General features: G+C 32.2%; 3 protein-coding genes across 13 annotated transcripts; 1 reads left to right on the forward strand and 2 right to left on the reverse strand.

Annotated features, from left to right (window-relative positions):
* Window positions 1-8966: 8966 nt before the first annotated feature.
* Window positions 8967-14378, reverse strand: LOC124363503 (pre-miRNA 5'-monophosphate methyltransferase-like). Its single transcript, XM_046818778.1, has 2 exons — window positions 14054-14378; window positions 8967-9113 (listed from the first exon to the last, which is right to left on the reverse strand). Exons 1-2 carry the CDS (start codon window positions 14234-14236, stop codon window positions 8967-8969), a joined length of 330 nt encoding a protein of 109 aa, XP_046674734.1. The 5' UTR covers window positions 14237-14378.
* A 7385-nt stretch (window positions 14379-21763) lies between these two features.
* On the forward strand, window positions 21764-40232 carry LOC124363529 (SOSS complex subunit B homolog). Its single transcript, XM_046818782.1, has 2 exons — window positions 21764-22064; window positions 36519-40232. Exon 2 carries the CDS (start codon window positions 36555-36557, stop codon window positions 37191-37193), a length of 639 nt encoding a protein of 212 aa, XP_046674738.1. The 5' UTR covers window positions 21764-22064; window positions 36519-36554; the 3' UTR covers window positions 37194-40232.
* A 12947-nt stretch (window positions 40233-53179) lies between these two features.
* LOC124363539 (glucose transporter type 1) lies at window positions 53180-207236 on the reverse strand. 11 transcript variants are annotated; one of them, XM_046818792.1, is made up of 18 exons: window positions 207143-207236; window positions 190099-190179; window positions 155674-155954; window positions 132264-132328; window positions 122130-122355; window positions 119996-120302; window positions 109883-109978; window positions 105321-105481; window positions 101167-101291; window positions 97120-97290; window positions 95540-95647; window positions 95229-95416; window positions 93983-94195; window positions 88814-89038; window positions 87142-87281; window positions 85113-85142; window positions 75651-75748; window positions 61209-61731 (listed from the first exon to the last, which is right to left on the reverse strand). In XM_046818792.1, exons 5-18 carry the CDS (start codon window positions 122309-122311, stop codon window positions 61640-61642), a joined length of 2136 nt encoding a protein of 711 aa, XP_046674748.1. In that variant the 5' UTR covers window positions 122312-122355; window positions 132264-132328; window positions 155674-155954; window positions 190099-190179; window positions 207143-207236; the 3' UTR covers window positions 61209-61639. The 11 variants fall into 11 exon arrangements, with proteins under 11 accessions (XP_046674770.1, XP_046674748.1, XP_046674754.1 ...); XM_046818804.1 differs by having other exon boundaries at window positions 61211-61731; window positions 88814-89017; XM_046818814.1 differs by lacking the exon at window positions 75651-75748 and having other exon boundaries at window positions 53180-61347.
* Window positions 207237-230782: the final 23546 nt, after the last annotated feature.

The raw sequence follows: 230782 nt of genomic DNA on the forward strand, positions 1-230782 counted from the left end.
ATCAAAATTCTGCTCATTTTAGTATTATTTTTCATTTACGTTTGCAAAGATGGCGGCGCAACCGATGACGTCATCACGAGGTTGAATCATGGTCATTGGTCACAAAAGGTCACGTGACGCTAGACGTGGATGTAGAACATGGAGATATTACTGAATTGTTATTTAATTTTTTATGTTCTAGAACTTCGTTATTTCTCATTTCCACCCCATCAAACCTTATACTTTTTTTGTTCTATAGGACGATTCCAATAAGTTAATAACGCAAAACTCATATTTTTCCGCTCCGGCCGTTAATATGATAATTACGAAAACAACTGGTAACAACACTACCCACAACTGGAAATGACTTCATTATCCTAAATAAAGGTATCTGGCAATCAATTTATTTATTTATTTATTTATTTTGTACAATAGCTACAGGAACATTATCCCAAAACAGCTATATTGAAAATACAAGTTAATAATAATTATTTACAATATAATATACTATAAGTACGTATATGAAGAAACTAAATTACAAAATCATTATTAGGCTGAGTAAAAATTAACTGTTTCTGTTACAGCACGAGAAAAAATAAAAATATAATACAATACATAATAACAATTTAAAACTTTAACAAAACTAGGTTACTACCTTAAGTTTAAAAAATAATATATTTAGCTTATTTACAAATGAATTAAAATTATTATTAAATATATCCAATTCATTTTTATACATGTTTAACAACCTAATACCTTTAAAAAATGATTAAGTATGAATATCTATAGGTAAAATGTTGTATTTAATAGTATCAATATTTAAAATTGATAATCATCATCTGATTGTGTTGGTGGCCGCTTTTTATAGTGTAGCCCTTTTAACCCTTTGAGTGCCAACGACCGATTTTACCGGACGACAAAAGTTGGCCGAAAAGTGCCAACGTCCGATTTTACCGGACGTCAAAAGTTGGCCGAAAAGTGCCGACATCCGATTTTACCGGACGTTCGGGAAAAAGTCACTAAAAATTGTAACCTTTAATATTTTCAAATAATATCATATTGAAATGTTTGTGAAGAATCGTTCTTTTCAAAATAAATTGTTATAGTGTTATATTGATTGATATTATTTGCAGTCAGAAAACAACAATCGAGGTTCTTCAGGCGGAAAATCAATACTTAAATCAACAGTTGACAGCAAGAAAGGACGCAGATGAAAATTCTAAACAGCCATGGATTAAAGTGACATCAAAAAAGAAAGTATCTCCAGCTGAAAAAACTCACTCTCAGGTGTTTTCAGTAAAAAAAAAATAAAAAACTGCCTGCTCATAGACAAAAAAGAAGGAAATACCCTGAAATCTCTAACTCAAACCTCTCCAGCCCGAACCATCCTCAAAACAACAATTTTAATCCTCGCAAAAAACTGCAGACTTCCCTTACCCCGATCCCCCACCTCCGCTCCATTACTATTAGAGGTGACAGTCACGCCCGTTACATCGCGGGACTTGTCGGGGACATGACCGGCTCTCCGTTCTCTGTTGGTGACGTGTGCATGCCTGGCGCCGGCCTGCTGGACATCGTGAGCTCGGGCCACACACCATCTCGACCCGGAACCCACTACGAGGTGTTAATCGCTGGCTCGAACGATCTAGCAGTGGGCAAACAACGCAACATATACAGTCACCTGGAGGCCCACATCGCTACCAGACCTGCCAACACCGAGCTCGCTGTAGTCACCTTGCCAATTAGACATGACCTGGCACCAAACCATCCCATCCAGGACGAGACCGTGCTCGTGAATGCTTATATTGAGGAACTGGCCGCTCGCTATAACATTCAAGTGATTGACTTCAATAAAATCGGCCGTAAGCATTTCACGAGGCACGGTCAGCATCTCTCAATGCGGGGTAAGCGGCTGATGGCTGAGATGGTGGTGGGGAGCCTCCTGGAGCTGAGACCCGCCCCTGCGGGACCGAGGAAGCCTGCGCGGCCGCCGCACGTCACTGCTCCGACGGCCGCCGCCCCTCCTGCCATCGTGCCGGCGCCTGTGGCTGCCAACGGGGAGACGGCCGACACCCCTCAGCATCCCCCAAGACACCAGCATGTCACCTATGCCGAAGCGGCGAGGGGACCGTGTACTCCGGACGGTGACGGCCTCAAGGGACGCTCTCTTTTTTTAGGGACCGCACCTTCAAGCGACGGGGAGGTGTGACCGCCGGTGTAGAAAAACAAACAAAAAATTCAAAATTTCACATTCAAAATACGATACGACTGCTTCACCAAAATTCTCAATCGGCAACCAACAAACTTGAGGAAATTCAACTCGTGTGAAGATTTGAAAACAGATGTACTTGTTGTAACCGAAAACGGTTTCAACAACAAAAACATACATCTTTGCCACATTCCAAATTACAAATTGGCAGACGTTTACTGTCGACACCACTCCAAAGGAGGGGGAGTTGCTATTTTTGTGAAAAATAATTTCACCTTTTCCAATTTTTCAATTCAAGGAAAAGTTGATCGCGACTTTGAAGCAGTTGGTATCAAACTTCAAGGCAGTGACACAACATTGTTGGTCATTGGAATTTGGTCTCCCAGTGGAAGTGAAGAAATTTTTTTTTCTAAATTTGAACACTTACTTACAGACTTGACCAATCACAGAAAAGACTTCATCCTCATGGGTGACTTCAATATTAACGCAATGGACAACCAGAATCCAATCACCAAAAGATGTGTGGATTTGTTGAGGTCTTTTGGCCTTGAGTTGCTTGTCAAGTCTCCAACGCGAGTAACGGCAACTACTCAATCAGCTATAGACAACATCATTTCCAACATTCCAGGTGTCGCGGTGTCCGTGGTCAACACAGCAATCTCGGATCACTGTGGCCAAGAGGCTGTAATCAGTGGAAAACACTTCGAAAGGGAGCTCAAAATCACAAAAACAGTAAGAGACATGAGGCCTGGAAACATTGCTCTTCTGAACACTTCCCTGTCCAAAGAAACGTGGAACTTTCTAAATTTAACGCAATCAGTAGAACAGCAGTTTCAAACGTTTAACGAGGTCCTAAATTATCATCTAAATTTGTGCTGTCCTACGAAAACAATCAAAGTTTGTCAAAAAAAGGCAAACAGCAATTGGATCACAAGAGGTATATTGGTGTCGAGAGAGAAATTAAAATTTTTTCTCCGAAATCAATAAAAACACTTCTAACGCTGAATTCAAACTCTTTTTCAATCGATACAAAAAAACATATAAGAAAGTGATCCAAGCAGCGAAAGCTATGGATGTCTCAAAATCAATTATATCTTCAAAAAATGTTTCAAAAACAATTTGGGGCATCATCAAAAATAACAAAAGACAGGGTGATCAAATCAAACTTAAAATTGGAGATGAACTTGTATGTGAGGCTGGGGAGGTGGCGAACGAGTTTAACAGATTTTTCGCGTCTGTGGCTTGCGAGCTAAAACCCCCGGCCATTGCAGCCTCAAGTGAATCTTAGGCGAATACATAGTCCAGTAACGTCACTGGCACTGGTACCGGTTTTAGAAGAAGAGCTTGATCGAATCTTTAGACAGCTCCCGTCCAAAAAATCGAACGATATTGAATTGACGTCTATGTGGCTCATAAAGAAATGTTACAAACATATTCTGAGCCCACTAACACATTTAATTAATTTGTCTTTTGAACAAGGAGTATTTCCCTCACTCCTACAATCCGCGAAAGTAAGTCCAATTTATAAAAAAGGGCGATCCCTGTTCCACAAATAATTATCGGCCTGTCTCCATTTTGCCAGTTTTGAGCAAAATTTTTGAAAAATCTTTTTTGATCAGAATGCTGAAGTTTTTAAATCAAAACAACCAATTCTCTGAATACCAATTCGGATTCAGAAAAGGAAAATCAACTACCGACGATGTGGCGAATCTAGTTGAAATGGTTGTTGAGGGTATAGAAAATCGAAATGCCACCTTAGGTGTCTTTCTCGACCTCTCTAAGGCATTCGATTGTGTTGACCACGAACATCTGCTCGACATTTTGGAAACACACGGCATCCGAGGCGTGCCACACTTGTGGCTTAGATCATTTCTAAGCAACAGAACTCAAGTTGTCCAAATTTCAAATCAACTTTCAAACAAAATCCGACTGGACTATGGGGTTCCTCAGGGATCTATTCTTAGCCCAATTCTGTTTCTGCTATATGTCAATGACATTGAGTCATCACTAATGCACGGAAAGGCCGTGCAGTATGCTGATGACACGACTCTCTTTTTCAGTGAAAAATCAACATCTCTCTTGGAAAAACGCTCTTTTGTTGATGTCAACAATTGCGTTGACAACACTTCAACAGCCTCAATCTCCAAACAAACACAACGAAGACCAATGTCATCAACTTTGCTCTTCGGCCTGTGGATTCTCGGTGTGGTCCTGCCACTATGTTGGCAGACTCCATACTAGAAGAGGTCTATAGTTCGAGATTCCTTGGAATACACCTTGATCGAGGGTTGACATGGAATAATCAAATTGATCACGTTTGCGCCAAAATATCCTCAGGAAATTTTGTTTTGAGGAATCTAGCCAAATATTGCCCCACTCAGGTACTGATGACGGCGTATTATGGCTTGATTTACCCCCACCTTACCTACGGAGTGGCATTGTGGGGTTCTTGTGCAAACAATCAGTTGATGAGGGTCTTCAGATTGCAAAAGCAAGCGATTCGAATAATCGCACATTTGAAATTCAGAGAGTCATGCAGAGAATCTTTCAAAAGTTTGCAGCTGTTGACCCTGCCGAGTCTCTAAATTTTCGAAACAACACAGTATTGTATGTCAAAATGCGTCAAGACAAGTGGCCAAGACATACATTCATATGAGACCAGAGCCAGGGGAAACTACCGAATTGGCCAACACAGAACGGTGATTTATGAACGCCTGCCATCACAAGCAGGAGTTCATTTCATCAACAAGCTGCCACACCGAATAAAAAATGCCCCAACGCCCAAGGCGTTCAAAATTCGTCTAAAACGCTTTTTAGCGACACAGGCATTTTATAATGTCGACGAGTATTTGGCAAAAAACTGGGAGACCAGCCAATAGGTATGTCGCCCCGTCGCTGGTGGTGGGATGATTGGCGAATAAAAAGAAATGAATGAAGGTGAAATTGTATGTTTGATTGAGGATTTTGATGTAGAACGGATGGAAAAATTTTAGTTACAATAACGTTATTTGACGCATGCTATACATGTTAACCATGTCTTGGCAATAAAGAAATTTGATTTGATTTGATTTGATTTATAGTACACTTCCGGTCAAACTTTAAATTATGAAACTCACATATAAACATTTTTGGTTGCCATAGCTACCAGAAACAATGTGACAATAGTTTCTTAAAAGTTGTATAACTTATTCATTATTGAAGATAATAATATAAATTTTTCAAGATTTACAAACAATTTCATACACTTTCCAGTGATATGGACTAAGAAAAGGATATAAATTTTTTGGTCATAATAATTTGGTTGAAAAATGAAATTAAAAAATATTTTTTAATTTTTTTAGGTAAGTTCATTTTTGGTATTCCTAAATTTAGTGTTATGGTAACTTTGTTATTTTATGTTAATTAAACAGAGTTTTCAGAGAAAAATAAAAAAGAATCATGTTGATAGCTTATTAAATCAACTCACATATAAACATTTTTGGTTGCCATAGCTACCAGAAACAATGTGACAATAGTTTCTTAAAAGTTGTATAACTTACTCATTATTGAAGATAATAATATAAATTTTTCAAGATTTACAGACAATTGCATACACTTTCCAGTGACATGGACTAAGAAAAGGATATGAATTTTTTTGGTCATAATAATTTGGTTGAAAAATGAAATGAAAAAATATTTTTGAATTTTTTTAGGTATGTCCATTTTTGGTATTCCTAAATTTAGTGTTATGGTAACTTTGTTATTTTATGTTATTTAAACAGAGTTTTCAGAGTAAAATAAAAAAAGAATCATGTTGATAGCTTATTAAATAATCGAACTGTGAATTTTTTCCTAAATCCTTGCAAAATGTCTGAAAAAGGGATGGCACTTTTAGGTACACCCACTAGAAAAATACCTGGCACTTTTCTGTATACCCACTCAAAAAATACTTGGCACTCAAAGGGATACAGTCTTATACAGGGTGATTCAAAACTAAACGGCAATCTCTCGGGAGCTTATTCTATAGCTAAAAACAAGTAAAAAAGTACATATAACCATATGCCCGGAAACGCTTCGTTAGCAAGTTACGCCTAGCGAAAGATTTCGCCCGGATTTCAAAACCATTGGTGAATTCAGGCCGTATAAAAATGGTAAAGGTAGTTACAAAGATACAAATACGATTGTTTTTTATGTTTTTATATCTGACAAATTTATTAAAATTCGTCCCAGAGCTGTAAATGTAATACTTTCAGAGATATCTTACGTAAAACACAAGAATTGGTGCAAAGAAATAACACATTTTTGTGTTTAACGTAAGATTACTTCCATAAATGTTAAATAAAGGTCATTTTTTTCTTAAACAGATTTGTAGAACATTTAATTCTGAAAAGATTCATGTGAATTACTTAGGAAAAAAATTAATAATAGGTATTGAAATTTAGCTTTATTTAAAAATAAAACAGACGCACAAAAATGCATATTCTTATCTGCATAAAATATTAACTAATGTTTAGGTTGTGAGTAACAGCTGATCATTTATTCTATACTGAACATTAACATAAAATGTATTTACCTTTATAAAACTGTAATAATCACCTATAACAGTTGCTCAAAGTGTCCTCCGTTGTTAAGGCGCGTTTCCACTGAGGCAACTTGTAGGCGACATGTGGCATGCGGCACTGTCGCATGTAGCACCGGTGTATTTCAAGTCAGGCAACATGCTGCGACATGTAGCATGCGGCACTGACGCATACTACTTGTTGCGACGTGTCGGTAGACGAATTGCCACACTGTGCTACAAAAAATACAGTGTGTCCGACGCTGTTGCCATTATCCAGGCAGAGGTGGATGAGTGCGGCAGTAGACGGGCGACATGGAGTGGAGTAATCAAAAAACTACATTATTTATTGAAGACTACCATAATACACCAGAGCTATGGGACAACAGAAGTGCGTTTTATAAAGATAGAATATAAAATGTGACAAATTAAAAGAACTAGCTATCAAGTACGGACTGTTCAGTTATGATTTAAAAAAGAAAATAAAAAATTTGAGATCTGCTTTTCATCGGGAACATAAAAGAATCACTAAAACCGAAGAGTGGCTCATCTCCGAAAAAAAGAGAAATGGTTTGCTTACAATCTCCTGACATTTTTGTTAGATGTTGACATCCCAAGAGAAACATTTTCAACAGCAGAGAACTCTGAGGTAAGTTAATTAAATTTAGGATTAAGGTCAACAGTGATTTAACAAGTATATATTTTTTTAAATTATTTGGGTATTGTTCACAACAATAAAGTTCATATTCCACCTTTAAAATATTTAAACCTAATTTTTTATACCTTGTTATTTTTTATACATTATGTGACATTTAATTTCTATAAACTTTGATTGCATTTACGTCACTATGCTCCTGATATCATCAACTAATTATTTGTTACATAATAATGTTTATATATAATAAAATTGTATTATCTTAATAATTCATAATAATCTATTTGGACGCATCAAAACAATAGCTCCACAGTTCAACAATGGCATGTTATAATCAGCTGATTAGATATCAGCTAAAAACTTAAAACAGACCATTGTTGTGGCTCACAAGTGGCGCTATCTCAAAATAACTTGTGTCGTTGTGTTTGTACTTGGCCATATTAAATCTAATTATTTCACTTATTTCTTGACTGATTTTCTTAAACTTTGTATCATTGGATTTTTTATTAAGTTGTCTAACTAAAACGTAATAACTGTTTACTTTTTTAACATATGATGTTTTTGAGATATTTAAACTTAAAGATTTCAAGAAGCCGCCATTTTGAAAATAAAAGTTATAAAAAATTGATATTTTTACTCTATGTGGGCATTCACGTTATAGAGTTTTATGCAAATTTCAACTCACTACAATAGGGCTTTCTCAAATTAAAAAATAGATACACGAAAAAAACCAAAATGGTGGTTGTTTGGGTAATTATTGAGTTTTAGAAAATTTTAATATGTAGTAACTTGGGTTTATTCTAAACAGATAAAAAGTATAATAAAACACAGACTAATGAAAAAAACTGAAAAGCTTGTAAACAGTATATGAAGACAGTACAGTAGTTAAAAGTTTGTGTTTAGTCTCAGTAATTATCTTGCCAAGATATCTTTCCTTCTTGTGACATGAAGTATTTTGCGAATTCATCTCTAACGGCTTTAGCTTCCTCATTTGACTTCCGTGGTTTGCGTTGTAAATTCACCATGCCCGTGTCATCTTGAACTACAGCCCTCCATGATCCTGAAATAACACTTCCATCCTGTGTATCAATGTCTAAGGTTCCATAAGGTGCATAAAGAGGTCTTGATCTAGTGCTTTTCCTTAAAAAGTTGTGTAGATATATACACGCAGATGTTACAGTCACTGCATTTTTAACGTTTAGCATTAAAGGTTTTCGAAAAACACGAAACACTGATGCTAACAATCCAAAAGTGTTTTCAATCACTCTTCTTGCACGTGCTTGTCTGTAATTGTATATTCTTTTTATAGAACCTTTTTCCTGATGTCCTGAATAAGGTTTCATAATGTGTAACTGTAAGGGAAACGCATCATCTGCCACTAAAACATAAGGAGATAACACATCACTTCTTGGAAGAGGTTGTCCAGTCGGTAATGAGAGTTTCATTTTTTTGCAGTTTTTGGTAAAATGAAGTTTGTCGAAATACTCCTCCGTCTGAAATCCTCCCTTGACAACCAATATTTGCGTTACAAAAAAACAATAGTTGGCATCTGCAATCCCCATCAAAAACAATGCTGAATGACCCCCTTATAATTGAAAAAACAAGCTACCACTCTTCACTGGGCTCTGAATCACTATGTGCTTCCCATCGACGGCTCCGATACAGTTTGGATAGTTCCAGGTTATCTCAAAATCATTAGCTATTATCTTCCACTCATCTTGATTTTGTGGCATCTGTAACATAAAAACCAAAAACATTTCATTGAAGCATGTGAGTTCTAGTTCGCTTTTCTTACCTTTTCAGGAAGAAGACAATGGAGCCTCTGAAATGAGTACATCTGATACTCAGAATACTATCCTACCAACTGAAGGAGGCAATGAAGGTGTCAGTGTTAAGCGCTTTCTTTCACCCCAAAAGAGAGCCAAAAGGAGTAAACCAACATCACCATACAGCAAACGTGAAGAAGAGGCGTATATTGCATTGCAACAAGCAATGAAGAAGGATGAATGCACAACTTATGGTGAACACGTTGGGAATGAACTGCGTGCTCTTCAGCCTAGAGCAAGGACCATTGTTAAGCATTTAATCAACAACATACTGTTTGAAGCAGCTATGGGAAAATATGATGAAAAACCACCCACTTCACAAGATTGGAATCTAGCTACTAACCTCTTCCAGTGCAACCAGTTGTGTATCTCGACCTCCATCTCTTCAATCATCCATAGTTGACAGTGACGTCGTCGAGCATGATTCTGATTTTTCACATTTCAAAAAATTTTTTTGAACTTTAATGAATGCATAACAAATTACTATGTTACTATTCATATGTATATTGTGATTTAAAATGTTCTAAAATATTTCCTTCAATAAATCAAAAAAATTAAATGCAACGTTATTATATTTACTAACCCTTCTTCAATTCTATTAATATATAAGTTATATATAGTTTTAAATGTTTCATTGAATTTATATTATCAAGGAAGCTTATTTTATAACCATAGTCTTTGCTTAGGCATATTTTCAAAATACCATATTGATTTTATAACCATAGTCTTTGCTTAGGCATATTTTCAAAATACCATATTGATTTTGACGTTTCGATACTTAAACGTATATTTATTTTATAGAGTATGCAAAAGTGCTGGAAGATACGGACTATGAATCTAGCTCCCACCGTCATTATCATTTTGTTTCAATTAGCTGGTAACCGATCTTTGCTTGAAAAAATTCAAACTGTTTTAACTCAAGTGCTTTCGTTGAAATCAGGCTTGTTTATACTTCCATCCTACCAAACTTTAGAGTGTAGATAATGTATAATTATCTAGAGTATAGGATAACTTTTCTGGAACTTACCTTTATAAAATCTTGCAGAACGTTAATAAACGCTTGACATACTTCAGGTATTATGCGACAAATACTTGGGATTGAAATTCTGAAGAAGATACATAAGAGATGCATAACTATCACCAGTAGCTAGGTACCGTAAAGTCAACAATACTCGCACTTGAACCGGTATCGCCATCCCGACAGTTGGTGTCTGCTTTTTTTCACCAAAGGGAGTGACCTTTTCGATTAAGTAGTCAAAATCCTGCCTATTCATACGTGTGAAATTTTTAAAACAAACTACCGTCATTTGAAAGGAGTTTTTCAAAAAATTCCTTGCGATTGTCACCGCTTTTAACAAATAAATCTCTGATCCACCACCTAGGCTTCTTCCTACTTCTTCTTCTGCCATTTGCGAGGATCAAATAAGCAGCAGCTATCACTGCTTCTGAAGACATGACGCACACTACTGACAGAAAAATGTTTGCACGACTTGAAATGTTCTGGGCCTTGCTACAAGTAACGGCGACAAGTAGCAAGTGACAACTGGCGACATATTTATTGGGCAACAAACTACTTGCAACAAAGTATGAAGACGCGCACGGTACACATATAGCAACAGAACGACACTTGTAGTATGCTACATGACGCATATTGTTGCCTCAGTGGAAACGCGCCTTTAGCAATGTACGTTTTCGCACGACGAATCCACTCTTTTCTAGCGCAATTCATAACGTTTGGAGCATTCTTGATAGTTTCTGCCGCCTCTGTAATGCGATTACGTAACTCCTCTATGGTGTTAATCCGTTTTGAATAAACAATTGACTTCATCCAACCCCATAAGAAAAAGTCTGCTGGCGTGAGGTCAGGAGAACGTGGTGGCCATTTTACTGGTCCATTTTGACCAATCCATTGTCTACCGTATGTATCATTTAAATAGTTTTTCACATCATTAGAAAAATGTGGAGGTGCTCCGTCGTGCATAAACCATGCATTTATTCTGTTTTGAACAGGAATATCTTCCAAGAGGGTAAGCAGGTTTGTTCTTAAAAAATTTAAGTACGCTACTCCATTAAGTCGATTAGGGAGGAAAAATGGACCAATCAAATTATCACCCAGAACACCAAGCCATACATTGACTGAAAATGTATGTTGAAAATGCCTCGTCGCAGTTTCATGTGGGTTGTCGTACGCCCAAGTATGGGTATTACGAAAATTTACAATTCCATTTCTAGTAAAACAGGATTCATCAGTAACGAGAATACGCCGAAGAAAATACTGATGTCGTAAACAATTTCTTCTTAACCAGCGGCAGAACATCTTCCGTTTATTAAGATCTTGCGGTAATAAGTCTTGAACACGTGTTATATGGAATGGGTACAACTGTGCTTCATGAAGTGTCCGCCATACGCTTGACTGGCAAATATTTAACTGACGTGATAATCGTCTGGTGCTTGTGGTTGGTGATAATTCTACAGCATTTATTATTGCTTGTTCATTATTATAGTTCCTTGCGCTACGTTCACGACCAGTATCTATTCGCTTCGGTTTAAAGCTACCAGTTTCTCTAAGTCGTCTCTCCACAGCTTCAAATGTTTTGCGATCAGGTGTTCTTCGATGTGGAAAAGTATCACGATATTCCTGAACTGCAGCTAAACCATTCTTGTTAACTTTGCCGTAAATCAGTATCATGTCCGTATACTCTTCAAACGAATACATACCATTTACATTATCTGCCATTATTTACTAAGATAATTACATACACTTTTATAAAAATATTTAATAAAATATTTTAAAAATAAATATTTAATAAAATATTTTATACACTTGTATAAAATATTTCCAAATAATCACAGGATCTCACAAAATACAATCTTCACACGCCACAATACAAAAACCTCCATAAAGGTTATTCAAATATTACTTCATGAACTTAATTGTTGATCAGCTGATATTGCCAACCTTTGCAAAGAAAATATGACGATAAAAAGTGTTGAATAAATGATCAGCTGTTACTCACAACCTAAACATTAGTTAATATTTTATGCAGATAAGAATATGCATTTTTGTGCGTCTGTTTTATTTTTAAATAAAGCTAAATTTCAATACATATTATTAATTTTTTTCCAAAGTAATTCACATGAATCTTTTCAGAATTAAATGTTCTACAAATCTGTTTTAAGAAAAAAATGACCTTTATTTAACATTTATGGAAGTAATCTTACGTTAACCCTCGAGCTGGCAGTTGAAATTTCCTCAAGTGGCAGGCCATTTTGAGGTGTTTTGCAGTAGTATTGGTTTTTATTTTTTTTAAATATAATTTGATTATAAAACTATATGTATTATATATCACTGTTTTCACAAGAAAATTTACTTTTTATTCATGGAAATAAAAACCCAAAAATATAAGAAATTTATCACTTTTTTTACTAAGTTTGTTTTCAAAAAATAAAAAATTTATGTAAAAGTGGTGGGGGTGCACCTATAAAAGACATATTGTGTGAAAAAAAAATATATCCAAAATACCCAAAATGTTGAAAATTTTTTATAGTTTTAGAAAATGTATAGTTTACTACACTTTTTTTAATTAAAACAATTATGAAATATTCTAATCTGAAGATAGTACAATACGGCTAAATTCGTTGCTATGGATACGACTGTGTTACAAAAATTCATCAAAACCTTAATTATTACTCGAAAAATTCATAAAATACATTAAAAGTAAGCCTATAAAAATAAATAAAGAAGCTTTATATCACGATCATCGCATATGAAATTGATCCTAAAGCTAACTAAAACTATCACAACACTGCACATAGCCTAGAACACAAAATCTCACTAATATATTTTTTCACATATATTTCTTCATAACATGACAAAATAAAATGATAAAACACAATATACGAGAATTTATACGCATAAATAAACACACTTATTACATAAAAAACACTTATTTCATGTAATAAACTTACGTTTTAGATGGACAAGAATAACGCGACCGGCTAACAATACAACAACAATGGCCGACTGTTTACAAACAACTCTCGTTTTCAATATGTCATACTTAAATCATGGCATACAAAACAAAACAAAATACATCAATCAAATCAGCAACTATTTCTGATTCCAGTGGTATATGAAATCATTGCAGTTTAGTTCGTGTATTGATTATAACAGATGTCAAACGGGCACATGTCAAATCGACTGATTTTCAGGCGACTGCCACTACAGAAACATTAATATCGACTGATAATCAGGTGACTGCCAGTTGTAGGGTTAAACACAAAAATGTGTTATTTCTTTGCACCAATTCTTGTGTTTTACGTAAGATATCTCTGAAAGTATTACATTTACAGCTCTGGGACGAATTTTAATAAATTTGTCAGATATAAAAACATAAAAAACAATCGTATTTGTATCTTTGTAACTACCTTTACCATTTTTATACGGTCTGACTTCACCAAGGGTTCTGAAATCCGGGCGAAATCTTTCGCTAGGCGTAACTCGCTAACGAAGCGTTTCCGGGCATATGGTTATATGAACTTTTTTACTTGTTTTTAGCTATAGAATAAGCTCTCGAGAGATTGCCGTTTAGTTTTGAATCACCCTGTATAGTGAAGCTATATTATTACACGTAAAAGAAATACATGCCTTTTAGATTATAGAAAATTACACAACTTTACTTATACAAGTTCAAGCAGTGTAGTGCTTATCATCACTTAGTATGGTAAATATGTATGACAGTGTTTAAATTGTTCTAATTGGTGATTCCATATTATCGATCACTCAAATGTGGCCCCATATTAAACTGCAGCAGCAACGTGATTAATATGAGAAGATTCTAACTTACTCCAGTATTGCAGCCTACGTCCAAGCAGACAACTTTTCCATTACATTTGTTTACAAGACTCTTGTAATTGGGAAGAAGTCTGATACGATTTTCAGCAGGGTGAAAGTTGTAATAGTTGTTAAAATTGCCATGCCTCGCTGATCCTGATGTGGAAATATTATAAACAGAATCAATGTCTTCCATGTCTTACAGTTTGAGAAGTCAAATAATATAATAATCACTTTCTTAACCTAAAGTCCATAAAACAAACTTTCAAATTACGCTGTGGCTATATGGCCGGCTACCGTCTGTAGATTAGACAGACGGGCGATGAGTGGTGACGTAACGAAAGGGCAGCCATAACTGTCACCTTTACACCACTGCCTTAGAAATATAAAAAACACAATTTGTAGACTATTTTATTAATTACATATTATGCATTGGTAATGTATTGAACGGTAATGTAATAAAATTGTACGCTTAAATAAATTAAAAATAAGAAATATACAACTAAAATTAACCATGTACCAGAATCTACACTTCGTAGTTTATTAAGATATAGTTTTGTTCTCGCATTTTACTGGTATGTTTCAATTAATAGTCATTAAGAGAAATCATAATTAATTATGGTACTTTGGGATTATACCGACCACACCAGTATGAAGAACACAAAAATAGAAATTTATAGAAACAAACATGATAGAACGAAAAAACAACTCTTCAATTACAAAATTACAAACTTACAAGCATTTCCAGGTATTGTGATCGGTATTGTTGTCGCTGTTATCTTATCTTTCTCGAGAATCCTGATTACGGCAGGCCGCGCGGCATCACGTGATTTGCACGGTACATAATTGCCTTTCCATTTCAATTCAATTTATATTTCTGATTAGCCCCTCTAGAATTTGATATTTTACTGATAGGTACTATCTCGAGGGATGTTTTTCTTTCGTCGACATCAGCGCGGGGCAGCACCGAAGGTGCTGTCGAAGCCCGCGCTGATGGCCGGAGGCACTCGCATTTTGGGTGGCGGAATGTGATCAAGAATAAAAACAAGTTTTGAGTGTTTTTTTAATAAAGAGTTTAGTTTGGTAAATGTTTGTTTTTGTTAAATTTTTGTGTTTGGAGAAATGTAGAGGTAAAACACGAAAGTACAACAAAGCGATGCACCAGCTGAACGGGCGGCGAGGCTCTGCAATCACGTTATCTACTAGACGCTCGACTTTGACCTCTGTCTGAGGATGGGGAGGGGTTTGCGATAAGACAATTCCTGTTTTATACTGACGAAATAGTCTTCTACGCTAATCTAGTAATCAGTAGAAGCAAAATGTTAAATAACGATTCATGTCTGGGTGTGGTCGGTATAATCCCAAAGTACCTTAATTATAAATAACTTTTGTCGTATTAAATATGTATGTCATTTAATAGCATAAAATAACTGGAACATTTGTTTTATTTACTAATAACACTCAAATTGTTATGATTTCATTGTATATTGTATCTAAGTGGTAAGAGGGAAATTAGTCTCTCGTCTTGAGATATTTGAAAATTAATTCTTCCATTTACCGATTAAAAATAGTGTTATTATTAATCACTTATGTATTATCGGACTTTAGCAGGACTGTAAGTTCTTATAGAAGGGATCTTGGTACAGTTTAAAGTATATAGCATACAGTCTACATCACTACCTAACTTTTCTATTGTTTTCGGCAAAATAATGTCAGTTATACAAACGTCTGGATGAGTTAGACAGATGTAAAGAAACGCAATTGTTCTCCGAATCACTTATTCTTAATTGAATATGGTCGGTATTTTCTTTATTATTGATAAAAGTTTTCAACTGTTCAAAAGAACTAAACTTTCTAAAATCCGCCATTTTAATAACAAAGCATATAGTGCTAGAGCTATTTCAAAACCTTGGCGTCACAGTCTGTTCCCGTTCTTTGAAACAAAGACCGGTGACCGGGCATATAGCCACTCCGTTCAAATTAAATTAATTGAAAGGTTATGTACTGTTATCAGTGTCACCAACAGTAAGCCGTCATATTACCCTAAACTTCACTCAAAATTGCCCCGAACTGAGCAATATTACCCCAATTGTTTTTCTCCAAAATTACCTCATGTGTTTTCATTTCATGATTTAAAAGTCATAATGTATGTTTTAACTACGTATTAACAAAAAATTACGTAAACACAATTAATTTGATAAAACACAGATAAAATAAACCTAATATAATACAAATTTTCAACAAAGTCAAAAGTGAAAATCATTTTTACTGACTATATTATATCCAACATCTCTAGTCTGACACAAAAAATCATCACCAGGAATATGACAGCATTGACGTTAACTTTTTGTTGCCTTCTATTTACATATTTACGAAATCCCCCCCCTGTTCCAGATATGGCACTTCAGCATTAAATGTAAAAACTCAATGGCATTTAAGTACTCCACCACGGTCTTATCCTTGTCTAGATAAAAAGGCTTTCAATCATATACGCACAACAAAACTATTTTAAAAGAGACATTTCAATAATACAGTAAAACTGTAGCGTTCTTTATAGCAACGCTCTAGTCTCTCGGTTAGATTGGAGTAAAACTATGGCGTGAGGTAGTACTTTGTAAAAAGATATTGCGCGGTACGCCTTGTACGAGTACAACAGAATTGGAAACGTATTTGGGTATATGAGCGATATCCATAGTACTTCACAGTGGTTCAGATCCAGCTTAGAAGGCAAACACTATGTCCTTTCTCTGTTCTTTGCCTGCTTCAAAGAAGAATGTAGTAGTTATGTTCACTAGAAGATGCCAGTTAACGTTTAGTTGAGTTACCCTAAGAAAGATTGCCACAAGTTACCTGATTTTACCCCAAATATGGTAATTAACCCACGATTGCAGTAGCGTAGTCAGAAATTTCGTTCGGGGGGGGGTCCGAAACCGGGAAATCCGGGGGACGTTTTGTGTGTTATTTTCCAATGAGTTCACTGGTAAAAGGTAAATACCAAAAATATGGGCTTTAGTAACTATGCCTTATAGAAAGTGGAAAGATGTAATAAGCAAATTCAACTCTCACAGCAACTCTAGTACCACAAATTTTCTTGTATAGCTACAGAAACTTTACGAAGTTCGATTCTGGCCGAGTGTAAGGCACCAAAGTGATGTTGGATTCACTGGATAAGAAAGAAAAAGAACAAAACAGAGCTTCACTCAAGCTTATAATTGACACAACTATATTCTGTGGAAAAAATGAAATACCCCTTCGGGGACATTGGGCCACTGACGGTCGAAACCCTTTAGAAAAGGAGGGCAATTTTCAAGCGTTGCTCGGGTACAGATCAAACTAACGGTCGGAAAATGCACCGGAAAAACTCTACTGATTAGAAGTTCGGCTACTTTGGATTTCACTGATTAAGCTATTTATGAATGAGTTATAATGACGATTTTTTGTATCATTACACTGTAGACGAGTATATAATTATCGGGAAAAAAATCCAAAAAATCATTTCGGTCGGAAATAAAATACACCTGAAAAACTCTAATGATTAGAACTTAAACTACTTCAGACTTCAGTTATTGAGGTAAACGTGGTATTTTTGATTGAGTTAGGACGACGATTTTTTTGTTATCATTAAAAACTGTACTCGACTACCTATATAACTATCGACAAAAAATCACTTCCGGTCGGTAAATACCGAAGAAAAGCTTTGAACAGATTCAAGTTTTGACGATTTTGGATTTCACTGGTTGAGTGGTTGAGGTAAAAGTGGTAATTATAATTTTGTTAGGACATTGATTTTAGGTATTAATTCAACGCCGACTAATAAATATATAATTATCGAGAAAAAAAACAAAAATAATCACTTCCGATCGGAATATACTAAGGAAAATGAAATAATACCTCAGTCAGTGAAATCCGAAGTAGTCGGAACTTCTTATCAGTAGAGCTTTTAAAGTGTATTTTCCGACCGAAAGTGATTTTTTATATTTTTTTCGATAATTATATACACGTCTACAGTTTAATGACACTAAAATCAACGTCGTGACTTAATTCTTACGTCCCCAAGACGAATTTGAACGAAGTGGTCGCTAATTTAAACTGTCCAAGTCCAAGTCGGGTCGCTAGGATAGCCTCTGCGCTCCTCCTGGTCTGTGGGCAGTATCCGAGCAGTTGAGCTCAATGATTTGCCTGTCAACTGGAACAATTTGCTCCTGCAGCAGTCTAGTAGCTGGTCGGTGTGCCACTGAGGGCCACTGCTTCATTGAAGAGCCGGGTGAGGGCGGTCAGCTGCGCAGCTATTTCAAGACGGCTTGTAGGCTGCGCTGGGCGAGGGCGGCTGCTTCCGCTGCTGCATCAGCTGCTGGCGCCTCCGTTTGTTGCGGCGGAGTGGCTGGTGTATTTGGCCACTCTAGTTTCTGCCTGGGAGTCGCCCTGGGCCTCTGTGTGACCGGAAGGTCAGCCACAGATGCCGGCGGGCGAGGAAGTCGGTTGGCTGGGTTCTGGGGTTTCCTCCGGCGCTTCTTCTTCTGCGGCATGTCGTCCTCAGCTTCACTCTCCGATACGGAGTCCGCTGGTGACTCGTCCCGCGCTGGTCGCTTGGGCGGCTGGGCCGTTGATCGCCTCGCCGCTGGTTTGGTTGGCCGGGACTTGCGGTCTAACTGGACAGCTGCCGCTCTGGCCTCCTTGTAGGCTGGACACCCACGATAGTTGGCGTTGTGATCGCCGCCACAATTGCAGCAGTGACCCTTCTCCGTCGAGACTTTGGGGCAGTTCATCTTCAGATGATTTTCCCCGCAGCGGACGCATTTTCTCGGCCTCCCGCAGTTGCCGGAGCCGTGGCCAAAACCTTGGCACCTGTAGCACTGCGGCGGGCCGACCAGCTTCTTGTAGACAGTGACTGAGACCCTGACATGGAGCAGGCTTTTCACGTTGTAGGCAAGCCCTCTTGGTGTCAGGGTTCTCCCGCTCACTGTCCCTCGTCAGCGTGATCAGCCAGCTCCTGGTAGGTCCCCTGGCTGTCCGATGTCGTGCAACCTCGTTGACGGCGAAGCCCTCGTCAGTTAAGACATCGAAGAGCTCCACATCATCGGTGTCGGGCAGTCCGCTGATCACAACCTTAAGCGATCTTTCACGCCCAAGGTTGTGAGTGTAGAAGGGCGGCTTATTGAAACATAGGTACCGCTGAACCGCCCTGAAGTCCTCCACGGTGGTCACTTTCAAGCGATAGTGAGCACCGCGGAATGTTGTCGTCAGGCCGTCCCGCGCCAACTCCTCCAACTTCTTGGCGTGGGTAGGCCAGTCCGGAACACTGTCCAGGAACAGTAAGGGTATCCTGGGCGTAGAAACCGAAGCCGTAGGTTGGTCAGATGTCACAGTAGCAGTGGTGACGTTGTGGCCTTTAAAAAGGCCCTTTGCAGGAGCAGCGACCTTCTTAAGCGCCGAGCCGGCAGATGGAGAGCTAGGCCTCTTAGCTGGCTGCGCTTCCAAAGGCACGCTGTCCCATCTTCTTGAAGATGTCACTCATGTTGCTTCAGGAGTTGTTGACACAACGAGCGCTGGAGGTCGAATGTTTGCCGTGTTACAATTTAGGTTGCTTTGCAACGTCACGTGACCGCGCTCTATAGCAATACCGTGATTACACTACACTATCCGAAAGGCCGAGCCCATAAGTATCGTTTGATACTTTATGATTTAAACGAAAGGACAATTATATTTTTAACAACGGCCACTTTAATCAATTAAATCAATCAATTTAATGTTTGTAAACAAGAGTAAATGATAACTCTCCTTTTTTTCTCCTGCTCCATGCTTATTTTTTAATATGTCTTAAAATTTCGGGGGGGGGGGGGTCCGGACCCCCTGGACCCCCCCCTTCGCTACGCCACTGCACGATTGGAAAAACTGACTGTTATTGACGTCAAAGTGCAAAGGTGCATCACTGTTCTCAATCTATTGTGATTGTTTTGAATTTCTAATCGTAAATGACATTACTGAAGTCTTCGACTCTGTATACGCTCAGTAGTTTCTTTTATACTCTATATATACGCTGTAGTTGAATCAATTACGTAGTATATAAGTCATATTCTTTTATTTTTGCATTCGAACTATGTTCGTTCTTTTTTAAATCCGATCAGCATAGTTACATGCAATTTTTACAGTAAGTATAATAAAGTTTTACTTTTTTGTCGTGTAGTTTTTTAGGTCCCTGGTATGAAAAAATCTTAAAAAATAGTGGCCTCCCGATAATACCAAAGTGCCGAGTGCATTCAGTTTAGGAACTAGAACAACTGTGGCCATTGTATTCCTTAACAGCAAGCCTATCGATTTCCTTGATTACAGCCAGTGAAAAAATTGAGCTTTCTCGGAATCACGTAAACTGCTTATAATCAGTCTACTTTTATATCATACGCAGGTGGTGGAGCTGAAGCAATTAAATAATGATCTAACAAAAACTAACAGGTCATTATCCTGACGATAAATAGATGAGTTCGTCAAGGTTTGGTACTAGGTCCATTACTATTTGTTCTTAGGCGACCCTCCTTTATTAAGGAATAACATAATCTTCATCGGATACTAGTAATGCAGAAGAGGGCAGTCAGAAGCATGCCCGAACTACAATTTCGTGACAGCTGCAGACACGCTTTCAAAGAGTTATGGATGCTGACGGTGCCTTCGGTATATAGAGTAGATGTCATCCTATGATGTTATTCTTGGGTTTCCTAGGAATGCTAATGTCCATGACCACAACACTAAGTACGTATATGATTTTGTTTTTAAAGCACACACAGCAAGTATTTTCACTATAAAGCCATCCTCTACAAGTGCCAGGCTGAGAGCAGAACATCTACATAAATATAAGCTATAGACTTGAAATAATCAGTGAAGCCTGTTTGGCGACAAGTATAGTATGACTAGAAGATTACTTTATCAGGCCTGATAGTTGAACTAGTAGTGAAGCTTTTGAGCTATCTAATCACATTTTATCATATATAGTGATGCAGAGAAATTTGAACTGAGTGCTGTGCTACTTAGACTTAGCTGTTATTGAGCAAGAAATTCCGTCCGAAGCCGTGAATAACTGCAAAAAAACTGATTTATATAGTAATTTAATTTAACTTTGAGCTAATCAGTATTTTATAAGTAAATACCTACAATGGTATTCTAGCCCACGCGGGAGGCTGTTTCTTTTCTCACACACGCACACATACACGCGCGCGCCAATAAACACACACACACACACACACACACACACACACACACACACACACACACACACACACACACACACACACACACACACACATATTTATCAATATGGATTCTTTTCATAAAAAATAAAACCAAATATTGGTAAACTCTTTATAAATTTTCGTACATCTGAGTGTACTTCTGCAGACGTAACATTGAACATTGTATAAATATTTACAACATGAAATTACTAAACTAACTATAAATAGTATAATCAAGAAAAAAATAACTGAAACTGAATAATAATAGTGAAACATACCTCACAGCTGATGTTTTAAGTATTTTTAGAGTAAAAATACCTAAAGGAAATGTAGATTTTAATACAAGTTGATGGGCAGTTCATATATACATATATATTCAGATATTGGGTTTTATATATATACATATAACTATGTGCAGAAAAGATTTCAGGTCTGTCAGATAAGTCTTGGCTGTTGGTGCTCTTGAATGAAGGACTTATTTTTTCAGTTTCACTGTTGGTGAGTAGTGTAGTAGTCACTGTGTAGTGTTTGTTTGAGAGGAGTTGGCCTGGTCTGGGTGGAACGTTGGGTTGTTGTCCACGTCCATAGGTTATGTTTATATAATTTTACTTTCAAGTACGAAGTAATCCTAGTTGATTGATCGGAAATCACGTATTAATTACGTTGTTTTTTATTAGTAAACATATATCGCCATTTGAAGGCATATGTATTGGAAATTGGCCAGGCCTACTCGTTCTTTAAATCTAGAAAGAAATCAATTGAATTCTCAAATGAGACACTTGTTAGATGTGTTTCATAAATGTGGTAAGATTACTTAATCCATAAAAAGAACTGTGCTTCTTTAATAATAAATCTAGGAATAATGTACTTATCCATATACATTAGGCTATCATATTTAAAAATTTAACTTCTTAAAAACTTAGATTAGTTATAAATAAAAAGCCCTAGTAGACTTTGGCATTAACCAAATGAATTGGTTTCCTACGGTAAAATAATTTATTTGTTTCCATCCTAAAAATGCTAAAACTGTTTTTTAACTTTTTTGCTTCAAAATAAAAAAAAAAATAGCATGTATACTCTATGTACAGGGTATAATAAAACTACAAACTCATAGTTTTTATAGATTATAGTTTCATGGACCAAGAGGAGCTAAAACTAAATACAATCAATGGTCTATCTCATTTTGTTTAAGTTACTATCTGTATGTGTTTTTAAATTTGTATTTACAAATTGGTAAAGATAACAAACTCAAATTTGGTACAATTAAGTCATTTTTCTTGCAGTCGAAAATCACAAAATAATTAATATTAGGCCTATATTATCATATTATGTCTCAAGAAGGCATACGCCATTTTTGAAGATTAGTAGGTCAAAATTAGAAACGACAGTTTTTAAAGAATAATAAAAGTGTCTAAATCTAAATACAAATACTTTGGCGCCCAAAACATAAAAAAATTGTTAATCAATAATGTAAATATAAACTGTTTATGTTTGTAATGCATGGTTAATGACACCGTAAACATGTAAACAATGAAAACTTTGCCTTGCATTGCAACAGTTAAAAGCTTACATCTACATAATTTCATAGCGAATTTCCATGTGTTAGTTATCAAAAGGTTTGTAATTAGATTTAACAACTTTTAATATCCAAAAAAAGTAATAATTTTTTTAGTTTTAATGGTATTAAGCTTTAAAACTCAAACCTTCAACTATCTTGAAACAATATATTAATTTCTATAATGATTTTAGACTGCAAAAAAGTACAAAATTTGAGTTTTATATCTTTACTGGTTTCTGAAATAAAAACTATATGTACAGTCAGATGGTAAACAAAATGAGATAGACTAGTGGTTGCATTTACTTTTTACCTCCTCTAGATCCATGAAACAATATCCTTAAGTTTGTGTACAGAGTTTTGTTACAACCTGTGTGTGTATATATATATATATATATATATATATATATATATATATATATATATATATATATATATATATCTGCCTACTAGTATTTTTCCAATAACGTACATGTTTATTTCCAAATGTTTAATGCCTTAGCCCAAAAATATTTTTTACTTTTCTCATGCCTCATAGGTCAAATCTAGCTGGTACTGTATATAATGGTAAGGCTTTGTGTCAACCATATCTGACCATCAACTTTAAAATGCAGGGTAATTTTAGATTATGTTTTTTTGAAATTTGCTGTGATCCCTGAAGAACTAGCAATCTGGCATGTTGGTATTATTATACAGAACAACTCCAGTTATTGTCCACTTTGTCATGCTAAATTAATACTGACAATGACCTTGGTGTTAACTTATTGTATCGCCCAGAAATGATCGGCAGTTTATATTACAAATAATATTGTTCATTTTGTTACAAGATGAATTAGGATGATTCTCCATCAAATGCAATATTTTATTAAAGTAAAGTTGAAAGTTTTCAAATACACTTAACATCTAAATTTCAACTATACAATCCATCAAGATCGCTAAACACCACTTTTTACAAAAGAATACATTTAGTAAATTTTAAATCCATGGACATGAGGCTTATGTCACACTTAATGAGGAGTAATTGGTTTGAAAATAAATTTTAGGTTGTTAAAAATTTATTTTAATAATAAAAGTAGTAACAAAACAGTATTAATAATGTCTGAATTTGTAAAAGGCAAATTTCATCTGCAAGTTTTTAAGGCATCATTTAAATAATGTTTTTGCACATTATTTTTCTCTGTGGTAAAGTTCCTGATTTGCCCACACATTTATTTATTCAATACGTTTCCTCCTTAAAAATGTATGGGTAGCTGCTTACACAAAACTTTGCCAGATAATAAACCCTTTTTACATCTTTAGAGTATACTTGTCCCTTTTACAGTTTGTGAACTTTTTTTCTTGGTGTCAGATTTTCAACTTCAGTTTTCTTTCTCCTCCACAATCTCTTGCGCTACTTTTTTAATTTTTCATGTAATCTCTTATTTTCTTCTTTAACCCATTGAGGAAACAATTACCCTAGCCTGTCTAGGACTGAATATTTGGGTCGATTTTGGCAAAAATGAGTTTGGATACAGATAAATTGGTCTATTTTCAGGACGTTTTAGTTTATTTGGTTGCTCTACGTAGTGGTTGTTGCTATCTCCAAGTAAGTTTTTATTTATTATATTTACACATTTTGTTAATAAGAAAAACAAAAAATCAAAAGCAACTGTCAATATTTTATTAATATTTTGTTTATCTGTTTCAATAATTCTTTAAATTCAAAACCACAATGTTTTTTTACATGGAAAACAAATTTTTATTGGATTACTTAATTATAAAGCATAATAACAAAAAACAATCAAAATTCACTTACATTTTTTATGATTTTATGACAAGCTGATGAATAAGTTGTCTGGGAGATGAGATAAAACTGTTTGTTACATTCAATTATTATTATTAAAATGATAATTAAAATAAACTATTTACATTACATACAATGACCATTCATTTACTTTGTATAATTCATTTTTATGTCAGTCTTTGATATCTCAATATCACTGTCCAAGTATCTGTTTACTTTTAAAGTACCCAAATTGTCTCTTTCCATGGAGTTGCAGAAGAACCAAAAACTCATTCAGAAACTATAAACAGTTAAACAATAAACATTGGGAACACTATACATAGAATGTAAGCAGAACATTGAAGTGACGAAAATTGAGCAAATGACAAAATGTAATCAATAACAAAACAAGCTATTAGTTGTGGTTCCAGTTTGCAAACATAACAAATCGAAACAGAAAAACATTCCTTGTAAGGATGTACGTGGGCACAAAACTGCAATCTAGCAGAAAAATAAACATATATGTGATCATTGTGTCTAGAAAAATCACGAGTGCTGCTCGGGCAAGATTATTCAGTCCTGCTTGGCCGCAACGAGTGACGCTCGGGCAAGTTCCCCATTGAGTTGAGATGCTGATTAAAAAAAAATTTCTCTTGATTTTTGTCTCCTGGTCTTCTTCCAGCTTGAAGCTCTTGATGAGGAAGGGTGTAGTTTTAATTAATTTTGAATTGAACTTAATGAAGTTTTGTTGTTTCTTAAAAGTAGTGTAAGATTTTGGGTTTTTCTTTCATTTTATCCTTGTAAGTTGTTAAACACATTTTCTGTTGCTTTCTTATTTTTCTCTTCTCTTTTTCTGCCAAACCATCTATAAATTTATTTTAGGCTTTCTTTCTTTCCATATCCTTTTCCTCTAACTCAAAGGGTCTTGTTAAAATTCTTTCCTGTTACAACTCATTGCTCCAAGTTGCTTTGCCAAAAGCTTTTACTACCTGTTTTTCCTTCCTGAAATCAGTTCAACTTCCAAACAGAATGATAATACAATAGCTATTAATTAAAGTTAGCCCAAAAAGTGTTTAATGTACAAATAAGTACTCCCCAACCCCAAATTATTCTGAGGGATGTTTTGAGATTAAGTATTAGTCGAATTGAGCAGGTAATGAACAATTCAAATCAAAAGTATTATTACACCTTACTAAGTAAAACTAATTACTGTTTATAATATGGGGATAGCCTGTGTTAATTAATGAAACTTAAAAATTTAATGCAGTTTAAAAAACTAGATGAATCATAATCAGAGTAAAAGCTTACTCTGGTTAGTAAGATGCAAATAAAACTATGTAAAAAGTTTTAATACAACAAAAAGTTAAAAATTATGTGTATTTTATATAATAACGCCCTAAATAATATTCACCAATCAAGACTGTTTAACATAACTAGACTGCTAAAGAATTAATTGGATTTAAAATTTATCATCAAGTCTGTTGCGCACAGATCATGTCCATGGGTAAAGCAAATCCATGCATTTTATGTCCATGGACATAATGATAATTCGAAAACCCCGTTATTTGGTCAAGATGACATCCTTAAAGTTGCCACATTTTATCTTTGTAACATTCCAATTTGTATGTGTTATGAAATAAATATTATAAAACTATCTTGTCTGTACAATGTGCTGGTCACAAATATGATGATATCTTTACAACTTCACTTTTAACTTGAAATAACTTATAAACTCTTCACTATAAACATCTACAATCTTTTCACGTAATATCCGAGATGGCCAAGAATATTTTTCTCTACCAGACAGTGCAATAATTTTAACATGGTGCCGTGATATTATTAAAGTCACAAATATGGATTTTTATAAATATAGTCAGATATTTAGATAGTACAATTTTATAGGTTGTCAGTTTACTTTTTTCAAATTGGACATAATAAACCAACTCTAATGTAATTTTATCATTTTAGCACAAAATTTGCATTTTGTTGTAACATAAACAAATAATTAAAATTATATACACAAGAATAGGCCATTATTGATAATAATTACATGATTTTTTTCCTAAAGTACCGTATTTGCGAACTACTAAAAAATAGTATTTACAAAATAATGGCTTCTCTAGAGACTGCTCGAAATATGTGTTCACTACCCAGTTTCTTAGCTGCATCAAGTCGTCTTAGTCGTACAGCTTAAGGTTGGGACACACATATCCGCACCGCGCCCGACACGTGAGTCGGCCGATTGTTGGCCGTCATACGGTGAAAGAATTGCACTGCAGTATTCAACCTGCAAGTCCACACATGTCCGCACCGACACCAGACCGTCGTGGCCGCACCGTGCCCGCACCGTCACCGATATGTGGAGTTTGAATTTTGACGGGCACGGTGCGGTCTACGAGTGGCATCATATTATGTTGTTTACTGTTGCGTTCTTCTTTTTAAAACTATTTAAGTAGTCTACACGTTCTATTTTATTGAATTATTTAGTATAGCCTACTAACTCTACATCCTGTGTTCGCTTACAAAATCATATTTATTGATAAAAGTATTACATTTTCTTACCTTAGAGTAAACTAGTCATATTATCTTATTGTGTATATTTTCTTATTACAACAAATTTGAAAACCATGTTGTACATTAAGTTATTTTAAACAACTAAATTCGAATTATGAAAAATCTATAAACATTTTTCATTAATAAAAAAATGACAAGCATGTAATTATTTGCGCAAAAATCTATTTTTCTTTGATGTATTGAAGTTACTTGATAAATTTATTCCGGTATTTTATAAGGGTCATATTTAGAATGTTTCTATGACATTTTAATTTTTTATTCTTTTCACTTCAATAAAGTAAAAATAAAAATATTTTATTTACAATAAGATTTTCAAGCAAGAAAAACCCATGTTAAAAATAAATAATAATAATAAATAATTTATTTCCCCATAATAACAAACTGAATATTACAAATAAATATTATTGCCAGTGCTTAATAATAAATAATACTATGACATAACGTATTTACAATAGCAGTAAATAACAAGTACAAAAACAATTTCTACTTACTTTATTTCTAATTTATGTACTTAGAGTAATAAAATATAAAAAGTAGGTTACATCCTTTTAGATTTTTCTTTCTTTTTTTTAAACTAATAATTAGGCCAATAGATTTACAAAATAAGGGAAATTTAGGTACCCCATAAGAGGCTGTGCCTGGGTTGGGGATACTATATATACAAATAGCGGAATCGAGCAAGAATGAAATGATAAAAATGAGTTATTGTAGCTATAAATTTAGTATAACTATTGTGCTGTAGTAAATACAAAGGATTTATGCATGATTTACAATTCAAATATCAGGCTTTATACATGTAACATTAAATATTATATTATAAATAATTATTTTATAATGCTCTAACGTGTCTATTTAAATATTATTATAACTTAGCAGACAAGACTAACCATACACTAATTTATTATCTTAAACATATACTCAATATCATTTTGACCGATCAACCATACTCTAATTTTTTTAGAAAATATATTTATGTTTCTACTATATTCGACTAATTCTGGCCATAAATTATATGTCCACGGAGCTATAAAAGAAAAAATTTTGTAAAATGTGTTTTTTCTATGTTCCAGTATACGAGTATATTTTACAAATATTTACTATGTTTTACAAATTATTATGAACGGGCTTGCAACATGGCAAACTCTTTGGCTATAGCTTTTGGGTTTAAAACAAAAAATACCAAATATACTGTTTATAGTGTATTTGACCGAAATTTACTGCAATGAAACACAAAATTAACACGACTTATAGAGATAAAAAATATAACCAAGATAATGATATTTACAAATTTTACATACTAGATGATTGTACAAAGCTTTACTGTAGCATTGCAATGTTTCATTCACCACAGCGATTAATAAAAATAACAACAATGAAATTAACAATTTTCTCAAGCAATACTTAATCTTCCAAATATTTTTTAAGTATCTGTCACTTCGAATTCAAAAGAAACATGCTCTAGTACAAACAGTGAGATTGTTGCGCTCGGACTGCATACGGACATGTGTGGCCTCACGGTAACCGAGCCGAGCCCGCACCGACAATCGGCCGACTCACGTGTCGGGCACGGTGCGGTTATGTGTGTCCCAACCTTTATCTGTAGCAAAATTTACAGTACCTTGTGACCCTTTGTTAATTTTAATACTATCCCAATTTTTAAGCATTTTCATTTTAATTTTTTATTTGTGCTTTCATAACATCAAGAGGGAGATATTTTCTTTTTTCCCTTATAGTACCAATAAGGTCCTTCTGGTTAGAAGATTTTTGCCAAGTTGCACTGATGTATAGGCCTAATAGTGTCGACATATAAGATGTGCCCCTTATCCAAGTGGTCTTCCATGACCACTAGGGATGGATGTGCCATAATGGATTTTTCTTAATATTAGTTTCTCCCATATTAGATATAGAAAAATATTATTTTGTAAAATTTAATATGAAATTTTATACAAACCTTTCATACAAACCTGATATTCCCTTTCAAGGAGAAGATGCATCCGTTTGTTACCTGTGTTGTACACCAAACTGAATTAATCAATGTATCTTAAGAACTAATTTTTGAAATCAAGGAGATATAAATTAAAGACAATTTTAAAGTAAATTATAAGTTTAAAAATTCACTGAATACAATGTAAAACTATTAAAACTGTGCAATTAAGAGAGATGTTTGGATTTGCTTTAAATAATAAAAACGTACAACATAGATCTTTAGATTAAAGTATTTTAGAAACAATACACTAAACGATTAGCTTAAGTAAAAAAAATTGTAGAAAAATAAGTAATATGACCAAAACACACAATATCATTAAATCCCTAGTTCTTAACAACCCAGACTAAAATTCTAAATTTATTTAGAAATCTTTGATCATTAAAAGAAGGATTAGATTAAATTATTAAGTAAACTTCCTGATCATATAAAATTACCAATCAATACAATTCGTTTAAAGGGAAACTTAGACATTGTTTTGAATGAGTCAAACCACAGACACAGGGTGGCTACAATCATGTCTGAACAGGAAAGGGAACATTCTAATATTACCAGACAGAACGCAGATAAATAAATAAATAATAAATAAATAAACAGATAAGCATCAATCCAAATATATTAGAATGATGAAAATTCAGTTCCATGTATTAATATTATGTTTTAAATGCTGGGAATGACAGTATTTCAAAGCTTCAGTATGCAGGAATATTATCTATGCTACACATTATCTTGAAATAACAATGTTTCAGAACAGTTGTAATAACAGAATAACAGTAGGTATTTTAAAGCTACAGTATGCAGAAGTGGTGCTATATATTATCTTTAAATATTAGTATTAACCTGAATCCCAAATTAGTTTCTCTATGTATCAGTTACTTTTTCAAATATAATACAGAAAAGATAATACTAATATATTCGACCATCCCTAATTATCACTGATTTGAATCTAGGCCATTATTTTAATTCCAAATGGTCCCTTTACCTATATAAATTGTTATATAATAGCTTTAGGCCATACTTGTGAGCTTTATATGGTGTGTATTGTCAAAATGATAAGCTTAATGATGGTGTATATTGATTGGGGGATGAGTTCTTTATAATCTTCCCCTGTAATCATGTAATGTAAATGTAATCGTGCTCTCATCTATGAAAAGGTTTTGGACAGTAATTTTTTGTTAAAAGTATCTAGTTTAACTTTTATACTATGGTTATAATCTTTGAGATACACCTATCACATTCTTCAGCAGCATAGTCATTAAAAAATTAAAGGCGGAGCATTAGCTGGAAACAGTTTCTGATAATAATTTGACTAGCAACATACAAAATTCTTATACAAAATGTTGCCAGACCAATAGTCTGTTATATGGTGATGATTGGCCAAACTCATCCATATGAGAATCAATAAATTTTCTCATTTCGACATCGCCTGTGGCAGTAGATTTTGTAAGTCAACTACTTTAATTCAATCTTGTTTCTCGTAATACTTTATTGGCATTTTTGTTAGTCTCAATGACTATTATTTGTTTAATGTGGTCAGTTAGAAAAGCTGAGTAATAATCTACAGACTAAGCATAATTGCTCATACTTAATTGGTACTCAGAAATAGTAGTAAAAGAAAAATCTTGTTGCTTATTTTTAAATTCAGTCCATTCATCCATCATCATTTTCACCAGAACCATTACTGTTTTCAATTTCATTAGTCTTCACCATCACTACTTTCATGTTCTGATTCAATTGGCAAAACGTTAAGATATTTATTCCACACACTTAACCAATTAGACAACTACCTAAGTTTCTCCGACTTTCAATGTCATAATCAGTGACTTAACCCTTCCCGCGCTATGGCAATTTGGGACGCACCATACCCAAACGCTACATATACCTCAAAATCTTTTTTCCCATAAAGTCAACGCTAATGTTGTTTTTGAATTTGTTACCATATAAAAAGACTTTTGGGGACGAAAAAAGTATAATTTTTTTTATATGTTTATTTAACAATACAATATATACACAAAATTTAACGAAATGAACGAAATTTTACTATTGTAAATAATATTATATCATAGTATATTATATGTATAGTATGTATATTATACTTAAAATAAAAAAATAAACTTTATGGATATAAAAAGATCTAAAATTAGCCATCACGGTGTTCAAGGTAACGTCAATGTGTGGTATGTCTTGAAACACGTATCCAGGTGCAGATTCGGCCGGACGGTGCATGTTTCGCACACGTAAATGGTCTCCTTGCGTAAACCGTTGCGTGTACACACAACACATCTTCCCAATATGTCAAAAACCTATTTAACAACGTATGCATAACAGTTCCAATCGCAGTCCGCGAGCTAACTAAACCGGCGAGTTTATTTGTCAGTAGCGCTAGTGTCTGGCAAAACAGGCAGTGGCATGGGTAGTGCGCCTCCATTTTGCAGCTTGGAGAACAACCGGGAGGCGGGGACAACTATTACTGTGTTTTTATATTGAGGGATTTATGCTCCAGCAGCTGCTGCACTCCACCGGCAAAACTAGGTACTGCTTACTCCCAATAATAAACTCAATGTTTAAATGCGAATATATTTGTCAACAGCGTTTTTAGCAAAGTAAAATTTGGCAGTTATATTTGTCAACAGCGCGCGAAGGGTTAATATAGGACAGTTCAAAAGTTTTTAAAGTCTCTCTAGCAGCGGCCTTTTTTACATTTTTGTTTCAATGGGAAAATAAATATTTTTGGTACTGTCAGAAAATAACATAAAAAATCTTGTACCTCAATAGGTTAAAGGGAGAAAATCCCTCTTGGATAGGGTGGTAAGCTTTAAAGTAAAACAGTTGGTTCTTGAGTAGGGCTCTTGGATGGTTTGCTCTCGATTGGGTGTTTGAAGTCTCAGGTAGGGCTGTAAGCCCTCGGATAGGCTTGACAGTCAGGCAAGTTTCTGTAAGCTTCATGAACAAAGTACATTTTTTATAGTTATTCTCAAATAATTTGTTGGTAAATAGGTCAGTACTTAAGGTCTAAGATTAATAAGTTCCCTCCATTGAGGGATTGACACTTTAGTGGATAGTCAATCTCAATTATCTTTATTCATTGTTAAGCATTTTAAATGTATAGATGTCAAAATTTACACATTTAATGGTGTCTTATGAGAACATACTTAGTTAAAACCATATGCATTACCTTTTCCAACAATAATAATTTATAAGTCTTAAACAAATAAAAAACAGCTAAACAACAAACATACAACAATTTATGATACCCTGTAAAAAGGGTATATCAATCTGTAACTATTGTATATTGATACTAAAATATAACATTACAATAAATAATATAATATTTAACAGGACAAAATATGATGAAAGATTAAAACCAAGGAAGATAGGTACATTAAAACTTAAATGACAATCAACAAGTTTATAACTAAATTTATAACAGAGATTAAATAGAGGATAACAATTACTAAAATACACAACAACAATAATGTTTAAAACTAACAAAGAAAATAGTTTGATACATTTAAAAATTCATGCATGCTATAAAAAGGATTTGAGACCAACCACTTGTGAATTTTACTTTTAACACTCTTAAGGTTGAGTTCTTTTATTCTCACAGGCAATTTGTTATAAAGACTTTTGCCCATTATTATGTGGCTGGAGAGTTTACTTTTTCCATTCTAGTGAAGAGAATGTCTAGTAAATTACAATTACAAGTATTCAATGAATGTATTACAGTTCTACTTTAATAAGATATATATATATATATATATATATATATATATATATATATATATATATATAAATTAATAACTGTTAACATTTTTGATTTAATAAATAAAGGTTATTTCAATGGAAATTGTATTCAGCTTCACTGATGATCATCATTTTTTTAATCGACAAAAGCTCAGTAACTTTTCCTGAACTTTCTCAGAAAATGATACAATCACTTAATATAGACTGGAAAAGAGCAAAATATCCATTTCTTATATAATGAGGTAGAACACAATCAAGTAGTCTTCATTACTGTAAAATATAGTTACAGTAAAAGCCTATTGATTCATCAGTGGCTTTTTTCTTCTTCAATTTTACCTTGGTATATTCTTTTTGCATCCATATATATAGTTTGTTTCTAGCTTCTTACTTAGTTTAAATCTATCATACAAACTGTAGCTAGATTTCTCAGTTTTTTCCACTCACATGTAAACCAATTTAACTTGAACCTGATTCCAACTTTCATTTTAATATTCTTAAAACACAGCATTTCTCTAAAGTACTTGCCAGAAAATGCATAAAATAATGAAAAGCACCGAACACAAAAACAAAGAAAGGTGCTACCAGTCTGCCTGATTCAGCTTACATTTAAAATTTTCAATAGCACCACGGGTCAAATCTCTTATTTTCTTTTTTTTAAAGACAGTTTATTTAATAAGCAAAATGCATAAAACTCTGAACACCAGCATGATCAGATAAATTTGGTTCTATAACTTGGCACTTGATATTTTCTCTGCATAAATTACTTATTACATTATGAAGACATGCATTCTCTTTAGTCATCATATAAATGGCATTACATATTGAACAAACTAAGTATATTTAAAAATAAATCCTTATTTGGAGAATCTTGCAATATATTAATACTGTATTAAAATCACCTGTTAGTATTATTGTTTTGTAATTTTATTTTGAAAATTATCCAAGACTAAAGAAATTTTAAAAATAATTAAAATTACTATTAGGATATGGTATATAGTAAATATTAATGCATCTATATCCTACAAATATATAGTTGATCCCTGACACAAAAAAATCAATACAAAATGTACTAATGTCCACTGGTTAATGTTGTGTTTCTGATTTTACAAAAATTTAACTTGCACCTTTAGAGAAAAAAATGCTACCAAATTTGTAACCTGTAGGAATGTACAAATTGGATTCCTCAAAAAACAACCAGTGTTCATTCAAAGTTAAAATATCATAGTTACGGTCGTGTAAGAATATATCTAACATCAGTCTTATTTCTTGTAGATTGAACATTTAAATGAAATATAGCGTGTATCAAAATGAATGACCTGATTAAAACTCAATATCTATTGCTAAAAATGTACTACAAAAATAATATTTATTGCAAAACTAATACTCACAAAATCTTAAAGTTTTAGGTATGTTATTACAAATGTTCTATATGTCCACCAGCAGCAGCACGAACAACATCCAGACGATAGCTAAATTCCTCATAAACCTTACACAACGTATCTGCGTTCACAGACCTTATTGCGACAGTTATTCTGTTCTTTAGTTCTTCGATGTCATGAGTTAGAGGGAGAACAAACACTTTTTCCTTCACATATCCCCACAAGAAAAAGTCGCATGGGGTCAAGTCTGGTGATCTTGGAGGCCAAGAATGAAGGGCATTGTCTCGAGGTCCCGTGCGCCCTATCCAGCGGTGGGGCAGAGTGTTGTTGAGAAGCTGCCGAACATTGTTGTGCCAGTGAGGTGGAGCTCCATCCTGTTGGAAAATGAAGTCACCAGAGTCTGCCTGAAGTTGTGGGAAAAGCCAATTCTGCAGCATTTGAAGATAGTCACAGATAGCGCTCATATTTTTGCCAAACTGTTTCCACCATTTTGTCAGAAGTGCGAGGTCGGCCTGAACTTTTACCTTTGCACAAGCACCCATTCTCTTCAAATTGGCGATACCATCGACGAATGTTTTTAGGTGAAGGCGGATCAATGCCGAAACGACGACGAAAAGCATGCTGGACCGAAACAACTGACATCCTTGGCAAACTGCAACACACAAAACGTCTTTTGTTGAGCGGACGCCATTTTACTTCAGACTGACTGGAAACGAAGAAGACGCACTGACCGAAATCTAGCAGCGATTTTATGAAACTTTAGGCCACGCCCATTCCAAATACACAGCTTTCCTTGCCCGCACACCTAATGTTTCGTAATAAATTATTACCATACAAAATCAGGTCATTCTTTTTGATACACCCGGTATTGTCAAGGATTTTGTTGAATGCAGGTCACTTATTTCCGAGGGCTTGTTTTTTTCTGGCTGCTACTCACCTATACCACTGCGTCCTTCACTACTTGCGTCCAATGTAGAAATTAGTTTGCATCCTCTGACAACTTCAAAGATCTTATCAGCCAGTCAGTGTTTCCCTTTTATATTAAAATGTAAGCCATGTCCGGTATGCACATCCCTTGTAGTGCCACATGCTTCAACTAAGGATACATTCTCCAATTTAATGCCCAGTTCTTTACGTGTTTGATTTGTTTTTCTGATCTCTTTATTAACTATTACTTTATTAATAAAGTAACCATTTGCTGTTAAACTGACTAGTAAATAAACTTAATTAGAAAAATTACAAAACATTATGACCCATGAGAGTGATGAAACAAAGAACCTACTGTTATTACAATTTCAATGGGTGGTGTTATTGCAATAAATGTAGATGAATTAAGTAAAGCTTGGATGAAAAAATGTAAAGGTAAAAAGTAAATGTACAAAGCCTTCTAAAGATTTTGCTACTTATAATTAATATGCTTTAATTGTAATGCATTTAATTATCAACTCAAATTTAATTTGAACATTTATTGTTTGTTAAATCAATATATTTTGTACATTTCAATTCTAGTCTGTAAAAAATAATAACAGACATTGAAACTGTATCTGTAATGGGTTTGTGAACATCTAGTTCAGAAAAATGATAATGGATAAATGTTCATATGTGGATGTTTTCTTTGTATTTGTGACATTTCTTTTTAGTTTGACAGTACAGAATATTTGAACTCAATATTTCTTCCTTATTTTTAGTTGACAAACAATACATTACTTAATCAGTATGATTTATCTTATATAATAACCTTTACAAATAACATTTTATGGACATTTTGTGTAAGGATTTGTAAATGTATTCATAAATACAAATACACAGAAACACATATACACATAAGTTAAATGAATGAGATAACTTAGTTAAAATGTGACTATAAATAATTATCTGTGTATAAAGCATTACTTTTAAACATAATTCTTACTTTAAATTACTGCTAATTTGACTATTAATTTTCTTTAACATCCAGTAAAAAAGGGGCTAGTAGGTTATGTGTAGTTTATCAATGTCCATAGAACTGGATGTTGGCAGTAAAAGGGTCAACAGTATTTTGATGTGAAGGTTCAAAATTTCCTTTTCAGTCCAATGTAGGTTCAATGAAAATATTTATCATTATATTACAACAGTGTCAATCCATTGCAATATTGTTTTAAAATTACATATTATTTGTATTGTTTAAGTGTAAATAATTACCCTAGGTTAACTGAGATAACATAAATAATTTAACTTTAACTTCAATTTGATATAAATCAATAAACATGTATGTTTTCAGATATAATCAATTAAATCATCTGAGGCCACTGGGAAAATGAACTTAGCAAACAATTTAGATACAGTACATATAAAAGATATCAGACCGGGTCTGAAAAACTTTTCTATAACGTTTATTGTCTTGGATGTTGGTCAACCTGTGCCCTTGAAGGAAAACCGAGAAGTGAGGACTCTGAAGGTAGCGGACAGCACTGCATGCATTAATCTGTCTCTATGGGATGAGCCGGGAGCTTCGATTTCACCAGGAGATATCATCAGGCTCAACAAGGCGTATGCCGCAGTATGGCGGAGCGCATTGACACTATACTCAGGTAAAAATGGTGATATCGACAAGATTGGTGAGTTCTGTTTAGTTTTCAATGAACAGCTCAACATGAGTGAACCGAACTTGAACTTCACCAACACGATAGGAAATCAGCCGGGGAGTGGAATGGGGGTGAATGTAAACAATAGTTTGAATAACGGAAATGCGAACAATATTGGTGCGTTGCAAAACAGATCATCAGCATCTCTGCCCGTTCCTCAGAGTGGTGTAGATCGTAAGAATACGTCAAGGTACTCAGGGGACAGGGAACGTGAGCCACCCATGTCCAGCAACAAACATTCAGGAAAGGCTGGACAGAGAGGGGGTGGACGTGGGGGCCAACGCAATATTATTAGGAATGAGAAAAGATAGCTGCTGTAGTTTAGGTTATTGTAAGTTGAGGCTGAATGTATGTTTATTGTGTGATGATGCTGATTTTATAGAATTTTAATTTAATGTTTGAGCCTCCGAATTATTAAACAAAATTAATTTTTTTCATTCTTTTTTAAAGTGATCATTATTACTGTTAATATAATGTCAATAAGTTATTAATATTCATTAATCTGTTAATAAGTTTCAGTGTTAATTAACCATCTTTAGGCGCGGTTCACTGCACATTAGTTAATGGATGCAACATATCTGTTTCTCTTTTTGCTTCATGAATTTTTAAACTTTTACGTTTTTATTTGAGTAATGAATTAATATGGAGGTTTTATCCACAAATGGTTATTTTAAATATTTCTACGAATGTTTTTGTTTTTTATATGTTTTTGTGGTTTTAAACACCAACAGCCAAATACATATATATATACAAATAAATATATATATATGTGCTATTAAGACCAAAAATGCAGCAACTAAAAACAACAGGATAATTAATAAAAACCAAGAAATAAATTTATATTTGGTCTTATTAATTGATGAAAGAGGTAATTTAGTTTCTAGTTAATTATTATTGTTTACACACAAATAATAAATTACAGATCTTATCAGATTAAGATAGGCAAAGTGTTTTATAATAATAATAATAACGAAAGTGATTACCGGAGTAAATTATATATATATATCAATTTTGTGTGCTAACAATGAGTAATTCTTCATTTATAGCTAGGTAGTCAAAAGGTCTTTAATGTGAACCTTAGGGTTAAAACTTATAGGCCTATTTTGTATGTATTTTACAACATAAAAAAATGGCAAAAATATTAATTAAAAATTTAATACAGATGCGTAAATATCCCCTTCTGTCTGTACCACAGGCTCATTTTTATAATACTGTCAGTTAAAATTTTGATATAACCATTTTTAGTTAATAATATATTCCTAAAGTATAATATCATTTTTATTTTATTTTAATGATTTTAAGTATTTGGCATAATGTTTCAAAGCTATAATGTTTCATCAGTTGGACTAATAAAAGTTAAGTGGTGAACAAACAATTTTTTGATTAAAATTCTTAAAAGTAACTCTTTATGTTGATGGAACTATGAACAGCATCTAGGCCCTGTGGTTGTGTTTTTATAAAATTAAGTCATTGACGTTCAATCCTCAATTTTGTTTGTGTTGAACTTAATGATATAATTTTGTGGACATTCTTCACTGAAATCACTGTGTATAATTTGTTACTAGTTTTTACAAGTTTGTTAATTTTCAATTTTAGCAAACAAATTTTACCCTCTCTCTCAGGAATAATCTTAATTTTGTTTCACTAGTGAAGAATATTTAGTACTACTTGTTACTAAACTGGAATTGCAGGACTCCTTTCTATATGTTTTATTGTTCAGATATGTATGAAATACTGAAATATTTAACAAGAGTAAACATTATTTTATACACTATCACGGGCAAATATCAGCATGCTTGTGAGTAGGTTTCATAGTCTTTTATGTTTATTATCTTTTGATGTAGATTTTATTTTTCTGTGACTTTAAAAAATTTAGTATTTGATTTTTAGTATAAATTGTAAATAGAAAATGTGAACAGAATTGTCGTCCATAATGTATGATTTTAAAACTAAAATATACAAAAAATGTGTAATACCCTGTTGAAAAGTATTTGTTTAATTTGTGAATAGTATGGCATTTAGGGAGGTAGATTATATAATAGTGATATAAATTGTGTCAGAATGAGAAATGGAGTTAAATTTGGTATTTCATATATTTTTGGTATTTTTATCAGTTTCACTTATCAAGGCTAAAGAACTGTTCAAAAACATAAACAACAAACACTATATAGCCTATACATATTATATACAACATCTTGATCCTAAAACTCACACTGAAAGGGTTTATTGTTTCACTTCTATAATGAAAGTAAAGGATGAGATATGGAAAAAAATAAACAGTGATAATTTTTTAATACTCATATTTTCTGTGCTTTTTAGTCTTAACTACAAATTGAAAACAATATATTGATTTATTATTTTAAGTATTAAGGCTTGTACCAATTTTTCTGTATAATCATTGGAATCTAAGTAAGTTTTTAATTTTGTAGTTTGTGTTTTGAAAACGTCTAATGCCCAGAATTACTAAAAAATTACTAAATTGGAATATTTGGTATTAAATTAATAAGAATAAAATTGATTCAACTTACTGTATTAATCTATTTCTGTTTAAAATTAAATTTAATGATAGGAAAAATAATTGTGATAATCAAGGTTGTTCATTGGATTGGCCTGTTGATGTTTGGTGATAGTAATTAAATACAAATCTTCGCAATGTTTAAAAAATAAATTATATATATAGGATTAAACAACCAGAAACTATTATAAGAAAGGCAAACAATTTGAAAATATTTTATCCTATACTGTATAATAATATAAATATTAAAGTTTAATATAAATATTATTGTCTAATACAAAATATCTTAATATGTAATGATATGTTATTTGGTTTTTGTGTTGTTTAGAAGTATTTCAGATTTAATTACTGTCTTTTATGGTTTTTCAAAAGTATTTTCTAGTTGAATAAATTTATTTTTGATGATTATAATGTTAGATAAGATACAATAAATATGTTTTGTAAACATTATTCATAATTGGAAATTACTAACAGTTACGTACACTGTATTAATTATATGAGTTTTTATAGTTTATAAACTTTGTTCTTATTTCAATTTGTAATAAGTCTTTTACACAATAGATAAATGTATTAAGTTTGTGGGATATTTTGTTAGATTTCATACTGTAGTATGTGTTAAAAGTTATATTTTCCATAAAAAGAAGATATAATAAACAATGAAATGGTTATTAAGTCTGTAATGTGTATGTTGCATTCCAAATTTTATTGTGATTAATAATTTTGATTCTCCTGTAAATTTTTGTAAAATTAACATTATCAATTGTTGCTAGCATCTTGTAAAACTATTCAAATGAATGTACAATTTGTGGCAAAATAAAGTATGTTCAATCTATGATTTTAAGTCTTTAAGAAATCATCCGTTTGTATGAGAATTTGTGTTTATTTGGGGCTGTTTTTATCCACACCTTATTTTTTTTTTGTTTACTTAAGACAAGAAGTTGAGAAATTGCACTTTGTCCTGAAAGTTTCTTTGCTCTGCTTCCTGAGTGGCAGGATATTCTCAATGGATGAGCTTTGGGGTAGGGGCCACCTCCTGTTGAGATCCATCAAGAAGGATTTTTAGATATTAATCTTAATAATGTCTCCTTGGGAGAAGTGGAGACCAGCCCCTCCAGACAAAGCAAGCTTATGTCTAGGCTACCAACACTTAGAGAGCCCCACCAAGTCCAAAAGCTACGTTTTCCTAGCTCCGCGACTGGGCTTGCTGCGTGCCACGTAATTAAGGCCAAGTGCGCAGCGTGTTTAGTTGAAGCGTATTTAAATACTGCGCAGCGCAAATGTGTTTTCCTAGGATTTGTCATTTTACGCAGCGTAACGCGCGACTTAAAGTCTCTCCTCGTCTAGTTTCATCTTTTGAAGAAATGTACAGTTTTCATTGATATGGACCGGAAAAGGAATGTTTTGGCAAAGTTATGATTGCCAAAATTATTTCCTCTTTTGGCAAGGACGAGGATGTCGACATTGCTGTTACTCTTTTATAAAATTTTATACAATTCTATTTTTTCAGGTTTCTGGCTACGGGAGAATCATATTGATCATTGGCTTTCCAATACAGAATTTCTGCGTCTACAATATTAAATTTTGTCCCAGACGTTTTGACGGTTGTCAAGGACAAAATAGAACATGTGCATTTGCCACCACCATCGGAAATTTATTGGAAACAGAAAGCCGAAGAATTCCGGGTCAACTGAGGCCCAAATTGTATATCTGCAATAGACGGAAAACACGTGATGATAGTTGCACCAGCTCGTTCAGGATCCCTTTTTCACAATTTTAAGAACTTTTTCTCCATTGTATTGTTTGCTATGGCTGACGCAAACTGTAAATTTGTACTGATCAATGTCTGAGCATACGGCAAAGAAGGAGATGCTGGAATCTTAAAAAAGTCTAAAATGGGGAAATTGATTCAAGAAGAACTATTTTCCCACCTCCTGAAAATCTACCTTCTTCTGAAATTAAGCTACCATTTGTTGCAGTAGGAGATGAAGCATTTAAACTGAATAATCATTTCGTGAAACCCTACACGCACAAACAAGCAATCGCAGATGTTCATAAACGACACTTTAACTACGCCACTTGTCGTGCTAGAAGAGTAACTGAAAATGCATTTTGTATTTTGTGTCACATTTTCAGAATTTTTTCACACCAATAAACTTGAAACCAGAAACTGTCGATTTAGTCATATTCGTAAGTTGCCGTCTTCATAACTGGATCAGGGATGACTTTATTGAACGCAACCTCAAAGGACTAGTGACTCATCTGCAGCACGAACTTCCTACACAAAACATGATCCCTTTGGCTTATGTCGGAGGCTATGCTAAAGCAGAAGGGTTTAAAGTAAGAAGCAGTTTTACTGATTACTTTAATGGAGCTTACTATTCAAATAAAATAAAAGCTCTGTATCCGAAAAAAAAACTTTGTAATGTGAGCAAACTTTGTAGCTTAGTAATTAAGGGAAAGAGAGTTTATTTATTTTAATGTTCACTACCTCAGGTTTAAAAACGCCAAATTTAAAGATTTGTATTACCATCAGTAGAACTTGTACATTATCTCATCTGTTCACTATAAGTATTAATTTGATTCATCTAAATTTGTTCAAGTTAACATGAAAGTGTATATAATAATAATAATAATAATATACACACAGTCGTCAGCCCTGCTGCGCGGTGCGTGATTGACTGCTCTCGAGGCAGTGCTCCCAGTCGCGCAGCAAAGACCACGCAGCGCGGTTAAGGCTTAAGCACGCAACGCGTAGCTAGGAAGACACCTCCATTGGTTTACAGAGAACCGGTGGTTTCGTCAGTTACGGAGCACGGAGCACGCAGCGCAAAAAGCCCAGTCGCGGAGCTAGGAAAACGTAGCTTAACAGTCATCCCCAGTAACAGACTGGACCTACCGATTTACCCTTTCACCCCAATATCTCTAAATTTGTGGTTAGTGACGTGATGCTCCTAGAAAATGTAACCTAAATTTAAGTGTCACATCGGTTTCTACTGTATCCAAGTTGGCTCAACTGGAAGGTATAAATAAGCCAGAAATGAACTCGCTTATATATCCACCCTTTATTTTTAAAACTAACTTACTTTGTTTTTGTATAGGATTTTAAATTTATATGAAAGGATTTATTTTGTCAGAGATTTATTTAGTGTATTCCTTACTATATCTTTTATTCTCATACTCTTATTATCATCTATATACCAGCTGGGACTTGCCTCAATCGCCCATAACTATCTTCTGTCTTCCCCATGTGGCATTCATTTAATGTTAGCACAATCTTGCTTTATCACAATATCTACCTTTGTGACTTGCTTGAGGCTATCTTGCTTCCGGCTTCCATGTTTTATTTTCTTGAAAAGTGAACTTATTGTACTGTTATATCTGCTGATCTACCTAAAGATATCTTATTTCCTTGTGGTGTTTAATCCTTAATTTTTGTATGTAGAGTTTTAGATCTTTCTTTGTCAGAAGTCATATCTGTGGCAATTTACCACACTATTCAGAATTCGGTAATATATTTGTGATGAATACTAGCAGTTTGAGACATTGTCTTATCTCTTTTCATATATTTTTTTTCGTGCAACTGTGACATATTTTAGTCTTTTGTCCACTTTGTTTTTAAAATAAATAATAATTTTTATTGTGCTATACCCAGTTTGGAAGTCTTTTCTGAGAAAACGTAAAGTTATAAATAAAATCACTAATGTATAATAAATTACAGTGGCATTTTGTATGGTGTTCTCTTAGTAGACACAGCCTCTCTTAAACTCTCAACCTTGTACTGTATTGACTTTCCCCTTAATTGTATTTCATACAATCCTCACGCAGGCCAGTAGCTCATTAGATTGAGCAGAGTAAGGTTTAAAAAAGGATAAGTCTCAAAAAAGGAATACAAATAAATTAAACTTTTGTATGACCTCTCATATGTTAATGGTCTATTCTCATAGACATTAAACTTTCTTCTTAACCCTAGATATGGCAAAAAAGGGTTTTATAAAATGCATATTTACAAGTTATTCATAAATAAATATATGCTATCAATAAATGGCTAAAGATACAGTGGTTATAACAGTATTTGTTCCAAAAAGTTTATAATTCATGACAACTTTACACAATATTATAAAGTTCAGATTATTATAAAATTATGATCACATATTGTGATCCAACTTGTGACAAATATTTCATACTACGCTATTTTAAAATTTGTCAAGTTGATTTTCTTATGTTTAAAGATTGAAGTTGCTGTAAAAAGGCATCTGGTGCATGATTTTATTGCATTATGAGCGTTCTTTGTTTATTTTATGATGGGCACTACATTGCAAATTATCAAAGTGGTGAAAAACCCCACAAGAGTTTCTACATTTTTTAATATTTTTATTGATTGATAAATGTTTGAAATAATAACTTTCATATAAATTGGAAGCTGTTGAGAGTACAAACACAATGGTATAAGAAACATGACTTGTAGTTGTTTTTTGTTTATATTTATGCAATTCTGCAAAAGTGAAGTTTTCAAAGATGTAACTGCTGTGAATATCAGGACAAGATTTGTATTGTAAGTAGTTATTAGGGTTATACTTTTTATAGTGACATTACTCTTGTTTTTTTTATCATGATTGACACCATCAGAGAACTATTATATGCTGACAAGTATTTGTCAGATACAACAAACAGTGAATTGGGAATATTTGAGCACCAACACTAACACAAATAGGCCTAGGCTTAGGTCTATGTGTGACTTAGACATTTTTGAAAATTTCACACATTTATACAAAAGAACAAGATTTTTCCCAAATTAGTTTGTTTAAAGCACTTATATACATTTATGAAGGTTGTTTTTTTCAATCTCGATCTCCCGCCATGATGGCCAGACACTTGACAGGTTTGCAGTCTTTTCAGTAGTTGATTGTGTATCTTCCCCACTACAACATTTGTCACTGTCACGTTTAAGTAGCTATTATGCGCTAAGCTGCAGTCGCATAAATATGGTCGCCTCTATTTATTCTCCTGCCAAATGTAAATTGAGGAGGAGTGTTATTTGAGCAAAAGAGAATAGTGCAGCAGAAATCCATTCAAGAATGTGCTGTTTTTATGGAGATAATATTATGAGTGATGGTGGATTGCGTCAAAAGTTTAAAGATGGCCGATGTCAAATTCAATGATCAATTCGAGAAATGTCAAAGTTGAAACCATTCAGCGATTTTTGTGGGTGTCAGTCAACATCTTTGGCTCTCTACACCACTCACGTACAACACCATCACTCATAATGTTTTCTCCGTAAACACGGCACATTCTTCTCCGATGGATTTATGCTGCACTACTATTCCCTTCTTCTTGCAGGAAACAAACAAAACTATGTAATTCACACTTGGTGCGAGAATCAATAGAAGTGAAAGGCTTATGCGACTGCAACTCAGCGCATAATAGCTACTTGAACTCAGCAGTGACAAATGTTGTAGCAAGAAAGATGGACGATTGACTACTGCGCACACTGCAGATCCACCAGGTGTCTGACCATCATGGCATGAGATCGGAGGTTGAAAAAACTACTCTTGAATTTTTGTGTTTCATATAATATACTGCAACTTTCTTTATGATTATATATACAAGAACAATGTATTTGTGAATGTGTCACTTTGAATACTTATACTTGTTGTGGTACAAATATTGATTTTATTTTTGACTAAAAAAAAACAAAAAATCTTAAAATACTTGGGAAAAGTACATTTATTATTGTATAACAATGACTTATCTCTAAAATAATTATATGAAGCTCACACATTTTTGTAAGTGACTGATCGCTATAAAAAAAAGGATTTTTTCACCACTTTTTATCATTTTGATCATGTGAATAATTTTCTTATTTCTCTTCAAGTTTCCCTATAGGAACGGAAAAAGATGACAGTCACTTCCTTATGTGTTGCTAACTATGACAACCAAGATACTAAAAGACTATTATTAAAAAGAATTGTTATCCACCAATAGTAGATAAGAAAAACACACCTTTTAGATAAAAATGAAGCAATACATATTGCTAAGCACCTGGATTCCCTCCTCCATGCCAGAAGAAAAATAAATATTTCTTATCTCATAGCTTCAATATTATCAATAAATGTACATTGATTCATAAAGGTATTCTTTCAATATATACTTTTAATTATTTATTTGTGCTATGCACAGTGTGACATAATGTGATTGTATAGTGTAGAGTAATTGAATATGAGATGTTATGAAATCTTTACCATCATTATGTTTCTTGTTTACGAAAGCGAGTTCTATTGGCTTTGAGATTGTGAAACTTATCATTTTGATAATAATAGTAGGGGTGCCATGGAGCTTTACTTAGAAATTTGGCAAGGAGTGATTTGTTAGTAAATTTTTTGGACATTTTATCACACTGTCACATTTTTGATCTTAAGTTTATCTTATTTGGATATCCTGTATTAATTACGAAGTCTGGTAAATAAGAAAGGTACAAATACATTTATGAACTGTGCTAAATGCAATTCATGTCACATTGAAATATTTATTTTACATTCTATTTGTTGAAGTGGTATTTGTTTGAGGCTCCAAGTTTGATTTTTGCCCTTCATGTTTTTGAGAGCTCTATTACAACTATCTTTAGCTAGTGAGAGAATTGATTGAGCTTAGGAGTGAGTGAAAGCGACTCTTAAACCGGTTTAAATATATGTTTAATAGTGCTCTGTGTTATATCTGATATATTAAATACAACCATATTAGGAAAAACATTGTATAGCAGTCACTTATGTTTATGACATTTTCTATTCCAAAAGAGTAGAAATGTTATTAATTTATATAGGATCTAATGATAACTGGTTGCATCCACAGTACTGAGGAACAACTCTACTATTTGGAATAGTCAGTTAAGTATAAAGACAAAAGTTGAATTAAAATAACAATCTGAACTGTTAGAAATTCAAGTAAAATTAGGTTTTCAATTAAAAATACCAAAATTTTTTACAAAAATACGTCAGTTATTAGAAAAAGAGGGTGGCCTTAATGGGCTAACATTTGTATCATGGCCAACAGTAGTGTAAAAAAAACTATGCTTCACAGTTTGATGGGTAGTTCTTACACAAAAATATCATTGCAACAACTGCATGAGTAATCTTGACTTCCCTTGGAATTCTGGGTTGGGGTTATATTCTGTTAATACATATGAAATTAGCTACCTTCCAGTCAGATTTATATACAGTAAGAAAAGCAATATTTGGTTGTCCAATTTTGAGCTAGTTGCCAGCGAATCTTTGAAAAAAAGAGCAGTTGTTCAACAAAGAAACCTGAGACCTGTGGGTCATGAATACCAGTTGGTAAGTAAAGTTCCTGTGTCAAGCAGTTTGCATGCAAAGGAGCTAAATATCTAAGATGACTAATCATAAAGACTTGCTCATGATGTTAGGAGTACAATCTCAACATCACTAAAATCATCATGTTCTTATGCATAACCACTTGGCATGGGATATTTTCATTCAGAGCCTTGGTTCTTAGTGAGCTTGGTTTAAGTTCTTTGTTACTTATAGGAATCACAACTAGGTTCTCTGAGGTAATCAATGCATCCCAAATTGAGTCCAGTGATTTAAAAGGGATTACTTTTGTGAATGCCAGCAATTCATGCAGGATTCCTCCCTTTAGCAACACTCCCAACTCCTGGAATTTGGAGTATTTACGGTCTGGTGGATTTATTTAAGCAGTTTGTAGTGAAACTTATGGGAGAGCTCACTTCAATCACTGGTGGTTGTCTTTGCCAGTTTAATTGAAAGAATCTTTGAGTCTTTGTATAAATATATTAAACAAAACACCCGATTTCACTTCTTTGTCCTCATAAAACACATTCAATTGAGCTTGTTCATTTTTTCCTTCATAAGCGATTTTTATTTGGTAAAAGTAAAGTAAACCCGTAATGAAAGTGAACTATGAAACAAACTCTATCAACTTAAAAAGTTATACTTCTAGATCAATATTTTATAATTTGAATTCAAGAATTGTATGAACTCATCTATAACTCTAGAAACAGGCTGAACATATAAAAATCTGTTGAAAGCTTGTATATTCTAAGTTACTTAACAATCCATGTCTGCATGAGGAATGAAACTTGATTATTATTAATTTTTTAAGGAGGTTCTTTCATGCTATTATTGATCTATTAACTTGGCTTTCTATTACTGAAAGCCCATTATAAACCAAATCCGGATAAATAAAATTATTTAATGGTATTTAGTCAAAATATTGGCTAATAAATTTATCGTTAAATGGTTAAAAAATTATTTTAGCTATTTATTTAATTAGTTAAAGAAAATTATTTTGTTTTGTTATTCACCATCTTATGAGTAATATCGCAAAATCAAATGATGAACCATGTGGTGTGTGTGGCAAAACTACAAAGTTTGGTACCATATTTTGCAACGGAACCATTTAAAATGTACAAATCTGTATTATAAAGAAGTAAAAACTTTACCACTAGCAGAAAAGAATCTATCACAATGTCCTAGTTGCTCTGAAAAAAGAAACAGATTAGAGAAACCTAAGGATTTAAGCCACAAATACTGTAGAGGACCCTAATGAGGTTGAGTTTGAGGATTCTCTCTCATTGGCCACAGAACTAGGTAGTGCGATCTTACATGGAAATAAGGAATTAAAACAAACACTGCATGAATCAAGAAATTCAAAATCATGTTATGAATTAGAGCTAGAAGATAAACTAATAAGAAGATGATTTGAATACAGTAATTAAGTCTTCATAGTATATAGCTTATAAGGGGAAAAAAACTAAATATGGAACTCGCAACTGAAGAAAAAAAGGATGATATTACCTCACTAAATACAATAAGTTTACAAGTAAGAAAATAAAAAGTGATGGACTCAATTAGATCATTGGAAGCTATGATTTACAGAATGAAAATGATGCTCTACTGAAAGAGAAGCAAACAAATATATCGAAACAATATGATTTAAAATGTTCTGACTGTTTTCTGTTATGAAAAAGTTTGATCATGCTACTAAGTTAATGTAATGGCAAAATCCTGAATGTACATCTAAAAAATCAATAAAAAGGAAACTGTAGTTTCAGTGTATTGTCAAAATAAATTTATGGTTTACTCTGTAAATGATGAAAATGAAAATGCTTCAACGATTACTTACCTTAAGGAAAATAATTTTACTAAGACTTCAGATAATATGCCAAAGAATGTCAAACCCGTGAAGAGAGATGTGTTAGAAAGGAACAAACAGTGCTATACTAAGCCTAGACTGTTAATTATGTCTGATAGCCATGGAAAAACTTAAGTAATATTATACAACAAAAAACGGATATTAACGTAACAGCTGTTGTGAGATCAGGTGCAATGTTAATTGGTGTTTTCAGAGTAGTGAATGAATTAACACTAGGCTATAATAAAAATTACTTTGTCCTTGTCATAGCTGGCACCAACAACATAGAAGACACCAGCGTTAAAGATTTGAATGACTGACACATTACTGGAGATAATAAAAAACACCAATTTTATAGTTTTCTCTCTGCCTAAGAGACATGATACATCAAATTTAGATGATAAGATAAGTTTAATTAATGAGCAGCTAATTAACAAAATTAAAAGTTCAGCCACCAACATCAGACTTCTAGAACTCCATCTATTGCCTCGTGATCTTACACTTGACAAGGCATGCATTTTAACCGAAAGGGAAAAAGGAAAATTGGCGAAGAAGTATTGAGATTGCTACGTGATGGCTGTTTTAACCACGCTGCAATCACAAAGAAGAAGATCAGCCAACCCTTACCAGAAGAGCCTGTCATTATTGTTGAAGTGGACATGAATAGAGACCAAAACAAAATTGCTTTTGCCCATTGCATCTTTGCTGACATTCGTAGTAATAAGTGAGTGCGGGTGTGGCAAACAAATTAAAAAAAAAAACATTTTAATACACCTCTGGCTTCAAACTTTGTTAGTGAAAAGTTAACATACAAATTACTTAGTGGGACATCAGTTTATGGGCTGGTTGGTTACTAAAACTATGTATAATTTGAAACATACTGTACAGGATTATGACACTGCTTTTAAAAATTAAACACAACATATTAAGCACAGAGAATTGAGTTTATTGGCCTGTTTACCCATGGCTGTGTTAAGGACAACATTCCCCTTGAACTATTTTTATCACCGAACTATATCAACTATATCTCAACACAACTGTTAAAATCATGGCAGTTGTCAATGATGAACATTCCACACGAATTCTCCATAATGGCCTTACTCATTTGGACTCAAGGGCCTGCGATCACAGCTTGAGATAATGGTGAGGAAAGATTCAACAGAACACTGCAGTTCTGACAAATCTTCACTTCTAGGATCCACTACGAATCTGCTGCTCTGCCATCGAGACAACACTCCAAGGTCCCACGAGTATGGACGACCAACTACACTCCCCAACCGAGACTTCTGCCTCCTCTCTTTTCAACTGTTCAATTTCAGACTCTAAAGTGCAGGTTTTCACAACACCAATTGTAACAAAACCACAATATCCATAAGATTTAATTAATAGTTTACATCAATGTATTCAGAGCCAACAAAAATAACTTAAATCTTATAAATTCTTGTCTTGTAAATATCTGGAAAGATAAATTGAAGTTATTTCACATTAATATTCAACATTTACCTTCACGAATAGAATCTCTTAAGATAACTGTAAATGAGTTACATTCTGATATTATTGTTTTAAATGAGTATAAAATGTAAGAGACTGTAATAGCTAGGTTTAATTTTGGGGTTTGTCAGGTGCATGCTTCTTTTTCAAAAGTTACATCTGGAGGAGAGGTTATGGTTCTAGGAAAAGAAAAAATGAAGTAAAAAATGTTAATTTGTAATGTATTTAGAGTATTATATCTGAAAAAAGTGAGTGTTGTGTAGTGGATTATAAATTCAGTGGTTTTAATTTTGTTTTAGTTGTATTATATAGAACTCCCAGCTCTAACATGGCTAACTTTTTAGAAAAACTAAGTTTTTCCCTAAATGTCATTGTTAAGAAATTTTAAATGATTGTTGTCAAAGATATTAATATAAATATTTTAGATAGTAATGGCAGTAAATAGTTCAATGATGTGTTACATTTTTATAAAATGAGGTATCTAGTTAACCCCTACTCGAATCACATGCAACACTGAGTCAGCTTTGGATAATGTTTTGACTAATTGTAATGATTTCTGTATAAAAGTAGAGGGTTTATATACTCAAATATCTAACCATGATGGTTTGTTGGTGCTTGTAGATGTTTTTGACAGTTGCATCAATAATGTAAATATTGATAAACAAGAAAATAAGTTTGTGATTAAAGAAATTAGGGAATTTAAAGAGAGAAATTTGTCTTTGTTTGTTAACTTTTTAGATAAAGAAACTTGGTTTAATGTATATAATGCTGATGTAAATTTCAAATTTGATGTATTTTATAACATTTTTATGTATTCTTTCAATATATGTTTTCTCAAAATAAAAAAAAAAACATTTACGAGACAGTAAAAAAAGTGGGATGACATTGAATGACAAGATCTAAAACTTGATAAATTGAGAATTATACAGTTAGGTAATTCTGATAGAGCTATTAATGATCATAATTTATTCAACCAATTCAAAATGTTACACAAAAATTATGACAAGTTTAATTGATAGAAACAGTTGTTTTCAAAATAAAATTGAAAAATCCAACAATGTATCTAAAATAATTTGGAAAATTCTGAAATCAGTAACAAAAAGAAAATTTGTAACGATATTGAAATTGCAACTGGTGGTAGCCTTTTGGTTGATCCTCTGGCAATTTTACTAATTATTTTGATTTGTCAATCATTCTACAGTTAGCACTAAAAAGTAAATATAACAATAATGCTCTGCCTTGGCTCAACAACTTTGTAAATCTTACTTTTAATTTTAGATCAGTAACAGAAAGAGAAATTTCAAAAATGTTAAGCTCTTTTTAAAACAAATTCTCAACCGGATTGGATGAAATTCCTATCACAATAATAAAATAAGCTAGCAGACAACTCAATAAACCTTTCGTACACTCGTAAATTAATTTTTTATCAGTGGTATTTTCCCACCAACTCTTAAAATAGCAAAAGTAATTCCCTTATTCAAAAAGGGCGATTCAAAGGAATCCCTCCTACTACAAATCGTTATCACTACTGCCCTTTTTTCCAAAATTTATGAAAGAGCAGCTTACAACCAATTAGTACATCATCTTGAGACTCAGTGTTTACATGATGAAGAACAACATGGTTTTAGACCCAACCGATCTGTTATTCCATTTCCTGGTGGTCTATCAAGAACTTTGTGCTGCTAATGCAGATGACGCTAGTGTAAAGATTAGTGAAAGATCATTTAATAATTTAGAAAATAATACAATCCTAATTCTAACAAGTATGAAAAATTTTTTAAGTAACCATAATTTAGTATTAAATGCAAGTAAACCCAATTTTATCATGTCCTCAACAGGCGAAAATAAACAACCCATTGATCCAGTTATAAATGTCAATAATCAAGTTAAAAAAAAATTATTCCCACAACATTTTTAGCTCTAGTTGTAGATGAAAACTTAACATGGAATCTCCACATCGACCATGTAGTAAGTGAAGTTGCTTCAGGATTATATGCTATTTAACGAATGTCCAAATTTTGTTCAATTAATACATTAAAGGCACTCTATTATCCACGGGGTGAATCATCTGTGCTTTTGGTATTGCTATTTATGGTGGTACATTAAAGCAGAACTTAGATAGAATTCTTCTTCTTGAAAAAAGAGCTATACGAACCATGTTGAATCTAAATTTTGTCTTTTCAGTTCGCCAACATTTTTCTCACTTGGGCGACTGTCTACAGTCTTTATGTGTTACATACTACACTACATGTTAAACAACTATGTAATGATAGTTTAATTCCTAGACTAGGTGACAGACATACTTATTTTACCAGACATAGAAACGAAATTGCCATTGACTTCCATAGGCTAGAATCCTTCAACAAAAAAACATCAAGCGCAGGTGTAAAACTTTTATTGAGGCTTCCTGTGGAATTAAGAGGCTTTTAAAACTTTTAAAAAATTTTAAAAAGCTAAAATTGTTTCTAACAGAGATACCATTGTATGGGTTAGCTGAACTATAATTGATTTAGTTTTTTTATCATATACTCTATATATTTGATAAATATTGTGTGTGTGTGTTTTAAGTTTAAGTTTTAAGTGGTATACTTTATGAATAAACTTATTTTCAATTCAATTCAATAATTGAATGCTACACCAGTACACCCTACAGATGAAGATTATTCAAGTAATGTGGTTCAAGAACACATTTTAAAAGATGATTGAGCACATAGTGTTATGAATACATCCTATAGACAGAGTGGGAGCACACAAATTGGAGATGGACCTGTAAAAGAAATTATTATTCACATGTTTCATGTATTTTTATTTTCAGATTTTTAATACATTTTCTTTCTTGTTTTATTTTTTCAGAATAGAATAAATAAGTAATTTTGCATGGTTTTTTACTTTTATACAATGTAAGAATAGTTAGTCATATTGACAATAGTGATAATCATCATCATAATCATTGTTATTATTTTGCTATCCAGGTGAAATTTTTTCTCTCTGAGTCGTCCAGTCTTGTATGTTAACATTAATCATTGGTAGTAAAATGCAAAACATTTCAGTACAGCAATATTATAAAAATGTCTAAATATTAACAGGTTATGGGTACAGTATGAAATAATATACACAAACACTTAATAAAGAGATAGAATAATTTTTATTGCATTTTTTGAAATACTTTTTACAGTCATGGCTGATTTTCAGCCAAGATTTCTATAATTAACCATTGCTCAAGGTAGTTATTAACCATACCTTCTAAAAGGAATCAACTATAAATAAAAAATTATATATTTATATATTTTAAAAAGAACGTAAATAAAAATATAATATGTAAGGAAAAGTACTGTAGCAAAAAGATGAAGAGGTTTAAATTTTTACCAATGTCATAGCAATAACCTAAACTGCATTGGCAAATATTCAAAATACTTCAGTTACAGCTTTGTTGCAAAGAATATAAATAATTTGTAATATTGGAATACCAGTATCTAATGCTGTCTAGATTAGGTATATTATTATAGTTGTACCACTAAAATACTTGCATACATACATTACAGTTTAAAAATTTAACATAAATCACAACAAAGTATGAATGTATGTTCAAAAGAAATGTTTTAAATAACAATATTTACATTTAGAATAACATTCGAGCCGTCGACCAAGCGCAACTGACTGGTGGCATACGATCACACCCTTGTTTTCTCTGATTTTACACGACTTGCTTAATTATTTTCATAATTTTCTTGTTGTCCTTAATAGTTGTATATCCTTTATCAAATGAAACTTAGAGTGTACTTTGCATGTAGCAGTGGAAAATTGTGATATAAAAGTTTATTAAAAGAGAATATTAGTTAGTTACATATATTTATTATTCACTTTATACATGACATCATTTTAAAGGAGCTCTTGTAATAACAGAAATAAATATATTTATTTGAATATGTTGACAAGAAAGACAATCCAAGAAAAACAAACAGTCCCAGTAATTCTGTAGACAAAGAGATTCAAACACTTCCTAAAGTAAATAAAGTAGTAAATTTTGCTCAGTTGTTGAAAATTTGTTTTCTCTCTCTAACAAAAATATGTGAACTGTTTAAACAGAAACTTGGTATTTTAAATTCATTATTGGGCTGTGATTGACGCTTTTGTGATTGGTTTACTTAGAACTAAACCCAGTCGCTTGTTTTTTTTTTTTTCATTACGGTACTATAATTCAAAGAATTATTTATTATACTTCACAATTATTTAATTACTACAATAATTAAAATAATTATTTATTACCCTTCACAATTAAGTGATTTATTAGTGGCAGAGAATTGAAGTATTATGGGCTGTTGAGATCTCTTAGTGTTACGAAAAACTGAAAAATAGATTTAGTTTTTCCTGTCAATTCCTGTCTAGTTTTTTTCATTCCAGGTGTAAAGTACCAATTACAGCTAGTGAGATGTTACAAGAGTACTAAGTAATGCTCATTAGCTCATAATTTAACAGAAGAATGCCTCGTTACAACTGGTAAAGTGACTTTTACAACATTTGAAAGCCATGTTATAGACAGCTCTTACCTCGCCTTTCTTGACTTATAATCTTAATAGCTCTATAGTATATTTTCCCCACACAGTGCATGCTATTTTGTGGTTGGCTTTTCAGTGAGCTTATGTTGTAGAGGCTCTTATTTAACAACATTATACATGTTAGTATAGTTAAGTTTTCCTTTTGTTTTGTCCCGCTCCCTTCCATTTAGAAACAACTGGTCATAGATCTGAGCAAATATCAGTTTTTGTAACATCCATATTCCAGCAATAATGTCTGACAATTATACTTACTAATGTATTATAATTTTTAACATTTTATTTTTCCAGAATGAAACTTAAGCTATACTTAATAATACAAAAGTTTAATTTTATATGAAATATTTGATGTGCTAAACATTTAAAACTTACTGGTTTTCAAAACTGGATTATAAGTGGTTTTAGAGTTACATATGTTTTTACCTTGTGACATATTGTTACAAAGTACATGGGGTAAATAACACAACTCTAGTCTAGGCATCAGTCCAAGAAACATTTTTATCATAACAGCAAATTTGTATCTAGTTTGCGTTTTATATTATTTTGGAAAAGACAAATTATTTTGAAATAACATTATCAATTTTTAATACTATGAAACCTACTTATTACAACTTTTAATTTCTGGGACAGTTTGTTTTTCCCATGAGCTAACAATTTGTTTATTTTATGACGATTGGTAGTAACAATGTAAGAAAAGAATGTATTAGGAACACGACAAAATTGTATTGTCTATACCAAAATCATCATAATGATTGTTTTTATTTTGCACTTCATAAACATGTTCAACAAACACATCATGTCTACAATAATTAAATAATTTCACATACAGTGCCCAACTTACACAATAACATTTGTTATTCACATGTTAATTGTTTACGTTTATGAATTAATTTATAACTAATATAATTTAAAGTTGGAACTCATTAAAAGCTTATGAACCTCTTCTCATAGCAATATGGTAAAACGCTTGATGAGCAATTAATTTTGTATTTTTTAAATACTTAATAGATAACAGTAAAAAAATTAACAAAACACTACTAAATCGTTATATTACAATCAACAATTTATAGAGGTTTAACATTATATTGGTTGTGTTTTATATATACTTATGTACAACTTTTGAAAAATAAATTTCTGCAATAATGAATTAAAATATTCTCCTTGTTCAATACAGGTGGATTATTCCATAACACTGGCCATTCTGTACTTTCCAGCCTTCATCTTAAAACTAAGGCAGTTTTTGTTCATATTACAATTATTCTAACTGATTATGGCCGAGCCCATCATTGGGTTTTTATGTCTTATTATAGAATTATATCTGTAGTATAAAGTGGGTTTTCAAAAAAAAGTAATTTCTTATTGCCTAGTTTGGTATAATAATTATTAGTAATAAACAAAATATATTTAATTTAAATACTATTTTCTAACTTTCATAATAATTAAGATATCTAAATATTTTTTGTTTGAACAGCAGATTTGTTTCTAAAAACCACTACTGGTTTTGTATTAGAAATATTTTCACCTATAAACTTAATTAATAAGTTTTATTAATAAGGTAAAAGCAGTGAGCTTCAGCATTATAATACAAACTTTTCTTAATATTTGAAAATTAAATGAGAACAGAGTTATTCTTCTTAGTTCTAAATAAAATTGTAAATACTTGGTAAACATATTTGAAGGATTCCAAAATAAAATATTTAATTACAGGTTTTAAACTCATAATCTTTAATTGAAATAACAAATGTATTATATCCAATGGAATATTTTTTGTTAATAATTCAGAGTTCAAATGTAATTATATTTAAAACTTCCTGATGGACTCGGTCACTTTCAGCCAGTTTTACATGTCGTTGAAGATAGATACCTTTCTAAATATACAAACTACATGAATAATGTCAACTCATATCTAGTGATATTCAAAGTTTTTGAAGAGAGTTGTTATAAATCTTTGTGAGATATAAAATATCTAATATAATAATTTTATTATTTTAAAACACACATGGTTTTAAAATGTGCAACAAAACTGGTATGCATTACCTTGAGACAAAGAGTAACAAAACAGTGGCAGAAAGATAAATTAAAGTTCAAGTTGAAGTCAAATCCATATGTAATTAACTTGAAGCAAAATCCAGAATTTACCAGTGAAAATATGTTTGATTGACTTTGTACTGTATGACATATTAGACGTTAGTTTAATGTATAAGTAATTTTGTTTGTTTGATCTCTAATTTTCAATAAAAATATAGAAATAATACCATACCATATTTTTGACACCACAGAATCTTAAAATAAGTTAAGCTTGTGTTGTACATTAATATTTATTTCTTCAGATACATTTTTTATTTTACTATTTTTAATACATCAATAAAAATACAATAATTATTGTTATCTAATTCAATCAACCAGTAGAAGGATTCAAAACCAAATTAATATATATTTAATTAAAATAGTATTAAATAGATGAATTTGCTGATTATTAAATGTAATGTATCTAATGAGTCAAATGACCACCAGTTGCATTATTTAACAGATCTCAATATCAAACTGAATTAAGTATTATAAGTAGGTAAGTATTATTTTACGTATTATTCAAAATATAAACTGTGGATATATTTCAAAAACTTAGTAATTTAAATGTTTTGCGTGTTTAATTTTTAAAGATGAATTTTGAATGTGTCTCTAGGATTTTTGTTATATATCAGTTTGTAGTTATCAGTGGGATACTAATGGGCTTCATACTTCAATCTGCGTTACTAAAGTCTGATGTATTCTGGTAAAAGAGAACCTTATCTTACAACATTTGTTGTGAGATAAATTTATTGTGCTATTTATATTGTATTAATTTAATCTTACATATTTCCTTGTGACACTTTAATTTAAACTGTATTTTGAATAAATGTTCATAGAAACGAATAGAATTCTAATTATTTGATTTTATCTTTGTTTGGTAGATGAATCAGTTTAGAGCAATTCAAGATGTTTTAGAAAAGCGTTTACTTTCGTACTATAGCTATTGCAATAAATATTAGCAGCATGGTACAGAGCAGAATACTAAGTAACCACCACACAATATTTATTTTAAATCTTATATTTCTCTTTCAAATAGATTATAGTATGATACATTCAACCGATGGATTTGGCTTCAAATGGAACCACATTGATATTGTATTAAAACAATAAGCAACAGTTTATAACACAATGCATAATTGTATAACAGTTGGAATAGTTATTAACAATTCAACATATATTTGGTAACTCAATCCAAACAACAAAATATAGGAATAATTTATTATATAATAAATCTTCATCCCATGTGATAAAAATGTAAAGCAGATCACACAACTCTGTATACAAAACTTCCAAGCTGAATGAATCAAGCAGTTTATATGGTTCAAATTCCATAATATGCCTATTTCTTAAACGGATTATGTAACTGACATTACTTTTCTTCAAACACAGATGAGCTTCTAATTCAATAATAAAGTTTGGAATTGGCAAATTGAATTTTGAATAAAGTTCCATTGTTTTATTTACAAGTATATTTATAAAGTGTTAAAAAAATCTGTAATGTTTTAAAAATAAATCCCTTTCTTTAAAAGTTCAAACTTTCTAAATGGAATAAGAATAAATTCCTTAGTTCAATGTTTAATACTGATTTTTGTCAACAGAATTGAAGAAAAATATACTTGTTATTGATATTGACCATTGTCAGAACTTGAGAAATATATGAACACAAGGGTTTTAATACTTCCTGCCAGACTTCTTCTGAAGTGGATGAAAACCCTGTGACATATATATTCATACTGTAATCTAATTATAAATATAGAGTTGTAACCAACAAAAGCGTAAAAATGTTACAAACCACAAGAAAAGAAATGAATGGTCCAGTTCAATGAACCCCACAATTTAAAACAAACACAACAAGAATAAATTATAAATCAATAACTGGACTGTAACCACTGAGATTTCATCATAGTTGGCTCTTGTAGGCCAGCTGCTCAGTCAACCACCACTAACTTATACAAGACCAAAAATTGAATTAACAAGAAAACCAAAGATCTGTTGCTATTAAAAACACCATCATTAAAAATCCATAAAATGTAACCACAGAATGACCTAAGGAAAATCGATAATCAAAACTGGGTTTAAAATTCTTAGTTTGGTATTTGACTTCCAACTTATTGATTGAGACTGTTCATTTTTGAGAATCATTCTGCTGTTTTTTTTATTTCTTTACCAAATTTTTCTTCTGTTTATTCCAAATTAGGGTAAGGGACTTTAGTTTTACAACATAATTCAGTGTGGTTTTAAGATTGAAAATGTCCTTTTCTAATTCCATTCCATGTATGTTGTACTTTTACGTTGTATGAATAAGTAGAACTAACAATTAAAATCCATAGAACACCAAATGAATTACATATTGTGTTGTATAACGTAACTATGGAGGGTTTTCATCCAATTGAAATGGAATAAGATGAGATCTATTTGGAGCTTCATCTCAGGAATTTTGAAATTTATGAAATAATCTGTTTAACCTGTCAGTATTTTTATCCAGTTTGATGGTATGTAGTCTTTTTTTATTTTTAAGTTTAATAGTATAAACAAGGCAAATCTAAATTTATTCAGCCAAACATTTTGTCTAAAGTCATATTTGTGACAGCTTCATTATTAATGTAGCCTCAAGGCTCATTTTGTATACAGTGCTTTACATGAATATTTAATCTGCCACATCACTGTTACTGTTCAATTTTATATTTGTTTATTGCTTTGCCAACTATAACAATGATGCAGGAGATTCAATGTAGTGCAGAACTGAGTAAACAATCTAGAATTAATTTTAACAAAGCTATGCAATTGTGTCTTAATACTGTGGCTGCTTGTGACCCACTGACTGCAATAATAAATTTATATATTAGCTACTAAGGCTCCATTATAAAATAATGGTCGTTTTTTACAGTTTTGAGGAAACAGTGCAGTAAATGTCACTAGTATATGTAAAAAATCCAATAATTGGTTTAATATATTTAATTGTATAATTTATAGTCGCAGAACACCTAGAATTTTCATGAGTGGAGTTATTTATTTACTCAACTATTAATCCATTAAACACATAAACCAAGTTATTATACCTTGCTTATTAGCACTTACCATTAACTGTTGATGTTGTATGCATGCAGTATGAATGTTGTATATTTGTAAGCGTATTTCCTTTAACAATTTCTTAGCTGATTATTGACAGTCTGTCCTTTATCTGGTAATCACTTAAAAGATCTGCAATAATGTTTTCTTCATGCTTAGCAAGTTTAAAGTCAATATCTTTACACACTACTCTTTGGCTAAATCATATTGTATCATTTCCCATTCTTATATGACTAATTTGTATACCATAATGAATATTTTAGTACAACAAGACTGAACCAAATATTTTCAATCTAAAAATAACTGAAGTAAAATATTCAGTAGTTGATTTAAAAAAAACGTAAAATGGCTATGGGTCTTTTTCTGGTACTGTCCTCAAGTAAGATTGGTTTATGATATTAATTATAAATAAATTATGACATATTCTTGATATTTTGAATCAAGTTAAAGAAACAATAAATCGTTTATAAATTTAAAATTCTAACATTTTTCTAAAACATTGTATGTGATATCTAGTAGTCACTCCGAATATTAAAGGACAGATAAAGGCTTCATATATTTATTAACTCAGTGTTATCTTGTGGGCACTTTACTATCATTTTGTTCCAATAGAACCAATTTACATCTCCCTAAACTACGTTAAATTAACAATGTCCATCAACATCAGACATTCCAAACTAAGGTTTTTTTTGTTATATTGTTAAATGAATGTTTACAGAATAAAGTCATGCAGATACAATAAAAAAAATCATAGACATATTTTTCAATTATTTTATATAAATAAGGCTGATTGTCAAAATTTTAGATATGAAAAAAACTAATGAAAGAACTTTTGTTATAAAATAAAATATTATTATTATATTACTAATATATTATTAAGACCAACATATAATCAAAAGCCACTAATTTATATTTAAGAATAATTTAATTCTGTACTACCTGCCAGGTTTAGTGTTTCCTTTGAACATGATAACTTTTGTACACAAGAGAATTAATTCTAACAGACAGTTTTGAATAAGGTAAGTAAACATCCTAACCAACAAAGAGACCTCGTTAGATGTGTTCAATTAGATTTGATTCATTATATCTTTTACAAAGATACAATAATAATTTTGATATAACATCTTTTACTTGCACATGTCTTATACAACCTACAGACCCTCAAAAAGTTTCTTAAACTTTTGAAAATATTGAAATAGTTCAACATGTGTTTTCCATTGTGGTCAATAATGCAAAAATGTTAAAATTTAGTTCATTATAACAATCTATCACAATTTGATGTCCTTGTTGATCACATTGAAGCTAATTTTCTTTAAAAATTGTCTTACCAAGAACTTGAAAGTTGAAAATTACAGTGCAGAGAGTGAGTGGGCCAAGCAGCCAACAGTTTACGGGAACATTTTGTGATCATGAGAGAAACTAAACCTGCAACAGAATGTAAGATGTTTAGAGCGATGAGCGACGGAGACGAGGATCACGATGGGATGAAGAGATCAATACGTCTGTCGCGGCGGGGGCGGTGGTGGGGGCTGAGGGTCGCTGGGGGACTCGTGGGGGAAGCGCCAACGGGCCCGAGCACAACACTCCCCCTCCCCCTCCTGGCTGCAACCATAGGCAGTGTCCAACTATCACTATTAGTCATCATTATGTACATATCGTATTGAGATCGCTATTGTGCCTCGATAACACTTATATTAATAAAATATTCTCTATATAGTATCTGGATCATCACACACTATCGTTGCGGAGTGAGCAATATACAGGTGAGGCCTATCGTACACATGGGAGACGCGTCAGTCGTGCGACCGCGTCGTAAGTACAGCAGACAGGCCCTTCCGCTCTTGTGTATCAGGCCGGCCACGCACAGATTGCCGATGTTAAGAGTTTCCCATTGTCAGACGGCGCTGTTGGGGAATCGCGGTGGTGGGAGGGGGGGAGGGGGACGAATTGGCTGTGCCAGATCTCGACAGCAACGATCGGAAGCAGCTGGAACACAAACAGCATCAACAGACCACCACATTCCCAGCTGAGCCTCTCACTTCATACATTCTATCCTCACTCGCTCGCAAGTAGAGTGAGACGCTTCACTTAATTACTGGGAATTCGATGTTTATAAGGTCAGTGTCTGCCTTTAAAGCATTATTTCATCTTCTCTTGAAGCACTATATATTTTATGTTAATAAAAATATATAGAATGTATAGAAGAGTGTACCAGGTGCGAATAATGGTGTTTATAATGAAATTATGAGTAACTGATATATTAGTAATTGTCTCATTGGTAGGCAAAGGAAATAAGGTGAATTTATATTCAGATTTTTCTATTTAATTGATTAAATAATTTAAATAGATCAATAAAACTAGGATCATTCAATTGAAAGTTGTTTTACAGAGAAATTAATAGTTCCAAATTTGGTATGGTACAATAAATTCTATTATTACTAAACCAAAGTGCATCTAGGCCAGGTGATACGATTTTGTGTTGGTATTTGTTTGAGTCAATTGTGAAAGCTGGTGCAGACCTTAATAAATTGTGAGAATTTTCAGTGCCAGAGTGGCATACCTGAAGACATGAGAGAAGCATAGGCTGAATGGCGTCTTGGATTGTATTTACTCCTTAACAACGACCACCTCTCAAACGTATTCGACACTGTATCATAACAACATGGTTACAGAGCAACGTTACGTAACAAATCATATCTCAGCCTGTGCAGTTTGGTTCTAAGCGTGGAGTAAATTGTGAAGCCATCATAAAACAAACCAGTTCTTTTACGAAGTATATGGTACCACTCTGTAGCAATGGCAATGGTCTATGATTTCATGCACTTCACAAAAGCATGATCGGAACAAAAGCCTACAAGCGATATACAAGCAAACGTCTAAGTAACATCTGCTACTAACAAAGTGGTCAGAGATAGTGGCAAGACTTGTGCTAACAAATGCACAAATGCTTTTCCTACAAATTGCTACCTCAAGACTTCATCATTAGTTTCATTCATGCAGAACTATACATTTATTTGAAGGAATGATTCATTATACTGTGGGTTTAATTTTTTTTTATTTTTATTAATCTCATTTTTAGCTGCACAAAATAAGAGAACAATACTGCAATAATTTTAATGTTTTGCTGTAGAATAACAGCTAAATATATTTTCTAGAAAGCTAAAAAATGATAAAAACAAGCTTTTTGTAAAAACAATTATTACAAAATTAATGACTAGTACACTGTCCCCTCAATCCAATAATATTGTAAATTTGTCTAGTACATAATCAACTCTCTATCACCCTATTACCTCTTTAACCAATATTGTATCCTGTATTTTCTTAGTATAGCTTCTACCAAATATATTACAACACTAAAGTAATAAAAATAGATTCATGGTACTATTTATTTTCAGGGGACTATTAAGTAATAATGTTTTGTTAAAATCACTCTATTACAGTCATATCTTTGTGTGTTTGAAAAGAAAATAATAATTCTTCATTAACTAGATTTGTGGCTTATACAAATTGTTTAAAATTATGTATTTTTTGTTTTGTACATGAGTAATTTTGTGCTATTAAAGTCCAAGGAATATTGATCTAAGAAAATAAACATTTAACTCTATAAAGTTATGTTGTATGCTAATGAGAGATACAAATTTTTGTTATAATACTTAGATGTCCGAAATATAAAAGCCTATGTATTGTTTTTTATTATAAATATTTAAAATCAAGTCTGTTAGGGTAATTTTAATTGTTCACATGAAAATTAAAGTTACTCATTATTTTATTTGCCAATATTGAGGAATTGAATTGGGCCTGACAACATTTAAACAGATTAGTTAACTCTATTAACCAAGATTGGATATGGTACAACTAATTTTTTTAACATAATCAACATAAATGTTTAAAATAGCAATGGTTTTTATTTTAAATATTTTATTTATTTGTAGTGATTGTGAGTAAACATTTTATATGACATGTTTGTCATCAAACATTGTTACATTAATGATGAATTAAAGTGAATCTCCAAGATGATCATAATCTAGGTTAGGAAGTAAAATTAAGAATTGAAGCAATCCAGATAAGTAAATCATTGTTTTAAAATGTGATGACATGACAATAAACAAGAATTGCTATTATGACTCTATTTTATAGTTCAATTTTACTATTTATATAGTTTGTAAAATTTCAAAGTCTAGCTAGATATTTAATAATTTAAATATTTTATTATACTTTTCAAGTAAGTTACGAGTAAAACTTATATGCTATATACATTGTAGTATCTTAATTTTAATAAAAATATCTGTTCCAAAATATTAAAACTTTATTTTAACCATTTAGATTAGTAAAAAAAGTTAAGCTTTGTAAATAAGTTGTTTTGAAACATTTAACCCAAATACTGGCTATTATGCTTAGAGATAAACGACAAAGAAGGTAAAACAGTACTTGAATAAAATGCATATGTGTAATTGTGTATTGCTTATAAGTTTACTGTGTATTAAATAAGCAAGTATCATTTTTTAAATTTATTTTTTACGTCAGAGTTTTATTACAACACTGGATTGTACTACAGCCTTGGAATTAGTGCTAAACAAATATGAATTTCTGACAAAATTTATATTGATTTTTAAATATAGATCAGAATTATTTTGATTCATTAACTTAAATTTGATTGGTCTAAGTATAAAATTTAGAACATTTTTTAAAATTTGTACTTAGGTGGCAAGTTTGAAACCCAATCTAACTGCATATTAATTCTTTTTGTTTTCCTAATTTAAGTGTTAAATAAAATAAATGTTAAAAATTTTGTTAAACAATATGAAAATTCAGCAGTATTTTACAAGAGGATATTACATACAAACAAGGCTTTCAATTTCAAGTTTACCAGCTTTAATGAAAATTAAAAACTTCATTTGCTTTTCCACATAATACATAAATATGCATGTTTTTCTGTGGATTGTAAGTTTTATTCTGTTATTGTAAAAAGGAAGGGTATCTCCAGTTATACTAATAAAGAACTCTTTAGGTATTAAAATTGTTAGTTGTTCTTCCATTAAATGAATACCAAAAATTAGACTGTTAAGTCTGAGCTATTAGGAGTGGCATTTCAGTGGCATCCCCTTATTAAAAAAAAGTTACTATAGGTTAGTTAGTAGCATTATCACCAAGAAAAAGTTTGCACCAATGAACAAGTTTAGTCTTCAGTTAAATGTACAATGCTATTGCATAGATCATAAAACATGATAAGACATGGAAATTCACAATGTGGTTTCTCTGCTGTTGTATTCCTTGCTCAAAAGTGTAGATTGTGGCTTGTTTTTCAGCCTTATCACAAATTAAAAATAAACAAACACACGTCTTAGTAATTTTTTTCTTGGACTGTCAGTTGTAACATTTTTACGTCCATACAAGGGGTACAAATCGTAATGTATGGTAATGAATTATAGCTCAAAAGGGTGATCCTCTTCCTTAAACATTATGTAACATGTTATGTCTTTATTAGGGAAAGTGGTTCCATTTTCATTCAACTACAGTGGCTATTTATTTTTTTAAGTACTTCAAACTCATTAAAAGCCTTGTTTTTATTTAGTTCATTTCTTGTATAGAATTGAATCATTAGTGTTAAAAATCAACAGATGCCTAGAACATCAAATAATTAATTTTATTAGAGAACGTGTTAACTTCTGAATTAATAATTATAACAAAAGAATGTTACATGAAAAACTTCAGTATGAACCATGTTATCATTAATGCAACTAATTGAAATAAAATGTACTTCGTGTTTTATGTTCTCAGTGTTTTTTCTGTACTATTTGTTTTTATTAGTTGTACTATTCTACACAAAATTCTAAGATTTCATTATTTCTTTTTAGGTATAAATTTATAAACAACCTCTTGTGTACACAGGTGTATGAAAGGCTGATGTTTTTCAATTAAGAATATTGAGACTTTTAATACCATTTAAGAAAAAGGGGAAACAGATGATCCAAGAAAATAAATTAGGGTAATACACAAGGGTCTATTTTCAAAATGATGTTTAAACACTTATTTCTAACACAGAGAAGAAAACATGCTCGTTGCCACAGCAGCCTGCATCCCCTGGAAGACATTTTCTACCCGGCAGTGCAATAGTCCACTTCAAGTTAAAGGTTTTAATCAAGTCCTTAATTAAGAGTTGTGTTTAGTATATGTAGGATCAGAGTTATACATTAACCTCATGAGGCGAACACCTATGTGATGATCTATGAATCAGAATAAGAGGGGTAATCATTGCAATGTTTCAGGACTACTGCTCACCAAGTTTCACCTGTGACGAGGCTTGGATAGATTTATATGATCTATAGTGTTTAATGTTCAGAAGACATGGAAAAGGATAGGAAAATGTAGGTAATATAAACAATTTAAGCTCTTTAAGCCCAAGAAAAACGTCTGAAATGTATGGTTTCTGTCACCAAAATGTCATATTGTATTGTAAAACCTTTCAGCATAACTTGGATCACTACCTTGGCTTAGTTTGGCTTTGATGAGTTTATTTAAATAATAAGAAAAAACATTTCTTTAGAAATAATTGAACCTAAGGCATTACACTGTATAAAAATATTGTATTGGCTTAATATGTTTTGCTGTTCATTCTAGACCTTCTATATAAATGTTTTGATCATGTGAATTTTACGTTTTGGCCTACTCTATTAACCAGGATAAGCCCAATTTCTTACAACATAGCAACTAGGTTGAATACAACTCTGTTCCAAAATGTCAACAGCGAGCACAAATGAGTTCATCATTAATATGAAGTTAGTACTATTTTTAGCACAATAAAAATGTGTTTAAAGAAATCAAATACCATGAAAGATCACTAGTAGAACAGTATCTGCTGTTAAAAACTGAAGTTGGATAATCAAATTAAGTTTCAGAATAATAAATAGATAAGGAAACTTTATTATTGAGTTAATACTTCTTAATTGATTAATTGACAAGGATAATGAATATGTGAAAGAATATGATAATTATTATTAAGAGGATGTTCTCAAACTGTTAAATTGTTAATATAGCAGTACACACATCTAAGTACAAGGTTAAACAACCAAAATATGGAAAAAACAAATACATTTTTCATAAAAGGCTTTTCCATTTTTATAGTTGGAAGTAGATGATTACCATAGATGGTCAACTTAAGGGGTTTTTCACAATTTACACACGTGTAGAAGTTGGATGAGTGGCGGTCTGTTTGTAAGGACATGTAACCTTTCTATAATATTTGTCTTCTCCTATTTAATGTCCCTTTTCCTATTTGTTTAAATGGGGAATATCAAGATCCTATATGATGAGCTTTTTCTTAATCATGTTGCCACCAATTAAATTAAAAGCGAACAAAGGAATCATTTTACACGTAAGAGTAACGCTCACCATTTTGCTGAGGTTTAGGGGCATGTATTTGATTTCAGCCACCTCTACTGCAGAATCAGTGGCTGATTGCAGAGGTAAATAAATGGTCACTATTTCTGTGATTTTATCATTGATAAAAGCAAGAAAAACAAAGATCCCAAATTAGAATATTGAGGTATTCTTGAAACAGTTCTTCACCAAATTGTATTTTAAATATTCTTCCTGAAAGATAGGATTTGATAAAATGTACAGCAAAGAGAAAATCAAATCACAAGTAGTGAAGAGCTTGTCATACGCCATCTGGATGTCAAAGTAGATTGTATCAACCAGTGTATTTTATCACACTCATATGATATCAGTTGTATAACTTCAGATTCCTTGTACAACTGCTTATTATCAAAACACTAATTTATAAAAACGAAATACTATCCCAACTTAGAGCACAACACAGTGTTGTCCGTGGTAGTTCCACCATAAATATCATCAACAGTTGGTACTAAAGAAGGAAATATTTTGCCAAAACTTGCTAACATAATTTCAAAAGATAGTCAATATAGGAGACTCCAACATTTTAAGAATGCTGGCTTCTGCAGAATCTATTACACTTCTACCTCTCTTACAAGGTAAGTTTCATAACAATATAAAAACTCCACACCACATGTATTTTCTACTAGTAGAACGCTTCCGTTTAAGCAAAGTGATCTCAAATAGGCTAAAAACCACTTAGGGTATATGAAATGTTTTCTCCTTTTCTATGTATGTTACCCTTCATAGAAAAAACAATCACTGAGTTAAAATCCACAGCAGTGATACTGGAGGAATGGGAGAGGGGAATAGCAGTCCAATTACAAGATGAAAGCAGGTGTAATGGATGCAATTATCTTCAAATGAAAAGTGTAAGTATTTGAAATGTGAAATATTTTTCACCCAGTGACACTATTATTGCAAATTTCAAGAGGAGAGTGATACTTATACTGCAACATTAACAATTATAATAATTAGTAAGGCTTATATCCAAGGCATCTTGATTTCAATAGAGCTGACAGATTCGAATAATTCATAAATATTGGAAACTACTGTAGCTCTGGAATGAAAGGTATACCTTAGGGGAAAGAGTTACTCATCTCAGTCCTTACTTATGTTAAAGTCACTATTCATCAGGATATCAGTCTTTCTTCCAACTGCATTTTTCAATAACTGTGGTGCACAGAAAGAATTGAAGAATAGTATCAATTGAAAAATATTCTTCCCTCTAGGTACCGGTAATTGAACTTTAAGAGAAAACTTTCAGATAAAGGAAATTAGTCTTTGATGGCTGTGAGAAAGATCACATCCCAGGCTAGTTTCTAATGCAATCCATAAATAATGTAATTATCTGGGATGAAGGAGATTAGAATATGATCGTAGGGCAGCTTATTTTTTTCAAATAGAGAAACAATGGACTTTGATAAGTAAACTACAAAGGTATTCTGGCATATGATAGGTACATTACAGTTCATCCTATTTGTAGCCTTCTTTGATGATTCTAAAGACCTATATTTATAGTTATAAATATAGGTAAAAGATTACCAAGCTAATCTTCCTATTCTCTTTTCTCTTCCTAATCCAATATTCCTAATTAAAAGGTAGAATGCAGTTTGTGGAACTGAGTCATATAAGCAATCATAATAATCAGTTAGTTTTTAGTCAATAAAAATTAAGTTTAATCAAACGTGGAGTTTTACAAGGCTTGATTCTAGGACATTTATTGTTCCTTTGTTATTTTAAGGGATTGCCTGGAACGATATCTGACAGCTTTTGTAATAGTGTGCATGTTTCCCTATATGCATAATATGTTGCTAATTTTATAATAAAGCAAAGATGTTATTCAGATATACAAGAACTGACAGTTAAAAACATGTAAAATTAATAATTACAATCTCTAGTTACAATCTTTCACTAAATTTATTAGAAACTAATTTAATCAAATTCATCTTGAAATGTAATATCTGTAAGAAATCAATGAACATAAATTTAGAAGGAATTGAATTAAAAGAAGTAAATTAAAGGAAATTGTTTGGTTTGGTTACGGATAAATACATTTAGTTGGGATCACCATGTCAAAAATGTTGTCACAAAAGTTTCTTCTGGTCTTATGGCTTATACAAATAAAAAAAGTTTGCATTTTAGAAACCTTAAAATGGTTTATTTTTCACTTATCCAGTCCCATACATCTTTTGGAATTAGTATTTATGTAGCCACCACTAAATTAGGGCTGGATTATTAATTTTACAAAAAAGGTGTGTATAACTTATGCAAAAGCTAAATTGGTATCAGTTTTTGAAGGAATTTTTTAAACATCTCAATATATTGACTTTATATTTATCATTGCATTCTGCTTTCCTCTTGGGAGCCAATCATACAATATAACAAGGCATAGAGGTAAAATTTCCTTACCTTCTCACAAATTAAATTTATAAATTTTCTTCCAATTCTTGAAAAAACCAATGGAAATTTTAAAACAATCTAAAGTTCTTTTATAATTATATGTGCGTAATGCCTTTGTATCTATTGAACATTTTTTCCTTAAGGTGAAGATTTATATGTAAGACTAACAGCTATGTTTAAATTAGACTTAGTAGAATGTTTTATGTATTGATGTGATGACACCATTTATTTGTAATGCAATCTACAATATAAATGAATAAAGATTCTCTGAAATTTGAAAACATTCCTTAATTTTAAGATTATTAACTTAATGTATATCACATTTAAGCAGAAATAGAATTCCAGGTGCTAGGATTAGTTTCACCATGAATCCTTTGATCATGTCTCTAACAACAGTCTCTCTGTTTCTTTCTTGAGTAATATGGATTCCTTTTCTGTCACATGCTTATTACTGTAGTAGAGGCATTTTGTCTCTTTAGTTCCTGTTCTTTAGGCTGGTCTTCCTACTTAATTTTAGTTCAAAATCTGATTCCTGACAAACGTTTAACTGATTTGTCCGTGAGCACTTGGGTCTCATCAGTGCCATCAACTGCTATCAGTTTGTAGGACCTCTTGACACTTGATTAATTAAATGGAACAGCTGGAGAGGAAGACTACATCAGCTTTCTAACAATGTTTTCATTAGTAGATCTGGCATAGAATAGTTTAGATACTGGCATTTGTTGGAAGTACTTAAACAAAAATTCCATAACCCAAAAAAGTTTACTTAATTTTCAGTTAGAGCACAAATCAATTTTGTATCACTGACTGAGTCTTGCCATTCATTAACTTCAGATGCTCATAAGATTAAAACTTATTATTGAAGCACATATTCAATATTTCTGAATCAAAGGTATTAAGATACTCATGATTGTCACAAAATTTGTAGACTAGGATCCTTTTAATACTGTAGGTCTTATCCAAACACAATGCAACAGTTGGCAAGAAGTACCATGGTTCAACTTATGATCAAAATTAAATGACAAATAAGAGAAAACAAAACCTACTGAGTAAATACAAATTATGAATTCAGATGTAAACATCACTAGGCTGTGAACTAAATTTAAATTGCAAGAATGTTCTTTTGTAATTTTTAACTGAGGAATGAGTATCGACCTGAGATATGACCTCACCACTCAACCATGGGAGGAAATAAATCACTCAATCAACTATCAATGTGGTTTATAGGTAATACAGCCACTTAAAACGCTGATACAGCCACTTAAAACGCTGATACAGCCACTGTCTGACCTGAATCATGAAAAAATAGGTTCTTCTTGGAAGCAATATCCAAAAGAACTTAACATTCAATTCTAAAAATCCTGATGTAGAAGGAACATAAAACCGAGAAAAATGGTCATGCCAAACCTTGGGAAACAAAAGTATTAAGAATACACTGGTTCTTTGGTAACTCTCTCACCAGTCAGAATGGTATTGAAAACATATAACTTTTTCTGGCGATTTCATCTTGCCAGACTCAAGCTAATACCCACTGGTCTTCCCAGCAAGCTTTTCCTACTAAATTGAAGATAGCATTTCCACCAATCCATCAGCAATTTGTAAAGAAGTTTTTAAGTCATGAAGAGTCAATAAGAGGTTTTTTTTTCATTCAAAGTCCTACTCCCTTCAAAAGGTACAGACCTGTTTTGTAGAAAACCATACAGATTTAGTTGTTTGTAGTAAGTTTTAAATATCTAGGGAGTGCAGTATAAGAGAATAGTGGGATTGGTAAGGAGGTAAAAAAATAAAGAAGGCGAACAGTTGGAGTCATGAATGTTTCCTTGTGCTCATGAATCTGGAAAAATAGTAGGAGTAAACAAGAAAGAGGAATGAAAATTAATAGTCTTTGAAAATAAAGTACTGTGGAAAAAGACTAAGTGAATGGAAGTTAGCACAACAAAGAAATTCGATTTTAACAAGTTAGTGATGTAGTGAGTAAGATAATGTAAAAAAGAACTAGGTGGGCTGGACACATACTCAGATGAGAAAAGCAATGTCCATTAAAATAACTAATAAAAAGAAACCCTGAAGAAAGGTGACCTCAAGGAAGTCCAAGACAGAAATTGAGGAACAAACTAAAATATGATATGGATGTAATTAGTGCTATAGAGCAAGATGCAGTACACCAATCAATATGCCGGAGATTTGTTAGTGTGGTTAAAGATCATCTCAGATATAGAAGTAAGAATGTTGCTGGGATTTACAAAAAGGTGTACAAGATGTAGGCCTAAATTTTACTTTTGTATAGAGAAAAGATTTTGAGTATGTGACAAAGGGTCAAGAAAAATTTGCTACATGACAAGATGATGAGAGGAAATAATAGAATAAAGGATAAAGTCTAATAACAAGAGTTGGGAGCTTCAAGCAACCCTAGCAACTCTCTTGCAACTCAAGTCAGTACTCACAGGCGTTCACCCTTGACAGCAACCCTCTCTTACAAGCTTAGAGACAGCATTAAAGCCACTAACTTTATCAGCAACCCTAACCCACCATAGTGGCCAAGGAATACACCAGTTCCCTGGCAGCTGTCTTGCAACTAAAGTCAGTACTCACTGGTATTCGGCCTTGACAGAAATCCTCTCTTATTAGCTTAAAGACAGCATTGAAGCCACTAACTTCATCAGTAACCCTATCCCACCAGTTTCATAGTGCCATTGATACCTTAGGGAATGGCTAACTATCCTACTATACTAAATTAATCATTAAACTCATCCTACTCCTTGTGTCTGGCGGTAACCCATAGACTCATTTCTGTTGCAAAATGAATATTTCCAACAAAATTAAAAAGTAAAATTTACCACTTCTTTAGAATACTTTCTACTATACTATGTATGTTACACACAAAGTATTTCTCTATGGAAAGGGCCTTGTGACAATTTTTAGTTTTATTTCAATTTAAAAAAAGTATCATGAAAAGGAATGGGATAGTTTTTGCATGGAAAAGCCTTTTAGTATTACTATGACGGTTAAAAAGCTTGTTATATTTAGACAATTAAAAAATTACTAATGCAGTTTTTAAAGTTAAGACTGTTATGTTCTAATCTTATCTGTAATAATCAGTATCTGGAGTACATTTTAAATTAAAGTCAAGTTCCTAATGATATGGATAGTCTCTACTTGTGAGTATTGAGTGCATGAAAGTATTTTGTAAGCTTAATATTACTTGGTAATCACTGTCGCTGAATTGAAAACATCTTGTAACAGAGAGCACTAACAAATCCATTCCTTTAAGTGCCAAGCATCTACAAGGTAGATTGTGCATAAATCGGTAGCACATACTATAGACGCTTCATACGTGATATGTAATATGGTAGGTTTTTTAATCGTCTAAAAGGATTAAGCATTTATAAATTCTATATCGTTATACTATTTATTGCAAAACAAATTATTATAGTAAAGCAAACAATTTTTAATTTTTATAGCCTGCTTGTTACGAAATAAAAAAGTTTCTTACATAGGTTACATATTTTGCGAGTTTATTTGAGGTGAACTTTTATTTGAAGCAGTTATATAAATGAGTAAAGAAAACGTGATGACAACAAGTAGTCTTTTACATGTATATTTTGTATTACATTGATTTATATTGCAAAGCCATATTTGTTTTAATTGCAGACAAATATACAGGGTGATTGAACATTAAGTTGTACCCCCCTTATATGTTATAAGACTATAGGGTAAGTGCTATTTGAAAATTTTGAGTTACCCCCACTGCCCTTCCGCAGAGGATAAAAAATTTGAAAACTATCATTTTAGTGTAGCCCTTTGTAGCTTGTAAGAGTGCCCAAACAGATTTCTCATATCTAAAATAACAAAAAACTTTAAAGCGGGTGCAACTTACTTTTCAATCATTTTGTATATGATATGATATGAATTTCATCTAGTGTTTCATGATATTTTACATGATATACATATATAAAAAAAATATTTGTAACAAAATTTAGTTCAAACATGTAAAAACAAGAGTATACTACAAAACATTTGTATACTATTTTTAAAACAAAATACATTACCTATAACATGTATGTTTTATATTTAATAAATAATAATTTATTCTAAAATAACAAAAGATATGAAAATTAATTAGTTTAGTATAAAAAGTTTTTTCCTAATGTCTTGCATTTTGAAGTCAAGTTTTGCTGTAGATTATTAAGTACATAAAATTATATCTAATATGACGTTTTGAATATTAGTTTTTGATCAGAGTAAGTTTTTCCCATTATTTCTACCATAGAAAGATAAATATCATATTCTTTACTTTATTGCTGGAAAAACAAAAATATAATGAAATGAAAATATTTGTAGAATAGTTACTCTACAATAGCATAATGCATGACAATTCACAAAAAAAGCAGCCCAACAAGTTAGAAATGTTATTTTGGGAAACAAATAAAAAGATACACTTTTAAAAAGAAAATAGCTATAGGATTGACACACACACACACACACACCCGCACGCACACACACTCACACACACATTTGATATAGATACATACACACATATATGCATAATTAAATTATTCTTGGAGGACAATTTAAAATTATAAAAATTGTAATTGTCTATTGACAGATTCTGATATTGTGTGATCATTAATATTAATCCTTATTTATAAATTATTGCTTAAATTTATTTGTAATTGACCCTATTCTATAGTCATGACAGTTCTGTCATAAAAAAAAGAACCAATCATGATTTTTTCTTTTTTCCCACTGTGGATACAAATTTAACATAAAGGTTCAGCTCACTCAGAAATCATCAAATGCTCCAATGGAATGTTCCCAAAGCTGACCAAAACACTAAATAGAGGCTGGACTTTGAGGCTGATGAAGCAATATTGTTAAAGCCTAATTAATGCCACTCACTACCCACGCATTGTGACACTAATGGCATTTGAATTGTTGTTTTTTTCCAATTCACTGTACTAAATGTACAGCACACTTTAAGCAGGATCAAATAAAGGGTCAGGTTGTAGACAACCAGCAGTACTGAGAGAATATCTACAGTATATTTTGTTTGTTTTTATATTAACCAACACAGCCATTGGAAACTGGTTCTATCAATCTATTTACATGGATTTCAGAACATGGAAATGTTATACAGACGGTTGACATGATTTTAAAACTGTCTTTAACCCCATTAAGAAAAATTGGATCTACCTAGCTATGATGACTACAGCAAAACTTCAGACCTCCTGAGGATACACTTTATGTAGTCTTACAAGGATTAACTCTTCTTATGGTTTCCTTCATTCAGGAAAACAGAGAAAATATGTTCATAAATAAAGTTCAGAATATAATTGTTGCAGGATTTATAAGTTACTTGTAACTTTCCTTACATAGATATGGTGTATGTAACTTTATATTCAAAGATGTGTATATAAACAAATTTATATTTTATAACAAAAAAATACATTTAAAATGTTTGTAATTACAAAAAAACTTGCATTGGTAAAAGCTAGGATTGTCATACATTTTTTCAGAGAAAAGTATTAGATTTAGATATTGTATTATGTAAAGTGATACACTATATTTTTTACATAATATTAGGATTATTAAAAAAATGTATTAGTAAAAAAATTATATCTTGCTGATTTTAAAATATCAACTTAACAATTATATTCATTTACAAAATTATTTTATAAAATCTTTTATAAAAGATTTTTGAGATGAATACTCATATTTTATGGATGGATTATTGGAAAAAGCAGTAGTGTCAAACTGACACAGAAGGGTCTTCTAACTTTTAACAGTTTTTGAGAAAATTCAATACTACCAAAAAGTATGAATATATTATTCATCTGTAATTCAATTTACAAAACTTATTTCAAGATATTCCCTTTAAAACTGCAAGGTAGATAAATGCACTTAAAATAAAATAAATTAAGATATTATCAGTTTTGGAAAGTTAAGTATATAATTTACTGAATTTGTCAAGTTAATTTTTCACTGAGCAGTTTGAACTTTTCGCAATATGAATATTTGCAGGTTGGTTGCATTGCACATCTGTTTGGTGGACTATTACACTGCATGTTGAGTATAAGGACAACAATATCAAGAGGTGTAAAGGGGCTTACATTGGTCTGGCAGTGGCTTTTCCTCAGCCACTACGAGCGAGGCGTGTTCAGACGGTGGCATTCGTTGCTCTAATGTATTCACACAGTTTAGCATGCTCCTGGAAAAGATTCAGCATACCTGGTTTGGGTCAGTTATTTATCATTAGAAACTTGCTCACAGAGAATAAGCTTCATTTATACTTTATTTAAACTTTGCATAGGGTTGTCTGGGATAGTGAGAAGTCGAACAGAAATTAAGAACAATAAAAAAATGAACTAAAGGCAACGCATAACTAAAACAAAATAAATGTTGGTAAAATACCCTCCCGTCTAAATTAAAACATTTTTCACTACAGATTATAATAAAACATAATTGGTTTAAGTTTTTAATATAAAAGGAAACTTTTTGTTTATATTCTTGTTTATTTTCAGAAATATACTAGACCATGTTACTTTATTGTTATATCTAATTATTTGATTCAACTTTTAATAAAGTGTTAAAAATTGTATTAATTAATCATATAATGTTTTAAAGATTGGTATTAACAACTTAAAAAACAACTATCATTGGATTTGTATTGAATAGATATTTGCAGAATTAACACTTTTTATTTTAAATGTAATTTTTTTAAAGTTTTGTTTTATTACAACAATTTTTAATTTTTGCACGGGCCTGACTTTGGCTCTATTATAATAAATAAACAGGGCGATATTGTCTGTCTCCTCCCTATTGTTTTTTAAGGATAAAATAGAAAAAAAAATCTTGGGAAATATTTTTATAATCACATAATTCTGTATGTCTGTACTTTTGCTTACATTTCAACATTTATTTTCAGTTATTTTTGTACAGTTATTGCTTTTTTGGTATTCTGCATTTTAATATGGATTTCATTTATGGTGAATACCATGGCAATTCTGCCAAAACAACATGTTTTGGAAAAGGTTTCCAAGTGCAATTACCTATTTACTGAATTTTTATAAATTTTTATCAGGCTTTCTTAGAAGGCAGAGTACCTAATTAATTGACATGGAGAAATAATATCATCTGGAATTCCATGAAAATGCTCTAGAAGAAGTTGAGGATAACCTATATGTTAAGATGAGCACTCCCGCTACCAAAAAAATCAGATCAAGATCTATAGCCCACAGGACACTAGGCAGACAACAAACCATCTATATTAAATGTGATGCTATATATGCATACTTAGCTCTCTCATGATTATACTGCAAGGGAATACTCTTTTAAAGAATGTTGGAAAAACAAAGAGATCAAACGTTTTCGAATAAATCTTATGGCTTTGTAAACATTATTGGGATACTGAAAGTTGTTATTTAATGAGGGATGATCAGACTTAACATTAATTTAAAGTGAATTTGTTTACAGGTAGTCTAGACAGCAAAATCATTGGGCCTTATGAGTTTGAATATACAATGTAAATTAAAAGTATGTATACACTCTGTTTAGTTTTTGATGACTAAAGATGTAGGCATGGAATTCAGGACACCTTTCTAGGAAATAGAAGTGAACTTTTTGGTCACTGTTACAACTTTGCCCATTTCCCCAAAATGAGATTTGGAGGGGGTGGGGTCGGCTCAACATTTTTTTTAAATGTAACCACCCATTAAGTGATAAGTGACACCTCATTTGAAAGAGCTTGATAAGAAAAGAACAGTGAAAACTAGAGCTTTCTATCTCAAGAAATTATAAAATGTCAGCTCATTGAAATTGATTAAACATTAATTGAAGCAAAACATGAATATCAACATTCAGAAGGTAAATAACTTCGATAGACAACCACTTTCCTTACAAACTCAAACCTGTTTTACAGTTATTATCTGCTGCAGAGAAGGCCTCCTTTATCTTATCAGTTTTGAGGAGGTCCAATATCATGTTTAGTTTCTGGTTGGAATTAACAAAGTTAAGATGTTATTGTTACTGCTCCCCAAAAGCCCATTTTAATTAATTTCAATGAGCTGCCATTTTGTTAGGGGTTGAGATAGAAAGCTCTAGTTTCCACTGTTCTTCTTTTATCAAGACCTTTCAGATGGGGAGTTAATGAATGGGTGTTTACATTAAACATTTTGAGCCGCCCCCCAAAATCCCATGTTGGGAAAATGGGCAAGGTTGTAACAGTGACTAAAAAGTTCACTTCTATTTCCTAGAAAGGTGTCCTGATTTCCATCCCTCCATCTTTAATCACCAAAAACTAACCCACTGAAATATGAACATTTTATTATATCCATTTAAAAGTTACACACTTAGGCTACTTTGACCTAATAACTAAACGGAGTGTATCCATACCTTTAACTCACACTGTATAATAATGGTAAAGTTTACTTTCATTTTCTGAAAAATTATTTTCCAATTATTTTGGATGATTTATCTTTGGTTACACGGCAAAAAATGTGCTTTCAGAATGATGGTTGCTCAGTTCATTATGGAAGACTGGTGTGTGACTTCTTGAACTTAATCTACCCATACGGGTGGATCAGACGAGTTGGTCCCATGCTATAGTCTCCCAGGTCCCTAGACTTAACTACATTTCATTATCACTTTTTAGACAATCTTAAGGAGAAAGTATGTAATATTGATGAACTGTGGCATTGTATTCATCGTTGCTAAGCTTGTATCTGATCTGGTAGTCTACAGTTTGAAAATTTCAGAAAGTCACAGTGAACATTTTCAGTTAAGGTCAGTTTCAAGAAAAAACTGTTGTGAAAACTTTAGACTTTTATCCCTAGAAGAATATTATTAACCTTTTTCAAAGCAATTGAAAGTGTTTATTTTGCAATAAAATGGAATACATTCTCTGATTTCTAAAGAGGCTAATATTATTATTATTAGTTGTATAACTTCCGTACAGAGAGCAGATCGATGTTCCTTTCAACTGTCGGGACTAGAAAAAACGCTTTGTCACCGTTGGTGGACTTTGTAACGGTATCTACTCGGTTGAAAGCAATCGCCGCCATTTTTTTTGTATGGCCTGTGACGCGGCATACGCCTACAGACGCGTTCATTTCATTCAGCTGTTTAACTACGTGTGTGTTGGTCGTATGTTGGTTATATTGTTTAACAAAGTGTTTTGAATCAGTCCGTTGTAATTCTTATACAATTATCTTATACAATTCTTATAAAATTGTTTTTACTAACATTTAGTATAATTTTTTGTTATAATGGCTAATCCAGATGATCCAAGTTTTGACAAATGAGCGCATTTTTGGTATATTATGTGTAATATTTTTTTCAATTATTTGTTTTGTATTTTATACCAGTTTCACCATACAAGTCCAGTTTATTTATTCTAAATAAATAAGGTTTATAAGTACAATATTTGTTTCATTTCCCTTGTAGGCTATCTATAAATAAGTTTGTGTTGAATTTCACATTATTACATTTCAAAATCTTATACTGAACTTATTTATTTTATGTACTAATTATACAGGAACTTCAGTTACAATTTACTCATTATAAATAACCTGTATAAATGTAATGTAGTCTGTCAAATAGTGTTGCTATGTACATTATCCTGCAATGCAGTTTATTCAAAATTTCAAATATTTTCGTGCGTATAAAATTTTTCAAAAATATGTAATATTACATGTTTATTATTTTTTCTTATTAAGGTAATACCAAGGTATATAAAACAAAAATTAGCATTGGGGAAATTTAAAAAGAAAAATTTTTTTATGTCTTAGCGTTTGACAGTAATTTAGATTAGCGCTTTAAGGGTTAAGGAGAAAGTATGTAATATTGATGAACTGTGGCATTGTATTCATCGTTGCTAAGCTTGTATCTGATCTGGTAGTCTACAGTTTGAAAATTTCAGAAAGTCACAGTGAACATTTTCAGTTAAGGTCAGTTTCAAGAAAAAACTGTTGTGAAAACTTTAGACTTTTAATCCCTAGAAGAATATTATTAACCTTTTTCAAAGCAATTGAAAGTGTTTATTTTGCAATAAAATGGAATACATTCTCTGATTTCTAAAGAGGCTAATATTATTATTATTAGTTGTATAACTTTATCCCTACAAAGTTTACATGTTTAATTATTTAAAACGGCATTTTACTTTTAGCACCATATTTCACATCATTCTGGCTGTAGTTAAAAGAAAAACTATAATGAAACTCCTAGTTTTGTAGCAGTAGTATAATGAAATATTAATCCAGAGTACGGTAGCAGTTTTTGTAATTTTAAATAAATTTTAACAATTTAAATCTACAGCAAAAATTTCTCTTTTAATTTAAGATGTAAACCTAATGAAAAGTTGTGGTAGAATATACTTAAATGTATTTCTGTATCATGTGAAATACATTTTTAATCCAAAAATGTTATAGCAACTCATTCCTAATTAATTTGCTTACTTTTCAACCAGACAGCCAAATTAGAACTGATGTTCTATTCAATAAGTACTAATTTATTGATTTTAGTAAAATTCACTGAAGTGAATCTAGCATATGTAACTATTAAATCAGGTATGTACTGAAAATGTTGTCTAATGTTCTTTTTTAAGTCAAAAAATGTCCACTAATTTACAAAACTTTATGTTCATTATTTATATTTTTCATTTATTATAAATTAATGTGGTTCACTAGCATATTTAAATATTGCATTCCAACAAAATATTTACCTTTCAGATAAAAGCATTGTGGCATCAAAATGGGCATATGCATAATATCTTCTTATACAAAGAACTGAAAATTCCAAATCCTTACAGCATTTCAACTTCAAATTCAGAAATTTAATATATAGTAAAACTCAATTGCATTTTTAGATGATGTTTTGTATTTTATAATTGACAAAAATCTTGATAAAAGTGAAAGTTTAAATAAATTAATTGAGCAAAAATTGGTTTAAAGTGGCATTTGTTAAAGCACATGCAGTGTTCGTACTGTATATTTATGCTGATAATTGAAAAATCATTCTTATATCAAAATTGATAATCAGCAAAATTAAATAAAAACAAGGAACAATTATTTTGTGACATAACAATAATACTAAAAGGTGCAAAAGGAATAATAAACTAAAATAAACAAATAAAAAATAACTTTAATAACATAGTATACATTTAAAAGAAGATCACGACTGACTACTTAAACAAAACACAACATGATAAAGTAATAAATCTAAAATAAACATAAAAGTAAACTACTACAAAAAATAAACTGTTAGTTTTAATTTGATAAAAACGATGTAATTATGTAAGGCTTTTTTACACGATTTGAAGTCTATATTTTGATATCATAAACATTTTATAAACTGTCAATAATTTAGTCTAGGTACTGATAAAATATTTTTTTAATGTGACACTGTTCAGTATTAAGCTATAAAAGAATAAATATTGGTGGAATGTAAGATTTTGCATTTTTCTTACTAATATGATTTGTAATAATAATTTCCAAATCCAAAACTCATCATAATAATCACACTAGGCGTTTTTACAATTTATTAGACATTTGAGTAGAAAGTTAAAAAGAAAAATACTATAAACAATGAAAAAATATTAGAGCATGGTATTATAAATTATTGCTGTAAAATATGGACTTCATTTTACCAGGATTGTTCACCTAATGATGAAAGTAACAAAAATCTGCAAATTATAGCTTTAGAAAGATTGTTTTTCAGGTAATACTATTTCTTTATAACAGTTTTATTTCAAAATAAAATTATTATTTACTAGGTGAAAATATAATTGAAACAATAATATATTTGAATAAAATAAACTAACCCCATATAAAGAGTAAAATTACAACCAAAGTAACAAAAACATGTACAACTGAAAATAAATTTAAAATAAATATAGGAAGGAATTGGAAAATATGTTATAATATATTTTGCTTGGAAATATTAACACACTTATTGTCTACATATCTGGTTACTTTTTGGTAAAATCGTTCAACCTATGGTAAAAAACTATTATTAGTGTATTTAAAGATATAAATATAACATATAATATTTTTCTTCACTATTTAATAAATTGTAATCAATTCGTGTTTCAGTATTTTAAAATAAGCTGCAATATATAGCTTGTATTTACTTCAAGGGAAATGTTTTAATTGTTTTACATATAAGGTATTATAAATTAAGATGAATAAAATATAATATTTAAAATTATGGCAATTCAAAACGTCTACACTATGTTATATTCGATAAACTGATAAATAATTAAAATGCTTCTTTTGCTACTAGATCCTATATTATTGAGCTTATAAACATTCCCAAATTATTAATTGAATACGGTAAGTGAAATTATTAAATTCAGATCCGTGTTCACTCAAAACATGAATCTTGTCTCAAGAACCAGATATGCAAACAAGATAATAAAATTTATCTTAATAATCTATAAGGCAGATCAAACTTCACGAGTCTGGAGTAAAAATACCACAATCATCTGGATTGAAATAAGTGGTAGAACTAACTGGCGTATCTTCAGTCTTAGGTTTTTCATCAGTTTTCGCTTGGTGAACACTGAAATACAAAAAACACTGACTGAGTCACTGGCCTGAAGACTGTCATAACGCAACGGACAGCGTCTCCCATGCATACGTCAGCTTACACCACCGCTTATTCTAACCTAACCAGCCTCTTCGCTCTTACCTTCTACCTCATACATCCCTTGTAACAATTTTGCTCAATCAAATCACACAACTGTTTTATTGAGACTTATACAAACATTTTAAAGAATGTAGATGTTTCTGTTTATTTTTATTATGGTTTTGGAAACGGTTTATATAATTTTAACCTTTTTATAAAAATCAAATAATTATTTACAATTTGTATTTAAAATTGTTGTAGGAAAACACTAACAATCAAAATCAAAACAATTAATTTTTGTACTGAGTTTAAGACAAAGAAAAGTGTAATAAAATCAATTTTACTATAATGATAAATATGTTTGTATTTTATTAAACACATTTTTATTAATGTTTCATGTTTTAACTTGAATTTGGAAAAGTATTAAAACATATTTCTTTATATATTAAAAGAATTTTAGATGCAATATACAAAATTCAAAGTGTTTAGAGAATACAGTTTAAAAACACAAGTCCGGTAGAAAAATAAATGTAGGAATTTTTTACCCCAACCTAATTAATATAGGCAGAGTTTGCTAACAAGTAATTGAATTCATATCAAAATAATTAATTTTCAGGTTGATTTATATTATACATAATTAATATTTTATTATTATACCTGTAAAGAACAGACTTAAGTCGACAACATTAATGCCTTCAGTTAAATAACTGAATGTCAGCATTTATTTTCTAAAATGTTATGCATTGTATGATACGCCAATAGAACATAATACATAAATTGTACTTTTTACTAATTATTAATTGCACATTTTATGATAAATTTCCAAACTATTTCATACACACAAAACATACAAATTTACAAAACACAGATACCATTTACAAAATATATTAATAAAGAAACAAATTTGTGAAATGTTCTCATTTAATACATGTTTTTGGTTAGAGCAAATAAAAAAGAATAAAGTGAATTAATAGAAACCTTATGTATTTAATATTCATCAGATAAGTTACTGAACACTTACATTTGTTAGTATTTGATTTTAAAATTAGATTTAATCATTCAACCAAGTGCAAAATGTATTAATGAAACATAATGTTGTTATTATTCTATATGTTTTGTACTAACAGACATTTAAAGGTAAAATTTACATAAATAAAACAATAAGCATGCAGTGAACATGATGTGGTAAAGATTACTTGAAGTGAGTTTTTGTGAAAAATTCAAGTTAATGGGGCACTCAGAAGAAACTGTGGTTGAAGAAGAGAAGTTGACAATCTTGTGCTGGGTGCTAAAGCTAGCAAGTGCCATACTACACAATTCCAAGAAGTATACTAATACTTTCATTATATTCTAGTTTTGATTATTGATTGTTTATTATTTTAAGACATGATTAACAATTTTACAGCAAATACTTAAAATTGTAAATATATTTTTTTAAAGTAAAAGCAAACACAATGTTTAAACAAAAAATTGATATTTCATTTGTTTCACCCAGTTTAATAGATTTCAGTTTATAAAGTAGATAACATTTAATAAGATCCAATATAACTCTTGTGTTAATTTCAAAGAAGCTGAAATACAAGAATTACAAGTTTCATGTAAAATGTTTTTGTAATATTACTTTAGGCAGATTAAACACTAAGGTTGCAAACTACATATCACTTACAAATTTGAAAACAATGCAATGTCAAATTAAGAGAAGTTTGCATGGTACGTGAAACTTTCACTCTCACATGGATAACTTACTAAAAGTATCCATATTCTCCACAACTAAGTTTACTGCAGTTCAGAGAATGTTATTGCTTCTATACATTTTACTGGCGTTAAACAGTTCTATAAAGTCCTAGAACATTATAGTTTTAAAGTTAAGGGATAAAAATTAACTGTGTAAAGAGTCCATTCTGTATTTTTATAAAAACTTCAAATGTTTTCCCACTTCAAAGGCTGACATTTCAAGAGGTGGCTGTAGTTAAACAACATTCACTTTTACCCCATAACATCAAAATTAAACTTTAAACATTTTGACACCTTTATTTCTGGTCACAGAATATGGTTGATGTCTCATTTAAAAGATACAATTAATATGCATCCAAATGATTTTATTTTTCTTGTAAAATGTATATTTCTTTAGTGTTAAACATTTAAGTACAAACAAGACTTAAATTACTTTCTGAAAACTATATTGAATAAAAATACTGAAAAGTCTTAAAAGCATATGGATGTATATTAGTTAGATCTTTAAAATTAAGGGCATAATTAAGGGCATATTTTAAGTTCTTATTATCTTTCATAGGTTATTCTCACTCTATATTTTGTAAACTGTAGCCACAACGATATACTTCATAAAATTATATTATCTTTGACAATAGTGCATGTAGGAAGAGACTAATAGTTATTGCAGAGCTTTGGGCAACAAATTCCAATGGAACTTGCCAATGCAAGTGCTGCCTTAGTGCATAATCTGCCTTACAAACTAAGTTAATAATGTGACCAGGCTGTTTCAAAATAAAATAAAAAATGATTGAAATTATAGTTTAAAACTAAAGAGAGGGTGTAATAGTTTTTATCCAAGCATTACTGTTATATAAAATTTAAATTTAAATATGTTAATAAATTGACATTTAAATTCAATTTAATTTAATTTGGCTGGTAAAATATTTAGATTTTACATTACTTCATAAACATATTTTACATTTTTAATATATGTTACATTTAAAATAATTTTGTATAATTTTTTGTTTACATTACACTTATATTTTGAATAAAAATTTGTAATAACCAACCACATTAAAAAAAACTAAACTTATAAATTTGTTTGTTTTATACTATAGCTGCAGTTTTAAGTTTCATTATGCCTGTGTGTTATTTTATGACACTACGTAAAAAGCTGTGATCTTTAAAATATATCAGAGCATGCCAACAAACGTGCAACTGGGGGCTGGAGCACTTACCCATATAGCCTACTGTCGCGCAGGCTCCCCCTATAGCCATAACAGCACATGAGTCTACGCTACAGGTAAGCCAACAGCAGAAATGCAAATGATATCCTAAAATGATACTAGCACGCCAACCTCATTATTTGTACTAAGGAATGACCTGCCTAGATGTTTATAATCTTTTAAAGTAGATTTTGTTTATAATAAAAATTATTGACGTTTTGATATGGTGGTTGGTTTAAAATTATAAACACCTATTAGATAAACAAAAAAATTCAGATGTAATTTTTGTGTTTAGTTTTTTTATAAAAAAGGACATTACTCTAGTTAAAATAATAGACTGATCACTCACTCAATCGTAATCTTTAAGGTTTCAAGTATATGAATACAATACAACTGTTTAGTATTTATATTGTTTGCAAGTTTTAGTAATTTTTTTAGAAAAATTTTGTTTGTAAGATTCTCCCTAGTTAAAAAATTAAGGATTTGTGGAAAAAATATGTTCTAAAACAAAATATGCTTGATCTCATATTTTAGATTCCAATTAAATGCTAGTCATAAATAAAAGGCACATATTAAAATCAAGTAAGTTAGGTACTGATTTAGTATTTAAAAAACATAAATTTTAATTTATATAATTATGTATATGGTTAAACTTGATTAACTTATTGTGGGTTAACCATAAAATTAAAGACTTACAACAGGATACAATGAATATAAATCATTAAAATCACATTGATTTAATTGAAAAGTTTTACATTCAGAGAAAGTAAATATACACTTCATGTGACGAATTTAACTGTTAAGAGTCTAATAATGAGTAAAATTATTTTGCAACATCAGCAAGGAATATTTCATTTAATAAAATAAAAATATGAATTATTTTAAAATCAAAATTTGTTGATTCTGCCATATTATTATTATTATTTAGAGGTGAGTATATATTTTAATCCTAACTTTACCTCTTTAATAAAAACATTTTATTTAATTTCATTACAAATTTCAGGTTAAAAATATTCCAGACAGTGCATTTATTTAATTACAAGTTTCTCACCATGAATAGTATCCCTATTATATATTGCTGCTCTACTACATTGGTTGAATAATTTTGAACTGGTCTAAGAGTGGTCTGGTGGAAGAGTAGACACTAATTCCTGTGTTTTATCTAGTTTTTCATGGATTCCTTGAAGACACAGCTCTGTCTTTAGATTCAATGTGTTTTAGTTGTAAACAAATATTCAATATTCATAACATGTTTGAGGTTATGTTTTCTAGTAATAAAGCATTTAACTCCAAACACAAGCAAATATACAGTAACGTAGGACATGGGATTGATAGAAAGATTAACCATATAAATTCTTTGAATTTTATGTCAATTCTGAAATAATATCTGTAACCACTGTACTACAGCTTGAGATACTGAATAGAAGTGATTTTAAAGAGGGCTAATAGACTATAATTGGGCTTGAGATACATAGCATGGTAGAACATTATACTAGAGCCACACACGTGTGTGCACGCACACACACACACACACACACACATGTGTGCGCACGCGCACGCACACACACACACACACACACACACACACACTCACAAACTTGTTCTAATTTCTGAGTTCTTTAACTTTCATTGCTAATAAAATCCCATGTTTATGTTGGTTTGTTGAATTAGCTAGATCGGTGCATATATGCACACTTGGTATAAAACTTGTTAATATTATGAAAAGCCATATACCGAGCAGTGAGAAGATTGAAATTAAAGGATAGATTAGAGATAGTAATGATTGGATGTTTGTTACTCGAATGTTATTCTATACACTTTTAAACATAGAAACAATGAATATCTAAAATCATACCATATAATTTTAGCAATCTGGTTGAAAATAATGCTTTTCTTATCATCTCCAACATATACAAAAAATGAACTTTATGTGGAAATGACTGTACATGACTATAACATGCTGAATCCTACATGGCAGCCAACTCTAAGAGGATTGTTGCAGTCGACCCTAACTTGAGGTCTCAGAAGGTTTAGAACCTACCTTCCATTGTTGTGTCTAAACAGCGCCAGGATCTCTTCAAACGTTTTATTTTTGGTCTCTGGCACTTTCTTGTAAGTGAAGATCCAGAAGATTGCAAGGAACACGCTAAATGGCAGGAACGTATAATTTTCCAAAGCACTCTGAAAATGAATAATTACGATTAACAAGTCTTCCTCTAAAGCATTCTTACTGTTGATGACCATATTTATTAAGTGATCTGGCTATTATCATAGAATGTATCCCATTGCTTCAGAGACAAACTGTTAAATTTTTAGTATCTCAGAAAGTAAAACCCAGGCACAACCAGAGATCTTGAATTTTTTGGTATCCCTTACCACACCTAACATTGTTAGTCATTAAGATTAAAATAGAAAGCAATACAATTTAGTCACTCATTCAGGATAAGGTTTAGTGGAGTGTAATCTTTTTATAAGATATTAGTTATTAGGTTTAGTTTTGTTAGTAGAGAAATAAACAAATTTATTGACAATTTATCAATGTTTTGAAATTCATATTTTTATTGTACTGTAGTTTGTATTTTCTATATTTATGTTCGCACATCACCGTGAGTCGTGTGTTTATTTGTGGATTACAGCTGAATGTATGCAAATTACCAGTGACTAATACACGTTTTTCGTACTTTGTATATGAAAACCCAAACAGAAAATAAAATTTCTGATCTTTTCTTATCTTTTTCTAGACGCATATATTATTGATGATGTTATTATAATTAACAAAATATAGTAGATATGTAAATGGCAGTAATTCGTATTTCACATGTCCACGTTTGCATGTCTGCTATTCAGCAGTATACAAACAAATTATCTCTTGTTTTTTATTGCTGTTTTTGTGGTTGTAACAATATGTCCTTTTCCTTCTTAATTGATGATATCATAAGTGCTTCCTTCAAGGTCAGCCTTGCCATACATTCTAGGGATTTATGTTGGCACAACATTCATCACATTGTTTGGACGCACTCAAGTCATTCAGCCATGGAGACACATCGTCATTGTCATCTTTGCCCTCATCTTTTCCAGGTGAGTGTTGCGTATGAAAATCAGTAATTTCCTCAACTGACGGCACAGGTGAGGAGCGGATTTCTGTGAACACTGTGCTAGGGCTCTTGGTTGCCGACGGTAGCAGTGCAGTGGTGATTTCACCGATTTCGCATTTCCACCTCAAGTTAATTGTACCCAATAAAAATAACAGAAAACGGTGATTTGCAGAAAAACGATCGATATGAGTATTGATTTTCTACAAGATAAATCAACACAGTAACCACAACTTGAGATTTTGACTAAACCTACTATTATATTCTAAATTTACTGAAACTACAAAAAATGTTAATACTTTTCTACTTACACTACACAGTTTTTTAGGTAGTAATGATTTATTTGGCTAAAATTAACAACAATTAAGTATATAATACTAAATTATAAATGATTACACAAATATATAGTGCAAAGTTAATTTTGATATTAACGTACCATAATCTTATAACATTTTGGTTGAATTGAAACACCAAGAATAATTATAGCTTCTGGAAAATTACTGGATTGTGAATAATTTGTTTTTGTTGTTGTCCTATGTTTTTCTTTTACAAGGCAGGACTAGCAATTGAAAATTATTATTACAAAACTAAACCAATACCAAGAACACAATCAGAACTGACCTTCATCGTTGGGAAACCGATACCAACGAGGAAGTTAGCCAACCAATTGACGAGTACTGCTATAGACATGGCAGCAGGTCGAGGGCCCTGTGAAAACAGCTCAGCTGTGATCATCCAAGGGATGGAGCCCGGACCCAGGGCGAAGAACACTACAAAACTGAGCGTAGAGACGACAGACAGGTATGACATCCAGTCAATCATCTCCTGCACATAACCAAAAAACTCCTATTAGGCAGTAGAACCTGTTCTTCCCCCCAACAATTGCTTGTGGACGAGACCAGGTGACAAACATCCAGCGAAAATAAAATGTTATAACAACTGAACTAACAGAAATGCACTTGCACCTCATCCACAAAGTTGGGGAGAACTAGATTGGAAACAGAACAAGTAGTAAAAAAGCAACATAAAATAACTAATCTCTTGTTCATCCAAGTTCTTTTAGGAATATGGCTAAAATTATCAAAATAGCCAGGAATATTATATTAAAATATCAAAATACACGGGGTTTAGATTATTATTAGAAAGAATAAAACAGAACTATGATTTTATAAAATGTAATACTGAGGAAGTATATTGCAATTACACACAATCAATTCATCTTTATTATATTTTTATAATACAGTTAACTTTTCAAACCTAGAAATTATGTTAACAGAAAATGAATAATGTCTTCATTTTAACAATAATTTTGGAGTAACACTATTTTTCTATTTGCAAACAATATATAACCCCTTAATTTATCTTGGAATCACAAAAATTAAAGAAACTACAACTAAAAGAACCAGCAAATAAGAGGAATAAGTATGTTAAAGACACTTTCTATTTACATCTAAATTACCATAACAATCACAACCCTTTGTGAGCCATATTAACCCTTTTAACCCTGGCCATTTTATCAAGTGATGTGCCACAAATCCTAAGCCATTTTTGGAGAAAATGTAAGAAATATCTCACAACTAGTCTTTTTTTAAGATATCAAACTAATTCTTTTTTATTATTTTTTATTAAATTTAGTTAACAAACATATGAAAAAACAACAAAATATCTTGAAAATGTTTTATTTTTATAAATGTCTATATAAATAAATAAACAATTTTAAATTTTAAGTTTGTTGATGAAAACCATATATCTAAAAAGTATTTGACACACAAATATAATTATATTTATTTTGTTAAATTTAATTCTTATTCTAATGAAAGAAAAATTATAGTCCTACTTATTTATAAGTTGAGTAACATAATTTTGTTAAGGACGTGTTATTTTTCCTAATTTTAATTTTTGTGCAAGTAAATTTAACGCAAGCTTTGAAATTCATAGTACTTAACGTAAAACCAAGGTTATGATAAAATAATTAAAACCGTTTATAGCCTATATTTAATAAATTTAAAAACCTTTTAATACTAAGTTAGTTGAAATTTGTGTATTTTTGATTATGAGAGACTTTGAATGATTCCTTTTACTCATTTTAAAATAAAATAAGTAACAATCTTATATTTAACTGCCATACCTTATATTGTTTTAACCTAATAACATTAAACAAAGTGGATCATTCACAACATAGTGAAATACATCTGTATGCGACAATAAGTGAGCAGTTAGCTGAGATGAATTGCAATTTATCAATCACAGACTGACAAAATACGAAGTTAAAGCTTTACTAACATTTATATTTTGATGCAATACATCTTTTTACACAAGTCTGTGGAATTTCAAAGCATTTGGTAAAGTAGGTGGCCAGTAAAATAATAAAAGGTGCACGTCCGCACTATAAGGATGTTGGGAGTTGACGGCATATGTACGACATTCGTATAATACGAACATCAGGGTTAAAAGGGTTAAGTTGAGTATGACTTTTCAGAGCCACATATTGTAAAAATATTTTTTCTAGACTTTACAGCAAGTTTTGTGTTCATTACTAAAATTATGAAGGATTAAAAAAAGTAATTACTTCTTGTCCACAAACAATTCAAAATTGAAAAAAAAATTCAAGAGAAATATTATAAACTAAATAAATTAGTATAAATAAGTCAATTTAATGGTGAATTCTAAATATAAAATTCAATAAATACTAAAAAAAAAACCTACATTATGAATAAAATTTCAACTATTCAGACAGAAGACAATGTAACGTCTTCTGTCTGAATAGTATTATTCTCCAGAATGAGCTGCAGAAACAATAATAATAGTCACGACCATAACGGATTGATTTGTATAGATGAGTGTAGGTAGGTGTGTGTAATATGTATTCTGTGGCAAAGAATCAATGAGTTAGCCAACCACCACTCTTCTATCCTTATATAAATTGTAATTTTGTACCAATACACATGCTAAGCTCTTGACATTATTTTATGCAAGACTTCCATTCGTGTTTTGGCTTGCTAGGGATTAGTATTCATAAATCTGTAAAGAGTAATATACCAGAAAAGGCCTGGCAATTGATCAAATAAACCTTTTTATACAACATATCAGTTTTCATGGATAGTTACATAAAAAATACTCAACTAAAGAGTGAAACTAAAATGAGCTAATGAAGATTTGTCTAGCATGATACAAACTCTTAATTCATTCTAATAATGTATGTTTGTTTCAACAATGATCAAACTCACAAGCACCTGTACACAGTACATACATAATAGTGAGTTATAATTTGAAGAATTAGCTATTGTAGTCACTCACACACCAAATTCCAAGACCAAAATAATAATACAAGTACCAATAAAAAACATTTTAGACTGTTAAAAACTTAATACATATATGTATGTTAGGAAATTTTACAAGCCACTTTTTAAAACAGAGTTTCTTCAAATTTACCACAAGCCTTCGGATTATCTTAGATGAGTTTGTTAACTGAGAAAGATTTGTTAAATCTTGATATCTACATTTGTAAAATCTACATTTTTAAAAATGTTTTGGCAAATTTTTATTTTAAAACGTTTATAAAATCTATGATTTTATTTGATAAAAAAATCACTAAATTTTTAAGCAATTCAGCATCTTTGTCATGAAATTGTTTTTGAGATATTGAATTTTAAACCGGTGCACAACACATTATGGCCTAAATGCAGTGGGATTTGTGGTTAAGTGTAGTGTACATATACTCATTTTCCTTACAATTCTGAATAATTCAGACAATTCATCACATAGTGATCACATAGACAGTCTCAAAGTGATCAAGTTTTACACAATGTGGAAAGTCAAAGAGATAGCAGCATTATTGGTGCTTATCAATGCTATCTTTGGTCATCAAAGTCTCTTAGAGGGATTAACACAAATTTTCAGCCTTACTATAATAATGCAAAGTTCAGCATAGATTTGAATTATACAAATGATTTCCAAAAAATAGAACTACTCAAAAATATCTTATAAAGAAATATGGTCAGCTATTTCAGTGAAGCCCAGAAAGCTTTTATCGTTTATAGATGAAACATGGGTTAACTTGTAAGACCCTGAAACCAAAGAACATAAGAAAATACATACAATAATAAACCTTTTTAACACTTTTGATATATTTTTTTATTTTGTACGATGTACATTTCAAATTCTAAGAATTCATCATCAGTTTTTCAGAGGAGAGTGTTCGCCAATAATAGTGACTGTTATTGGGAACATCCATGGAATAATTTTCTTTAATTACTTGGAAAAAGTAAAAGTGATCACATATATCAATTATATACAATTACTGCACTAAATAAAAAAAAAACATTGAAAGAAATTCAAAGCTGGTTCATAAAAGTTTTTTTACAAAATACACCAAATAATTTATTTTGGTTAGTGGCCAAAATTTTTAAGGGTTTCGACATAATTCAAATCATTCCTTCTCTTTTTTGGTACTTTGATACCTCCAGACTACTATTTTTCAATAAGAAAACAAATGTTCAAACAGATTAAATTATGGAAACAAATGCCTATTTTTAGTGGTCCTTTCAACGTTTATGAATCATACCTAGTAACACAGTAATAATGCAATATGATTGTAAGTTAGTGCCAGTTTCTCAAAGAGATGCCACTAATTGAAAATAGTCTTGATACATGAAATTAATATTACCATCTGTATCATCATTCCTGTATCTTTCCATTAATATTTTCATCTCTCCAGGATATCATCTATCCATGTTCTCTCCATACATCTCCATCAGTATTTTCATCTCTCCAATATCTCATTCATTTATATCATCTCTTCACTATTTCTCCATCGATATTGTAATATCTCCAGTATCTATGTCATTTCTTTAGTATTTCTCAATCAGTATTTTCATCCTTCTAACTTTACTTGACTCTTGCTTCACTTTACATTTTATGCTAGCATAAACTGTATTGAATAATCATTATATTTTTAGAGCCTTCACTATGTATGCTCTAAAAAGCCCATTTTGCTTAAATTATTAACACATTGGAGTCTGGCTCGCTATTTGCTGTTTTTATAACCCGGTCTGCATAAATTAATTGGTTTTCACATTTTGTTTTTAGAAAACTGTTAAATATTATGTATAAGATATTATATTTTCTTGAAAGTTCTATCTTTCCTCTTTAAAATGATATGTAAAACTGTATTCCTATAAAATGTAATTAATTTTTAAAAAAAATTCAAAACTTACATTTTTTTAAGAAAAATAAAAACTCCCGCATGTCTTGTGTTACTTGAAAACTAACTTTTGAATAAATAAAACAAGTAATTTCAATTTTTTTAAAGGCATTTACTATATACATACGCGTATTTACAAATAGTTATTTTAATTGCCAAAAAAATTTCAAATGCTAAAAAAATTATTGTTGTCGTAGACAGACTGACGACGCGCCAGGCCACGTCAGTTGATAAACAAAAGCCTCAAGCGGGTATGACGTAGTAGCGCCTAGCGGAATTGTTCTGAACTAACCATTAACGCTGGCTTTCTAATGCAGCAGACGGCACTCGAGCAACTCCGTATATCAATCGGCAAAGCTGTGCTCGAATCACGCTCGAGCGCCGGCAGGGGGTTTAAACAATGGCGCTCGCGTCTGGCTCGAGCGTAGACTTGAATGTGTTAATTTTCATCTTTATAAAAAATGACTCCTATCCTAAATAATACTTTTCTATGCTTACACTATTAACAAACCTCTCAGCTAATCTGAAACATCATCAAGATAAGACAGAGAAAGCAACATGGGGTATAATTGTGTTTGATGACGAACCTTTATGAGGAACGAGATGGTTATGAAGATCGAGAAGATGAACATGCCCCCAAGTCCGTATAAGTGCAGAGTTCGACGTCCCATACGGTCCATCAGAGGCATGATCACCAGCGTCATGGCCACCATGATCGCTCCGATACCTATCGTCATGAACTTCGACGTTTCTTCAGTTAATCCCGAACTTATAAACAAACCCGTAGAGTAATAAAATACCTGAAACATATACAATACTAGGCATTAGATAACAAGGGATTCCCACATTGTATGGACATATCTAAATATAGTTAGCATGTAGCCAAATGTCTTCAATAAATTCTTTATCAATTAGCCACTGTCTGAATCTCATTTATAGTAACTTAAAACAATTACACGAAATATAGTTCTTTACTATTTACTACAAGAATGACTTCAATAATAAATCATTTCACTATGAAGATATATTGTTGTATGTATATTTCCTTTGACTTTTTTGGTTTTTTTCATTCTGAACAGTTTCTTTAAAATTAAGGCTGCAATTAATATTATGATTTTAAATTGCCTGAATTAAAAAAATTAAAAATGCTTCAAAATGTGGTTATTTATCATTTTAAAGAAATATAATTTTTGTATCCATTACCTTTTAATTTTACCTTTATTATTGTACTCATAAACCTCTTTAACATAACACAAATTTCAGAATGTGTAAGGCACCCTAAGAGGTTTTTATGTTTATATCACATATCAATAAGGATTCTGCTTTCAAGTTGTTAACACTGGTTAAAACAGCTTACATGAATGTAGCTAGGTTAGTTTGTATCACTTTGACTAAGGCAGAATGTGACAATAAAACATCTCTCTTAGGGAAGTTTTTCCGTTTATATTACATAAAACTGTTAAACTCATATAAAAATATTCTCTGAAAAGCAATGTTAACAACAGTTATCATTGCATTGTAAACATTGTCTTTCTAAAATAATCCAGTGTTAGAACTGAACAAAGAATGAATTCACTATGTAATTTCAGCAATTATCATATTAGACTCAAGATAAATTAAAATTATCTGATCAGAATTTAATCAGTAACCTAAACTATGGAGAGGCTTGAATCATGCGAGTTTGATACTAAAATAAATACACGCTATCTCATTAATAAATTACTACTAAAATGATCTGGCTTTTATTCAAAAATAAGTGTAGTATTTTATTCTTAATGCTGTTCATGTGTTTCATGAAGTTTTTGATTTTTTTCAGAACACACAGTGACTTACAGCATTAATGCCAGACAGCTGCTGGGAAAGCTGCATCACGATGCTTATAATTAGAGGTGACCTTAGCGTCGGCGAACATATCAGTTCAGTCATTGAGATCATGGACTCGGACTGCTGTGCTCTCTGCTCTGCTCGCATCTCCTCTATGTCTTCCTCTACGTTATTAGATGCTCTTAGTCTTCTTAATGCTGTAAATCAAAAGAGCTGGATAGAAAAATTATTTCAATAACATAAAATAAGAGCTATGAACAAATAATTAAATCTATTATTATTTAGAACCTGAAACTATCAATGTGATCCAGCTAACTTACCTTTTCTCGCTTCCTCCTCCCATTGTTTTTGTATTAGAAGGTAACGAGGGGATTCTGGACACACCGGTAACAGAATCAGTTGTAAAACAGCGGGGCAGATTGCTAAACCTGTTCAAAACACTGTCTGTTTAATGTTTTTATGTAAAAAAGCATTGATTATAACAACATATAGATTTCTACATAAATAAAAATTGATGAGACAGAAAATTATTTTTTTATAATTACTTAGACACAAATAGCTTTTTCAAATGGTTTCTTGTTAGACAGATAAACTGTGTGTATAAAATAATCAATTCAATCAAGTCTTCAGTCAATTTCTATAAGACAAAGGCTTGAATCCACCATGTTCACATAATACCATGAAAAAGCTAATATATTGTGTAAAAGCAAAACCTAAAAAATATAGAATAGTTGACAGATGATGCTATGTTTATTTTATAATTGAAATAGTTACACAGAAATCCTCTAGGTAGCATTGCACAATGCAGAGAAATTACAATCAATCTAACTGTGCATTGCTAGCTGATTTTGGCCACTTATAGGGAAGGTGGGCCGAAGATGGCTGTTTGAGGGGAACAGAGTTAAATGATAGTTAATGTTACTGCTAAATGAATTATTCAATTTTGAATTATGTACACTATTATTATTGGACAAAAATGTGAAATGACTGAACAATTTTTCAAATTATAAAACATTTTGAGCTATTTGTAATTAAAACATCAAAATTAAAATGTATCGTCTATTAACCCTTTGAACCCCAGGTGACAAAATATTGTCACCGAGAAAATATGCGAAGATCCCCGCAGCGACGATGTATCGTCGCCATGGTATATGCATTTAATACATATTTATTTGAAACCGTAAAATACTTATTTTACAAGTATTAATACATATTTATGAGTATTTTATTTATTACATAAATAAATAAAAAAATAAAAAGACTTTGCACTCGTGCTGAATATACTGATGCATTGTTATGCATCAGTTGTTATGCATCTTGTTGTCCATGCATTGTTATGTAATAATATAAAAAGTGTTCACTTTCAGGCAGACAAAAACAAAAGAAAAACTACAGTTGGAGGAATGAGAAGAATCACTATGTACTTTTAGAGACCAATGCTTACCATGTTATGATAAACTGACCCCACTTCATGCTCAAAATAAGCTAGAATTAAAGCCTAGTAGACGAACATTTTGTACCTACCGTACTGTCCTAACAATGCGTCTAAAATGTTAAAAAAAAATAACTGAAGTAACTGAATTATAATGATTAGAGATTATCAGACATGTTTACATAACAAATAATATGACTGATTACATAGCGTTAATTTTTTATTTAACTCAAAATGAGCATTTTAAGTATTCAGCAAAAACTTTTTTGTGAGAAATTTTTCTAGATGTGCTCCATATTAGTTCTTTCTTTTACCCAGTGAGTGGAAATATCATTGTTAAGTATGCCAACGATGGTACACTACGCCTTTTAGAAAGGCCAGTATATGCCAATAGCGGTACGTAGCATTCTAAACGTTAATAACTATTAAATAAACTACATTGATCTAAACTATTAGTGGTCTATGTACCTAACAATACGGGCCAGCCATCGTCAGTGCCCAGGATCTGCTCAATGCCAAGGACCTGGGAGATTAGCAATCCGATAGTGACGGCCAGTTGATTCACTGTCCCTAGGCCGCCACGTAGGTTCAACGGTGCAATCTCTGAGATGTACATTGGCACTAATGATGTGTTCAGACCTGCCAACAAAGCAACTTATCATTTCTGTAGTATAACAAGAACAGTTTATTTTTATTATTTAAAAACTGATCTTAAAATACTTCTTGATAGTACTACATAAGAAACAATTCCTTGGATTTAAAAACTAAGCTGTAAGTTTAATTCAGTTATTTTCATTAAAATAAGTGGCATAGCTCTAACTTCGAATTTTTCAAATATTAAACAAGTGGTCCATCAAAACTTGTTACAGTTATTACTAAAACTACTAAAAAAGAATTTTCATAAACTATCTTTATTTTCACTAAATGCTTTAAGTAAGTAATACTTAAGCTTAATTTCAATAATAACTTATTATACTTCCAACTGTAATTAACTACATCTTATTAAGTACCTAACATGTTTGCTTAATTTTTAATATAAATTATTATCTTCCAAAATTGATGATGAAATAAACAACTACTTCAGGATCTTATGCTCTTTCAGGATCTATTTTGGCATATTTTGTTGAATAGATTAATGTACTATACAGTTATGTTTTAGTGAATATTTAGAATATTCTTATTATGTAGTTTTAGGTAAGTGAAAGTCAATAAATTTATTATTATTACTTATAAATAAAGTAATAAACATTAAGAATATAAAAATGCATTAAGTTTTACCTATTCAAATATAACAAACAAACTAATCTAAACAAAAATTGAAGAAAAATGAAGAGGGACAATATTTTAGATCTAGTTTAAGAAGCTGTATTAAAATTATTCCATCTTTCACAGAAAACACCAAAATAAGTACTTTCTCAGTAATTAAAACTGATTTGTTGTTACTGTTCTGGAAATAAACAATGTACTAATAGCTGTCTGTAATTAGTAACGGCTTTGGTTTAAAGATGATAAACATCACCATATCAATGATCACATATGTGGTTTAAAGAGTATAACTGTTATCTATTGCTTCATTCCATTACTACTAATAGCCTCTTTACATCATATAAGTACAAACAGTTAATATACTTTTAAAATATTTGTTAAATGTAGGAAATGAAATTAAAATTAATCAAAAATAACTAATTTTTATGTATAATAGCCTCTTTACATCATATAAGTACAAACAGTTAATATATTTTTTTAATGTAGGAAATGAAATTAAAATTAATCAAAAATAAATCTTTTTTATGTACGAGTGAAAAATTAAAATTGATAATTAACTTCATCTGTTGGTCTATTGGACGTCTTCCAGTCCAATATCTGAATTTTGACAGAATTTATTCTTTTTTATGCTATTTACCAAGGCAATAGAATTACAATCTTTTGCGAATAGTAACAACTATAAAATAAATCAAAATTAATATTAAAATTTCTCTTTATTTTTGTTTGTCATTACACTTCATTATTGTTTTCATAAAGATTGTGTTCTATATTTTTTTGCTACAGAATATTTAGACTAATTTATAAAAATGTAGCCGATTCAGTTGTAGACCACTTAAATTTCTTTTACTCATCATAAAGTAAAACACACAAAAGTAAAGTACAGATATCAGCACTAGGACATAATCAAACAAACAGAGAAGTCATATAACAAGACATAAAAACCGTCGATTTTAAATGGAACAGAAGAAGAAATGGGTTATATGCTGTCAGTATCTGTTGACAAGTAAGGATATTTATATCTCTTTTGTAATCAAGAGTAAATTAATTAAGATATTCTTAAATTTGGGTATAAAGGTTAGTAAAATATCACAAGGAGATACTATATTTTATTAAAAAAAAATAATTTTATTCATATTTAAATGTCAATTTTCTAAACAGCCAAAGGATTAGAAATTGGTCTTTTAGGCATGTAGTATGACTGTCCAACAGATCGACATTGGGTTAACAGGCAATTAGATTTGGATTTATGCTGTGATATTGAAATGAAGGTGAAGTTGTCATCATATGTGGGTCCTCTAAAATAGCATGCATGAAACAGTCAATGATCAAGGTTATGTGATTACAGATGGTAAATAAGAAAGTAACCCTGACAACAAGAGATTATAATGTATTTGAGTAATGTTGAGCACAGGAAGATATCTGAACTGTGAACAAAACAAACTTGGACATTGTATCATGACAATACCTAGTAACACTCCTCGTCCTGCATCCACTGAGCGAAACATCATACTCTTGTTGAACCCTTTCATCATTTCTCCAGACCTAGCACCAGCAGACATTCGAGACACCAGAAACAGATTCAAGACAATTCAAAGAGACTTCCCAAAAATGGAAGTAGCCCGAACAGCCTATTTTGCACACTTTGAACCAAACTTGAGGTATATGGCCAGTTATTTAGTGTTGCACCTCCACTATAAACTTAAAAAGAATTATGAATATTCAAAAATAGAAATTAGATCTATCTTTCTCCCAGAGCAAAGAACAGAGCAGCCCAACATGTCCGGACTTGACTAAAGCGGTAAAGTGAAGGGCAAGGCAAAGTCCCGCTCTTCAGGGCTGGTCTCTAATTTCCGTCAGCAGAATCCAACATCTGCTTTGTACGAGCAACTAAGTCAAGCGAGTGGGTGCCAGAGCTCCCATATACCTGGCCGCCATAATGGAGTATTTCACTGCTTAAGTGCTCCAGTTGGCTGTTGATATGGCACATGAAAAAAATAAGACTAGCATCATTCCCCATCACCTGGAGCTGACCATCAGGAATGACGAGGAGTTCAACAAACTCCTGTTTGGTGTCACCATCACCCAGGAGGTCTGCTGTCCAACATCCAGCCCATGCTCCTGCACAAGAAAATGGAAAGAAGTTGCCTGCCAGCAACAGACAGCAGGTGTGCTTCAAAAATCCACTAGCTGGATCCAACCACTTGACAACTGCAGGGATGCCTACAAGGCACTTTGTCATTAATTGGCCTTTATATCCGTGAAGTGGTTTTGCACCTTGACCAAGAATACTAACAAATATTTTACAACAGACATAACCACCAGACATGAATCAATGTAATCCCTTCTGAGACATTATCTCGCACTGGATGAAAAATCCCAACATACATGGAAAAGAAAATATACATCTGCCTCTTCCTGGACTTGAGATCCAAGACAAGATTAGGACTAAAGACAGCACTGCATTCCTGGCTTGTTGATCATCCCTTTTATAAAACTGATGATATACTACAGAGGACAATATAAATTTACCTGAATAATTTTATAATTTGTACTTTGTAAATTTTACAGTTTTTTAATGATATTTGATTGATACTATAAAAATTCTTAATAAATAAGTGAATACAGGCCCAGCAGGAATCACTTCTGGGTTGTCTATACCTTCCAGTTCAACCTACACTGGGCACAGCAAAAACAAATGTGTTACTTAAATCTGGGCAACCTTATGGATATCCAGCAGGGGCATATCACTAACTGCAAATGTCGTGGTTCTGGAGTGCAAGGATAATTTGATAGGTCTAGTATACTTCGGGAGATGACTGTTGGATAAGGTGGTGTTCGGTCCCTATGTGTCAAAGGTTCTTGCTAACCTTTAACATAAGGGTGTGCCACCCCTGCCTGCTTTGACTAGAGAGGTTGGTTAAGACCTGCTCTCCCCTTCTTCCGAGAGGACATGACTTGAGATTTGTGATTAAGTTCTTCCTCATTGATCTCGATAGGACGCGGTCCCTATGGCCTTTGGGTTTGGGACTACTGTTAGTGGGACTATGGGACTACTTTGAGAATGGTGTTATAGCAAAAGTGGTTTCTTTTGAAATATACCTAAATGTATCAAACCGCTTAAATGCTATATGTTTCTATCCAATTTACTTAGTATCCATAACATTTTTAATAAATGAAATTGAAAGCAGTGGTTGTACTTTTTTATCTATAAAATATTTATAATATATTTTATTTTCAATTGATACTAACCACAATTGACTCCAATTATAAAACGGCCCAGAAAAAGCAATTCGTAAGAATGCATTATCTTTGTAAAGCCCATGAGACAAGCTCCTCCGATTCCCAGAACGTTGTTCAGCAGCAGACCACCTTTCCTGTAAAAAATTTAGTGTCAATAAAATGAAGTATATGGGTACTACATTTTCAACTACGCCACACTGAAAAATTCTGCCTTTTTTGTTACAAATTGCCAAGACAATATTGCAATTTGCTTATCACGAATGTTATATAGTTATGTATAAACTATGTTTAACAAGAAACCTTGTTATACATAGTTGAAAAAAATACTTTACACAATCTCTGACCAAGCTGATAGCATCTCAGTGGAAACACCCAGCTACACTATACTTTGTGTCTATAAGTCAGCCTGTGTAGATTATAACTATATGTGTTGTGTTTGGTCTCCAAATAATTTCTATACTGTGACCAAGCTGATAGCAGCAAGTATGTGTTAGTGGAAGCACCCAGCTACACTATAACTTGTGTCTATAAATCAGCCTGTGTAGATTATAACAATATGCGTTGTGTTTGGTCTAAAACAAACATTACTATAGTGCGACCAAGCTGATAGCAGCAAGTATGTGTTAGTGGAAGCACTGCACTGTACTTTGCGTCTTTAAGTCAGCCTATGTTGATTATCACAATACGTGTTGTGTTTGGTCTCCAACAAACATTTCTATAGTGTGATCAAGCCAATTCTAAAAATAAATAAAAACTATGTTTCTTAACATTTAAGAGTTGAATTTTTGTACCCAAAAGTCCTTATTACTAAAAGGTCTATTACTAAAATTATATTTTTAAAAGTGGTCAACATATTTATATTCTACATACATATCAACTATCCTTATTTGACTTTTTATAACCTAAATACAATATTAAATTTTGGTCGATAATGTAATTAGGCATGTGCAACGTCCCCACAGCAAGAGTTCACACTTGCCAACTGAGAATAGTGTAAAATTGAATTAATTTACAATTAATTACTGTATGGTAAGCACTTTGTGTTTGATAAATTATTATATTTTTAAAGCGTCTTATGTATTCGATTAATTCAATGTAAAATCTTTATTTGCCTTTGACGAACAATCAAACTAATACGGTACAGCTGTTAGTGAAACCATTCTTTACGGAGAACATTACTAATTCTATTAGTATTCTATTCTGGCATTTTTTTAAGATTTTACACTTGCAAAATACAGTAATATTCTCTAGTGATATTTTTATACATTTTTAAACACGATGATTAACTTATTCTGTACAAAATTAAGAATACAAAGTGTACTGCGTTTTTGAAGCTATAACATTTTGAATATGCTTATCAGTTGATAAATAGTTATGATTGTTATGTCTAGATTTTTGCTCCTGAATTTCATTTCAATTTTATTTTTGAATAAAAGACATAACACCAAAAATATTTTGAAAATAACTTTTGGGGAACATATACCTGCTGTGTAATAATTTATTGGTCAAAATTCCATTAATTTTATTTTAGGTAAGTTCCCTTCAAGAAATAAGGACTTCAAAAAATAAACTTCATTGATAAAAACTCAATTAAAAACCCACTACTCTAAACCTGAAAAAGTATCAATAACCTAAACCAGTAAAGTTTCATCCTAATAAACAAATATCATGAAACAATTCTAATATAATGATACTATCATTGGTTAACGTTTTAATAATTTTCAAATTGAGTTAAATAATTTTTAATAAAATAATTAGTAAAATACTGTCAGTTTTGTTTAGAATTGTTAACTATACTGAACTTAGGTTCAAATAATTGATTAAATGCTTTACAAGTTGCAATACTGATGCTGACTTTCCACTGTGGTTTGTGTGTTGCTTTGCCTAGCAGCTGAGCTCAAAGTCCAAAATTGGATTGAAGCCAACTAACTCCCTCTAAAGTCAAAGCATTAACTTAATAAAGTAACTGCCATTGTGTTAACTTTTTCTCAATCAGCAGAACAGAGCTTTCCGTGAACTGAGTTTGTTCGTGTCTGGCGTGACACACATTCATGTCTTTATCAAGTACAAAGTAGTAATAAGATTTGCAGCTTATGAGATCCTAATTAAATCAATAGATAATGCATTTTTAAATTTTAAAAGTAGAATTGAAATAAATGCACTAACTTTTTTATTTGTAAGGAAATAAATATCTTTTTAAGTAACATTACACTAAAAAATAAAACATTAAATGTGGATAGAGTCAGTTGTATTTGACGAATATTAATACGGCTCTTCTGATAGTAGGAACAGTAAAAGATAAGTATTTGGTAAGAATAAATTCTTTTAAAGTAATTTAGAAGGTATGTAAGTACAGACATGAAAGTCACAAAATAATACAAAACACATGATATAATACAAAATGAGGTGGAAAATAAACTCAAAAAACCTATTCTAATATAACCAGCTCAGATGAAGATAAAATAAACACAGAGAAAAATTATATTAAAATATTGCAAAAACAACTCAAAGTTTTAAGAATTTCTCAATATTCTAAACCAGGTTTTTTAGGTCTCAAATTAAAGGTTTTTGCAAGCAAAAAACCAAACAGCATCATAAATAATTGGTTAAACAAGTAATTAATGACAAAAAGATTGTGTTTTGTGTTCAGCTACAAGTAGCTAAAACTAGGTATTAAAACCAACACAATTAAAATCTCTAACTGACAACTGCCGTATATACAGCAATTAGGCTGCTTGCCTACTGGCACTGCCGTATATATGCAGATATTTTGAAAATCAGTTATAATTTGTGTATTTTCGATGTTTAAGTTTAAAACTGAATATCAATCGATGGCAGAATAATCGAGCTATCGACTGAGATATATTATTACTTAATAAATCAAACTTTATTCCTATTTGTATGGTTAGAATAAACGTTTTGTGCAAGCAACTGTTTTGACTGTGACCAGCTGACCAGGCCAACTGTCTTATTAGTTACGTTTGCTGTCGTTGTGTTTTGGCGTCTGTCTAATTGATTTATTTTTAGTTTATATTTTGTTTTGCTTTTTAGTAATATGGCTGATGAAGTCACACTTAATTTTAGGAACAACCCTAGTGATTTGAGAGCTTTAGTGATTAGCTGAATTGGAACCGGCATCCTTAAAGAATTGGATCGGGCTTGTTCAAAGTTAAATTTTTTGTAAAAAAAAAAAACTATAGCAACAATAATAAGCGAGTATTATTATTTCTTTAGTTTTCCTGAAAACAATGATACGTAATAAGTCATATATAGGTTGAATTTCAGTGTTGTAATACATTTGTACAAAAATGCTGAAAATACAATAGTGGATTTTGCGCTAAAGCTTAAAAGTTTCTAAAAATAGTAACAATTTTTAAGTAAAAAAGCTAAAATTCTATATATTTTTAGTAAGTATAAAATTTTGTTCCTTTTATATGATTTGGAATTTGTTTAAACCTTTCCCACATACATGATGAGATAGTGCAGTTATAAAAAATTGTTTTAAATCTGATCAAGAATATTCAAACACCGAAACTTTTTTGAAAGGAAGAAAATGTTAATGAATATAATAATTTAGTATTATTATTTATAATATTCTGAAAACAATGATATATAATAAGTTGTATATCTGAGGAATTTTGAGAGGTATACAACAGTTTAATGTTATTCTTACAAATGCCTAAAAATAGGGTGCCAGTAAAGGAGTAGACACCATCAGTTCAAGGGTCCTATTAGGCTCTTAAGTGCAATGGTTTCCTTACATTCTTGGTAATAGAATAGAACAGAGAACAGAAGGGAAACTGGTTATGATATGAATAAAAAATAAGCAAACAGAATGTTGTACGGGAAAGGATTAATTATGAAAATCGTAAAAATAGTAAAACTGATGTAGCTATTGCTAAAAGATCATTACAAGTATAAACAAAATATAAACAGACAGAAATAAAGTATAAATAGACATTTGAAAGACTCCTTCAAAGCCATTTTGAAAGCCAGACAGATGAATTCTTTTTGATTTTTGGCTTTTAAAATGTAAAGAGCTAATGTGATCAAAATAATATGCTCCATCATCAAAAAAGTAAAAATTTGCTGTAAAACGCCTTTAACTGAGATAAAAAAAATGTAAACAATATCAATTTAAAACTGCATATTAAGTCATTTACCTTCCGAACTTGTTTGCAATGACACCACCACTAAATCCTCCCAACATGCCACCAATCGCAAATATTGAGACTGCCAGCGAATACAGCAGTTGTACAGAGTCATCCTGTATGTCTTCTCCATACCGATCTTTATATACATCCTTCATGAAATTCTCTATGTTCTGCAAAAATACAACAAAATGTTAGTATTCGAAATTTACTTTGTATTAGTTTTTGTAAAATATTCATACATGTTGCAACTGTAATTTGTTCAGGATTTAAATTCAATTTAGTTGTTGATTTAAAATATGTTTCAAGAAATGTGTCAATTTGAAACTTATTTTGATAACAAAAAAATCCCATGATTAATCAACTTTTGAAACTAAATAATTTATTTTGACCTACATTTCTCAACATGAATTTTAACAACACAAATTTTGTTATATAAGTATCAACATACTTAAACTGACATATTTATAGAATTTACAAATACAGATGGGAAATTACAAACATAACCAGGGCCGTGCGCAGAATTTTATTTAGGGGGGGGTTCTATACTTATTTTATGAAATAAAAAAGAAGACCAATTGTGTAGCGCGTCGGAGCTCCAATTTTTAAACAGTATATAACACAAATCAGGTGGAAAGCGCGCGCAATCAAACAATTGGAAAAAACTGACGGCGCAATAGAGCACAATTAAACTGATATATGGAAACAATATGATATATCCCAATCTTCAAGGGGGGGGTTTGAACCCCCAAAACCCCCCCCCCATGCGCACGGGCCTGAACATAACTGTACAAAATTAATCAAGAAGAATATATAAAATACTATATTGTAATTATTTTAAAATAAGATTTATAACTTGTCTTCAAAAATGTTCCAGGAAATCTAAATAACTTACCTTTTAAAATTGTTGTAATATGCCATCTGGCCAGGAAATTTTTAATGTAAAATTTCCAACACAAACCTTGAAAATGGACAATTATGAGCTTAAATTCTTTAAGTAAATGAGTAACCAGGGAATGTGTTAGTGCCCATATGAATATCTTACACTTAAACAATTGTTGTTGTATCTTGATATCTATTCATTAAACTCACAAGCATATCCAGGCATGCCACACATTAAAATCTACTGCTTAGGGATGACTGGTTAACAGCAAGTGATATTATAATCATATTTCTCAATTTGCCTAAGGAGATGGTGTCTTCGATACCCAATGTACCAATATTTAAATAGCTCCTGAGTATGAGTGTTGAACTTTGACTAACAATTATTGAATTTTGGATAAAGAATATCTTCCCAAAAGTATAGTAACCACAAAAATTAGTTGTACAAAAATGGGAATAAACTCTTCCATTTAAGTATATCTAAAGCAATCAATGATTTAGAAAAATAAATAATAAAGATAATATCATGGAAAAATAATGATATTTTGGAGATCAACCACTTTAATTTAATGTTATCTGTTCATTTTTTTCACAATCTGAAAACATTTGAGACATATTTTGCCAATCTCTGGTAATTAAAAAAATTGACTCTCAAGAGTATACAGATAATTAATTAAGAATGTTGTTCTTTTGGGAAATTGATTGTCATGTGTTTGGTAACTTCGAGTTTGATACAATTGTTGGTATTGAGTGTTAATTTATGGTTTTATTTTTTTCTATTAATATTTTTCTTTAGCCAAAATATAATGAGCTGTTGTGCTGTTTTATGAGAAACAGAGGAAATATTACTTTCTAAAGCCAATTTCTATTTATTTTATTGAGAAGAAAACTGGAATTAGAATGATACTGCTATTTTGAATGGTACATGTTTGTATGCTCATTTAAAATCGATTAGCCACAACATTGTCGAGAAAACTTGAACTTGTCTTTAACTTCAAAATTATTACTTAAGTACCTTTTAGCAAAAACGTTACAGTCAAACGCAATCTGTAGACAGGGCAACAGGGCTTTTGTTAAGTAGGATAATTGCTATTTGACAAATTGATTTGCAAATTTGGAAGGCCATAATATATATGATATATATATATATATATATATATATATATATATATATATATATATATATATGTATATATTATCTGTTGATTTTGTTTCCTTCATAAAAGGAGTGGTAACGAATTTTACTTAAAATTAATTAGTTCAGAAAGATTACATCTATTTTAACACTTTTACCGTATCACCGGTCTGTGAGACCAAAGAGGAATTTCATGTTTCTGAAATTGGCACTACTGGTGTTCGGTTGCCTCCTCCACGCTCAGTAGCTGTCAACTGGTCTCTCCTGAGCCGTTTTTGATTGGTTTTAGTTTGTCTAGGGCGTTTGACCTTGAATCAGTCCAGTTATTTTGTGAGCGCTACGGTCTACTGTACCAGACGATAGGGTTACTGTAACTATTCTACCGGTCTGTCATACCGAGTGATACGGTTAAAGTCTGAATAGTTATTACGTGTTTGTATATATTACTTTTTATGTTTTATTATAACTTTTTATAATCATGAGTGAGTCGGAAATTTTAAGAGTGAACGATGGAAGATTTAAAGAGCGACTTTTACAACTCGTTGAACTTTTACATAACGTTGAAGGGGATGATAGTGACGATGAACTTGTTGACGATTCGGATGAAGATCCAAACTATGTAGTGTCTGATAACGAACTAAATCAAAGTGAAAGTGATGATAGTTTTGCTGTTAATGAACCCCAACTGGAAGATGAAGATGATCCACTATAGTGTTGAAAATTATTTGGTTCAGGAATCTGATGATGACTTTTTTGGGGAAAGATGGTAGCGTATGGTGCAGAAAGGAGCCACCCAAGCAGCGCAGAACACCGCAAAATAACATTTTGAGGGGACCATTACCCAGGCCTACTGCAAGAGTAAGAGCCTTAGGTAACAATCCACTCATTACAAGATTTGAATTCATAAAACGTCTGACCTTAAAACGTATAAAGCCTCACATGTCAAGACGCCTAGAAATTCAAAATTTGCCAAGAGACATTAGACGCGTCATCACGGAGTACGTTGGAGAAACAGAAGCTGCAAATCCTAATGAATGTGTTCCTAGTGACAAACTGGAAAAACGGAAGACATGTTCCAAGTGCCCAGCAATTGGAAAGAAAAACCAATTACAAATGTATCAAATGCGGACAACCCATCTGTTTTGAAGTGCAGCAGAAAGTTGTGCATTTCATGTGTTTAGAATATCTAAAATCTGTGGATACTTTTTTGTATGTACTTATGCCTTTTTTAAGTTTTAATTGCTTTGGTAAAATTGTATGTGTATTTCTGATACTTGTAAATACAGATTTATACTATACCAGTATTCTAGAATATAATTTTCCATTCAAAATTTCCCAAATTATTAAAGTTTATAATTTTTTGTAATTATAAAAATTTAAAAAATATAAATTGTAGTTTTGTTATCAACAGGGAATAATTGTAAATATATTTTGTGTTTAAATCTGAACTAAAAAACAAGAATAGCCCAAAAACAGCAAAAAACCTCCCTCAGGTCTGTGAGACCGGATGATACTGTAAGTGATTGTAATTTCATGATACGGTAAAAGTGTTAAAAATTACTGTTCCTGAGGGCAAGCATACATGTTAACAGTTATGACATTTGTCAACATTGTTTAGCTCTTAGGAACTATCTTGAAAACTAATGTAATTTTTCTGAATTAGTTAAATTTCAACTAAGAAAACATTCATATGTACGTGTGTATTATTTTTCTTAAACATACTTTTCTTACTTGAAAATATTATTTAAGACATAAAAAATGTTGTAAATAAAATTATGTTTCAAGTGGCAACAAAGACCAAAATAATTTTTATTGTGTGAGTTGAGTGTTGTTTGTATTTTGTACTAGAAATAGGATCTGTTCTGGTTAGAGTAATTTAAAAAAAGATTGACGCTTCTACCAAAACCCAAATAGGATAATCTTGAATTACTGGTATTCCAAGAGCTTGCCTAAAAGTATTTATTTTTTCATCTAAATCCCTGTTTAGGATCCGTTCTCAACTTGTCCAGTTTTGAAATCCACCATTACCTAATAAGGACAGTCTGCTGCAATCAGTTTTATTTTTCAGTCGTTCTGTATAATAACTTTTGAATGAAGATTCTTCAAGCAGTTACAAAATTTGTTTGATTCAATGCAACTAAAACTAATTACTCAATTTTGCAATTTAAATTTGTATTTTGTATAACGCCTTTCAAAATCAACCTAATGTACTTTTACGTCCTTATTTTGATAGTGGTGTTATGGTAGTGTTATGAGAGTTGTCTCATTTTAAAGATATAATGAATACATATTCTAATGCTTTTTTAAGTTTGTTTGTATGGTTTATAGTTTCTGAACACTAAAGGACAAAAAATGTTGAGAATTTTCTTCTTTATAACCTACTAAAAAAAAAACTAAAGCGCTCCAGTTTACTATCACAAGAAAATTTACTTTTGGATTACTTCAATATCTTCCCTGAGTACTACTAAATACCCCTCAAGTAATCATACTGTTTTGCAACCTATAAATACATAATCAAACAAGTTGTATGATTACAGATGCAAGGAACAACACTTACAACTTCAGGAGCGTTGATAACGCCGGTGTTGTAGCCAAACTGCAGCATACCCAGCATGGAGGCCAGAATTGTGTATGAGAGGAAGAACGTCAGCCCCTGAAACAGACCACTTTTTCAAAAAACAATAATTACACAACTGAACTTTTGTAGATTTTTGAAGAACAAGTGTTCAAAAATACTATTCTGTTTTTACCTAAGGTAAAGACAGCTTTTTATTTTACAAAAGCAACCAATTTATAAAGAGGTACCATACATTTTAAGAACAAGTAAGGTAATTATGCAATAATTAGTTTATGTACTGGGTGTGTACATCCAGGTCACATTAAGGTCTCACTCCTTAATTTTTGAAGTTTGAGAATTTTTCAAATCTCCTTTGAGGATAAAATTTTAAATGAGGTGAACCATCGAATGATATATAAAATTGGTTTAGATTAAAAAAATACCATACAAAGAAAACCAATTTCTAACCATTCTATCCAAAATGGCTATTTGTTCAAACCGTTGCAACTTTGTAAAGTAAAGTAGTCTTATTTTACCAGCCGAAGTTAGGGCTATGAAGCCCTCTCTAACACTTAACCTGAGGACCAACGGCTTAAAGGTGACTTTAAAGATGACTTTAGGGCCGGTTGCAAGGACAGGATCCTTCAGTGGTCACCCATCCAACCAGCAGCCACCCTCGACGTTGCTTGATCCGGTTATCTTGCGAAAACTGTTGTACCCGCAACACTGCGCCATTGGCAAATCACTTTGTACAGAGTGGTCAGAGATTGGGTTTCTTAGTATCACTGTTTTTCTTACGTCAAAATATTTACTTTGAGGTATAGGTCATCCGTTTCTCTCACCACACTTTGGATATTGTTAAGTTGTAAAGGTTTTAATTATTAAAATTAATGGTATTTTTTCTTTGAACTAAGGAAATGTTTGCCTCCTTATCAGGCTAAATGTTTCATTCATTTCACTCATGCTGTAGTACAGCTAATAAGAAGTAATGTTTATGTTACAAGAGTTTAAATAAAAACAAATTCTGGAGTTAGTATTAGATATACATCTTTACCACCCTTAAAACTATTTGTAATAATTAATAAAATAATAAATAATTATGCAAGCCTAACAACTCGTAATAGAAGAATTATTTCTCCTGACAATGAGTGCTGAGACATTATTGAACATAGATCAATATTTATTATGTTATATATTCAGGAGCAGTTGTTTTTTAATCAAAATTAGTGGAATATTTGTATTATATGCAGAAATATTTAATTTAATTTAAGACTTAACACTTACGTAAATTATTTTGTGTACAGGTATTTTCAGAGAGGAGTATTGCATATTGAAATGGCTTAATATTAAACATAAGGTTAGCACTGAATGGTTTAATTAATTTTCAGAGAATATATAATTAGAACTTCAAAGACTAATTGGAATTAGAACTATTAATAACAAGCACTGATTCTCTGATAATGGAATGTATTTAACTGGATACACAAAGCTTGTTAAACTAATACAAGTTGTTGGAATTAATTGGTGAGAACACTGACTTACTGAAAGGCACCAAAGTTACACTGGAAATAAAAAAGGAAATGCATTTCATTATTTTTGACTTAAAGTTGCTTTCAGTTCCATTTCTTAGACGTATAAATGCAGGATTTATTACTAAATAATAGTGAACAAAAAGTATAAACCTATTGAAAGTATTATCTGAAAATGTACATAATTATGTATACATACGTTAATAAAGTTAAAAAAATATATCAAGCTGAATCATGCAAATACATTAACCTAAACAAAAGTGTTTGCTGATAACATGCTATAATTACATTAAGAATTAGAAAAATTAAAAACACAAATTGCAAAATTACAGATTATAAAAATACTGCAACATTCATGCATGAAGCCTTCAAATTTCTGAAAATAATGAATATGAGAACATACATTACCCCCACATTTCACTACTGCAGCAAGGCTTGTAATGTTATGTGTAATTATTCAAAAATTTAGTATGTAGTAAAAACCACAATTATAATGTTCAAACAGATGAACAAAATGAATTGGTATAATTTGATTTTAAATGATAAATTTAATAATTTTTATTTTATATAATGTGTAAAGCTGATGTTTCAGCCATAAACCAAAACAATAGTAATAAATAATAAAGAACAAATAGATACAAATTCTACAATAATTGTTTCTTATATCATTTCAATTTAGCATATTGTATTTGCTTGAATGGAAAGAAATAACATATTATATCACAGAACAGAAATTTTTTTAATTAACCTAGTAAATTATATATCCTACAGATGCTTAAATGATTCAAAGCTCAGAAATGAACCATACACCATTTTAGGGTATGAAACTGGAGAGTATTTCAATGTTTGAAAATAATATCTTACCTCTCCTCTGCAATAAAACTATTCATCATAACAATAACATCCAAGCCATCTTGATTTTTTATTTATTTATTCGGGTTCGAAACAGATAAATTTACACATTATTATTTATTTCATGTTATTAAATCTTGGAACCAATACCATTTTTTGGTATTACAAATAAAATTAATAAATAAACAAATGTGACAATTTTGTTCGAAGCAATAAAAATTTATAGATGAATGGAAAGTTTATATTTAAAAAACTAAAGATATGTTGCCACATACTAAGATTCAACCCAAACAGTTTGATTACATTGGTTTAAACAAAAATATATTATTATAATAAAAAGTTATACTCACAGTGTAGAACATCTTTGTACATTGTTATCCACTCTATAGCATAACATCTTATCTCAATTTTATAGTTAGATTTAGTTAATCTTGCCTGTGTGTTATCTATATCACAAATGTCTTCTCTTCTCATCTTAAACTTTATATTGATAAAAATAACTTACGTATTACAGACTGTTCTTATACATCACATCTTCCACAATGCTCTTTTGATATTCATAGTAAAAAAAAATGTTTCTGCTAATATATGTTTATTGTAAAACTTAATGATCCTATACATTTTATTTTTAAGTTTTTGTACTACCAAAGCAATATTTGAAGATTTAACAAAATAAAAAGAAAGATGATTTAAGTACATTGACATTTTATAGCATACCTAATAAATAAACAGTTACAGATTATAAATAAAAATTAATTAATTAATTTTAGATACAAACTTTTTGCATTAAGGATTTTTTAAATTTGGCTTTGTTACATAAATAGAATGAGAATTTTTGTAAGCATTATGAATACAAACTAAAAATTATTAAGACCATGTTACATCTAAAGATTTAAATGAAAGGTAAAAATAGAATATATTTCTTGAGATAATATAATGAAAAGTGGTTTAATGGAAAAGAATAGGGAAAATGCACTGATGTACAGATGGAGGACTTCAGCTGTGCCAGCGCCTTAACCACATATCACAAACCTGCCTCTGTGCAAAGCTGGTTTCATTAACATGCCTGTCAGTGGAATGAAAGTGGTTAATAGTGTCATTAAAACACCCATTTCACAACTAAGCCAATCTAATAGTATATCATTTAAATAAGGCAAATGTTTATGGTTGTATTAAATAAATTATTGAAATAATTCTAAGATATAAACAATGTTTTGGGATGTAAGCGAATTTTTATGGTTTTATTAAACCATAAAAATTCAAAGATAAAAACTTTTTTTATTGTTTCAAAGATAAATAAAGTAAGTATTAGATTTGCATTTTACGAATTCAATAATAAAATAATGGGTTGTATTTCTATAATAGATTTTGAATTTATAGTTAAATTTACTTAACTTGTTGGTTTTGTTATCACATCTGTGTTAACCAAAATTGAGATTAAATTGTCCAAGTTATTAAATTTACTAAAAATTTAAGGTGGAACATGGAGTTAAATTACTGGAGAATTAAGCTAACTGGATGCTTAAATTTATCAAAGGGTTAAATTCCAGGCTGTAAAACTAACCCGGGGGTTAATTTAACCAAAAGGTAAGTTGATCAAGGAAGAAAGTTCTCCAGGGGATTATGTTAATCAGAAGTAAGTTTATCAAAGAACTAAGATAGGTAGGAGATTTTGTCTTCAGTAGATCACAAGTTTTTTTAATTGCTCTCTAAACAGTTTAGAGACTATAGAGATAAATACAACAAACAGATTTCAAAAGACTTTCTAAATACTATTATAGAAACAGACTATACCTAAAGTGAGTTGATTTCTGGTTTTTTGTAAATTTATTTTCAATTCCATTCAGGCAGTTGTAAAGTAATTCATAAACAATAACAATACTAATGTAATATTGATTAATAAAAGCAAATATAAATAAATATCAAACTAATATAAAAATGTTACCAATTACTTTACCTGTGCATAGATTTAGTGATTAGCATTATACCGATTTAAACCGATTTGAGTCAACCAATGTTATCAGAACAAATGGCATGGTTGTGCCCAGTCACTTTTCTCTCACATCAGGACCACACAGATAAAGTCATCTATTTATCACAAAAATTGTGTGAATATTGGGTCAGATAATGCAGTTCATTACAGTGTTGAATGAAGCAATAAATGGGGTGAATAAGAATACCTGAGAGAATATTTTAAAGGGGGAGGGGGATGATTTTTGTTTGTCATTACAGTATGGGTTGAAAACATTTAAGAGAAAGGGATCAGTCAAACTCATATTTTTTAAATACTTTGGTACCACACTAGGGGAAAAGAGGGGATAGAAAAGACATAAACGAAACAGCAAGGCAGACTGGAAATCGTTTATATATTCCTTAGGAGAGGATAAAGGTGATTGAGAGCTGATTAGAGAATGATTAAGGATTTAGATTGAGTGAAGGATAATCAGACGAAAAGACATAAAGATATTAGATGATATGATTTGGATGTAAAGAGAATAAAGATGAAAGTGATGCTCTATACTATTATATTTTGGCATACTTGCTTTTCATTAATATGTAAACCAAGGAACATATAGAATAAGGAAGTATAGCAATGTATTGTGAAGAGGAGACAGATATGGACATAGGAGTATCCAGGGATGTTTTGGAGTTGTACCCCTCATTGATAAAAAATTCCATAGTTCTGTTTCATTTTGATTTGTTTTCATCTTTTGTCTATAACAGCTGACAGATAGTAAAACAGTTTTTTTCCAGAATGAAGAATGCATGTCCAATCTGTAGGGGTTGAAAAATAAAAAGCCAGCCCCTTTTGTACACTTTCAGCGCTTCAAGCGAAAGAAACAGCGAGTAATGGCAATAAATGCCTACCGATCATCACTTTAATGGATAATTTGTAATAGTTTTAACGACATTATTACCACTATTGTTGTTGATTGTAGTTGTGTATTTGTGATTTTTGTTGATAATAAGTACCGATAGTGTTAGTAATAAGGAAAAATTGTAAGTACAACACCATTAGTTTGCCTATTGTACTATTTTAATACCTTTTATTTCATTTGCTGTTACTGTTACACTTCTCGGTCATATAAGAATATTAAGGCTATTCCAATAGTAAAAGCATAGAAATATTAATTTTGATAGCTCCAAACTATTATTGATTAGTACATGTTTCCAAAAATATTTGAGAAAATTGGATATGCCTGGATAATGTACAATCTAATATTACAGTACAGTAATTTAGATCATTACTGTACTGTAATTATTTATTGAAGCCAATAATATAATATGTTCATTTCAAATGGACATACCGGTATATATATACCGGTTTAAAATACAATAACCTTTTAACATGGATAGCAGGGTTTTAACCTTATAATACATGTATAATACAGGGTCTGTTCAATAAGTATTGGGGCTTGTTCGCTGTATCCTCAATGAAGTGGTGGGGAGAGGGGTCCCCCACCACTCAGGCACATTTTAATTCAGTCGCTAGAGGGCATGTATTGAGACAAAAGGTGGATTTTTGTGACATGTGTTTTTTATGGAGTCACACACTAGCATGGAGCTGATCGTCGAGCAACACTATGCTGTGAAGTTTTGCTTTTAACTCAGAAAATTCATATCCGACCCTTGAACTCAATAAACAAGCTCATGGGGATGGTGCCCTAAACGGCACAAGAGTTCTTGAGTGTGTTTAACCATCGCCCTTATTAGTGATGAGACCAGCCTTTTAGTTGGAACTGTCCACACCATTGTAACAAAGGATCTTGTGATGAGGAAAATGTGCACAAAGCTACCGATCCGGAAACAAAATGTCAAAGTTCAGATTGGTACACGCAGAGGTCTCTACATCCGAAAAAGGTTTGGATGTCAAAATCAAAAATATACTGATTATTTTTTTCAACCATGGCATTGTTCACAAGGAGTTCATGCCTACTAGAACTGTAAATGTAGCATTTTACATGCAAGTATTGACACGGCTGTGAAATCACATAACGCGTGTGCGACCAGCCATTGACAAGAATTGTAAACTTCACCATGACAATGCGCTGTGCCACAGTGCAATAGTTGTATGGCAGCTACTGGTGAAATTTGCCTCACCCCCTCCCCTCCAATACAGTCCAGACGTGGCTCAAACAGACTTTTCTTGTTTCCGCGAACATAAAGGGAGCTCAAAGAGCATTGATTCAACTCTATCCAGGCGGTTCAAGAGGTGACGACAAGGGTTCTCAACAGTACTCTGGAAACCGATTTCCAAAGGGCGTTTGGGCGAATGGCAGACAAGGCAATCTAAGTGTATTGATGCAGGAGGAATGTATTTTGAAGATTATTAAGTAATTGTAATGATACCTACAATAAATGATAATTTTTTGAACCAGTCCCGATACTTACTGAACAGACCCTGTTAATATTACTTAAATAAAAATACATTCTAATTCTCAAATAAAAGGTATATTCAGGAAGCACATTTAAAAACATATACATTCGAGGCAAAATATAGAGGATGTGATGTAATACAGCAATTGCTTAAGATACAGCAATTTTGCAGAGCCCCTATAATCCCTTTAAAATAACGTTGTTTTCTTATCTTTATATGTTTTAGAGTGGTCACCAACAATTTTGGCTTAGTTGTAACTGTTTTGGGAGGCATAAATAATAATAATAATAATATACTTTTAGAAGTCTGTCAAATTTGGAATTTTTTAAAACAATATTAAATATATTCCAAGAGCGTGCCATCGAGCCGCAGCTTAACTGGAAGCCGTGAAAAATGTCCAGATTTTTCTGTAGTGGTAACCCTCCCCCATTAGGTAATCCTAGATACGCCTATGGATATGGAAAACAGTATTTAAAGAAAAGAAGGTCGGAAGGCAAAGAAAATGATGAAGAGATGATAGCATTACATGCAAAGTAGATAGGGGGGAAGAGGTAAATTTTTTACATTGTCAAAGAGATGATGATTTTGAAAGAACATCACAAAAGATTAAACCATTCTCATTTTTTTAGGCATTTTTCATTCTATTTTAAATTAAGGACATTTCTTTTTCTCCATACACTGAGCATTACATTTTTTTTAATCCTTACAGGGCCAGCAGAAATACCACGTGGAAACTAATGCCTAGAGTTTAACCAGCACATACTGCTGTGGTTTCAGAGGCATATAGTTACCTGTAGAACATATTAACCTATCCTTATAGGATCAATAGCAGTCACTCACTGTCACTCATCTCCAGAGGTTATAGTTACAAGCAATCGTACCTCATTATATTTGTTATACATTGTTAACCAATCATTAAAGTATCAGTAGCAGTTATTCACAGCCACAGGTCTCCAGAGATTATAGTTACAAGCAATACCTCATTATTTGTGTAATATATTGTTAAGCTATCCTTATAGGATCAGTAGCAGTTACTCACAGCCACAGGTCTCCAGAGGTTATAGTTACAAGCAATACCTCATTATTTGTGTAATATATTGTTAACCTATCCTTATAGGATCAGTGGCAGTTACTCACAGCCACAGGTCTCCAGAGATTATAGTTACAAGCAATACCTCATTATTTGTGTAATATATTGTTAACCTATCCTTATAGGATCAGTAGCAGTTACTCACAGCCACAGGTCTCCAGAGATTATAGTTACAAGCAATACCTCATTATTTGTGTAATATATTGTTAACCTATCCTTATAGGATCAGTGGCAGTTACTCACAGCCACAGGTCTCCAGAGATTACAGTTACAAGCAATACCTCATTTTACATGTAGTATATATTTTAACCTATCCTTATAGGACCAGTGGCAGTTACTCACTAACATAAGCAATACCTCATTATATGTGGTGTACATTGTTAAACTATCCTTATAGGACCACCTTATGGTAGCCAGAGAAAGTACAGAGTATAGTTACAAACAATACTTCATTATCTGCGGTACATATTCTTGACCATTCTTACAAGACCAAAAAGCATTCATTTGGTAATGATGATTCATTTTAGAACAGCATTTTTATTGATTTTGATTAGGGGATAAGTAGGTTTAGATGTTCAGAAAATAACCTTTTGATCATGAGGCACTACAAAGGCTAATAGGATTTGCACTTCAAGTAATGTATCTCCTAAAAGGAAAATCCAGCTAAAGGTCTTGCTACAAAACCATTCCATGGCTACAAGCACTCACATTGTGCATCTCACACAAGATACAGTTCTAGATCCTTTTATCCTCAAAGTTATAAAAGTGATGTTAGGGCCTCTCATCAGACCTAGGAAACTCCGGATGCAAACCGGTGAAGCACTAATTCAAAGGTAACTTTGTAAATTCTACAGATTCAAATGTGCCATGTCTCTCGGATGCAAATAGACTTATCTCAAGCACAACTGTATCAATGCTTTGTTGGAACTAAATAGCCTAGCCTATGTCTGATTGTGGCGGGAGCGGCAGGGCGGCACACGCACTAGCGATGGCACCAAACGGTATGCAGAAGAGAGTGAACATAACAATAATTACCGCTTGCCGGGCGTGTTGTCCATACAGACGAACCTGTCAAATGTGGACAGTGGATTTTGTTAGTATCAAAGGCATAATGTTATACAATTTAAAATCAGATTATATTTGTTTAAAATAAAACAAATACAAATAAAGTATTATTCAATATTCAATAATGAAACTATTTTCAACAGCTTACATACTAATAACAGTACAATAGTGCATTTTTATTGAGAAAAATAAATAATTTGTATACAATTATTAAATTTTGTATCAAACCAGAAAAATTGTTTTACAATCACAAGAATGTGTAAGTTGACATCAGTTACTGTAATTATTCAAAATAATGGCAGAGCAAATGTTTTTTAAATTAAAAAGTGCACAAAACAATACATGTATGGGTAATCTCACCATTTATAAGAAATACATGTAACACTAATAGAAAGTACATAAATAAGATATTGTAATAATACAAAAATTAACCTATCATGCCAGAGAAACATATAGTACATGCTGTCGAACCACACTTATATACAAAAATAAACAGCAAATAATTATGTGAGAGTTATTTATAAAAACAGTAAAAGTGATCACCTGAAGTGATTTTCAAAAAGCATTTTAATTGTAAATAAATAAACAGTCATCACAGCTTGGTTAAAAATAGTAAAATGTGTTATAGAAATATATTATTATTTTCTAAATAATATAACCAATGTATCATAGTAAATATTATTTATTATTATTATTACATATAATTTACTGATTTGTTACTCAGTATGTCCCTGAAAAATTTTAAAATGAAGAAAGAGAAATTGAGCTAAAACTCCACAATTTTACTTAGAACTGGATGTTTAAAAAAGAATGAAATACAAATAAACAAATATCATTTTACATATTTTCTGACAAAAGTGCTTGAATTGTGTTGTTATTATATTTTGTAATGAAATATGTTTGTGCGATTTATGAGTAAACTGCATCAAACACTATTGAGTCTAAACTCAAGGTTACACTTGAGTACATCACCTCTTATTCAAAAACCAAAGAAATAATTGTTTAAGTTTAAATAAACTCATTAGTGTTGATAAAGCAGCCAGTTGATGTAAACAAACAAAACACATTAATTATTTACAGATGACATCTAACACCGAAGTAACTGTACCATACATGATGGTACATGCAAGGCTCATTCCTCCTGTCATCAAGGTGTTGCATGCAGAATGGAGATGGGAGTAGGCAGGGGGAGTACAGACCTGCTCCAGTAGCCGTAGTTTCCGCCGGTGGGTCTGTTCCTCGAGCCTGTCGACATATTCGCGCAACTCTTCTATCTCCTCCTTGACTTGCTGCACAGTGTCCAGCTCGTTCTTGATGGCCACCATGTCTCGCTTGACCTCGCTGACCTCGCTCTGACATGACTCCACCGACTTGGTCAGCTCCTGGAGCTGGCTGCGGATCTCGCACAGCGCCACTGTAGTCTCCAGTTGGCGGTCGCCGCGAGTCTGCAGCTCGTCCAGCTTCGCCGACAGATTCATGCTCATCACGCTCACCTGCCTCTGTAGACTGCACCCGAGCATGGCCCTTACTATCGCAACCCCGCCGTTACCCGGCAATACTCGCCTGCCCTCACTGAGTCAGCTGCTCAGACAATACTCTCCCATCCCTGCTACACTTTCTCCAACAAACCATTCCAGCAAACAATAAAAAAACGGTAAATAAAAACAACATAATATGTACCGTTTTGTCTTGTAATAAAGTTGAACCCAAGAAAAATCTTCAGATTTTTAATTTATTTACTATATATTAAAATATTTAACAACTTATCACCATGGCATTAATACTATATTAAACAAATAAAAACATACTATGTATCATAAAGTTTTTAATATTGTTATCTATAATACAGTATACAAAATTTAACCACTGATGAAAGAAAAAAATCCCAATTAAAAATATTTGAAAAAATATTAATGAATTTTAAAACACCAGAAAGTTAAAAACAGATCTGTCTGAGATTTTCACAATCAATCTTTGGATTTTTAAAAGATTACTAAAATATTTCTTCAAATTTAGTAAACTATCATGAACTGTAAAATCTTTGTAATTAATGAAACACATCTATCTCTTTAGTCCTATTCGAAAATCGTATGATACAACATAACGAGTTTACAGAATCCTTAGCTGTATTTAATCTGTAGTAGTTGGGAGAGTTAGCATACATGAATGGCAAGAGTATTGCGTAAGCAGATGGCAACAAAGAATCACAGATAGAGTACATAAAAAACAACAAACATTTTAGGTAAGTATAACATATAAAACACAAATAAATGTTTAAATAATGTAACATAAATAAATATAATATAATAAAAACAATATGAACATTCATAATTTAAAATTATATAGCTCACAAATAATTAAAATATAAAATAATAAATATAGTAAAATAAATTTAAACAATATAAAATATAGGTATTCAAATATAATTTTATTGTTGTATAAACTAATTTAAGTAAAATACTGATTCAAGAGTTTTTCACCATATCCAAATAGAATTTCCTAATAACATAGTAGGTACAATAAAAATAAAATATACACAAAATATCACTTCAGAAGCTCTATCAATATACAATTAGACATTTATTGTAACATAGAAAGATAAATTAAAAATCATTGTGTTACCTTTGTAAGTGACATATCAATGTTCCCTAATTAGATACCACACAAGATTTCAAATAACATTATAATGTGAAAAGTAAATTGTCTTCAAAGTTATAAACTATAAATTAAACAAAAACTGTACATAACTATTAAAATAAATGTTAGAACATTAGTAATGAATTAGAATGAAACTAAAAGTTGATTAAAACTTTTTTATAAAAGTACTTTTATTATTATTACTCAAAAGAGGAAAAATAAAAATTACTTTTGAGTTTTGGGCCATTAAAACAAATGTGAAATGATTAAAGTCTGTGGCTGTTTTATTGAAACAAGCATAGAAGCTTCATTATTTTACAATATTGCATTGAGGGAAATTACAAATTAACATTAAATGTAAATGAAGAGTAAGTAATAATAACTATCTGATGCAAATTTGAAAATGATAAATCTGGCAAGAATGAAGATCATATAAATACTTTAATATAATACATTATACATAATAATATTAAAGTATCAATTCAGTAAATTGATGCTTACTTCAATTTACACAGTAATTGTGAATACTTCAACGTTATTGTTATTCAACTCATCTGTGAATTTGGGGTGAGAGCTCATCATCGAGTTTGAGGATAGCACACTTTCAGAGAATTGCTGTACTATAGTACAACTATAGTTTCAAATGAAGGAGTCAACAGAAACGAAACCAATGTATGAGTTAACGAGGTTGTGTACCTCATAAGCAATTCCCTGAGAGTAGCTTCTTCGTCTTCCGTCGTCTGCGTCGCATCACTGAGGGTCTGCCCAGGAGGCCACGCTGAGGTCAGCTCCTCACCATCCTCCAAAATGCCGACTCGACTTCGTCCCCTCGGCTCTACGACTTCCACTAAGCGATCGGGTCCACCAGAAAATTTCATAGGTTTCTCAACCCCTGGAGGATCAACCGGTCTCCACCCTTCACCTAAAGCACCGCCACCTGGGTTAGTTCACCAGTGTGGGGTTGAAACTAAGCATTGTTCTTTAACCACCAGAAGGCTGACAAATGGAAACAAGTGTGAATCTTTTAATACTTTATTTTGAATAATAAACAACATTAACAAATAAATTTTGCATAATAAACAAAAATACTGAAAGAGTAGTAATGATAGATAGTGTTGTGAGTCCCTTCCCTAATTTATACTACAAATGTGTTGGTGAAAATTGCTATATTATAATCTTTAGCACCAAGCAAAAGTTACACAGTGTATTCAGATTAAAATGGAATTAAGTGAAAATGTTTGAAGACAGAGTTAATACATCCTCAAACCATATATATATAATTTTTTAGCAAGCCACATGTGTATATATATATATATATATATATATATATATATATATATTAATCAGCATAAATGTATAATATTTACAGCAGGATGTTTACATAAATACATGTAAAATAATCTATACAAAACAATTTTGAGGAATTTTCTTCTGATGTGGTCATGTGATAAAGTAGAACTGTTCTAAAAACCTTCTTTAAAAAAGCTGTCTTATTTTTATGTAGTGGTTACTATGAAAAATAATTTATTGATTATTTATTGCAAATAATTGTGGGACTGTTCACTTTTGTTTCCATTTTACGCCCTTCCTTAGATTAGAGACAAATAGACCTCATACATGTGTGTGTGTCTGGGCTGTAACCAGTGAAGTGGTCACATTTCATGCACACAACCGAAATTCTTTGTTACTTGACAGGGCCAGAAACTGCCAAGCCAAGTAACAAAAATATCTCTTTTGTGTGTCACAAAGTTTTCTATTTTATGATTACATAAAAATATTTCATCCAAAAAGTTGCTTTGGCTACAATTTTGAAAAATAAACTTAATTGGAAAGTTCTAAAACTTGTTACTATAATAGCAAATAAATATAAATTTATGCTTTCCAAAATTAAGAAAGGTGTGCCTTTTCTTTTATTTATATTGCAGGCTATTCACAAATGAGGGATCTTTAAGATTTGGTTACAGTGCTGGCACCCACACAACCTCGCAAATCAGTTTCATTCACCCATCAGATTTCACATGCTTACCTACTGTGTTAAAACAGCTAAAAGCAGGGTTAAATACATTTCTGTTAGTACCAAAATACTCTGCAAAACCAAAGCAAGTTGTGACATAATCTTGAAATAAATATCATGTTCAGAACATTTAAAAATAAGTTGTCAATAAACTTTAGAAGTTACAAATAACTTACTATACAGAGAATTAATATGGTTGTTACTAAGAAGAGGAGTACCATAAGAAAATAGCAATTGTAAATATAGCACAGTATATAAATAATGCTACAATCTTGTTACCATACGGTAACTTGTACTTACATGTTTTTTGGCTCAATATATCAAAACTGCCAAAAGTGGCTCCTATCTTTTTCTATAAAATTTCTGTCTATTTGGAGAACAACTTTTGTTAGAACTATGAGCCATATATTTTAGGTTCTAACCTGAATTTTTACTGGCAATAATAGTGCTTAAGATATTCCAGTGGCTGTACTTAAGTCATTAATTAACTTGGCCATTATTTATGTGGAATGGTGTTGTTTGTTTGTCAATTTTTCAATGTTTAACCAGGTGCTAAAACAACCCTTTTCATTGTAGACTCTCAAGCAATTGGAAAATTTAAGTCTAGTAGTTATTAAAACAACAATTTTCCAATATTGTTTATTTTTTGGACAAGACCTTTCAAAACCAAAGGTTTCATTGTCAGGTGACTCCACTAATAAATGTTTCTTGAAAACAATGTTGGTTTAGTAAATACTAGTTTTAATCCTTTTCATAACAACCATGGCTATGATCTTATGAATATCAGTTTTATTAAAAATATTATCACCAAGGGTTTAAGGAAAAGGAGTGTATTGTCAAAGACCACCTTAGATATAGTATTAATATGCTCATATTATAAGAATTTCATGTTAAGATATTGAAAACAGCGTAGAAGGCAAAGTACAAGGTTATAGATTTGGGGGAAGCAATGTACAAGGTTATAGATTTGCTTATACTATCAGTAGTAGGACTTTAAGTGTGGTAACATAATTAACCATGTGTTGATAGTACTTTAAGTATGGTAACATAGTTAACCATGTGTTGATAATATGTCAGTTTTGCAATTAAGGTGTATTGCTAATAACTATTTCTGGTGGTAAAGAACTCCAAAAATACAATAGTACTTGTTATAAGAAAATACATCATTTCAACCTGTACTTTTAGGTTTTATTCGGCTAGAACAATGCATAATTAGACAGTAATATTGTAGAGGATACTGACACCAATATTATAAAACAGCTGGTGTTATGATTAAATATTTTTATAAATGGACAGTCAGTTATTACATTCCTTCTTCCATGAGAGATCAAAAGCTTTCAAATATTTTGGAGTATATTTCACTCTTGATGATCTCAGATTTATAGACTTGTCTTGAGCAGAGCTGCAGCTACATATTTATCCAGAGGAGGCAAGTCCTAACTTTGCCGCACTTTCCCACCTATCAACTCCGTCACATTTAAAACATTTACTTTTATGGTGCTTCTAAATCACATTGTATATAATCCAGAAGTAATCCTTAATTATTATTATTATAGCAGTATTTTTTCCAATGATAGAACTGATGCTTATAATATGTTTATTGGAAAGATGAGGACAAACTAAACCAATTTTATGTACGCAACCTTTTTTGTATTCAGTTAAATTATGTATGTTTCAAAAATTTAAAAATTTTGATGTTGCTATAAATATATTAGGACATTAATATTACTTATTAGTATTGTAAGATCTATCGCCAAAGATCTATGTAGGTAATTTCTACTTAGTTGGTTAAGATCATAGCCCCTGATTTGTGCTTTAATTCACGTAACCAGCTAAAAAGGCCAATGCCAGTTGGAAAGGTGGCCATTTTCCTGATGTGGCATTCTCTGATGCATTCTCCTATTACTGGCAGAGGCCTACCAATATATATGGGTTTACTTTATCCCTAATAACATTTAATATTCAGCCAAGATGGATTTTTTACTGCATCAGATTCAGAGACTTTCTCTGTAAAGCTTATAATATTCATCAGATTCATTTCTCCTGTGAGGAAAATTACGATCATCTAAAAAAATTTATCCTAGCATCCCCAAAATTTCCATATGACAAGGTTTCATATAAGAATATTGTATACAGTATAACAAAGCTAATAATGCAAAGCCTTGTACAATAAATTGAATGATATCCTATGCAGATGTTTATCTGTTTTTAGACCACTCTTGATGAAAGATTCAAAATTTATTCCAGTAGCCAGAGATTCTGGTTTTTATTTAAAAACCTCTCCAACAATAGCCTCACTAAGTGGTATACATAGTTAACCAGAGGGAGAAAAGTCTACATCCAAGAATCCAAAATCCAAGAATCTCCAGATCCATTACAACAAAGGAGTTTGATGTGTCTAATTCTGCTTGTTTTGATCAGAAAGTAACTGGTTTGAATAATATTTTTCTTGAGTTCATAAAATACAATATTTTCAATTTTTAGAGGTAACTCTCAGCTCCGTTAATACCATGTATTATTCAGTAATGAACTGTCTACAGCTTTTGAAAAAGCTCTAAATTCTAGAACAAGTGGAAATTTACTGCCTGACAATTCATCTAAATGTCTATTATAAGTTACTTGAGAGAATGTTATACAAACAAGTATCCCTATTCTCAATGCCAGCAAATCCAAAGCAAAATTATTTCAGGCTTTGTTGAAACTGAGTGACCCAGTAAAAGATATTCAGAAAAGGCAAAGAAGTAAACTAGACTTTGAAAGAGAGGTATTTCTTGCACACTGTTATAGTAATTGGGAAGGTCAAAGAATGCTGTATAAATTTTTAGTTTGTATCAAACCTTTCTCAATAAATGAAATGAAAGGAAGAATCCTGCCTTCACAAGAGGTTTGGCAGTTTGGTGAACCATAAATGTATTACACTATTGCCACTTTGTTGTGTAAAGGGAGTAGTCCTTATACCTTTTAACCATTTATGGATATACAAGATATATTGAAGTTTAAATATTAGGAACAAGTTTTTTTGTCAAAACCCATACAATTTATATATTGAAGGCATAGAAATTGTGTCAGTAAACATTTTTAGTGTGGTTATTTATCTAAAATAATTTTGGCCTAACTAAATAATCTGCAAAATAAGAAATAAAGACTTCTGATGGATACATGTTAGTAGTCTTCCTTTTCATAATCAGTGTTATTACAAGTTACATAAAGTTATTTCAGCTACAAATGTTGTGTTAAATGAGATGATATATTCTCTTGGATCTATAATCCTCAAGTTCAGAAATTCTGAAATTAAATGGAAATAAACTATTGTGAATAATTCTAACAGAATATATTTTGCAATCAAACTAAATGTTCTCATGAGGAAGTCTTTAGTGACACCTCTTGTATACCTTAAGATACACACTGCAGTCTATTAATATTTATTTCATTTGCCAGTCTGAAATTTCCAAATAAAATACCTAGAGGGAGGATAACTTTTGGCAAGTATGGCAAAAAATAATTGAAAAATAGATTTGACAAACAAGTCAACCAACTTTTTTATAATAAAAATAGGAAATTTGTTTAATATTAATGATCCCCACAATACTTACAAACTTAATGATTAATTAATAAATAATGCACACATCAGTGGATTCAAAATTCGTATTGACTCCACCACAAGTTCAACTAAGCTGTTGAAGATAGGAACAATGGCGTAAGACAATGTCTGATATGATATTTGCAAATAATCAACTGCAGTTAAGTTGGCAAACAAACAAGTAAACAGTAGAAGGGAGGCTATGGAAACGGTGTCCAGATAACATACAGAAACATCTGGCCAATACCAACATTTCCAAGATAAGGCAGCTCTATTGTATGAACAAGAAGCTGGATTATTCACAGTTTATGATTATACCAGGTGGCTCTGTTTATCAGCAACACATTAATTTGGAATTGCCAATTCCAATATTGCTTCTTCATTACATATTATAGTATTAAATTACTTAGTTTACAGTTTAATTACATAAACTATCTCGATCTTTTGTATTTTTTTATTCACTCCAAACCAGTTAATATACCTATGTAGATTATTAAGATCCTGACAGGACCTTCTTAAAATTGTTTCTTGGTCCATCTGTCTGAGCGATAAATCTTGATAAAAAGGTCTATAGACTTTAAACTTGATGCATAAGTTTTTCTTGGTCCAACTGTATTCATTTTGGGGTTAAAAGGTCAAAGAGGAGTCCATTAATATGTCAGTCCATCTGTTCAATAACTCTTCCGTTATGTTCCGTCAGGTTCTTCAATTTTCTGTTGTTTCGATTTATTCTTGTCAATATTTGGTTAACCAAAATACAGGAGTTCGATCTCATTGTTTAATTTTGTGGATAAAAGCAATTTAATTACTTTTCCATTTGATCATTTACACAGATGATTTTGTTTGGTTTTTAAGAGACACATTGCATGTTGTGGATGCAAGAGTGCAATTTACAATAATACTGTACCTAAATGTATAATAATTAAGTTAGGCAAAATAGCTGTAGTGAAATATCAACAGAATGCAACATTGTAATAAGGTTTCGCCCAGTACAGTTAAAGATACATAAAATATTCTATACACAACATAGCTATGATGGGAAGGGTTGATTTAATATGAATATTGAGTTTTAGCTTCAGTTCACCTCCATCTTAATGTAGCATCTGGAATCTGATGGTGTTATTGACTTGACTCCTGGAATCTGTTGCCATGTTTGTCTGAAGAGATAGAAAAAAAAGTCGATGACAAAGAAGCTCAAAAACCAACAATTTACATTGTTTCTACATCAGAGACATCCAGATTATAAAATATAATGTAATCCAGATGAATTGGCACTCTTATTGTCTCATTCTGATTGATTTAATTAAATACCAAATAGTATAGAAATACACAATTTATAATATGGTGTACTACCAATGACTGAGCACTGATAAACATCCTTTACGAATTTGTAATTAGTCTATTCAGATACAAAATACTTGTAGATATGTATAATGCATTACCAAACTATGTAAACAACTTAAATTTTAAATCATGATATATCTTTTTCATTTCTCAGATAGAGATATGATTGCATTAGAATACTCACAAGCTTATTGAAATTAACTAACTAAATCACATTATTATCTTCTGGAAGTATCCACTTTGTCTTCCTTCCAATAAATTTATCAGCTTCAGTAAGAGCTTAGGGTGATTTGCAAAATAGATACATGAAAGTGGCTGTAGAGATCTGTTTAATTCAAGTTGCATCCTCAAAATCATCAAGTGTGTGTGTGTGTGTGTGTGTGTGTGTGTGTGTGTGTGTGTGTGTGTGTGTGTGTGTGTGTGTGTGTGTGTGTGTGTGTGCATAGTACATCATATCTTTTGTAAGATATATTCAGATCTATATTGTCACTGCAAGGAGATAGATCTTAGGAAGTGGAAGCACCCTCCTCATTACTATAAGCTTAATAGTTAACAGTTCACTTAGATATGAGAAATTCTAATTTTAAAAGGCAGCTATCATGAAACACCCTTGAGTTTAGTTTCACCTCATAAGAACATTTATAAATACAAAGTTAAACCTTAAAACATTTTCTGCTTAAAAATAAAACAATCTGTGTGGTGAAAAACAAAGGTATGTACAATCACATATTTAAAACTAGATGGTATAAAAAAAATTCTAGGGGTTAAAATAATGCAGAGAATTATTTTTTAAAGTTTAGCATTATTCTTATGATATAAAAAAGATGACCAGCAGTACAGTCAACTTCAAAGGCTGTTTGGTCAGTAAATAGTATTTTTTTTAAATTTTTTCCAAACATAATTTTGCTCTAACACTAAAAAAGGACTTAAACAAATTAAATAAAGTTTTATGATTTTTAGTATTAGTTTTATCCAAGCTGTCAGTTGTGTATACACTTTTATATTACTTTTTCAAAGATGGTTTCAATTATTAAATAGACAATTTCAGGAAATGTTCCCTAAATACGCACAGTCGAAAGTTATATTCAAAATTTAGCAATAATGAAAACTTTCCACTTCATACGGTATCAAAATATTTATACCAGTCAAATCAATTCTATTTGGAATAGTTTTGGATAAGTGTACCCACATTAAAATTATTGAAAACTTTAATATGCTGGCAATCATGTGGTGTGAATTTAAACCAGTGATAGAGCTCAGCTCACATGAAAGTGAATGTGTGAAATGCCTGCCAAAGTAATCACTAATTCAAAAGTTCACAGCTCACATTTGCTGGCATATTTAATTTAAATTTCCCCCATTTTCTTGGGGATATTTCAAACTAAATAACGTATAATTTGTCTGTATATCTTATTACACCATGAGTAGAACAAAAAATTGTCCTTGTGGTATGTGGGTTTCCTTCAATAATGTGTCAATTTTTTACACGTTTACAAGTATTCACTTTCTAAAGAGTTTTAAACTTATAAACTAAACTATACAGTAAAAAAATCAAACTGCACTAATAATAGTTATAATGATTACAATAAATTATAATAGTTTGTGCTAAAAATCTAATACAAGTATAAACAGCATTTGAAAAAAATCGGCATTCAAAAATTATGAAAGAGGAATCTTTTAATTTCAAACATTATACAGCTTCAATTAAAAACATATTAGATACAAAACTGGTTGCTAAACTTTTATGAAATTCTTAATTTATGATGTAGCCTATATAACTGGAATAATTTCTGCTGGTTACAGAAGTGTAAACACATCTATCCAACTTCATGGCCACTACTATAAACAGAGGTAATGTGCACACTTTCTATAAACATTCACAGTGGATGTCAATCTTAATATACACGTTAGTCAAATGTTCCTATTTTACTTGGCATATGTTGTTTTTATTTTTATTTGACAAACGTTTTATTTTCTCATATTGACAACATTTAATGAAAAGGCAGCTTAACTTGTTATTAAATTAATTATGAAGTTTTCCATTTATTTTTTGTAGCATCATTGCAGTAGTGTGCTTGTAATACGATGTTCATTGTATTTTGTGCATCATCAATCAAGAATTTTATGTTGTCACTTTTAAAACTCAAACCACCACCTCACATTTAAATTATACAAAAGCGACATTATATTGCTGGTTTCATAAGGCAAAGATATCACCTTAGGTTTGGGTTAGTATCTTTTAAATGTTATACTCTACCCCTTTAAAACATCTTTGTTTTATCATTATTTGTATTGGCTATTCAGAAGAAAATCTGAAACTTTGTTATAATTTGTAGTTTAAATATTCAAAAATATATGTTTTACATGAATAACTAAACAGCTTTTGGATGCATATTAATTATATCTTAAAATGAAACATCTCTCATAACATTATGATGAATAATAGGTATTAAAAATAAAGATATTCTCGTTCATATTCATACTAATTTTTCTTAGGGAAGAATACTTAAGTGTATTTTACTATAGCCAGCTAAGAATAAAGGGTTTATGATTCTGACTAGAGGCTGATTACAATCACAATTAAAAACTTTGTAATATCCATCAGTTTTGTTTAGCTGTACAAAATTCCACACAATTGTTTTAGTTTATTATTATATTATAATACAAGTAACAAAAACTTTATCTACTTTGGCTAGCTATGTTTACAGCTATTTTGCAAACTTTCAGTGATTTTAATCCCCATCAGAAAGCCTCTTATTACATTAAAACAGTTATTTATAAATCCCAAGTTTAACTCTTAGTCTTACTCTGTGAAATATACCACTTGTTTATTAATATTTATTGTGAAAGGTCAGTGTTCATGACTCAACCTTTTTACAAAAAAAAAAACATTAAAACTGATAATTTAAAAGTAATTTATAAACAAACGAGTTTCATTGCATGTTTAAAACAACTTGTAAAATATCAATCCATTTGCAAAATGAGTTAACTTAAAATGCATCTTACAATTTGAAGTTAGCTGTCTAAAGCAGAAATATTTAGAACATTAAGAAACTAATTAGCTGAGCCAATTACTGAAGGGACTGGAAAAATGTAATTTCTGTCTGTCTGTCTATCCGCACAATATCTAGAAAACAAACTATAAACTTGAAATTTTGCATGAAGCTTAATTTCTATATGAGGAACACTGAGTTTGATGGTGGTGCATATATCTCTCCATGGTATTTGTCTGAGCTTTAGCTATTATCTTTACATTGGTCTTATGGATAACCATGACAGTAATGGGAAAATATCAAAATAAATAAATTTATAAACAAACTCAGTACACTTATAAGATATTTTTACATGTGACCTGTTGGCACATGTAACCTAACTATTCCAACATACAAAACATTATTTTATGGTGACCTGATAAGTAGACTTTTATTATCTAAGCATTGATATGAAACTCAATGTAATAAACAAATATATGAATGTATCATGTGGCAAGAAAGACTTCAACTGTAGAATCAAAATTTTACATGAAACTTTAGTCTAAATTGACAAGAATGAGTTCCATAATGTGGCATGTCCAACTATAGAATTTAGCTTAATATCATTGAAAGTTATTACTCAATAGGCTGACACAATTTGTTTGCCAGGGAATGTGAAAAATGTCTTTTCCGTATGATTGTTGTTTTATTTGTCAATAAATGAAATGAGCTATAAACTTGACATTTTTCAGTGAAGCCTGTTAATAAGCGACATGTAGTGTGATATACTCCTAACTTGGATTAAAATATAGATGCATCACTTGTATATTATTATTGTAACAATAACTGTAAATAAACAACACGCTTGTTACTAAAATCACTATATATCATTATCTTTTGTTGTGTACCATAAAACATACCTTTTTTGGGATGCTTATTCCACAGAATGCCATATCTGAGTGTCTGTCTGTCTGCTTATTGCTACCTGAAACAAAACACTTCACATTCAATTTGGAAAAACTCAACTATTTCACTTCTAACATTTATCTAGAAGGTTTTATGTGGATAAGTTGGATCTCTAGATTGAACTTAATTATCACATTACTTCAGGCTATGTCCAGACAGTATAATTTTATACATGCAGAAATAATCATGCCCAAACCAGGGTTTGAACCCAGTTCTCTAGGGTAATAAATCACTTGACTACCAGGAATGGCTTGTTAAGTTAAGTGGATCTTTGCAGAAAAAAACTATATAATTATCGAAGAAAATTTGAAAAAATTACTTCCGGCCGGATAATACACCGGAAAAATTCTATTGATAAGAAGTTCCGACTACTTTGGATTTCACTAACTGAGGTATTATTTCATTTTCCTTAGTATATTCCGATCGGAAGTGATTATTTTTGTTTTTTTCTCGATAATTATATATTTATTAGTCGGCGTTGAATTAATAGCTAAAATCAATGCCCTAACATAATTATAAGTACCACTTTTACCTCAACCAGTGAAATCCAAAATCGTCAAAACTTGAATCTGTAGAGAGCTTTTCTTCGGTATTTACCAACCGGAAGTGATTTTTTTCTCGATAAATATATAGGTAGTCGAGTACAGTTTAATGATAACAAAAAATCGTTGTCCTAACTCAGTCAAAAATACCACGTTTACCTCAATAACTGAAGTCCGAAGTAGGTAGTTGAAGTTCTAATTATTAGAGTTTTTCAGGTGTATTTTATTTCTGACCGAAAGTGATTTTTTTCCGATAATTATATACTCGTCTACAGTGTAATGATACAAAAAATCGTCATTATAACTCATTCAGTGAAATCCAAAGTAGCCAAACTTCTAATCAGTAGAGTTTTTCCTTATTTTCCGATCGTTAGTTTGATCTGTACCCGAGCAACGCTCGAAAATTGCCCTCCTTTTCTAAAGGGTTTTCAGCCGTCAGTAGCCCAATGTCCCCGAAGGGGTGTTTCATTTTCTCCACAGAATATAATTGTGTCAATTATACGCTTGAGTGAAGCTCTGTTTTGTTCTTTTTCTTTCTTATCCAGTGAATCCACTTCACTTTGGTGCCTTCTACTCGGCCAGAATCGAACTTCGTAAAGTTTCTGTAGCTATACAAGAAAATTTGTGGTACTAGAGTTGCTGTGAGAGTTGAATTTACCAATTAAATCTTTCCACTTTCTACATGGCGCAGTTACTAAAGCTCCATATTTTTGGTATTTACCTTTTATCAGTGAACTCAATGGCAAATAACACAAAAAACGTCCCCTGGATCCCCCGGTTTCGGACCCCCCCCCCCCCCGAACGAAATTTCTGGCTACGCTACTGGTATATACATGTATAGAAAATGAAAACAAACTTAAGAAGTATTATAAACCGCTAGTGTATCTACAGATCACCAAAACAGCAATGGCTGATATCTTCTATATGACATGTGATTATCCTTGCAGGCTCTCCACACTCATATAATGAGTAGATATGTATATTCCAAGTGGTAGATCCTATCCTGGAAAATTTGGAAAATATGAAATCTCAAAAGTGATTTCTAGATTTCTGAAATACAGGAGAAAATTTCCCACACAATGCAAAAGTGCTCATTTTGTTAAAGAGGGATACCGATAACACGTCTCACCTAATCGTTCTAAGTAAAGTTATTAAAATTGACCACCAACAAAAATAAGATTGTTTTCATTATGTAAATTTTGAATTTACAACAAATAATTTTTTTAATCAGATATGATAAATAATTGAAATATGAAGAGCCAATATTGATGCCCTTACTACCTGTAAACTCTACAATAAAAAGGAAGGTGGTCATACAGCACAAGAAGTAATAATAACATACGAGTAAACCACAGTTTGTATGCTAACAGGGCTGTTGAGAGAGTGTTACATTTAATAAACTGCCAATTTAACCAAACAACTAAATGCCCATTTATCTGATGCTAGCCTGCTGTGAGGTTAATTACGCGGTGTCAGTATTGCAGTTGGCTGTTCCGCATGGACGCTCAGTCACACAGACTATGCAACTGCACAGCAGCTTTCTGTCATTTCACCAGAGTTCAACGTCCTTTCAAGTGGGAGATGAAGTTTTGCATTTTGAGTTTGATGGTTCCACCACAAATTTCTCAAAAAAGGTCTTAATGAATTTTTATTACCTATTACAAAATTGATACTGTTAGCATTAATAATTTAATGTAGTATATTTGGCTAATACATTTAAAGTAATTGAATGTAGTAGATTTGCAATAAGAAAAGTAAATGAAGTAATGTTCAATATAAATTTTAAATTACTACTTGTATATCCTGAAAACTTTAAGAGTATTTATTTAAGAAAATGATACACAAATTACCTCATAATATAACTGCCCACTGCTCTATTCGGTGGTGTTTGTGTGTGTGTATGTATGTATATAAATACACACACACACACACACACACACACACACACACACACACACACACACACACACACACACACACGTGTGTAATATATATGTAGGAGGGATTTAATACACTGGGGGTTTAAAATACTATAAAGAGGTATTCCTGGGTTTCTCTTTAGACTCAAAAAGTAGACTTAGTAATGTTACTTTAGAACTGTGTATGAATGTGCCAGTGTTTACTATATCTATATAAGTGTTTACAGTAAACTCTGGACCATCCCCAACCTTTCAGTCCATGAAGCAAAGCTTTATGTTTTGTGTAATAAGCACAAATTCAGCACATAATAATAAATAGTTCAACCCACTGGGATCTATAAACTTTAATTCTTCAAATTTTTAAAATCTTAAACATTTAAGTTTTTAACAAAGTACGTTTTGGATTGAATTATTTGAACCATTTCAGTCAGTAAGTATAGATGTACTTATGTAGTGTATTATGTATTCAGTCATTTACTATTATATAGCCGAAGCTTAACCCCTTAACAGTTTTCTTTTTCTACCTTAAACTATGTCGTTTTGATAATTTTTTGCTGTTTTTACAGAGACAAGTTTGTAGAGTTTAAATACATACTCTGTTATGAAAGAAGTGTCTTTTTTTATTTTTTTGCTATTGTTTATTTATCATCTTCTTAGTCACTTTCACTGAACATGATCTACTCATCATAAAATATACTAAGCCAAACGTCTATCTGTAGGTCATATATTTCCATAGTACAATAAAAACTATAAATAAAACCATAAAATATTCCAGGATGGGTAACATACAACAACAACATGCGGTAGCTATCTGCACTGTAATTACAGTGAACTGATAAAAGACCAAGGATAGAAATGCTTCTTGTGTAATATTCTGCCAGAAAACATAATAAAACAGGAACAATATAACGATCTGTACTATTACGCCAGTAGTACATTTTCACACAATCGCTATGAACGTAATATTACGTCACTGTTAAGAGGTTAATAATAGACTTGAATAAATACATCAATCATAAATTGAAATAGATGTCAGTTTACCACCCATACTATAAACTCTGCTTAATGAGAGAAACATGCATTTGCTAATTGGCAGTAACAAGTTACTAATAGATACATTGTATTTTTAAAATGTCTTTAGAAATTTAATGAGTCTCATCAATATTACAGTTATCAATTAATAGTCCAATAACCAAAGGCAACCAAAGGAATCCTGTACTATTATATGTAGAAAGAAATAGGTGATTCCAGTCTCGGCTATACAGGGAGGCACTTTCCAATGTCAAATTTCACCCTTCGCTCCCCGCCCCCCTGGACACGTTTACAAAGCTCTCTGTCAACCAAGAGCATGTCAAGTATCATAAGAAATAAAATTAAAATATGCCCTAGCTTCAAACCATCTCCGAAATTCCATTCCCAATTAGTACACCACCATCCTCAATAAAACAAGAATATAGGTATAGTAATAAGATACTAAAGCTTATGTAAAATTTAATATTATTCAGCAAAGTGGTGGCTAGTTTATGGTAATAATATTTGAAATAGTGTTTTGTTTATGAAATGAAGTAGATTTATAAAATGAAATAGATTTATTCATTTTGGGTAAGTTTATTTTACAATTGTAAAAATGTACTTTTGTTATAATAGGTATTTTTGTAGCCTATATTCTTGATCATGGTTGATCAAAGTTATGAGTTATTTATTGGTATATATCTCATTCAGTAAGCTGGGCCAAATATGTTTTCTTCTTTTTCTATTTGTATTATTATTTGTTTAATTAGATTTCATTTTTATACTTTATTACTAATTTATCGAATTTGTACTACTGTTATGCAAAACACTGTTGGGTTGTGATTGTTTAGCAAAACTCTTAAAATTGGAACTAAAACAAATATGTAACTATATTTAAATGATCATAAAAAAAAAATCTTCTATACTGTTACGTAAGATTATATATTTTCGTTATCTGCAAAAGTAAAAGTAAATTTATTTGTAATACAAAAAACATCTTCACTAATAGGCACATTAAGGGCAGAGAAAAATACTAGGAACACAACACAATCAGATTTCCTTGACACTGAACTTTAATCTCAGCCGGTAGGGATCAGACAGAGCCAACCTTTTTCAATAATAGGCACATTAGGGGCATTTAGAGGTACTAGGAGCACAACACAATCAGATTTCCTTGACACTGAACTTTAATCTCAGCCGGTAGGGATCAGACAGAGCCAACCTTTTTCAATAATAGGCACATTAGGGGCATTTAGAGGTACTAGGAGCACAACACAATCAGATTTCCTTGACACTGAACTTTAATCTCAGCTGATGTAGGGATCAGACAGAGCCAACCTTTTTCAATAATAGGCACATTAGGGGCATTTAGAGGTACTAGGAGCACAACACAATCAGATTTCCTTGACACTGAACTTTAATCTCGGCCAGTAGGGATCAGACAGAGCCAACCTTTTTCAATAATAGGCACATTAGGGGCATTTAGAGGTACTAGGAGCACAACACAATCAGATTTCCTTGACACTGAACTTTAATCTCAGCCAATTTAGGGATAAGACAGAGCTGTCCTTGACTGAAATTTAGATCTGCTAGAGAATTACAGGAGCCATCAGGTTTAACCAGTAGTAGGCAGAAGCCGAGGTTGCCAATCACACAGTGTCTGTACAAGGAAGTATTTTTGAAGAGAATTAATTAGTAGAAGTAAATTTATCTTCTTCATCAAATCCTTCTGCCAGGAAGTTTTCAGATCAAAATTGTCATTTGATAAATGCTAAGTACATTATTTTTAGAACATTCATTTTTAAGTCCATTTCTTAGTATTCTATGCGATTGTCTATTTTACAACAGATAGGGGTTCTTTCTTTATAATTTATGTAAAGTAACAATTACAACAGTAAAGGAGAGTATTGCATAGGAGGACAATGTTTTATTTGTTCTAAAACATTATACTTCTCAATTTTATAATCTCAAATTTACAGAGTTTTTTGAAAGATTTGCACTTGAATTAATTAAACATAAATTACATGTATTTTCTGTACTGTAACCAGAATGTTTAATGGGGGGCGCTCCCCTAAAAGGAGGCGTACTAAGACAAGATTTTAGCAAAAACTGTTCTAGCCAATCTCTAAGACTGTTGGAAGGAGAGATGACCTTGGGGAAGGAAGGAGGCAATCTGGCCATGATTGTAGGCTCAGGGAGAGGGCATCACAGTTTTAGAATGAAGCCTGAAATGTGTTAATAAAACAGATGCAATATACACTCACTTGTATTATAATATGTAATTGCAATAAACTGTGTTCCCACATAAATATTGTTAGTTACAATTTAGAAAAGTATAGAAATTATAAGTATAATCTGACAAAATGTAGAAATTATAATTTTGTCATTATTAACTTCTTATATTTTTGGTAGGGGGAGGGCATCGAGGCTGGGCAAACCCTGGACACCACCAACCATAGGAACAGCCCTGCCGATCTCAATGCATTACTGGGCATTGGAAGGATCTAGATTTGTCAACACCTCCCTTTTTCACCAGCTTTAATACATTTCCTGCATTGTTAAATTTGTTAATTTGTCACACATTGCGACGTGAGTAACAAGTGAACCATAAAGATGCATTATTTCAGTGTGGAATGGTTCACCGGTCTCATGAAAATGGCGGAACTGTGGCATCTAATAATTTTGAGTAGGTCAACACTCTAGGTGAAATGGATGGAACTACCCGATTTTACTTTATTAGGGAGCGCCACTGTATACGATGTTTACTTTTTAACTGTGTGAGTTACTCGTGATTCAAGGCACACACCTTTATTATCAGTTAAACCAATATTAAATTATTGAATGACAAATCTAATGATCTATTCTGTACCTTGAAGGCTGATACAATAACGTAGCAGACAATGATGCCAGCTGACATCGACATGAACAAGGGAATTAACTGTGCATAGTTGAATCACAGTTGGCTCATATGTAACAACAATTTATTGTAATAATTATAATTCTATCCCACTTCCAACCAAAGCTACTTAAATTCCCAATTAAATTGTTAACAAACTGTAAAAATCATGTTTCACAAAATAGACTTGGCTTGTTGAAATCCTGCTGGAATTAAAAGTGTACTAAAAGGGGCATCATGTCACAGTGACCTTGCTAAGGCATGAATTGGCAATAGACAACCCAATTAATTCATGAACTCATAGCAACACTGGAAGCACTAATGCAAATAGTGACAATTAAATAAAAACTGTGAAAGATCTTTGAGATAACTTTTCTTTTTTGTATAATTTGAACTTTTGTGGTAAAATTGTGAATTTATTGGGTTGATCAATCTAAACAAAGTTTAACACTCAGGCTCAATTTTAAAAATTTGTTCATTGATTTACTCTTATTTTCCAATATACATAATATGCCAAATTTATAGAAAAGAGAATCTCTTTATGAAAAATTGGATCTTTAATAGCATAAAAATTATAATATGTAATAACTGCTGAAAATTAAATTTCCTTATAATGAAGAATATACTTGACGGTCACACTCAGAGTGACGGGTGTGTGTTCACAACACAGGCAACGGGGACCGACTAGCAGACTCCGTCTCCGGTGTTGACACACCGCGTCACCCTCAGTGTATTGTAATGTAATTAAATGTAAAATGCTATAAATTTAATACAAGTAATTTGAAAAATGTTATTCATTCTCATGTTGCATAAATAATGTTATCAAAACTTAAACTGATATTAGTTTTGATTGTGCAATAATTCATAGAAAAAATTCAACCACACGAATCTAAACTGAGGGCAATCTAGTTGCTATTCAAGCATCTTCTGAGGTATATTTAACAATACTGCTAAACAAAGTGTGATGTTACAAATCTCCGATTTTGTCTTCAGATAAAATAACTTTGTTTGGACCTAATTTTCAATGTTGAGAATTAAAAATTTGTATTCGTTCTTTCTTATTGAATGGCTCAAAAATGTGTCTAATAACAGTACAACATGAAGTTGAGTTAATTTTAAACGATTTGAAGTTAGTTGATTTTAATTGTTCTAATTAAAGTTAGGTTAAGTTAGATTACAATACAACACAATGTAGACTTTTAAACAAGCAACACTAGAGATAAAAACAAAAAAGAGGCTGGTTGGCTGTGGATAATTGCAATAATGAATGTAGATACTTGTCACAGTTTTTATTATGAGTTACACAAGCAGCTATTTCAATAGTAGTAGGGAAGGAAATAGGGAATGCCACAAATGTACGTAACTATGCAACAGGTTATACAACCTTCAAAGGCGAAGGTCATATTTAATAATATTCTTACAGTGAAGTTCTCATCATATATACAGATATCATCTAAATCTTGTATATAAGACTTCTTTCATAATCTGACTGCACAATTTCTGATACATTTAATATCATATATATGTTTTAATATACTTAAATTAGGAAATTTATTTGATATTAATTTCTTATGATAATTATTTAAGTTACATTTTTAAAGTTAAAAAATTTGGAACTTGAAATTTAACAGCAGACAAATCTGATTTAACAAACTATTAGCAAAGTGACATTCTAGAAGCTAATGGCCTATTTGCACTGTAAAAACACACAACAGTGTATTTCTTGAAATTAGCCATGCTAGTTTTGGTGCAGGTCAAAATGGGAGGGTATCAAGAATCGAAAGCGTGATTTGTTTGAAACCAAGCGTCAGACACAAAAATAATACTTATATTTCCATCATACAACTAGATAAAAAAGGCAAAGTGCCACTTTAAGGGTCTAACTGTATATATTTAGCTGACCCTGATTTAACATTCATTTACAAAAAAAACCTGACAGTTGGTTTTAAGCATATCAAGTTAAAAATACAATTTGAGAAAACAAAATTATCATTTGATATTTTTAAACCTTTTGACACAATTCCGAGCACCACAGCTGGTAATTGATTTCTTTCTTAGGAAAGAAATAAATCTCTATTAATTTCAATAAAATCAATATTGTGTGCTTATACAGTTCAAAGAGATGTTCTACTGCTTTAACCTTTTTATTAAAATTTGTGTCATCAAATAATAGTAATAATTAAAATCGATAGAAAATAAATATATTTGGTTATTACTGATAACATCCTATTAATATTATAAATGCAAAAGTACCTTTTTTGTTTGTTTTGCTTTCACACATACACTATACAACCGATTGTACTTAAATTTTCCATGGATATTTTAAAAGGTCCCTGGGATGATTACAGGCCTATTCTTATTTTGAAAATCCTTCTGGAGTATGCCCCACTGGTCTCTAAAGCAGTTAAAAATCCCATCTTGGTCTCTAACGTTGTGAAATATTAAATAAAGAGCCTGTTAAATGTAATCAACTGTTTTGTGTAGACATTGTATTATGACAGCACGACCATGTTTCATTAATTTAACTACTATTTTCAATTTGTTCTTATTTGAAGAGTGAAAACATAACAAAAGTAACAATACTTCTTATTTCAACACCGTGGAAACAAGGCAAACTAATAATTAATTTATTATAGACTTTACTTAATGTACTAAATTGTGAATATGTACATTTAAGGTATTGAATTTTGTTTCCTTGGACATTGTGGAATGGCATATAGAAGCTGAAGAAACAAAAAGAGTGACTGGGCAATTGCATCATTTAACAAACCATTCGCTCTATGACTACAATATAAGGAAACAAGTGAGTGCAGTGAATCTGTGATTCTAGCAATGCGTGAAACACTAAATGCAATTATTATGATAGAGAATCATTGAGGGGACATCACATCCATTTCTCACTGATGAGGTATACAATACTCCTTAAGTATATGTATACTGATATAATCCCTGGACAAAGAAAAAAAATCATATGGATGAACAATTTAATAATGTAAGTATTATTGATGTTGATTTTAGATTTTAATTTTCAATAACAATATCTATATCTATACAATTCAGAAAACTGTACTGCTTTGTATCCAATCTCATTACAAAATTATATATAGCAAACTTCGATTTAGCATTGGAAATATAATAAATTTGAATTAGAAGTGCAAACCTGAAATAAGATTTACTCACAATTTTGCTTAACCTCTCATCCTCTTAATCATGAGCACTGAAAAACGGGTACCTGATATATGAATAATTCCATGTTTTAAATATCATAGGACCCTATTGTATTACACCACAAGTACTTTGATTTAAGAAAGCTATTCACTAACTTCGACTTTGGAGTTCATCTAAATTTGTCTAAAATAGTTCAAATGTTACTGAAATCATAGAAGCTATTCAATCAAATACACAGAATTTCATATATAAATAGTGGCGAAGCCACAGTATGTGCTAGTTTTGTATATTTATAAGCCAGACAAATTAATTAATTTATATTGGTTAGTTTATCACAGCAATTTGGCGAGCTTAGAAGGAATTCCATTGACTAAACTGGTAACTTGTAGTGGTAATAGGAGACATAAACAGTCATGCTTGGCTGGCCAATACACTGAGTTTGGAGCATGTTTTGGTGAATAACACATAAGCCGAGGTACACCACCACCACCAGTGTAACCCTAGGCTGGGGCAGAGTGACCTACATCTCATCAAGTGTTAAGGTCTATATTGAAAATTCTGCTTGAGTAAATTCATTATTTCCATTGTCACAACTTGTTTTCATATTTAACAGTATTTGGCCACAGGATTTGAGTTATGAGGTTAAACAGACAGTAGCCGATTTGACTTCTTAGTGTTTGACAAGCCTACTCATTTATCATTTATTGTTACGGAAACTTCAGATTTTGCATTTTGCCTTGGCTTGTTTTGCTGCTTAAATCTTTTGTTTAGGAAAGGTTATTTAGAGTATAGTTTGATAGTGTTTCTTCTGAGTTTAGTTTCTAAATAAGAAATGCCTTAAAGCTCCAGGTTTTGACGTGTAATTCTTCTTGAATTTATTATTCTTAACTAAATAATATCTTTTCTTTCCTGCGAGGTCTAATTTTATTTTAACAATATTAAAATCTCTACTGGTTGTCTAAGTACCAGATTATTTTAATCTGTATATAGCCATTGATTCTGCTTTTATGTGAGTTGAAATTTATTTGTATCTCGGATTCTTATCAAAGTTATGGTAGCTACTTTTAATCATAAAATTAATCACTCCTTAATTTTTAAATGGGATTAGTGGCTGTAGGATCAAGACACACAAGACACAAGCAGTGTTTAAGTGCAGTCACTAGATATGGTGTGCATTCATTTTACTTTTAGACATCAATAATCTTTTTTTGTCTTTCTCTTTAAAATCAAATACTACTACAGTACAATTTTTACACTAATCACAATTTTCAGCTTTACAAACTGACATATCCAAATATTTATTTCAAGATAATTGGAATATTTCAGGATGATTGTAAAAAATAAAGAATGTCTTATTTTAGTATTTTACTAGGTGAAGTTAGGACTAAGAGGAACCCCCCCCCCCCCAAAAAAAAAAGATTGTATTGGGTAAACGAGGAATAGCTTTATTAAAGAAGAGCGATTATTTCTTACCAAATGTAGACTATAAAGAGCTCAATAATGGCAACAAATAGCGAATTCCAGATTTATATGGTAATTCCATTTAGCTTTAGATGTAAATTCCATGCATTTCACACGTGAGGTGGCGTGAATATTTTTAAAGCATAATAGACTTACACTATTTTCTCTCAAACATGAAACTGACTTGTTGTTTGTCGTAATATTTTATTTAATCCTAAATTCAGTTAATCTCCTTGGTTTAAAACTGTCAAGTAGGTACTTGTTCAATGAACTATTCAGTTTGATCTTTCCAGGGTCACCTGAGTTCTAGAGTTTGAACAATCAGCTTTGGGTTTTAAAACATTCAAAATAATTTTAGTCACAGCCTTTTAAAATATCATTTTTGACTATAGGAAAAACACAAGAAAACTAATGTTTCCATGTGGAATTGTAAACATTTAAAATAATATTTTGGGTATACTAACCCCACAGAAAAACAACTAACGATAAGGTTATATGCAAATTTTACAGTAGACTATTTACATGAAAGATGACTGAAGAGAATTACCTACATGTTTCTTATTTATATAAAAAGTTATGTGTTTAAGTAATATAAACTTAATTTTCTTAAATTATATTTAATTAAAGATATATAATTTCTTTTAAAAATATGTAATTTTCTGGTCATAATTCCTATTAATATTATAAAATGGAGCATAATAGTTAGTTTGATAATAGAAAAAAAACCATATATACATTCATATTATATTGAAAAGGTCACGTTAAATGTGGACTCATTAAGATTTGTTATCGTAAGGATGAGGGCTACACTAGCAGCAGTGGTGTACCTCGGCTTATGTGTTATTCACCAAAACATGCCCCAGACTCAGTAAATAGTGCTGCAGAGACCAGGACTGTTTATGTCTTCAGTGACCACTACAAGTTACGAGTTGTGCTAGGCAGGTTTCCTGCTGGTCTTCTATCTTGTAAAGACTAATTCAAATATATCTTTGATAGGTACTGTTATTTTTCATTACTTTATATTTGATACTGTTACTGTCTATATCCGTTTGGACAGAAATGTTATTGTTCCGTAAAAGAATTAATTTGTTCCACAAATTTTACAAGAATAATTTTCCATAAACTGGGAGAGCCAATATCTGAGCGGTCCAAGACATCGGACTTTTGGCCTGAGTTAGAGATAGTGCAAGTCCAAATCTTGACTGTGACTATTGCAATTTTTATCAGTACCATTGACCTTTTATTGCATCGATTCTGTTCCTTTTTCTGTATGATAGGATCCTCGCACAGGCCATTGACCCTTGAGGACATGCTAAATAAGGCTTAAAAGATCGGCCTTTTTAATAAAAAAAAACTATAGTAAATACTTTTCACTGTAAAAAAGGCTTGCCACACAGTTCTCATCCTATAAACCTACAAGGTACGAGTACACCACACCACTTGTCATGTTATAGGTTTTGCTGAGGTTCATTGCATAATCTGTGTTACATATTTCGTAATTAATAGATAGACTGACAAACAATAATATGGAAAAGAAATTTTATATCCCACTACAAACAAAAGAGAAATTGTGTCAGCCTACTGAGTGATACGTTTCAACAACGCTCAGCCAAATTTCATGGTTGGACATGCTTTGTTTACTAATTTATTTATTCTGATATTTTCTCGCTGTAATCATGATTACCCATAAGACCAATGAAAAAGTATTCACTAACGCTCAGCTAAATCCCATAGATTGACATGCACCATCATCAAACTCAGTGTTCCTAATATAAAATGAAGCCTTATGCACAATTTCAAGTATATAGATCAGGTTTTTTTAGATATGGTATGGACAGACAGACAAAACAGAAATGAAATTTTTCCAGCCCCAGGATAGGCTTCGCTGATGCTCAATCAATAAACCGTAGCTTTCTTTTGATTTTGATTGCCTCCTTTGTATATAATCCAGAAAACACTAACATTTTTCTTATTACAAAATGTAGAATATAATAAAAACATAGTACAGTAAATACTTGTTTTGCAGTCAGCTAAACATTACGTTGATTCATAAATGTGCAAATACAAGAAAAGAGATTATGCAGATAGTTTTATGAAATAAATCTAAAATAAATCATCCTTACTTCAGGAGGAAACTACTTAACATACGATCATAAGAACTGCAACAAAAGAGAGGGAGCTTACAAAAACTTGTAAATACAACAAAATAGTTTATGTAGATAGTTTTGTTTTATCAATATAATCTAAATCATCCTTACTTCAGGAGAAAAATACTCAACATACTATTGTTAGAACTACAACAAAAGAGAGGGAGCTTACAAAAACTTGTAAATACAACAAAATAGTTTATGTAGATAGTTTTGTTTTATCAATATAATCTAAATCATCCTTACTTCAGGAGAAAAATACTCAACATACTATTGTTAGAACTACAACAAAAGAGAGGGAGCTTACAAAAACTTGTAAATACAACAAAATAGTTTATGTAGATAGTTTTGTTTTATCAATATAATCTAAATCATCCTTACTTCAGGAGAAAAATACTCAACATACTATTGTTAGAACTACAACAAAAGAGAGGGAGCTTACAAAAACTTGTAAATACAACAAAATAGTTTATGTAGATAGTTTTGTTTTATCAATATAATCTAAATCATCCTTACTTCAGGAGAGAAAAATACTCAACATACTATTGTTAGAACTACAACAAAAGAGAGGGAGCTTACAAAAACTTGTAAATACAACAAAATAGTTTATGTAGATAGTTTTGTTTTATCAATATAATCTAAATCATCCTTACTTCAGGAGAAAAATACTCAACATACTATTGTTAGAACTACAACAAAAGAGAGGGAGCTTACAAAAACTTGTAAATACAACAAAATAGTTTATGTAGATAGTTTTGTTTTATCAATATAATCTAAGTCATCCTTACTTCAGGAGAAAAATACTCAACATACTATTGTTAGAACTACAACAAAAGAGAGGGAGGTTACCGAAAACAACACTGAAGGGATGAGTACTGAAGCAACATTTTAACTCTCTTTAAAGATTTCTTCAAGGAACTTAATAAATCTAACTTGTCTACCCAAAAATAGTAAACATCTATTCATTCTAACATTGTAAAAGTCTTTCTCTGTAAACTAATGGATATAGCTTCGACTCTCTAACTGAGAGATCACATGTTTAAATCTAGGGGAGGTCCAATCCTGTTGCTGAGGCTTAAAAGATAGTAAAAAACTTTGTATAATCCTTTACACTATTTTTAATCCTGATGATAGAGATAATTCTGGCTACTTCCTGATTGTATATCTTTTAATTCCATGAAACACCCAAAACCAAGCTTGTTAACACTCCTGACAAAACTTAAATCCAATACCACATTTTAAATAAAAACCTTTAGCAATACCACTTTATCTTTTAACATTCTAATAAAGAATAATAATATACCAATTAATAAATTTTGCAACAAATCCAAATTTCTTTTTTTATTATTTGTAGATAACACAGTGTAATTTAATCCCAGTACAAGTAGTAACCATCAGAGCTCTGTCTGTTGTCACTTTATATACTGTCATGTGAAATTAATTTGTAATTTTTTAAAAGTGTATTGGAGTGAACAAGAAAACACCAGGACAGAGGTGAGAAAAGTACGAATATGTGCCTTGTAGTGTTTTTCATTTATAATTGAAGAATAGAGCCTAAAAACAACACTTTCCATTTTATCTGTGAATACCATTCATTGCTTTTGTAAGACATTATAAGTCTACTTCAATAACAAAAAGTTTATCTGCTTATAAGCTATACTGGCATGACATGGTTTTCGGTTGTTCTTTAATATTCCAATATTTCAGGTTCCGCTTTTAACATGCAGATAAAGTTTAAAACTGTGTTATAAATTGGTACTCCCCTCAGATCAATTAATGTTTCACTTCAGAAATTTAGATTTTTGTCTCTCAATACTAATAAATTGTTAAAATACTGTGATGGTTAGTAATTTATATTTAATTTGGAGTGTTTTTATGAGAAAATCTATAATGTGGTATTATGACTATTGTTTGCTGGTGCAACTATTAATTAAGTAACAAGCATTTGTTGTTAGTTTACTAGGTGGTAGGTAATAAATGTCATCCACAAGCTTAGCTGACACTTATCATTTTTATTATTGTTAGCCAATATATGTTTAATACTTTTCTTTAATATTTTTATAATTAATGCTTGATGCTATATAACTTAGCCCACAACTAGAACATCTTAATCAGCACAGTTTTTGGCATTGGATGACACATCTTCTCACTGACTGAGACATAATCAAATTTTCCTTAAAATATAAGGAATTTTAAATTTTAAGTCAATAAATTAATTTTGATGAGGGTATGTAGCTATAATATTATGTTTGATTTAATATATTGGTATCAAACATTTCTGGGGGACAAGCATGATATTGACAATTACCTGCATTTAAAACATTATTGAGTGATGTGTTCTCAAACAGAAAAAATTACAAATTTAAAGGACCACTTCATGTTCAGCAGAGATTATTAGAAGTAAGAAAATTCAATAAGTTGTGAGATACATGGTTTTAGGCCTGTGGAATTTGAAACGCCATGTTTGATCAGAATTTATTTAAACACTGCATGATATGAATGAAGTTTAAATTTACTGTCCAAGGTGGGTGATTTATAGGCAGTAATCCATTCTAGATATTTAGAAATTATTACATATTATTTTTATTCATACTACAGTTTAAATATCAAAATGTTTCCTATACAACCCTCAAAAACAAAACAAAAAATATTGAAATTCTCAAATTATTAGATTTATTGAATCTAAGAGTAACTTAAATTTGTATATATCCTTAACTCAAAGATTCTCAAGTATTAAGAACAAGAAGGAACCCATTAACTTAACTCTAATTTGTATTAGCCACTGAGTGAACAAGCAGATATGGTATGCAATAATATTTATTGAGTAAATCACCAAAGTTTTGGTGAATAACACACAAGTCACAATACCAATGCTACTCTTGGAACACTCTTGATAACCTACCTTAATGAGATCACATTTGAAATTATTCTTTTCGTGTAGACTGGGTAAATCATCCCTAATTTTGATTTAAATTTCCTTCTTTTAATCATCTTTTAAAAATTGTTTTGGAGGGAAATTGTTCAGATAAACTTTTTGACCAGACTGATATAATTAGCCTTTTATTGTTTTGTTGCTGAAATCTACAAATTCTTGCAGAAGAATATACAATTTAATGTGGTCTAACAGACCATCCTGTCTGTGCTGGTTGACTGACTGGGTCGAACCAATGTTCACCAATTTCTGATACCCAAACAGGATAACAATCTTGGATGTGTAAACTTTTCTGTGATACCATATTGAGAGCTAATGTATATATAGGCTTCTAGCCAATGTGAGAATATCAATAATTCTTGAATTAGTAAATTGAACTGCTTTCATTTGGGATCTCATCCTTGGTTTCCACGCATTTGTTTTCGCTTAAAGCACTAGCATACAGTAGCCAGAATTTCCAAAAAGGGAAGTTTTACTGGGATAGTTGACAGGAATTGTGGTGATGTGAATTATAAATTAACTTGTTCGCAAATATTTCATTCTCATAATGTAGATTTATTTTTCACATTCTTTTATCTTTGTGATTATATTATAAAGTCACTGTACAAATTCTCATGGAACAAGGGAAAGACTGTGATCGCCATAACTACATTTAGCTTCATCACTGACTAAAAGTACGATGTCTTCCCCTTGGCTTATCTTTGCTAGTTTTCTCAGAAAGGACAAAATTTGATCCAGGTTCAGACAACCACAGCCATTAAAAAAATATCATAGACTTCAAAAATGAAACACTAGTTCTTTTTTATAGTTAAATCTGTTAGTGCTAATTATAATTATGTAGAGGCTGTGGTTAAAACTGAATGTCACTATGCTCCTGATCTTTCTTTTAATTTATTAGAATTCATGGGATGTTTGAAGCAATTTATGAGGGTAGAAAACGAGTTCTGAAGTGTAAAGCTATAATTATCTGTTATCAGTTTCTGTATTGGCAGTTTTAATATTAAAAAAGATTAATGTTTAATTGTTTAGTTCATTTTATGAACAGTAACTTTTTCTAATTATTATGTAATTTACCATAAGTTTTGAGTAATTTTCAAATGTAAATTCAGATGCAATATGGTAAACGCTAACTGCAGTAAGAAAATATGTTAGACACTTTTCTGCTTAGACGTTTCAGAACATCATCTTGGTCCTCAATCATCCTGTTTAAATTATATATATTGTTTTTTAAGAGGTCTAGCTACTCCCTATATCCACAACGTGCAGAAATTAAGAATAACACTCAACATTTTACTTTTCCCACACAGTTTTAGAAAAGTATTTTGATTTCAGAATATATAAATGTAAATAAATATATATTTATATATTCTGAAATCAAAATACTTTTCTAAAACTGTGTGGGAAAATTAAAATATTGAGTGCGACAGAATGTCACATAAGGACGGCCAAAAAACCAACTCTACTTTATTTCTGGTTCTCTTCTTAATTCTGTACGCCTTTACTTTTTAAAATTTTAATCACTAAGATACATTTTAGTCAAATATTTAATTGACAATACTTATATCTCTCAGAGGATACAATTCCGGCAGTCAGTATACAACTATAGAATAACAACCAACCCCTTACGTAACTTATCAGTATTTAGGGTACTCACTGTTTCACGCTGCGCCAACAGCTATCCTTACACACAATCACTATTGTCAACTAACATTTACTGAAAAAACACTATGTCCGTGGATCGTCGGCACTACTGTGACAGCAGACAGTGGGTCACGCCAAAACAGGGAAATATAACGACGATGTGTAGCATGACACCTCTCGGCCAGGTCGAAACACAAGACTGGCGGCAGCGGGCAGCCGGCAAGACTAGCGACTACGGAGTACAGTTTGTGGTGGGATACGTGAAAGTGGAAGGGAGGGGAGGTCACGTGACCGTCTTGGCCTGTTGTTGGTCTACTACAGAAGGCTTGTAACAATAACATTCAATAGCAGAGTTGATAACCATGCTGAACTGACCAGCTCAACTTATGTTGGCAGCACTGAAAACACTGACTGACTACATCTGTCTGTTTGTCTTTCGAGTTGCATGTAAGTCCTACTGTACGTGCAAGTTACTTAAATTATTTCAGTCTTTTCAAAGGCAATGCAGACACAACATGCCAATACCCTAAGTAACAGCTGGAAAGTACGGGTTGACTTTCTTATGGTGAAAGTTACATAGGGTGTTTCCGCACAAGTGGTACCCATGATGGACTGCGGCAATTACAAAATAAATCATCATATGGTGTACCTACATCATTTCAGTCACTTTGTGAAAGTTAGAGATATCTTCTCATTGTTTTTGTCTAAGTATTTATTGAGATTGTGGAAATCAGTTTCCAAGCGTGCTTCTAAAGTTGAGCGGAACGTTCTTAGATTCTTACTGAAACAATCAGGGGAGCGATTACCTTAAGCTGGAAAGGGGTGTTGGTACAATGTCGGCTTAAGTGTAACAGAAAAATTTTGGAACCCAACATTTTCAAACCGAGTTAAAATTTAATTGGAAACTAGATAGACGTAACATTTGATACATAGCGTCAGAAAAATAAGCACAATAGTGAAGCAGAATAATACAATATCTCCTTCTAATATACCCTTCTGTATTTTTGTTATATTGATATAATGTTCTTCATTATATAAAGGAAAATCTTTCAAGGCGTACAGTACCATATTCAATGTCTTACTTAATTTAACATGTTTTTAGGCATTGTTTCTCTCACTTTCATTGAAAGCGTTATTTTGTTTATCGAAAACAAAGCAAGTATAATTTCCTTTCCAATTAAGGAAACCACCCTTTATTCCTTGTTGTCAGCGAAGTGTGTTGTAATAGGATCTAAAAGCCTCGCGTAGATTGTAAGACGATAGAACAAATGTTTTACAAGTGCGAGCAACAACTGGCAGGGAGTGGGACTTGTCAGATGATATAATCAGCTGTTGAATATTCTTGACAATAGATCATTCTCCTCTAACTATGATTGATTCGGTTATTTATTCATTGGCGTTTCACCACATCAGACTATATTCTGGAACAGATTTATTTCTTTGTCTTATTAATGGTGTGTATAATGAGTGTGAGTGTCCTATTAGTACTGTTATAACATAGTATCTGATGGTTCTTAGAAAAAGTTATCAATTGATAATCAAATTACCAAGATAGTTGAAGATTTCTGTTTTATAAACTTGATCGGCGCAAGAGCACACATTGTCACATGTGGCATAGCGAACAGATCCCAACCTTGTCCAACAAGAGCGATTGCTGTAGTATCAAGTGTAGTTAGGTAGCGACACCGTAGTGTTTTGTTTTGAGAACATTAAATTAGTGTTTTATATTATCAGAAATGTAATGTAAACAATGCCAAAACATGATATACTGTAGTAATTATACTTGTAGTTTTCTTTTTAGACTTTCCAGGAATACAGTGAAGTAAAAGTCTGACTACTCGAGCTGTTGGGTTCATCGAGGCTGTTTTTTCTATAAACTATTTAGGGGCATGTACAAATTACGCTGAAGAGGCTGCAATGCCGCGACGCGACGTTTGCATGGCTCCACTGGCCGTTGCTTGTTCTAGCACTACCAGTACGGGATTAGAACACGTCTATTGGTTGTAGCTGGTTATAAAGTCACGTAGTTTATTGGTTAAATACAATATTTTTATTAATAAATACTGAGTTTTTTTTGTAAATTAAGATATTTTATTGCAATCTCTGTAATATCCGAGTTTTTGTACGATGTGTATACAACGTTATAATTTTAAATTAAGTTAGAATGTACGTTAGGATCAAGAATAAAAACACTTATTATACAGTAAAGTAAAAATAAATAGTATTCATACGAAAACTTGGCTTTTGTCAAATGGTGGGAGGGGGCCTAGGTGATATCACTGCCCCGGGCGATATAAAGCCTAAATTCGCCCCTATTTTGTAAACCATACTGACTATATACAGTACTTCAAAGAGGTGAAATTCCTGCACTGAGTTTTATACAAAATATCACATTATGATTATAAGCTAGTTAACTATTATATTCAACAATATCATGATCCCATCAATTACTTAATTTAAATATAGATATATTTAATATAGATCAAATTTAACGGCTTAGTTTTTAACCACTAACAGTATTTAAAGTCCAAATAAACAGTATAGGCATATAGATCAAATGTTGTAGGTTACTAGTATCCACATACCACAACATTCGCAAATATAATATAATGTTTTACTTTTTCGTGGGCTTGTGTTTTAATCATTGCGTTAAAGGTTATTATCCCAAAAATTTATAATAGCTTGTAGCCACATTATAGCCGCCATTTTCGATTCGGTTGCGATTAACATTTATTGGTGATTTTGCAAAACCACGTACTTTGTATCATTTAATAAAAAAATCCTTAGATACTACAAATGGGCTTTGTGTTTTGGTCACAGTTATTAAGAGTGGCTCTGTCCCCATGGCACAGCGTTGAATGGTTTGTACGCTGGAAAGGTGGCCAAGTATAAGATAACCAGTTATTAAGAGTGGCTCTGTCCCCATGGCACAGCGTTGAATGGTTTGTACGCTGGAAAGGTAGCCTAGCCAAGTATGAGATAACCAGTTATTAAGAGTGGCTCTGTCCCCATGGCACAGCGTTGAATGGTTTGTACGCTGGAAAGGTGGCCAAGTATAAGATAACCAGTTATTAAGAGTGGCTCTGTCCCCATGGCACAGCGTTGAATGGTTTGTACGCTGGAAAGGTAGCCTAGCCAAGTATGAGATAACCAGTTATTAAGAGTGGCTCTGTCCCCATGGCACAGCGTTGAATGGTTTGTACGCTGGAAAGGTGGCCAAGTATAAGATAACCAGTTATTAAGAGTGGCTCTGTCCCCATGGCACAGTGTTGAATGGTTTGTACGCTGGAAAGGTGGCCAAGTATAAGATAACCAGTTATTAAGAGTGGCTCTGTCCCCATGGTACAGCGTTGAATGGTTTGTACGCTGGAAAGGTGGCCAAGTATAAGGTAACCAGTTATTAAGAGTGGCTCTGTCCCCCATGGTACAGCGTTGAATGGTTTGTACGCTGGAAAGGTGGCCAAGTATAAGGTAACCAGTTATTAAGAGTGGCTCTGTCCCCATGGTACAGCGTTGAATGGTTTGTACGCTGGAAAGGTGGCCAAATATAAGGTAACCAGTTATTAAGAGTGGCTCTGTCCCCATGGTACAGCGTTGAATGGTTTGTACGCTGGAAAGGTGGCCAAGTATATAAGGTAACCAGTTATTAAGAGTGGCTCTGTCCCCATGGTACAGCGTTGAATGGTTTGTACGCTGGAAAGGTGGCCAAATATAAGGTAACCAGTTATTAAGAGTGGCTCTGTCCCCATGGTACAGCGTTGAATGGTTTGTACGCTGGAAAGGTAGCCAAGTATGAGATAACCAGTTATTAAGAGTTAACGCCCCCATGGTACAGCGTTGAGTGGTTTATACGCTGCGAAGGTGGCCAAGTATTCAGACAACCAGTTATCAAGAGTGGTCAAATGGTACAACGTTGAGGACAATAAAGTTATCTTCTCGTCGTTCAGGATGTCCTGATGCGATATTTGACACTCTATGAAACGAAGTTCGTTGTGAGTTGGCCCTAATAATATTTCAGCTTTTAAGAGGTATATTTCACAAAGTTTTACAAGGTATATACTCAGTAGATGGATTGCAATGGCCACCAGATCTGCAGGAACTGTGCGGAATCAGGTAATCAGCCCATGTCCGGATGTCTCCCACTTGCAGGAATCTCACAAGTGAAGGTTGTGCTATAACAGAACGCAAGTCCTGGCCACTAAAACTGACCACTAGTAGGTCGCAGGAGTGATTTCGTTTCCTGTTCGCTGCCATGACTGTAATCTGCTGGCCCGTCCCCGATCTTCTACCTGCTGGTTTAAACATTTATATCATTGTAATATTTACTACTTTATACATTTAAAAATCGCCCAACCAAACATTGATTGAACCATCTTAAATAGAGGTCAGTATTGTGAATCTTTTATAAAATTTTTTCTTGCCTTATATATATATATATATATATATATATATATATATATATTAATGTTCCTAGTTTCCGTTTATTGTGTTGGTAACGCACAAACTTCAGCGATTATACGCTATTATACATTATTACACTCACAGAAAACACATACAGCTGGCCGTCGAACTGTCCTGAGTCCTTAATTGGTTTTAAGGTATAAAAAACGTATCTTTTGTTTTTAATTTATTTATATAACTTTATGAGAACGTTGTCAATGTGGAAAAATTAGGAACAAGTGTTACATGTTACAGTACTGGAAATATGATTTTAATAGATCTCTATACATTTAAACGTTACTGTTGCTATGTTTTAAATATATAATGTTCGGACTCATGAACTGACGGAAACTCTTAATATCGTGTCCTTGGTCGCCCGTCTGTCTATTCAGTGGTGTAACTATGATTTGGATTTGGGAGGGGGCGGGATGTAAATCTAAAGTACATCACACCGGGGTTATGGCATACATCTGAATATATCTAAACTTCAATAAACTAGAAATATCCACTTCATAGTCAAAGATTTAACTGCGTTATGCGTTATTTCAGACAAGTTGAATATCTGTTATACGTATATTTTTTAAAGTTTGACAGCTTTTGTCGGAGGTTTTCTATCCCCCTCATCCACCGCCCCATCGTTACGCCACTGTGTCTGGTTATCCACCTGTGCGATAACTCTTGATAGTAAGGCCCTAGACTTGAACTTTGGTACATAGGTTCTTGTTGGTCCGAGGAAGTATTCTACTGATTTTGGAATCGAAAAGGCAAAATCAAAGGTAAAAATAAAACTGCAACATGTTTACATTGGTCTTACTGGTAACTGATAACGAGAAAACTTTCGTTACGTTCTGTCTGACCCTTGTATACTCCGTTGTGTATATTTACTTTATCATAAAGGTTTTACATGCAATAAAATGAACAGAATTTAATAAGACAGTAAAATTGGTTAATACACGAGGCCAAACACAGTGTTAACAGCCCAACCAATAGAGCTGCGAGTACGCAGCGAGAACGCTTGGGTCGGCGAGTGTTCAGGGGCCACAGACAGAGTATTGTGATTTAAGTCCCTATTTAAATTCCTCAGAAGTGAACTCCAAAGTCACGAAAACCACACTTAACTCATAATTACAACAATTACTTGTGCTCTCTTTAACGATCAGTGAAGCAGTTTATTCACTATCACACAACAATATCATGCCAAGCTTACCTTAGTGAAGAAGAGAATGGAGTGTGTGTGTATGAGCTTGCGACGCGAGTCTGGCTGGGCACTTACTTATTTAGAATAATATTTGTATAATTTGATTAACTGTTATAATGTCTGTCGTCACTAAAGAACTTGTAATGTCAATCGCTACAAATGTTTCACTACACTAGAATATGTACATGTTAAAATTAACATGGAATGAAAATATCACATTTGGTCTAATTGTAAAAAACAGTTCCTGGCTGGGCAACACTCTGGAAGTTAGGCTGTCAACACTTCTCCTCCTGCAACAGAGTTCACATAGAATTAACTTACAATACAACACAACTGATGTGCTAGATTATAAAATGATGCAATAAATGTCTTCAACTTTACAATAATGTTTATTTTAAAACACGAAGTAAAGCTGCAAATATTAAATGATTTCCGAGTTTATTACATTTAAAATGATGTTGATGTACAAATGCCTACGAAAAACAGTCAGTTTACATTAAGATTTTAGAAATATTCCAGCTTCTAGCAAATTGTATGGAGAGACACACGTACAGAAAACATTTACATAAGCACAACTATGGCTACTCAAAATACAACCACAGCTGTATATCTAGAGTAACATTTTACATATATTAACCTGTACTAATAATGTAGTAGTTGATTTTATATTAACAAATTAGTAATGGATATAACCCAAGAAGATAAATAATGTTTGCTACTTAGTAACACAAAGAGCCGTTGCCTAGACAGTGACCGTTCCCAAGTGTAATCGGCGGGCACAATTAACTTTGACTTTGATTTTTTGACATATAATCACTCTGTCGGAAAAGTTTCACAACCATTATAACCACATATAATATATGTAACTGTTGCCTCTCTGTAACAATTAACCATAATACAAATATAGAGTATTGCAGTGCGCGATCCGTCTGCCAGGCTCAATAACTCTGTGATTTGGCCTGGTTACTAATCTCAGACGTATTGGTTTGGACTGTATTTGGTTATAACTGCAAAAACTAAACACTAGAGATTAGTTTATTATTCCAATATACCTTTAGAAATGATTTATTAATATTGTTCAAATTTTAGACCATAGGTTATAGGCAATAAAGAGTATACAGTAGTTATAACCTATTTGTAATAAATTATGTAGAAGTCTATGTTACAGCACTTGGTGGAATATTTCCAAACTACTTGCAGCGGAATTAAAATGACAGATGAAGAATAATGTTTTAAATAATACCGGAAGAATCCAATATTACCACTGACTATATTTTTAAGTGGCTTTCTAAATATTAAAATTTGAATTTAAGAAAGAATAAATTTTCTCCAGTGAACCAGTTGTGAGGTTATGTTGACAAGATAAGTGTTTTTCCTTGATTGTTAATTGATTTACGAATGGAAATGTTGATAAAATATGTTTAATTTTATAATACACACATCGCCAAATGCCATATCATTATATCAGGAGGGATATTTTCAGATTTAAAAGCTCCCCTACACCTCACCGATTCTCTCACTGGCTGTACTGACCAAGTAAAACCCATAACAATCAGGTGTTAAAAACAACCCGAAGGCACACAAGTACATTTGCCGAGTATTAACACCACAAAGCAGCATATTATATAAAGTTCCAATATAGGGTTAACGAAAATATAAAAATAAATGTCATACAAAGTTTTGGCTCGGAATTTTATGACCTATACACATACACCTAGTTGTTGTAGTTTTCCTAATAGAGCGTATCCATACAGAAAGAACACTGCCGAAAAACATGTCTACCACAACTCATCGAGCTAAATCGAGAAGAAATCAAAGCTTTTTTTCCAGTATATCTCAATGATCCATACACGAAAGGGATTTCCTCTGCACCTCGATTAATACTGTTTAGAGTATATTTATGTGGTCTTTTGTCTATTCCAGACAGCGCAGCATACTCAACAATCAACATGGCTTCGAACCGTGTCAGCATCAGACAAGAATCTTTACTATCGAAAAATCAGGGGAAGTACTTTAGTATCTTGTGCAAAAGCTACTCACCATTGCTCAAAAAGTATGATAATAATAGTAATAATACAATAATAAGTTCTAAAGCTACTCAATAGGCTAAAAGGGTAAGACTGGCTAATATTAAATTCTAAGTATTTAAAGATTAAATACCAGTAATAATAGGATAGTTTAATTTTAAAAGAAGTAACAAGGATTTACGGAGCTCAAAATAAAGATAAGCCTTAAAAGTGTCTCGCATGAAGCTCGTGAGACTACTTCATGATAACTTTTCTAAAAATTTCAAAATGAAAAGGTCTTTTTTAAACCCATTTCATACGTTGGTAGTGTAAACAAAACAAATATGGGTAAAGCCAGGCCCTGTGTTGCTTGGATCTCGCTAGGAAAAAGTACAGAGACAAGTAACGTTCATCTATATGATTCATGGTGTGTCGTTGAAACCAATTATTTAGATTTTCCAATTTTGTTCTTGTTTGTAGTGGCTTTTCAGCAAGGCTCTTATCTCCACTGTCTCGAGCGCAAAATGAAATGTTATTAGGTAAAATATATTTCTCTGTCAAAGCAAGATTGATTAATTTACAAATGTTTCTTGGATGTTAGAAACCGAACTTATTCTCATTTTTATATATTACCAAAATAATTACGACATATCCACAGAGAAGAAACTATTTTTTTGACGAATAAAATGATAAACCGTAGAATAAATAACTTGTAGTGAGTGGGTTGCACACTCGGACAGGAGGCAGCAAGACGGTATCAGTAGGAGACCGAGAAGGTTTGGTGGGGCAATATCGATCGCTTGTGAGAGCGAGTCCCAGGTACATGCTGGCTGTGCGGCCGCCACTGCCACCGCTATTGTACGTCGTCACTCAACAATCTATACTGTAAAAACGCCTCCGATCTGACTGTAAGGCGCGGTGAACCTTCCTAACCATATACGTTATGCATGTGACTTATGTTTGTTTTTTAAGATTTGAATTATTACATTTGCTTAACGTTTCTACACAGTTACGGTTACAATTATAAATCATACATTATTATATTGCTAATACAATATTTTAAGAAAGTATTCATTAGTAAAAATACATAGCAATCTGAAACAATTTATATTAGTGTCTGAAACATTGTATTAAATTCGATTATGTGCAGATCTCAAAAGTTTTACAATTATATCTATAAAAGTAAAAAAAGAAATAAGCATTGATACAGTATGGAAACAGGCGATGCAATAGACATTAATCAAAAAGGAAACGTTATTTTTATATTATATATCTTCTTTATTTTGTATGAAAAGAGTACATTAATTCAATATATTTAACTGTATAAAATATGGATAAGACAGCTAAAGGTAATATTCGATGAAGTAAATGTCATCCGAAATCATCTTAATAAGGACATCAGCCCAAGATATAAAATAGAACAGTAACTATACTGGCGTTTCTTAAATTAACATACAAACAGATTGCATACAATATTCGTCAGAAATCTAGGCCTATTATCTCAAAAATAATTTATACTAAAACACACCTCGAAATGTGCTACAATTTGCAGTCGATGGCATCATAATTGGACTACTTTTCACGTGAAAATTGAGAATCTATTTTATCAGTAGGCCAGTTATACTAATACATATATATGGTTGGAAGATGTTTATACCTAAAGTAATAAAAAATAAATAGTGAGAATGGAATAGGCAAGGGGATCAGACTCGAGATATGGGAAGAAATATTAGAACTGCACTGGAATCAAAGATATCGATTCTTTTCACTTCTCTCGACTCTCATACAAGTGTGGGTCAATACAAGTGAGATAAGTACTTTGTACCGCGCATCATGCGTAGCTCTTGTGTTCATATTGCTCTACAACTTGGTCAGCACATTAATTTGGCTGCCTCCAAAAATACCGTCCAGGATACATCATTTAACTACACTGAATTAGAGAAGAAATTAGTTTAGAGTAATGGTTTAGAGCACCAATATAAGATAGGTAAAGTGCCGTTAATCCTTCCTGTCCTGACCACTTGACTGTACCAGCGTACCTGGATAGATTTTCTCTCTGCACAAGGTAGTTAGGATATCGATGGCAGTTGGAGCCTGCCAAAGCGTTAATCGGGTGCTATCTAGATTATTAGATCAGTTTATAAACCAAGGGCTCGTGGTTTGCAGTCAGCAAGCATGCTTTTAAGATGGACTCTGTATACCAGTTGTAATATTCTTAAATATGTGAATTTTATAGGAATTCTTTCTATTCAAAGAAACCATAATTGGAACGGATACTGAACTAACAGAAATAACCAACACACTTTAAAGCATTCTCTTTATGCTGTATCATAATAATCAGCTTGGACATGATACATCATATATAACCTTTACATGAAACATCTTGCACGGTTTTCGATATAAATGTTGGACTTGGGTGTTCATAGATCAGGGAGACCTACAAATAGATATGGCATACATTTTGTGGCAATCGCCCGAAGAAGGAACTACATAATAAAAACATAGTCAATAGATACATTTTTGCTATCGTCATTTGATCCACATCAGTCAACCCTGTAAAACTTGACTATAGCCAAACTCAGAAGAAACGACTCCTTTTCTGTTGGTGATGACTGTTATTTGGTTGTTAGTATTATCTTGCACGCACTACAACTAAAGTTATGGTTCACAACCTAAATCAATTTTGCCAAAATATGGAATAACGTTATCCATTTATTCAAATTAAAAAATAAGGAGTTTTTCGTTTATCTTCATTTGTGCAATGGTTTTAGAAGACTGATTACATAATTTCTGTTCCATGATGAGAGAAATTCAAACTAAGGTCAATACCCAACAATTTACGAAACTAAGTAACACTGTAAGATCTCATATTTAAGATGTTAATGTTAATTTTTGGATTGAAATTAAATCTCATGAAATCTTCAGAAGATGTATGCATTGTATTCTTTGCTAATGTGGCCAATCACATTTTAGCTATGTACTTTTTATAACTGTGTCTACATTTAATGACATTAATCGTTGCAGAAGAAAGGTACAAAAATCTGGAAAAGAAATTGTTTACAAGTTTTAATGGATTATCTAGGCGAATTATTACTATTCATCTACTAGATAAAATGACGCGTCTTGTATACATCTTGTAAGACGTTGTGTTTCTGACATCTCAGCCAGTCTTATCGCTCCTTTTGGAAAGTTGTTCAGAAATTATTCATCAGCATGCGGTGGCTTATTAGAGTGCTAAGCTGTTTTTACTGCGTTTATATACCTATAATTTTATCCCCCTGATGGCATAGAGAACGGAGCTACTTTTGTTTGCAAAGGCTATCAATGTGAAGAGGTAATGTCAATTTTTCGTGTTTACGCCAAAGTACTTTTAATTTATCATGATGGTAGTTGTCCCTAATCTTTATCCAAACAAAATTTAACAAACTAATCTTTTTACAAATTGTTATAACATCAGGCATATGGTTCGTTACCTGACTGAAATCAGTCATCTTTGGTTGTTAAAAGTCTATGTTATAACATTCTTTCGTAACAAAGTGATTCAATTGCCTTATAATCTGTTGTCTCTATAGAGACTTATCTCTTAAGCAGTCTAAGAGTTGATGAGCATGGAGTTGACATGACATGTTTTATGTGATTCCTGACTTAGCGTGTCACAGTGTATGATTTGTTTTTTTTTTTTTAATCTACATTGTTATATGGTAGTATTTGAGGTAGTTATGCGAGGAAAAGCTGAGAACCGAAGATCTTGAAAAGTAGCATTACTGATCTTTTTCACTGTACGATGGCAAATGTTCGAAAACTTATGTTACCCTCACAAGCATTCTATTGTCAAAAACAGACTTTAACGGTACAAAATAAATCGTTATGAAACAAGGAAAATTGTTTTATTTGCACTTTTGTTCCGATTTTTGTTTATCAAATATCGTAATCCCGTTTAAATTTCATGACTTTCTGTGTTGAGTGATGAAGCTTCAAACGAATAAATAAAAACCCATACAAATGAATTCGTCTGTTTTCTACTTCATATGTATTACCTGAGAAAATTCTAGGTTTTCTACCTTAGATAGGAAATGGACACTTTTTGTATTGTTGTTTCTTATATGTATTTGGTCTTTTTTAGTTGTTTATTCTTTTTTTTAATCTATCTTGTATACTAGATCTAGTATCTTAGGCCTATATGTTGGTCTACCTTATTATTTAAGTGGTTAGAATAAGTCAAATAAATCTGATAACAACCTTTTTAGTTTAATCTAGAATTTACAATACCGACATATGGGAAGAGTAGGGAAATACTCGAACTTATACTCCCCCCTCTTGGTGTGGTACTAACTATGAAAGAAACTGTTCGCGAAATATGCTCACTTAGAGAGTAATTGAAAAAATTTCTACATGGATAAGGGATGTTTTACCCATCGGAGACACCACACCGAGTTGAATGTCGCGGTGGCGAAATACAGATGGGCTAAAATATTCATGAGAGACACCGGCACGACGGCGAGGCAAGTATACACTATGTATGCAGTAGTGCCAACCCCTCTGTTCTCGGGGAATTAAACTGAAATTAGCTATTAATCCAAGCTACTTCTACAGAATACGTACTAGAGGTAACCTCAAAACACACATTCCACATACTTTTACAATAATTAACTAAATTTGTCCTAACAGTTTACTTTTATGAATGTTAACATAGTTTGCCGTGAAAAGATTGTTGACAGTTCCTCATAACAATATAATAATATATACGTAAAGGTTTTAGCGTTCATTTATACCTTATTAGATTTATCGTATCATATGTCAAGTAAGGATTGAAAGAGCACAGTAAAGAATATCTGACAGACTGAAAATACAGTTTTTAAATGTTTCAATTTCAAGGCAGTTCTTTTAAGGCAGAGATTTATGTTGCTCTGCTTTGTTAAACATTTCTAATGGGAAAACAGTTCAAATGCATTTCCAAATTTAAATTCCTCCCCCCACCTAGTAATCGAAACTAGTCACCTCGATTAGTACCCGCAAGCTTACCCCTAAGCTACGTTAACGACCTATTAATGTTGAAAGCTGAAACTGTCCAAAGTTGAAAATTATACAACATCATAATATAGAGCACATATAGGTGTTTCAAACACAAACAAGTTTTAGAGGCAATATTTTTCATTACACACAAACATGAAGAGTTTATTGGACTATGTTTAGCAAATTTGATTTTGTGCTGTATAATTCTAAAACAGCTTGGTTATTTTGATACAGAATGTCAATATGACAATATCGTGATTTAGAACCAGATGTGTGAGGCTAAAAAAAGATCAGATGTTTGAAAGGACGTAATTTTTGCTGCCAAGATTATAAAACCACCAAAATGATGCAAATGATTTGTAATATTTACAAGTAAAAGAGTATTCTAGTTGTAAAGTTGAATATATGTATGCAATTTCTTGTATAATTAGTACCCTATGGCCTAATTTTGTTTTACACCATATAAATTATAAAATACATATAATTCATAACATATAAATTATTATATTGCATATATTAAAATATATAATTCAAGCAACATTTTCTGAACGCGTTTTCTTAGTTAAATATTTATTTTAACATGATAAATTATTCTAACCGCGCACACAGTCTCTTTATAATGAATATATGTCTTTTATTTCAACACACACATTGAGTAGAACACTGGATTGAATGTTCACTTGCAGAGAGAAAGCGTCTGGAAGGTCATCGCTAGACCTTGGGCCGTTCTGCTTGGATCACGACACGACAAGTAGGCTATTTTGTATAGTATGGCAGAAACCATACACAAGTCTTGTTATGTATTTGATCTCTGATACACATTCACATAAGTTTTTAGCCTCTTATACAAATTTCAAAATTAATACATACATTTGCTTTTAATTATCAGTTATTTGCAAATAAGTGGAACAGAGCATCAGTATAGTATTTAAATTTCAGTTTTATTTAAACACGAGAATTTTATATTCAAATGTAATATTGTCAACGTATCAATATTGCGGCTAAATCAGTAAAAGTGGATATAAAATAAATTTGTATTTTGCACTGGTTATATTTTCAGATATAAACATAACCACATAACATTTGTTATAACGATATAACATTTTGAATTTAGTTATAGTTATATTACATTGTTTTTTTGTCAGGCTTTGACGTAACTATGGTCATCGTGGCTTTTTCCATTCTGTGGTTGTATTTTTATTTATCTTTTTGGTTATTTATTTACACTAATGAAAGGACTTCTATTGCCTGTTAGATACAACAATGTATGTTTTAGAGTATTGTTAGTATCTCGCTATGGGTCGATATGGCATTCCCGACCCAAAGAAGAAGACCATGGATGAAGAATCCCATGATACGATTACATATATTTGGTGTAAGTGAAAATTGTGTTTGTAGTCACATAACTGCACAACAATCGCTCCTGTAAAGCAGAGCGCCCACTGCGACGGGACCTGCCCGGCCCGGCCCGGATTTTATAGGATGTCAAGATACAGATGGACACTCGCCAACTGCGACCGGCCAGGCCCGGCCCGAGAGGACTCGGCTCACGCGGCACCAGCACAGTCGCCTCAAGAGCCGACCGAGGCCGGATAGGCCGGCCTGGACGCAGTGGACGGGTGTCCATTTGATCGTATGCATTTCGACATCTCAAGGAAGGCCGGAAGGATGGTGATGTTACAGGTGGGTTGGCGATACCCCTTCTACATGGTTTCCTTTACCTGCCCAGAGATCTTTACCACTATTCGAAAGAACCTACAACAGTAGGCCTACAGATCGTTGTGTTTGGTGTATTGGGAAAATGGCTAGTTGCGTGTATTCAGACGAAAAACTTACTGAAACAGTGCGCCTTTACGTACATTTATACAATCCAGCACATAAAAATTATCGTGACTCAGCAATGAAAGAAAACTCGTTGGAAGAGATGGCAATTTTACGAAATGCCTCTGGTAAGTTCCAATATTTATTCCAATTTTTAACCCTAGAACTGGTAATTTATTTTTCCAGAGATATAGTATTTTTGTGGCATTGGACATCAATTAGCTCCACCCCATCTTGTACATCTATTTTAGAGGAGATTTGTTTCTTTATTTACAATTTGATGGAATTTTACAAAAGCATTTCATCATCTTAAATGTCCTCTATGCCAATGATGATTTAAAACCCCATACTTTTTAGACCAGGACGAAAGGTGTAACTACTTGTACACTAATAAATCAATTTCTCTCTTATTTCAATTCTTCATGTCATTTTCTTCATGTCAACCTTTTTTCTGTATCCTCATCTTTCATACTAAAGTAAATTTAGGTAATTATCGGATTTTTCATTTAGTATTTTTATTTTAAATTACTGATATCGGTTCAAGAGTTTCAACATTTTTTCAAAGCTTGTACTATAGTTAGGAGTGTTATGTAATTTAAAACAGTATAGTTATTCGCAATATTATTTAATACTAATTTTAATACAAAATTCTAAAAAAGGATAATTAGCTTTATTTACAAATATATATTATTTAATAGAAAATGCCTATGCATTTTTGTCGAAAAGTAAATTATCCACAACCCTATTTATAGAAAGCTAAATAAATGTCGACTTAAATATGTTATCTCTACAATCAGATTGAATGAGAATCAGAAGCGTTTCATACACTACAGATTTGCGGCTTAATTCGAGTCGTTTTAAGACAAATACATGACTCGATATAAGTGGGAGCGCAGCGAGGTCAGGAACTGGTCAGGTGACACGAATCGACTCGAGTTGTCAAACAATACGAATGTAAAGTTAACGAATGCCAATTATTCGAGTTATTTAAGTAGTCGACTAAACGAGGTGGTATACTTTGAGACACAAAGTAGCGTATTGTCACGGCAACAAGATGAAGTTATTGGTGAACTTTTAATATTTGCCACCATAATATTACAGGGCAACACAATCGCAATTATGGTTCATACCGACTACTGCTCAGCTGAAACAAAAAAAGGACATACAAACGTTAATATCTTCTCATACACTACGTTACGTATAATGTATCTCTTAGGGTACTAAGAGATACATTACCAGGTAACCGGGCTATCATATTGTTTTAATTATAGGCCTAGTGTGTTGAGTTCTTGCTTCAAAAGTGGTGCTATGATTATTTCGTTTGTTTGCTTACATCGTAAGCAGTTTATTTGGGGCGTTTATTAACTAAAACGTATTAACTGTTTGAAAATATCCTTTATATCTAACTCAATATTCTTTTTTATTCATCCGATCACATACTAGTTTCAATATAATTTTCTGGATAAGACAAAACACATTACAGAATTAAAACACAAACAAACATAAAAAACAAATAATTGTACTTATTTTTTTTTCATTTTAAATATGTAATTATTACAGTTTTTCATCTGTCTAGAAATGTACTCTATTTTAATATAAAATAATAATCGGGATGGTTGACAAAGAAGTGAATGTAATATGCGCTATAATTATATAACTTTTTCATTAGAAGTTCAATATCTTTTAGATTAAGAATAACACGTTCACAAGTTAAAATAACATTTTTTCGTCAACTTATATGGCAACTCATAATTTAATATTTAGTTTTCATATGTGTGATACCATATCTAAAGATTTTAATCGTGGCAAGTTTATGTCTTTACGATTTATTTATAAAAAACTTTCATGTTTGTTTTTGGGAACTGAATTCATTCAGTTCGTTTACATTTTAAATCATCCTGTTTGAATAGAAAGTATTATAAGCCAAATTTAATTTAATATTTAAATTTTAAGTATTATTGAATACGGTTAATTTCTAACAGATACAGTCGCATATTATCAAACAACATTACAATGGCTTTGCTGGACTACATGGAAGGTCATTTACATTAATTAAAAGTACAAAGGTTTCGACAATGAGGTGCTTCACGTAGTTTGTATATCAAGGGCTAAGAACGAGGGAAAATTAAGGTTGTTTTCCCTTTAATTATTAATGTTAAAACGCATTCCTATTTCTTCTTAAATACTAGACAATTTTTAATTTTTAAAAAGTCTATAATAAATCATACAAAAACAATCCGGTTTTCTAAGTAAAGTTTATTCTGATCAATTATTTATTGATTTTTTAAGATTGGAATTTATTGACGAGGTTAAGTATTTTGAGTATAATAAGTTCTTATTCTGAAAATAACAGTTATGATGTAGATAACTTTTATTTCAACATTTAACAATTGTATTTTTTTCTTATTTGAAACAACTGAACAGTCCAAGTAATCCAGTAACAGAAAACATATGTAAATATTATAAGTTTTATTTTTGAGGACAAAGACTTAATTTTCTGTAGTCCGAAGGGCTCTAATTTACGTGGTTTGATATAATATGCCAAAAGTACATTTTAACTTAAAATAATCAATTTTTTTAAACAAGTCAATTTCAGTATGAATAAATATAAACTATCCAGAACAAAATTAGTATTAGATAACTGGAATTTTTAAGTACTGTATTAAAACCTCACTAGGATATTCCACATTCTATTGGTTTGCTAATCGTCATATGAATTAGACAATCGCTAATGATATACCTGTCATAAATAAGTTTACATATGTTGAACAGGTTTATTTATCAATTTCATGATCATAAAAACCTGCTAGGATTCATGCCATAAGATAGTTTTACGAGCCCAGCCAGTCAGGCGAATGTTATAAAAGCATTCAGTGCGTGAATATGCAGAGATGCACTTTGATTATCGGTTTTGTAGCGGAAATGTCTGTTAGTCATAAAAGAATTATATAAATTCATTGTGTCTTAATGTAAAATTCTAACAATTTAAAAAGAACAAAGAATCTCTCTTGTTTTATAATTATTGATATATATATATATACATATAAATATATATTTATATGTATATATATCAATAATATATATATATATATATATGTATATATATATATACATATATATATCAATAAGTATTATATCAAGTATTATATATATATATATAGTATTATATATGTATATATATATATATATATATACATATACTTATATATAAATACTTATTAGCCCTAATGGGCTGCAAGGCGGAATTGTGATTTCAATATATTACAAAGCATGAATCTTGTGTTTTACTAAATGTCAGCAGGTAGGCTACAGTTAAATTAAAAAAAAATAAATAAAAACAAAACTGAACAATAATACTCGTACATTGTTCGAATACAATTATACTGTCGGTTTAACGCAAGTTAAAATTATCTTTAATATTATTGTATAAAGGGGGGGGGGGGTATTACAACCTCCAAAACCCCACCCTGGATACTAGAAGAAAACTTTAATTGAACATGTGTTCATGTTCACTGAAGAAGATCTTAGAAAAAAAATAACAGAATTTCTTAATAATGTTCTAGATAATTGATTTTTAGAAATAAAAGGAATAAGAAAAGAGCGAAACCTTAACAGCCCATTTTTATAAATAAATTGGTAAATAATTTCCAGAATCAAAGTTCTAAACTTGTTATATATGTAGTATGTATTAGAATTTAGTTTAAATGATTGAAAACATTAATACACGAAATAATTGTGCTTTAGAATTTACTATATTATAGAGAGTAATAATTCGAAAATGACAGGTTCACAAATTACAATGATAGAATTGAAAAGCCTTTATTCCATACAGAAATGAGCTTATACGGTAGGAAAGATAATAATATTATAAATACGCGGAAATTACTGTTAACTTAAAAATAAGGTAAGAATAAATCAATATCCATTTCTAAACTATGAAGTTTTGTAATGCTTTGATGAATTTAGGGTAAACAAGATGACGGATATGTTTATGATACAAGGTCACCTTAAGAAATGTTGGAATATTCCAGGTTTTGTAATGCTTTGATGAATTTAGGGTAAACAAGATGACGGATATGTTTATGATACAAGGTCACCTTAAGAAATGTTGGAATATTCCAGGTTTTGTAATGCTTTGATGAATTTAGGGTAAACAAGATGACGGATATGTTTATGATACAAGGTCACCTTAAGAAATGTTGGAATATTCCAGGTTTTGTAATGCTTTGATGAATTTAGGGTAAACAAGATGTCGGATATGTTTATGATGCAAGGTCACCTTAAGAAATGTTGGAATATTCCAGGTTTTGAGTTGTAATTTTACTGGATGACTGACTTATTTGTATTACCAAGCCTCGCCGTGTTAGCTGATTTGTAGTACTAAAATTACAAGATGAATATATATTATTCTTAGAAAGCCTATAGATTTATACAAAGATAACCGTGTTAATAATAATACGTAGAAATCCGATTGCATGAGTTGTAACAAGTGTATATGTTTGAATCATGTTAAATATTTCAAGCTGTATTGATGAGTAATTTTATGAAAAATGGACAAAAATTCAATAAAACTCTCTCTAATACATTATGTTTGAATTACATTTCACTTACCATTGTAACACTTGCATTGCAAAAATGTTGAAGCGGGAAATGATAAAAAATGTTCAAGGAAACTTATGAAAACACATTCTGAAGGGAAGTTACGAAATTGTTACAATTACGAGTACAAGTATCATTCTTTAGATTTTAGAAGAAATGTTTTACAAGAAAGTTCCTGTCGTATTTAGTTCTTGTAACAGATGTTAGAATGACTAAAGGAGTGTTGAATAAAAGTCCAGTTGGATGCAGGAGACAAGTTTTGGTGGTTAATAACGTTTTAAATCAGTTGAAGATCTGGCACTTAAAATAGATGTTTCTCACTGATAATGCACCAAACACAAAAGACGTCCAGTTCACGTCCTACTGTTCTGTGGGTTTCCACTCTTGTTTTAGTAGCAGATTACTCTGCTACATCGTGCGAGTAAGCTAATTCCAATTCCTCACGCGTTTAGCGTCAAATGGCAAATCCGTCATTACAATGCAATGTTGGTGCGATGATATATGATATGAATAATATTAGTTATTATAGAATTATTAATTAGTATAGCATAGAGTCACGATATAATTTGTAACGAGATTTATGACAGTATGAGCTTGATTAGTTCTTATTGGAGAGTTGTAGTGAACAAAGAGAATCTGAATGTTATGACAATAGGTAACAGATACAGTAAAGAAGAGTTCACGGTTTTATAGTGCCTCACAAGAAATGACCTTGAGGTTGGCCATTAAGATAGCACGTGAGTCACCATGTAATTCGAAGCCGCTATTGCTTAGTCGTCTCCACTCGATCTACATTGGAGTAGTGCGAGTAAAGAAACAGCCTTTGTTCGCTGGGATCTTGGCATGGACGTGGACATGTAAGAGTTGTAATAACGAAAGCGAGAGGGACTGCTGTTCAAGAAAAAGCAGATTACTTCGTTTATTATCATTTATTTATTTAACACATGTACATTTTTCTGTAGAATATCGCGGTGTATAACAATCGCGCCATAATATAACCATTCCGCAGTTCTTACATAGTTTCGCCTCGAATCTAGATAAGTCTAAATCGTTTAATTACTTCGATCTACTCAGTTGCGGAGAATTTCTAAGTTATTGGCCTAATATTTTGTCTACGATCTCATAGTGACAATAGTTTGGCTCCTGTCTTTCATCTGTTATGAGAGGAAAAGATGCTTGAAAGGGACGATTGCAAAGTAATTAATCCACTTATTATAGCAGTACCTACGTCGTGACACGTCATTTCTCCAGTTGCATGAATAAAAGCCCTGGCGGTCTGGCTGTGCCCACGGGTGCAGCGTAGTGTGGCGCGCTCAGAGCTGGGCGAATGGGAATGTACATCAAAGTGACAAATTAATGATTATCAGTTCACAATATTTAACCAGTCTATAAACCTTTAAGTACAATGTTAAGCCGTATGTAGTTTACTATATATATATATATATATATATATATATATATATATATATATATATATATATATATATATATTGGGCTTACAAAATTATACTTGACGTTGAAGGATCATTTTAGACAAAAGAACACGTCTTATTCTAGATAGTTTTAATTAAAAAGTGTATTGCATTATTGAAACAATTTAATTGATATCAATATCTCATTTTTGTGCTATTTTCTTATTAGTGCCAATGATATAAATGCGGTTTTAGAAGAAGCTGAAACTGTAATATCAGTACCAGTCTCATTTTCTGGTTCAACATCAGACGGAATAGTAATTTTGATAACGAAAATCCGTGTTGTAATATGCTAAAGAGCCACAGAAGAAGGGCTGTTGTCGCGGAGTGGTTCTGCACTACAAAGAGGGATAGGATAACCTTCCCCTCCCCCCTCCTCCCACAACACCTCTCAATATCAGATATCTTCTCGGCATCATTGGACGGATGGCTTTTCTCATTCCGTCTTAGTTTTGCCAACACAAAATGGCCGCCTCTTTAAATAATTATTCACCGAGGGTTTTGTCTCGTCGACCTTTCTTGGTCGGGACACATTATTGAAGTAGGAAGGAAAACAAATATTTCGTACGTAAAACTAATTTAGAAAAAGCTTTGAATTTCATCTTAACATACAAAGATATATTATACTCAAAAGTTGTAATGGAATCAATAATTTAAATTATTACGTAAATATATGTCTATGCTTTTTTATTAAACTCTTAACAATAAGAAAATGTGCATTATAAATCTTTTTATTGAAAACAATGGCCGGGAAACAATAAATGTACTAAGAAATAAACAAATGTTCTTCAGAGTCAAAGCTGTCAATAATAAAATCTAAAACTTGGGTATCGCCAAATTAGTAATGTATTTAAAGACACATGCCTTTCAAGTTGCAGTCATGTTTTATCACAGCTGTCGTATAAGAGTTTTGAAGACGATTATGAGATTGTCTATAATTTATATTTAACGAAGATAAGTTTCTACACGATTAGAATTTTAAAAACCGATTTTAAAGTAAATTATTATCGTAAAGTTTTATCGAGTTGAATGGTGAATAAAAATCATGCGAAATTATAGAACGAGTCACGTTATATTCTGAGAAACCATGTTACTACTTTAGAATCGGCTGGTTCTTAGAAATGTACGTATATATCTCTCCAACGTGACAATGATAAGTTTGTGGCTAATATCATATGATTATAAAAAATCAGTATCATTGAAGTGAAGAAGTATGATTCAAAGTTCTATGAATATTTAAAGTTCTGCCAAACATGGTAGAATACCCAATTCAAACCAAGGGACATATGACGTACTTGATAGTGAAAAAAGGTATCTCATTCCCGTGCCAGGTATTAATAAGACGTGAAGTTAGATGCGCAAGCTCTATAGTCGTCTTGTAACTAACTCTCGGCCGCGCAATTTATCTTGCGCGGATATGTTATTTAACCAACTTCATTCGTTCATTTTGCTCTGTTTATTGTTCACATAAAGTCTCGGAGCTTTCAGATGAAGCTTGTGGTTAGTCTTAGCTTATCTGCCGCGGTGCTTTGCTCATACGGTCTGAATCATACGGTGCGTCTGATTCATCCGCTGAAACATTTCTGACCGCGAAAAAAACTTAAGTCAGCGTTTCGAATTGTTAGTTTGTAAATAAATCCATTTCTTGAGAAGTGTTTCGGTTGTGAATCTTCGTTCAATCTAACTTGGGCCTGGACTTATTCTAACTTGTGTGAGCCAACTTCTTGGATTTAATTCAAACTATGGCCTACAAACTAAACGTGCAGTCTAATAATGCGACTGAGTACATGTCTTTGTCGAACTCAATGACTGCTCGGTTAGATATGAGGGTGTTCCTAGTCAGGCACGCAATTTTAAGTTTGAAAAAATACTTCAACACGATACCTGTGCCTGATTCGAAGGTGATCGCGTGATCTTCCGACTGAATTGATTCATTCATTGCAATATATCTAATCCTTATAGTTATAAATATAATAAAGTTGTTATGTTGAATTTGCTTGTTTCATCCATTGCTTTTTAAAATAGGTAGGCCTATGCAGGAAAGTTAGTGAAAGATTTTCTTATAGTCTATGACCAATTTGCATTTTGTAAGAGTGAAATCTAGTATTACATATATGTACTGTAGTATACGTATACATTGTACATATATGATTAAACCGATATAACGAAAGATTTCTTGAAATGAGTTTGCGTATTCAAGCAAAGTCTTCCTCCGTAAATTAATAAATGATGTCTGATAGTTTTCGATTGTAGATGAATTTTACGACAATAATGGCGTATGCATTAGCTCCGTTTTCGGACTTGCTAACAATAGGTAACAATAAGGTAACAATAGACCGATTAAATAGGCAACTTCAACATGTTTTTACACAACCATTTAACCTGGATTGTGTATTAGAAACGGTTTAGGAACTAAGGAGACAACACGATCTCATCCTAGGTTGCTGCCAAATTTAGTGGAGGTATATAAATTTTATTGAGGATATAGGGAAAGAGAATGTAAGTTGCGTCAGTGCAGATGCAAGTTTAAACTTCCAGAGTAGGTAATCAGTGTTTTAATGCGAATTTGTGGCCTAACCAGGGTTCCTGTCCTTTTAGCGAACCGAGAGCAAATAGGCAATGCCCATTACCTAACTTTTCATGAAATCATTAGAGCAATTTTCCCCAAGACAGATATTGATCGCCAAACACTTTATATGGTTGTGGGAGAAATTGGAGGGTAGAAATATCCAATGATAATTTCTGTATAAGTATCATTTTACCTTTGCAATCGTCGAAATTTAAATTATAATTGTATCAACGCGAAACAACAAAATAAAAAATGTGATAGTAGCCATTCTTGACCAAGTAGTCGGCCTGTATTTTGTAGGCTAACGCGAATGTACCTTTTCTTTACGTGTTTGACGCTTGGTTATTACTGTATCAATCTAAAACATATGGCGTGTAAAAATGTATCGCTTTATATGTTTAATTCATTAGATAGCCTCCTATTTTCGACCCCCAATAAAACTAGTGGAGGTAAAACCCTTTGTATTGACTCCAGTAAAATTTAAAAATATGTATTTAAACTAAATTCTTATTTTAATTATTTATTTGCAGTGTGTGAAATCATCTTTTGAAAGGAATACGTTGAAATCGGCAATTAAAATATTAATGTTAACCAACTAACACTCCTAAGACTAAACCTTACTGTATAACATATGAGTATAAACTGAGGAAAAGCAACTATCAATGATAATTAATTAAATTAGATCAAAAGAAAATAGACAGGAGATTGTACCAATTAAAAACATGTCATTATCTTTACTTTTATCCTCTGATAAGAGAGATGAGGATGCATCACGCCTTATCTCATCTTCCTCTCACTAATCTCGCTATAGGTCGTTATGTTTATGTCTTTACACGAGAAGAATTACCCATTTAGGGCACGAGATATATATTCTTATCACGATGCGGCATGCTGGCGCCTGATATCTTTTTAAACACTATGATCCCCTCAATAGACACGTCGGTGTTTGTAAAACTATTAATAATTTTAGTATCGTGTTCTTCTGTAAAAAGTATGTAACTTGGTCTACCAAGCGACTAGTAAAAATTGGTTTTCCTAAAAAATTGGCTGTTAGTGTAAATCATACCTTATATAGCATTCATATCATCATAATTATAATTAGCTAACAATATAATTTTCTTGTATTGTAAACAATAATGATATTTTATTTATTTTTAAATGAATAACGTGGAATTATATTACAGTCAACTAGTAATAATCAGCTCACCCGATTAGATCATTTTTCTACCTAAATTTACAAAATAAAAGACTTGTTTCACCGGTAGATTTCTGTGGTAATTGACCAAATAAATGCGCATATATATATATATATGCGCATTTATTTGGTCAATTACCACAGAAATCTACCGGTGAAACAAGTCTTTTATTTTGTAAATTTAGGTAGAAAAATGATCTAATCGGGTGAGCTGATTATTACTAGTTGACTGTAATATAATGTAATATAATAATATATATATATATATATATATATATATATATATATATAAACAATTCGTTAAGTCATAATTGTTTGTTACTCGTTAACTTTGTCTTGTATAGGACGTTCAGACCTTCAGTTCTAATATTAAACTATCCAAATTAGATCTGAAACACTTTAACGGATCCTCACTACAAAGGGTTTAGTTCATAAAATTGTTTGACTCCACTGTCTAGTTTATCCAATGGAACTAAGTTTCAGTAACTTTTGCCTGTGTTATCGGGCGAGCCTATTAATTTAGTGAAATGTCTACATCTCACTGCACCTAAGTACTTGATTGAACATAAACGCATGAATTTTTTCTCAATTATAAACGCCTTACCACCCTACATCTGAATCACGTACTAGACCTCCCTAGTGTGTCAGACTGTTAAAGCCAATGCATGTTTTTGTCAACTCGTTCTATGAACATACTGAAGCTCTAAAAGCCCTGTAGTGTGACGTTACTCCAAATAACACTCTTCTATCTGCGTATTTGTTGCGAAAGCTTGATCATAGTTTGATTTTTTTTAAACTTGAACATTCTAGGCCCATGCCTACTGGAGGTGACGAGGCTCACATACAGTTCCTGAATACTGAACAATCTTGCGATGAGAATGCTAATCTTTACTCAACACCTCATGATAACAAAAGTTTCTGTTTTAGGCCTAAATTGATCTCGCCCCGAAAGGGTCCATTTTCTCCTAAAGATGTGATCATGTTGTCACTTCCAGCTCTCGTAAGACGGAAGTTCCTGGTAGCCCCTTCTGCTTTGCCTGTAGGCAACCATGGCACCATGTGCAAAATAAACATCGGTTAACTTTAACGTTAACATTAATTAAATTTATTTTAACAAACCACATATGTGCTTATTTCTTCGATGTCTTGTCCATACAAATGTATCGCATATAAAGACGATGAGGCTTACAAATTGTTGTAAATGAAATGTGAACATACCAAGTACCTGATGAAAGTGAATACTTAACTTTTTACGAATTAAAAATGTTCGTATGTACTCGTATTATCAAATTGAGCTTTCTACTGACTGTATATGTATTTATGCATACTTATCTGCTTCACTACAGCTTAACGTATAAACTTTCTTTATATAAACTGTTTGATTTCAAATTTTGGTAGCCAATTTACTGCCGAAGACGTGTACCATAAATATTACAAAATAACAAATTAAGAATAAAAAAGATAGTTTACATTTTTTTTAAATTCATCGAATTATGGATTATTGTTCTGTCATTGTTACTACAATTTTCACGCACAAATTTTACTTGCGCAATAGATTTGTTGCAAAGAATATGAAGAAACTTGAAGCAGATGCTGTCCTAAATTGAAACTTTAAAAGTATAAAAATCTCGGCAGGTAGAAAACTTTACCACTTCCAGAGTTATCCATTACGGGTGTAATTGCAGAGTACTTATCTCGAGGCTGGGATGTTGTCTGACCACTTACTGCTATTTGTCCGCTTGTCCCACTCCAGGACTCAGCAATTAGTAGGCTGACTGCTGAACTGTGTGTAACACTACTGACTGCTGCTGCTGCTCAGCTTACTAGCGGGTCTGTATGGTTTATTAATATTTATTCAACAATTTCTCTTTCACAAAAACATATATTATACGGGAGTTTGAGCTCTGTTAAGTTTTTGTTCGTTCCGAAGATGGGCTTTGGGAAGCCTAAATATAAAAAATAAACTAATTTTTTAAAAGTGTTGTTTTAATGTTCATCCCCACTGCAAGAGTCAGGAAGACACATTTATAATGGGGAGAGATTATTACCTTTCCATGAATTAAAAAATCTATTTTGAAAACTTCCTACCAAAACTTCCTGAAAATACCTGCCATTTTCCAATATGGGTGGGTAAATTCTAAAATTTCAAATGTTAACAAGCATTTCAGTAAATTTTGTTTCTCTATTAACAAACATGTGTATTCTTGTTTTTTTAATCTCTCTATTGGTGGTCTGAGCACTGTAAATTGGAGGAAACAGGATTTTGTCCGGACATTTGCCATCGTTCAGTGAAACAAGAAATCAGTACCACTATGTTTCGATATCTGCAATCTCATCTCTTCTTCAGGTAAAGAGCTAAACTAATACATAAATTACAAACTAGGTTAAAATAAACAGATCATACCAAAGCGTTGTGGCACGCCTAAGTCAAGAATCACAACCACCATGTTGGTTGTCAACTTCACTAACTCTAAAAACATGCACTTAATATACACAACACTAATCATTAAAACTGAACTACAGAATACATGTGTACAAGAACTACAATATATTTATTATAAAAATAACCTTCAAACACTCTAAAATCCAAATAAATAAAATATGCAGCACGGTAAAATAAAAACAATAACATTTTGGGTAGTGTCACTTTTTGGTCTTTTCCAACGGCCTATTTGATAAACAATAAGAATTTTTTAATAGTGTGTGTGTGTGTGTGTAATAATAAGTTTTGTTCCTACGAGTAATATGCTTTTATTCATTTATTCCTATTAAAAATGTTAGAACATATTTTAATATAGAATCTTAATTTACATGGCTTCTAAATAATATTGAAAAGAATGGTACAATACGGCTGTAGGTTATTGGTCGCTAACTTTATTTCAGCGTCATAAAACAATAAAAAAATTAAAAAGTTTTAAGTGTTTATTTTCCGTCATACAATGACAAGCGAATGAGAGGTCTTTATTGATATTCCGGAATATGCAGTTAAACGTCGATATTGTTATTGATTATTTAAAAAAATATATCCAAATGTTCTATTATGCCATAGAACTGTAGTATGGTATTTAAAAAGTATATACTTTTACAAGAAAATAGCAGCGCATTTAGAATCGTAATAATCATATATTTAAAGTGAGACACATCTCTTAAATTATAGGACTATAAGTACAGTTGTAAAAGTATTTTAGTTTTAACATTGTCTTTATCGGGTAAAATCCGAGGTCGTTGCATTACAGCTGCCTCCGCATGTTGTTTTCGCATGTTAAAAAACATAAGGAAAGCAAGAAGCTTAATTTATATGAGAAAGTAGACGTAAAGAAAAGTTCTTGGATCAAAAGTACTTTCCGAATATCATTCATTATAACAATACACCTTTAGCCGTAAGACTTAACTGTACAGTCAAAATAATCATTAAAATATTAGCAATCGCTTAACAGGAAAAATTATGGCAGTATGCAATTTACAAGTTTTACCAACAATAAATGTTTGAAACACGATATCTCAAATTTATAGGTTGACAAACATACCCATTATTTTAATGTTTGAACTACAATACTATTGGTTTAGTTACATTATAATTACGGTTATTAACTTTATTATATTATACTAATCATTACGGTCAATTTATGGAAGTCAGTAATTAAGATTCCAAATACGAGAGCTATTCCAAAAATAACCGTCGTTTGTTTACGCGCTGGTAGTAGTGGGGGTAACGCTCTCCCACAACCAAAAACAGTCGACATATAGCCGTGGTAGTTTTAAATTTGTAGGAGCGCTCCTTATTGCCCATGGCTTTGCAAAAAGTGAGCCGCAATTAATTGAGTTCCCCGCCAAATGAGAAGTATGTACTGTAATTAGGGTTTTTTTTTAATCAAAACAATATTCAGTGCCAGCTATTAGGCCTAATAGGAAACTTTGTGACGTTTATGGACCAAACTTGTAGGTAAAGGAAGTGTAAGTGAATTGGTTCGTTTAAAAGGGGATGAACACATCCATGGCGAAGAGGGAGTGACAGGCCATCAATGCTGAAAGATGAAATTGTTGACAAGGTTAACAAAACAGTAAGACCGACGTTTTACAATCTCTAGCTGTCGCATAACAAATTTTCGAACTGTTTGGCTTTGGGTCTCAGCGTTTCGATGACGACGGTCACCTCAAAGACACTGTCCTGGCCTAGCCAGGAGTGATGGTTGCAGAATATTTTGAAGAAGGCATTTCTAAGTTAGTCAAAAGATATGATACGAGCAATATTAAATCTTAATAGCAATTATATAGAAAAATAGAATAAATACAAAAAGGTATATAATAAAATATGTTTTATCTGACTGTGTTAGTTTTTTAATAATCAAACGGATGTTACTTTTGGAATTATACTCGTAAATTTAATTTGGCCAACCGGATGGCTCAGTGCAGAGTGTAATGTAAAGCATCCAGTGTAAAATACATTACACTCCCACCTTGATTCTGAATGTAAATTGTTCGCTACAAAAAAATAAAACAATACAAATTATTATTATAAAGTAGACTTATGGTTTATTGATTCAAACTTTGTCACAGACGTAACTAACCTCTGGAATACCAAAAAATACAAAAGTAGTAGCCAACTATCTAAACTTTTGACATGAACTTGTTTTGCTCAATTTACTTATTTTTCCCTCGGCATTACACAAAATTTTCCATTGTTTTCTGAAATCATCTCCATTACGAAACTTTTTATTCAGTAGCAAAAAATGATCTAACTGAGTTTACTAACGGTCGGTGTTCAAGTGAAACGCGGTAAAGTAAGATTTTGTGCCAGAAGTATGCAGTGTTTAGACGGTAGGATCCCTGAGAAGTGTACAATCGGCGTCAACTCCCATCATGTATTGGGAATACAGATTGCTTGTCCATGACGTTCCTTAGTCGCTATGTTCAACGTTCCCTTGCAATTAAAGGTAAAGATGATGTTCACAGCGAAGATCAAAATTAAGTTAATTTGTTTTCTCGTCAATCTGTTTTAGATTTTAATTTATATTTAGGCCTACTACTAACCCGTTGTTGTTCTGTAATAATACGATATGGGGTTTATATGCATTATTATTGTAAACTATTTTTACTTCCGTCAATAAGTACTTGCCTAAAATTCATCCCGTTTACAAATTGCGTATACCTATTTCTTTGATACAACTTAGTTTTTATTTCAATGACAACAGCTTTAATCACCATCAGTAAAGGTCAAATCACATTAAGCTTTGTTTACGTTGTTAAGTAATAACGTTTGACTGCTGTATTTTCACGTTTGTTATATTTTCAGCGTGCTGTTCACGGCCAGTTCGTACTAAACTAGAAACTGACAAATTGCGTCTCCTATACGATTCAGCGAACGCTGGCGTAATTAAAATAGTGATTACGATCAGACCAATAAATGAAATGATCGGAGTTTATAATATTAAACTGTAGATTCTTCAACACAAGTACTCCATTTGAGATTTAGTCGACTTTGGGTAGCACCTTAAGTACACACGGGGTTAACACACCGTTATACTACCATTCTTTCCATTCAGGAAAGTGTTTGGAACCTTACCTGTTAAAAAAAGAGCCAACAGATATGACTGGAACAAAAGGAAAATTATGAAATAAAAGTTTAATATAATAAAAGTTTTTATAATATTTTGACTATTTATTTCTTAAATCCTTGTTAAGCTCTCAAATTTTATGATCCATACAATTTGGTGACAAAACTTACTATCGAAATAGCCTGCTGACGTCAAAAAGAAAAATTGATCAAACCATTTATAAATCCAGAGGAGAATTTCACCGAGTATCAACTACTGTAGTTGTTCCGTGCGAACGCGTGGAGACAAGCCAGACTCCCCGGGGCGGACGAGTCAATGCAACACGCAACAATCCAACCTCAATCCAAGTTATTAGTGTTTTTCAACGTGCTAAGCTGCCTGAGGGAGAATCTCATTGACAAACATGAACCCAGAGGCCCAGACTCGATTTGTTGCTGGAGACAGTTACTCTGCTCGAGCTCTCGTCCCCGGAGCGGACTAATCATTGCAACACACAACAATCCAACCTCAATCCATGTTAATAGTGTTTTATATTGCTAACCTGCCTGAGGGAGAATCGCATTGACAAACATGGAACCCAGAGGCCCAGACTCGATTTGTTGCTGGAGACAGTTACTCTGCTCGAGCTCTCGTCCCCGGAGCGGACTAATCATTGCAACACACAACAATCCAACCTCAATCCATGTTAATAGTTTTTTAGAGTGCTAACCTGCCTGAAGGAGAATCTCATTGACAAACATGTACCCAAAGGCCCAGACTCGATTTGCTGCTGGAGACAGTTACTCTACTCGAGCTCTCGTCCCCGGAGCGGACTAATCATTGCAACACACAACAATCCAACCTCAATCCATGTTAATAGTGTTTTATATTGCTAACCTGCCTGAGGGAGAATCGCATTGACAAACATGGACCCAGAGGCCTAGACTCGATTTGTTGCTGGAGACAGTTACTCTGCTCGAGCTCTCGTCCCCGGAGCGGACTAATCATTGCAACACACAACAATCCAACTACAATCCATGTTAATAGTGTTTTAGAGTGCTAACCTGCCTGAAGGAGAATCTCATTGACAAACATGTACCCAGCGGCCCAGACTCGATTTGCTGCTTGAGACAGTTACTCTACTCGAGCTCTCGTCCCCGGAGCGGACTAATCATTGCAACACACAACAATCCAACCTCAATCCATGTTAATAGTGTTTTTATATTGCTAACCTGCCTGAGGGAGAATCGCATTGACAAACATGGACCCAGAGGCCTAGACTCGATTTGTTGCTGGAGACAGTTACTCTGCTCGAGCTCTCGTCCCCGGAGCGGACTAATCATTGCAACACACAACAATCCAACTACAATCCATGTTAATAGTGTTTTAGAGTGCTAACCTGCCTGAAGGAGAATCTCATTGACAAACATGTACCCAGCGGCCCAGACTCGATTTGCTGCTTGAGACAGTTACTCTACTCGAGCTCTCGTCCCCGGAGCGGACTAATCATTGCAACACACAACAATCCAACCTCAATCCATGTTAATAGTTTTTTAGAGTGCTAACCTGCCTGAAGGAGAATCTCATTGACAAACATGTACCCAGAGGCCCAGACTCGATTTGCTGCTGGAGACAGTTACTCTACTCGAGCTCTCGTCCCCGGAGCGGACTAATCATTGCAACACACAACAATCCAACCTCAATCCATGTTAATAGTGTTTTATATTGCTAACCTGCCTGAGGGAGAATCGCATTGACAAACATGGACCCAGAGGCCTAGACTCGATTTGTTGCTGGAGACAGTTACTCTGCTCGAGCTCTCGTCCCCGGAGCGGACTAATCATTGCAACACACAACAATCCAACTACAATCCATGTTAATAGTGTTTTAGAGTGCTAACCTGCCTGAAGGAGAATCTCATTGACAAACATGTACCCAGCGGCCCAGACTCGATTTGCTGCTGGAGACAGTTACTCTACTCGAGCTCTCGTCCCCGGAGCGGACTAATCATTGCAACACACAACAATCCAACCTCCATCCATGTTATCAGTGTTTTTAGAGTGCTGAGCTGCTTGAAGGAGAATCTCATTGACAAATATGAACCCAGAGGCTCAGACATCGATTTTATTATAAAAAAAGGAGAGGCCGATCTCCTTTTAAGCTATTCTGTTCGCCCTCATGGGCCACTGGCCTGTGCGAGGATCTTATCAAACAGAATAAGGGGGAGAGTCGATACAGTACAAGGGCAATGGTACTGATCAAAAGTGCAATGGTCAATGGAATTATGGATTATTGTTCTGTCATTGTTACTACAATTTTCACGCACAAATTTTACTTGCGCAATAGATTTGTTGCAAAGAATATGAAGAAACTTGAAGCAGATGCTGTTCCTAAATTGAAACTTTAAAAGTATAAAAATCTCGGCAGGTAGAAAACTTTACCACTTCCAGAGTTATCCATTACGGGTGTAATTGCAGAGTACTTATCTCGAGGCTGGGATGTTGTCTGACCACTTACTGCTATTTGTCCGCTTGTCCCACTCCAGGACTCAGCAATTAGTAGGCTGACTGCTGAACTGTGTGTAACACTACTGACTGCTGCTGCTGCTCAGCTTACTAGCGGGTCTGTATGGTTTATTAATATTTATTCAACAATTTCTCTTTCACAAAAACATATATTATACGGGAGTTGACAAACATGTACCCAGCGGCCCAGACTCGATTTGCTGCTGGAGACAGTTACTCTACTCGAGCTCTCGTCCCCGGAGCGGACTAATCATTGCAACACACAACAATCCAACCTCCATCCATGTTATCAGTGTTTTTAGAGTGCTGAGCTGCTTGAAGGAGAATCTCATTGACAAATATGAACCCAGAGGCTCAGACATCGATTTTATTATAAAAAAGGAGAGGCCGATCTCCTTTTAAGCTATTCTGTTCGCCCTCATGGGCCACTGGCCTGTGCGAGGATCTTATCAAACAGAATAAGGGGGAGAGTCGATACAGTACAAGGGCAATGGTACTGATCAAAAGTGCAATGGTCACAGACAGGATTTGAACCTGCGCTATCTCTAACTCAGACCCAAAGTCCAACGACTTATACCGCTCGGTCATCGGCACTCCCAACCGGGATTTACTGCTAGAGATTTGCAGTTACTCTGTTCGAGTTCTAGCAGAGTTCGAAAAAAATAAATTTCAATTTTCCAGCCCTTCTAACGGAATATAACTAACAATAATGGGTGTTTTACAAAAAATAACAAAATCTCGATCCATGATCGAATTAAAAACTGTAATTGACTGGGCGTTTAGCGAAACCGTCAGTCGAGGAGTTTACGGTATTACAGTATATTTAGCACTGCTAGATATTGCTTACAGTGCGTGCATGCAGTCATGGCATCCAAAATTCTGTTTAGCTGTCACAAACGCAATATACAATAAGATACAATTTTCCAACTTTTTATGTGTTATGAATGTGTGAACGGAATATTGTGATTATTTTTGTATTATTAAATTTAGGTAATCAGGACATGTTACTATTTAAGGCTTAAAGAAACCATCCTTTAATTTAACTCACCGGTTAAAATAAAGGACACTTAAAACGGATTTAAATATTAGGCAAATGTTTGCATTTTTAGTACATTCTAATTTATGATTTATTCAAACCATAAGTACATTTTCAGAATGCACCATATAAGAGAGAGTACACTATTATCCGGTACATAATTTAAAGTAAACTAAATATATCCTTGATATTCCATCCTAGATATCCTATATATTCCTAAATGTTCTGTTAATTTTTTGAGGTGGGGTAACTAAAATATTTGACCACACTATTTAGTTTAATTTCCAATGCAAAGTTATTATACCTGTATCAGCCCAGATAATGAAATGAGATGGTTACACTCTTCTGTGCATACTGTTGTGACCATATTGGTTGCATGTCATGATTATGGCGATTAAAACCATACGAGTATTTATGTCGCCAGTTTAAAGAAAAAATGCGCTATCCCGTTCTGTATAATTTTATCAAACATTCTTTAGGATAAATAAAAACATATGAAAAAAGTACACAATTTGAAAATTTGTATTGAAAGTCAATTTTTCATGCTTTTACGCGGCTAATCGGAAATCTATCAAATACATCTTTTATGATAAAATATTCCATTATGTAGAGTAAAGTCTTACAAAATAAAATTATACGCTAAAATTGGACAGTAAAAACATTATCAAGAAATAGTTTGGAAAAGTGCCTAACATTAGCTCAATTTTCACATCTTTCGAAAATAATAAAAAATCGTTATTAAATACACTTAGTTACTTAAAAAGCAGTTTTCTGTTACTGTAACAAATTGAATTCAGAGGAAAATGTTTTAAACTTTTTATATTCAGTGTGTGTGTGTGTGTGTGTGTGTGTGTGTGTGTGTGTGTGTGTGTGTGTGTGTGTGTGTGTGTGTGTGTGTGTGTGTGTGTGTGTGTGTGTGTGTGTGCGTGTGTGTGTGTGTGTTTGAAATACTAATTAACACAATCTTTGTATTATAACTGTAATAAAATCAGTTTGGACTTCAGTACTAATTTCACTTTATTTTTCGAAACATTTGTACCTCCAAACAGATAATAAATTCGAAATAATTTGTTGTTGATGAGTTCAAATTCTAAACTTGTTTTAGCAGATGTTTGATAGGAGTGAAATAGTAAATTTAGTGTATATCGTGATCCCACAATCGTTACATTAATAAACTGAAAATCTTTGAAATTAAGTTTTATTACAAAATTATGACTTTGCAACGTTTATTACAATTTTTTAAAAGTAAACTATTAACATTGTTTGTCTCGAACGTCTTCAAAATTGTTCAAACCTGTTAATAATCTTTAAATAATTTCTTACAGCCTATACTTGCCGGCCGGTAACCTGGATATGTACATTAGCACTCCGTATGGCATGTCAGTGCGTGGAATTGTATTTGCGAACAACGTTTAGCGCTTATACTCGTATGGTTTGAAGCTTAATTTCTAAATAAAAAGTGAAGCCACGTTCCATTGTGCTTACAATCCAGTGTAATCGAGTGAAAGTACGGTACGGGGCAGGGCCAGGCAATAAAGTTCGCGACTGTACTGGAGTTTCAAACAATGCGTAATTAATGTATACGAGTAAATACAATATTAAAAACTGGAGTTTCAGAACACTGAACTATGGTCGTAACCAAACTTGCGGATTGACGTCTTATCCTGAGGAGGCGGTCGCAGTGAGTCCTCATTTCCGTAAAAATATTTTATCCTCTGCAGTGAGAAGAACATGATATTTCGTATTTTATATTTACCATTAATCGTTGTTATGAAGATGCACACACAAATTCGAATGATTTCAAACGTTTAAATTGATACGTCACTATTATTTAACAAATATTTAATTGTACCTACCGTATATAAAAGCTATATAGAAGCTCAGAGGCTGCTTCTAAATGTTTATACCTTTTGAAAAACGTCTGGTTCTATATGCTGGGCTTATATGCCTAGTAAGCATATTGTTAACACACATATTTAGTTGGAGAGTTTATGTTTTGAAATAAAGAAGAAAATCTTTAGTACACGTTATAAATTAATCGCCATAATGAAGATGGCTTGCGAATCCGTTGAGAGCATAACAATCGTGCCATTATTTGTTAAATCAGCTTAGAATGACATTAGGTGTAGTTTTCACTCGATTGCTGGTATTGCATACATTTGTTACTAAATTTAGTATTTATGTATAATTTATGTACTATAAAGGTACATTCATCTCCTCTTGTGACAGATTGTTTGTTTACTTAATTCTATACGCATATATTTATCAAAGAATTTGTATAGTTAAGTTTGAATAAAATAAAACATACAAATTCGTATAGAACCATAGCGTTAATAGGATCAAATTTGCAATCAATAAGAATAGACACTCAGAAGCTAGACATAGTAACCCAAGAACTGAACAGGACGTACTTTCATCAAATAGTTTTAAATTTATAGTGTACGCGATTACACTCAGTCATGAATATAAAAACCAATTTGAGAACCCTTTTTGGAAGAATTTTGGTAATTATTAACATGGCATTACCTCCTAGGAGGTATTAGCCGCTAATCATAGTTTAATTAGTAACTACACTCATACTTTTGAATAGAAATAAGGTGGGTTTTAAGAAACATAAAATACCTATTTTTTCCGACACTCAAAAGGAGGAAGTTGTACAATTCGACCTGTTTCTATGTTCCTTTTGTATATGCGTCCACTAAAGTCACTATAATCACGTCACAGTTACTGTTTCTAAGTCTACCTCAAGGTTATAGAAAACGCTCCTAGGTACTTTGAAACGAGACGAGAATGTCCTACTACTAGACATTCGAGACGAGATGTCGAGATGAAAGTTTTTTTCCAACGCCACACCTTATTACGTCACAGATGCTAGGGAACACACCATTGTTTGATGGTAATGAATGGCCGAGTGATGTTCTTGTTGGAGGTAATGTGAATTTCCTGTTAGAGCAATGAGCTTAGGATTGAGTGTCGAGAGCGGGATTTTCCATATCACTATAAATTACATCATTACGTCACAGATGCTAGGGAACACACCATTGTTTGATGGTAATGAATGGCCGAGTGATGTTCTTGTTGGAGGTAATGTGAATTTCCTGTTAGAGCAATGAGCTTAGGATTGAGTGTCGAGAGCGGGATTTTCCATATCACTATAAATTACATCATTACGTCACAGATGCTAGGGAACACACCATTGTTTGATGGTAATGAATGGCCGAGTGATGTTCTTGTTGGAGGTAATGTGAATTTCCTGTTAGAGCAATGAGCTTAGGATTGAGTGTCGAGAGCGGGATTTTCCATATCACTATAAATTACATCATTACGTCACAGATGCTAGGGAACACACCATTGTTTGATGGTAATGAATGGCCGAGTGGTGTTCTTGTTGGAGGTAATGTGAATTTCCTGTTAGAGCAATGAGCTTAGGATTGAGTGTCGAGAGCGGGATTTTCCATATCACTATAAATTACATCATTACGTCACAGATGCTAGGGAACACACCATTGTTTGATGGTAATGAATGGCCGAGTGGTGTTCTTGTTGGAGGTAATGTGAATTTCCTGTTAGAGCAATGAGCTTAGGATTGAGTGTCGAGAGCGGGATTTTCCATATCACTATAAATTACATCATTACGTCACAGATGCTAGGGAACACACCATTGTTTGATGGTAATGAATGGCCGAGTGATGTTCTTGTTGGAGGTAATGTGAATTTCCTGTTAGAGCAATGAGCTTAGGATTGAGTGTCGAGAGCGGGATTTTCCATATCACTATAAATTACATCATTACGTCACAGATGCTAGGGAACACACCATTGTTTGATGGTAATGAATGGCCGAGTGATGTTCTTGTTGGAGGTAATGTGAATTTCCTGTTAGAGCAATGAGCTTAGGATTGAGTGTCGAGAGCGGGATTTTCCATATCACTATAAATTACATCATTACGTCACAGATGCTAGGGAACACACCATTGTTTGATGGTAATGAATGGCCGAGTGATGTTCTTGTTGGAGGTAATGTGAATTTCCTGTTAGAGCAATGAGCTTAGGATTGAGTGTCGAGAGCGGGATTTTCCATATCACTATAAATTACATCATTACGTCACAGATGCTAGGGAACACACCATTGTTTGATGGTAATGAATGGCCGAGTGATGTTCTTGTTGGAGGTAATGTGAATTTCCTGTTAGAGCAATGAGCTTAGGATTGAGTGTCGAGAGCGGGATTTTCCATATCACTATAAATTACATCATTACGTCACAGATGCTAGGGAACACACCATTGTTTGATGGTAATGAATGGCCGAGTGATGTTCTTGTTGGAGGTAATGTGAATTTCCTGTTAGAGCAATGAGCTTAGGATTGAGTGTCGAGAGCGGGATTTTCCATATCACTATAAATTACATCAGAATTGCTGTGGAAAGTTTCCTATAAAACGCCTCAGAGTAAAAGCCTTCTGTCTTTGTAACTATATACTGTCCTTTAAATCACGACATGGAGTAACGATACGGAATGAGAACCCGAGATGTATTCTTTTTCTAATAATCATTACTCACCTCACACATTTTATGGAACATATCGTTGTTTATATTAATGGTCCATTCCAAGTAACAAAGATGTGATACAAGAGATGCAATTGTAAGATAGAACGCGTCATGTAAAACAAGTTTTAAATGATATGGTATTTTTAGAACATGGTTTTAAGAATTAAATTAAGTCATTGAATTACTTAGCTGACAAGGCATATTAAATACCTATACTTAAAATTCACACTTTCATTGAGGGCACAACCTCTTAAATACATGTTAATGTAGTATAATAGTATGTATTTGTACATTCAATTAACATAATGGCCAATGTAGTGCAGTATCAATATTCTACTAACGAACATATAAATTATTATGATGTAATATTCTAAATATGACAGTTTCTTTTGTTGCTTATGAGGTTAGGTAAGCTTACATAACACTGCAATAAGAGATAAATGTGTATATTGTATAATTATAGAATTGTGTATAATTGTGTCTATAAAATTGTGTGTCGCTTTCAAAATGTGTGTGTTGTTGCTGATAAGCAAGTTATTTGTTGTGACAATTTTCGCCTCACTGCCTAGTCTTAAAACATATAAAAACTAACAATAGCTATGTACGTCCTCAAAGTACTCTCATAGTGAGTTCCGGTATATCTTCATAACCAATCGCAGAAATTCGTAGAAAACCGCAACTTGTCACGAAATATCAGTAAATTATTTCGTGTTCAGACTTGAAATATAGAATATAGTTTACCCTTGGTAAATAAGTGCCCTCCTTAGAAGTGATAGAAACGTTTTCAAAGTCTCGTATCAGGCTTTGTATCCATGATATTTTAACAACAATTCCGCCTCATTGAGAAGTCTTCAATGTACAGTCATATACTGTACTAATCATGGTAACAGTATATTTATGATCGCAGGCATTTGCGAATCACACCCTCTTCCAAATTATCACGAAATGTCATTAAATATTAAGCGCCGATTCTCGTAATTAAGAACGCAGTTTATCCTTAAGCCTCGACTGAACAATTAGATTTTACAAAATTCATGTTGCCTTTCAGTTCTTATTTACAATAAGGCAATGAAACTCTTGCACTCTGTACACTATGATCTAGCCTGTGATGATTAGGCTCCCGACACAATTTGAGACATTTCAGAGAATACTGAAATAATCGTTATACAACTTGTAATAGATATTTTGTGATATCCGACTTCAGAGTACTAACCTTAAAAAGGTTCAATTTCAATTACTGAACTCTGAAAATCTATTTACCTAATTGCATAAAAGTCTGTATACATTTTGCATTTCTGTCAGTCCTAGGCGTTCCTTACTGTTAAGTGGTTTTTTTGCTCTCAGTGTTCAGGCTTCTAACCCGTTTATTTTTAATTTATACAAGTAATTAAAAAATGAAAATCTTCATCGTGAGTTAAGAGTTGTGCGCCGCCCACCCATTAACGTGACATGGTGACAGACCAGCTCATATGCGGTCTACACCAGAATCAAGGTGTTACATTGTTGGTAAATGTTTCCTCACTGAAATTTTTACCAACAGTGTCGGTGGACACTGTCATTCGTAAGAAGCTGATTTTCACGTATCAAACATAACTCGCACCCGCCATTAAACACTAAAATCACACTTTACTGGAAAAGCGAAACAGACCCACCAATATACTGAAACAAGTGTCTCGGAAAACGGTAAGGCGCGGGTGGCCGCTTGTAAACTAGGTTCGCTGATATTATAGAAATCGCACAGTTGTTTCCCACTTCGTCACAACTTGAGAGGCTCGCCGCGCTGTGGGCGGAGCATCACTCTCAGCACTCTATGAATCCACATTGCCTACAATGCCTCTGTTATACTGCGTAGACTAATGCGCCAAGAAGCGGGAAACAGCTCGTCATTACACTGTTTAACCAGAAAACAAGACTGAGGTAAAAATAAAAAGATCTGGGCAGGAAAGCACCGATACGTTTTACCAGATGCAATATGATGATTATTCACTCAATTAAACAGGCTAAGTATCTTTCGCTATTTGATAGACCATTTTAATAATATGAAATGATAATTTTTAAAGCAAGTCCTGTTCTTGAAAACCCACTTTGGCTACGATCCTGTAAAAGTGCACGAAGACTTACCAACAGACTGTAACGAGATCCGCCGCATCAAAGTTGAGCGTGTCGCACGAGTTCCTGCCACTACAACCTCCTCGATCTCATCTGGAACGAGAACCATCCAGCTATAATGACAAGAATACTTATAAAAATATAGTTAATAATATAATTAATAATATAGCGCATCTTAGTGTTGTGTCAATTGAAAAATTTAAAAGCTTTATAACGATAATTTAAGAACGAGTGTCCAAGTACTTAGTACCATGTTTGTATAACATTTGTATATAATAGGATATTCACATATTATTAATTACATATTGGATACATTTTCAGATAACCACACGTTTCTGGAGAGTGGTGGGGCGTTATTGGGTCGTCTTGGTTTTAATTACATTTTACACAAATAATAATCTCTTATTAATAAAAACAATATTTTTGGTACCGTAAAGAGGTGGTTATGGTACAATGTTAATCATTAAATAAAGTTTCAACGGTAAAAATTTAATAAAAAAGAAATTTCAACAAGAAACCAATGCTTTATTCGAGTTAAAATCATGAAAATAAAAAGGTCAAAGACACAAAATTTAGGATGCCAATAAATCCCATTCCAAATCTCTATGTTTTATTAAAATTACAGTTTTAATTGAGATTCCAGTTTTATGAGTTCCATTTTATGAAATATCTAAGATATAATAAAAATGTTATTTTCACAAATTATACTAATCGTAGCAAATACAATCCCAAATCTTAAATAATTAGTTTGTTATTGAAAAAAGATCTTGAATATTTTGTAAATTCACCCACGTTTACACCAAACCGAGCCTTCCGTTTGTCGACGCATACGCATGAGAAGACATATTCTTAAAATTCATTTTTGTAACGAGTGGTCCAACCAAAACGCACAGTATTAATTGTAAATAAAACAAAAAGTTATCTTAATATTTGTATTATGGTATAAAGATATGTGACAATTATTTGTGAAACAAAATATCGGCAAAATGCCTGAATTTGAAAGAAAGAAGTCAATGTGTCAAATCACATGATCGCAACGGCCAAATTAACATCGCCACGACTCCTCAATTTCTGGACACAAGACGTCTGTTATCATCTCTTCATAGCGAACACCACATTTTCAAGGAAGAAGGATGACTAACTATCTGTTTGGGGTACATATTTGGAGATATTAAAAAAAGTGTACGTCAATAAGCCAAGCACAAATCAAGAGCTAAGGGATAAAATAATTGGGCACATTAACGACATTGAACCTCAATTATGTCTCAGAGCCATTGAAGATATCGATCATCGGATAAAGGTATGCCGCCAAAGCCGTGGCGAGCATTTTCCGAAATTTTGTTTCACACACAATTGTCATAGATCATAGATTCTGTCATAATAAAAAAAACTTTTGTCTGATAGCAACACAATTAACATCGTGCGTTTTGTTGGACCACTCTTTATTTGCTGGCAAGTCCATGTATTGTGTATTAAATATTTTAAAATAAAAAATTGAATTACATCAAAAGCATGTTTGGACATTTCGATTTAATGTTCCTAAGTATTATTTTAAATTCCAAAAATTTAGAAAGCGTTAGCGTTTTAAAGCATTAATCTGTCAACAGACACTAAAACTACATTTTCTGGATCTTCACACAATATTCAAACACACAATGAGATAACATACAGTAAGTTGGGATGTAGCTTTATCGTTTAGTTAATCAAAAAAGCTAACGAATTGAATGAAGTAAATTACAGATTGAAAGAATGTTAAAATTGCCAATGAAAGTGTAATTAAGAGAACAAAGAATCTGAGAAATTATAACACTTAATCAAGCAGAAAACAAGGAGAAGGGTTCAAAACAGGAGGTAGTTTTTCTCCCTTATCTCACCCAATGAGATCTCAGGGGAAGCCAACCAAACAAGCAAGACAAACAAGGTGAAGTAATGTGCACAAATGTTGGCAATGGTAATGCACATTGCAAATTCCACATAATCGCGCTCGCCCCATTACTATGCTAATGTGGCCCGATTGTATCTGTTGGAAATTAAAAACTCTCTGTTCAACAATTTTTGTCTTGTCTCTCCATAATGGCCCGATGAGCTCTGCCTAGTCAGCGTTCCCCGTTGATTCGATTGGTTAAAAGGTTTAAAAGTTTGGAGTAAAAAGTTAGAGCTTCGTTTTAATTGTGATAGTTCTTGATTCTGGAGATTGAGAGCATCGTTGCCATTTCTGTCTTTGTTACTCGCGTCTGCTTGTCTTTACACGACCGATCTTATTTAAAATGTAATGTTAATAAATAATTGTGGTTCACAGTGTTCTCATTTTTGTCCATATATTTTTAAGATGTCAAATATATAATTTCTTAAATCTAAGCAACTAATGGACTGACGAAATATATTTTATAAATTGTGTAGTAAGCATTTGAATAAGCGGTGTGTGTTTACACTACGGCAAAGACTTTTATTTTTAAACTGATTTTGACCTCTTAATTTTGACATAAGGAATACAATAACTGCGAACCGCTATGGAACGTGTAGACTGAACTGAAACAAATCACATTAATTTATATATGCAGGGTGTAAATTAAGTGCTGATGCGCCTGGATATATTACAATGAATTGAGATATCAATGTAAAATCTTCACCATAAATGGGTAAAAATATTTCCCCCCTTTTTCAAAGGGGGTAGAGAGGGATAACTTTAAACTTTCAAATCGCAACCCTTATCCTTTTGACACGCCATTTGAAAGGTGAATTCAAAAGAAACACAATGACATGAATAAAACATCTGTACGACGATCATAGCAAAAGTTATGGGCAAACAACCTCTTACAAATAATGGTGTAAATTAAGTTATAAAACGCCTGAATATATTTCAAACGGATTGAGATATCAATGTACAACCTTCACTATACTTATTGAATTCTTTTTTTTTATTACTTGAGGGTAACAATTTCACTCCTGTTTTCAAAGGAGGGAAGAAAGGGGTAACTTTAAATTTTCAAACTGCAAACCAAGGTATCTTGTGACATAATGGTATGTTCAATGGAAACACAACGATATGAACAAAACATCTCTACGACATCCTAGCAAAAGTTTTGGGCAAAAAGGCAAATAATCTCTGGCATTGTATACCACCTAGAAAAAAAACCTCTTACCATTCACACCAAAAACATGAGATACTACGTAAAAGGATATGCTGGGCTACGCAAAAGTCTTACTAAAATATATCATGCATGCATTTTGTTGATATGCGCAAGACATTGGTATTTTCCCTAAAGATTATTATTATTCTTTTGCTTTATTTATCTATAATTTTTTATATAAAAGGCGCTGAGATATTTTCTTAGTATAATATATATCACATTTTTTTAGAGACACAAAACCAGCAGAAACATGTTAAAAACAGAATAAGGTCTTAACACATGTATTGCGTCAGATGCGCTACTACATCATAAAGTATTACGTGAAATTACAGCTCATGATAAAGCACCGGTGAACCTACGCCAATTCATTCGTATCATCCAAATCTAACCATCATACCTTAAACAACTGTATAATTCCTGTAATACAGACTGTAAAACAACTGTAATATTCTAAATATTCTTTTGCCAGTTTTTAGATTCCGGGATCCAATTTTACGAATTAAAAATATATTAGCTCAAACGTAGTAAATAGTAATCAGTATATCCAACATGTAATCTAAATTATCTATTTATATAGAAACAAATAGAATAATTTACCAATAAATATTAATACATAACATTTGTTGAGACGTTATTAAATTTAAAAGTAGAATGTTTATATATTTATGTGTTTATGTTCGAGCTTTCAAATATAGCGGACTGAATCGTCAATAATCATACTGTTAAAAGTACGTGAGTATAGCGAAGTGTATCATTACATATCTCATGCTAGTTTGTGTGTGTGTATTTGTCGTGTTGTCTGTAATGACAAACTAACACAGATACTTGTAAATATTTAGACGTTCTGAAGTGAAGATGTGTGACTCGTGCGTTTTGTTTTGATCCAGCCAACACGAACACTCAAACAATTTGCCATGTTCAGTATATTGTGGAACTGACATTCGAATATTGATAGTTGAATTTTATCAGTCAATCGGTCAATACAATTAGAGTAAATTCTATCGATCCCTTAGTGGTTCAAATTCTACGTTAAGATTGAAACTGTAGATTCCTGACATTGTAGTTCGTTGGGTTATTAATTAATCAAATGTTGAAGGATAAGACAGACGTTAACAAGACTACACAGTGCATTTCACTCATTCTACCCCAATATGACAATGCATTACATATTCGCATATAACTTGATGTCAACCCAGCAGGGATCTATACTGGCTGGTTTATACTTTCCAGTTGAACCTACCACTGGGCACAGCAAAACCGATGTCACTTAAATCTGGGCAACCTTATGGATGTCCAGGAGCGGCACATCACTAATCGCAAATGTCGAGATTCTGGAGTGCAAGGGCAATTCGATAGGTCTAATTGTACTGCGGGAGATCATTGTTGGAGTTTGGTGGAGTTCGCTTCCCTAACATTAGAGGTCTTGCTAACCTCAACAAGAGTGTGCCACCCCTGCCTGCTTTAACTGTAGAGGCTGGTTCAGAGCTGGCCTCTCCTTCTTCCGGGGGGAAATGACTGAGATTAGTGCCTTAATTTTCTTCCTCATGGATCTTGATAGGAGGTAGCCTCTACCTCCTAACCTTACCCGTCCTGAATATCCTGTCACTCCGGAAACAGAGTTAAGATTCTTACAGGACTAAGTGCAATTTATAAGCTTCATGTCCTAAGAGAACAAAAACAATGAATTGATGTCTCGCGTCTTAAACAGTAAGTAAATTATAGCTGAAAAAACACGCTCACACAGAAATACTAATATAGCGGGTATAGACTGGTTTGTGTGTGTTTTGCATTAAGAAATATTCGATTCTCAATTTTTAACTGTAACTAAATTACTGTAACTGTAACTAAATCGATTCTCTGGTGTATACCAGAGAATCGAAGGACGAAGTAGAACTAAATAAAAGTCTTTCCCAAGAGGAATGTTTAACTCCAAAATGAAAATATATTCCTAGGACCAAGAGGAATCTGAGTACCACGGTTCAACGATTCAAGTCGACAGGGCCTTTCATCAAGAGATATCTCAGACAGGTAAGCAAACGTATGGAATGCGCTATTCAAAACCTTAGAATTCAAAAATCAATAGAGTCCTTCCTTGGACAAACATAACCAAGGTTGTACCAAGTTCAAGTCTCTAGGACCTTTCTTTCAAGAGTTACTAGTCTATCAATTCACACCGAAGAACAAACACACAACACTACATTTTAAGAAGGACATGTTGGGTTCTTAAAATGTTACTGATTTTAAAAGCTGGGAATGACCTTTTTAAAGGTTTTTTACCTTGCTTTCTAGTGTAATTGTTGTAAGGGATTGTTAATTGATTAACAATAATGAGTTTTGGACCTCTTTAGTCTGTTCGAATGTAGGCTGAAAATGATTGTAATAATCTCTCCAAAACGTACAGCTTGCCTTTTGTTCACTTGTTAGGTAGTTTGATCTTCCGATTCTTCATAGCTGCCGCAACGGCCAATAGGAATTGTATGAGCAAACAATGTGAATATGACAACATATATTGATTTTGTAACAACTGAATTAAAAAGTATTAACATATCTGAAAACATTTACGAGAACTTAGTATAAGAAAGCTCCTTCAATTTAAACTTGGAGCAAAATTGGCTCAGTTATAACCTTTTATATAAAATTCCCACGCTTTATTCTTTTAGTGGATCTTAAACTGTTATAGAAACTAAAAGTACTCCTATTTACTTAATTTACATGATATCATAACGGCAGCAATCTTATTTTCATTGTGTATCCAACTTTTCAAATTAACATTTTTGTAATTGTCCGTTGGGAACTAAACTGAAAACAGTCAGTTACATATAGTTGTGTTGTAGTTCAATATTTGTAATGAGTCGGAATAGAATATATTAAAATTCAATTAGGCCTAATGCTCTATTGGTAATTGCGTCACATTATTGGGTGGAAAATATATAACACATCTTAACTTTATTCATAGTTAACTAACCTAATTTAATAATTAATTAAACAAGTTTAGTAAAATTAATTAAAACTGTTTAGTAGTAAAAATGTTTAGCTGATAATTCTTGATTATGTTAAAACTCTTATTAGTAGGGTATTCAAAATGGTAGTTGAAATGAAAGCAATATTACCAGTATGGTAAAACTCTAGTAAACACTGGATAAGGAAGTTAAATTTCTACCAGAATCAATTGATTAAATAATCAATAAAAAGATCCGTTGTAACCTTTATCACACGTAACAAGTAGCTTGATTACCTTTTTATAAATTACGAGTTTCCATGCATATTAAAAAAGTATGGTGTAAATGTGATAAATGTGTAAATCATCGTACTTCTTGCGGAACGGACGTGGAAGTAATTCACAGTAGTGTCGTGCGGGTCGAGCCGCCGCGCCGCGCCGTCTGCAGCAAATCACGCGTAGAATTGCAAATTTCCAATTACAAAGTTCCTTATAAACAGGTCACGACAGGCCGGGTTTAAACAACGATTAGGCCATTTTTATTGGGCACTGCTCGCTTCCGGTAAGTGCTGGAATGTAAACATTTCACCATTTTTACAACTTTTACGTCTTTGAAATAATTGTATTTACGACAGTACAAGCAGTATGTTTAATAATACTGCTTCCTGACGTATAATATGTAATATGTACAAAATATGTTTAACACATGCTGTAAGTAAGCATATTTAACAAAATCAATTGAACTTTTGAAACAAATATCTTCAGAACGAACGCAAAACACCAAAGTGTATTTATAAATATATTTTATTAAAGGTTTACTTTTATCTGTTAAATGTCACATAGGCTAAGGTTCATAACGAACACCAAGCCTAGCCTAGACAAATTCATACCTACACACAATAATATCACCTGATAGAATCAAACTCGGTGCAAGGCTATCCCTTCCTAGCATCGCCATACTTGGCGCTAACTAACCCTCAAGAAGTCCTGCCGCTCTCAAAAGGCAGCACCAGTTTCGGAACAGACCTACCCTCAAGAAGTCTAACCACCACCAAGGACTCGATGTACATGTTTTGTGACACCGTCACTGGCGTAAATTTTTAATAAACGTATACTTTGTTAAATATTAATATGATTTTATCATATTGTAGGTTGTATTTAATTGTTGTATCGCTGTTTAAAGTATTTTTACTTGAATTTTAAATTTATTTTACCTCCATTCTTATAAATCCTTTAAAGTTTGTGTGAAAAAGTAACAGATTTTAATAAATTGGTTTGGGAGATACTATACACACAAAACAAGCCTTTTTAAGCCACAAAGTTTACATCGAAATGAAATCTTTTGGTTTATACTGGTACATATTTTATTTTATTTACATAAAATTATCTAGCTTTTGGAAACTTTAAACGTGCTTTATTTTTTTACAAAAACATAACATTTATTTTTTTATACATTTGTTTAAACTAAATTCATTTATAATTAGAGCCAAAATATAAAAAGTACGCAGAATTACCGGAGCAAACAAATAATGAATTACTCGTGCTTATGCTGACGATTTGTACAATTACTCCTTATCTTCAGGTTTCAAGTACTCTTAAAAACAGTTTTCATCTGCTCTATTCATATTGGTTTACATCATTTGCACAGGAAGTACTTGTTTTACGTCCCTGTCCTTTAGGTACACTACATGTTGAAATTTCCTTCTTTTCACATTTGCTCTGCTGGTGAAGTTTTCTTCCACCGACGGAACTTGAGTAATCTTTGCGAACTGCCGGATCTATTTCGGAATATGAGCAATGGCAGGTTGCCTCACAGCTCCATTGCAAGTCCAATTTCCTTCCTCGTTGTCATCTGTAGCCTAATCAGTGTCGTGGCCAGAAGCAGTGATATTATGTTCTTGTTCATCATGACCGATTCCGGCTCAATAACAAAGTTATCAATATTTCATTTCATATCTTTGGAGGCATGGCTTAATTTTGGCTTAATATCTTCTCATCTGTATCCATTATCAAAACTGTAATATCTAAAAAAAAGCAAACAAACTATTAAAATCACTGTTCAATAATTAATTCGATAATTAATTACATTTAGAAGTTCTAATAGCTTTCAAAACTCATATACTGACCCGGAGGCCTAACAACAACTCGAGGATATTTCGAAACCTCTTTATACTGCAGGACCGGGTACAAAACTACTAAAGTAAACCGTTTGAGCTTTTGAGCTCCCTGCCAAAAAATTAGAAACAAAATAAATCAATTGAAATTTAATCACTCTTCTAAAGTATTATTAAAATTATCCCTTGGAATTTTAAAATACCTTTTACAACTAAATTGCTTCAATTTTTCCATAGTCCAAAATTGGCGTAATATGGTTTATAATATTTCTAGTATTTTCCTTCTTCAGAAAACATAAAAACCTGTGTTAAACCAAGAACTAACTGAACAAAACAATACTTTTAAATGGTTTGCAAATTGAGTTACCTCTCAATTACATTACGAGAGGAATATTGTTTGTCTATAATACTTGAAACATTTTCCAGGAAACAGGTTACCCAATACACATTTGTATTTCTGACAAGTTATATGATATAATAGTAATTTTGCTTTGGGATCTCAAAATATTTCATGATACATTTCAGTATAATAAATTCAAACCAGGACCTTTTTACGATACAATATGAAAACGAAAACACTTGGCGAAAGATTCCTTTCCCTTTCAGTAGCACTCTTAGCTGCAGGCGACAGCCGATGAAAGCGAACGACGTAAAGAAAGCAATTTCTTCACCGGCTCCAAACTAATTCGATGTCCGACATGAGTGAGAGCCATCGTTCCCGACGACACTATAAACAATGCCGGACAATACGGGACAATTTCACACTCGAGTCCGCTACATTCGCTTTATGGGCCCAGTTGTCAGTAAAATGTGCAGTGGACAGGCGAGTGAATCGGTGAAATAATGGCGAGTCACTCATCGGCCATACGTGATGACCGCGTTTGTCACCCCTTCCCTCTCTCGCTCACTTCCACCAACCTGCCCGCCCTTCACCGTCTCTTCCTAGCTTCAGGCGCACTTGAACGATTTTCGGCGATTATTCTTATCAAAAGTTGTTGGGTTAAAGATACAAAAGTAAACATTGAGAATTAACAAACTGATCAATTTATTTATTTAAGTGATTACTTAGTGCCACAGCCCATAGCGCCACAACAATTTGTAGGCGCTGTGAGCGTGATGCGATTGTTTATTCGGTTGTGTTGGCGCTGTGTGTGAGCACTCGACCAATTTTGTGGCGCTATGAGTTTAGGCACTATGAGCTGTGGCGCTGTGAGCAAACTATTGGCGCTATGAGCAAAATCACGTTATGGCGCTGTGAGATTAGGCACTATGAGTCACCACCAAAAAAATGTTCAGTAAATAAAGCCATCCTATTTCATTAAGCACACACTGTAAAAACTGTTGGTTTTCCTAGTTGTCTAATAATGGCAAAAAGGTCGTTCTTTATTTCTCTCCAATACCAGGTTGAAATCCCTACCAAACATTAAAAGACCAAATTACTTTCAACACGATTGTGAACACAACAGGATTTTGAAGGTAATTTTTATCTTTAATTTGCTCCTTTAATAAATAGTCCTTTACCAACTTACTTAAATACAATGGTAAGCGAATCATGTACTCTAATTCTCGTTTTTTTTTAATTGATATGTTCATGTAGCCATCATAATAAGTGATGAGGGACAACTCCTCGTTTGTCACATCATCTGAGTTCACTAGTTGCAATCATAAATGCCGAAATAGGTTTAACCTTCTTTAAATTTACGGAATTAACCGAGGTATTTATGGTGAAGACATTTGTGCATGTTCGTCAAACAATATACTGATTATTTTCTCAGTATTATTGTCTCCGGGAGCTGTGCATAAGTACATATTTTCTTTCTACATTAATAATACTCAAACGTATATTTACAGCCCGTTATAAGAAGTAGTCACTTTTACTTTTTTTATTATTTTATTATAATTCTACAGAACATGTGTGAAGCGTGGCAGTTGGAACATAATTTTTGGCTCTTACGTGGTTTTTAAATTAATCCCAAAGTTAGTGAGAAAACCCATCTCTGTAACTCATAGGCCTAAACATTATATATTTCATATACTGTATGTGCTTCTCACTATCACGCTTCACTGTGTCAACATATAATTGTTGATAATAAATCACGTACTTTTTTAATGAACCTGTTGATGGAGATAGTATTTTTATAGTTGGACGTCATTGTAAAAAATACAATTACATTCAAGTATAAAGCTATATTTTATAATCTAATATTCCTTCAAAATAATCTTTTTACAACTCCTCGTTTAATATTATTTTAGCATTGAAATTGTTTCAAAGATAGAAAATAAAAGAAGATACTTTATCAACAACATGAGGTAAGTATGAATGTGTTTATGTGTCAGGTTTTGTATCATTTATATAATTTAGCTACGTGGTTATTAAGAAAAACTGTTAGCGAACAACTTTTAGTTTAATACATTTTGAGTGTTTGTTTTATATATATATATATATATATATATATATATATTTTAGAGTCTATATATATAGAGAGAGAGTATGAAACATTTAGAAATTGTTTGCGCTCTAAATGGTATAAGACTTCCATATAACTAGGTCCAAAGATTCTATCACGATTAGAACCACTGCTCCTAAGAAACATGTACTTGAAGTATAGCAAAATAACATTGGAAGGATAGGCCTTACCCTTAAACATTGAAGATGCTGTTGAAGAATATAACACACTTTTAAATAACTATTAGGCTAAACATAATCAACTATCCTTCGTTTTTATTATAATCTCGTATTTTTGGATTTACGTAGCTTATACATATTTGTATAAGTAAAACTCATAGCATGCAATAACCTAAGAATTTACGCAAGTATCTCGTTATAATAACCATAAACTATAAAACACTAATTTGAAGTGTATCGAGGCACGAAGCTTAACGAGTGCTACGAGTATTTAACGAGATGTATTGCAATGTATTTACTAATAGTAATAGCAATAAATATTTAAAAACTTCAATTACATCACTAATGAAGGTTTACCATGGTTTAATGCAGCTGAACTAGTGCATTGTGATGTATAATGGGTTCCCCTCCCCCACCATACAGAAAACGCTTGAACGGTTAAGAATTTTCAAACCTCATTTCGGAATAATAAAATATCTCGGAGACGTTCAATTTCATAAAACGGGTTGGTAGCGTTATTCATTATTTTAAACGGGATAATTCAACTACTTGCACTTAAAATATTAAAAATCAATTATATTAAGAAAACTAAATGCTGAACAATCTGTCTTAAATGGGAATTATTTTATTACAAGTAAAATTATAACTTAAAGTATACACTTGGTTGCAGTTAACCTAGATATCTTAGAAATAAATAATGTAAAAACATTTCTTATATTGTTTTTCCTATAACATGACCTAAAATTAGGTTTAACTGTAACAAAATTTTGCCTCTCAAAAATGGGGGTAGGATTCAACTTTGGAACTTCAACTTTGTTCAGACGTTACATATTAAATGTAAACATAATTAAATCATACTATGCTAACTTGTTTAATTTAAAATAAAATTATACCGAGCAGTATAATCTTGGTAGAAATAAAGTTTTCCAATATGTACTTAAATATGGCTGGCAAATTGAACTCTATTATGTAATAAAACACAACCTATTTATTGAATTAAACAAAATACTCGTTTACATTTGAAGAGCCGATCCTAAAGATACACTTCTCATTTAATGATAATTGCATAATTAAAATTCCTAATATAACACTGAAGTTAAATCGTTCTCCCGGATATATATCTTGAATCGTCCCAATCAAGATATATAAATAGTTTCCAACGTCTGTCAGGTCACCCATTTTGCAAAGGATTCCATAACCAAAATGCTTCGAGCTAGATGGTGCTCGGGCAAGAAAGAGGAGCTACAACAGTTCTGTGAATTTCAAACTTTTTATTTTACCTTTTGAGTCTTTACAGGTCAGTTCCTCTCTACTAGTATACTATATAAAATGTATGTCGCATTCTTCATATTTGTTTCAGTCCCACAATTGACGATTTTTAATTCAAAGAAGGGTGGTGAAAATTAAGATGCTGTAAGATAACTCCATCCAGCATAGTGTCCAATTGAAGTTAGAATATTTTATTTATTACAGTTTCAAAATCTGATCTCTGATCCTCCCATCTCTGATCTAAAGATTATAAAAAATAGATTTTTGGTATCTTTGATTCTATTCGATGTTTACCTTGTTTATTTGTACTTTCTAGCTTGTCAGTACTTTCTAGCTTTCCGCAGCATGCTTTTGTGTATCCAGCACATTAATGAGTAGGAAGTGTTATAGTAGTTTTGAATTGTGTAGTAAATTTACAGTATATAAAAAGAAATATGCCGAATAAAAGGCACTTTTTGCTGAACTACGTGAAATATAATTGAATAGAACTCTAAATGCAACATACATTCACACGCGTCTTCAAATCTCAAGTAAGCATCTGTGTCAATTTTGTTTAGCTTTCATCCTAAACAATTAACAGTAAACACTGAAATAATACGTTCCATAGACATGTCTGCTTCTGATTCAAAATTATTATGTGCCTTCATCATATTACATCGTAAGTGATTTCATGGCTTTAGTATTAAACCACTCTGTCATAAACATTTTCAATTGTTACTGAAATTGTTGGAACTATTAAGTCAAATATTATTTAATATTGCAGAGAAATTTGTGTATTTCATTGATACTCATGAAAACTGTTCCACTCTCTGACATTAGGCACCCAAAACATTTCCCTTTCAAATTAATATCGAATTATTATAAAGAGGACCAGGGGACTGGAATACCTTCCATCGACCATCACTTATTGCCAGGAGTGTTTATTTACCCATTTAAAAAAGATATGTCTATGACATCATATATTTTATTCAATAAGAAATAGCACAAAACTGCTAGCGGGTAACTGCTAGATTTTATATATATATATATATATATATATATATATATATATATATATATATATATATATATATATAAGGCAAAGCCTTTATTCATCACTAACTCTCCAACTAAGAAATTCTAAATGTGGCAAAACATATTCCTCATGACTTAAAATAAAAGCAAAGCATTTTCATAAAGATCAAATTACCATGGGGGTTGAAAATGGGGTTGCACCCCCAAAAGAACTTTATTTCGTTCCTCAATTTCTCGATGTTCTAGAAAGATGAAATTTTATGCAAAAGCATGCAATGCTCTCAAAAGACAAATAACAGATTTTTATGAAGACCAACTACCCATAGGGGTTGAAAAGAAGTTGTAAGCCTTAAGAAAACTAATTTTTTCCTACCTCCAATTTATCTAGAAATGTTAAATTTGACACACCTCACCTAAATATAAAAAATCATTTTCATGTAGATCATGAACACCAATAAGGATTTTAATGGAACTGAAAGGCTCAGAAAAACTATTTAGGGATTCTTTTATCTGAGTAGATTTGAGTAGTTGCTAAAAAATCAGACTACTTAAATCTATTCATATGAAAATCAGATTAGACAAATGTATTACGTATTTTATGAAAATAAGCAGCAATGCAAATTTCACTATGGCTCAGGAAGTAGATTACAATGACCGAAAGTAGTATTTAAACCGAATACGGCTTTTTAGAGCTATGCATGTATATATTTATATAGATTGGCGCAACAATACAAAAGCTACTACGGTACCGAGAACATAGATCACTCCGGTCTTAGACTGGACATAGATCACAAAGTCCGGAAGTAGGCTTCTCAGACCGAGTATTTATATATGTTTTTGATCGTATAAACAAGGCAAACACTATTATGGCCTGTATAATAAAGTGAATTTGAACCAGAAATGTTTCTTCACACGTCAAACCTAAAATAAAAGCCATTGGAAATTATTTTGTTTGCCTTTTGAACCTCTTAGTAATGAACAATGAAATAGTACGTACCATAAACATGATTCAAATTTACTATAGGGCTCCATCATATTACATCATAAGTGCTACCATTAAGATTATTACGGACTTAGTATTCCTCCACTGTTCCCTAAAATACGATTTCATCCATTAGTACACAGCTGTTTCAGCTCCAATTTCGGAGCTACAAATCACTACTCTTTAACTTAAATTATAATCATTCTGAAATTGATCAGGAGAGTGGAATACCTTCCAGTGTATAAAAGTATACAAGGTCAACTAACTGCCCGCATTGAATTAAATTAAATGTATGTTTTTAGTGAACTATCCCACAACTCCCCAGACATTATTCTCTTCGTCATAAAGATACTGCAAATCTGGAACGAGATCGACTAAAATAAGTATTTACAGTTTGTAGCATACTCAATCTAAATTCCAAATTGTATTATATGTAAGTCCTATAGTTTCGATTCTTACAACCTTCTTCCAATTCTTTAAGGGTAGTTATCGTTAAATCCCAAGTAAAACAGTCAAGCAAAACTTGAATTGGATATTAATTTTCTGATCTTTTTATACGTAAATCAGTATTAAATCCTTTTTCTATTGTTTAACTGATGTTTAATAATTTTTATTTGGATATTTTTCTTATTTAACAGTATTTTAACATTTCCAAAGGGATTATTATCCTCGTAGTTCCCGACTGAAGATGTATTTATTTCGTGATGAGACGACTTGCGAGATTTATCCACTGGATGATTTTCTGAAAGATATAAAACATCACAATAGAGAACCAAACTATCATTTCCATTTACTGTCCAATTTAGAATGAACACCGACATTTTGTAATGAAATATTTGCGTAATTATTATTTGTTACTGTAGGACTACACATACATTTATAATAAGGAGACATAATCACACCTAATTATTTACTCTAACTCACTCAGAATACAGTAAGGTATTTTTGTTGTTTGTAGTTGAAATTATAGTTGTAACCTCCCATTTGTGTCTTCTAAATATGTATGCTTTTTAAAAAGAAGGATTGGGGGTTTTATGGAATCTCGATTAGAATAAGTACTTTTAAAAACTATTATTAAATAAAATTCTGAAGTATTAGCTTATTTAATAAATTCATAAAGTACTAAAACGTATATAGTATGCCATTGGTTGTACGTTGAAGTAATACTCTTAAAATGGACTTCAAAAAGTTTTCACAAGTTGTGATCTCAAGTATAAAATTATTATGACCGTATTTCTAATAATAGATCAAAATGTTTGTTTTACCCAAGAACGTTAATATTATTCTCGTCATACTAAGAATGTAAGAAAACTTGAATAATAGATTTATGTTCTAAATATTGTTTTTCTTATTATGCAGTTGTATAAATGTCAAGCCATAGTGGTATCACGTACTCCTTGGAACATACAGCGTAGAGGTAGAGTAAATGTGAAGGGGCGAGGTATGCAATATAGGTGCACGCCTGTGTTGCGGGTATTGCAGCCGGTCTCGCACGGCGCTGCGCCCTTCTCGGCGTTGCCCTGCATCCATTGATTCTCTTCTAACAGTGCTGACCCATTTACCACATTTATGTAAAGCAATTTTCGCACTTCGTATTTCCTGTCAATAGCTAATTTCTGTGCTATATCAGTTAATCATTCATCGTCATATGTATTTCTACTCAGTATTATTATAACATTTTGTCATACACTTGATTTACTATCTTTGCCACCGCACCGCTGTCTTTCGTATAATTATACAATTGATTGTCAGGATATTTACGCTATAATAATATATTCTTTGCCATTTCTTTAAATATATTTAAAATAAAATTAAAATTACACTGTGTGTTATATAATATGCTTCTAAATATTAGTATGCCCATTTAATCAATATTGTTTGCTGGTGTGTAACACTTTTATTTTTGTAAGCGTTTTTCTTTAATGTCTGTGTAGAGAAGGTTGAAAGCATTAATGAAACTTTAACGTAAATTTTAAAATGTGTTGGTTAGGACTGTAATTTACAAAAACAAATTACTATATTGTCAGTCCGTGTAGGAATGTAAATAATTAAGTTATTGAATATTCTCATCCGCATTGAGATAAAGGTGCCCTGCCCAAAATCAGAGGTCGGATTGAGTTCTTGTATGTATCTCAACGATGATTAATAGTTAAAATGACACAAACTATCCAAACACAGGGTAATCTATCGGAACTCCCGGGCGGCTCCCCCTCCCTCACTATAGATTAAAGAACGTTTAAGAATAAAGGGCAGAAGTTAAGTTCGGGGAGGTGGCCCCGTTGTAGTTACAGTTATCCTAATTCTGTTCTGACGTCAGAACCACCCACAATGCACCTCGGCTGGCGAACATAACCATAACGCTGAGGCTACGGCACAGTGGAGCCACCTACAATATGCTCTGCCCACGACAACGGCACTCACGTCTTGTCGACGTGACGTGACGTGACATGACGTGACGATCTACACACCTTTGTCATATAGTCCCAATGACGTAAACAATCGGAAGAAAACCACTTATCTGTATACGTCCAAACTTAAAATAAAACTTGCAGCGATCTTCTAGGAATATTCTATTAGTTGAGTTGATTAATATTTTGTATTTATAAATGAAAACTTATTAAAATGAAAGAAGATATAACAAAATAAACACTCTTATAAGATATTGTCTTGAGCTGTAAAACTAGCCATTACATAGTTCATAAAAAACACTAGAGTGTTAACTTAAATACAAATTTTACGAATAAAAACACTTCACAATCTTCTTATTTCGCACTTTTTCTTGTGGAAACAGCTCAGAAGTCGAGATAAACGCACTGACAACCTCGAATCACGTTAACACTGCACTGAATGGGTGTCGCCGCAGCAATACTCGAGTCCTCGTCTCCTTCCTCTTCCAGTGGCGGGGACATAGGGTGTCTCGTGTCGCCCTCGGATCTCGCGTCGCTACAGGGAGTACAAGGGAGGACATGCACGGGGACATACCTGTGCTACATCCTTGCAGACATGACTATCGTGGGTTCTGGCCAAGCCGGCGACGCCCCGACCGCTACGTCCTGCTTTCTGCCGGTGCTTTGCGTCAGATCAATAGTGGGGTGGTTCCCTCACCCTCCACCCGCAGCGCCACCACCCTCTCTACTCTAGGTGAGCGTTCCGCGGCCCGCTCGCTCGAGAAATCGCCCGAACTGACATAACATCGTTCGTGAGAGAAAACCTTCAATAAAACTCCCCACACATGTATCCCTTCAACTTTCGTCCCCCCTATCACGGTATCATAAAATTCGTGTAAAGTCGAACAAGAAAATTCTTCCAAGCTCCGGGTTTTGCTGTTCTACACGTATTATAATTGGGTCAGTGGGTTGCTCAGGTTTTCTTTCGTGTTTATTGGGACAGAAACAATCTTTATTCATTCAGGTCACTACCTCGTGCTTCCTGCTATGGGACTAACGCAGGTCTGTCAAATCGGATGCTTTTAGTTGCGATTGGCTGAACAATTTTATAATTTAGCAATTAAAATCTCGAGGGGAGTGGTTACGTTGAACATTAATACTTCTAACTTAATTCTATACTAAGCTTAAATACGAGTATTTCAGATGCTTATTAGATGCTAAATATATTTTTAATTACGAATGAATTAATGTGCTGTAGTTGTCAGAAACAACCCTTGCAACAAGGTGTGCCAAAAGGTGTTTCGTAAATTAATAAAACACTTTCCAAGATTTCACTAATTTTACCAATAACTGTCGGAGTACAATACTTTGCTTATTAACTTTTTGGTCTTAATAACTGAATTCTGGAGAACAGTTTAGCAGGAAATTTGAAGTACAATTTCTGTTAGCTTTTTTAACAGGCTACTTAATTCAATACAAGTTGTGAATTTTAATAAATAATAAATTACGAAATATTTTGGAAAATAATAAATATCAACATTAACACTGATTACATTCTTGATAACATTTGACATGTCAACGAAACGCGGTAATAATTTTTGAGGTCACAATTAAACAATATACACACACACACACACACACACACACACACACACACACACACACACACACACACACACACACACACACACACACACACACACACACACACATATATATATATAATATGGGAGGACCTTTAGTCCCGATTCGAGTTAGTATAATTGTTTAAGACCCGCGTAGTGTTTGTATCAAGTTAGTCGGGTTTTACTTTGAAATATTTTATAACTTCACTTTTATTTCAAGACCGAAAATATATAATGCTAATGAATAACACTCATTAATATATTACGTTTTTGTTGCGAGGTGCACAGCACATTTCCCACATTCAAGATTAACTTAGCATTTTAAAACCCTTTGCATATTGCCATATCTTTCTCAAGTATTAGAAAGAGTCCTATAATTGAATTTTGTTATGTATGTTACAGTTCACACATATTTTAAGTTCATGGTTGTTTTAGTTGGTATTAGATTCCTTTTATTACTCGAAGTAAAATGTATTAGTTGTCTAAAAAGAATTATATACAATTCCATATATTTTATAAACTATTGATATCTAGACAAGTGTGTTTAATATACCTAGGATAGTCTTTATATAACAAATTATTAGCTATGGCCTATTTTGATTTATAACATGTTCTCTACTGAACGTTACAGTAGCAGTAAGTTATGCGACGCCTACTACTATAATTTATACTGAACCGCTCGATAGGCAAACTGTTAACATTTTGTGCGGTTACGAGTGTCGTTTTTATATTTAATATGTATGTACAATGTTGATCATGTGTAATATTGTATAATATAGATAAGGTAGTGATCGTATATAGCATATCTAAGGTAGCAATGATATACAACAATTATACAATATAGCTAAGGTAGGGATCATGTTTAATATTGTATAATACAGATAGTTTATAGTGATCGTATATAGTATATCTAAGGTGGCAATCATGTACAATTGTACAATATAGCTAAACATGTGTAATATTATATTATAAAGATACGGTAGTGATCATGTATAGTATATCTAAGGCGGCAATCATGTACAATTAATTGTACAATATAGCTAAACATGTGTAATATTGTATTATAAAGATACGGTAGTGATCATACATAGTATGTCTAAGGTGGCAATCATGTACAATTAATTGTACAATATAGCTAAACATGTGTAATATTCTATTATAAAGATACGGTAGTGATCATACATAGTATGTCTAAGGTGGCAATCATGTACAATTAATTGTACAATATAGCTAAACATGTGTAATATTGTATTATAAAGATAGTTTATAGTGATCATACATAGTATGTCTAAGGTGGCAATCATGTACAATTAATTGTACAATATAGCTAAACATGTGTAATATTCTATTATAAAGATACGGTAGTGATCATATATAGTATATCTAAGGTGGCAATCATGTACAATTAATTGTACAATATAGCTAAACATGTGTAATATTGTATAATACAGATAGTTTATAGTGATCGTATATAGTATATCTAAGGTGGCAATCATGTACAATTAATTGTACAATATAGCTAAACATGTGTAATTATATTATAAAGATACGGTAGTGATCATACATAGTATGTCTAAGGTGGCAATCATGTACAATTAATTGTACAATATAGCTAAACATGTGTAATATTCTATTATAAAGATACGGTAGTGATCATACATAGTATGTCTAAGATGGCAATCATGTACAATTAATTGTACAATATAGCTAAACATGTGTAATATTGTATAATAAAGATACGTTTATAGTGATCATATATAGTATATCTAAGGTGGCAATCATGTACAATTAATTGTACAATATAGCTAAACATGTGTAATATTGTATAATACAGATACGTTTATAGTGATCATATATAGTATATCTAAGGTGGCAATCATGTACAATTAATTGTACAATATAGCTAAACATGTGTAATATTGTATTATAAAGATACGGTAGTGATCATATATAGTATACCTAATGTGGCAATCGTGTGCAGTTGTACAATATAGCTAAGGTCGTGGACTCGTGGAATATAAATAAGGTAGTGATCATGTATAGCATATCTAAGGTGGCAATCATATACGTACAATAATTGTACAATACAGCTAAGGTAGTGAGCCTGTGTAATATTGTATAATTTAGTTTGGGTAGTGATCGTATATAGCATATCTAAGGTGGCAATTATGTACAACAATTTTACAGCATTCGTAAGGTAGTGATCCTGTGTAATATTGTATAATTTAGTTTGGGTAGTGATCGTATATAGCATATCTAATGTGGCAATTATGTACAATAATAATTGTACAATATAGCTAAGGCAGTGATCCTGTGTAATATTGTATAATTTAGTTTGGGTAGTGATCGTATATAGCATATCTAAGGTGGCAATTATGTACAACAATTTTACAGTATTAGCTAGGGTAGTGATCCTGTGTAATATTGTATAATACAGATAGTTTGGGTAGTGATCGTATATAGCGTATCTAAGGTGGCAATCATATACAATAATTGTACAATATAGCTAAGGCAGTGATCCTGTGTAATATTGTATAATTTAGTTTGGGTAGTGATCGTATATAGCATATCTAAGGTGGCAATTATGTACAACAATTTTACAGCATTCGTAAGGTAGTGATCCTGTGTAATATTGTATAATTTAGTTTGGGTAGTGATCGTATATAGCATATCTAATGTGGCAATCATGTACAACAATTGTACAATACAGCTAAGGTAGTGATCCTGTGTAATATTGTATAATTTAGTTTGGGTAGTGATCGTATATAGCATATCTAAGGTGGCAATTATATACAAAAATTTTACAGTATTAGTAGGGTAGTAATCCTGTGTAATATTGTATAATTTAGTTTGGGTAGTGATCGTATATAGCGTATCTAAGGTGGCAATCATATACAATAATTGTACAATATAGCTAAATCCTGTGTAATATTGTATAATTTAGTTTGGGTAGTGATCGTATATAGCATATCTAAGGTGGCAATTATGTACAACAATTTTACAGCATTCGTAAGGTAGTGATCCTGTGTAATATTGTATAATTTAGTTTGGGTAGTGATCGTATATAGCATATCTAATGTGGCAATCATGTACAACAATTGTACAATACAGCTAAGGTAGTGATCCTGTGTAATATTGTATAATTTAGTTTGGGTAGTGATCGTATATAGCATATCTAAGGTGGCAATTATATACAAAAATTTTACAGTATTAGTAAGGTAGTGATCGTGTGTAATATTGTATAATTTAGTTTGGGTAGTGATCGTATATAGCATATCTAAGGTGGCAACTATGTACAACAATTTTACAGTATTAGTAAGGTAGTGATCCTGTGTAATATTGTATAATTTAGTTTGGGTAGTGATCGTATATAGCATATCTAAGGTGGCAATTATGTACAACAATTTTACAGTATTAGTAAGGTAGTGATCCTGTGTAATATTGTATAATTTAGTTTGGGTAGTGATCGTATATAGCATATCTAAGGTGGCAATTATGTACAACAATTTTACAGTATTAGTAAGTAATCCTGTGTAATATTGTATAATTTAGTTTGGGTAGTGATCGTATATAGCATATCTAAGGTGGCAATTATGTACAACAATTTTACAGTATTAGTAAGGTAGTGATCCAGTGTAATATTGTATAATTTAGTTTGGGTAGTGATCGTATATAGCATATCTAAGGTGGCAATTATATACAACAATTTTACAGTATTAGTAAGGTAGTGATCCTGTGTAATATTGTACAATTTAGTTTGGGTAGTGATCGTATATAGCATATCTAAGGTGGCAATTGTGTACAACAATTTTACAGTATTAGTAAGGTAGTGATCCTGTGTAATATTGTTGATGTCATATCTAAGGTGGCAATTGTGTACAACAATTTTACAGTATTAGTAAGGTAGTGTACAGTTAGGGTAGTGATCGTATATAGTATATCTAAGGTAACAATCATGTACTAATATTGTATAATACAGTTAGGGTAGTGATCGTATATAGTATATCTAAGGTAGCAATCATGTACAACAATTGTACAATACAGCTAAGGTAGTGAGCCTGTGTAATATTGTATAATACATATAGTTTATAGTGATCGTATATAGCATATCTAAGGTGGCAATTATGTACAACTATTTTACAGTATTAGTAAGGTAGTGATCCTGTGTAATATTGTATAATACAGTTAGGGTAGTGATCGTATATAGCATATCTAAGGTGGCAATTGTGTACAACAATTTTACAGTATTAGTAAGGTAGTGATCCTGTGTAATATTGTATAATACAGTTAGGGTGGTGATCGTCTATAGTATATCTAAGGTAGCAATCATGTACAACAATTGTACAATACAGCTAAACATGTGTAATATATTATATTATAAAGATACGGTAGAGATCATACATAGTATGTCTAAGGTGGCAATCATGTACAATTAATTGTACAATATAGCTAAACATGTGTAATATTCTATTATAAAGATACGGTAGTGATCATACATAGTATGTCTAAGGTGGCAATCATGTACAATTAATTGTACAATATAGCTAAACATGTGTAATATTGTATTATAAAGATACGGTAGTGATCATATATAGTATACCTAATGTGGCAATCGTGTGCAGTTGTACAATATAGCTAAGGTCGTGGACTCGTGGAATATAAATAAGGTAGTGATCATGTATAGCATATCTAAGGTGGCAATCATATACAATAATTGTACAATACAGCTAAGGTAGTGAGCCTGTGTAATATTGTATAATTTAGTTTGGGTAGTGATCGTACATAGCATATCTAAGGTGGCAATTATGTACAACAATTTTACAGCATTCGTAAGGTAGTGATCCTGTGTAATATTGTATAATTTAGTTTGGGTAGTGATCGTATATAGCATATCTAATGTGGCAATTATGTACAATAATAATTGTACAATATAGCTAAGGCAGTGATCCTGTGTAATATTGTATAATTTAGTTTGGGTAGTGATCGTATATAGCATATCTAAGGTGGCAATTATGTACAACAATTTTACAGTATTAGTAGGGTAGTGATCCTGTGTAATATTGTATAATTTAGTTTGGGTAGTGATCGTATATAGCATATCTAAGGTGGCAATCATATACAATAATTGTACAATATAGCTAAGGCAGTGATCCTGTGTAATATTGTATAATTTAGTTTGGGTAGTGATCGTATATAGCATATCTAAGGTGGCAATTATGTACAACAATTTTACAGCATTCGTAAGGTAGTGATCCTGTGTAATATTGTATAATTTAGTTTGGGTAGTGATCGTATATAGCATATCTAATGTGGCAATCATGTACAACAATTGTACAATACAGCTAAGGTAGTGATCCTGTGTAATATTGTATAATTTAGTTTGGGTAGTGATCGTATATAGCATATCTAAGGTGGCAATTATATACAAAAATTTTACAGTATTAGTAAGGTAGTGATCGTGTGTAATATTGTATAATTTAGTTTGGGTAGTGATCGTATATAGCATATCTAAGGTGGCAACTATGTACAACAATTTTACAGTATTAGTAAGGTAGTGATCCTGTGTAATATTGTATAATTTAGTTTGGGTAGTGATCGTATATAGCATATCTAAGGTGGCAATTATGTACAACAATTTTACAGTATTAGTAAGGTAGTGATCCTGTGTAATATTGTATAATTTAGTTTGGGTAGTGATCGTATATAGCATATCTAAGGTGGCAATTATGTACAACAATTTTACAGTATTAGTAAGTGATCCTGTGTAATATTGTATAACTTAGTTTGGGTAGTGATCGTATATAGCATATCTAAGGTGGCAATTATGTACAACAATTTTACGGTATTAGTAACGTAGTGATCTGTGTAATATTGTATAATTTTAGTTTGGGTAGTGATCGTATATAGCATAATCTAAGGTGGCAATTGTGTACAACAATTTTTACAGTATTAGTAAGGTAGTGATCCAGTGTAATATTGTATAATTTAGTTTGGGTAGTGATCGTATATAGCATATCTAAGGTGGCAATTATATACAAAAATTTTACAGTATTAGTAAGGTAGTGATCCTGTGTAATATTGTATAATTTAGTTTGGGTAGTGATCGTATATATTGCATATCTAAGGTGGCAATTGTGTAAAACAATTTTACAGTATTAGTAAGGTAGTGATCCTGTGTAATATTGTATAATACAGTTAGGGTAGTGATCGTATATAGTATATCTAAGGTAGCAATCATGTATAATATTGTATAATACAGTTAGGGTAGTGATCGTATATAGTATATCTAAGGTTGCAATCATGTACAACAATTGTACAATACAGCTAAGGTAGTGAGCCTGTTGTAATATTGTATAATACATATAGTTTTATAGTGATCGTATATAGCATATCTAAGGTGGCAATTATATACAACTATTTTACAGTATTAGTAAGGTAGTGATCCTGTGTAATATTGTATAATACAGTTAGGGTAGTGATCGTATATAAGCATATCTAGGTGGCAATTGTGTACAAACAATTTTACAGTATTAGTAAGGTAGTGATCCTGTGTAATATTGTATAATACAGTTAGGGTAGTGATCGTCTATAGTATATCTAAGGTTAGCAATCATGTACAACAATTGTACAATACAGCTAAGTTAGTGAGCCTGTGTAATATTGTATAATACATATAGTTTATAGTGATCGTATGTAGCATATCTAAGGTAGCAATTGTGTACAACAATTTTACAGTATTAGTAAGGTAGTGATCCTGTGTAATATTGTATAATACAGTTAGGGTAGTGATCGTCTATAGTATATCTAAGGTAGCAATCATGTACTAATATTGTATAATTACAGTTAGGGTAGTGATCGTATATAGTATATCTAAGGTAGCAATCATGTACAACAATTGTACAATACAGCTAAGGGTAGTGAGCCTGTGTAATATTGTATAATACATATAGTTTATAGTGATCGTATATATAGCATATCTAAGGTGGCAATTATGTACAACTATTTTACAGTATTAGTAAGGTAGTGATCCTGTGTAATATTGTATAATACAGTTAGGTAGTGATCGTCTATAGTATCTAAGGTAGCAATCATGTACAACAATTGTACAATACAGCTAAGTTAGTGAGCCTGTGTAATATTGTTATAATACATATAGTTTATAGTGATCGTATATATAGCATATCTAAGGTGGCAATTGTGTACAACAATTTTACAGTATTAGTAAGGTAGTGATCCTGTGTAATATTGTATAATACAGTTAGGGTAGTGATCGTCTATTGTATATCTAAGGTAGCAATCATGTACAACAATTGTACAATACAGCTAAGTTAGTGAGCCTGTGTAATATTGTATAATACATATAGTTTATAGTGATCGTATATAGCATATCTAAGGTGGCACCTATGTACAACAATTTTACAGTATTAGTAAGGTAGTGATCCTGTGTAATATTGTATAATTTAGTTTGTGTAGTGATCGTATATAGTATATCTAAGGTAGCAATCATGTACACAACAATTTTACAGTATTAGTAAGGTAGTGTCCTGTGTAATATTGTATAATACAGTTAGGGTAGTGATCGTCTATAGTATATCTAAGGTAGCAATCATGTACAACAATTATACAATACAGCTAAGTTAGTGAGTCTGTGTAATATTGTATAATACATATAGTTTATAGTGATCGTATATAGCATATCTAAGGTGGCAATTATGTACAACAATTTTACAGTATTGTTAAGGTTGTGATCCTGTGTAATATTGTATAATACATATAGTTTATAGTGATCGTATATAGCATATCTAAGGTGGCAATTATGTACAACAATTTTACAGTATTAGTAACGTAGTGATCCTGTATAATATTGTATAATTTAGTTTGGGTAGTGATCGTATATAGCATATCTAAGGTGGCAATTATGTACAACAATTTTACAGTATTGTTTAAGGTTGTGATCCTGTGTAATAATTGTATAATACATATATAGTTTATAGTGATCGTATATAGCATATCTAAGGTGGCAATCATATACAATTGTACAATATAGCTAAACATGTGTAAATATTGTATTATAAAGATACGGTAGTGATCATATATAGTATACCTAATGTGGCAATCGCGTGCAGTTGTACAATATAGCTAAGGTCGTAGTCCCTGTGTAATATTGTATAATATAATAAGGTAGTGATCATATATAGCATATCTAAGGTGGCAATCATATACAACAATTGTACAATATAGCTAAGGTAGTGAGCCTGTGTAATATTGTATAATACATATAGGTTTATAGTGATCGTATATAGCATATCTAAGGTGGCAATTATGTACAACAATTTTACAGTATTGTTAAGGTTGTGATCCTGTGTAATATTGTATAATACATATAGTTTATAGTGATCGTATATAGCATATCTAAGGTGGCAATTATGTACAAAACAATTTTACAGTATTAGTAACGTAGTGATCCTGTATAATATTGTATAATTTAGTTTGGGTTAGTGATCGCATATAGCATATCTAAGGTGGTGGCAATTATGTACAACAATTTTACAGTATTGTTAAGGTTGTGATCCTGTGTAATATTGTATAATACATATAGTTTATAGTGATCGTATATAGCATATCTAAGGTGGCAATCATATACAATTGTACAATATAGCTAAACATGTGTAATATTGTATTATAAAGATACGGTAGTGATCATATATAGTATACCTAATGTGGCAATCGCGTGCAGTTGTACAATATAGCTAAGGTCGTGTGTCCCTGTGTAATATTGTATAATATAAATAAGGTAGTGATCATATATAGCATATCTCTAAGGTGGCAATCATATACAACAATTGTACAATACAGCTAAGGTAGTGAGCCTGTGTAATATTGTATAATACATATAGTTTATAGTGATCGTATATAGCATATCTAAGGTGGCAATTATGTACAACAATTTTACAGTATTAGTAAGGTAGTGATCCTGTGTAATATTGTATAATTTAGTTTGGGTAGTGATCGTATATAGCATATCTAAGGTGGCAATTATGTACAACAATTTTACAGTATTAGTAAGGTAGTGATCCTGTGTAATATTGTATAATTTAGTTTGGGTAGTGATCGTATGTAGCATATCTAAGGTGGCAATTATGTACAACAATTTTACAGTATTAGTAAGGTAGTGATCATGTGTAATATTGTATAATACAGTTAGGGTAGTGATCGTATATAGTATATCTGAGGTAGCAATCATGTAGGTACAACAATTGTACAATACAGCTAAGGTAGTGATCCTGTGTAATATTGTATAATACATATAGTTTTTAGTGATCGTATATAACATATCTAAGGTGGCAATCATATACAACAATTGTACAATATAGCTAAGGTAGTTATAATGTGAAATATGTTATACCGTACCGGGTAATATACTTGTAAATTGTGTAGTTATCGTATGCATGGTGTTTCAAACCACCCGTGTAGTATCTATAGCAGCCAAACAAACATCCGTTTCAACGGGGACCTCTATTTTTAACCTCAAAGTATTCAGTAGAAGTACGATATATCTAACTAAGGGAAATTGCTTAAAGGGCACTTTATGGGGGTGGGAGTAGGTTTCAAAAATGTCTACATGGAAACATAGGTAATTGAACACCTCGTTTTAAAGATCTATGTACCCTGAGAAAGTAGGTAGTATAGATATATATTGCGATGGGGTAGAAGTTTAAAATGAGATGTTTAGCGTGTGAGAGAGGTCGTCGGGACTCGGCTCCGGCAGGGATCTTCTTAAGAAAAACGAACTCTAACCCAGATCCAAAGTCTTGCGTCTTAAGTAGGTAATGCTCAGACTCACACATGAGTTATTTCTTGTTCTTGGGCTGTTGGCGTTGATTGGGTGTTACAGCGAAAGGTCAACGTATCTTGTTTTTCATTGACTGGTGTTTCACCCAAACGTATGAGCTGTGTTATATTAACACGATGAATTATTATTTACGGTATCCGTAATCCCACGATTAAATTGTTGTTAGCGTGATTTATTCACATTGCTGTAATTATTCCACGTTTTTAATTAACTTATTGTAAACCGCGTAATCTATTCCATAGATTGTTTGCCACATTCCTGTAATTTTGTCTCAGACTATTTATATCTGATGGCAATGAACAAAAGTGTGATTTTTCAAACCGTCCGTCCAGCACGCGCGAGCATGCCGCCACCGTGTCGTGACGACTCGTGTTTTGTAGACTCGTATAGCCTAGATTTAATTTTGTCGTGTACTGTGTGTTATATTAAACTACAACGCAACGCTAGTTCATTTACATTTTTCTTCTAAATTAGTCTACAACAAAATGATCGTAGACCTGCGACTAAAAATCTTGCAACATTACATATTATGTAATATGTAATGTTACATGTAATATGTAATGTTACCCAACCTATAATCGGTAATAATATTATATGTTAGAAAGCCTTATGCCTCAAGCTCGATTAGGGTTCCCGGAGGAAGCTATGTGCTATAGGTAGAGTCGCTGAAGATATCTACTAAGGCTTGTGGAAGCTTTATGGGGTGGAGTAACATGTTGTAAAAAGAGGTCGGTATAGTATTTTACAGCATTTGATATGTGCTACTGCATGGGCCTAATTAGAATAACGTTTAAGTTGAAATGTTTTATCACTTCGGATTTTGTTCATTCCAATTATCAACGAAATTACAGATGCCAAATATTTTGGACATTTTCCCCTAATAATCCATAATAATGGTGTTATAAATGGAGCTGACTTCTCAATCAACGAAATTATCAAATGGATTCATTAGACTGTGGTACTGCAAAAATGACATTATAGTAAGTCTTGTAGCAAAGTTTAACATGGTTCATAGCCAAACAGTTTTCTTGAAACCGGGTTATTCTTTAAAAAGTAGACAACAACCTACCAACCAACCGATTTGAAAAGTATCAAACGTATTTGTAAGTATTTGTTAACTTAGTTTGAGCAGGCTACTGTTAAAGATGTTTCTATAATATTATGTACAGTTTTTACGATAACTTACAATTGACTACGTCTAGCCCAGAAAACTATTTTATGTGAATTTTCCTTCATTATCTCAAAGAACAGAAATGTTTCAAATTACTATTAAAATGTTTGATTAAAAACGCTTTTAGTTAAGATGACAACAAAGTCTATACGGTCTCACTGGAAAGGTTTTAGGAGTATATCTACAAATTTCAATGAATAAGTATATGAATCACGGTTCGATTCATTACTTTTCACTTCCCTTATACGAGACTGTCAGCAACATCGCAAGTAAGGGTGCATACAGGAAATGAACAGAAATAGGAGAGAGAAGGAAACGTACCCCAGTAGTTTACCCAACTTCCTCACTTGAGCATCTTAAACCGAAACTAAATCATCGTCAGTCATTCATTCGAAGACTGACTATTCAGTTAAAAATTACAGCTTTCAGTCTTTCAATATGTTTGGCTGATAATGATATAAATGATATTTGTGAAAAACGACACGCTAAAAATCACTATCTGAGATTTAAAAAAATCACACAATCCATAATTTTTAAAACTTACAAACAGCTATTTCGTGTAGAGGATTTTCTCTCTATACTCCATTGTCAGTTGCCTGAACGTTCTCCTCTTCTACAAGGTACAGGCTAATTAGGCAGTAATACCTCATATTGATCTTAGCTTCACATTTTCGTAGTCGTGTTCCTCCCCACAATGCGATAAAATATCTTATAAAATGAGTTTCAGTATATATTTTCTAGTAATCAACTCTTCTTTATACATTATGCATAAAATCCATCAGTATTAACCAATAATCTTAGTTTTAACAGTTCATAAGCAATGGAGATCATCTATTTTTTGACCTCAAACACATATGGGTTTCTGAAGATTTTTTATGTATAACGCAGTTAAAAGCGGAGGTTCAGATGCGTGGTCGCCAGCTGACCAGCGTTCCCTCTTAAAGCCGGGTTTACACTTGTAGCTAGAGAACTACATAGCTAAGCTATGGTAACTCCCCAGCTATATAGCTCCACTACATAGTTGAGCTGTATAGTTCTGCTATAGTTTAAAATATGTTCAGTTTGTGTAACTGTAGCAGACGTTCATTTTTAGTTCGCTTCGAGATGCTGAGCAATCAAGTCCTTCTTGGTGCAGCAGCTACTACAACAGTCGTGCTAGCTTCCAAAAGAAGCAGATATTGGGTAAAACCATATCTCGATGCAAGGAATAGATATAGAGGTAGTGATTTGTTGAAGAACTCAAATGAAGAAGACGCAGTGGAATATGCGTCTATGCAGGTTCGTTGAGATCGAAGTTTTATAAATTTCCTAAGAATGACCAGTAGTGATTTCGAGTATTTACTTGGAGTAATAGGGCCAAAAATAGAAAAGAAAGACGCCACGTTTAGATTCGCTATCCCATGCCGTAAAAAGCTCGCTGTGACTGTTAGAGTTTTTGCTAGTGGGGAATCTTATAAAATTTTAAGTTACCACTTCAAAATATCTCCTTCAACTATACCACTGTTCATACTAATTGTATGTGATGCACTTATGGAAGCATTAAAAGAATACAGCAAGGTAATATTTTACAAAGAATTTAATGTAAAGCATAAATTTAAATCTATAACAAACCTTTCTTGAAACACAATTGTAAGACCTTACTTGTTTACAAATTAACACGCATTTTAAAAGTTATTGACTATTAAAATTTGGGCCAAAAGTGTTATTGAAACAATCATTATTATAAGAGTTGTCTGAATAATTACTTTGGTATTACACGTTGGTATGGGAGTTTGAAGCTGAGCTTAGACGTGATTCTGACACTTCTTTGAGCAGTTGGTCTGACACTCATACAACAGTTGGTTTATTTTGAATTTAACCTTCGCCGTATTGACTTTAAATGTCCTAACTGATAATCAAAGTTTTTGCCAAATACATGAAACTCACCATCTTTCTCCTTGTCCAAGGTATTTGACACTTTTTACATAATGCTATAGGCCTCTACAGCCATCTGACCGTATTCTTTTGACGTGACAACGTCTTAAATTAGGTTGCGGCTCGGAGTCACTCATGAAAAAGTGTAACGCCCGGTAACGTTACGATGCCCGTCCAGTGGGTCCGCCGCACGGGATCCGCACGGGATAAAGCAGATAACTGTGGGTCCGCCGCACGGGATAAAGCAGATAACTATGTTTATTCGTGAAAATGTGGAGTGCTTAGATTCGTCATTTACAACAACTACAACAATAAAGGTAAATAATTGTACACTGATATTTCATTATCGTAAACTATGATTGATTGATTAATTGTTAGATTGACACAAAAGTTGAGAAACTGAGTTTATAGGTTATGTCATACTATTGACAAATGTACAGCAATAAAGGTAAATAATTGTACACTGATATTTCATTATCGTAAACTATGATTGATTGATTAATTGTTAGATTGACACAAAAGTTGAGAAACTGAGTTTATAGGTAATGTCATACTATTGACAAATGTTGATAGTGTTAAGTAAATTATTAGTTTAAATCACTCTGCAATCAATCGTAATTCAGTCGATTGAGAAGAAACAGCGCGTATTGCTAGTCAAACATTTAAAATAACAAATTATAACCTCTAACCTGTCATAACAGTGCGACCAAACAAACGAACTAAACCGACCAATCACCACGCGCGGAGTTAGAATTTAACTGTGTTTAGCAAGAATTTCAAATTCCAATTTTAGTAAATGTTTTATTCAACTTTACCATTTACAATAACAAATTTTAATTAATATCAAATTATGTACAATGTTTTAGTAAACAAAATATATTTCTATAGTTAAAATTTGTGCAATTCTTATTTTCATTCAATTCCTTGTTCCTATTGTGCAATTTAATAATATTCATATCAATAAATATTCTACCGAGAAAAAGACGTTGTCACGTAAAAATCTTCGCCCGTAAAACCGACTTTACAGGCAACCATAATTTTTTTAGTTTTATTTAAAAAAAATATATAAACTTAATTTTTGTGTCTATACTTGGTATTAATTAAACATTTTTCTCGAGAATGTTCAACCAAAAAGAGTAATGAATTACATGTTAAAGTACTATTACGTGTGACATGGATTTTTCGTGAATGTATTTTTCGACTTTTAGTAACCCCCATTTTTCTCTAAAACTATTAGACTATAATACATTTTTATATTAATAATATACTAAAAATAATAAGGAGTAATTCAGTTTAATTAAACAATAAGTTATTCTTTAAAAAAGTTAAACTTACAAATAGTTAGAATTTTAATAAATGCAATAATATCGAATATCAAATATATCAGTACATTGTTTTTAAAACTTATATTTTACCAAGAAATAATGTTTATAATAACAAAGTTTTTGCCACAAATATCGAATATCACTTTTTAATATATCAAGTACAATTCTTTTTTCTTAACCTTTGTGTTTGGTGGATGTGATGAGCTTGTAACATGAGTTGTGGCTAGGATGGGATCAGATTCGCCGGTTATTCCAGAAGCCTGTGTTACCTCTCGATCGTTGGTGTTATCCACATCCTGTGAATAATATTTTTTAAGATATAAAGTATACTACTTATAAGTCACTATTATTTAATAAAGCTAAACAAGGGCATTTATTTTCAGATTTCAACTTCTATAGAAGAATGGATGAGGATATCCTTGACATAAGAAAGTAAATGGAACTTCCCACATTGCTTAGGCAGTATGGATGGCAGACACATGGATGCTGCATGCTCCAATCCATGGTGGAGGTGAATTGTTCTTTTTGCTGTAGTGGATGCGCACTACTGTTTCACTCATGTAGCGATTTGGCTTTCAAGGAAAGCTGTCTGGTGGAGTGTTCGAATATACGGCCTTCAAGGATCTAATGGAAAGATCAAGGCTTAATACACCATAACCTTGCAACTTGTCTGGGGGACATTACCCAGTCCTTATGTTTTGATGGCGGATGATGCCTTTCCTTTGAAACCATGGATCATGAAACTGAAACCGTATTGCTGGCTGCACGGCAAGGGATCAGACAAACGCATTTAAAATTACCGTTTGTCAAGGGGCAGAAGAATTGTAGAGGATGTGTTCGGTATCTTATCATCAGTTTTTAGATTTTTGCGAAAACCTATGCTTATAGAACCCGAGAAGGCAGAACAAATTGTATTAGTCTCAAAATATCTTCACAATTGTCTCAGAAAAAGTGACACTTCAAACGTCACTTACATATCACCAGGCTCTTTTGACACATACAACAACTCAACGCAGGAACTTATACCAGGACATAGAAAACTGAGGGACCTCCTGAAGGAATACTAGCCTACTTCACTTGAAACTGGTCCCAAAAGTTCATCAGTATTGGCTTCAGAAATAAGACTGGTACTAACGCGGTACTTTACAAGCCCTGAAGGGTCAGTTTATTGGCAAAATGTATACGCTTGAATAAAGTGTTACATAAAACATAGGCGTGCATTAGTAGGGCCTACTTTGTTTTAATAAATTGCAAAAACTAAAGCAACGTGTATTATATAATGTTTAGTATTATATGAATACCTACTGTATGTGTTAGAAATAGTAATATGATTGTTATCATTTAGTATGCCTAAAACACTTGTAGCCCTTTACCCTAGGGAATTTAGATTCGGACAGCAATGGTTACCGTTCGCTATTATTTTTGTAATGGTAAAGTTTGGATTCCAAGTTTTGTAGGAAATTACGTTTCCCATAAAATACGTAATCGCTGGACATCACAATATGTATGTTGATGTATTGTATTCCAAACGAAAAGAAAAATATTTTCACTTTGTGCAAACAAACATAAATCGTAAAAATCGCGTAAAAATATGGTCAAAAGTATGTATTTTATTATTTTTTTGTATGTATAATAAAAATATGACAGTCTTACCTGATTAGTTCCAGACACATTCAAGTTACTGTCTTCACTAAATTTTCTTGTTTTACACATGCCTTTCAATAAATGAAACATTGTAAAAAGGCCATTTTGGATTGCTGTCTGCTATCCGGAAGCACTTTTACATTTCTTCGAATTCCGTTGGTATTGGCCAATCATGCAGTGCATCTTCATCTCTGTCCACATTCGGCAATGTCACTCCATGCATTCTTTGATGTTTACCGACAACCAACGGACAACTCGTTTTCTGCTAGGTCTGAATATTTGCTATATAGCTGGTACATTTTGTACATTTTAATGAATTTGTAACACGGTTATATAGCTCTTCAGCTATAAGAGACCCGACTAAAGATAGGAAAAAATATCCTCTTTTCAATCTTGGCTCTTTAGATGCAAATCAGTTTAACGTATGGTTGCATAGTAAAAATGTGAAAGAATTTCTGTGTTTGAAATGTATGGATGTGTTGCACAAATTCACGACTTGCTTTATGATAATTAACAAATATGGTTAAAAAATATTGTAATAAATAAAATTGTCTTAACGTGCACTAAATATAAAAATAATGTTTTAGGGATGTGTTTAAGTCATCGCTCAAACCTGCGTCCATTCCTAGTTCTACTCTCGACGTTTTCTTTCATTGTAGACAGTTCTCATCGGACCACCAGCATCACCCGGCAGAAGTCACATGCCATTACAGCAACAGATTACGTTTTAATTGTTATATATAATTTCGTACGGCTTATTTGCTGATGTGTACTGGCTATTTATGCTCAAATATTAAATATGCAATGTGAGTAGTATTGGCTAGTGCTTAAGAAGTTATAGAAACCTACTTCAAAAATATTTCTTTTCCACTTTCTAAAATTTAGTTTAAAATTCTGCATTAATACGCCAAGTAAGGGATAACCCTGTCTTACACTTAACCGGCGACAACAAGGAATTATTAAATTAAGTATTACCTTATGAATAAAACATTAAACAAACGTGTACATAATATGGAGGAATTAGTACAATATTCTAACACGTATATGAAAAATTAACAAATTAATACAATTAACTAGGTAATTCTGTAACCCTTAAAAAATTAAATAACATTACATTTTTAATTTTACAAAATTTAAAATAGTATTATAACAAATCATTTCTACCAAATCCTAAATTTAATCTCACATCTCTAGTCTCTGCCAGAGCCACGCACACAGTACCTCAGACCGGAGTTGCCTCGGCTAACCGCTTAAGATACATATCCTTCAGTGTCGCCACAAACCGAAACGGCTGTCAATGGAAGTAATTGTTTGGGGAAGGGAATCCCACAACATGCAAGCCATTACATGGAACGACTTATCAAACACTGCAGTCCTGTGCCTGGTATTCTCAAAACGTACAAACCAGAGCGATTGTTTCCTACACCTCCACGAGACACAGGTTTAAAACATTTAGAAACATATTTAGATAAACCCTCTGTAATATTAAATTAATTAGTTTTCGAATTTGTATATATCCTTTTTCTTTTAATTTTAAAATATTTGACTGAATATAGTACGATATGATGTGCTGCTCTTGTCTCACAACGTAAACGTAACGTATTTTTGAGTCCATTGCAGCTTCTCCACCAAGTAATAGGCCTACTACTGTATGATTGACCACGAAGTTAACGGTAACTGAATTTAGAAAAACAAGTAATTTAGTCAAGAACAGCTTAATATGCACCGAGAAAATTCGTTTAAAACCCGTTACAAATCTCCGTAACAACATTAGTACACGTTAGAGTCGAGTTTACGAGTATAGTCAAACCAAGAGCTTTCATTTTTTTGCTGTACGATAAAGTGTTACAATTTACAGTTAACGTTACAATAGTATTGAAGTTTATTGAGTTTCGTAAACGTGAGTGACAAATGATGATTAGTTTCGTTTTTGTATGGTTTAGTCTCTGGCCATGATTTTCGGGCGACTTAACCATGTTTTTAATGTCACCATTGATACATTAATTAATGGAGGCGATTTTAAAGTGTGAATAGATTTGTAGGTCATCAGCATACTTGTGGTATGAGCTATGATAAAGTACAGAGTAAATTTAGTTCACGTACACCTTTTTGTGATTTTAGATCGGATTTAAAAGAGTTTTTCTTACTTTTGTTTAGATTTAATTTACCATTATTAATTTTTATCATAATGATCTCTAGTTATTCTTTTTAATAATTAATTTATTCGAAATATATTCTATAAAATATGATTTAGGCAGCGGTAAATCCATTCTATGCCCATTCAAAAATAAAAACTCGTTTATTGTAAACGTATTGAGAAAATGTATCTAGGAGGATATGATTTATCCAAATTCACTACTATATTCAAGTAAAATATAAATGAAATTTGCACTTAACGAATGCACTGAATGCAGATAACTGAAAATTGCAATCTCGTACACATTCATCACATATATAGAATGTAGATATTAACAATGTGATATGTTGACAACTCTTTTACTAACGTATTACAAAAAGGGTGGAATGTTTCTTGAACAGAATTATATTCAAACAAAACGTTACAGGCAGAGAACTATACGCTACACGCTACCTGACACACATGGTGGCCAACGCTCGGCTGACATACGCTATACACCAGCACAGAATAATACAAAAGGGTCGACCGGTCACGTGATCAGTGAGCACGTAATATTACAGAGGAGACAAGCAGAGCGACAAGTGAAGCGAGAATCGCCTGTACTTAGAAGTAATCATAGAATAATCCAATGCCCTTCATGCTTCAAAGATTACGTCAGATATCTAAAAGTTATTCAAATTAACAAGAAATGTTTAGCGTTTTCATTCAACACAGCTAGAATTCCGAACTGATCTGTAGGAATATATAATTTACTGTCGAACCTACCTGTATTGTAGCAGAATATTTTCTTGCAGAAGTGCAGATTTGAAAAACTAAGTGACAGATCTATTGTTTGTTTAGTGGTCCATTAATTAAACCCTAACAGTACTACGCAATATTAAATACACGTGAAGGTATGTAATACTAAATATTTAGTATAGATTTAAATATTGTATGCCTGGTTTCAAAGTGGACCAACTCACAGTTTTCATCAGATGCATTGCACTGTTTAATATTTGTTGATTGTGTAATATTTGTATTAATACAATACTTACAAATTCTAAAGAACATGCCATGAATGAAAATATTAATGCCTTCAGTTTGATATAAAATGATATTCTAAACTGGGTATTTTTACATTTACACAGACGAAATAATCAAGTAACGTTATTTGTAAATAGGACAATCAATAAATATTGAAAGGATTCCACACTATCGCAAACAAGTACAAATATATGTACACTACTATTTTTGAACGGAAGAGTTAAAAATTGATGTAGGAATCCTAGATATCGTATTTCCGAAAGTATCCAATAATGTCTCTTAGATATTTGGATATGAATGTTCAGATCGTACTCTAAGATCGACTTCGTCGTTAATAAAGGGCAGTTATTTATCAAAGGTTCCTACGAACGTCTCCAATCATGCACTATTGTGTATATAATTCTAGCACTTCAACTAATTTTGGACTAAGTAAACTATTAAGCGTAGTTATAAATATTAAAATGTTCAGGTTTCTTTTATTTTGCCTATTATAATGTAATAGAAAGTGTACTTTTGTTACAAGTGTTTTTTGTTTGTTACTTTTGTGTATTAGTTTCCAACATATCCGCGTCATTCACTGCAGGCTACAAAGACAACAACTGTAGGCTAACAAAGTACACTTACTGTAGGCTACTGGTTTAAAGTAGCCTACTGATTGGAAACGTTCATCGTAGTGGGCTACTACTTATCAATACAGCATCATTGAGTTATTGGGTGGTTTTTTCTTCCTACCAGCTGGACAACAGACTGAACCCTTTTGAGTGCCAAGCACTTCTAGGGGGGAAGATTGTCATGCCGAGCATTTATGACAGGTCACCTCTATCAGTGCCCAAGATCTTACTTTTAATGTTTGTGTAATGTTCCGCCAAATATATAATTCATTTGTTCTTATACAAAACATATTAAAGATGATTTTTGGTTTATTAAGTAGAGGAAAAGTATTCTATAAACTATAATATTTATTCGAATTGTAAAAAATGTTAAACGTTTAAATAAAAAAATTATGGTTGCCTGTAAAGTCGGTTTTACGGGCGAAGATTTTACGTGACAACGTCTTTTTCTCGGTAGAATATTTATTGATATGAATATTATTAAATTGCACAATAGGAACAAGGAATTGAATGAAAATAAGAATTGCACAAATTTTAACTATAGAAATATATTTTGTTTACTAAAACATTGTACATAATTTGAAATTAATTAAAATTTGTTATTGTAAATGGTAAAGTTGAATAAAACATTTACTAAAATTGGAATTTGAAATTCTTGCTAAACACAGTTAAATTCTAACTCCGCGCGTGGTGATTGGTCGGTGTAGTTCGTTTGTTTGGTCGCACTGTTATGACAGGTTAGAGGTTATAATTTGTTATTTTAAATGTTTGACTAGCAATACGCGCTGTTTCTTCTCAATCGACTGAATTACGATTGATTGCAGAGTGATTTAAACTAATAATTTACTTAACACTATCAACATTTGTCAATAGTATGACATAACCTATAAACTCAGTTTCTCAACTTTTGTGTCAATCTAACAATTAATCAATCAATCATAGTTTACGATAATGAAATATCAGTGTACAATTATTTACCTTTATTGTTGTAGTTGTTGTAAATGACGAATCTAAGCACTCCACATTTTCACGAATAAACATAGTTATCTGCTTTATCCCGTGCGGCGGACCCACTGGACGGGCATCGTAACGTTACCGGGCGTTACACTTTTTCATGAGTGACTCCGAGCCGCAACCTAATTTAAGACGTTTTCACGTCAAAAAATAATACAATTTAATTTTTTTACATTTTGAAAAACGAAAATTGTAATTTTAAGATCTTAATTTATTTATGCATAAAATCTTGTTTCTCAACCTACAATGTTTTTATACTATAAATGTTTTGTTTTTATGACAGATATTGCACTTTCTGTCTTATTTTGCTTATGTGTTGATTTAATTTAATTTTTTTAACTTTATGTTTGTTTATTATTGGCCTATTTTACATCATTCTCTTCAGAATTAAATCATCTACAAGTTTGGGTCATAACGTTTACAAGTTTATTACCCATTTTATGGAGTTAATGGACTTCAAATTTAATAAGCAAAGCATGTTTTTAGAGACCGAAACTTGCATATTTTGTGTGATATCTCAGAAATGAGTAGTTTAACAGGCCTGGAACGTATTTTATTAAACGTTTCAGTTAATTTGGCATATAATACAATACTTTTAACAACTATCTTTACGCCATACAAACATCAGTTTCGCTTTATTTCCGTCCTTTCCTAGAAAATCTGGCGAAATCTAGGCGTAGCTCGCTAACAAAGCGTTTCCGAACATATATGTATATGAACTTTTTCATTAATTTGATGACAGGGAACCACCTGAGAAGTTGTCAGGTTACTCATGGGACACCATATATAACCAGAAAGTTAATTAAAATAATAATCCTTAATCCATATTATTATTATTAATTACAGTTATGCTTCTTAATCTTACTACTAGTTCTTACCAAATCTCAGTTGCAATCTTTTTCATCTAAAGCATAAAACTCGATAAGTATGTAACTGATACGGAGTAATAAATATGAGAGTTTGGATGGAAAAATGGATGGGTATACTAATATTTATCCTTCCACCAGACGAAAAGTACAAAAGGAACTGGGTTGACATTTGTATGAACTTAGTTGAAATACGTACTTAAGTAATATATGATTTTTCGAAATTAAACCAAAGATTGACATTTAAATGGATGAATTTGTACAAAATGGACTAAAACATTTGTGTACATATGTCTTGAAAATTATAAAACTTCTTATTTTAACACATTGCTTAATACATTATTACTGTCCATTGATTAATCAAATAAAAACTGAGGGTTCAGTTAAAAGGTTTATTTTAAATATAGATTATTTAGAAATTATAGATTATTATGTATGCAGTCTTTGATTTGTGGTGTACTGCAAATGCCAATTACGAAACTACTGTCTAACTTGTACACTGATTGCAACTTTTTTTGCAATTGGTGACTTTTTTATGGATTGGGAATCGTAATAATATTATAAATGCGAAAGTGCCTTTGTTTGTTTTGCTTTCATGTGCAAACTATTCAACCGATTACACTGAAATTGTACATGGACACTCCTAGGGTTCCTAGGACGAACATAGGTCTATTCTTATTTCATAAATCCTTCCGGGCTATACCCCGCTAGTCTTTAAATCAGAAAAAACACTTCTTGATCTCTGAAGGTGTGTATTGTGTTCAACTGTTATGTGTAAACATTGTATTATGACAGCATGACCTGTATGTTTGATTATTTTAACCATATAGAGTAAAAGCATAACAAAAGTAACAACACTTCTTATTTCAACATATAAAGCAAACCAATTTATTTATTCTGGGTCCGAAAACAATACACGAGACACTAAATACAATTTGTATGACAAATTTAATAATCGTCGAGGTGAGGTATTATATACTGATTAGGTATATAAACACTGATATAATTCCTAGACTGGACCGAGGAAATAGCATGATATAGCGAACATGGAT

This window comes from Homalodisca vitripennis, chromosome 1, assembly GCF_021130785.1.
Source record: "Homalodisca vitripennis isolate AUS2020 chromosome 1, UT_GWSS_2.1, whole genome shotgun sequence".
Taxonomy (NCBI): Eukaryota; Metazoa; Arthropoda; class Insecta; order Hemiptera; family Cicadellidae; genus Homalodisca; species Homalodisca vitripennis.

Coding starts and splice junctions, on each gene's coding strand:
- LOC124363539 (XM_046818792.1), bottom strand. CDS start 122,311: ATGAAATTTTCTGGTGGACCCGATCGCTTAGTGGAAGTCGTAGAGCCG. Junction 95,648..97,119: donor TGGCTGGCCCGTATTGTTAG/GTACATAGACCA, acceptor TGTTTTGAACAG/GTTTAGCAATCTGCCCCGCT. Junction 85,143..87,141: donor TTTAGACACAACAATGGAAG/GTAGGTTCTAAA, acceptor TTATGGCTATAG/GGGGAGCCTGCGCGACAGTA.
- LOC124363503 (XM_046818778.1), bottom strand. CDS start 14,236: ATGGAAGACATTGATTCTGTTTATAATATTTCCACATCAGGATCAGCG. Junction 9,114..14,053: donor ACGTAGGCTGCAATACTGGA/GTAAGTTAGAAT, acceptor TTTATGTTACAG/ATGCCACAAAATCAAGATGA.
- LOC124363529 (XM_046818782.1), top strand. CDS start 36,555: ATGAACTTAGCAAACAATTTAGATACAGTACATATAAAAGATATCAGA.